This window comes from Trichosurus vulpecula, chromosome 8, assembly GCF_011100635.1.
Source record: "Trichosurus vulpecula isolate mTriVul1 chromosome 8, mTriVul1.pri, whole genome shotgun sequence".
Taxonomy (NCBI): Eukaryota; Metazoa; Chordata; class Mammalia; order Diprotodontia; family Phalangeridae; genus Trichosurus; species Trichosurus vulpecula.
This window is the reverse complement of record NC_050580.1, coordinates 248,914,642-249,200,728: the sequence shown is the minus strand read 5'-3', so window position 1 is coordinate 249,200,728 and position 286,087 is coordinate 248,914,642. Positions and strand designations below refer to the sequence as shown.

The following is a 286,087-nucleotide window of genomic DNA, read 5'->3' as shown; positions in this document are numbered from 1 at the left end:
AGGAAGCCTTCAAAGTATTCTAAAACCTTTTGGATTCAGCACTGAGTCTAGAGAATTTCATCATCTAAAGGGAATTCCTCTTCCATTTGGAATGTTCTCAGAAGATCCTCCATGATCCTCCATTTGCTTATCAGCCATATGTCCCTCTAACTGGAAATTCAAACTCTGCCCAGGACCTCAATGCTTTTGTAAATAACATTCCAGTATATCTTGCCCAGAACCAGGCCTTGCTTCCCTATCAAAGGAAGAGGGAAAAGACCCATATGTGCAAAAATATTTCTAGTAGTTCTATTTGTGGTTGCAAAGAATTGGAAACTGAGGAGATACCGATAAACTGCAGAAGAGCTGAACAAATTATAGCATATGAATGTGATAGAATACTATTGTGCTATAAGAAATGATGAAGGTTATGGTTACAGAAAAACCCGGAAAGACCTGTATGAATTGATGCCAAAGTAAGTGAGCAGAACCAGAAGAACAATTTATAAAATAACAGCAATATTATAATAAAGATACAAATATATAATTTATATATTAGCATATATTTAATATTTAATATAAATATAAGAAAGATCAGCACTGTAATCAACCACAATTCCAAAAGACTCATGCTAAAACATTCTGCCCACTTCCAGATAGAGAACTGATCAACTCAGAATGCAGATTCATGCATATTTTCTTCTCTTTTTCATGCTTTTTTTTTGGACGCGGATAACATAGAAATTTGTTTTGCATGACTACATGTATTTGTTGTGGGTTTTGTGGGTGAAGGAGAGGATGGGAGAAGGGAGAAAATTTGGAACAGAAAACAAAATAAAATTGAATTTATAAATAAAAATAAAACTTCTGCACCAATTTGAGTGTCACTTCAGATAATTTATGTTAGTTTGTAACATCTTTTCTAACTTTAAAAATACTTGTAAATGATGTCTTGGAATTAAAACATTGCATAGTCTATCCCTATGTGTGTATGTGGATATATATGAATATATACATATTTATGAAAGTACACATATATGTGTATATACATATGTGTGTGTGCGTGTGTATGCAACTAGGTGGTACAGTGGATAGCGTGCTGGGCCTGAAGTCAGGAAGATCTGAGTTCAAATACAGCCTTAGACACTTACTGGCTATGTGACCCTGGGCAAATCACTGAACCCAGTTTGCCTCAGTTTCCTCTTCTGTAAAATAAGCTGGAGAAGAAAATGGCAAACCACTCTAGTGTCTTTGTCAAGAAAACCCCAAATGGAGTCACAAAGAGTTGGACAGTTGGACAGGACTGAAACAACTGAACAACAATATATACATGTATATGTGTATATATACGTATATACACACACATGTACATATATATATACATAGAGAAATGGAGAGATGGAGAGAGAGGGAGGGATGGATGGAAGGGGAGAGAGAGAGAGAGAGAGGGAGAGAGAGAGTGGGGTGGGTGGGGGTGGGGATCCTTAATGGAAGATCTGTGGAAAGATAACAGTTGCATAGAATAAGAGAATGTGGATGGACTGCAATATGTATTGGTGGAAGAAGTACCCAGTATGATGAGATCACAGATCTGATTTTTGTGTGTGGCTTGTACAAATCATTCTTGATACTCTGTTGCTCTGTAGAGACAGGGTAGTGAAAGTGAAAAAATACAGGATTTAGAGTCACTGAACCTGAATTTGAAAACCGCCTCCAAAACTTATTAACTTAGCAAATGACCTCTCTGGGTCCGTTTCTTTGGCAATAAAATGGAGATCATATTTGTACCATTTGCCTCAAAAGAATGTTGTAGGAAAAGTGATTTGCAAATCAATATAAATGTGAGCCATTATTATTATTTGTGTATGATGCATGTATGTAATCAGTTCTATATTTAGTCAGAACTTCATTAAAATACAGAAATCTGTTCATAGTTAAGACTCGCAGCTTTTTAATAAAAAATAAAAGGAGAATATTTTTACTAGGGAAGGATATCATGGCATAAACAAAGTTTAAGGGTGCTCATAAAGAAACACCCTGGGTGGGGACTGTCAAGCTTTTCAGTTGAGCACCATCTCTAATGGATTGTGGCAACTGATTGGCAGTAGAACAGTAGAAACTGCTATTCTTTAAACTATAGTGATGGGTTACCTAGTAACCGCAGAATGGCTACATTCCATTCACTGAGAATGTTCTCTTAATTGGACAAAGAGATTTAAAAGAACATGGCTGGAGGAGATGGATGAGAGACAGAGATGGTTTCAAGTGATTGGTGTGGTTAATAGATATGATTCCTCCTGAGACCTCACTCTAATTTTCAGAAGATTTATGAATGCTTTATTAATAAAATGGGTTCATCTAAGATACCCAAATGCTAGGGGTCACAGTTTTGTCCTATTTTCAGCTGTAGACAAAATGAAAACAGTGTCAGGGTGTAGTGTATTGAAAAGTGCTGAGAAAACCTTATGTGATCTTTCAGTGGTTAAAGTTATTATTTTTCAGTTGAAAGGTCTGTATTTGTGTTTCAATATTAGTGTCCTCTCCATTGTTTGATAGATCTCAAGGCCCTTCATTTAATGTCTGCATATCATATTGGTTCTTTTTCATTTGCGTTATTTTTCTTATTTACTCAGTTTCTAGATGATTACATTTTTCTACCTTTTATTTCCTGTTTAAACACTGAACTTACAGAAAAGCAAATTATAGGTCGAAAATAATGATACTTTTTACCCACACAAAACATTTGAATAATAAAATAACAAAAATGAGCTGTGTAACTAATATAGTGTACAAACTACAAAACTCTAATTTGGGAAGATACATATTAAAAAATTTTTTTTTCCAAAGCTTCATTGTCTTCTTTTAGATCAATTGATGGCTTAGGATTATTTTCTTCTTCATAGGGATACAATTTTTAAATTTTCCTAAGGCCCACTCCACTATGAGCACAAGTGTTCTTTGCTTATGACAAGTAATAAATTAATCTATAATTTTGGATTCGAAGTGATATGAAATTCAAAGTTTATGCTTATTACCTAATTATCAAATGTGCCAGTAACTACTCTGGCTGAGTGACAGCTGAGCAGCATGTGACCAGGTCTCTAACATTAGAGCACAGATTATCTCATCATCTCTTCAGCCCAAAAAGGTTTTGTTTCATGACTGCACTCACTAATGAGTTTGCATGAAGGCAATTGAATTCAATTGATTTTAGTATGTTGTTAAGACAATATTCCTTGGAGAAAAAAAAAAAACTCAGGTCACTGAATTTTCTTCCTGTTGCTAACATGAAGTGTCAGACTTTCTTCTTAAGAGTTTTAAAATAAAGATGCATATAACATAAACAAATTTAGGGTCCATATTATTTGTATCACAAGCAAAATACAGGTAATCTTGTTTTTAGAGCTTCATATTTAATTTCACTTCTTATTTAATATAGCTGAATAAATAGCTCTACTTAACTTCTCACTGTACTGGGAATTGTTGCATACCTTACTTGCAGCTTGCTTTCCCCCACCAAACACCGACAACTTCGTTCACTGACAATCCTATTCCTGTCAACATGCTCTTTTGGCTAAAATTCCCCACCACCCAGGTATATCTTAGAAAAGGACAGGGACTTTTCTCTCCCACTGTGTTCCCTTAAAAATAGCATATAGTCCTTTAGGGCTTTTAAATTTTTTCAAAAATGTCTTTGTTAGTAAATTCACGAAAATTTAGAGTGTCAGAATGACTGGGATTGGTCTTAGGGTGTTAACATTTATAGGGCATTGGCAACATTTTGAAGTCACTAAGCACTGTGAACTCAGAATCTAGATGACAAGATAAATGTCCTTTGAACCTGAGATCTCATCACTGAAAGCAATTCTAAATGAAGACACTTTCTCTACCAAAGCAGATCAGCACCTGCACTGCCACATATTGTCTTAGAGAGTTACTTGATTGTGCTAAGAAATTAGGTGACTTGCCAAGGGTCAGCTAGCATGTGTCCAAGAGAAGATGTGAATCTTGGTCTTCCTGACAAGTCTAGCTCTCTATCCTCCTATATATCATGATTCTTTTCAGTTGATAAGAATTAAAGTCTAGTAAACAATAATTTATTAAATTCATATTATGTGCCAGAAACTGAGCTGAGTGAGAATGAAGAAAAAAAGCTAAAAAACAATCCCTGTTATCAAGGAGCTCAAAATTCAAGATGTTATGTTAGCATTTACATACAAATGAGATATTGTTATGGTAATTAAGGTGCAACTTTTTTTTTTTTTTTACTGTTTTCTCCTTTGGAATGCTGAGGTAATCAAGTACCTTTGATGAGTTTTGCTTTTCAAATGTAATGGCAAGCAAAGTGGACTTTTTTTTTTTTGGAGTGCTTCTCTGCACCAAGGAATCTTTGATTGAATGAGGAGTCTTTGATGACCTGCTTAAATCAAGGGAAGGTCTACTTCTGCACTCTGACCCTGAGCAAGTGTTTAAGTCACAAAAAGGTCTAAATCACGTGGGTTTGATTCTCATGGTTGTGATGCCCTTTGACCCTGAAAAAGGTTATAAACCTATATAAACTCAGAGGTTAGTGTTTTGCCTTTGGGGGCACACTCATTGAAAGAGTGTTGGTGAGGAGACTTTGGGTAGCCATTAAAGCAGGCCCCATTCCACCCCACCCCCAACATGCTTTGAAAGCCCAGTTGTTGGTGCTTCTCTTTTTGGTAACTATGTATGTAATGTCTTGATCAGACAAAGCCTGTCTGTTTATCCGTTTGTAGTTTCTCTTTGTATTTGCTCTCAAGTTCAGGGTGCTGGCTTTTCCCCCTGAACTAAGTGAATGATATATGTATGCTTAATTAAAGTAAGATTGTTAACCCCTTAAAGTTGCTTTCCTTAGAAAAGCAGATCAAAGAACCCGTGCTAGCAGCCTTCCTGTGTGCTTTTGTTGTTGGTCTTTCACCCCCACAACAACTGCTAGCAACATTGTTGTTACACATATATACAGCATAAACTGAAGATAATCTCAGAGGGAAAGCACTAGCATTAAAAGGGACTGGGGAAGGCTTTTCTTGGAAAAAGTGGCATCTTATCTGAGACCTGAAGGAAGCCAGGGAAGCCAGGAGGCAGAGATTAAGTGGGAGAGAATTCCAGGTATGAGGGACAGATAGTGATGCACAGTTGGGTCATGGAGTATTTATTGTGTGAGAAACAGCAAGGAAGCTAGTGTCACTGGATTATAGAGTGAGTGATGTAAGATGTAAGAAGACTGGAAATGTTGTAAGGGGCCAGTTTATGAAAGGATTTAAAAGCCAAATAGAGGATTTTATATTTTATACTGTAGGTAATAATTTATTGAACCAGAGTTTATTGAATGGAGATGGGGTGACATGGTCAGACCTGTACTTTAGGAAGGTTCATTTCCTTTCCTTTCCATTCTTTGTTCCTTTCTGCATTCCTTCATTCCTTCCTTCATTCCTTCCTTCCTTTCTTCCTTCCTTCCTTTCCAGTTTTCAACATTCACTTTTATAAGATTTTGAGTTCCAAATTTCCCCTCCCCTCTCCCCTTCCCAAGAAGGCATACAATCTGAAATAGGATATACATATACAATCACGTTACATATATTTCCACATTAGTCATATTGTGAAAGAAGAATTAGAACAAAAGGGAAAAACCATGAGAAAGAAAAAACAACAACAAAAAAGAGAAAATGTGCTTTGCTCTGCATTCAGACTCCATAGTTCTTTCTCTGGAGGTGAATAGCATTTTCCATCATGAGTCTTTTGGAATTAAAGAGCTAAGTCTATCAAAGTTGGTCATTGTACAATGTTGCTGTTACTGTGTACAACGTTCTTCTGGTTCTGCTCACTTCACTCAGCATCAGTTCATGTAACTCTTTCTAGGTTTTTCTGAAATCTTTCCACTCCTCATTTCTTATAGAACAATAGTAGTCCATTATGTTCATATACCACACCTTGTTCAGCCATTCCCTAACTGATGGGCATCCCCTCAATTTCCAATTCTTTGCCACCACAAAAAGAGCTGCTATAAGTATTTTTGTACATATGGGTCCTTTCCCCTTTTTTATGATCTCTTTGGGATACAGACCCAGTATTGGTATTGCTGGATCAAAAGGTATGGACAGTTTTATAGCCCTTTGGGCATAGTTCCAAATTGTTCTCCAGAATGGTTGAACCAGTTCAAAACTCCAACAATGAATTAGTGTTCTGATTTTCCCACAACTTATCCGACATTTATCATTTTCCTATTTTGTCATATTAGTCAGTCTGATAGGTATGAGGTGGTAACTCAGAGTTGTTTTAATTTGCATTCTCTAATCAACAGTTATTTAGAACATTTTCCATATGAGTATAGATAGCTCTAATTTCTTAATCTGAAAACTGCCTGTTCATATCCTTTGAACATTTATCAATTGGAGAATGACTTGTATTCTTATAAATTTGACTCAGTTCTCTACATATTTTAGAAATAAGGACTTTATCAGAGACACTGGCTATAAAAATCATTTCCCAGTTTTCTGCTTCCCTTCAAACCTTGGTTGCATTGGCTTTGTTTGTACAAAAACTATTTAAATTAATATAATCAGAATTATCCATTTTATATTTCATAATGTTCTCTATCTCTTGTTTGGTCATCAATTCTTCCATTTTCCACAGATCTGACAGGTAAACTATTCCTTGCTCTCCTTATTTGCTTAGAGTGTCACCCTTTATGTTTAAATCATGTACCCATTTTGACTGTATCTTGGTATACACTGTAAGATGCTGGTTTATGCCTAGTTTCCGCCATACTATTTTCCAGTTTTCCCAGCAGTTTTTGTCAAATAGTGAGGTTTTATCCCAGAAGCTGGATTACCATTATTATTGACCACTGTGTCTTGTGTATCTAACCTATTCCACTCTATTTCTTAGCCAGTACCAAGTAAATTTGATGATTGCTACTTTACAATACAGTTTTAGATCTAGTATGGCTGGGCCAAGGAAGATTCATTTTGACAGCTGAGTGGAGGAGAGACAAGGTAGGGAGACCAACTCCTGTGGTAGTCCAAATGTCAAGTGATGAAGGCCCGCATAAGGGTGGCGGCAGTGTCAGAGGAGAGAGCATAAACAAGAGATATTGCAAAGGAAGAATTCCCAGTACTTGGCAATAAATTGAATATGAGGAAGGGGGGAATCAGAGAGCAAAGAGTCAAGGAAGACACCTGGGTTGCCAGCCTGGGAGACTGGGAGGATGGTGGTACCCTCAACAATAATAGAGAAGTTTGGAAGAGGGGAGGAGTTGAGGAGAGAGATAATGAGTTCAGCTTTGGACATGTTTAGTTTAAGTTGTTTATGGGTCATCTAGTTCAAAATAGCCAATAGGCAGTTGGAGGTGAGAGACTGGAGGTTGGGAGAAAGGTTAGAGTTGGACAAACATATCTGAGAATCACAAGCATAAAGATGGTGGTTGGATCTATAGGAGATGATGAGATCATCAAGCAAAATAGTGTAGAGGGAGAAGAGGTCCCAGGATGGAACATTGGGGAACATCATGATTAGTGAGCATGGCCTGGATAAAAATCTAGCAAAGGAGAAAAGAGTCATCGGACAGTTAGGAGAACCAGTATAGATTACTGTCATGAAAACCTAGATAGAAAATATCAAGGAAGAGAGGAGGATAGACAGTGTCATAGATTATAGAAATGTCATGAAGTATAAGGATTGAGAAAAAGCCAATCAATTTGGTGATAAAGCAATTTCTGATAACTTTGGAGAAAGTAGTTTTAGTTGAATAATCAAGGATGAAAGTCATACTGCAGAGAGTTCAGAAAAAGAGTAAGAAGAAAAGAAGAGGAGGCCCCAATTATTGGTGGCCTACTCAAAGAGCATAGCTACAAAAGGGAGGAGAGATTTAAGAGGAGAGCTATTGGGGGATGGACAGATCAAGTGAGGGTTCTTTGAGGATGGGGGGAGACATGGGTATGCTTGTAGGCAGCAAGGAAACAACCACTAGAAAGGGGAAAATTGAAAATTAGTGAGATAATAATAGAGGGAGGAATCTGATGGAAAAGACTAGAATGAGATCTTTTGTGCATGCAGAGGAGTTTGCCTTGCAAACAAGAAAGATCTCTTCATATGAAATGGGGTGAAGGAGGATTTAGTATCAGAAGCCACCACAGAGATGTGAGATGAGGAGGAAGGGAGAAGGAGTTCTTATAAATGGTTTAAAATTTTTCAGTGAATTGTAAGGCAAAGTTCTCAACTGAGAGACAGAGAGCAGAGAAGACCCATGGGAAATCTGAGGAGGAATGAAAAGGTTTGGAAAAACCCTTGTGGTGAGAAAGATATTGATTAAATTACAAAGGTGTAAAAATGACTGTCTTGCTTCTGTGGGGGCCCAGTTGAGATTTCATAACAAAATTTGTAGTAGTCTCAGTCAACATCATTTCCTCAATTTCTCCAGCATCATTCGTCAACATGTGAATGCCTTGACAGGGCAATATCAGCCATAGGATAAGGGAACAAGGGACTTGATTGAAGAAGATAGTGAAGAGTTGATCAGAGTTATCAAAGAGTCAAGATGGAGAAGGGAGGAGCAGGGTGATGGCATGAGAAAGAACTAAGGGATAGAAGGTGAGGATGAAGAACAGGGTTAGGGATTGTAAGGGGTTGTATTATTTGACCCAGGCACAATAATTTCTAGTCATGGCTCCTGCATACAGGGGGTTAAGATAACAAGCAAAAAGAAAATTGACAAGTTTGGAGAGGTTTTGTCAGATAATCTTGTTCCTAGGTGCCAAATGAACTAGCAACTAGGATTTAATCTGTGATTCTCTCACTCTGGTCAAATTGAACCCTTTCGTCTTGATCTTGTCCCCATCCAAGGCTCATGGTTAAATGCAAGCTACTTGAAGTCAGGGACTATTGTCTTTATATCTCTAGCTATCACAATTCTTGCCACATGAAAAGCACTTAATTTTAATGAATTGATAGCCCCTTTTCCCTCTCTAGATGAACTCTCTCAGAACTTTGCTCACTTTTTGAAGAAGAAAATGAAATTCACATTTCCCTTTCTTGTTCTCCACCCTTCTCCTGAGTTCTACAGGAACACTTCAAACTTCAGGGTGGGAAAATAGGTTTTGGTTGGATATCTCACAAACTTAAATTAATTTATTTACACTCAAAACAAATCTCAGATGAGCAAGCTCCATAGTCAAGTCTTTCCCACTCAACCCCATCTCCTGCTCCCCATAACCTTTTTTGGATACTATCATTTTAGATCATGTCTCCACACTTCCTTTGCCCAGCTGTTGGATGGTTTCTACTGATGGTATCAAATAGGTTGGACCAGACAGATGAAATAGTAAACAACCAATATATTTTATAATATTATATATGTTATTTCCAATAATCTGTTGTATTATAAAAAACAAGGATCACCTATATAGTTGTATAACAGTTGTAAATATAGATTAGATAGAGACCTAAAAATTTCCATATGTTGTAAAAATAAAATTTTGTTATAACTTTTGAGTGACGTCCTGAAAATAATAAAATACATCTGAAAGTGCTCAATAAAGGTCTCTCATCAATAGGTCTCTGTCTTCCAGAGAATTTCTACCATTTTCTCTAAGGACATTGAAACTTACAAATTGCTTCTGAAATTACAAACTATATTCATCTCAGGATATAACCCCAAGCCTGGTCTATATGGAGCTACAATATTGTTCCTTTTCTGTTTTATTTACTAATAACATAAATTTTTTTTGCTATTTTTTCATTACAAAAGTATAATCTTTTAACAGCATCATCAATAAATTGGTTTTATAGGTCAGCCTGGAAACCTAACAAAAATTTGTAACATTTCTTCTATGGAAAATGTTACAAGTTCCAAATAACTCATTTACAAATAAACTGTTAATACATAACTCATTAATAATCAGTCAACAAGTATTTAATAAGTACTTACTATGTGACTGGCACCATGCTAAGTGCTGGGGATACTAAGAGCAAAAATAATCATTGCCCTAAAAGAGCTTACATTCTAATGAAGTGACAAAATGCACGAATCAAAGGATACAAGATAAATAAAGGACACAAAAAAGCTAACCTTAGATGATATGTCACAAAAATTGTCAACTGATTAGATGAAGTGTGAGCCAGAGAAGAATTAAGGATGGCATGAAGGTTAAAAATCTTGGTGACTGGAAGAATGATGCCTTCCTTAAAAGTAAAGAAGAGGGAAGGGTTTGAGGGAAAGATGAATTCAATTTTGGACCTGTTGTGTTTGAGATTCCTATCAGATATCCAATTCAAAATGTTCAACAAACAGTAGGTAATATTAAACTTGAGTTCAGGAGAGAGACTGGAGATGGATAAAAAGATCTAGGAATCTTCTGCTTAGAGGTGATGATTGAATCTACATGAAGTAATAAAATCACTCCGTAAGAAAATAAAGATTGAAAAGAGAGGACATGAGTATTGTGGAAGGGTTTTGCATAATGATACGCATGTGGCCCATGTTGAATTGCTTGACTTCTTAGGGAGGGTGGGTGGGAAAGGAAGAGGTGATAGAATTTGGAACTCAAAGTTTTAAAAATAGATGTTCAAAAACAAAAACAAAAAAAGTTTTTGCATGCAACTAGGAAATATGATACACAGGCAATGGGGCATAAATATCTATCTTGCCCTACAAGAAACTAAGGGAAAAAGGGATGGGGGGGGGAGTGGGGTGACAGATGGGAGGGCTAACTGCGGAATGGGGCAATCAGAATATATGCTATCTTGGAGTGGGGGGAGGGGAGAAATGGGGAGAAAATTTGTAATTCAAACTCGTGAAAATTAATGCTGAAAACTAAAAACATTAAATAAATAAATAATGATTTAAACTCAAAAAAAAGTTAGACTCTGCATTTTGACCTTTTTTCTGCTTTTATTTTAGAGCTATTTCTGGAGATCTGTAAGTTTTCAGTGCTTCCAAGGTGACCTGATCTACAGAGAGGTGTGGTCATTGCTGTCATAGCTTGTGCTCTGATCTTTACTCAGGAATGGATCTTGTTCCCCTATAGTACTTGCTAGGACTGTGACTAGGTACTTGGCTCTCCTGCAGCCACAATTGCTAATCTCTCTATTCATTGGAAGTAAGACCAGGGTCCCTATTCCCCCATGAGTGACCACAGGCACCCCTTTTCACCCTGGAATCACTACCAGGATCCTTTCTCCACTGCAGGGAAGCCACAAGTGCTATCATTCTTTTTAGCCTTGGGACTGTGACCCAGAACTGCACATGGACAATACAAAAGGGTCTTAAACCCAGTGCCAGCAAAAAGTCTCCTGTAATCTCCTTCAAACCTATTGTTTTACCCCACTGTATTTCCTGGTGCTGAGAGCTCCCAGAGCTGCTACCATTACCAATGTGGCCCCTTCTAAGGTCAGCTACGGGCTTGCTGGTGGCTCAGCCTACCTGTGCAGGCTGCCCAGAACTCCAGACCAGCCCAACCACCATTCTAGCGAGACAGACCTTTCCTGCCACCCTCCTATATTACCTTGGGCTGAAAAATTATTTCACCCAATCTTTTGTTGGTTCTGTTGCTCCAGAATTCATTTTGAGGCATTACTTTAATGTAGTTGGGGTGGTGGTGTGTGGAATTTGGGAGAACTCAATTGAGTGCTTCTCTACTCTGGCAGCTTGGCTTTACTCTCACTTGGGGGGATGGATAAGTTTTAAACAGAATGATATTGGCCAGGAAGTTGGAGAGGTGGTAGGTTGGAAGAGAGAGATTCTGGGAGTAGGAAAAAGGTACCAGCAGAGGCTAAGGATAGGGCAGGTTAGGGAATGCTGAGCATTGTAGTTTGCTGTCACTGAAGCTAAATAGTGGAAAATAAGGCTGGAAAGTTTGGTTAGAACCAGATAGTAAAAGATTTTGAATGTCAGATTAGGGAATCAAGACTTCATTCAGTCGGCACTGATGGTATGTTAAAGCTTTGAGCAAGTGAATGTCATGATCAGATCTCTGGATAAAGAAGATTACTTTTGTAGCATTATTTAGATATCTTGTATACCTAGTTTTCTTTTTAATATTTGTGGCCTGATTTTCCAATTAAATTGTAAGTGTCATGAGGCCAGTAATCATGTCTTGACCAATCTGTATAAACAATCTTTTCATAACAATTCTTATATCGTAGTATCTTAATAAATTTTTGTTTACAGATTGAGATAGAAAGAGCTTAGGAGTTGTTTTCATTGTTACTACTTACTAATTTACCTGACAGGGTTGTTCTAAGGTAGGTCTTTCAGAAACCTTTAAAGCACTATATAATGTGCTTTATATGTCAAAGTTGGCCTTGTTATTCCCCACCTCCTCATTTCTATCTCTAAGGAAATACTCCATTGTCCAGCATATTCTGAATTTAGATTACAAAGATCTGGGTCTAAGTTAGAACTCTGCCACCTGCTATCTATGTGACCTTGCGTAATTTACTTTGCTTCTCAGAATCTCATTTTCTTCATCTGTCAAATGGGGATAAATATCTGTCTTATTGTTTGGATATATCAACTCATCAGTGCATATCAATAACTGACATCAGTGTACCAATCGCCAGGGAAGGCTATACACACATTATGTATATATATATTTATATATCTATCTATATAAATTAATATCTCTATATCTATCTATATGTATATCTATCAATATCTCTCTATATGTTTATTTCTCTCTGTCTCTGTCTCTCTCAATAATACCATAGAGCAAGCAGACAGTGAAGGCAAAGAATGGTTACTGGGACCTCATCCAGATTCTAGCCTCTCCCTTAGCTCCTTCATGTATCAATAACATGAAATCTTTTGCAGGAACAGACTGGTTTTCACACTGTAGCAGTCATCCTAACAGCGGAACTAAAAATAGAAATGCTGACAACCAATCCTGATCCTAACCATTAGATGGAGACAGATCTCTCACCTATTCCCTATTGCTAATTTGCTTTGAATGTATCATATTTGTGTGTTCCCTTGCTGTATGAGCAAAGTTTCCAGAGACCCACATCAGAACAAACAGACATGAAAGAGACTAAAGCTGCTCTTGTTCCATGAAACTTTTGACACTACTACTATCAGAATACATTTCTAACTTGAGAGGCACTGATGCTGAGTGTTTCCTGAAAGGAATCCTCACTAAAACAAATCAAAATAGAAATGACTTAATACTTATCATCTTCTGCTTTGAATAGTATTGTAGAACAATTTCTCTGGGAATTTGGCAGTTCTTCCACTGCGTGAGAAGCATAAATTTGGTGTTTATGTGTGTGCGTTTTTAATGAAGATGGATTGGAAGGGACCCTGTGCATAGGAAACCAGGCAATGTTGGTTCAATTTTCTTCCTGATTAAAGAATGAAGGATATAAGAAAATCCTCATTTTTCATTGGAACAGCCTCGGTAACGTGTCAGGGCTTTTATTTTGCCTGTGCTTCTTTCTGGGTCATGGTTTGGGGAATGTGGGGGAAGAAGGCTGTTAACAACATGGTTGCTAACTGTTGGGTCACTCTGTGTTTCAGACGATAGTGGTAGCTATGCACAAACTGGGGAAAGTAGACAAGCAGGTTGGCAGGAATGACACTTCTTTAGTACCTAATACACATTCCAGATGCCATTCTACTTTAAAAAAGTAGAAAATATCTCTTCCCTTGACTGCCCAGATAATTTACTGTAAAGTTCTTGAAGGCAGGGAATTAAGTTTAATTCCCAGAATCTTAGAATGCTGGAATGGGATGGGTTCACAGATTACAGGTCATGTGTGTAGTAAAAAAGGCACATGTAAGATTCGGAGTCAGAAGGTCTAGGATCACTTCTGGGCTATCAGCTGTGTGATTTTGGGCAAGTCACTTAACTATTTTGGATCTCAGTTTTTTTACTTGTAAAATGATGTACTGACATGAGATAACTTCAGAAGTTCCTTTGAGCTCTAAATCCTTTCCTCTATAATCCCTTCTTTTTTCTGTTGAGGAATGAACCTTAGAGGAATAAAATAATTTGCCTTTGTTCACACAACTGACAACTGGCAGAACTATGATTTAACCCAACATTAGTCGAGCTCCTTAAAGAATTGTCTTTTGCCTTTCTTTGTATACACAGTACTTAGCAGAGTGCCTGGCACGTAATAGGTGCTTAATAAATATTAATTGACAGACTGGCTGAGTTAACCTATTTTTGCTCCCCAATTGCCTTACCTATAAAATCTAGGGGTTTACAGTGCTAAATCTCTGAACCTAGACCAGTGTTTTTTCCACTATACTTGAACATAGATGCTCAATAAATGTTTGTTGATTGACTGAATGACATAAGAACACTTGCAAAGCAAACTACAAATGAGTGGAAATTGAAATTATATAATCTGAGCATTGTGGGCTCTGAGGGGAGACTGATTAAAGGTGTAATCTTTTACAGCAAGGAAATATGATAGAATAGGGTTTATTTTTAAGCTTCAAAATTTGTCTGTTAGATTCCCATGGCAGCCTCAGTGTGAAGTCTCCTGGACCATTATCAATTTAATGTTTTGAGCAGCTGGATTCTCTTCTATTTGTGAACAACACCTTGATGTGAGCAGCAGTTTGACATTTAGTAGTTGTCTCTGATTCTGTTATCAATATTATTTAATACCATGTGGTAAGCATTATTTACAATGACTTTAAACATTAGACATATAAATTAGTGATAAAAAGAAGTACTTTATGTTTTAGAATAGGCATTTTCAACACACTTCAGAGGATTTCTAATTATCTCAAGAAATATTTTGAAAAAAATTATAGCAGCACTTTTTGTGGTGGCAAAGAATTGGAAATTGAGGGGATGCCCATCAGTTGGAGAATTGCTGAACAAGGTGCAGTATATGAATGTAATTAGTATAAAAAATGATGAGTGGACAGATTTCAGAAAAACCTGGAAAGACTTACATGAACTGATGCAGAGTGAAATGAGCAGAACCAGGAGAACATTGTACGCAGTGACAGCAACATTGTGCAGTAATCAACTATGATAGACTTAGTTCTTCTCAGCAATACAATAATCCAAGACAATTCCAAAAGACTCAAAAATGCTATCCACAGCCAGAGAAGGAACTATGGAGTCTGAATGCAGATCAATATTATTTCCCTCTTTTTTTTCTCATGGTTTTTCCCTTTTGTTCGGATTCTTTTTTCACATGACTAATGTGGAAACATGTTCAATATGATTGTATATGTATAACCTACTTCAGATTGCTTGCTATCTTGGGGAGGAGGGGAAAGAAGGAGAAAAAATCTGGATATCAAAGTCTTATAAAGGTGAATGTTGAAAGCTATCTTTACATGTAATTAGAAAAAAATAAAATACCAGTAAGTGGGGAAAAAGAAGCATTTTGAAAGTTTCAAAACAAAACAAATTTTATTTAACTTTAGCTCGAAAAATAAATGTGAATGTTTTAGGAGGAAGAGATTCCTAAATACCGGGCATTGGATTATTATCGTTTTAGACCAGGGGTGGGGAACCTGTGGCCTGGGGGCCACATGTGGCCTTCTAGATCCTTCAGTGCAGCCTTTTGACTGAATCCAATTCAAGGCTACACTTAAGGATTGAGAAGGCCACATGTGGCTCTAAGGCTGCAGGTTCCATGCCCCTGCTTTAGACCATTCAATATGGGAGATCTTGCAGTTTCATTTTCCCTTATTTTTGATTTATTAACAAGGAGCTGCGAACCAAGAGACTAGACATAGTATTCATCTATAGCACTTATTTGTTGGTTCCGACTCTCAGGAAAGTCAACTAACTATGCTGTGCTTTAGTTCCGCCATTTACAAAAGAGAAATGTACTTTAACTAGCTGTTGGAGTGAGATGTCAAATAACTTATATACATTGGCACCTAATTTGCATATTCTGTTGATTTCCCTCCCTCCCCCACTATAGTTTGAGGTAATCCATCCCAAGTGATCCTTTATTATCCTGAATAATAGAAAGCAATTTACATGGCTAACCCTATTGATTCTCAATAATGGATCTACCTTTTTACTCACATAACTCTTTCTCTTCTAAATGTAGAAGAACTTATCACATGTCAATAGCCCTGTGTATAGAAAAGGCCTATGTTTTCATGTTGATGAAGATGAAAATTACACGAAAGCATTGATCCTTGATAAAACCTAATTTTATATCAACACTGAATATGCTGGTTTTTATAAAAGGAGCAACAGTGGTTATTTTGTCTTGTTGAAAGATTGTAAAATTCTTGAGGGTAGGGGCTGTTTTACTTTTGTCCTTGAATCCCCAGCACCTAGCACCATGTCTGGCACATAGTAGGCACTTAATAAATGCAGATTGATTGTTCAGCATTTGAAGCAATGTAGTTCCAATCTTTCCAGCCTTTTTGTACATTATACTCTTTCTCACCTACTATGGTTCAGCTAAACTGACCTTCTTACTGTTCCTCATACAGAATGTACTCTATTTGTCTTCCTTTGCACTGGCTGCCCTCCCCCCCTTGCCTGGAATGTACTACCTCCTCATTTCTGCCTCTTAGAATCCCTATCTCCCTTGAAGCTTTAGTTCGAGGGTTACCTTCTATATGAATCCTTTCTTTGTCTCCCCAGCTGCTAATTCCTTTCCCCTAAAATTATGTTGTGTACGTGTGTGTGTATATACATTATATATACATATATCTGTGTACATATATACATACACACACACATATGTCCCTATATTTAGATGTTGTCTTCCCAATAAAATGTGAGATCTTCAGAGTCAAGTACTGTTTCATTTTTGTCTTTGTACTCCCAGTAACTATTACAGTGCCGGGCACGGAATAAGTGCTTAATAAATGCTTTTTGCCCGATGGATTAAAAATAATAGCTAGCATCCATAGAGATCTTTAAGGTTTACATGTGTTATCTCATTTGACCTTCACAAGGTCAAATGGTTTACATGTGTTATCTCATTTGACCTTCACAACAACTCTGTAAGGTCATTGCTATTATTATGTCTATTTGCAGATGAGGAAATGGAATCAAACCAGGGTTAAGAGACTTGACCAGGGCCACATAGCCAGTAAGTTTCTGAGGTTGTATTTTAGTTCAAGTCCTCCTGAATCTAAGTCCAGCACTGATTAATTATACCAGATTGATGAATAGTATAAAACTGATAGGGCTACAATTTTAATTCTATTCATTATTTCAAGAGATTTTAAGAAATAGAAAATTACACAGAAACCAAAGACATAAGTTTAAAAGCCTTTATTCTTGCCTTCATGTACTGGTACTAATAAATAGCATAATATATTTAGGGAACAAATGGGACATCATCTTCTGAAATTGGTGCTTCTCTATTATGGGGACCTATATCAAGTATATCTCAGAATATGTAATATATGTGTAATATATGATATTCTTCATTTATGATCTGATTAAATGTGATTCCTTAAACATGTGATCTCTGTAAGAAAAATACTGTGGATACATGAAAATGCCAGGGATTTATACTTTTATAATGTCTTCCAGCCCAGGTGCATCTCAAATTGCTCTATAAAATATAGGGAAATCACATCAGCCACCCACCGCTTGTTAAAATTCAGCAACTATTTACACAGTCCAAAGCAACCTTATAAAACAGTGAAGGGAATTGAGGAATGGAATATCCAAAAAACAGAGGGGAAATATGGGCTGGGAAGCTTATTTATTCCTTTTAAGAACATGTGAAGGGAATATAAACTGACTTGTTTGAAACTTAGCTCGGCTGCATCTACACTATGCCTGGATGCACATTATTGCTATTTTAGGGTTTAAAATAACATTATCACTATCTTAGGGACTTTTAGGCATGTAATTTGTATTGAAAGGATTGTAGTTTTTCAAAGGAGGTTCTGACAACATTTGAAAAATTCAGCAACAAGGACTTTATGTGCCCTTAGGGAGCTAGGATTAGGACCAAAAGGAGGTTGGAGTTAAAGCATAATAAAGACAATAGTATCCTAACTCTTGTCGTGGTAACATTTTTATAAGTTCCTCTCCCCCTTTCTTCTTATTCCTACATCCTTCAACTGAAGAAACAAGCAACAACAGTCTATCGTAGTGTAAAAGGTAGGGTTGCTTCTCTACAATATGTCCATAGCTTACACATAATATCAAAGCACATTAAATCCAGTGTTGAATAATTGCTATGTATGCCTACTATAGATTCTTCTTGGCCAAGGAGCTCTACATTTTCTGAAAAGTTCAGTCAACTCTTCTCTATCCAGACCCCACTGTAATCATAAACCTTGGCCGGATGACTAGGTTGTTCTGAGAGTTCAGCCATGTGTGGCTACACTTATCAAGAACTGAACCTGACTCAGATCAATATGCTTCTTGGTTAGTTAGCCTCACACAGAAGCACTAGCAAACAGTCAGCCTTTCAAACTGTTGAGTTCTGACATTATCCACAAATAGCAATGAAGTGCGTAAAGAATTTACTTAAGGAGTATAAAGTTAGACGGTAGCGTCAACATTTCAGTACTGCTATTAAAACGAATGAACCAACCATGAAACCATAATGTGCTTATAAAGGGATGGGAAAGAAGAGATCATGTATAATTACAGCAAAGTGCCCCACTAAAGCTATTTCAGGAGAAAATCTGACTATTTTTTCCTTTCTCCAAACACACTTTATTTTGTTAAAATAATGCCTTAGAGCACCTGCATCTGATATCCTTATCTATTCTCATCAACACAATCACCATCTGCAGAGTAGCTTGGGCATCTATTTTAAAATTGTAAGACTTTAGGTATAGGGCCAAGTTGTTTTTTCTGTTTTCATCAGTTACCATCATTGAAATGGGTCTGCTTCACGAACATTGTTTTGACATGATGTGTGATATCAAAACAGAGTTAGTTGGAACTACACTAGGTTGATGAGACCTCAGAGGTTGTACGAGAGGGTGGCCTTGGTGATCAGAGCATTAAGGTATGAGGATCATGGGATAAAAGATTTAGAGCTGGAATGAATCTCTGAAACCATCTAACCTAATCCCCTTCACTTCACAAATGAGGAAACTGAGTCCCAGAGAGGTTAAATGACTTACCAGGATCCCACAGGGTAAGATTTGAATCAAGATCCTCTGTCTCCACTGTAGCCCACTTTGAGGAATACTCTTGCTCTTGTGAGGAAGAAGTTCACACCCTATGAACCAATTCTTATGCAATGGGGCTCAGTTAAAGGGGACAAAGAAGAGGATTGTAGTATCAGGTCATCAGAATTAGTGAAAGCACAGGCAAATAATCAAGGAAATGAGTACTCATTCTGAGTACAGAGACAGTGAAACTAGGTGGGAGTAATTGGAACCACAAACTAAAGAATAGGTGAGGGTCAGAAAATAGGCAGAGTCTGTGAAACCAGAACAGTCATGTAGCAATAACTGAGAACAGTCCCTTTCTGCTCAGCTGGGGTCATAAATCCCTTACATTCTTTCTCATTTTTAATATTTTATTTTCCCTGATTACATGTAAAAACAATTTTTAACCTTATTTTTTTTATAATGTTGAGTTCCACATTCCCACCCTCCCTCCCCTCCACCTTCATTAAGAAAGTACACAATTTGATAAAGGTTATGCATGTACATTCATGTAAAACATATTTCCATGTTACTCTGTGAAAGAAAATACAAAGAAAACCCCAAGAAAAGTAAGAAAAGTAAAAAAATAGTATGCTTCAATCTACATTCAGATTCCACCAATTCTTTCTCTGGAGGTGGATAGCATTTTTCATCACAGGTCCTTCAGAATTGCCTTGGATCTTTGTATTATTGGGAATAGCTAAGTAATTTACACTTAATCATTGTATAATATTGCTGTTACTATGTACACTGTTCTCCTGGTTCTGTTCACTTCATTTTGTATCAGTGCATATAATTCTTTCCAGGTTTTTCTGAAAGTATCCCACCCATCATTTCTTACATTCTTAAAGGGTTAATAATTCTGTATTTAGGACCTGACACTTGGGGCTATGTTGGGTGATACTATGTTTTTATTTTTATTATTTTTTTCAATAAAAATCTAGACTCTCTCTCCTGGGCCAGAAGTACAGAGGCAATACATGAGTCCAATCTCACTACCAACTGTTACAAAAGGTTTAATATGCTCTATTTCCTACCTTGGTCAGTTTGAACCATCTTAGGCAGCCTATGGTGCTTCCTTCCCCCACTCCTGGGGGCTCACCATATTGATACTAGACTTAGGATATCAGATCAGTTTAGTCCACTGCAGCTCAGAACTTGAGCTCAGGCTCAAGACATCTGCCAGTCTCAGTCTCCATGGGAGCTCAGGATTACTGAGGTGCTCTACTATCTCCTGTCAAAACTGTTTCTAAAGAGGCTATGGTGTTTGGAAATGATTGCTAGAATGGCTGAAATTCTTACTATGGGATTTCAGGAAATAGTCTCTGAGCAGCATATAGATTCTAAGGGACAAAGAAAAATTCTTCTCTTGTGTAGTCACAGAGTAGTCCGACTCATATATGACTAAGGCTGACAATATATGTCATCTATCACAATACTGACAAGTGGCCATGCAGTCATTATTTAAAAACCCATGGTAAAGGGAACCGATAGTCCTCTAAAGCAGTCTATTCTACATTGGGATAGCTTCAGTTTTTAGGAAGTTTTTTTCTCACATTGATACAATATCTACCTCTCTGCAACTTCCACCCATTCTTCTGAGGTCTGCCCTTTAAGAACAGAATAAATCAAGTCCCTCCTTCAGGTGAAAGTCTTTCAAATATTTAAAGATAATTATCATCTTCCCCCTAAGTCTCCTTTTTCTCCGGGCTAAACAACCCTATTGACTTTAATTGTTCCTTGTATGTAATTTTCTCTATTATCTTTCCATACTGGTCTCCCTCTTCTGTATGTGCTCTATCTTGTCAAAGTCCTTTAAAGTACTGAACCCAGAACTAAAGAAAGTTCTCCAGATGTTGTCTGGCTAGCATCTCCCTCTCCATCCCCCTTCTGTCTCTGTTTCCCTCTTTCTCTCCCTCTCTCTCTTGTTCTCTCTCTTTCATTGCAACATATACAGCAATATAATTGCTTTATTGAGAGGGTACAGGCACAATCAATCAACAAACTTTCTATAAATACCTGCTATATAATGGCATTGTGCAATCCTCTGAAGATGCAAATACAAAGAGTGAAAATAATCCCTACTATTTTCAGGAGTGGAAGTAGATACAATCAGTACCAAAATGAAGACCAGATACTGAAGACCAGAACAAAATGAACAGACATTATCCAGGGATGCAGTAGTTTTAAAGTGAAATATGTATCAAGAATATGAGGTCAATAGTTTCTTTAATTTGCCTAATTCAGCTTTCTTTGGGCATGTGCCTGTGAGGCCAGGCTACTCTTCTGTTTACTGTTAATTTGCTTGTGCTGGACAGCTCCTGTCACCACTGTCAAACATTGCTATACATGGATGCTATAATGGTAAATATCCTGGCCCTGAGGATTTCAGCTACTACAATCTCTTAACTGAAATTCTGGTAGCATTAGTGCAGGCTCCAAGTCCCTGAGGTGACATTGTAGACCTGTTTGCTAGTGATAAATTGTGAGATAGATAGAAGCATCCCGAACAAGTAGCAATCAGGCTCGGAGGATCGTGCTGATTGCTTTAGGCTGATAGTGGACCACTGCTGTTTTAGGCAATATTTTTGACTGGATTAAAAAGCAATCAAAATCAAATCACAGGCTCTCAGGTGTGGAATGGTTCTCTGAAAGTATCTGGTCTCCTCCTGATCCAGTGTCCCATTCACATTGTGGTACAGTGGACAGAGTACTGGCTCTAGATTCAAGCCATATGGATTTAACTCCTGCTTCTGAAGTTTATAATGTATGTGGCCTTGGGCAAATCACTTAACTTCCCTGATCCTCAGGTTCTTCATATCTGAAATTAGGGGATTGGACTTGATGACCTCTGAGTCCTTTCTACCCCTACATCTACCATATTGTTATTGTTGTGGACAGGTGTCCATATAGTCTGTATCCAAAGCTCCCCAATGACAGAGAATTCTCTATCTGCCAAGGTAGACCATTCTGCTTTTGCTTATTATTGAGAAATTTTTCTTTCCCAGCCAAAATTTGGCTCTTTTCAACTTTTACTCAGTCCTTCTAATTCTACTTTCTGTAGCTAAACAAAACAAATATAATCCTCTCACGTGACAAACTGTTAAATACTTGAAGATGGCTATTATGTTCCCTATCTCCATTTTTCTCCCATCAGGGAGAGAACTGTTTTTGGAGTAATAGTAATCGTTAAATCTACAGTCCTATGCAATTTGACATTATTCATCTGAAGAACTCAGCTATTAATGTTCTACTGAAAAATCTAAGTGATTGAATGTTAACAAGTCACACTTACATGGCCATTTATAGTTTATGAAGCACCTTTATCCCAACAGCACAATTTATACCCATTTTACTGATGAAAACAATGACTCAGGAAGGTTAACCCACTTGCTCCTTGTCGTATAGCTAGTACATGTCAGAGCTAGGCTTTGAACCTGCTGATTCCAAGTCCAGAGTTTTTCCCTTTATGCTAAATTATTGCAAATTCATTCACTCCTTCACTTTTTCATTCATCCATACAACTAGCATTTATTAAGCATCTCACTATGGGTCATTGCCCTATATATTGCTAGCTATATGAAGACAAAACCCAAAACAGTGTCTGCCCTCAAAGAGCTTACATTCTATTGGTGGTAAATAACATGTATATGAATAAGTAAATACAAAATACTGAGTTGAGTTAGTCTTGTTTAGTCAACAAGTGCAGCACGTGTGGGGCAAAAAAAAAACAGGAAGAGAAATAGGATACTCATCAAATTTAAGTGATAATTTTTTATTGGGAGATACAGGACAAGAAGATCAACATGAAGTACTGAGAAAAGAACACAAGTGGGGACAAAACTAATTACCCAACTGAAGGTCTAGGAAACAGAGTTTAGTGGGAGTGAAATGGGTCCTGTTGATCTGGAGGTTGGGGAAAGGTGGTTTGAAAGCTGATGCAATGGTAGGAGCAACCAGTTTTTCCAGTCTTCTCCAGTAATGAGGGCCTGATTTGGCACTGACACTTGCCATTTTGACAAACATATACCTACTATGTACATAGCCACAAACAGATGTGGTATGGACTAGTAGTTGTGTTTTTTTCTAAAATTGTAATGTTTATTTAGTTTGTGATTTTCAATCTTTTGTACTCTGGACTATTAGCCATATCTTTCTATTATGTTAAAATATAAAGCACAATAGTTTTTTTCCTATGAAATGAATTCACTGTTGGCCCTAAAATAAAGCCATTTAATAAATTTTTATTCAGTTGAATCAGTGTTAGGAGATATGACTGACACCCTGTCTTATAGATTCAATATTAAGTATTTCCTCTTTGTAGCAATTAAGAATTGGAAGAGAGAAGGTTGGAAGTATATGATTTGACCTATGAAATTTGTGAATTGGTATAATTATCTGGGCAGCTAGGTGGCTCAGTGGATAGAGCACCTGGCCTGGAGTCAGGAAGACCTGAGTTCAAATCTAACTTATCAGCTATGTGACTCTAGGCAAGTCACTAAACCCTGTTTGCCTCAGTTTCCTCATCTGCAAAATGAACAGGAGAAGGAAAAGGCAAACTTCTCCAATATCTTTGCCAAGAAAACTCCACATGGGATCACAAAGTGTTGGACATGACTGAAAGGAATGAATAACAACAAATAAACAACTGTGTTATAATGCAGTTGCACTCTATTTAAAATCCCACTTTGCATCTTGTTGTATCTTATGCTGAAATCAGTTTATATGCTTGCTACACAACTTAGATTTGTAAATGCAATAGGCAGAAAACCCATACTTAGGATTGAACAACTGGCATGAACTTGATTCCCAATTTTACTTTTCCATGTTCTGTTGCAAAGTTTGGATTTTTTTCCATCAAAATACTTTCAAATGTCACCCAAAATATCTTTGTCTCAAATCAAAAGCAATCAATGTAGGGATTGGTTTGAATTTCTTTTATAGCATGTCAGCTGAGAGGTTGACAATTTTATTATCCAAACTCTCATACCACTTCTTATATATGAAAAAGCAAAATAGCCATTAGCCTCTAAAAATCAATTTCGTAAATTGTGAGTATGCTTGCTCAGAAGCTAGATCAAATGTATTGAACAAATGAATGACTTAAATCTTAACTTTTAGTTAAAAGAAGAACTTTTGCACAGTCGTCTAAAGAGAGGCATCATAAAGCAGTGGGAAAAAACAGCTTAGAAGTCCAGAAACCTGGGTTCTAATCCCAGTTCAGGCACTAAATACCATGTAATTTTGGACAAGTCAAATTATCCCTCCAGGTCTCAGTTTCTTTGTCAATCACATGCAAGAGCTCATTGGGATAGGTGGTCTCTAAAATCCCTTCCAGCTTAAAAATTTTAAGACTCCATTCCTAACATCATATGAGGTGTCAGGGCACTGTTTGGTATTGTCTTGGGTATCATGGCATAAGTTATACGACAAAGAACAAATATTCTTGTTCTTTAGCATAATCATAGTATCATAGATGTAAAGTTGGAAAGGACCTTAGATGGTCCATATCTCCTATTTTACAGATGAGAAGACTGAGATCCAGAGAGGTAACATTACTTGCTCAAGCTCAGACAGGTAGTAATTATCAGAGCCAGAATTAAATGCAGGTCTTCTGGTTCAAAATCCAGCACTGCTTCCACTGTATCACCTTGTCTCTATGCTGTTGCTGCTGCTGGTGATACAGATATAGAAGAAACATATTCATATCTTGCCGTCACATTGAATGTCAATGAATTTGGGAAAGATAGATATACTAATAACTCACACCTATAGTTCTTGGCATGGTAAAAAAAAGAATGTAGGATAAAGAGTAAAGAGATATAGGAGTAATGAGACATTGTCAGGGCATTAGACTTGGAATCAGAAAGATCTGGGTTCAAATTCTGCCACAAATACCCAGAAACTCTGTGACCCTGGGCAAATTACTTAACCTCTCTGTGGCAGTTTTCTTCATTTGTAAAATGCAAGGATTGGGTTTCAAAGTCCCTTCAAACTTGAAATCGATGAGTTTTTGATCCTATGATCCTGTCTATCCTATTTACTTGCTGAGTGACCATAGGAAAGTGACTTAGCCTTTCTCAGCCTCAGTTTCTTCATCTGCAAAATGGGAATAGGAAGAATATTTTACTACATATTTTGTAAAGTTGTAAGGAAAAGATGTTGCAAAACCTAAATAATTATGAGCTATTAATTATGTCAGGGTTTTATAAAGCACTTTTCTAACAAGTTAGTTTCCAAGTCCTGTCAATTTTCATCCGGTCTTCTCCATTGAAACGGACATCCTAGTTAAAGCCCCCACCATCTCTTCCTTGGACTACCAGAATAACCTCCTAACAGATTTCCCTGTCTCCCCATTTACAATTCATATGTCATAAAGCAGCCATAATAATCCTGTTAGGGCCTAGGTCTGATCAAGCTACTCTTGCTCAAAAGTTTTCAGTGATCCCTTGTTACCTATAAGATACATTAAAAACTCTTTAACCTATCATTTAAAGTTCTCCACATCCAACTCTATTACATCCAAGTTTGCTTGCATTGTTCAATTCAACTTAACACTTTATTAAGCACCCACTATGTGCCAGACACTGAAATGGGTTCTAGGGATACAAGGACAAAAAGCAACTGGTTCCTGCCTACAAGGAGCTCATAGCTTATTAGTAGAAAACAATCTGTATACAGATAAGTAAGTATATACATGTAACATGTGTAATCTGTGACCCAGGGCTCCTCAGGTGCATATAAACCAGGTTCAATCCTGGGGAATAAGAGTGACTATTTCTCTTTTTGACTCACTGCTCCCATTCCAGAGTTTTATTCTAGGGAAACATGCAAAATAAAGTTTAGGTATAGTTTGTATCTAGGTTATCCCTAATTTTGGTTAATAGATTCTTAACTCTTGCAAAGTACCCAGTGTATGAAATGCATACTAGGTATTAAACTTTTTATTTCACTCCATAGAATGAATAAAATGCCGAGGACTCATAGTAGTCCATGAATAAGCTACAGAAAAAATCAGGCTCTCATATAGTCCATAAGTACTTCCTGGGGGTTTGTGTGCAATAACTGAATTGGGCATTGATATCAGGGCAGCCATTTGTCATTTTGGCAATACCACTTTTCCATATAATCTTATAAAACTCCCTAAGATTTATAGTACTATTCCATGGTTTAGACTTGCTTTGGAAGATATACATGTTCCTTTTTATCAGATCTGCTCTATTTCAATAACTCATTGGCTTTGTCAAGGAGAATGCACACAGGATTATCCTTGCCTCTCTCTAAGGAATAGGCTACGTCAGAAAATTCCTAGAAAAGCTGGAGCCCCTGATCGTTGCTCTTGAATTACAATCTCTGGCCATGTGAGAGTATATATCTGCCACTTCCATGTGTCTCTGTTATAAGGTGCCATTACTGCTTCTGGGAAGGAGAGACAGAAATTCTCACTCTTGCTACACTCTGGAAAGATGCTCTAGGGAAAAGGGGAATGAGAGAGTTCTGAAAAGTAGAGATAGGGCAAAAAAAGAAAAGGAAGTATTTCACATTACCCCCCCTCATGTATTCTTTTCTTTAATTAAGATTTTTTATTTTTAGTTTACAACACTCAGTTTTGCATGATTTTGAGTTCCAGATTTTCTCCCGCCCACCAAGATGGCATGGAATCCCATGTAACTTCCACATATAACTGTGCATTGAATTAATTTACACACTAGTCAAGTTGTGGAGAAGAATTATGACCAATGGAATGAATCATGAGAAAGAAGAAACAGAACCAAAAAAAACCAACCCAAAAACAAAAGAGAGAAAAAAAGGGGGAAAAAGGTGAGCATGAAGTGTGCCTCAATCTGCATTCATACTTCATAGTTCTTTCTCTGGATGTAGATAGCATTCTCCATCGTGAGTCCTTTGGAGTTGTCTTTGCACATTGTGTTGCTGAGAAGAGCAAAGTCCGTCAGGGTTAGTCCTCACAGAATCCATATATCTGTGGTTGTGTCTAATGTTCTCCTGGCTCTGCTCCGTTCACTCAGCATTATATTGTGTAGTTTTTTCCAGGTTGTTATGAAGTCCATATCATCCCCATTTCTTATAGCACAATAGTATTCCATTACCTTCATATACCACAGCTTGTTCAGCCATTCCCCAATTGATGGGCATCCCTTTGATTTCCAATTCTTAGCTACCACAAAAAGAGCTGCTATAAATATTCTTGTACATATGGGTCCTTTTCCCATTTGTGTGATCTCTTTGGGCTACAACCCTAGAAGTGGTATTGCTGGGTCAAAGGGTATGAACATTTTTATAGCCCTTTGGGCATAGCTCCAAATTGCTCTCCAAAATGGCTGGATCACTTCACAACTCCACAGCAACGTAACAATGTTCCAATTTTCCCACATCCTTTCCAGCATTTATCATTTTCCTGTTTTGTCATTTTAGCCAGTCTGACAAGGAGATGTGGTATCTAAGAGTTGTTTTGATTTCCATTTCTCTAATCAGTAGTGATTTAAAGCATTTTTTTCATATGCCTATAGATATCTTTAATTTCTTCCTCTGAAAACTGTCTGTTCATACCCTTTGACCATTTGACCAGGGGAATGACTTGTATTCCTATACATTTGGCTCAGTTCCCTGTATATTTTAGAAATGAGGCCTTTATCAGTGACACTAGTTGTAAAGATTTTCTCCGAATTTTCTGCTTCCCTCCTAATCTTTGTTGCATTGGCTTTTTTTGTACAAAACATTTCAATTTAACATAATCAAAATTATCCATTTTGCATTTTGTAATGCTCTCTATCTCTTGTTGGGTCATGAATTCTTTGCTTTTCCATAAATCTGATAGGTAAACTATTTTTTGCTCTCCCAAATTGCTTATAGTATCAGCCTTTATTCCTAAATCATGAACCCATTTTGACTTTATTTTGGTATATGGTGTAAGATATTGGTCTATGCCCAGTTTCTGCCCTACCATTTTCCAATTTTCCCAGCAGTTTTTGTGAAATAGTGAATTCTTAGCCCAGAAGCTAGATTCTTTGGGTTTATCAAAGAGTAGATTGCTATAGTCATTGACTACTGTGTCTTGTGTACCTAATCTATTCCACTGATCCATGACTCTGTTTCTTAGCCAGTACCAGGTAGTTTTGATGACTGCTGCTTTATACAGTTTAATATCTGGTATGGCTAGGCCACCTTCCTTAGCATTTGTTTTCATTAATTCCCTAGATATTCTAGACCTCTTGTTCTTCCAGATGAATTTTGTTATTATTTTAGCCAGCTCTGTAAAATAATTTTTTGGTAGTTTGATTGGTATGGTGTTGAATAAAGAAATTAATTTAGGTAAAATTGTCATTTTTATTATATTAGCTTGGCCTAACCATGAGCAACTGATATTTTTCCATTTATTTAGATCTGACTTTATCTGTGTGAAAATTGTTTAATAATTATGTTCATATAGGCCCTGGGTTTGTCTTGGCAGATAGACTCCCGAATATTTTGTAGTGTCTACAGTAACTTTAAAGACCTCACTAGACCGTTCCTTGAAATAAACATTCTATCTGTTGTCTTTATGCATTTACAAGGGTCATCTTCCATAACTATGATGCCCTCCTGCCCCAACTTCATCATTTAGAATCTTTTTCTTCCTTAAAGGCTCAGATCAATTGCCATCTCTTCTGTTTCCTTCTGTTGAAAGTGTATACTTTCTTTTAAAATATCACTAGACCACTTTTTCTGTACCTTTTTTCCCTTTATTACTTCTCACCTTATGTCATACTTATTTGTGTCCATATCATAATCTGCCATCCTCTCACCCTGCATCAGTAGAATATAAGCTCCATGAGGGTAAGAGTTACATTTTCTTTGGATCCTGAAACAGTTTTTTGCAGAAAATTAGCACTCAATAAATAGAGATTGGATTGAATTGAACAAAAACACAGTTAAGTGCCAGGCATTGACTTGAAGTCTTTCTAGCTTGTCAGAGCCTATCAGACTTTGTGCTCTGTTGGTGTAACTTTTGAGCACCAAGGCCATGCTGATGCATATGTATGTAACACATGAGATTCTTTTTTTTTTAAGAAGAATCTGGCTTGAGGAAATATATTCTTAATGAGGTACTTCTTTTTTTATGGTTCAATAGAGGTTTCATTTTTACTTTAAGCCCACAAGAGGAAACTTTAAAAAACATGCCTAGAAGTAAGTATTAACTAAACTATTAACACTTGAGGTAAATATGCTTCAAGAAGATATGCTTTTTGGCAGTATGAGCACTCTCTCCATCAAGGCAAAGTGAAATCATTCTACAAGTCTTTGAGAGTTGCTGTGGCCAAAAATTTGTTTTTGTCATTCTGTGGCCAACCAACTGACAAGCTTCTCTGAACTCATTTCGGCTAGTCTAGGCATATATAAGAGTCATTGCCTGGCTTATATCAATGGCTCCTCAATAACCCTAGGCTGCTTGCAGAACAAAATGAAGTTTTAGATAAGGATTTAAATGGAGGAAAACAAGCATATATGAGTATAAAGATATTTTCAAAATGGATAATGCATAACTACAAGGTTCTAATGATTTGGAAATATCTAATTTTTTATCCAATAATACATTTCCTTATAAGATATTCTATTGGATGTCAAATCCTTATAGAAATTCATTTTATTGGCTCTAGTTCATTTTTTGCATCATGGAGGATATGAGATACTTGTTTTCCCATTGGTAAAAGGGAAACAAAAATCTCACTTTACCCAACACCCGATTTTATAGAAAGGCAGTAGAAAGAGACTGGATTCGATTCCCACTTTGGCTGCTTACTTAGCTTCTAGGTCTGCAGGTTAGTCATTGAACTTATCTGAGCTTCAGTTTTTTCATTTCAAAAAGAGCTCCTAATACATGCACTACAGTACCTACCCTAGAGAATTGCAGAGAGGAAAGCACTTTGTAAATCTTAAAGTACAATGCAAATATTTATTATTATTGTTGTTGCTGTTATCATTTATTTTCTAGATCTTATGACCTCCATAATTTATCAGAGGGGAAATCACTGAAATTGAGGGCCACCAGATTGCTTTGTCAGTCCTTCATTCCCTGTGGAAAGTGGAGAACTAATCATTTGAAGACCAGGCTGAGTCTTGATAAAACCTGGCCTCATTGCAGTTTCTTTATAGAGTAGAGATTTAAATTCATTTGGATATCCTAACCACACATCAAAAAAGATTTAGTAGGAAACCAGGTAGATTGCCTTTTGTTTCTTTAGCAGACATATGAACATAAATCTTAGCATTGTCTGCAGATACTGAACAGGCAGGTAATTGCTACTGCAGGTAGGCAATGGGAGCCTGGGAATAATTGTGTTTTTCCCAAGTGGTTGCTTAAATATAAGGGAAGACAATACTGACTTTCATAAGAAAGGATTCTTGTTAACGCTTTGTGCCACACTGCAGACTCCTAATTATCCCTTATTAGCTGACTTTTCCAGAAATGCCTAAAAAGGGGCTGTACTCATTACATTGTAACTTATCATATAGCACAGATTTTACACATGCCATTTGGAGTATTTTTTTCCATTATCTAACTTATCTTTGGTCATTTAAATTCTTGGAAAAAATTTAAAAAATATTGAAGCATTTTAATTTTGACATACCAGTATATATGTATTTCCCCATAAATGCCTTCATAAACCTCTTTTACTAACCAAATACATTCTCTCCAGCCTAGGAGTCAGAAAGACCTAAGTTTAAGTCCCACCTTTAACATATGCAAACTGTTAGCAAGTCACTTAACCTTTCAGTGCCACAAATAAATCTTACAGACTATATACATTGCAGGGCAGATACTCAGCTGCACTGGTTGAAGGAGTTTCCACATTGGAAATCCCCAGCGCTAATGACAGTACCAACTCAAACAATAACAGCCACAACCCCATCAAAGTACAGTCCATTGAAAAGAATTTGACTATCAATTACTAATAGAAAAGAGGGATGTGGCCTTTAATAATGGCAGTATGGTACAAATATCGAACATTGTTTTTGCTGCCTTTCTATGTTGATTTTATTTATATTGTGACAGATACTCTAACTTAACTTCACTGTTTTTATTTTCTCCTGGCATTGCTTTTCTTGGTCTGCATCACTTCATACATGTCCTTTCAAATTCCTTTGAGTTCTCCATAATTTCTTATGGAGCACTAATATTGCATTACATGTACACATCATGATTTGGCTAGCCATTCTTCAGTTTTTGTCATGTATTTTATTTCCATCTTTTTCTGAAGAAAATATGCCAAATTTTTATATATGTGTGTGTGTGTTTTCCTGTCTGTAATTTTCATGGGATAAAATCTCAATAGTAAAATTTCTGGGTCAAAATAACTTTTCCAGAAATTCCTAGTAACTTAATGCCACTTGTGCTTCAGAATGATCAAAGAAACTCATGGCTACTGTAAAAATGTGGTTTGCTATGAGCTCTAAATATTACACACATTTGTGGAAGTGATTCAAGGGTGAAAATTTAGCACCTAAATGTCAAAATTTAGTACTACAATTATGTGAGGTCATGATCATCTCCATGTTGCTATGTGAAATTCAAGTATATATGGCAGCATACTCTGAAATACTATTTTTTGTTAGTTTTGTTTATGGGAAGTATTACAAACTAGATGAAGAAAAATTACAAGGAAATTGTACCTAACTCATGCACTTTTGGATAAGTTATTTAACTTCCCATTCATTTGTAGAAATCTCTCAAGCCCTATCAGAATCATCCAGATAGATAACCCCATTGTAGCTTTCAAAATGTAACATGACAAGGACTGTTTTAAATAGAAATGTATTATATATTCACACCCTTACTGTACAGTTCAAGACTGTTTTTAGCTGTCCAGGGTCCTGAAAATTGCCAGAAAATTTTTGTTTTTTACTTTCCATGAATTACTTGGTTTGGATTTATTTGGCTCTTAGGGGAGAAAACTAATGGCATTATCATTAGCTACTAAAATTAGAACACAGAATTTATTATTATAATTCTGAAATTTCTTTTCTTTAATTCTGAAATTTTTCTGCCTTCTGAACTTATCTGAAGTTAATACTTTTGAAATTTGGTTAAATAAATGAATAAGCTAGTGGTACATTAACTAGACAACCATATCTTTTAAGAACCATCTTTTTTTTCTGAAAAAACAAATAAATTTGACTATAGCCATGACTACATGACCAAATATTTTCTAAACAGATCAGAAACCAAAACAGAGCCAAACACAGTTTTAACTGCAAACAGGAATATGAAATTAGTCACCAAGGAAAATTCAATAAGTAGGCTAGGCCATTAATGTAGAAAGAAAGACTTTATAAAAAACAACTTTTGGAAGCTCCAAAGCAAAAAGAGCACGTTACTTGAAAGAGAAATAGGATAGTAGGGATATTATCTTTCATTTTAATGGTAAAAGCGTAGAGCCAAAGGATAAGATGTTCCATTTCATAAGAAGGGAAAGGTGAAACTAGAGAGGCACACATTTTGTACCCTTTTTTGAGAGCTACCGGCCTTGCACAAAAAAAGGTCAACTGTGATCAGATCATCAGAACATGCAACATCTGTTACTAGGGATGGTGGTGGTGATGGTGGTAGTGAGAATAAATTAGGTCAGGGAAGGAGTTGTCATCATTTTCGAGTATTCTGCCTACGTAGAGTAATCAGCTCAGAGAAGGTATAAAAAAAGGAAGCAGAAAATACAATCCTGTCCCTTTGTTAACAAGATAGACACATACCAAAAATTAATGATATTTGCTCCTTCCATATCCCAAACAAACATATACTAATACACAGCACAGAAGTATAGGCTGTCCCAAAAGTCTCAGTACAGTTTTAAGCTTTAATAGCTTAAATAAGCTTTAATAGCTTAAAACTACATGAAGCCTTTTGGGAAACCCTGTATATCCATGAATAAAGATGGAATGTTGGAGGAAATGGACTGATTGAAACGAAATGGGGCGATGTAGGTAACACTTCATGAAGAAATTGTCTTAAGAAGGATGTTCAAGGAGAGGAGGATAATTAACTGAAAGGTGCAAGGAGAATATAACAAGCAATTCCACACTTAGCTTCTGCTGCTTGCCAGAGCCAAGCATTGCTCACTACAGGCATGGGTACTAATTCTGCCTTTGTCCGGAAGGGAAGAAGGCACTGTCTGCCATGGGTGCTACCACTTTCCCTCCCTCCCTCCTGCCCTGTGCGTAGTGTACCACTATCCCACCTCCACAGCTTTAGTGCTGCCTCTGCCCCCTCTGCTAGGGCCTAGGACAACTGGTACCTCCAATGCCAGGTCCAGGGGATGAGCACGGGCACTGCTACTATACTGCTATACTGAGCTCAGCACCAGCTTAAAGCCTATGACGATACATCTCAGGATTACTGTTCTCCCACTTCTGCTCCAGAAAAAGAGACATTAAATGTGTCTATACCTAACTGATTATGTTATTTTCTATTTGAGCCAAATCTGATGAGAGTAAGGTTCAAACAATGCTCATCTCCCTCCCTTCTTTCCCTCTATTGTAATAGATCTTTACGCCTCTTTGTGTGATGTAATTGACCCTTTTCTGTAGAGGTCCTAATACAAATGATAATTACACTTCATGGCTCTGGAGTGAAAGCAGCATTACTCTATCCTTCAAAAGAGAGGAAAGGAACAAGCATTTATTAAGCATCTACTATGTACCAGGCACTGTGCTAAGCACTTTACAAATTTATTACATTTAATACTGACACAGTCTTTCCTTCCTTAGCAAATTAACTGGGGAGGGGGCATATTTGGCACATTTGTTCCTACAACCAATTTCAGAAAGGCCTCGGGGGCCTGGGGAAGAGTCAAGCACTATCCTTTCAATAGCCTCTTCCAGCACTTTGTACTAATGAGTCTTAATGACATCGTAAATATAATATAAAAAAATTCTAAGCAGTTGGCTCACTAAGCATTAAGTTCTTAAGACAATTCCTAAATTAAATCTTCTGGGAGGGCCCAGGTCTATCAAAGTTGGTGGGTCTAGAGATCACTATTACCTCCAGTATGAAATTATTCAAACTAAACAAATGTCAGCTTAAAACACATCATCTTCAGAGATGGTTCCTAAGTACCTTGAACATGTTCCCATTTATCTCTAGTTGCTGAATTCCCATTGACAATCTACTTTTTAATCCCCTTAGGGTCAGTGGAGGTCCCCTCATGATATGGGTCTAAAAACTTTACCTGAGGCAGATGAGTGAGAGGCTCCTGAATTTTCTTTATTATTCTTCCCCCACTTCTATCATGAGGCTACAAGTTCATGCCAATCCAATCTTGCTGACTAATGCCAAATGTTCTAGGCTGGGCCTAATTCAGACTAGTCTTAGAATCTAATAGTTAACAACTAGGAATTTACTTGACAATAGTATAGAAATGACTATTCAGCAAGTATACCTTTTAAGGAAAAAACAGCTAGTCTGTGTGTGTGGTGGAGATATGTGTGAGGTGGATTTTGCTATTATAAACAAAGGCTTCATGGAAGAGTTAGCATTTGAGTTGGGCTTTAAGAGATGGTAATCAACAGAAAGGGGAGACAGAGTGCCTTCCAAATATATGGAATAGTGTGAGCAAAGGCACTGAGATAGGAATACACAGAGTGTGTTGGAGGAATGATGAACAGTTCAAATAATCTAGGAAATATGGAATGGAGTGATATGAGGTAAAGTCAAAAAGGTAGAATGCTGCCAATCTGAAGGGGGACTTCCATGTCAATCTAAGGGGCTTAAGCTTATTGGATAGGCAGTAAAGAGTCACTGAAGGGTTTTAAACAGAGTAGTGATGTGATAAGAACCATGCATAAGTAAAATTAAGCTGGCAGTGGTATGAAGTATGGAAAGAAGAGAGTTAAAATATGAAGACGTGTAAGGAAGGTATCCTAATCATCTAGGTGCCAGATGGTAATTAGGGCTTTTACTAAGGTAGAGGCAATGGGAATAGAATAGAATGGGCTGTATTGGACTCGGTAACAATTTTATGTGAGAGAGGGAGAGACAAGAACTGAAGATAACATCGTGACTTGGAACATGAGAGACCGAATGAATAGGGATACTGCAAGATACATAACGAAGGTAAAATGGCGAACAAGCTTGTGGGGGAAGACAAGTTTGTTTTGAATAAGTTGAGGTAGACATGATAGTAGGACATGCAAGTGGAAATTTTGTTTTTTAACCAATTGAAAATATGGGTTTAGATAGCTCTCAAACACAACCTGTAGCATTTATTACATAGGTTTTCTTGAAATGGAAGTTTATTGCTATACATTTTTGAATCCTTTCTTATGTTCTGTTGTGTACATGACATGTTTTTTTCTTTTCTTATTTTACATTTAAGCTTTAATTAATTAATTTATATTTATTTATTTTCTTTTCCTGTTGTATATTTAAGTTATAGAAAAATAAATTTTAAAAACATATGGGTTTGAATCCTGGGAAAGAGATTAGAACTAGGCAGTCAGACTTGGGAGTATTTTGCATAGATGTAATAGCTGAAGCCAGCAGCTAGGTCATGATGTGGGTAGAGTGCCTAGAGTCAGGAAGATTCATCTTCCTGAGTTAAAAAATCTGGCCTCAGACACATACTAGCTGTGTGACTCTGGGCAAATCACTTCACCCTGTTTGCCTCAGTTTCCTCATCTGTAAAAATGAGCTGAAGAAGGAAATGGCAAACCACTCCAGTATCTTTGCCAAGGAAGCCCCAAGTAGAGTCATGAAGAATCAGACACTATTGAACAACAAAAAAATAGCTGAAGCCAGGAGAGTAAATGGAATTGCCACATGAGAGATTATACAGAGAGAAGAGGGTTAAGGACAGAACGTTGGGTATGTCATACTAGGGGAACTGGAAGAGGATGAGTAACCAGCAATCTTAGAGAGAGAGAGAAAAGGAAACCAAGATAGACTGATATCTCATAGACCAAGGCAAGAGAAATATGCAGGAGGAGGCAATGACCAGCAATGTCAAATGCTGCAGAGACGTTAAGGAGGATGACATCATTGTGTAGCGGAATGAGCTCAGGATTTGGAGTTGAAGGAACTAGGTTTGAATCTCAGCTCTGCCACTTAATTCATTGTACAACTTTGGGTACATCACTTTATCACTCTGGGCCTTAGCCTCCTCATCTATAAAATGAAGATTGGCCTAGATGACCTTGTAGGTCCCTTCCAGCACTCAGGCTGTGATCCTATGATCTGTGTTTCTATGAGGATTGAAAAAGGGTCATTGGATTTAACAACTGACATCCTTTGTGTCTCTTGACTGAAAAATTTCAGTGGAACTGTGGGGATGGGAGTCATGTTGTAAGAGACTGAGAAAAGAGTAAGTGGTGAGGAGGTAGAGCCAAAGGTATAAACAAATGTTTCAATTAGTTTTACTGGGAAGGGGAGGAAAAAGATAAGATGGTAGCTGGATGGGGTATAAGGGTCAAAGTCAGGCCTCTTTCCCCAAAGAGTGGAATGTGTGGAGAACAAGAGGAATCCAGTTAGTTGTTTGGGTTTTGGTTCACTGAGGTTCCTTTGCTCTCTATTTAAGTTGGCTAAATGAAAACTGATTGGTGGAAATTATCTTTTAAAAATGATCTTTTTTAAAAGTCCAATTCTTTTAAACCACTGGGATCTGGTAGTGTACAACCCTTAGGAACCCAAGAATTTGTTTGCTTCAGTATTTAAGAAAATTTATGAATAAATAAATTTCAAAAATTAGAAAACATTTTCAAAAAAGGAAAATTGATCACACCAGAAATTAAAAAAATATCAGCATAGAGTCAATTGATCTGATAAAAAACACAGGCATGATCACTAATTATCTTGTAAACTCTAGTTACTTAAAATCCAAGCACAAATCAGAATTTATATTCTTCTATTACTAAAAATTAAGTATGAGAAAGTAATATGGAACTATATAGTGCATAGAGGGGGAAAAGAGACTGTATTCATTACAAACTAGACCCTTATTGGACAAATGCAACTTGTGAAAGTGAAGACACCAGGTCAGTCAGAAAAGAGCTTTAAGTAGTCACAGCGGGTAATCTTCCGTGTTGTATGATTTCAGGGTTAGAAAGGATGCTTTGTGCCTTCTGCATCTCTCTCTCACTGGCTCACAATTGCTTCAAATTGCATGAGTAGAAATTTATTCATTTGACTGAAGGCACTTATTTCTGTTGAAATGCAAAACACATTGAGCCCTATTAGTCATTTACTCTTTAATATGAATGATCTTATAAGATTCTTTCCTAAGGGCAGCTTTTTATAAGGGACAGAATTGACAGCCTCTAAAGGAAGATGTGGAGGTGGAAAGAAGCCCATGTTGGGGAGAAAGGGCAGAGAGATGGGCAAGCAGGTTTTTTGGAGACACACCTAGCTTACTTCACAATTTTGTTTTGGCCTTATGAAGTTAAGCCAGTCTTTCAAGTACCCGACTACCCATAATGAATAATTTACATGAAGCAAATAGTAAAGCCCAGTAATAAATTTTCTTTTCACTATCTGTACCTCCTAGCTAAGTGAACAAACAGTTATTTTAAAAGAAGTGTGCAACAGGGCAAACATTTTTGTATATATTTTCATGACTAGCATAAAAGGAATAGAAATTATTTCATGAAGAGAAGAGGACTGGTAAATTATTCAACAATCCATGACTATGTGAGCTATTATTGTAAGAAGTATATTACTCTCCAATTTTACCAAATATATTTACCAATATAAGAGGTATAGGTTTAGAATGGGTGAAAGAATATCTTTAGAGAAAGTTTTGTTGAATATTGGAACAGGCTACGGAGACTTTGGAATCTCTTTTTCCAAAAATTTCTAGGTATATTTCACTTTCATATGTTTTGGATAGTTGTAAACCTGGTCAGCAGAACAAACCTGAATTAGATAGCATCTTAACATGACCTTTTCTAATTCTGCACATCATGGCCCCATAATTCTGTTCCCATGATCTTAAACATTTGTTTGCTGAATCATGGGCCCACAGATTAGATAGAGGTTATTTTAAGATGCACTTGCAGACCATCCATGTAGTAAGTAGCAGACAGAGATGTTAACCCAGGTTCTGTGACTCCAAATCCAATGGTTTTCCACCATGCCATGCTTAGTTGTTCCCTAAACAGTTCAAATTCATTTCACTTCACTTCAATTCCGAGAACATCTATTAGATGCCTGTTGTGTGTAACTGACTGTCCTAGCTCCTAAGAATATAAAGACAAAAAAAATTAGTCCCTCTCATGAAGGAACTTTAATTACTGAGGAAATAAAACATGAGCACAATAAGGAAATAGAAAGCAATTTGAAGATAGATAGTTTCATTAACGGAAGGCAGGTTTTGTGGAGGCAACAGCCTTTGGAATCTTGAAAGAAGCTGAGTTTTTAGAAAGATTAGAATTGAAGCATTCCACAATGGAACAAAGCTTTCCTGGTAAAAGTTCTCAAATTTTGTTTGCTTCAGTCATTCGAGTAAAATAGCATTGGCTAAGTATGTAACAAATGAAACAAGTTTATTTCAAATGATGCTACAGAATAGCAGCTGATCAAATTCTACCCCAGGAAGCTTTCCTATTGGTCAGAGACTCATAGCTTTTCATTGGTGGCCTGGTTGAGATACTTGCCAAAACTTCTAGGCAGTGGGGCAGCCTAAGCGCTTTTCAAGATATTTGCCAGACAGAAATTCATGCTAAGTTACAAGCTGCCCAAAGATAAGTCCTTGAAAACAGTTCCTGGAGTGGTTTATTATTTTAAAATCAAATTATATTCCAAGTGAGTTCTCCTATAAAGATATGAAAACAAGGCCTTACTCTTTAGAGGCAATGAGCAACTGGATAAATCTTTAGTTTTCCTTTTAGTAAAACACTATCTAAACATATCAGGTCACTAGGTGGCACAGTGGATAAAGTGTGAGGCCTGAAGTTGGTAAGACTCATCTTCCTGAGTTCAAATCTGGCTTTAGACACTTACTATCTGTGTGACTCTGGGCAAGTTACTTAACCCTGCTTGCCTCAGTTACCTCATCTGTAAAATGAGCTAGAAAAGGAAATGACAAATCACTTCAGTATCTTTGCCAAGAAAACCCCAGATGGGATCACAAAGTGTTGGACATGACAGAAACAAAAATCTAGTACCAACATGGTGGATATTTATGAAGTTACTCACAAACCAATGAAGCATGGCTACCTTTAGGATGGATGAGCTGAAAAGACAATCTTCTTCCAGCTGGTCTGAAGGATGAATGTAACTGACTTTTACTAAACTGTGGCTGGGGTATCAGAGGGAGTGAGTTAAGTTTCATACAAGGTACTATGTTATTATAATAACCAGATGTGGTTGGCTTGCCATATTTTCCTCTTACTCACGTTATTATCAGTTTACTGATGCTCTGTAAAATGACCTCTATGTCAACTTGAGATATTGCTTCAGTAAAACACTTTAGAGCAAGACTGGACTTCTTTTAAGAAGCCACTATAATTACCCACAGGGCAGTGATTTTGTCTGTGTACTTTTTCCCCCTCGCTGTATAGTACTTGGCACAGTGCCTTGAGCATTAGGTATTTAATGTTTTCTGAGTGACTGAATAAAAAACAACTTACAAAGAAAAGGGGTAGTTCCTAGTTATGAGACATCAGTCAGTTAGATGTTTTTATTTTAATTTCTTTGAAACCTGTATATTGCTTCCATTGATCCAGAATTAGAGAATTGAGTCACTCAAATAAATGCAAAGGATCTGAACACATAATGTGCTAGTATTTGAATCAGCTAACCTGAGTTCAAGTTCTTGTTTTGTCAGATACTATTTGTATGACCTTGGAAAAGTCATTTCCCTCTTGGAATCTCAGTTTCTGCATCTGTGAAATGGGGATAATAATACTTGTTTTATTTATTTCCCAGGGTTGTGAAAAAATATATATTAAAACACTACCCAAATAAATTGCTAATATTACTAGAATGAATATCTTTAGAATAACTTGGTGAATGGTGCACCGGGCCATCTGTCTGCTCTTTCCTGGTCTGTGAACATTGAACATTGCTGATGTGCCTCTAGCTTTTCAAACCCTGAAATTAGGAATATGTATATATGTATATGTGTGTGTGTGTATATATATATATATATCTATATATGTATCTGTACATATATATGTATCTGTACATATATATATATATAAAATTCGTAGATGCCCAGTTTAAAAATGAAGGAGGCATAGTAGTGATTAATAGAAATTTCATGAGAAGAAGAAAATGTTCTAGCACTATAGGTTGAAGTTAACACCAGTATAAATCTCTATTGGTTTTACCGTTAACTCTGTTCATGCACACACATGCAGGAACATATACAAAGACTTCAGAAAATGCTATTGAAAATCTTCTACAGCTTTTCAGAGAGACCGCCTAGAGACAGCTTGGGGTGGGGGGGGGGGCATGAGAGATTAGAATCCTTCATAGACTTCATTGGCATGAATCAAAATGATGCATCAAAGATTTTACTACCTCAGGGATATTTTGTTACGATTTTTAGCAAGTTAAATCTAAAGTCTAATCAAGTTTTCTTTCTCCGCCCTATCTCTTGTGTTTGCTGAAACAACACTGGACAGGAATCCCTGAAGCCTCTCTATCACTCCTTGGGAATTGCCTTCTTAGGAAATACTCCTGCCTCATCATTGCCATCATGTTAAATTCTGATCTGGCTGAGAAGCTCATTATCATTCAGCCCATGTTTTCCCTGCACAGCAACCCCCTCTTTCTGTACACACAAACCCAAGGCTGCAGTGTTAGGGTTGAAATCAGGGGGGGAAAGAAAGCAAACCAACTCCAAGAAAACTTGCCTTTCTAACTCAGACAGTAAAGATTACTGTTATTTTAGTGATCCCCCCCACCCCCACCTAGATCAACACAACGCATCAATTAAAGTGGTGCCGCAAATATTGATTTACTCTTGGTACAGAAGGTACTAAACTGCAGAAAAGACTTGGATGATTAGAAATAACTTCCCGAGAGGGACAGCGTTATTTAAAACGAGACTTCACTGAGGAGGATGCAAAACTCCGAGAACCTGGTTGCCTGAAAGAGAGCTGCAGCTGCAGAAAGACTGGGGGACACTTGGCTCCACCACGCTTTGTTTTCCTACCGCATGAAGCCCAGACTGCCTCTTTTCTTCTTTCCACAAGACTTAACACACCAGCAGCAATGACCATGGAACTTGCAGAACAGCTGGGGAGGGAACCATTCTGCATTGCATCTTTTGGGGGTGTTATTACTCAGTACAGACCATCACTTTCTTCTTACTTCGGGTAAGTGAAATTAAGTTACCAGTAACAAAAGGGAAGTGGGGAAGGGGTGGATAGAAGGTGGGACAGAGGGAGGGAGGCAGCTGGGGCAGAGGAGGAGGTGGGGAGAGTTCAAATAACACAAAGGATGAGTCCCCTAAGTTATTTTTCTAGTCCTAGAGGGGTTTGTACATTTAATTATATATACATAGTTCAAGATTTGGACTTTATGTCAGCGATGGAAGGGGGCTAAGATTTATTTGATTCATTGCGTGGAGTTGTTACAAACTTAGCTTTGTCTAGTTTCTGAAAGAAAGATACAGAGTTGGGGGGAATCAGGAGGAGTTGGGATGATGAATGATTTAGTAGAGTTGATGCCCAGGAAGAGAACAGAAAGATCATTTGAAGGTCTAGTTGCCAAATAAAGTAGGAGCTTCTTTGAACCCCTTATTCAGCAATCTGTTTTTCTTTTTTCAATCTCAACCTGTCTATTCCAAATGACTGACTCTCCTAAACTATTAATTGTGATGACTGTACACTGCAGTAGATTCTTGGAAAGGGTTTCCTACGAGCATCTGAGCACTATACCACGATATCAAGTACTGGATGATTTCTAAAGACCCTCCAACTTTATGATTGTCTCTGCTCAGGCTCTAATTTGGTAGATAAACCTTTGGAAATTATTTTGCCTTGGGCAGTTTCTTTCTTTTTGACGCAAATAGTTTAGGACTTCTAAGAGCCCAGAGTACTTGCATGGCACCATACTTTATGCCAAAGAGAAAGGGAATCAAATGAAAACTTATTTATTAGCAACTTCATTGTGTGCAAAAGGGCTTTCTGCATAGCTCCAGGAGCTATAGTGTGTTATCATTCCCTTTTTATAGATGAGGAAATTGAGGCTTTAAAAGGGGAAGGGGAAGCACTTGCTTCCTAGGAAGTGTTGGAGTCAGAATTTGAACCCAGATCTCTTGATTCCTTATTCAACGCTCCTTCAACTACACCTCAACATATGGATGATACATTGGCCAGCTCTCCATAGTATACATCAACTTGCCTGTTTGTAACCATTATACTAGTGGCCAGCATTTCACTTCCCATCAGTGTTCCATCTTGATTCTTTCCTTCTGTTAATCTGACATTGCCTTCTTCCTCTGGTCTGGTGTCCTAACATAGATGAAACAATTAGCTGGCTTCTCTACTCTGCATAGGGACGATAAGGACACTGGAAGATGGAGAGAGGGAGAGGAGTAGGAATTTAAGATTCCTTCTAAAGGACCTCTGGAACAGCTCCTTTTAAACCTGAACATAGGATCTCTAATGTGTCATAGTAATAATAGATTGTGCTTATTTTTTTTTTACATTGTAATCTCTCATGTTTTCAAAGTATTCTAACGTGGAAGGGGAAATAGGTAGGGAGCTTGGATTAAGAGGATGGCTCAGTAGCATGAATACAAAGTGCTTTTGCCACAACACCCCTGTAAGGTAGATAGAGCAAGTATTCTTACCTGTATTTTACAGAGGAAGAAACTGAGCCGCAGAGGGGGTGGAAATGAGTCACCCAGGTCACATGGATAGTGAGTAATGAGCCAGAACCAGAACTCAAACCTAAGTCTTCTGACTCTGAGCTTAGTCTTCTTTCTATTATGTTATTGCCTTATCTATTTTCTGATTGCCAGTGAAGTGGTCCATCTAATCATAGATTCAGAAGCTAGAAGATGATAGAAATAGTAGTCCAAACTCTTCTCTCTACAGATGAAGGAAGTGAGGTCCAGAGAGGTTTCCTCTTAACAAGGTCACTCAGAGAAGAGCCTGTAATGTGCATTCTAACTCCAAATCCAACACTACTATTCCATCAAGAGGTGACAGGCCAGCAATGATAATATCTCTGGATCAGGAGTTCTTAACATGGTATCTGGGAACTTGTTTTTCTTGCTATTTTGATAACTGTACTTCAGTGTAACTTTAGTGTAACTGTTCCTTTTTTATTTTATGCATTTAATAACATTCTGAGAAAGGATCCATACATTTCACCAGATTGCCAAAGGGGGATCCACTTTACATAAAAGGTTAAGAATTCTAGCCACAAAGATCTTTTGACTTCAACATGAGCAGCCAGTTTGAACCCAACCTGGTGTTAAAGTACAGACTGGGGTGAGCTTCTGCAGGGATATCTTTTCTGGTCAGAGTTAGAAGGCTGAGTGTCTCACTTGGGAGATATAAAAAGGGAAAGTCCTAGGTTAACACAAACTTTCCCAGTAACCTCAAGCCTCTCTAGTCAAGCATATTAATACATGGCAACCTCTACAATCCCATCAGAGAGACATAAGAATGAAAAAGAGAGTGATTTTCTGTAAACTAAACAAACTAACCAATAGCAGCCTATGCAGGGCACTTACCTGGGAGTTAAGTAGCTTGGGTTCAAATCCCAGATCTATGACTTACTACTTATGTGACCACAGGTTAAGTCACTTGCTTTCAATGGGCTTCCTTCTCTGTTAAGTGAGAGGTTGGACTAAATGATCTCTATGGTTCCTTCCAGTTTGAATATTCTAAAAGAGACTTTTAGAAATCTAGTCTTAGGACCCAGAATCCATCCTTAAATTGTTCCCTCTTTATGCAGTGGATCAAATAGGGATAGGGACTGGACCTATGATTTCATTCATAGAGGGATCTCCCTGATGAGGAAACCATCACCAAGGCAATTTATGGTCTTAAAGAATTGCCTAAAGCACCATGAGGTTAAGTGACTAGACTAGAGTCATACAGCCAGGATGTGTCAGAGGTGGAACTTGAACCTTCTTTTTTTCTGAGGCCAGATACTCTATCCCTTACCCAAGGCTGCCTCTCCATGCAAGAGACTGCTTATAAATAGAATCCCCCCTCCCCCCATGAATAGTCTTTCAGATTCATAGAATATTGGAGCTAGAAGAAATTTTAGAGATTATCCAGTTCAAAAGACCATTTTATCACCTTCAACGGAGGTTCTTTTCAGAAGTCAAGGCCCTGCCACCTTTCCTTATACCAACACCCACTCAACCTTTGCCATCATATACTTGGCTTTAGGTTGTGTCAGTGGAACAGAATGTAGCAGTGGGTGCCAAATGTCCTGTCGAGTCCTGTTCAGGGAAGCAAAAGATGATGACCTACAAGGAGGAAATGTATAAGAACCATCAGTTCCTGGGGAAGGAGCCTCCACTGCTGTGTTGGAGCCAGCTGGAGCTGTTGATTCCTGGGGTAGCCAGGCTGTTGAGAACTCTTCCCTCCTTCTGCCAGAATTTTTTTCTCTCTCCAACTCCCCTCCCTGTCCTTAAGGTGAAGCAACCCCAACCATATGGTACGTAGCTTGGGAAGGGAGCTTGGGCTGTGTCTAGGGAGAGAGGCTTCCCTAAGCAGCTAGAGAAAGAGAGGGAGAGAGAGAGAGAGCGCGCTTGCCAGATATGGGAGTAGTCTCACCGAACAAAAGGCTTATGGATTTCTTCTGGTCTCCTCCGAAAGAAGGAGGTGGAGAAACTCTATCCAACGGCCCGAGCAAGGAAATAGGAGCAAGAGGGGCTTGAGGCAGAGGAGATTGAGGGGGCCTGGGATAGAATCCATTGCAAAGAGGTTATCCCAAGGAAGGGCGTCTTCTCTTGATGCTGGTGCTGCCACCAGCCAGCCAAGCGTGTCTCCCGCTGACTGCAAACTCCGCCTAACAACACTGCATCCTCCTCCTCCTCCTTCTTCCTCCTCCACTCAGCCCAGATCAAAGCCAGTAAGTAGATACAGTTTCCAACCCTCCAGGTAGCCTGCAGTCTCTCTAATTCTCAATGTCTCTCGTCCAGTCTCCCCCACTCCCCCACGAACTTGTCTCCTTTCTAAATGCACAAATAACATGGGTTCTACCCACTTCGCCCCCCAGGACCCTCCCTTTACAAGTTACCAAGCAGCTCCGCTAGTCAAGGCAGAGGAGCCCTTAGTTTGGAGAACTCCCTCCAAAGCTAACGTGCCTTTGCTCTTTCTTTTTAGCTAAATGGGCTGTTGCCACTGCCACAACTGCTATTGCTGCTGCCGCCGGTGGTGATGCCGCCGCTGCTGCTGCATGCAGCTGGGATGGTTTTCCTTCTCCTCCCCTTCCCCTCTCATCAGCCCAGAGCTGCACCGCCCCCTGCGACCTCCCCAACGTGGGGGCTGGTGCAGCTTTTTGCGCTAAGGCTGTCTAATGGCTGGTGCTGAGGATGCTGGGCGGGTGTAGTTGAGATGTGCCGTGGGTGTAGTGGTGGAGAAGGAAGGGGCTGCTGAGCGCGGACTGCATTTGTGCTAGTCAGTGTGCCAGGCTGACGTGCGCATGTATGTGTGTGCTCACACGCCTTCGATGTGTGTAGTAATACTGCAGTGGGCTTCTCCCTCTCACTAGCCTCTCAGCACATGGACTAGACCATCTGGGCTGCAGAACCTCGCACCTGACGGGATCACATTTTGGATCAGCCTGGCTAATCTTACTGGGGTCTTCCTCTCCAACAATTCCCCTGCAGATCTTACTTTTGATTCCATCCAGGGTGCAGCTGCCTTCACACAAATACAACTAAAAATAATAAGTCCTTTTCCAGTCCCTTTTTAGCGTATATATTTTTCTTGGTGGGCTTTCCCTGAGGTTGTTGAGCCAAATCAGTCCAGTCTCTCCTATCATTTGAAATTAATTCGTTGGACTGCAGCACCGAGGCAGAGAAGTTGGGGACCTTATTTCATTTTCTCTCCCTTTTCGGGCAACGGAGCAATGAAATTTCCAATCGAGACTCCAAGAAAACAGGTGAACTGGGATCCTCAAGGTTGGTGTTGCTTACTTTTCACTCCCCCATCCACAACTCCTCTCTCTTTCCTAGTGATTGGTGTCAGCATGCGGATTTGGAGTAATTTTTTCTCCATGTGCCCTGCTCCGTGAGTGGAAGGAATCTTGCTCTTGTCAGTGTGTGTCCTTAAGCTTGGAAATGCTCTTGGGAATTGCCAAGCAGGTGGGGGAAGGAGGCAGGAGTGCATTCATTCTGAAAATCGATACTACATTTATATGTATTTTAAGTTCTAGGGTTTAAAATATATATATATATATATTTTATAGGTCAATTAGTCAGAGACACAGAGGACTAGTTGAATGAAATGCAACAAAGTATATAATGATGGCTGTTAATATATATTATTTTAAAAATTTCTCTGTGTGAGCCCCTGTGGCTCCTTTGTTTCTGGTGATCTTTGTCTCCCTGGTAAATGGGTGGTATACTTACTTGAAGTCAGATGTGGTTGTCTGCCTAGGGTGTCCTCAGTGGGCAAGGTATCCTGGCAGCAAGCAGGGATAAAAAAAAAATCTGCTGTAACATCTCCCTCAGGGATGGCTCACTGCTTAGGACACGTTAAATAATGGAACCCAAAGGGACCTTTCCAAGTCTTGACTCAATCTTATTAATGTTGGAGCAGTGATTACCGTTCTGCTAGTTTCATTACCTCTCCTACTCCACTCAGGAAAGAGGAGATAGGGTGGGGCGTGGAAAGGAAATGTGTACTCAGCAAGTGCTACTATTAAGGTTGGAAAATGCTTCTTCAGCTGAAGAGGGAAAGGGTAAAAACGCCTTTGTGCTTGATAAGTATGGGAAACTGTCCCTAAAATTAACATACAGATGTTTAATCTCCTCCTAAGTGATTAGTGTGGGAGCAGAACAAGTTAAAGCCATATGTCCAGTTTTGCATCAAGAATGCTTTTTAGTGGTTCTCTAAGGAAGTCTGAAAGATGACACAATCTAGACAATTAGTCTGTATTCCAGGTCTAATTTTGTGTTTGGTTTGTGCAGCAGAGCTGGCTTTTTGTTGTTGTTTGTTTTTCCCACCATGTAAAAGTGCATTTCCACGTTCCTCCAGAAGGGAGGTAAAAAAGAAAAAGCATTCATCTCTTCAACAAATGTCTCATGAACCGGTTGACTTTTGGGGAGTGATACTGCTTTCTTTTCACCAACTCATCTGGAAGCTTAATAAATGGAAACCTAGCAACTGGTCTGCAAATTTATGCTGGAAATGGGAATGTGTCTTTTAAAATATATTTATGGACAATCAATGTTTTATATGTTCATACAATACTAATAAACAGTTGAATTCTTATAGTATCTCACACATGGTAGGTGCTGAATAATTATTTATTGACTAGTCACTCAGTGGAGTAGGTAGATATTCCATTTTATATATCCAGAAACGGACTTTAAGTGGGATGCTTACATACATCCAGCAATATGTGTGTATACTTTATAAATTAATTTATTTATATAAATATTAATATATTATAGTATATAATACATAGCATTATATACCATATAATCATAACATATACTAAATCTTTAAAAGTAACATAAATATCAATATAGGGTTTGATATGTTACAATTATATGCTATATAATATTGGTACTCATGTGACTATATTATATAGAATATATTTATATACATAAATATAGAAACAAATATCCATTTAATAAAATGTATATGTACATGTGTATATACATGTATATGCATACACAATTGCATATACGTGCATATACATACATGCATACATACATCTAGCTATCTATATCTTTATCTATCTGTCTATCTATCTATCTTACGAATGTGGGGAAATAAATATTTCCCCATAGGTAGGCCATAGGTAGGCAACTTTTCTGCAGTGGCATGCCCCAGAGATGTAACTACAGTTGGGTGAATAGCCCTTTTCCCTGGGGCACTGAAATTTTAGAAGGTTCAAAACTTTAATGTGTAGTTTTAAATTTTGTTTACACTTTGATAGCACCTTCAATTATTTAGCAACAGAGAAACTAATTAGCAAGAATCAATAATTAAACTAGTAAGGCTAAAGATTGTATCATTACTTCTATTCCTTTCTCTCCCTTCCCCTCCCTTCCTCTCCCTACTCCCTCCTTACTCATGGGCTGTGGCTGTACGCCAGAAAAAAAAAAAAAAAACTCTTCTCTGGTCCAGCTTTTTCTTGTTTCTCTGCAGGAAGTGGCTTGCACAGCAGTAGACTTTCCGTGTCCAGCAGTTTCCCTCTTCTGAATGATTTGAGGGAGCATTTGGTGATACTTTCTTAAGGTGCTATTTTGTATTCTTTCCCTAGAGGCCAACATTGCAAGTAGCAGTTTTGTCATACTCAATTTTCATTCATTTGTGGTTGTTGTTCAGTTGTTTTCAGTTATTTCTGACTCCTTGTTACTTCATTTGGAGTTTCCTTGGCAAAGACATAGGAATGGTTTGCTATTTCCTTCTCCAGCTCATTTTACAGATGAAGAAACTGAGGGAAACAGGGTTAAGTGACTTGCCCAGGGTCACCCAGCTAGAAAGTGGCTGAGGCCAGATTTGAATTTAGGCAAATGAGTCTTCCTGACTCCAGTTCCTCCAGCCACCTAGCTGCCCTTTATTCCTTTACTCACTTGTAAATGAAATGAAGGTGAGCAGGGTGTGATGGGTTTTCCATTTCAGGGAGGGAAGAGGGCAAGCAGAGCCTTCTTTGCTCACAAACAAGGGACATGGCTTAACCACCTTGGTGGACCCAGTGGCAAAGGCCTATCAGGGACACTGTGGGGATAAATTCCAGGGAAACTCAGTTTTCTAGCGTTTAAAATTCTGAGGACTGAAGTGGAAACAGACGGTCATAAGGAGGTGAAAACTGGTAGATCAGTGGTATAGGTTTTCATGAAGATTTTTTTTACCATTGTTTAGCTAAACTAAACTAAAAATGGCTCCCTTGCTACTTTTTTGCATGAATAACCAACCAACTAGCCAATTAATGGGCCAGGTACTATGCTGGAGATACAAAGGCAAAAATGAAAACATTCCTGGAAACTTGTATTCTTTTGGGGGACGCTATGTATCTAAATAAGTGTATACAAAATAAAGAAATAGGAAGAAAACCTGGATTTTTTTCTTTGGTATAGGCAACTCCCAGATGAAGAAACTTCCCTATTGACTCAGGTTGTCAATTTTTGCAGAACTTGTAGTGTTAGATGCCAAGAACATTGAGAAGTTAAAAGGTTTGCCTAGAGTCACACAGCCAGAATACATCCATGGTAAGACAGGAATCCTAGACTTCCTGGTTTCAAGGATACACTTTACATATGCATATGTAGTTTTATTGCACTTCTTTTTATTTTACTTCACAGGTATTTAGGGGTTTTAAAATTACAGATTGAAGGTTTTTGGCAATCCTGTGTTGAGCAAGAGTATCAGTGCCATTTTTCAAACAGCATGTGTTCACATCGTGTCTCTGTGTCACATTTTCTTAATTCTCTCAATATTTCAAACTTTTTCATTATGATTACATAAGTTATGATGATCTGTGAGCAGTGATCTTTGATGTTACTATCGTAATTGTTTTGGGGCACCATGAAACGTGCATATAAGATGGCAAACCATTTGGAAGTGTTATGTGTCTTCTGACTGCTCCACCAACAGGCTCCTCAGGCCTCCCTATTCCCTGAGGCACAACAATGTTGAAATTAGGCCAAATAATAATTCTACAATGGCTTCTAAGTGTTCAAGTGAAAGGAAGAGTCAATGGGGCAAACTTCATTGTCCTATTTTAAGAAATTGCCACAGCCACCAAAACCTTCAGCAATTACCACATTGAACAGTTAGCAGTCATCAACATCTAGGTGAGACACTCCACCAGCAAAAAGATTGTGGCTAGCTAAAGGCTCAGATGTTGGTGAGCATTTTTCTTTAGCAATAACGTATTTTTAATAAAGGTATGTGCTTTAATTTTTAGATATAATACTATTGCACACTTAATAGACTGCAGCATGGTGTAAACATTAACTTTTATATACACTGAGAAGCCAAAACATTCTTGTGACTTGCTTTATCATGATATTTGCTTTATTGTGGTAGTCTGGAATTTGAACCCGCAATATCTCTGAGGTATGCCTATACTCCATGCCACATTGCCTCTCTACAAGACATATACAAAAATAAAGGGCCATCTCCGGTCATCCTGATCTATATCTTGCCACTAGACCCAGATGACTCTGGAGGACAAAGTGAGGCTGGTGACTTTGCACAGCCCTCTCTCACTTAAATACAATTCACTTGCACATCATTGCATCACATTCCTGATGTTATGGTCCTCTTCAAGAACAAAGGACAAACAACAAATAAATGCAAGGTACTAGGATAGAGTGAATAGATAGAGAGGACTTGAACTAGGGAAGAAACAGTCCATGGAGAGAGAAGGGGGCAAATGGAAGCAATATTGTGGAGGTAGAAATGACAAGATCATCTCATTGGTTACTTGTAGGATCTGTCTGTCCTTTCAAATTTTTTCCTTTATGCAATATGTTTGATAGGTAAGAAGCCGGTTCTAGAGAGTGGGACAGGCGTTATGATATATTGAAAAGAACACTGCACTCAGGCTCAGAATACTCGAGTTTTAGTCCTTTGTCCACTAACTTGCCATATAACCCTGGGCAAATTACTTTCCTTCTCTGAACTGCAGCTTCCTCATCCGTCATATAAGGCAAACCCAATATGGTGACCTTTAAATCCATTCCAGCTCCAATATTCTATGATCTTTTATTGGTTACATCAACTATTGACTAGAAAAATTGCTTTATGGTGATTGTTGAGAAATTTTGACTGAATTGAACCAAGACATGATAGCAATCGCATATGTTGTAATTATGATATTTTGTTTACAACCCCATTACCTGACAGTTTAATAGCACAGAATGAATGCAATTTGAGAACAGATTGGCTTTGATTGCACTTAGGTGAATTAAGTGAAGCACCATCAAGTAGCTTAGGTGTCAAAATCAGACCTAAATTTAAATTTATTATTCTGTCGTAGGTATGGTCTTCCTCAATATCTATAAAATTAAATTTGCCCCTCAAAGTTCTCTTCAGACCTTCTATAGCAGAACTTTAAAAAAAAGCATAACAATGTCCTAGTTGAGATTGCACTTTGGCCACTTGATAATAGGATGGACTGACTGGGATGGCTATCTTTCACCTCTACCAGTGAAGTTCAGCAAGTGTTATTTCTGTCCCTTCAGTTAAAATGAACTAGAGTCACAGATCATGGGACACTAGATCTGGATGGGACCTTGGGAATCACCTAGGCTGACTCCACCATTTTATAGATTAGGAAATTGAGGCCTGGAAAAGTCAAGTGATGTGCCCAAGTGGCCCAAGCTAGTGGCAGAAGCAAAACTTGAACCTGGGTTTTCTGATTCCTATTCAAGTGTTCTTTCCATTGGCTTAAATTGTCCCAATAAATAATGCAACGCTGCAAGTAAGGGAAAGGAAAAAGATTTTTTTAAAGAACAATGACAGTGGTGGAAAAGGACAAATTTGCAGAAGCCTCTTACTCTAATGTTAAAATGATGCATCTCTGTCTAGCCTACTGCAAGTTGGCCGGAGTCACCAGATAACTGTTCTTAAAATCCTCACTTTTGTGTTTACAAATCTGGCAATGAAAAGGCTGTAAAAGAGGTTAGCAGATCTCCCTTGTGCAAACATATGCTTGGTGTTCAGTTAGCAGACAGGTCCATATTTTTGCTTGGGTTTGAGACGTTTATTAGCTATTCCATTCTTGTGAAGAAACATGGCAAAGTCTAAGTAACTAGGCTAGGATTAGACAGGTCCATATTTTTTGCCTAGATCTGAGGCATTTATTAGTTATTCTATTCTAGTAGAGAAACATGGCAAAGACTAGGTGGTTAGCCTTGGATTCTTTTAAAAAATAGCATTCTTATCATACACTGTAGAAGGGTACTCAAAGGGGTCATGATGGCAGAAACAATATCAAAGCATAGCCTTTACTGTCCTTCTACATATTCCTCTGAAATGTGTCTATCTGGGTTAGAAAGAATAATTCTGTATATGAATAATCTATGAATCTTTAGAGAATGATATTTCCCTGTTCAGGCGCTCTTATCCTGAGAGGCAATATGAACATTCTTGAATTAAGTATATGCTGGATAAAAGGTGGAATTAGGGTCACACATGGCCATTTGTCACACCCAATAGTAGTAAGATTACATTAGCTTGGCCTTTGTTTATTATTAGGCACAGGCAGTAGCTATTGTAGCGAGATCTCTGTATTTGAGAGTTAGAAGATCTGGGTTTGAGCCCTAGCTCTGCCAACACTGTATAATCTTGGACAAGTTACCTCTCCTTCCTAGTCTTTGGTAGTCTCATTAGTAAAATGAGGGCTTTGGACTATATGATCTCAGAGTTAAATCCAATGTTTTCAATTAATTTCTGCAAATAGAAGTTTCATTTATTTTCATTTATGAATATAAAGATTAGCACTCCAATTTGGGACTTATTTATTATTGCCAGAGTAACAAGTTACATTTATATGGTGCTTTACAACTCAAAGCTCTTTACACACATTATGTTATTTAATCCTTTCTATTGTGATTTTTTTTGCAGCCATACATCATGTAATATTGCTCATAATTAGGCAAAATAGTTTGTACTAACTTTTATTTCCTCTTGCTTTGTTTTGACTTTTCCCTTTTCATTTTTTAATATTGGCTATTTGGTTTCTCTTTTTTGCTCTTTGGCAGATTAGTTAATAAAATAGCTTATCCATTTTATTAGATTAAAAAATATCTCCTAGTTTTAGCTCTTTTTTCTTTTCAATTTTGTTCTAGTTTTCGTCTAGTTCTTTTAGTTGCATTCTCAATTCATTTATTTATTCTTTCTTATGTTGATTATAAGATATAAATTTCCTCCTAAGGTTGCCTTGGCTACATTCCAAATGTTTTGATATGTTTTCTCATTATTTTAATTTTCTTTATATTATTTTTTGTTTATATGCTTTGTTTTGACCTGATAATTCTTTATGCTATTTAGCTTCCATTTGAGTTTGAATCCTGTCTTCAAATATTTTTTGTCATTTGAAATTTTATTTCATTGTGGTCAGTAAAGGATATGTTTAATATTTCTGCTTTTCTGCCTTCTTATGAGATTTTTATGTCCTGGAACATGGTCAGCTTTTGCACAGGTGTTGTTATATGCACATTGGAGAGACATATGTATATGTATATACATATATACATATGTATGTATGTACATATATGTATATATATGTATGTAGATATACACACACATATATCCCTTTATATTCCTATTCAATAACCAATGGAGATCGATCATACACAACTTTTCTAAAACTCTATTGAAGTCTTTAGCTTCTTTCTTATTTAACTTTTTGTTAGATTTGTGTAGGTCATAACAGAGGCACATTGAGGTCCTCAACTATGATAGCTTTGTTGTCTATTTCTCCCTGTAATTCAATTAACTTTTTCAAGTATTTAGATGCCATCGTAATGGGTGCATATTTGTATTATTTCATCGCCTGTGGTCCCTTTCAATATCATATAGTTTTCCTATTTATGTCTTTAATTATTCTATTTTTACTGCTACCTTGTCTGAAATCATGATTGCTTTTTCGAATTCACCTTTATGCTTTAGGTAAGCATAATAAATTCTGCTCTAGTCCCTCATTTTGACTGAGTGAATCTTTATGTTTCAAGTGTGCTTCTTATAAACAACAAATAATTGTTTTCTTCTTTGTAATCCATTCTGTCACTGTCCTCTCTTTTATGGGTGACTTCATTCCATTTACATTTACTTTTATGATAATTAGTTGTGTATTTCCCTCCATCACAATCTCTTCTATTTTTCCCTCTCTCCCTATACTCCCCCTTTGTAAAGGGGGGGGGAGGGAGAGGCAGGGAGAAGGAGAGAGAGAGAGAGAGAGAATGAAAAAAGAGAAGGAACCTGATCAACACCAGAAATCTGTAACTGCAGTAGTCTTTTCCCTCCCTCTTTTTCACCAAGCTTAGACCCTGATGTCTGGTTCCTTTTCTTTTCCTTATTGTGATCAACTCTCTGAAGGTGAAGTTTGTTTTACTTGTGACTATTCCCTCCCTAAATCTACTCTACATTTTAATTTGCCTTCCTACAAGTCCTCCTTTTCTTACGTCAGCATGTTTCTCTCTTGAGTTTAACATCGTTCTACACCAAACTGTGTGTATGCACAACCTTCCCTTTACTATTTCCCTCTACCAATTCCTCTATGTTTTCATATTCTTTTCACACATGTCTTATATTTGAGAGTATATTTTTAATCTGTCTTCCTCTTTTCTTACCTAGTATATCACCTTTCCCTTCTTTATCTTTTCTCTTAAAACAGATATAACAGAATGAAACCATACCTGGGTCTCCTGTTTGTCTTACTTCCTCTGTAACCCTTGACAATAGTAACATTCTGAAGGAATTTGTATCCTATTCCCCCCATCTTATCACATATGCACTTCTTCATCATTTTAGGACCTTCCAGTTGCTTGAATGTATTTCTCATTTTAGGTTTCATTTGATTCCTATGTTTGTATTTCAAAGTTTTTATTCCACTCTCGTCTTTTCATCAGTAATTCTCTAATTTTATAATATGTGCATTTTCCCCTTGTACGATCATATTTAGTTTTTTTGGTAAATCATTCTTAGCTGCACACTTTACCTTTCGATTTTTGGAATATCATATTCCAAGATTTTTTTCCCCTTTACAATAGTTGTTCTTCTAAACTTCTGAAAAATTCAAGTTGTCCAAAAGTGAAATAGACTACCTTGAGAGGTGATCCTCATTGGAGAGCTTCAAGCAAAGCCTAGATGTCATTTGCTAAATATGTTATGGAGGAGATTCCTTTCATGGATGGATTGCCCTAGAGGGTCACTAAAATCCCTTGCAATTCTCAAATTCTGTGATTCTATAAAGTCTTTTGTGATGCTAACTGTGGTTCCTTGATACTTGAACTCTTTTTGGCTGTTTGCAGTATTTTTTTTTATCTTTGACTTGGAAACTCTGGATACTTGATATTACATTCCTGGGCATTTTCAGTTTAAGGTTTCTTTTAGGACATGACTGACAGATTCTTTCTATTTTGGACCTTCACCTCTGGTTCTAATGGATCTGGGCAGTTTTCTGTGATGATTTTTTGAAGCATGGTATACAATTTTTTTGCTTAATTATGGCTTTTAGTGAGTTTGGTGATCCTTAATCTATTCCCTTTTGACCTGTTTCTTAAGTCAGTTGTTTTTGAGAGTCAAAACTTTACATTTTCTTTTACTTTTTTCAATCTTTGACTTTGTTCTAGTATTTCATTTTGCCTCATGGAGTCTTTGATTTGTTTGGTTCATTCTATTTTTTCAAGGAGTCCACTACTTGGATAAGTTTTTCTATTATCTATTCTAAGCTTTTCAAGCACCTTTCAATTTTTCTTTTCTGAACTCTCATTTCCTTTCTCTTTTCACTTATTATTTCTTGCTTCATTTCTTTGGATCATTCTTTTAGTCTTTGTGGCTAAACCATTTCCTCCCATTTTTTCCTTGTAAATGTTGTACTCTTTTTCTGGGTTTACTTCTTAAACTTCCTTTTGGCCATATTTTTTTCATTTCATTTCTTGTTTTCTTCTGTTTAGTCATTTTTCCAGTCTCAGCTTTTAGATTTAGATCATGTGCTCTTGCCAGTCTTCTCAGGCATTTTTGGAAGGTTTGATCTTCCCCCAGCCCATTTGCACTGCTCCCTCATGTATTCTGGATACTATTCTTATTAAAAATTCATATGAAGCATCTTGTATCAGGCCCTACCCTGCGCCTAAGTGCCTATCTTCTGTCTCACTTTGCTGGTGGTCCATTATGGGTTCTGGCCTTGGCCAGTTTCTGTCTTCTCCTTACATGATTTGATTCTATCCTTTGCTGTGACCCTGACAAAGCCTAGTGTGATGTTGAAAATAACATTGGTTTCTGACCTCCTACAAATCCCACTCTTCATTCCTCCCCCCCATTCTTGTGCCTAGGCATTGAATTGGCCCTTCTCCTCTCAAGGCTGCCATTGCTTCATAGAGTACATGTCCAGGCCCTGACTTTCTGCCCAATGACCTAAACTGAATTTTTTGCTGTCATAACTTACTAGTGTTCCTTGAGCTGTTTTGAGGTAAATATTTTTCTAGAATCTATTATCGTTAAATACGATTATTTTCCTCACATGATACTGCCCTAATTATAGCTATTTACATAACAATTTATGGTTTGCAAAGTATTTTATATTTATCTCAGTTGATCCTCACATCAACTTTGTAGAGTAGGTAGTACAGAAATTACTATCCCCATTTTGTTGACAAGGAAATTAAATAAATTCAATTCAGTAAACATTTATGAAATACCTATTACATGCCAGACACTATGTTAAATGCTGGGATGTGTAGGTTCAGTAATTTGTTTAAGATTACAGTTAATAAGTGGCAGAGATAGGATTTGAACCCAGGTCTTCTAATTCCAAATGCAAAACAATTTCCTCCTTTTCTTAAGTAAGTGTTATTAACAGTATTTGTTTTTTAGGTTAAACATCACTTCCTAATATCACTTCCTTCACACAGTAAAGAAGCAGTTAATCAAAATAAACCATCCCAGAAGTTGCATCTGACAATATATACAACATTTCGCACTTGCAAGGAACACCTGTTCTATGGAGAGGAGGAATGGGTGTTTTATTATTGGTCCTTTGGAGGCAAGATGAGTCATTGCAATTCATCCGAATTGCAATGTTGTTTTCATCTATATTATTGTAATCATTGACCATATTTTTCTTTTACTTTCACCTGTTTTACATTTTAGCAGTTGATACATGTTCCTCTGAATTCTTCACATTCTACCAATCTTATAGGGTGCTTTCTTTTCCAGAAAACAGTATTTTGGAAGTTTTCCAAAGGATTGCAAATTTCCAAAGACATCAGGCTTGGTGTTTTCTTGCATTGATTATTCATGCTGAATAAATATTTGCAGCCATTTGTGCATTGGTCTGAGAAGAAATGCAAGTCCTTTTACATGCCTCTGCCCCCTTAAAAAAGTTCATATCTACAGTGTCATTCTATGGAGAGAGCTCTAGACTTAGTCATGAGGTTTGGACTCTTACATTTATGGCTTACGTTACTGAGCCTCTCAAACTCGTCATTTCTAAACCAGGGACAATAATATCTGCAGTACTTACATTCTAGGTTTTGAGGAATGAACTTTGTAAAACCTAAAGCTCCATAGAAATGTGAGTTATTGTTGTTGTATTGTTATTATTATTAGTATAGTCTTAGATATGCTCCTTACTAGAAGATGACTTAAGCTTTCTATAAAATGATGGAATTGGGCCAGGTAATCTTCTAACTCTAAAATTGTACTTTATAATCTATATTATATGCTTATACATTATATAAAATGCTTATGTTATATAAATATAATATATAATTATTCTCTACCATTGCTTATTATTTGAAAGGCTGTCTGTGAAAGAGGGATTCAGCTGGTCCTGTTGGCCTCAGAAGATAAAGCTAAGAGCAAAGAGTAGAAGTTTCAGAAGGACAGATTTTGTTTCAGTTTAAGGAAAAACTTCCTAACAATTAGAGTGATCCAAAAGTCGTTAGGTGCTCTTGGGAGCTTCCCCATCATTGGGAAACTTCCCCTGAGAAGAGGAGTGTCCACTTGTCATGGATATTGAAGAGGTGAGTTCTGTTTAGAGTGAACTAGATGATCTCTGAGGTTCACTCCCAAACTTCCAACTTCAGTGACTGTAACACAGTGATACAAAATTAGACATAGCTAATAATTTGCAGCTTCCCTGTTTAAAATGAGATGACCCGGGACTGCGGGACAGTGGATGTGACAGTAGCAGCATGGTGTTCCATTTTGATCTGGGAGGATGAGACAACGTTTGCCTCTATCAAATTCTAGAGGCAACTCTTCCTAATTGAAAAGCATTTGTTTAGCCTTGTGCTAAGCACGAGGAATAAGAATAGAAAAGGAGACAGTCTATTCTCAGAGTTCACATCATCATTAGGGGGAGACAACACATAGGAGAATTCAACCATAGGGCAGCTGGAAAGTCTGGAGGTCCTGATGGCACTAGGGTAGGGCTTGACATGAAGTCTAGGAGTACTTAGGCTGCACTGTTTGGAAGGGGAGATCACCTTCAGGTGGAATCTGCATAGGCCAGATTAAGATAGTGCTGTTGAGAGATGGAATATGATCTTGTGGGTTCTGCCCTCTGACTTCATGTTGTAGTCTCTAGGGCAGTTTGGGTTGGGGTAAAGAAAGGGTCATTTATTCACCAAATGCTATCTCATGAACTACAATACGGTGTCAGAAAATAAACATTTTGAAACTTCAAGGATCTGTAATTTTATTAGTGTGCTTTCTACTTTTACCAATGCACTTAGTCAACAAGTATTTTTTCAATGTTTACTATGTGCCAGGCACTGTGTTAGCCACTGATACAAAAAAAAAAAAAGACAAAAGACAGTCCCTACTTTCAAGGAGCTCACAGTGTGATGGGAGAAACAACATGAAAATATCTATATGCAAACAAGATCCATGCAGGGTAATTTGGAGATAATAAATACAGGATAGGCACTACAAGTAGGAGTGTCAAAAGAGGCTTCATGTAGCAGGTAGGATTTTAGCTGGAACTTGAAGGAAGCCAGGAGGGGAAGATAAAGAGGCAGAGCATTCCAGGCAGGGGAGAGTCAATGAAATGAAATGCTAGTAGTTTGGAGATGGAGTCTTGTTTAAAGAATGGTAAGGAGGCCAGTGTCACTGGACCTTGGAGTATATGGTGGGGATCAGCGGGAGGAGGTGAGGGAGAAGATGTAAGAAGACTGGAAAGGGAGGGGACAGGTCATGAATGGTTTTGAATGCCAAATAAAAGATTTTATATTTGTTGCAGAGGTGACAGGAAGACATTGGCATTTATTTCTTTATACTAGCCAATTTTGCTTTGTGGGGGAAACATCACCTGGTGGCCAACTTTGTGATGATAAGCTCAGTCTAGTTCATTTCACTTGGTCCCCTTTGCTGATTCTTCATTCATGACGTGCTGACTAACTGTGGGAGTCCTCCAAGGCTCTATATTGCTGATCTCATCAGCTTTGATCTCTTTGCTAATGATTGCCAGACCTATGTGTCCAACCCTACTCTGTCTGTCTGAATCTCCTTTTGTGCCCCTTCCAGGTTAAGTTCATCACTTCTGATCTTATCACTATGCTGCTAACTCAAGCCTTTATTGATACTACCTCCCTCAGCCTGCTCTGATTTGCAGGGCTGGAGGGTAGCGTAGACCAAACTCCTGCCAATGCCTCCCTTTATGTAGGTCAGAAAGCAAACTCTCAGATCATTCCACTTTGTATCTTCTCTTTGCCTGGTTTCAACATGAGGGAACAATATATCTCCAGGTGTTCCCTGCTCTCACTCTAAAATCATAAACTCTTGGAGGGCAGGGTCTGTCTTTCTCTCTATTGATTGTATACCCAGCGCTTAGCACAGTGCCTGGCATATAGTAGGTGCTTAATAAATGTTTATTGGATTGGAATGGATTGCATAGAAGGGGGAAAGATACATTTAGAAATGAAGATGATAAAAACACGAGATACCAATAAGAACTAAAGAAAGTTTTTTAAAAAAGAAATAATGATTTAGAATAAAAACACACGGGAGCATATTCAGCTACTGTGCTAGGTTCTGGGGATACTAAATAGAAATCAGACTGCTTTGCTCTCCTGAAAGGGCTCAATTGGATGTGAAAAATCACTTATCCCTTCAATGCCCCAGGCAGCTTCCTAAGACTATCAGTTACAGAGGAGGAGAAAATCCTAGGTCTAGATTGAACAAAGCAAAATCTATCATCGTATTCCCTGGGGGTGTCTAGTAGTACAGTAGAATTTGTAGGATGGACATCAGGGTAGAGGGGGAACATATGTATTGTGTTGTGCATGTGCTTGTGTGTGTGTGTGTGTGTGTGTGTGTGTGTGTGTGTGTTGGGAGGACTTGATATAGCCTTTAGGTAATCATCTAATCATAGAATTTTCAAGATGGAAGGGATCTTAGAGACAATCTAAGGCAATACCTTAATTTTACAGATGAAGAGATCCAAGCCCAAGGAACGGAAGCTGCTTGCCTACTATAAGATCCGTAGGCTCTTTTATTCTGAGTCTCCTACCTTCAGTAGATAGAAGTGATGAAAGCATCACTTGAGTTCTTTAGTTCTTTGCCCAAGACCACAATGCTTAGCATTGCTTTATCAATTTCTTCTGGTGGTATCATTTTCCCCTACATGATCATTGAAAGTGATTCATGTAGAGAATAACCAGAAGTGGAAACAGATCTTCAGATTTTTTTTTCTGTCACATCCTAAATTCTGTTGTATATGTCAGGTTGACAAATAACTGCCATGGGTCTTGTCAGCAGGGAATCACCAACTATTATTATTCATTTCCTCTTCTGACCATTATTAGGCAACTTCTCACCTGCTGCCATCCATGGATACACATTACTATTTATTAGAAGTTCCTCTGGAAGTGGAATGGAAATGCGTATAAGTGCCTTATTCTCTTTCTTAGCTCCAAATCCTTCCTTTCCTTTTTAAAGCCATATTCTTTTACCCTCCCCCTTCTTAATACCCTTCTACCTGTTTTTAAAAATGTTTTATGTTTAAAGTTTATTTTAAACAAATACAAAATAAGAAAAGAAAAAAATATTGCCATGCACACAGCAGAACATGAGAGGATTCAATATAAAGCAATAAATTTACTTTTCAAGGAAACCTACATAACGAATACTACACATTACTTTCAAAGCTGTCCATCTTTTCTTTGCTTCTTTGTTATGTTTTCTTTTGTCCTCTGTTGAGCACTTTTTACTTTATTTTCCTCCCTTCCTCCACTCCCCAAAGCCTACAGGTGTAGATACACACACACACACACACATACATATACACAGGTACATACACACATACATATACACACACATATATACATAGATATTAATAAACGTACACATATACTCAACTTTACTTCTACCTGCTACCTTGCCCTCCTATTCCTTAACTCACCCCCCTCAAAGAATCCTTCCCTTATCCTCTCCCTCCACCCTTTCCCTCTTATTTCTTTCTGAATTTAGAAGATTTTGTATACTTTTCTAAATATATATGTTGTTCCCTCTTTATCCCATTCCCATTAATCTATACACCCTTCTATACTCCCCTTTATCCTATTCCTTATCTCTCCATTATCCTCTTCCCCCTCCCTATCCCCTCTTATTTCATTCTGAATTTAGAAAACTGTTATACCCTTTTAGAGATATATAAATTGTTTCCTCTTTAACCCATTCCTGATGAGAGTAGAGTTCCAGAACTACCTGTCCTCCTCCCCCATCTGATTCCTTGGTATTGTTCTTCCTCTTGCACCTCATCTGTATGAGATAATTACTCTTGTTACCTTTTCCTACATCATTTTGCTTTTTAGAGTCACATCATACCCAGCTCTACTCCACCCATTCTGTTGAAGTACCCAATTACTAATGATAACTTTAGACTTATGGTTTATATTTCCATGTATAACAAGTGAACAATTTGTCCTTATTGAGTCCCTTGTAGTCTTTGATGTTTACCTTATATTTTTCTTATATTTTTATATTGTATTGTGTTCTTATATTTTTCTTATAACTTCTCTGGCTTCCCCTTTCCCAATTCTAATTTTTAAGGAGTCGTTTTCTTCCTTAAGTTTCTAGATCTCCTTTTTCAGTTGGTTGACTTCCTTTTCATAATCTTGCTTTTCTTGTATTGTTCTTTTAAAAATTTTTCCCCAATCTCTATTATTTGAATTTTGAAGTCTTTTTGAGTTACTTCTATGAATTCTTTTTGGGCAGATGACCATTTGACTTTACTCTTTGGGGTAGGAGAGGCTTTTTTTTCTTTGCTTCAGTATCCTCTTCTGGCAATGAACCAGGTCTTCCCTATTCTCATAGTAGCTGTCTATGGTTGAGTTTTTTCTCCTTTACCTGCTCATTTAAAAGAAAAAAAATTAACGGCTTGTTATTATAATCACTTCTAATCCAGGGGTGTGGGGGAATGGTGCCTCTAGCCTCAGGTCCTTCTTGCTGTTATTTTTTGAGATTTGTCTTGGGCCCAGCTTCTTCATGCCTTTCCCTCTCTAAGCCACAGCTAGGGGTCCTTTGGTACACTATGCTGGAAAATGTTCTTGCTCCCTGAGAATCCTCCAGTGACTATGACCTTCATTTCTCCCCTCTGGCCTGGAACCAAGATTAAGAACTCAGCTCTCCTATAAGTGCCCACAGCCAGTAGCATCCCCACCCCCTGCTTCTGTACTCACTGGGTATGTGCTGGTTCTTTCTCGCCCAGGACCACATTTTGGCAGCACGACTGGGCCTGGTGTCTCTTGTGAGCAGGGGCTCCCTCAATCTTCCTCCACTTAGAAGCCCTGCTCTTCACATGGTCTTGGAGGTGGCTAGGGCCAAGGCTACCTTCCAACTCAGCTAGCCCCAAGGCTCACCACTTGCTCTTTCAGCTAGCTAACATCTGGAGGTGTTCACACTTCATTTAGGCTGAACCTCTGTCCTGGGATCTTTCTTCAGATATTCTTCAGTTGTCCCAGGAGGACCCCTGTTCTGCCCCAATTCTTGTCTTTTTTTATTGCTCTACATTCACCTGAGGCATCATTTTGTCTTGTTTGTGGAGGAAATCTGGAAAGCTTGGAATTTTCTATACTACTCCACCTTCCCAGAATCCTCCCTGTGTACCTGTTTTACATCTCTTTTCTCTGCTGTTTTCTCCTTGAAATACTATTCTTTCAAAAACACTTCATTCTGTCTGATAATCTGGACAGTAGAGATAAGTCTTTTGACCCTCTTCACCTTCTTCTTTAGCCTGGAAAGCATTTGTTTCTTTGTGCATGCATAGTTGTTCTTGGTATTGAAACAGAAAGACCAACATTTCACGACTTGTGGTGATCATCAAACAATTCTTCTTGTTCTCTATGTTTTCTTGAAGCTAGATCCTCAGCTTTTGCCTTTTTTGTGTATTAACCCTCTTGGACCAATATTCATGGCAAACCGATGTAGCAAACTTGTTTGCCAAGTCCAGGAGTGTGTTGGTAAATGCTATATAGCTGGCTTGGGTGAAGGTGTAGGGAGGAGAGGATGTAGGCACACATACTTTTAAATTTAATTTGTGTTTATTAACACTTTCTTAAGTCTAGACAATTGGCAAGACAATAGATCAAGTCCTAATTTGTATCAAGTGCTGATTTCAGAGGTATATATCCTCATGCTGAAAATTTAATAATGGGCAGGCAGCATATCTCTGGCCAAGCCTTTTTGTATATATTTGTTTGCATGTTGTCTCTTCCACTAGATTGCAAACTCCTGGAGGGCAAGGGCTATATTTTGCTTTTTTTTTGTACCCTCAGCACTTAAAGAGTGCCTGGCACATGATAGGAGCCTAATGAATGTTGACTGATTTATTGATGGAGGCTCCTGAACAAAGTTTATTTTATTAAAGACAGCCCTTCTACTTTTTCTCAGTATCAGTTTGTTCTTTCTCCAAAGATCTGAGGAAAATTATGTTTAGTTGAAAGTTTTGGCTAATAGAGACTTCTCTATGCTTTCATAGTGTCTTAAGGCAAAGAACTAAAGCATACTAAATTAATGACAGCTCAGTCTTATGACTCAGACTTTTGGGACAACTTGTATATTGCTAAAAATTTTGGAAAGTTTTTTTTCTACCTACAATTACCCTGTATGGTATATTGTGAAAATATTATCTCTGTTTTATAGATGATGAAATCAGGCACAGAGAGATAAGTAACTCAAGGCACTGACTCTGGAGTCAGAGGACTTGGGTTCATAGCCTAACAATCATACTTCTGACCTGTCTATCCTTGGGCAAGTTACTCAATCTCTGGGCCTCAGTTTCTTTGTCTGTAAAGTGAAGGAGTTGGCCTCTAATGTCCTTTCCAACTTGGAAGGTATAGTCCTCTGATTTCATAATTTGAATGTCACATAGTGTTAATAGTTTTTAGTGGTTATTTCTTACTGACAGTGTATAAAGCTAATGTTATTTTCATTTCTTGATTCGGTTTTAAACTTAGACCTAAGGGTTAAAATAAGCCTAGGTGTGTATTACTTAGCCAGCAAAAAGTGCCTCACTTGACTATCCCTTGTGAAATGAATGCTGTCTCTGTCAAAATTAACAAAAAACTGTGATAGTTAGATGTGAGGTCTGTGGATTTCTAAGAGGAAGATGGATTCACGTAATTTATTTTAAAATTTTAAGAGCTTTTGCATTTTAAGACTATGGACAAGACTTATCTTTATTCTGATGGATCCCAGGTAATCTCAGAAAAGTAGATGTCATTGATGAAGCATGATTCATTGTGAATCCTAACATTACTGTATTACAGCGCAAGACATTACATTAGTAGCCATCTAATTCCAACCTAAAGCAAGAATTGATGAGCAGTTAATGAACTGCTGTATTATATCTGACACATCTCCCCTTGAATACCTCCAGTGATGGAGAACTCACTATCCCATGAATTGACTTATTTCATATTTAGACACCTCTAGTTATTATGAAGTACTTACTTATATTGTGTTGAAATTCATCTTCCCTTAACTTTCATCCATTGACTCTAGTTATATTGTTAAAAGCTGGGAATAATAGGTATGCCCATTTTATGGTTTTATTCTCCTGTATGTTAATAGTTTGTAAATTCAGCCGTGAAGATTATATGTAACTGAGATGTTTGAAATATATGGAAATCTCTGTTATAGTCTTGGGTTTAACATTTTTACCACACAAAACTCCATGTGCCTAAGTTTGTCTGCCCTAAGGTAAGGGGGAATAGATTTTTTTTGTTGACTGTTGTGTGTGGGAGTTTCCCTGATCCCTCTGAGCCACCTGGTCAATGGTGCCAACTCATGCTGATGCACTGCCAAGTCTTTGATCTGTAGTCCTAAGGTTTTAGGTCCAATGGGTAAGATAATTGTGAATGGTAAAATGTAAGCTCTTTGAGAGTAAGGATTGTTCAGTTCTTTGTAGTTAATTCCCCAGCAAATAATGCCATGCCTGGTACATAGTTGGTGATTACTAACTTGCTAGTTAATTGAACGAGCAGGAAATCTGAGTGAATCACCATGAATTCAGATAGAAAGGTCAGGATGAAATTAGAATTATGGAAGCTCTGCTGGGCAGGGTTAGGGGGTTTAGGATGAAGGATTAATGAAACAGAGTGCTTTGCAACCTGGAGATAACAGCTCAGAGAGGTCAAATGCTCAGACTCATGGTATCAAACTTAAGTAAAAACAGGCAACGTATCCATACATAAGGACCTCTCTTAACTTAGTTTTTAAATGTAATATTATCTGTTTTATTATATTTTTATTTATTTTGTTAAATATTTCCCAATTACATTTTAATCTGGCTTGGGTGGCCTTTGGGAGTGTTGTAGGTCACATGCAGCCTGACAGCAACGTCCTGCTTAGAGGGCATCAGCGGCCCTTTAAATCTAGACAGGATAGAACTAAGCCCCCAGGGCTGAGCTGCTTTTCATCTTAAAAGGCAGTAGAAATTTTGAGGAACTTTGGTGGTTGGAGCCAAAGGTGTCAAACACATGACCCTTGTTCATTTGGGCAGCTGATTCTGAACATCTCTGGTTTTCCCCTGAAGACATCCCACATCTCTCTTCACTCTCCCCAATGTTAATCAACCCTTCTTGTACCCCTAAACTCACAAGCCTGGGAGGAGGCACTGATGTACTCCTTGCCACTTCCAGATGCTTGCTCCACCACCTTTCCATGACAATTTCTCCTCTGAAATTCACACCATCTGTTTGTATCATTGACTCTGTCGTGTGCTGACCTCAGGAAACTTTCCCACCTTTTTCAGTAATTTCAGCTATTGACTTATAGCCTTTGTAACCACCTCAACCCCTTTTGTCATCTTTAGTGATATCAGTACTCATGCTAATGACTCTTTTAACACTCACACCTCTCGAGTTATTAGCTTCCCAAATTCCCAAGACCTTCATCTTTATCTCATCCAACCACAAGAGTGAATGATTCTATATCTCATGACCCTAAGATCTGTATTCAAAATGTGCTCCCTCTGCATCTCTTAAATCCTTCACATCAGTGGAATGTAAACTCCTTGATATTAAGGATTGGTTTCCTTCCTTCCTTCCTTCCTTCCTTCCTTCCTTCCTTCCTTCCTTCCTTCCTTCCTTCCTTCCTCCCACCCTCCCTCCCTCTCTGTTTCAACAATCCAGCTAGCAGCTACTGTGGGGCTGTAAAATCAACAACAACCAGCTCACAGAATGCTGCAAAAGCCCACGTTCTTTTGATCTGCTTTACTAAGGAAAGCAACATTAAGGGGTTAACAAGCTTACTTTAGTTCTGCATACAAATACCATTCACTTAATTCAGGGGGAAAAGCCAGCACCCTGAACTTCAGAGCAAATACAAACAAATTACAAACATCGACAGACAGACCAAATACAATTCATAGTTACCAACATCTAAGTTCAGCCCAGGAGTGCCTAACAAGGGCTGGCCCAGAGTCACATGTGCCACCATAGCTGTGGGTCAGAGCTCCGAAAAAGAGAAAGCCAACCCCTGGTTTTATATCTTTTTTAGGGTCAAGGGTGAGTCATACATGCGACTCATTCATGTGACATAAAATCATCACAAAGAGGTGACTTAAACCCACGTGGTCCAAAAGCCTCTGATGTCACAAACATGTCCCTCAAACCCATGTAAACTAGGCTTTCCCTTGAGGCAAGGAGGTCACCAAGGACTCCTAATTTAATCAAGGAAATAAAGGCCAAACTCTTCAAGGGCACTTGGTTGAACTAAGTGCTAAGAACCCATTTTGATTGCCAACATACTCTTTTCCTCCCTTCCTCCCTTCCTCCCCTCCTTCCCTCCTCCCCTCCCCCCTCCTTCCCTTCTTCCTTCCTTCCTTCCTTCCTTCCTTCCTTCCTTCCTTCCTTCCTTCCTTCCTCTTTTTCTTTCTTTTCCTTTTTATTCCTTCCTCTTTTTCTTTTTTCTTTTCCTTTTTCTTCCTTCCTCTTTTTCTTTCTTTCTTTTCCTTTTCCTTCCTTCCTCCTTTCCTTTCTTTTTCCTTCCTTCAATCCTTCTTTCCTTTGCTCTCTCTTTCTTTTTTCCTTTCTTCATTTTTTCCTAGAGCCTAGAATCTTGGAAATGCAGTGGATAAAATACTGGGACTGGAGTTAGGAAGACCTGAATTCAAATCTAGTCTCAGGCATTTACTAGTTGTGTGACCCTGGACAAGTCACTTAACCTCTGTTTGCCTTGGTTTCTTCATCCATAGAATGGGGGTAATAATAGAAGTTACCTCCCAGGGTTATTGGAAGGATTGAATGAGATAATAATCTAAAGCTCTTAGCACAGTGCCTGGCACAAAGTATGTGCTGTATAAATTTTAGCTATTATTAGCCTTATACACAGTAGGTGATTAATAAATGCTTGTTGAATGGAATCTAATCTCTATTAAAATTCTTCTCTTCCTTTAAGGCCCAGCTCTGGTGACATCTCATCTAGGAAGCCTTACTTCATCTCTGCAACTAAAAATATTTCCTTCTTCCCATTTCCTCCTAGCCCCGCCTTTGTCATATTTTACTTTGGATCGCACTTAATGTGTGTGATCCCTTTCCTCCTTGGGAGCAGGGTCTATATAATTTTTTTCGTCTTTATGCCCCAAGCTTCTCGCATTATTGCCCAACCACAGCATAGTGCCTAGAGAGCTGGTCTCAGAGTGAGGAAGGTCTGGGTTCACATCTCTCTGCTGACACGTACTGGTTGGGTGACTCTGGACAGTTCCCCTCACCTCTCAGGGACCTGGCAGCTCTCTAGTGCTATAAATTGCCTAGATGTGTACATCGGCAGATGAAGTTCCAATAAAGATAACACATTTACAGGCCATCCACTCCAGTTCCCTCCTTTTACAGATGGGAAAACTGAGGCATCGAAGCACAAAGAATGACTTGCCAAAGGTCGTGCAGTATCTGAGGCAGGATTTGAACCTAGTTCTTTCTAACTCCAAGTTTGGTGCCTTATCTGCTACCCCATGCTGCCAAAGTTTCCCACCAATGAAATCACAGGCCTGGCCTAAAAAAGGTTTGATTTGAATTCATAACCTAGGCCACTGACCTAGGTAGGACTGGTGTCTTGATCACAGGAGTTCTAATGTTTTCCACTAAATCTTATGATGACAAATATCTTCAAGATAGAGCATATACACATGTAGACTATTGTGTGCTTTGTCTTGACCAGTCTAGTCCTTTTGACTATTTCCTTCAAAGGTCATGGCAAAGAAAAGGAAAAAATGTAGAATGCTAGTGCCAGGAAATTTTAAAACTTATCTAGTCCAGGCCCTTTGGACATAAATCTGGAGAGTTACATAAATGAAAATTATGGGAGAAATAAATTTTCAGTGTGAAGCAAGTAATTCATTCAACAGGTATGAAAAAGCACTGTTTTTCCTTGTCTCCTCCATTGGTGAGCTCAATCATACATTTCAAATGACTCTGCAGCCACCAATCTCTTTTCCTACAGCAGACTATAAATTTAATAGAGTAACATCATTTGTTTTGATGGACAAAAGCACTTTGTGAAGGAAAAAGTTAGGATACTTCAATTGTCTCTTGGGCTGTGATGTGTGTCTCTTCACCAGTTGCCAGCACCTAGGCACTAACCAGGTGTCATGGTAATTAGGGTGGGACTTTTTTGTTGTCTTCTCTTTTGGAATGCTAAGGCAGTCAAGGGCCTTTAATAACAGGGCAGGTAAAGTGGGACCTTTTGTTGTCTTTGTTTTGGAGTGCTTCTCAGCACTAAGGAATCTTTGGTTGCATGGGGAGTCTCTGATGACCTGCTTAGGTTAAGGGAAGGCCTAGTTCATATGGGTTTGAGTTGCATGGTTGTGATGCCCTCTAACCCACTCGGAGGTTAGTGTTTTGCCTCTGGGTGGGGCTCACTCATTGGAAGAGTGTTGGTATGAAGACTCTGGGTAGCTGTAAAGGAGCTCCCCCTGCCTCCCTCTTTGAAAAACCCAGATGTTGGTGCTTCTCTCTCTGGTAACTATGTATGCATTGTTATGTACAGAAAGCTAGAAACCTGTCTGTTGATTTATGTTATTTGCTCTGTTTATATTTTCTCTGTTTGTTATTTCTGTTTGTATTTGCTCTGAAGTTCAGGGTGCTGATTTTTTCTCCTGAACTAAGTGAATAATATATGAATGTTTAATTAAAATGAGATTGTAAACTCCTTAAAGTTGCTTTCCTTAGAAAAGCAGATCAAAGAACCTGTGCCAGCAGCCCTCCTGTGTGCTGGTGTTATTGGCCTTACACAGCCGCAGTAGCTGCAAGCAGCATTGTTGTTACACCAGGGCATGACAAACCATTCACAGAGAAGCAAGCACATCTTATAAAATGATATAGTCTTCCCCCACCCTGTAACAAGCCTTCTTCTCTCCTGTACTGTTCTAATCTGTGTTGGGAGATTTATTGTTTTATCTTTGTCTCAATCTATTTAATATGCAAATGTGTTTTTCTCATTGTTTCTATGAAAAGAGTTCTACATAACCATTAAGTGATTTATGCACTTCAGCATTACCTAGGGTAGTATCATTATGTCTACGTGACGTCCCTAAATGCTGGATTTGGCATCAGAATTAGCTTGAAGGTCTTCAGAAGCACAGCGAAATAATTCCCTATGAATAACTTATATGCATACGTGTTTTCCCCTCAATTGATCAACAAACACTATCGATAGATTTCTTCCAAAAAAAAGCCCAAATACCCTTCAGAGCAAGGTCACAGTGACATTATTGAATAGGAAAGGAGCATGATACATGAGGCTGAGACTTGTAAAATACCCAGGGGTATGTAGACAGGGCAGATGCCAGAATGAGCCAAGAGGAAGGTGAATAACATGGCTTTCAAGCTGGATGATCATGGCAGTTCCATCTCATCAGCCCCAGGGTGGAGTCATTCATGCTCAGGGTGGGAAGATATTGCCTAATGGTCCCCACTGGATGGTCTCTAAGGAGTTGTCTGTCCTGTCCGTATTTCCTGTCTACTGCTTTTGTTTTGGTAAAAAACCATTTAGAGGATCTATAGTTGGCCTTTGCATAGTGTATATGAATATCTACCTTCTGGTTAAGTGTGATAAGGAATAAATATTTCAATTAACCATCTAGTTGACAAAGCATGTTATGGAAGATAGCTCATTTCTTTCCCTCCTCTCGTCTTCTTCATTCCATTCTCTTCTGAAGAAATTCTCATTGTATTTTTGTATTTTTTAACTTAATCCCCTGATTTCCTTTTCATGTCACAGGCTATTTCTTTCCTTTGTTCTTAATTTTAATATCTGTCCTCTTTATTTGTGGACGGAGTATGGCAGGGGAAAAATAGAGTTAAGTTTTCTGGTCAAAATTGGAGGTAAAAGGGAGGTATTCAAAGGGAGCTAGACTCTTCACATAGTCCTCAAACAAAAAAATATAGGAAGGAAGGACAGAAACAAGCATTTATTAATCACCTACTATGTGCTTTATCACTGTGCTAGGCACTTTACAAATATCATCTTGTTTGAATCAATGAGATCCAAAACCCAATGGTAACACTGACAATATAAAATTACACAAGAAAATAAAAATAAATTAAAATCGAAAGCTAGCAGATTGAAGAAGAGTACTGAAACAATTTTAAAAGTTAGTATGGAGAAACTAAAAAAGTAAAGTAACAGAAGTAAGGCAGATGAGAAAGAAAAATGGAAAATATCTTCAAATCATCTTCAAATGTAAAATTGCCACGTTAAAATAAATTAATCAAGAATTAAAACCTATAAAAAATTCCTAAAAAATGTATCTGAAAAGATCTTATAGAATCCCCTTCCCTCCAAAACTGAAGTTAGAATTTAAACATGACCAAAATGATTAGGGATTATGATGAGGACAGTTACCAACATGGACCATTTGAAAGATACAGAAAATATGAAAGAAACAGAAGACAGAAGAATCATAGAAGTTACAAAAGAATTGGTAGAAGGAAACCAAATCAGGGTTACTGTAATGGAAAACTAAATTGAAGATAATGCAGACCAACTGGAAAACATGAGATTAAAGTTATAGATATGGCTGATGAGTCTAGGTACCCTCATAATGATCGATATCTCATAAAATTTAGAAAAGAAATCTGAAGTATTTCACAGGACATCATTAAAAATAAACTTTCTAGAATCAATAATAAAGAGTAACAATATATGAATAGGAATAATCCATAGAGCCCAATGAAGAAAACAAAAATCAGTGCTTTTACACATATTCTAATTAAACTTCAACACCATAATGATAAGGGAAAAATCCTACAAATTTCAAAAATAAGGACAGAAATAACATCCCAAGAAATGCTATGTAGAATTACAATGAACTTCTCCAGAAAGAAAAGGAATAATCAGAGAAACTGGAATATATCATTTAAAAAATTAGGAAATATGATCCACAAACCCAGAATTAACTACCTAAAAGAATTTATTATGCTATATGAAGGCAAGGATAGAAATTCAAAAAGCATTTGGAATTTGGAAATTCCGAAGGGGAACATACAGTTCAATGAAGTCAGTGACCATGCCAAAAAAAAAGAAGAAAGAAAGAAAAAGAGAAAAAGTAATTAAAACAACTCATACTCTCCAAATCAAGATAAATGAGAACTTTTAATAATTGTGAGGATCCATATATATATATATATATACATATATATGTAAATGAAAAAAAATAAGAGAAATAATGGATGGAGACAGAATAATCCCAAAGAGGAAACTCTTATCTATCATAAAAGGAAGTCCAAGTTGAAGAGTCTTATGTAGTTACTAGAGATGAAGGAAATTTATTCATCTTGCTTTTGTTATCCCTGGGTTAATAACACTAATCATAAAATAAGAAAGTTTATGTTCCTTTCCAATAAATTGAATAGTAATTCCCTCCCCAAAGGAATGATAGAAGACATCTACTAATTGTAATGCCAATGTAAATGGGCCAAACTCTGAAGAAGAAGAATTATTTATGTAACAGATTAAAAACATTACTCTTTATAGGAAACATATTCAATCAGAAATATCTAAATTAAATTCAAATAGATTCAGATGAAAAAGGTAGTATAAAATTTACTATGCTGTTACTGTTTCATGAAAAGTTGAAATGATATTAATGATGTCAAAATCACATTTAAATTAGAAACAATAAAAGCATACATTGAGAATGAGAGTAAATCAATGTAACTTATATACAAATTACATATGTATATATACACTGCACAATACATATACTTAATAATTGTATAGCAAAATTTTGATAGGAAACTCATACAGATTTATAAGAAATAGCTTCAAAATAAATAATACTGTGATATGTACATGATAAGAATATGAGAAATCCCACAAAAATGACTAAGAAAGAAATCACAGAACTAAGCAGAGTGTCAAACAAATAATATCTAATAAGGAGACATGGAAAATAAAAATAATCACTGGGTCAAAAATAAATCTAGATAAGTAAATAAAGAAAAACATTTTTATATACTACATTTACAGACCACATTGGTAATAAATTTAGTAATAAATAATATGAATAAAGGTATAAGTTTATATGGAAACTAAAAAATGATTTTTTAAATCCTGTATAAAATTGAAAATACAAAAATAATAGAATCCAAAAGAACAAGTCACAATATAAACCCTGAATATAAAAATCTGTTGGATATAGCTGATGCAATATTCAGAGGCAAACTTAGAGGGTTAAATGCCTACTTCAGTAAGAAAGGGACTGAAACTTAATCTGAGTCTTCACTTTAAAAAGTCAGGGAAAAATAACAAAATTATATGCCAGGATAAAAAGAGGAATAACTGAAGTTATTGGAGATATTAATTCAATTGAAAGCAAGAAAATAATTAAGGTGATAAATATATCCTAGATTTTTAAGTGAAAATCAACCAAATTAATAGGCATTTAGTATTTTTTTTTGCACAAATAATGAACAAGCATAAATTACCAAAATGAGAAGTGAGAGATCAGAATAAGGGCAAATAAATTATTATTTATTAGAGATTATTAGACACAGATCTATGTTAATAAATTGGAGAATCTAAAAGAAATGTATGGTTATTTACAAAAATACAAAATTCCACAATTAACAAGGAAGTAGATAGCTGAAACAGAGAGAGCTTAGGAGAAATCTGACAGACCATCAAAAGGCTATTAAAAAAAACACTGGGGAAAGATGGATTCACAATGATATTCTACCATACTTTTAAAGAACAAGTAATGCAGATCTCTACTTTTCTAAAACATAAAGATGCTACTATGTAATTACTTCTATGAGAAAAATATGGTATCAATTCCCAAAATGAACAAAGATAAGGCTGAGAAAAAAATTATAAACCAGTATCATTAAATATAAATGTAAAACTACTAAATAAAATTCCTTCAAAAGAAAGGTTTAGCAGTACATCATCACGCTCAAGTAGGATTTACTGTATGATGTTAATTCAAGTATGATTGATATAATAAATCATATAAAATGACTGCATGAATATATAATTAGAAACAGATAAAATCCTTGTCAAAACACATCATTTATGTTAACACATAAAAGTATATAGAAATAAGGAGAAATTTCTTTAATATGATAAAATATGCATTTCAAACCATGAGCTAATATTATATACCTACATGAGCAAAACATGAGAATCTCTCTAGCTATAAGCAGATATAAAACAGTGCTTTCCATCCTTGCCATTCTTATTTGGCATAGTCTTAGACATGTTGGCAATATTATGAAGTCATTAGAAGAAAATTGAAAATTGATAATGAAGATGTAAAAATATTTTTAGTTGCATGTAGAAAAAAGCAAGACAGACAACAGAATCAGTTGATAAAACCAATAATTTTAGTAAAGTAATGGGATACAAGATAAACCTATCAAAATAATTTATATTTGTATTCTACTTATAGAGAAAACTGATAGAAAGAAAAATGCCCTTGACAATAACAAGAATTTATCAAATATTTGGGCATTTACTTACCAAAACACAACATAGGGAGACTCATTGTGCACTGAGAGAGAGTGTAAGCAAACTGGAGCAGAGAGAGACCTTGCGCAGAGGGAACGATGAGTAGAGTGGTGCGATACTCCATGCCTAAGATGATAAAATCTTGGACTAGAGTGGTCACTAAGGAAACGTAGAGGTGTCAAATCTGAGAAAAAAATGAAGAGGACTTTGAATAATAGAATTTATGGGAAAATATGAAAAATTAGCTTAAAAATATATAAATTTATAAGTATAAGGGAAAGGACATATGATGGTGCCATTGGATGTTGGGAAAAGGTTCTTATTTAGAAGGAAAGAAAGGTAAGACAATGAGCTAATTTTTTAATACACAGGGTGTCTCAAAAATCTTAATGAGGTTTTCAGCTTTATTAATGTATTAACGATTAGATGGTAAGACCTCTAATTAAGAAAGAGATCCCATGATGTTAGAGACATAGTATGGAGCAGTAGAAAATGCTGTGGATTACAAGGTACGGTATTTAGATTCTAATCTGGGTTTTGCTGCTAGCTGTGTCCTCAACAAGAACATTGTTGAGACTCAGTGCACGGCACTGGAAGAGGCAATTAAGAACTGTGTTTAATGGATGACTGGATCCTGTCCAAGCCACCAAAGTTGTTTAAAATTGAGGATATGGACCGATATGCCCTCAAATAAGTCTCATTTAGCTTGTTAAACCAGCAAGTACTTAACTGGGGAAGAACATTAAAGGTGTATCAAGGTAATGGAACACAGGGAAATTCTGACTGATTAATTGAGGAGCATATGCCAGTCTTGTGGCCTATATAAGCAAGTTGGATGTTGGATAAGCAAGCAACTCTAGGACTATTAACTCTTGAGAACTTGCTCTTTGACGTTTCTCCCTATCTTGTAATGAAGGGTAGGGAAAGGGGATTTCTTTCTCTTAACTACAGTCAGCCTTGCCCACCTCAACCAGGAGTAACAATGGCAAGTTGCCTTAGAAGTACAAGTTTTGTGCAGGTCATCCAAAAATCTTGCCTTCTGCAAGAAGCCTTTCTTGATCCCCTTAATGTTAGAGCCTTCCCTCTAAGGTTATATCTAATTCATCCATATATATCTTGTTTGCATATAGTTGTTCGCACATTGTCCCCATTAGCTCTTGGAGAGCAGGGTCTGATTTTTACCTTTTAAAAGAATATCCTTACTGCTTAGCACAGTGCCTGGCACCTGGTAGGTACTTAATAAAACATTTGTTGACTTGTTGACCATGTGGCAGTCACTTCACCTCTGTGGACATCAGTTTCCTAATCTATAAAATGAGGAGGGATAGACTAGATCGTGAAAATCCCTTCCAACTCTAAAATTCTGATTCCCTGTTCTGTAGAAAATGCTTTCTTGGAGAAAAAGACCATGGATGTTCTTGCATTGTTTATTTTTCTGCCTCTGAAGAACTTGAGAACAGTCACATAGCTTATGTAAGATTATGTATATGCTTTCATGTCAGTGAGATCATGGATTTATATCTGAAGTGTGTTAGAGGTCATCTAATCCAACTTCCTTCTTTAGCAGACGAGGAAACTGAGGTCCAGAGAGGTTCAGCAAATTGTCTAAGATTGTAGGGGTGGCAAGTAGCAGAACCAGAAATTGAACCCAGATTCAAATTCCATGCTCTTTCATCATGCTAAGTCTCAAACCAAATGTTAGCCTGAAACTTCATTGCTTTTGGCTTGCTGGATTCAGATCAAGGTGACATTATCACCAGGAATAGAAAGTGGACCTACAGCTTTCTTTGAAGAGGCATCTAAGCTATTAGTCTTTCAATATCACTGGTAATGAGCCGTGGACCAATTCTTTAGCTCTCTCTCTCTCTCTCTCTGTCTCTCTCTCTGTCTCTCTCTCTCTCTCCCTCTCCTTCTCTCCTTCTCTCCTTCTCTCCTTCTTTCCTTCTCTCCCTCTCTCCCTCCCCCCTCCTTCTCTCTCTCTCAGTCTCTGTCTCTCCTCTCTCTCTCTCTCTCTCTCTCTCTCTCTCTCTCACTTTCTCTTTCTCTCTCTTGGTCTCTCTCTGTCCTCTCTCTCTCTTCTCTCTTTCTCATAATACATTATAGTATAATTATAATAATATAATGTATTATATATATTAATATATGATCTCAAATTAAGGATTCTCACAGGGAAGGCTTTGTCTTCTTGAGTTGCTATGTTTCCTACTTCCCACTTGCAAAGCTCTGGGAGTGATATTACTACGATTACTCTAGAAATCATCTTGTTACAAAAAGAAGATAATGATGTGAAGTGCCTTGAAAAAACCAAGAACTGATACAGGCTTGACTAGGACAAGATCTGGTATCTAGTTTTCCAGGGCAGAGTGAAGCTAATGATGGCCCTTCTATGTATGTGAAAATCTGTAAGTTTCCTAGATGAGTTTCCTAAAGTCTTTATTCCCTGAAATACAACATTTCCCATGTTCCTCTCTGTCTTTGTGTTTTTCTCCTTTTCTTTCATCCATCTATTTATATAGTGCCTATCACTGTAGTGTCTAGGATGAAACACACCAATTTTAACTGAAATGAATAGGGTACAACAGCTCTTCAGAGCAAGTCAGGGCAGAAAGCGGAGGATGTATTCTTTTAGCTGAAAGTTGGTGGAGGAAACTGTGACTCATTCTGCTTGTCTCCAGCACCACACAGAGGGTTGGTTGGGTTTCTGGAAGCCACTGGAAGTCTACAGCCAATTTAGTACCATAGGAGAAGGAAAACGAGATTGTTAAGTGGATTTGTATCCAGAATATCAAAGAGCTCAGCAATGCCTTCCAGCTAAAAGGAATGGAGAAAGATGCCCAAAGGATAATCCCAGATTGTTCCTTAAATAGGTACATTTATGGCCCTGAATGTTGCCCACATAAAAATGTATCCAATGCAAAAATCACCCATTACGCAGCCTCTCTTTGTGTACGTAAGGCCTTTATTTTGTTGATGCTGCAACTAATTGTCATGCTGAAATCACGATTTCCTACCACATCAATCTTGTCTTGTTGTGTTTGTTGAATAATTAGCCTGTATGTAACAGTTTGCAAAGCACTCTTCATCTCTCATTTGCTTCTTGTTAAAAGTCCCATGAGGGGTAAGTGCTCTTATAATTTGCTATTTATAGAAGGGGAAACTGAGTCTCAGATCTGTTAAGTAGCTTGCCCAAGGTTACACCCCAAATAAAGCCCGAGTTGGGATTTGAACTCAGGTTTCTTGACTCCAAGTCCAGTGTTGTTATTCATTACGCCAAGCTACCAATCAAGAAGACGTTTTAGAGATTGTCTATGTTACGCTGTATGTATGTATGAGGAAATGAAGGTTGGGTTCAAATAGCAGCTCTGCAAGCTTTGTGACCCGTCCAGTAACTATTTGTGTAGTGCCTGGTCTTGTATATGTAAGGTATTGAGGATACAAAAGCAAAATGAAAAAACCCTTCCTATAAGAACCTACTTGGAGCAGGGATGCAACATGTAAACAGACGAGTCTGACTATGATGACTTGAAGGAGGAAGGAGAGAGTGCTAACAAAGAAGGGGATTCAGAAAGGTTTTTGGCGGGAGGAAATGGATTGCACAGAAGACAGCTTTTGTGGAAAGTGATGGAGGCTGGAGATGGAGTACTGGTTTGTGGGAAGAGCAAGGAGGTGGGTTCGATCAACAGAGTCCGTGAAGAGGAGTAATCATTTTGCAATAAAGCTGGAAAGGTAGGTCAGAGGCAGAGGATGAAGAACTTTAAGTGCCGTCCTTCAGAGTCTGTATTTTGATCCTACAGTTGGTCCAACATTAAGCCAGAAGGAGGAATGGGGCGGGGCGGGGGGGGGGGGGAGTGACTTGGAAGGAGGTCGTAGATAACAGATGTGGGCTTATCCAGATCGATTAGAATTTCACAGTTAAGTAAAGTGAGGCCCAGAGAGACGAAGCGATCTGCCAGGTCACACAGAGAGTGAGTGGCGTCCTTCAGACTTAGGTCTTCTGATCCTGGGAGACTGGTCTTCTAAGCCTAAGTTTCCTTGGCTTTAACAATGGAAATAATCCTGTATTGCCTATCTCAAAAAGCTGTTCTAGGGAAGGAAGGAAGGAAGTAAGCATTTATTTAGCACCTGCTGTATCCCAGCCATTACACGAAGTGCTTCCCAAACACTATCTCATTTGAACCTTATAGCATCCTAAGGAGTAGGTGCTATTACCATTCCCATTTTACAGCTGAGCAAACTGAGGCAAGCGAGTTAAGTGACTTGTCCAGGATCATAAAGCTAGGAAGTATCCAAGGCTGAATTTGAATTCAGGTCTTCCCTACTCCAGGTCCAACACCTTTGTTGTTCTTCAGTCATTTCTGACTCTTCGTGACCCCATTTGGGGCTTTCTTGGCAAAAATACTAGAGTGGTTTACCATTCTCTTCTCCAGCTCATTTTACAGATGAGGAAACTGAGGCAAACAGGGTTAAATGATTTGCCCAGGGTCACACAGCTAGTAAGTGTCTGAGGCCGGATTTGAACTCAGGTCTTCCTGACTCCAGGCCTGGAGCTCTAACCACTGAGCCACTAACGGCCCTGTACTTTATCAACACTGCTAAGTGTCCAGTTAAGTGGCATAGGATCCTAGATTTAAAGCTGGAAGGGTGCCTACAGGCATTCAGTTCAAACCACTTATTTTGCAAATGAGCAAACCAAAACTCACTGAGGTTAAGTGACTTGCCCAAGATCATAGAACTACCAAATGTCTGAGGCAGAACTGAATTTTAACCCACGGCTTCCTGACTGGACAAAGTCCAGTGTTCACTTGACCATGACATGCTGTTTAACCAAATCTCTGGCAGAGAAAGGCATTTTATAATGAAGCTTTTCTGTTTCTGAAACTTTCATTTTGTGCCATCTGAGTTCTGATTTTTAACTCATGTCCCTGGCTTAATTAGATTAAAGCATTGAAGGCCAGTCCAGAGAAACTGAAGGATACATGTTGTCTGAGTTCCCAACTCCTGTCTTCCATTTGAGTCAGGGGTACTTTTGGGATTCAAAAATAAATGAAAAGGAGAACTGAGAGGATTCTCTTGTTCATAGTATTTCTTACATTTAGCTATATCATTCATTTTCTTTCTGAGTGATTTTGTGCTAAAATACAACTGCCATGGGCAGCTAAATGGTGAAGTGGATAGAGTGCCTGGAGTCAAGAAGACCCGAGCCCAAATCTGGTCTCAGACACTCACTGGCTGTGTGACCCTGGGCAGGTCACTTACTCCTGCTTGCTTCAGTTTCCCTCATCTGTAAACTACTCCAATATCTTTGCCAAGAAGACCCCAAATGAGGCCACAAAGAGTTGGACAGGACTGAAACAACTGAACAACAACAACAAAATAACTGTCATTTAGAGGGAAGAAAAAGAATATTAGATAGAATAAACTCTAATGAGTCTTAGTGAAGGATGTAATTTGCAGCCACTGGAAGTGTTAGGAAGATTAGAGACAAGTTAGACTGTAATCTCAGGGAAGGGGAAAAGGTGGCAGCTCCCCAAAGGTCTAAGGGGTAGTGGTAGCACTTCAGTTGGAGTTCCAACACCTCTGGGTGTTAGCATCGCCAAAAATGACTCACCAGCTTCCTCTTTTTACACAAAAAGGCACCATCTTTGATGCATACACTGAGATGTTTCAAACATCTAGCTGTTAGGGAATCTAGGACAATGATTGGCTGAATGAGATGGTAAGCATAGGGCAGAAGGCTCATCTTTCTCATATTTGCTTAGTGTGTGGAAATCTGTTATCTGCAGAACAGAGTACTAGAGAAAACCTGCTTTACCCAGGCTGAGCATCATCATGATTTTGGAAGCAGGGGGAGATCTGCCCAGCCATTTAGGGGTCCAAGACATAATAATGAAATTGCAACAAGTTGCACAGGTTAGTAGGAAAGGAACAATTAAGTGTCCTACAGCTTTCTTTTGTTTCAAACTAGCATTTTATATCTGGAGCAGCTAGGTGGCGTAGTGGATAGAGTGCTGTTCCTGGAGTCCAGAAGACTCATTCATCGTCCTGAGTTCAAATGCCACCTCAGATACTTTCTAATTGTGTGACCCTCAGCAAGTCACTTAACCCTGTTTGCCTCAGTTTCCTCATCTGTAAAATGAGCTGGAGCAGAAAATGGCAAAGCATTATAGTATCTTTGCCAGGAAAACTCCAAATGGGGTCACCAAAAGTCAGACATGACCGGAAAAACTGAACAAAAAGTGTCTTACATTGCCAAGGGAAATGGTCTTGAGGCTTGCTTCTTGGGGAAGATTAATAAAACCTTTATTCAAAAGGTTTTATGACTTTGCATTGAGTTTCTGCTTATGAATATTGACCTAGGTAGGGAGAGAGGAAGAAAATGTATGAAAATTCTAATATTAGGGAGAAAAGGCTTCAACTTACCAATATAAATACATGAACTATATATATATATATATATACATACATATACATATATATATATATATGCGTCCTTCAGCAAATTATTCAAATTTGTTTATATTCACTGAGGAAGGATAGCACTTGTAGTTATAAAATCCTGTATTTCTGATTTGGAGTTAGTCTGTTGGTGAACCAGAGAGTTGGAGCCAAACTCATAAGGAGGAATCACCCTCGGGGTGTGTGTGTGTGTGTGTGTGTGTGTGTGTGTGTGAGAGAGAGAGAGAGAGAGAGAGAGAGAGAGAGAGAGAGAGAGAGGCAGAGAGACAGAGAGACAGAGAGAGACAGAGAGAGAGAGAGAGACAGAGACAGACAGAGAGGCAGAGATAGACAGAGACAGAGGGACCGAGGAGAGATAATTTCTCTCTTTCTCCTTCCTCTCTACCACCACTTTCTTCCTGCCCCACTCTACTCTTCCCCACCTCATCTTCCAAATTGACCTTGTGTAGGAGAGAGATTGAACCAGCAGGTGACAGTGTATCAAGCCTGGAGATCCAGAAGTCCCAGCAGAGGTTCCAATGTTGACCAAGAAGTTTAGCATTAGCCACCAGAGGATCAGTGGCTTAATGACAGAGGAAGCACATGAATAAAAATGAGGAAGGACAGCTACCTCAGTATGGCATCAGTTATAGGGAATGAGACCACTTAGGATAGAGAGTGCTGGCTGGTGAGCTCAACAGAAATACCATTTCTCAGAGCACAGCAGAGAGTTTATGCCTAAGGTGAATACCATGAGCACTCTATGAAGGGAGAAAAGGACTTCCAGTAATCATGAACTGTGAGAGCCCAGGGAAGAGTTTTATTTCATCTTAAGAAAAAGAACTGGCTTAATCTGTATAGAGGTAGGGCCTTAGGAAACTGCTAGTCCAGCCTTGCTCCGTCACACCACCTGTGTGATGGACACAAGAGGATGGGGAACAGGTCTTCCTTCCCAAGTATTTTTGCTCCACTTTTTTGATTATTGGATAAAGAAAGATGATGCTACAAAGACACACGAGGAAAGTGCTTTGTAAACCTTAAGTGTTACGTGAAACTGTGTTATCGTTAAGGGATCTTCATTTTTATGCCTAATCATGAAGTAGAGGTAACTTTGGGTTCTAGAAGACTGTGTTAGCAGAGGGCAGGCTCTGACAGGTTCTACTGAGCTAGAAAGACTTTAAGAGCTGACTCTGTGACAGAATGTCTGCTGTTGAAAGATGATGGTGTGTCTGTGTATGGAGAGGTTCATTGACAATAGGTTGTCCACTAGGTGATGAAATCCTTGGCCATAGCAACCCAAGAAACAAAGAAAAATATGCGATGTCCCAGAAGGGCCTCTTCTACTTTTGTAGGGATGGGGACAGAGGTTTAATAAATATCTCTTGGATTTTAAACCCCACCGTGAACATCCCTTTAACCATCGGTCCTCCAAATGTGAGATCATTGTCCAATAATCAATGAGATGACATACTGCTAGAACACAATTTCTTAGCCTTTTGTGTGTCATGGATGCCTCTGGCAGTCTGGCGAAGCCCGTGGACTCATTCTTAGGAGAATATTTTTCGATGCATAAAATAAACTACATATGATTACAAAGAAAATCAGTTGTGTGGAACACTAGGTATTTCTATCTATCCATCTATCTCTATCAAGCTATCTCTATCTAATTATCTATCAGTCTATCTCTACCTAATTATCTATCTCTCTGTCATCTATCTCCCTATCTAAACAAGTTCACAGACTCCAAGTTAAGAATTCCCATACTAGTGGAACTGAATCATATGAACATTGACATTCTCAGTATAAATGAAAACAAATTAAGGGAAATCTAGCAGAATGATATGGATTTTCACTAGGTTATGAGAACCATCTGTACTGTCACAAAACTTTTCTTTCCAAACAACTTTGAATAATGATGCATTCAATGCCATCATCGCCATCATAATTAAAATGAAAAAAATAATTTATTAAATGCCCAGTATGAGTAGTGCCAGGAGAGGAAAATTCTGTGCCATGGCTTGTTCTTTCTAGGGATGTATAGTCTGAATAGCAAAGATGTGATAAAATATATATACATATACGTACACATATAAAATATGGAAATATAGATGGTAAAAAGACAAGAAACTTTAAATGATTGTTAATGGATAATGCAATATTCAGGCAACTAATTATTTGGATTGAAATAAAAATTAAATCTATTGTATCTTTTGTTTCTATATCACCTGCATCTCCCCCACCCCCGCCTCTTTTGCTGTCTCTCTCTGTCTCTCTGTCTCTGTCTCTTCCCCCACTAAGTCATTCCTTATTACAAAGAATTATACAGAGAATTAATAAGAAAGAAAAAAAAACAGATCAGCTATTTTATTTCTTAATGTATCTTTCTCTTCTGCCATGTGTAATGTTCCTTTCTTCTTTCTTTCCTTCCTTCTTCTCTCTCTCCCTCCCTCCCTTCCTCCTTTCCTCCCTTCCTTCCTTCCTTCCTTCCTTCCTTCCTTCCTTCCTCCCTTCCTTCCTTCCTTCTTTCCTTCCTTCCTTCCTTCTTTCCTTCCTTCCTTCCTTTCTATCTTTCCTCCTTCCTTCCAAATCTATGAACTTGTTTAGATAGACAGAAAGACAGACAGATAGATAGAAAGAAGCTAGCATTTATTAAATACCTACTATGTGCTAAGTGTTTTACGAATATCATCTCATTTGATCCTTACAACAACCTTGGGAGGTAGGTGCTGTTATTATTCACATTTTAAAGTTGAGGAAACTGAAGCAGACTGAGGTTAATTTACTGAGGGTCACACAGCTCGTGTTTGAGGTTGGATTTGAACTCAGATCCTCCTAGCTCCTGCGCCAGTACTTTAGGGTCAGTGCCACCTAGAGTTGCCTCATGAGCTTTATTTAGTGTACTTGTGACATATGTGTGAATGTATATATGTATATGCATGTATACACACATATATACAACACATACAAATATGTATGTGTATATATTCACATGTATGTCACAAATATATACACCTGCACAAATATATTGAATAATGATGCATTCAATGCTATATATATGTATATATATATAATATATATATATATATAATATATATATATATATATACACACACATACATGTATGTATATCTCAGAATTCTTTTTGCTTATTTTTTGGTTCTTGGTAGAATGCCAGCCAATTGGATTATCGACATACGTGATCTCTGGAAAGACAAGCTATTACTGTACTAGCTCAATAATTAATTGATTTGGTATTTCGTAGTTTTGATCCAAATGGAATTAACATTTCATTGCAACAGAAATAGTCTCATACCAGAAAACCTTACAATCCAATCCTCCTCTGCTCTGGAACAAGCTGAGTGTATAAGTTTTTTCAAAAAATACACATAAATACAAAAAAATTAAACATTTTAAAATATTCAGAAAGGCCATTTTCTGCAGTGATATTACCTTCAAAAAACCAGCTAGGTGAAGGGAAAAGAACATCAGATTACAAATAAGGGGCCCAAAGTTTTAGTGAAAACTCTGCTACAAATTTGCTGTGTGATCTCAGGTAAACTACTCCACCTCTCTGGCCCTCAATTTCCTTGCCCATAAAATGAAGGGTCTGGATTATGTGATCTCTGAGGGCTTTTTAAAAACTCTAATGTGCTATAATTCTGAGTACCGATTTATGCACAACCAGGAGGATTTTGCCCTTGGTTTATAGCTATGCAGTTTGATGGTAAACTGTTCTGAGTGTTCATGACCTTCTGGTGAAAACAATCCATTAGCAGAGGATGTGTGGGATGGAAAACAATCCCAGAGCAACGTGGGCAGTGATGCAAAGGCCTGGAGTCAGTCAGTAGAAGTTGGTTGGGTTTCAGTCTCTTTTCCTGTCAAGAGTAGAGATGATTGTGACCATTGACCCAGAAACCACAGACAGTGGCGGAGCTTCTATGTAAACCCTGCCATTAGTTTGGTGTGTTCCTTGTCCTCTGTGAATTAAATGATTAACTGTTAGCTCAGTCAATCAACAAGCATTTATAAGGTGCCTGCTTCATGCCAGGAATAGTTCTAAGCACTGTGGATACAAATAAAGGTAAAAGATAGTCTTTGTCCTCAAGGGGCTGACAATCTAATGGGGGAGACAGCATGCAAGCAACTATGTACAAACAAGATATAGATGGGATAAACTGGAGATAATCAGCAGAGGGAAGGCGCTAGCTTTAAGGAGATTGGGGACAGGCTTCTTGTAGAGGGTAGGATTATAGCTGGGACTTGAAGGAAGCCAGAAAGTCTGGAGGTAGGCACCCTAGACATGGGAGACAGCCAGTGAAAATTCATGGAGCTGGGTGATGGAATATCTTGTGTGAGAAACAGCAGGAAGGAGGCCAATGTTACTGCATCACAGAGGCCACGCGGGAGGGGGCTAAGGTGGAAAGGTTGGGTGGGTGGAGGGAAACAGACTGTGAAGGGCTTCCAATGCCAAACAAAATAGGAGGTGATAGGGAGCCCCTGGAGTGTACTAACTAGGGGCACATGATCAAACCTGTGCTTTAGGAAGATCAGATTGACAGGTCAGTGGAGGATGGACTGGACTGGGGAGTCTTGAGGCAGGTCACCTCACTGGAAGGCTGTTGCAATTGCCCAGGTGAGAGGTGTTGAGGGCTTGCACCAGGGTCATGGCAGTATTAGAGGAGGGACGGGGGTGTATGCAGGAGATACGAAGGCAAAATCGGTTCAGTGAAAAGCAGCAGCCTGTGGCACCTGAAATCAGAAAAGGCAACAGTTCTTGGTATTCCCTTGTGGCCGTCAGCATATTTGTGTTGTACCTCACCTGAAAACTGCCAGCTCTGTAAAAACTGTGGGCACAAGTCCAAGAATTTGTCTTTGCGCATGGAAGGTAGTTTTTTCCCCCCTGGCCTGGACCTGTGATTACATTAGAAAGCCTAGGGAAAAAAGTATTTCTACCAATGGAGATCAACACCTGCCTGCTCTGCAATTTCTATTTTAAAAGAGTTGCTGGGACACTGGGAGATTAAATGAATTTCCCTGGGGTCACACAGTCAGTATGTGTTGGAGGAAGACCTCGAACCTAGGTCTTCTTGACTCCAAAGTCCGGTCTATCCATTAGTACCAAGGCCATGCTGCCATTGTTTGGGATTCTTCATAAGCAATAAGAATGGATTTCCATTTGCTATTCTTGTTAATCTGCCATGCAATTAAGCAGCTACAAGAATGAGACTACTTTTCCTATAGCTAGTCTAGCAAATTCCCATAATTCAGGCCTCCATGCCAGAGTTTTCAGGGGAGGCAGTCCGCCGCTGGCCATTCCTGCAATAGTATAAGAATAGAGGTTATTCCATAGGCTTCTATGAGAGACATCATGGTATATATAGTGCAGGAGTAGTCAAACTACAGTGCACGGATCAAAAATGCCCTGCCACCTGTTTTTCTGCAGCCCATTTGCTAAGAATGGTTTTTACATTTTCAGATCTGAAACTTGAACCCCGGTGCTCCTGACTCTATGTTCAGCTCTTTAGAACTGAACAATTCTATTCTAGTGGTAGAAAATTGATTAACTTATAGTCAGGAAGACATGGGTTCAAATCCTACCTCTGACACATACTGGTTTTCCACCCTGATACCTGGTCAGGTAACCTCAATGAACTCAAGACAACTCTCTAAGATTATAAATTGCAGGTAAAAGGAGCCTCCTCACCAGGAGGTCCCCATGCAAATGAAATCACAAGTTTATTTTTTTTAAATATCTCATAAGCCATGAAATGGAACAAGTATTTCTGTGTTTTCTGGATACTTTATTCATTCATTCATTAAACATCCAGTGGAAAGAACATTAGCTCTGGAGCTGGAGGACCTGTGTTCAAATTCTACCTCTGGTGCTTTCCACCTGTGTGATCTTTGGCCATCAATATGCCAGATGGGCAGCTAGATGGTGCAGTGGATAAAGTGCTTGGCCTGGAGTCAGGAAGACCTGAGTTCAAATATGGCCTCAAACACTTAGAGATTAAGGCTAGGTAAGAAATTCAGCAAAGAACGACCTCTTTTCCTGCACCCAGGGCCCTCTCTAGTCATCCTGATCCATATCTTGCCACTGGACCCAGATGGCTCCAGAGGAGACAGTGAGGCTGGTGATTTTGCACAGCCCTGCCTCACTTAAATCCAATTCACTTGCGTGTCATGGCATCACCTTCCCAATGTCAGTCCTCCTTGAGAACAAAGGACATACAACAATAACAGACATTTAGCGGCTGTGTGACATTGGGCAAGTACTTAGTAGGTAAGTAACTTAACCCTGCTTACCTCAGTTTCCTTATCTGTAAAATGATTTGGAGGGGGAAATGGCCAAGCACTCTAGTATCCTTGCCAAGAAAACCCCAAATAGGGTCATGAAGAGTTGGATATGACTGAAACAACTTAACTGCTACGTGTTACAACCTGAGTATACGAAGACAAAAGCCACAAGATTCCCTGCTCTCAAAGAGATTATGATTTATTAGGGGACACAACCTCTACATGTAAGAATGTGCAGAATAAATGCAGCATAGATTCAAGGTAGTCTAGAGAAGGGTGGGGAACTCAGAGTTGGCATCAGGAAAGGTAGTGTTTAAGTTAAGACTCAAGTGTAAAATGACAGGGTTGAACTAGAGCAGGGGTGAGGAACCTGTGGCCTCAAGGCCACATGTGGCTCTCTAGATCTTCAAGTGCAGCCCTTTGACTGAGTCCAAACTTCACAGAACAAATCATTATATTAAGGGGATTTGTTCTGTGAAGTTTGTATTCAGTCAAAAGCTTGCACTTGAGGACCTAGAGAGCCATATGTGACCTCAAGGCCGCAGGTTTCCTAACCCTGGACTAGATGATCTTTGAGGTCCCTTCCAATTCTAGATCTATGATCCTAAGCATTTTTTAATCACTTACTATTTTCAAGGTTGCTTATCTGCATTTGGTGCCTACCTACCACTCATCTCTCACCTGTGGCTTTAAGAAGCTGTAGTGTGCCCAGTAGCCACACTTTGGCAGATAGGCTAAACTAGGTTGATGGTAACTGATAGGCCTCAAACCCGTTGGTAAGTTAGGGGGATGTCTAACCCCATGTGGAGGTTTCCTCCAGTTGAATGGATAGATGAAAACAATTTGTTCCAATGGCCATGAAGGTGGCTGAAGCAGGGGCTGTGGAGCACTTAGAGCTTGGTCAGACATTGAAGTTACCAAGGTCATCCACTACATACTGAGCCATTGCCAGTTGTCTGGACTTTTGTCTTGCCACTGGACTTTGATGACTCTGGAAGAGAGAGTGAAATTGTCAACTTTGTGCCAACTCTGCCTCACTTCAATCCAATTCATGCATTAAACCCAATTCAAGGTAAGACATTATCCCATGATGTTACGGGTCCTCCTCAAAAATGAAAGATCAACAGTTACGATCAAGGCACTGTGATAACTGATGGGCATGGAAAGACAAAAGGGAAGGCAATCCTTGACTTTAAGGGGCTTGCATTCTACTGGCGAGAAGACGACATTTACATACATTGGTACATTCAAGATGATTTTAGGAGGGAGATCTCACTCACAACTTGGAGAGATCAAGAAAGGCTTCCCATAGGAGGCGGCATCTAATTTGACCCTTGAAGGAAGCTAAAGATTAATTTTACAACCCAGTGTATTCATCAAATCATGATGGCTTTTAATCTGAGTCAATGCATATTTCCTTTTCTTCAAGGCCCAATTCTGATACCTCCTACAAAAGTCCTGATCTCTCAGATAGAGGAGATGCTTCCTTTTCCCATCTTAGGCCTCTGTTTGACCTTTCCTATGTTCTTTTCTCATTCTCATTGGTTATCTTCCTGGTCCACTTCAAAATCTCTATGAAATTCAACCTCCTTGAGGGCAGGAACTGTGTAGTTTTTTGTATTTATATTCCCAACAACTAGTGTAGTGCCTCACTACTTAATAAATTTTGTTAAATTGAATTACTGACCACTCTAGCATTTTTTCAACCTAGGGCTGAAAAGAGTCCATAGAATTTGTTTCTCTCTGAACTTCAAAAATAACCTAAAAGTAACCAAACCCACAAATAGGTTTTCAACCTTTTATAGGCTTTTCCAGTATACAAAACATCTCAACATCATATTAGATGGTTTGGTTGTCCTTCAGTCATATTCGATTCTTCTCAACCCCATTTGAGGTTTTCTTGGCAAAGACACTGGAGTGGATTGTCATTTCCTTCTCCAGCTCATTTTACAGATGAGGAAACTGAGGCAAACATGTTTAATGACTTACCCAGGGTCACACAGCTAGTAAGTAGCTGAGGCTGAATTTGAACTCAGGAAGGTGAGTCTTCTTGACTTCAGGTCCTGTGCTTTATCCATTGTGCTACCTTACTGCCCCATTAAATAGTTAAAAAAATTTCTAAAAATATGGCTTCAGCTGAGCGTAAATGGAGTAGAAGCATTTGCATTTTAAAGACCATTGATTATTCTTGACCTCTGCCAGAATTTCTTCAGAGATATAAGAAAATTTGCATGAAGGGTTGAGTCAAGGTTACCCTTCAGATTAAGCTGCTGTATGAAAAGAATAATCCAATTATTGGATAATAATACCTCATACTTGCCTTCTGCTTTGTGGCTCTAAATCACTTTATATATATTATCTCATTTCAAACTGAACAACAATCCTCATTTTACAGATGGGGGACCTTAGGCTCAGAGGAGTTATATGATTTGCTCAAGGTTACTTAGTCATCTAAGTTGTTGCTGCTGCTATTTGTCCTTCATTCTTGAAGAGGGCCATGACATCAGGAAGGTGATGCCATGGCACGCAAGTGAATTTGATTTAAGTGAGGGAGGACTGTGCAAAGTCACCAGCCTCATTTTCTTCTCTTGAGCCATCTGGGTTCAGTGGCCAGATATGGATCAAGAAAACTGGAGATGGCCCAGGATGCAGTGGGAGACCTTGGCCTTCTCAAGGTAAGGTCTTTAACAGGTCTCAGTTTGACTGAGGCAATGCCTATTCAGTGATTAAGGCTTAATAAGAAATGAGGCAAAGAATGACCTTTAAAAAAATAGATCTGGGAGGGGAAGACCCTCAGGGTTTCTGGCCAAAACAGAAGCAATTGCTGTTTACATTCATTCTGAGCTTGATCTGTGACTCAAACCCTTTATCCGTGACTTCAAATTCAGTGATTTTTCTATGACATCATAAAATCACAAGCAGCTACATACTAGAATGGCTTACACTTTGGTAGGTCAATCCAAAGACCATTAATTTCTCACCTTATGATGTGAAACCAGAAATGTCCTGATGCCATCCTGTGTATACAAGCAATGATTTCTTGGGTTTACCATCACAGTTTGGTGCAGTGTGGTGGTGGTGTTGGTGGAGTATCATTGGAGGCTCCCCACGAATGTCCCATTTTCTAGTTTCCCCGGGGGAAAATTCTCTTTTCCCATCTTCTAGTTATACCGCTAATTATAAGAAATGTTCACAGATTAGCTGATAGATAAAAGCTATAATTACAACAGAATGACATTCTGATACTGGTGTTAGGAGATAAAATCCAATGAGATAATGCTTAAAAAGTATTTAGCATAGTGCCTGGAACATAGTAAGTGCTTAATAAATGCCTTTTTTCTTTCCTTCCTCCCTCCCTTCCTCCCTTCCTTCTTTCCTTCCTTCCTTCCTTTTAACTAAGTTGGTTTAAATTAGGGCCTAGCCTTGCCCTAAATGTGTAGCAAATGCAAAAAAATGTGTAAGACTAGCTAACTCCTGGGAATCAGTTAGTCAATTAGTTAGTCAATAAACATTTATGAAGCACCTACTAGGTGCCAGGCACTATGCTAAGTGCTGGTGACCCAAATAAAGTTAAAAGACATCTGCTCTCAAGGAACTTACATTATAATGTAGGAGTCAACGTGCAAACAACTGTGTACAAAGAAGTAATATATAGGATAAATTGGAGATTGGATAAATTGGTAAATTGGAGATTGAGTCTATGGATTAGAAGAGGGAAAGTGCTAGAAGGCACTTCTAGAATGCTTTATATGATGAATAATAGATGAAGTTCTTAGGAGATTTCTTTTTAGTAAAATTTATGAGGAAAGAAGGAAGATGAAAGAAGAAAAAGAAATAAAGACAAAAAAATGGAGAAAGTATAGAAAGGACAGAAGAAAGAAAGAAAAAATGAAGGAAAGTAAGAAAGAAAAGAAGGAAGGAAGGAAAAAAGAAAGAAAGAAGAAGGATCATTCTGTCATGTCCTAAAATGTAACCTGTTTGACTTAGCCCAAAGGAAGAACAATTAGTTTAATGGCAAGCTAGAACTAGCACCCAAGTCTTTGTCTTACAATTCATTGTTCTTCCTATTCCATCATGCTGCTTTCAGATGTTTTTAAAAATGTTCATGAATATTTATTAGAAGTGTCAGGGTGATCAATATTGCCTTAGGGTCAAGAATTCAAGCAGGCAAAATTTTCTCTGCCTAACAAATATGCTTTGAACATTTACCAGTGCTACAGACAACATACCCTTCTTTGTGCCCTACAAATAAAAATTCTTCAGAACTGAAAGATTGTAGAAAGGAGGAGAACAGTCTATTCAATTTTTTAGGTCTAGCCGGATGTAGTTCTTTTGCCTGTTTCAGATTACATGACTGAATTGGCGTGCAAATATGTTCCAGAAAAAATGATCACATGTGTTGTTAGCTGTTCACTTTACCGTTTTCACGCCAAGTTTCTTTGATGAGAAGTGACAAAAAGAAATGAAACCTGAAGTATGATAATCAGTCTTTAAAAAAAAAAGTGAATGCTTACTGGCTATAGTATTCAACTTTTGATTGTGATAATAGGAAAGAAGAACAATATAGATAAATAAAATTCATAGATTGATATAGGAAACATGAAAATCAATACCCTGGAATTCTAGGGTGGGAAGGGACCTCCAAAGGTCATGTAGTCTAGGCCCTAGCTGCCAACCTTAATTCTTACTATGAAGCAATAAAATTTCAGCATGAATGAATGTGAATTTGAAGTTGGAGGACCTGGGTTAAATATCACCTCATATTGGCCTGGAGTCAGAGGACCCGAAATTGAATTGGGGCTCCAGACAGGTGTGAAGGAGTAGTTTTCTCTTCCTGCATTCTTTCCTTTCACCTCTATTCCTACACTCTGCCCTGTGGGGCAGCTAGGCAGAAAGAGACTGTGGTTGTTTATTCTTCTTGGTTGATCCCCTGGGAATCACTAACCATAATCTTTCAGGTGTTATGGAGGTCCACTAGAAGCCTTATCATTCACTCTGCCAATACTTCCTCAGGTCCTCCATGTTTTACCATTTGCCCTGCTGATAAACCCTCAAGATTCCTAGGTACTGGCATATAAACTGATGCTGCTGCCTAAAGATCCCTTGGTCTTATCATCAATCCTGCCTCTGAATCTTCAGGGCTTTCAGCCTTTTCCATTGGCCCTCATGTTAAAATTTCTCATATATGTCATATGTCTTGAGAGCAGGGGTGATCTTTCTTTTTCCTTCTCATTTTTAATTCATTTTTAAAATGCTGAATTTAACAAACAACAGTGACAGCTTTTCTGAACCTCAATTTCCTCGTGTCAAATGGGGATGAAAACAGTCTGTAACATTTATTTCACAGGAAAGATGTGAAAATAAAATGAGATATTATGTATAAAAAACTTTGCAAAACTTAAAGTCCTACAAAAATGTAAGCTATTCCTTTAAACAGCATTTACAATAACAATAATAATAGCTAACATTTCTTTGACACTGTGTTTACAAGACACTTTATATTTATTTGATCTCACTTGATTCACTATAACAAAACATAACCTTCAATGCTTTTTTCAAGTTATCTTCCATACATACATTAAAATTACACAAGATTATGACAGATAGGACTACAGAGATAATTGTGCAGCAATCTTCTATACGTTGATGTCAAATGAGGTGCCAAACACGGAGAGTTATGTTTACCAGTGTAATGGAGAATTACAACTACACAAAGTTGAATAAAGAAAAAAATCCCTAAAGATAATGAGGTTCTCTAGGTTTTCTAGTTATGGATAACATTTTACTAATTGCATCAAGCACCAGATAACTACAAAGACTCCTCCTCAATGTAATATATCAGTTTAAAAGAGTATCCATAATGGAAAAATAAAGTGGATGAAAAGCACATATTGTTCACATTATACTACACAGCTGTATAAGCACTTTGGACAAATGCTTAAGGTAGGCAGTAGACTGGGCCTAGAGTTGGGCAGGAAGAAGAAATTATGCTAAAGCATTCCTGGAAAATTGCACAGCATTCTCAGTAATCCGGAACTGCTCTCTACTACGAAAGCAGATTCCCTTAAATATTAACATTTCCCCATTGATACAAGATTACTTGTAAAACCCGGGATACGACAATCTCACGAGAATCACTGCCGCCAGCGGCTGCGGCATGGAATGGCTGGAGATAGCCAAATGCCGCAGAGAGTGAAAAGAAGACACGGGCCGGGTGGGGGAGTGTAGTATGACTCTGTTTATTCAACTGAGGGAAAGGACTTATATACTTTTTAGGTAAGCAGATAAACAAGTTCTCGTGGGAAACATTCTGTTACATTGTGTGACTTCCTCGTGCTTTGTTCCCTTTGGCCGCAACAATGTTGTGTTAATAGCCCACAGAGGGTATTTAGCACATGTGTGCCAAGGGGGTTTGGAGAGCTCACAACCTGAGTTATCAGCCCGAGGGCAAGAACAGGCTTCAGTAAAAACCTGGCCTGTGTTTTATCCCAGAATGGACTTTCTCAGAGCTGGCCCTCTACATCTCCCCCTTTTTAAAGATGGAGCTTGAGCTTGCGTAAATCTGTACGTACAGCAATGAGGAGACGAGTAAAGACTCGGATCATGCCAGGCCCTAGGACACACGACAGTGTCAAGAAGGTGAGCAAGGGAAGAAAGTGAAACAGAAGGGCAATGATATTATTCAAGGGGTTTGTCTGTATCAAAGGGTGCATCAAATCATTAGTAATGCCCTCAGGTGCCGCGTTCCCCCTAGGCCTCTTCCTGGGCCGGGGGTCGCGGGCAGTCCTCCCCGGGGGACCTCTTCTGCTCCTACACCGAGCCTTCGGTCGTCACCGGCCGGCCTGGCCTCCACCCAGACCGGAATTCACCAGACAGAACGCCAGAGGATCTCGCTCACGGTCTTTATTGGTACATCTTCCACGGCGACTGCTCGACTCTGACTCTCTTCCCCTATCCCCGTACATTATATATCCTATTGCAGCCAATCCAGTGGCGAGAGCTATAACATTGCCTTATATGGACGGGCTTCATCCTAAGCCGGCACCGCCCAGCGATATACCCGGAAAAGCGTTATACCCGGAAAGCTGTAGTCCCTGCCCCACCCTCCACCCAGCCCTAAGCGGCGTCCCACCCCCACCCAAATCCCAACAATTCACCCCTTAAACTAAAATTAAAAGGAAGAAGGGGAAACATAGGGCAGTGCTCACAAAGCGGAATCAAGATCCAACCAACCTGAGGGGTCCTCCCCCACACCTACGGCCAGCAGGGCGCGGTAACCAACCCGCTGGCGGCGAGAAAGCAGGGAGATGCGGGCGCAAAGAACGCGGACCGCAATAAGCAGGGCGAGGAAGGCCGCCGCAGCAGCCAGGTAGGGCCACCACCGCAGTCGGCGCAAAGGAGCCATTCCAGCAAGGGGAGAGGTAACATTCAACCTTTGAACAGTTGAGAAGGGGGTCGGAGAGAGATGCGTTGATGAGGAGCCAGAAGAAAGGGGGTTGGACGCAAACGTCCTGGGGGGGAACAGTCTGAGGAGTCAAGGTCCAATTTTTTCCCTCTTTCTCCCAAGAGAGAACCGCCGCTCCCGGTGAACGATGAGGAACCCCCAGAGCAGGCGAAGTCCAGGTCGTTAGAACTGTCCCCTCTGGGGTTGCGAGCTCTTTCCGGGATGCGGGGCTGAAAGGGGGCGCAAGAGGCACAAGCTTTGACAATGTCTCTGGCCTGCTGTCGAGATATTCCGTACAGATGACGGAGAGATCGGGCGGAGAGGTGCCAACGGGAATGGGCCAATTGGGCCGGATCTTCGGAAACCTCATCCGCGACAGCAAGGAAAGTCTCAGGCGGCGACAGGAGGGCGGCGTCCACAACAGCATTCCCCGAATAGATGGGGCCCGCGGTCGTCCGGTGAGAGTGGACATGGAGGAGGTAAACGCGGGCCGAACGAGTCTGCAGAGCCTGTTGGACCTTCTCAGGATCCAGGAACAGGCCCGCACGGTGTAGCGTCCTCCGAACATCTCTCAAGCAAGGGTCCAACAATTGCTGAGTAGGCGCCGCCACCAGGATATCATCCATATAATGAAGAAGGAGAGCTGAAGGGTGGTCCCGACGGACCGGTTCCAGCACCCGGTCCACATGTCTCTGGCACAGCGTAGGGCTGTTGGCCATTCCCTGCGGGAGAACCTTGAACTCGAACCGCCTGTGGGGACGAGAAACATTAGTAGATGGCAGAGAGAACGCAAACTTGGGGGTGTCTTTCGGGTGGAGGGGAATGGAGAAAAAGCAGTCCTTTATGTCCACCACGGCCAAAGGCCATCCAGCCGGAATGGCCGTGGGAGAAGGAAGCCCGGGCTGGAGCTTCCCCATTGGTAACATAATACGGTTGATGGCCCGCAAGTCCACCAGGAGTCTCCAGCGGCCTTTTCCACCGCGTTTTTTAATGACAAAGGCAGGAGAATTGTAAGGGCTAGTGGAGGGCCTAATTTGGCCCTGAAGGAGCAGACCCTGGACAATCTCCTCCATTACGACGAGCTTTTGCAACGGGAGGGGCCACTGGTCTACCCACACTGGCGTGGTAGATGTCCAAGTGATTCGGGGTGTGGGGGTGCCCGTGTCACGATCAGTGGCCCTCAATAGTTTAAAGTATCCGGGCCGGACAAGGTAACCTCGAGCTGTGCAAGGATGTCACGACCCCATAGTGCATAGGTGAGACCGGGAACGCACAAAGGGCTAAACTGGCCCTCAAGCGCGTCCCGTCTCCAAGTCATAGGCCTGGCGGCCTCCCATGCCTCCACTACTCCTCCCACTCCCTTTACTGGCTTGCCAGCTCGTCGGCGTGGAATTTGAGGAGGCCACTGGTTGCGGGGCAGCGCGGAGCGATCGGCTCCCGTGTCTACGAGACCCCGCACTGGCTGTCCCTCCACCAGGAGGATCATCATGGGGCGGTCCATTGTGATCTTCTCCATCCAAAGGCAAGAATCAGCCTCTGTGTCCTGGAACGGCACTGCCTGAGCGAGGACCTCACCTGGAAAAATATCAACTAGAATAGGGTGTGGGTTAACTACCAGTAACGGGTCACCAGGGGCCAGCACCTGGGTGGGAACGGTATAGCGGGACTGAAAAGGGTTCCCCGTGGCCAGGAGCACTCCTGCTGGCCCTTGGACCGGGATTTCTATTGCCCCCCACGAGGGAAGGGTGGTTGAGTCTCGGGCCGTAAGGACTGGACCCGGGGGGGGCGAGTTGCCCGCTTTCTCGGCCCCCCGTGCTCGTTTCCCGACTCCTGGGTGGGGTTCCTTTGGTCGGAGCGGCAAAATTTCGCCATATGGCCAGGCTTTCCGCAGCGGAAGCAGTTTGGGGTGCCTCGTCCCGACCCGCAGCTTTGTGGACACTGGGCCCGAAAGTGACCCAGCTGACCACATTTAAAGCACCGACGGTCGGATCCGGAGTCCCGGGAGACCGCGAGGCGGTTCAAAGCCTCTACCAGGGCGTCATTTCTCGCGGCCTCCTCTTTCAAGCGATCCCTCCGGTCCCGTTCTATGGCCGTCGCCAAGACTTCCATGGGACAGGGAGGAGCGAGGGACATCACCTTTTCTATCATTTGGTCCGGGGTGGCGTCGGGGGGCAAGGCCGCCAGAGCTGTCTTCGCCTCCCCCCGGAACCCCTCTCGGAGGATCTGCTTAATGATGAGTTCCCGGCCCGGCCCTGCAAACGTGCTGTCCACGTATCTCCGCACTCGCGTGGCAAACTCAAGTGCGCTCTCCCCTGGCTTCTGGCGCATATCGGCCAGGCCAGCTGGGGTTCCTGCAGAGGTACGCCCCAGCCTTTGCCATGCCTGTTGATGCACTACCCGCACATCCTCCAGCTCCTGGTTACTAAAAGTGGCCTGTACCCGGGGATCACTGTATTGTCCCCGGCCCAACAACAGGTCTACCCGCCCCGGGGGCCCCCCGGTGCGCGCTTGGAGCGCTCTAGCCTCCGATTCTTTGATAGCCTGGAACGCCGTGTAGTCCACAGGGCTCAGGACCCCCAACGCGAGGTCATCGAAATCACGCGGGGTCCAGACTGTGGAGACAGTCATATTAGAAAGAAGGCGCTGTGCCAACGGGGAAGCGGGGCCATTCTCCTGCACCGCCTGCTTAAATTCCCTAATGGTCTTCAGCGGCAGGGGCTGAAAAACTCGGGTACCATTATCCAGAAATAATGGAAATGCCTCAGAGATTTCTGAGTCCACCACCTCTCCGGACCGCATAGCTTCGCGGATCGCGCGAGGTATCAGAGGAAGGTACCCGCCTGATCTATCCCCCGGGCTGAGCCGCTCATAGCGGCTTTCGCTTTCGCCGTTAGAGTGGGGAAAAGAGGAAGTAGATCTGCGTTCCTGTTCTGGAGGGCGGGGCAGTGGGCGGCCCTCTGGCACACCACCCCTCCCTCGCGCCTCCCCTTCCCCGCAGGAGGGAATCGCCCGCGACTCCTCCCTCGGCCGGAAACCGGCGCCATCTTTGCTGGGTGCGCCCACCGCTCCAAAAAGTCGAACTGCGCCTGAAGCGTGGTAGCAGTTCTCCGAGACTAGTCTTTTCGTCTCTAAAAGGGGCCATTGTCCTGTATGTTCCGCCTGAGGCCGCTCATTTCCCGCCTCCTGCATATCCTCCCAAGGGTACAACGGGGGAGCAGAGGCCGCGGGCCTTGGCCCAGTTACCACCACCTCAGTCAGATCAGTCTCTCCTCCCGGGCCCCCACCGAGCGGCCGGGTCTCCGTCTGAGTCTCTGCCGTGCTGGTGTCCGGAGGAGGCCTGGGGTCGAGCAACCCCTTAATGGCGGCCATCAAGCCAAAGTCCTCCGGAAGAAGAAAACCCGGGCACTGTTTTTGATAAGACAGCATTTGCTGCTGTAAGACCGGAAACGGTCCGGCTGAAACCCCGAGTGTATGAGCCACGGAGCCACCACCAGCAACTTTTCCACGAGCCGCTTTAGCTGCTCCGTGGAGGCGGACAACCCCCGTTTAGACAAAGCAGTTCTGACCTGTAAAGTTAATAAGTCCCGATCCTCTGGCCGCAGCAAAGGGAGGCTGCGCGCTTGCCCCATCTCCGGGCCTTTCCCCCGTTACCTGCACGGAGAAGCTGTCTGGTCCGCCCTAGTCGGGCTAGTCCCCCCTATCACCGGGGCTCTTCCGGAACTCTGCAACGGTCCAGCCGTCCTAGGCCGGTCCCTGTTCGGGCGCCAACCTGCCGCGTTCCCCCTAGGCCTCTTCCTGGGCCGGGGGTCGCGGGCAGTCCTCCCCGGGGGACCTCTTCTGCTCCTACACCGAGCCTTCGGTCGTCACCGGCCGGCCTGGCCTCCACCCAGACCGGAATTCACCAGACAGAACGCCAGAGGATCTCGCTCACGGTCTTTATTGGTACATCTTCCACGGCGACTGCTCGACTCTGACTCTCTTCCCCTATCCCCGTACATTATATATCCTATTGCAGCCAATCCAGTGGCGAGAGCTATAACATTGCCTTATATGGACGGGCTTCATCCTAAGCCGGCACCGCCCAGCGATATACCCGGAAAAGCGTTATACCCGGAAAGCTGTAGTCCCTGCCCCACCCTCCACCCAGCCCTAAGCGGCGTCCCACCCCCATCCAAATCCCAACACTCAGGATCAATTCCGAGGGCTAAAGGGAATAGTTTCTCATCTAGTGTTTTGTTAGACAAAATACTATGTCTGGGATACATGTTAGAAAGGTCAGTAAATAGTAAATATGGTTATGACTCAGTGTACAGTCAGTTATCAGGATCCTGAAATCAATCTATAGTTGCACCTAGTTGCTTATGAAAGAAGAAGCAGAGATAAGTTAGTTGGGGCACGCTGTCCTTTAGCTAGAGAGAGAGAGAGCCTGGGAGAGAATATGTTTTGAGAGCTAGATGTGTTTTGGAATTGGAGTTCTGCCACAGGCACCCAAGCAGAGGCTATTAGAATTAGGGTCCAAGCACAGGCACCCCATCATTCCCCCCTTAAATATATGGGACCCCAAATCATTTGGGGTAAGGGGCGAAGGTCTCAGTTTCTGGGACTGCTTCATGCTGAGAGAGGACGTAGAGCTGTCCCTACCTCACAGGGTCCCTCATTCAAGGAGTTGGGTCTGTAGGCAGTGTCTGGAACTTGGTCAACACCAGATCCAGGGGGCAATGGGTTGTGCCCTTGGTATCCAGCTTGAGCTGTTATCTGCAGGTGCAGTGCACTGAACCTAGAAGAGACAAATCTGGCAAGAAGAGTTAACAAACAAGGACCAGAAAGCAATAAAGGAATTACGATCCAGAGGGGGACAGGAAAAGGAATAAACAAGAGCTTCATAGCCAGAGAAGGCTGTGGCCTTTTGTTTTGGCTGATAGGAGGGTGGCAGGAGGAAAATGGTCATGGGTACAAGTAGGGAATGTTCCCTCAGTACAAGAGGTACAGCTGGCAGAGGTGAAGGTGAGAGAGCATTCTTCACTGTGAATATCCTCACAGGCGGAGCAAGTTAAAGCTCTCCAACCAGGAGAGAGAAAACAATTACTTTCCTTTATATTTATACCACAGACAAGATAGCTCATAGGTTATTACTCTTCACCAAAACAACTGCACTGCCCCAAACAAAACAGGTTCCTGACCTGAACCCCACAAGTGAACAGACGCACATTGCTGCCTCACAAGTCTCTTCTCCATCCTTCCCGATTGTACCCATTCTGGAAGAGAGAGACACCCCAGAAATTGAATCCTCCACATATAATAAGTTCAAACATTAATTCAACTGCTGCCAAGGCCACAGAATGACCACAAATTCAGATAACAATTAATTATCTTGCAAATGAAAGTTTAGTAGGCCCTCCAAAAATCACAAAAGACTCTTTAAATGCTTCCTCCAAAAGTGTTTCCCCCTTTAAGACAGCTCGAAAATTTATCCTGATGTTAAGAAACAATCACCAAACCCCTCTGAAGAAAACTAGTTGAAAGCCCTTAAAGTGATAGCTTTCTTCCTCACCCCAAAGGAAAAACAAACCTTTAAAATTGAGATTCATTATAACTAAGTTGGTGTAAATTGTCCTTAAGTAACATAAATTCCCAAAGTATTGTAACAAACAACATTCTTAATTATTGCAGAATTTCTTAGGTATCACTAAGTTTCTTAGTCAAAAGGTATTGTAATGACATCTCACATTGGTAACAGTAAGAGACTGATCACAGGGAAAATACTGCTTCTCTTAGAATCCTTTTAAAAAAAGAGAACATCTTAAGGTTAGTCTTAAGCAGTTTGCATAAATTTCTGCACATGTTCTAGTTCTAGATAAAAATAATATTAGATTTCCCAGTAAGATAACACAAAAGAGCTCATATCTTAGACTGACTACTTGCTCTGATCATAGAAATCTTCTATAGAAGGATAAAAGCAGGGACATGTGACATGCCAAATATGACAGGATAAAACATCCTTGGCTTTGTTTAAATTGAGATGTAGTTACAGCTCTTCAATTATGCAGTATCTGTTTTCATAGCTAAACTCAAGAATAGTCAGATGGGAACATTCCTTTTCAAAGGAACACAAGGGGAAACTGATTCAGAAAAATCCTATCCTAGATTGAGACTAAGATTGTCCCCTCAGCTTTTTCCCAAATGCAGACCTCCACCTGTTAACAGTACAGGATCACATTCCCTCTGAGTAGCTTGTGGCATTTCTCTCAGATACTGATTCAATACAGACAACTATACCCAAATTCAAACTCAAAGTAACGTTAGTTATGGTCCCAAGTGCCTTTTGCCTTAAACAGCAAGTTTCACCAATCACAGCTTAGAGCCAGGTACAGTTGCTTTTACTTTCATGGAGTTGCAATAAGCAATAAAGATTTGCCAGGACTCACATACATATAAGGTATTTAATTAAATATCTTTCCTTCTCAAATTTAAACTTGTCCTGCTATAAAAGCCAATCATTAGAATCTTTTCTATATATTGTACATAAACCTGCAATTTCTCAGCAAGCCAAGTTCATTGTTTAGAATTTACATAACTCAAACAAGTTCTTTTCCTGGGGCTGATGACCTTGCCCATCCCAGGGGCCTTGGCAATTTGCAAAATAAGGAGAATTAACATGGACCCCAGGAAGGGGTTAATACTGGTGCCCTTTGCCTGCTGCCCTCCATGCATACAGGAGGACTGTTCTGAATTGGCAGAACCAACCCAATAAGGCTTTACACAATTCCCTTCTTTCTACATACGGTAACCAATTAACAGTTTTAGGTTTTAGCATTAAAACAGTAACCCCAAATAACTTAGTTAACAACTTCACAAGTTTCATAAGTGCTGGCCAAATTGTTTTAGCTGTAAACTTTCTTATTAACTACAAGTAAAGGTAGAAATACCTGGTTTTCTAAATGGCAGTTATAAAACATTATAAGACAGGGTTAGCAATGCTGACATCATTTCTGATTCACAATGGTCACTCAAGTTTTACAATATGGGAGAATTTTACTACAACTTAGAAATACAATCATAACACAAGCAGAAAATTTCACATGACATTGAGTATATTTGCTTTTGCGTTCACTCCTTAAAAACTTTATGAAAGTGAGAACTTTGAATGTGCCAGTCAAAGGTGAGTGGGACTCTGGAAAAAAAAATCCAGTGGTGCCTTGTCCCTTCTTCTTGTACTGGGGAGCTCAAAATGTCTCTTTGTCAGATCTATGCATTTTCCCAATTTGCCTTAGTGCCAAATGGTATAATAAATTCTGATTTATCTTACATCATAATAGGAATAACAAATTTCGCTTAAATCTGAGGGAAAAGTTTCCTGCTTTATTTCTTATCTCTCTTCACTTTCCAAATTGGCCAGATTTGGAATGAAGTGAGAAAGAAAGAACATTTTTCCAACAATTTCCCAAAAGCTTCCAAACCTTTTTACTTTCTAGTTCTGACCAGACACTTCTCTCATCCTCTTCAACTTGCCTTTTCCATCACATAACTTAAACAACAAAACATTTTTCTCTGTCTCTCTCTCCCCCACCCTCCCATTCCTCTGAAGAGACTGGAGTCAGGGAGGGAGAGAAAGACAGATAGTGGACATTACAGTGTGTCAGGTTACACACTTCACACAGAAACACTAGCACAGAACACAGAGAGAAAATGACAGGAAACACAGAGAGGATTCTTTAGAAATCATTTGTACAAGTTAGACTTTTTCTTGGCCCTCTGGTGTAACAGAGGCCAAATGCCATGCTCCACTGGGGTCCTGGGGACCCCGCTTTTAAGATGACCTGGGGCAGATCCCCCACTGCAGGGGAAATGTGCCCGTCTCTACTGTCTCTAAAAATTCTTGTAATTGGGTAGTTGTTATTAAGAGACCTCTTTTCCTTACTAGCTTCTTTAGAACTTTCATATAGTATTCTCGGTTTCTTTCCCCTGACTATACTTGTCCCATCTCTTTAATCCCCATATAAGCCTGGTGATACTTAGAAAAGAAAATTGAAAGGAAAAAGATTATAGCCCTTATCTTCGTTGACTGTGTTCACCAACCGGTGCTCCGGAGCTCCATTTTTTGTCAGGGCCTCTCCACGGGAGACTCACTCTTTCAGATCCTTTGTCCTCTGAACCCATCTGCTTCAGGTTCCCTTGTTCGGGCACCACTTACTGTCAGTGGCTGCAGCATGGAATGGCTGGAGATAGCCAAATGCCGCAGAGAGTGAAAAGAAGACAGGGGCCAGGTGAGACTCCATTTATTCAAATGAGGGAAAGGACTTATATACTTTTTAGGCAAGCAGATAAACAAGTTCTTGTGCGAAACATTCTGTTACATTGCATGACTTCCTCATGCTTTGTTCCCTTTTGCTGCAACAATATTGTGTTAATAGCCCACAGAGGATATTTAGCACACGTGTGCCAAGGGGGTTTGGAGAGCTCACATCCTGAGTTATCAGCCCAAGGGCAAGAACAGGCTTCAGTAAAAACCTGGCCTGTATTTTATCCCAGAATGGACTTTCTCAGAGCTGGCCCTCTACAAATCATAACAATTACAGACAAACCCAAGGCAATGGAAGAAATTGGGGGGGGGTATAAGTGGATTGTAGCATGTTATCACTGATGGTATGCATGTGAGAGGTAGAATAAAAGACATCATCAAAGACGTGGATGACCAAACGTGTGAATGGATGACTCATTTAGTCATTTTTCGGTCCTTTCTCTTTGTGACCTCGTTTGGGATTTTCTTGGCAGAGATCCTGGAGGGGTTTGCCATTTCTTTCTTCAGCTCATTTTACAGATGAGGAGACTGAGGCAAACAGGGTTAAGTGTCTTGCCCAGGGTCACACAGCTGGGAAGTGTCTGAGGCCAGATTTGAACTCAGGAAGATGAGTCTTTCTGTCTCCAGTGCCCAGCACTCTATTGTGCCACCTAGTTGCCCTAAAACATGGATGGCATAGGCATAAGCTAAAATAGATGAGAACCTTATTTTTCACTTTCTTTCTTTTATTATTTTTCTTTTATTCAAGTCTTCTTGCACAAAATGACTAAAATGTAAATGTTTTACATGATTGCATATGTATGACGTATCTGATTGCTTACCATCTCAGAGATGGAGAATCAGAAGGAGGGAAGGAGAAGTAGAATTTGGAACTCAAAACTTAAAAAAAAACACAAATGTTAATAAAATTTTAACGTGTAATTGGGGGAAGAGAATAAAATATACATAAAGAAGATTGAAAGCAAGGTAGACATGGATCATGTTGGGTCACCTTCTATGGAGGATTTATGGAAAGATATGGACAAGATTCACACAGTATGAGAAAGCGTAGAAGTTTTCTATTTTTGTCAAAAAGAAAAATGCCAGCACTAAGGAAATCATGGACTTATCAGAATACTAATGTAAAACTGGGTGACAGCTCCTGAGAGCTACACAAGAAATGTGATGAAAGTTTTAAGGAGGGGATGTACATTTTTGGCTGGGGGGAGGGGCAGGGATCAGGGAAAGTTTCATGGAGAAGGTGGCATTTGTACTGGACTTTGAAGACTGAGTAGGTTTCACTTCTGTGGGGGTAAAGGAAGCTGTGAGCAACAGTGCAGTGATGAAGAAGTGCAGTAGGTATTTGGCAAATATCTATGAATCTGGGTTGGTAAATCATAAGGCATATAAGGGAATAATATTAAATATAATTCAGAGAGTAGGTTAGAACCACAATGGAGACGGCCTTTGAAAGCCAATTTAAAGTCTCATACAGGAAGTGCTAGAGGGTCATTCAGTGTTTTTGAACAGAGGAAAGGAAGGAAACAAGCTTTTATTAAGGACCTACTATGTGCCATGCACTAAGTACTTTACAAATATTATCTCATCTAATTCTCAAAATAACTCTGGGAGGTAGGCGCTGTTATTATCCCTGTTTTACAGGGAAACAATGGAGGTGGGCAGAGGTTAAACAACTTTCATAGGGTCAAACAGGTGGGAGGCTTCTGAGGCTGAATTTGAACTCGGGTCTTCCTGATTCCAGGCCCAGTATGCAATTCACTGCACCATCTACTTTCCAGTGGAGGAATGGGACACAATTGTACATTAGGGCTAGAACTCTGCGATTTGGGTTTTGGGGAGATACTGAAGGTAGGGAGGATTGGGTAGAAGAATATTGTGGTAACACAGGTGGTAATTAGGGCTCTCAGTGGGAAAGGAGTGATTATGACTGACAACGAGATTATTTCTTAGGTTAGCCTGAGAAGCAAACTAAACTATCTTTGGGCACATGCATTCCAAATTCCATACAACTAGCTTACATGTGATCTTTTGGAACATAACTCTTTCTGCAATTTTTGGCCTCTATCTATTTTCCGTATTTATATCTACCAAAAAGCACCTGTGGTTGCCATCATTCCACTAGACCATTCACTCACAAAATCTTGAGATTTGCTCAGTGAAGTTTGGATTCAGTCAAAGGGCCGCGCTTGAGGACCTAGAGGGCCACATGTGGCTTCGAGGTCACCGGTTCCGCACCACTGAAGCCCATGGAAAGCCGTGTGGAATAGTGGAAAGAGATTTGGCTCTGAAGTCCTGAGTTCAAATTCTGCCTCTGCTACTTAATATGTGTGTGACTTTGGACAAATTATTTAACTTCCCTGAATCTCAGCTTCTTTGTCTCTTCTTGCTTAAAATCTATCATTGGCAGATCAAGAGGAAGTAAGATGATATGGTACAGAGATTTTGGGACCTAGAATCAGGAAGGAATGAATTCAAATCTGGCCTTGCTGTATGACTCTGGCCACGGCATTTAAGCTCAGTCTGCCTCAGTTTCTTCAACTGTAGAGTGGGGATAATGATAGCACTTACCTACCAGCATTGTTGTAAAGATCAAAGACAATATTTGTAAAGTTCCTAGTACATAGTAGGTGCTTAATAAATGCTTATTTCCTTTCTTCTTTCCCCATCTGTAAAAATGAAGGGTTTGGACTAGAAGTCCTCTGAGATCTCTGCTTGATCTTTTTCTATGATCTGATCAAATGATTCAACATTCAGTTAAATCCATGAACTTACATCACTATAAAATGGAGGAAAAGAAACACTGGATCTAAAACCAGAAGACCTGGGCTTGAGTCTTGACTGCTATTTATTAGCCTTATGACCTTGGGTAAATTATTTCACCTCTTCTCAAGTAGTTTCCCCATCAGCAGCTAGTAATACCTGTGTGCCTTACCAAGGTTCTTATGAGAATCAGACAATGCTCTATAAACCTAAATCAGCTTGTCAGTGTCACCTGTTATTGCTATATTCCTGCTTCATTTCTTCCTTTGCTCTATTTTCTGCCAAAAAGTTACAAAAAAAAAGCAAGATGAGAAAACATAACCACAAGAGAATATTTTGAATTTCTTCTTTCCAGATAATTTTAAAGCAATTAAGGATGGGTTGAATCCAAGATGCAGGACTGACTTCACTTCGGCAAAAAGCAGTTATGAGGAAGTGCATTTCTTGGCTGGAAACAAACTGCAGCATCAGACTTTACTAGCTAGGCAGAATGGTTGTCCCCTGGAACTCTCCAAAGCCATGACTCTTCTGCCTGGCAGGATGTAATATTGTAGGTGCCTCAAATCTAGGGCTGGAAGGGACTGTGGAGATCGCTGAGTTCTGGATGATTAAGGATCTCAGGATCATAGAGTTAACATTGGAAAGGGACCATAGAGGTCATCTCATTCAGGCCCCATATTTTACAGGGAAGGAAACTGAGGCCTAAAAAAGAATGTTTTGTCTAATGTCATAGAGGTTAGAAGGTTCAGAGATGGGATTCAAACCCAGGTCCATGCCTCCAAATTCAGTGTTCTTTCTGTTCATAAGATGCTTAGTATCAATCTAATAATTTTGGCAGTGGTTCCTGACTTTGGCTCCATAGATCCCCTAAAGAGTCCAAATATAGATTTCATGGGGCTTTGTGAGTTTGAATAGGAAAAAAATTATTTTATTGAAATATATTTTATATAATATAATAATATAATATATTTTACTAATATAATAAAAATAATACAACATTTTATTAATATATAAAATATGTTCCATCATAGTATAACATTACTGTTAAGTAATAATATCTTTATTTTTACTAAACTCTAACTGAAATTAAGCATTACATTTAATTATGACTAATTCCTTCAAAAAAACCCAAACAAACCCAAGCAACATTATTTTGAGAAAGGGCTTGGGGCACAAAAGGAGGTTGAGAGTCCCTGTGTTAAGCCAATGCTTTACAGTGGAACCTCAGGGCCCTATAAAGCACCTCTGAGGATTCCTCAAAATGTCATGTTCATTTGTGATGTCAAGTTTGTTACTTTCCCCTCCTGTTCTCCTTAAGAGAAAAGGGGGAGCATTGAAAAGGATGGGTGAGGAGAGGGGAAAACAAACCCTCCTCTACCTTGAAGGAAGTCTCAAGGAGAACCTCAAAGAGATCTGACATGCTCCACAGACAGGAAGAAGACTGAGAGCAGGCCTTCCCTCTCCTTTTAAGGCCCATTGATTGGATGGCTCTTCCTGATCAGTCACCAGTTGTCTTTATCAGTCTTCCATGGGTGATGGGATGAAGGGGTCAGTAAGATAACTTCATTATCATTCCCAAATTAGAGTGCACAGAGACCAAATAGGAATAGCAGTGTCATCCCCAAATGAAAACACACTGAGCCTAGGCATTTATGTTACCTGAAGTAATCGTAGAATCTCAGCTCAGTTTCCCTACATATTCCATGGAAGGTCCCTTGGAGGCCTATCTCCATACATGCTGAAATCCAACACTCCCCCTCCATATGTATACATAAAAATACATATACATGACAATATAATTCTATTCTGTTAATCTTCAGTAATCTTCCCTTGTGTCTAATTTCTATGTCTTTTTAAAAAAACATGTTAGCCATTCCTGTATATTAAAATACAGCAAAGATATAAACACATAGTCCGTGCTCTCATAGAAGGGTCGCCTCAGCAAAATTGACTTCCGATGAAACCTGATCCTAAAATCTCTCTCCTAAGAGTGTCTGAAATTCTACATTAATCTCAGAACTGATCAAACCTTCCAATGGCTCTATGGACCCAAACCAGACTTCCCAGAGATGATTTTGGCTTTGATCTTTGCCCTCTGCTATCTCCACTCTGTGGGTGTGTGTGCGCGCATGTGAGCATGCATTTTGGGAGAGTGATTGGTTTTATTGAAACAGGTTTGGAATCCAGAAGGTGGCACCCCAAAGTCCCAGTAAAACCTGGATAATATCCAGGCTGGACAATAGCCCACAGCTCCGGGGTTGCTTGGCGCATGCATAGAACACTCTGCTGACTCTTGGGCATTGATTGCTAATATTTATATAGCATTTCATAAACTATAAAGCACTTGGTATGTTCAAGCATCACAACCACATAAAGACAACAGAGATAGGAGGCAGCGTGGCTGGTCAAAAAAGCATTGGCTCTGCGGTCAGAGGACCTGGGTTTGAATCCCACCTCTGATATTTATATCTAATGTGACCATTGGCAAGTTATTGAACCTCCCTGGGCCTCAGTTCTCTCTATTGTAAAATTGGGGAAGGGGTGGGCTAATGATCTCTGAGGTCCCTTTTAGTTCTAGATACTTGATTCTGTGATGGTACTGCTAACAAGTGGCAGAGCTGACATTTTATAATCCATGTCCTACAACTCCAAAGCCAATATTCATTCCAATATCCTACAGGTAAAAGTCATTCTGTTCCTAATGTATTGGAAATTCAGACCTGAACTAATGGGTGATGCTATCTGTGTATGGGTGTGTGTGTGTGCATGTGTGCGTGCGTGCATGTGTGTATGTAAATTTTGTAGTCAGTAATTGAATAATTTGTACATATACTTACAAGAAGGGTCATTAGGTGGCAGGGCTATAATCGGGAAGACTCACCTTTCTGAGTTCAAATCTGACCTCAGACACTAGCTGTGTGACCTTGGGCAAGTCACTTAATGTCATTTACCTCAGTTTCCTCATCTGTAAAATGACCTGGAAAAGGAAATGGCAAACTGCTCCAGTGTCTTTGCCAAGGAAACCCCAGATGGGGTCATGGAGAGTTGGACAGGACTGAAATGACTGAACGACAATCAGTACTTTTAAGAGATGTTAATAGCCTTAACAACTTCTTCCCTGTTTTTGGATAGGTGAATTAGCACTAATTCTCTTTAACTACCCCCCTCCACTCTCTAAGGAACACCAGAGAACTCTTTTGTCCTTTTACCTTCATCTCTTCCACCATCCTATATTCATCCTTAGCCACTGATGACTGCTTTTGCAGTAAATCACAGGAATGCTGCTGATGTGAGCAATGCTAATACTGCATTAGAGAATCCACTTTAGAGGGAATTATGTTAGACTATGGGGAGGGAGGAGGTGGAGACAGCGCTGCAATGAAAAGCTATTTCCTAAGATACCGCATGGAAACACTTTGGTTTCTTCTGAATGAAGCTTCTTATTCACTTTTGCTTCGATTAAATCTGAATATGGAAAAAATGCCATTTTAATTTTTTATAGTACTATGTCTTTCCAGGCTGATCGTTAAAGGAGCAATGTAGGGCAATGAAACTCATTATACTAGGAGCAAAAATACCTGGGTTCAGTTCTGGCTTTTGTGGCTTGTTAGCTGTGGGACCTAGGCCAAATCAATTGCTTCTCTGTCTCTTCCTGCCTCAGTTTCTTCCTCTGTGAAACGCAGATAACAACATCTGTTCCACCTATCTTGCAGGGTTCTTGTGAGAATCAGAGAAGCTAGCAGACACAAAGGAGGATGTGAGCAGAAAGCTTTAGGTGAAAGCATTTGGAAAAGAAATCCAAAGTACGATAACTCTTAGGGTGAGGTGTGGGGTAGGATGCGGCCACCGTGTTGTTCCTCGGTGGGATTCCAGATCTTGAGTCATAGTACTTCAGAAGATGGGCTTATTAAACCATGACAAACGGACCTGAAGCTAGGCTAGTCATTAGATGGAAGATACTATCCATTGGCAAGTGATGATTGAAAACTTTCCAGCCTGGTAGGACCCACAAGTGCTTGTGTGGGCTGACGTAGCCTTTCAGGACACATGGTCACTTCCACAGCTTGATGAGGCTTTGAAATAGGAATTAGGTTTAGAATGGCTACGTGACTTGCCCATGGTCACAGAGCTAATAATACCTTACCATTATATTATGGCTTAATGTTTACAAAGCCCTTTATTAGTATAGGATGAGTACTCTTGATGTTAACATTACTGTTTTTAAGGATGAAAAAATTAAACTTAGAGACATGGACTGACTTGATAATGGTTAGGATTTGAATCCAGGTTTCCCCTGATTCCAAAGCTCTTTGTGCTCTGTCATATCAACTGTCTAGTTAGGCCTGGCATTCAGCTCCTCTGATACAGATCTGATCTTCTTTTTTCTACAATACAAGGCTGCCTGTGCTTTGAAGGAGAGTTCATTTGCCTCATTAAAATTACTGAGGACTCTCATCATACAGGTTTCCTAGAGTTGGTTGCCTTTTCCCAAAGGTCTAATTCTCCATAGAGGGTAACAGTGGGGAGAGGATGTTAAGAGACTGTTTTGTGAAGCTGCATGATAAAACCGTAAACAGCTTACATTTATCTAATGCTTTAAGGTTTGCAAAAGGGCTTTTTATATACCATCTCACCGGATCTTCCTTGTGATTTTATAGATGTCACTCCTATTCTATAGATGTGGAAATTGAGACTCAGCAAGGCTAAGTGATTTGTGGAGGGTCTCACACCTAGTAAGTATAAGAGCTGGGATTTAAACCTATATCTCATGACTCAAAAACTTGTACTCTTTTTCACTATAGTATTCTGCCTCTAAACAAAGGACCAGAGGCAGCCTTATTCATACATAGGCAGAGCAGGTGGTCAACTGCAGGGCATGATTTGAGAGAGACCACGACCTGCTGTTTAAATATAACTTTGTCTGGTTAGGTGCCAGTCATATTACCTGAAATTCCATCATTCTAGAATAATTCCTCAGTGTTAATCATTGCTCTCTCCCTGTGGTCCTTTTTCAAACGGTAAATCTCCTTGGAAACAGTGACTCATTAATTTGATAGCATAAGGATAGGAGTGAATTTACCAAAGATTCTCCTCCTGATGGAAAAGTCCAAGAAACCATGAGATGACCGCAACTTTAGTGGATAAGGTACTCAGAAGTGGTGGGAGAAGGAGAGGGGGCAGTTTAGGGAATGGCGTAGTAGGGGGGAGTTAAAAACCAACTTTAGCTATGTAGTTTGTTGCCTTTCTGGAGCTGGTAAATTGGCAGGCATCGATAAATCTCACTTCTCCCTAACCTCTCCATTCTTTTTCTGTAGGTCAGGCTATTTTCCATCCTGGGGAGGTGACTTGCTCTCTCACTTCAGCCCCCACTTTTTGGAGGAATAGTTTTCTTTTCTTTTCAAAATGATCTGTATGGTAATGGCAGATGCCTCCCTCAATGCCAGGCCAGTCAGTCAGCTGCTTGACCCCTGCTGCTGACTCACTTGCCTAGAGAAACTCTGATAAATGTATTCTCTCTGCCCTAGAAAGTTGTAAAAATGAATAAATAATGCTCTTTTAAATTCTAAGCCTAGCCAGAGACCATATTCTGGCAAAATATGAAAGTTTTTAGTCTTTCTCTCTTCTTTTAGGCTTCCCAATCACCCCATCTTAAGGCAGAATTTTAATAACAGCACTTGTGGTTTAGGAACATAGGTAGTTGTTAATACCTATACCATATTTGCTGGATTAAAAAAACAAAGCAAATTTTTAAACATAGAAAAGTAAATAGACTTTTAAGACAGAAGAACGAGCCTCCCAATGCTCTTGGAAGAAGCATCAGGGTTCAGAGGTGGGCACTTTCCCTCTTAGAAGAGAGTGAAAAGGGAGGAGGGGGCTATGTGGTAAATTACTAGCTTTAGCCTAAATTGTGAAGGGGTTTCACCAACTTGGGATCTGCCCAGAAAGGCATGATGCTTGATATTCCTACACCACCCTGGATCTGGAGTCTGTAGGTGGCTCCTCCTCATGGGAGCAGTGCCTTTTCTGTGTCTACTTCTGAAGTTCCCAAAGCATCTTACTCTTTTTTTCTTTCTCCAATTCCAAAGGATGCCAGTCAGAATCATCCCTCTCCAAGAGTCCCAAGGTCAGAGTAAATCTTGAAGGCTGAGGGAGGGGAACAGGTCGCTGAGAATGCTGGGAGATTTCTGCCTGAATCAATAGGCACCCACCTCTAGTATCCTCATCTCAAGTGAAACCTGGAGGAGGTGTGGCCAAGATGGAGATGCACCAAATTCACAGTCAGGCTTCCCCTAAGTAAGCCTCTAGTTCATTCAGTTATATGCTAGACATTGTTTGAGGTGCTGGGAATAAAAAGACAAAAATAATCCTACCTTCAAGGAGTTTACATTCTCTTGAAAGAAAAGAATATGGATAGAGAAAAGAATCCCAAATATATACCAAGTAAATACAAAATGACTTTTTTGGGGTTGGGTAGGGGAAGAATTCTAACAATTGGATTGGGAAAAAGCATCATGTAGGAGGTGGCTTGTGAGCTGGGCATTAAGAAGATCTGACTGGAAATGAGAAGGGAGATGGGCAGGGAGGAACCCTAAGCAAAAGTTCAGAAAAAGCAAGATGGAATGTTGTCTATTTAACATTAAGGGTGGGTTTTCTTTTGTTGGTTTTAGTTTTTAAGTTAACTGGGGGGGAGAGGGGCTGGGAGTGAGGATCCCCACTAAGGGTTCTTGTTTAGAAGGACAAGTTGGATGATCATATGATAGATGCTCAACCCAAGGCTATGCCTCCCATAGGCCAGGAAGTACAGCTGTAATCTTGTCCCTCTTTTCCAAAGTCTAATTCCTCTTCTTTTTCTCCTTTTCTCCTCTGTGGGGAACAGTAAGAACATGGTTTGAGCTTGATCTTGGAGTTGGTGGAGAGCAATGTGCAATGAGTGAGGGGCTCCCCTAGGGGAGACTCCTCTTCCCCCCTAAAAAGTGATTATTCATTTAGTATATATTTTGTGTTTATTTCTTTATCAACATATTCTTTTCTTTCAGGAGAATGTAAACTCTTTGAGGGTAGGGTTGGTTTTGTCTTTTTATTCGCAGCCCATAAGTGGGTTGCAACCAGGCTTTGCTTAAAAAAAATTCTCTTCCTTTAGCTATTAAAGGTTAGCAGCTTTAAGACCATTAACCTTTTTTGACACAAATGGCCTAAATCAAGATGTCGAAAGTTCTCCAGATTGGAGGAGTGTGTGAATAATATGACCTAATTTGCTCTAATAATTGCAGATATATGTATAGCAGTGAAGTTTGGGGCATGCCTTATATACTCTCACCTGAATCTTGTTCAATACAGATAATATATGCTTTTAAAGAGACTCCTGGGCAGCAGTGAGTGGGATCCAGCTCTAACTAGATTGCTCAAGGATTGTTAAATTTTCAGTCTATTTACACCTCAGAAATCAATTGCTAACAATCAGGGGTTGATTTATTGTCTCCTTGATCATCTAGACTTAAGAAGGTGTTAATAATGGAGATAAAACTTAAAAGTATGTGCACACATTTTCCCTTTCCCACCAACCTGGTTGTTAAACATTGAATAGTACACCCCTATATTGCTCTATAAATATTGTTTGAGCTCAGGTTTGCGCAATAAGTAATTACCTGATGAATAATAGAAATAATTATTATATAATATTAATTGTATTCATATATGTTTACTAATAATAATAATAATAATAATAATAATAATAATAATAAACTGGCACTTACATAGGCTTCAGGGTTCGCGAAGTGCTTTACATCCATTATCTTCTTTGAGCCCTGGGCCACTAAGAGTTAGGTGATTTGACCAGGGTCATATAACTGGTATGTGTCAGAGTGGGATTTTAAGTCTTTTTGGGTTTGAGGCCTGTTCTCTATTCAGTATACCATGCTACTCCTCCCATAAACAAAATAAATTCCATTAAATCATGTTTTTGTAAATATGACCAAATGCCATCATATGACATAGGTGTTGTATGATGAGGTTTCATAAATATAACCAAATGGCATCATCTACTTAGATAACAGCATTGTACTGTATAATGAATATTTATTTATTAGGCTTTATAAAGATGGAGACTTTGTTACCTAAACTGTATACCTCATCAAAATGCCTAGCAAAATGTTCTGCACACAATTAGGCGCTTGGTTAATGTTTGTTCAGTTGAATTTGAGAGCTATAAATGAGACAGTGTTTGTTGGTCTCTTAGAAACTTAAAGCTGAGAGAGGGGTCCTTACAGATCATTTAGTTTAGACCAATCCTCTCTTTAAGTATCTAAATCTTACCGCGAATGTCTCCCATTCTTTGATTCTGATTGGTTCATGCTAACTGAAGTGAGAGGCAGAGCAACCACCAATAACAAGCTCAGATTGTTGGAGTATATTTAACCAGGGATGACCAAAATGTAGGCTGCTTAGTTCATTTGGGGTTCAAGTTACTAGTAACTTTCCTGTTGTTATTACTAATCAAAAACAATGTTTCCTAAACCAGCTAAGATCTCATATTCAAAATGACCTCTGTGAAGGAGGCTGGGAAAATTCCCATGGTCTTATGGTACCAGGCAGAGTTTCCAGAGAAGGGAGGGCTCTACCATTCAGTCCCTCACTCCCAGAAAGGTGTACAGATTACTATCTCCTTCTGCCTCGACCTTCCTTTTCATTTCATGGGGATACGCCCCTTGGATGAGTCTAGACATAGTACCTTGGGCAAACCTATATTGCAACATTAATCCCTCTCAGTCATCCTTTTTATAGTTTCCAGTGTGACTCTATGAGTATAAAAAAGAGTGAACAAGGGCACAGAGGAGAAATGGAGAAAAAGAGGAGGAATTAGACCTTGGAAAAGAGGGACAAGATTACAGCTGTATTTCCTGGCTTATGGGAGGCATAGCCTTGGGTTGAGCATCTACCATATGATCATTCCAGTTGTCCCTCTAAATGAGAACTCTTACTGGGGATCCTTACTCCCAGTCCCTCTCCCCCCAGTAAACCTAACAACCAAAACCAACAAAAAACCCCCACCCTTAATATTAAAGCAAAGTAGTAGATTTAGATCTGCCTTTGGAGTGAGAATGTCATGGGATGATAGTATCATAGATTTAGAGTTGGAAGAGCCCTCAGAGGCTATGTAGTCCAACCCCTTTATTTTATAATTGAGGAAACGAGGGTCTAGGGAGGTAGAGAATGTCTGAGGTCAACCTGGAACTCAGGCCCTCTGACTCCAAAGCCAATCCTCTCCCCTGCTCCTTTCCTTCCTTCCTCTCCCTTTTCTTCTTCTCTTTCCTCCAGGCAATTAGGATAGAAATTAAAGAAATGTGTGATGGAAGAAATTCAAGCCTCCACTGCCTAACACAATACCTCAGGACTTTATTTCTTTGAAACAATCTCTTTCTGCTGTGGCTCATTTTGGTGTGGAGGTGACCCTGGGGTTTGGCAGTCTGTGCCACTGAAACATAAGTTCTGGCAGAGTCAAATAAGCTGGACAGGCTTCAAGTACAGCCCCAGATAAACTCTGTATTCTGCTATCACCAGCCTAGTGAAGTATGAAGAGCCTTAATACCAGAAGTTTGGCCACCAGGTGAAGGATTCTCTGGCCATGGCAATTTACAAATTAGACACAGTGGACAATCTGATGATTGCTGTGCACCTTCCTCCCCCTTCCCACATCAGGAGGTGGTACCTCTGGGGAAATCCAGCTATGGGACTTTGGTGAAACTTTTCACCTAACCATGGTACATTTGTTCATATGTGATAAATATCCATTTAATGAGTACATTAGAGATTCGCTTGCCTCTGTCTCTGTTCTTCCTCCCTCTCCCAAGTCAGTCATGCTGAAATTTGTCTATATACAGTGCAGACGTTTTGTTTTTAACATATTCTCATTGTGGTTTAGTTGGAAGTCTTGATCATAGGAGACATTAACCCTCAATCGTTCTGGGCCACAAACCAGGCTAGGCAAGCAAATACATCCTCCCAGTGTTGCAGGGTGGTTTTACTTGTACTTTGCCTGTGGGCCCTGTTACCTGGCTGGGTAACTGTGGCCCTTTTCTAGACGGTGGCGTGCTAGCCAGGAATCAGGAAAAAGAGGCCCATTTATATGCTTTACACACTAACGCGATAGAGTCGATAGGGGAATAGGGCAGACTATTAAAAAGTGAATGGTGCTTTAGGATGAGGCCAAGCTATTAAAATCATCGTGACTCTATCAGCAGGAATAGCGCCACCCCCATGCCAAAGCTAGGGAAAAGTGAAAAAGTGAAATTTGGTAACTACCCGCTAATGAAAAGCTATTAAGTAAATTAGCCATTGGGCTATTTCCTATCATTTTCACTCTGATCATTTCTCACCATCACTTTTACTTCTAGCAAGCACTTTGCTTTTTGAGGCCATGAAGCATGATAGGCCATAATCACTTTCTATGATCCATCAATTATTAAAGCATTTTACTGAAAAAAAGTCATTGCTGAGAAAATTGTTGTAGTCGGCTTTCTTCAAGGCTGGAAAAGCTCTCCCACCTCTGTGAAGTGTTGTTTACCAGCTTGGGGAAATGTCCTTCTCATTTGTAGAGAGAAGTGCTCATTTTGCCCATGTCAATTGACCCCTGAGGTACTTTCTGGCTCTGGATCTTTGATCTAAGGTCCTAAGGTACAGAGACATCAAATAAAGTGCCCTTGGTCACATAGCAAGTCATTGTGGGAATGACAGGATACTGAAGAATTCTGAGCAGCAAGGGTTGATTAAAATACCTTTGAAATATCCTGCATCTTAATAGCTGACATTTATATATCCCATTAAGGTTAACAAAGGGGTTTGACTATTTTGACTTATTTAATCATTAAAATAAAAACCAGTGAAATTATTACTGCCTCCATTTTTACAGATGGAGAAACTGGGGCTCGCAGAAGCTGAGCAAGTACCCAAGGTCAGGAGGCTAGTAAATGGTGCAGTCAGGACTTTTGCCCGAGGTGATGGCATCATAGGTTTACAACTAAGAGGTACCTTAGATGGTAACCAGTCCAGCTAGGTGGCACGGTGGATAGAGTACTGGACCTGGAGGCAGGAAGACCTGAGTTCAAATCCTGCCTTGGCTAGTGACTAGCTGTGTGACTCTGGGCAGGTCACCTAACTGCTCTCTAGCTCAATTTCTGGGCAGGTAGGTGGCTCAGTGGATGCAGTGACAGAAATGAAGTCAGGAAGACTCATCTTTGTGAGTCCAAATCTGGCATCAGACACTAGCCATGCGACTCTGGGCAAGTCACTTAGCCCTGTTTGCCTTAGTTTCCTCATCTGTAAAATGAGCCGGACAAGGAAATAGCAAACCACCCCAGTATCTTTTCCCAGAAAATCCCAAATGGGGCCATGAAGAGTCAGATACAACTGAAATGGCTGAACAGCAACAGCAAAGCTCAATTTCCCCATCTGTAAAATGGGGGCGATAATAGCACCTACCTCCCCAGGCTGTTGGGAAGATTACACGAGATAATATTTTTAGAAGTGCCTGGCGCATAGTAGGTGTTACATGAACGCTGAATCTCTTCCTGCCCTGTGTGACTCCAAGCTCAGTGCTCTATGCACAGTGTTGCCTGGACCATTTTCTAGACTCTGAAACATACACTTACATGTTACTATATTGATGAAGTTAAAAAAACAACTCACCAAGAATGGTTTTGCAACCTTTTCATAGTCTTTACAGGATGTCAAATAGCCCAGCATCTGCTCCAGTCAAGTTTCTAGAACACGAGATAGTTTCAACTCTGCTCTCATCAGAGTTAAATTATTTGTTCCTCTTGGGTAATCATATTTGCCATCTCCTAGTACCTTATTTACACAGCAACCTGAAAGGGCTATGACAGTCACTTTACAAAGAATGAGAAAAATGAAGAAAGGCTGAAATCTGGGTGGAGAGGGCAGGGCATTCCTATATGAGCATAAATTTCTATAATGCTTTATAAAATTATGTATAAAAGGTTATCATGAACTTCCTGACATTATAGTCAAGGATTACGGAGAACTGGTTTATTTTCAAGATAATGAAATCGTCCCTACAAGGAATAATTTACTTTAGAGGATATCATGAGATCCATTAAATCTGGGGAAAAATCCAGAGATGGTACACTGGAAAAAACCAAAAAACTATTACTAATAGATGGAAAGGAGCTTGCTTCTACATTTTCACATTTTTACAATTTTGCTCAATTCAGCAATTTTTACTTGAAGCCTACTCATTTTCGCAACACATGGTTCCAGACACGTATTTAGTCATGGACCCCTGGGAAGAATTCAGAAGAAGTTAATTGCCATGAAGACCACTTACCAGGGTCAGTTCTCTTCTTCCTTTCTTGTAACTGCCATCGGAAGGGCAAAGTTTCTTTATCATATTTGAATTTTTGTCTTTATGGTTTTTTTTCTTTGCCTTCCTTGACAATGCACCTGTATTTCTGGATAAAGACTGAATATTCAGCTTGTCTTGAATTTTAACTATCCTCATGTCTTACTCACTAACATTCAGCTCTTGATACTTGCTACAGCACAGACCGGCTATGCAGGTGATGTTTTTTATTATGCTTATTTTCCGCAGGTGTTTCCTTGTTCAGATTGAGCTCAAAGGCACAGGCTTTTCAAACATGGGGATATTTTTGTGGGTATCTTATGCTAATCATCAAATAAAATCCAAAGATGAGAAAATGTGGAAATTCAGAAAAATAGCTTAATAAAGTTTTGGTATAGGAGGATGCATAAAAATAAAGGATACATATTTTATATACGTGTGTGTATTTCCCACCCCCCTGCTTGATTCCGTGTCTTCTCATTCTGCTACTCAGACTACTAGCAACTGATCTGATGCTTTAATTGCAGAACTGGCAAGCCAATTTCTAATCCTCAGGTTTGAAAGCTGTCCCAAGAAAGACATCTGTGCTTTGTTTTAGGCACATCTTGATTTTTTGTATTTATAAACAAATTTTATTTTTCTTTCCCTTTTATTTTCAGTGGCTGTTCCTGCGGCAGCACCGGCTTGTCAGCCCAAGAGTGTCACTAACGGGCACTACACAGCCCCACGCCTCTCGATTTCCTCTCGAGCAACTGTGGTTGCCAGCATGGAAAATACCTCCCAGGGCTTACAGACCGTCATGAAGTGGAAAACAGTCGTGGCCATCTTTGTGGTTGTGGTAGTCTATCTGGTCACAGGAGGTCTTGTCTTCCGGGCACTTGAACAACCCTTCGAGAGCAGCCAGAAGAATACAATTGCCTTGGAGAAGGCAGAGTTTCTTCAGGATCACAAGTGTGTGGGCCCACAGGAATTAGATACACTGATTCAGGTGAGCTATGAGTGAGGCAATAGAATCTTCTGTTTGTCAACTATAGAACAACTATACTGAAGGAAAGGAGGCTTTACTGTCAGCTTCCTGGATAATTAAATTTTGCATTTCAAGGACTGATATTTTTGCAGGGAGGGAGGGGCTATGGATCTGGCAGGCTTTGATATTAGAGAGCCTTATATATGTATGGTTGGTTCTGTCTTCCTAAGCCAAGTCTGGAAATATCAGACAACTCTACTGTGCATCATTAGGGGATGGCTATGATTACGAAACAATGTGTTTTATTTGAGATTATCTTAGATTTTTAATTCAACAAATACTTTTTGAACACTGGTTCTGTGCTTGGGGTATGTCGTTTTAGAGACCAAAGGAAGGGAGATTGTCAAGAAAAAGGGGGGTGGTCAACAGTTTTTGAAGCTTAGGAAAGATTGAGAGAAAAAGACTGAGATTTGGATTTGGTTGGTGTTAGTGATGTCTGAGGAAACAATTCCATTGGAGTGGTGGAGACAAGAGCCAAGATCCATGGTGTCAAAGAAGCAATGAGTAGTGAGGAAATGGAGTGTTAGCTACTCTTGGAAAAGCCTTAGAAAGTAAAGAGAAAATTAGACGGACAGCTAAATGCGGGCATCTGAATAAATGGAGGTTATTTTCAAGATATGGGAAAATTCTGCATGATGGAAGGAGATCAGTCATTGCTTATACAGCATATGAAATTGCCATTTGCAACTGAGGAGGGAAAAATGGAGTGACCAAGGTCCTAGAAGAAGTGGGAAAGGATGTGCTCGAATTCATTTGTGTAGTAGTTTACTTTGAAAAGGAGATGGAGGGATGGCTTTCTCTGAGACTGGATTTTGACTTCTGGTCTTACCCAGCAATATACTACCTGGAAATGCACAAAATGTACATGTTTTTCTCTCATGGGATCTCACATCATTCCTCCATCTTTTTTTCTCTGTGGTTTTCTTCTTCCTGAGGTCCCTTACCTTCAGGCCCTTTGTTTCCAATTTGCAGCACTATGTTATAACAGGAAGAACCAGAGCCACCCAGAAAGATGATCAATGGTCAAGGGGTAGAGATTTTTCTTCCTGATGGAAGATGTTTGTTCAGGAGAGTACCCTCTCTTTTAAATTTATTTTTCTTCTTAGTAAAAATCATGACATCATGTCTGGAAATCACTTTGCAACACTTAAATGCTATGTAAATTTAACTTGCCTGTCCTTAAATATTCATTTATTGTAGTTTTTGATATTTTTTACTTTCCAAGACAATTTTGTGGTTGTTCTTGTTTTTATGATTGGTCTATGCTTTTATGGCCATATCCATATTCTCTCATATCTCATCCACCTTTCTGAGGCATCATACATGACTCCTAACCCATTTTATACATGAACTATTGGCTTAGCCATGGTGCTCCTATCTTGTATTTTTGCCCTACTAAGTGTTGTATCAGGTTCATGTAATTATTATAGATTTTTATGATCTTTTTGGGTCCTAGTTCTGTCATCTAGCATGCTATCCGTTCCTTCAAACTTTGGGTTACGTGACATTTTGATAAATATACCACCTATTCTTTTCCTGAAGGTCTAATTTTGAGTAGTGGCGGGTCAAGAACAGAGAAGCATGTGCTTCTAGAACCTATCCTATTGAACCAGGGTTCTTAATCTGGGGTCCATCAACTTGTTTTGTTTAATATTCTGGTAACTATATTTCAATATAATTGGATTCCATTGTAAACTTGTCTTATACATTTAAAAAACAGTCATCTGAGGAGGGGTCAGTAGTCTTCACCAGACAGCCAATGACATCCATGACACAAAAAGGGCCTCTGCTATAGGGGCACTACTGCCGTCAGAGCTTTATTTCTCATCCTGACACTTTTAAGCTGATGTGATGGGGTTGTCAGTGAATTCTCCGGAAGCAAATCCTTCTGCTCCAGCTGCTTTCAACCTCAGAGCAGGGAGCAGAAGCAAAACTCCAGGGATATCATATAGAAAGTCTTCCCAGAGTCCAGTTTTTTCCCTGAGGTTGGTCCCACATTGAGGTGTTTGTTTGAAAACTAAAACAGCATTTTAATAACAAGGACTACAGAGGCAGAAAAATGCATTCAGGGAAATGCTTTACTGAGCAAATAAATCATTTTAGCAGGAAGCTCAGCTGTGATGTTTGGCACAAAATAGAAATGAGTTGTTGTCCTCTTTGGAAAAACCCATAGTTGGATGGATAGTTGTGCTCCTGAGATTGGATCAGAGCATCATAGATTTAGACCTGGAAGGGACATTCGAGATTGTCTCATCCAACCCTTCTTGTCCTCCGTTTTACAGGTGAGGAAACTGAAACCCATAGAAGTTAAGTGATTTTTGAATTAATAAAAATAATAATGATGGTGGTAGTTTGCATTTTATATTGTCCTTTAAACTTAGCAAAATGTTTATACGCATTTGAACCCAAAGTCACACAACTAGGAAAGAGCAGAACTGGGATCAGGACCCAGACCCTTTCATTCACAGGTTACATTGCACAGTGGTTAGAGTTCCAGGCCTAATATCAGGAAGGCCTGAGTTCAAATCTGTTCTCAGATGTATGACTGTGTAAGTCACTTTATCTCTGTTTGCCTCAGTTTTCTGAACTGTAAAAGGAAGTGGAGATAGTAACAGCACCTCCTTCCTGGAGCTATTGTGAGGATCAAATGAAAGAATATTTTTAAGGTACTCAGCACAGTGCCCAGCATGTGGTAGACTCAGTAAATATTCGTTCTCTTTCTTTCCCCAGTCTAGGGGTCTTCTTTAATTTCTTTTTGGAGGGAGGAAGGCAGGGCAGTTGGGGTTAAGTGACTTGCCCAAGGTCACACAGCTAGTAAGTGTGTCAAGTGTCTCAGGCTGGATTCAAACTCAGGTCCTCCTGACTCCAGGGCCGGTACTCTACTCACTGAGCCACCTAGCTGCTTTAATTTTTGCAGTGAAATTCTAAGGAATGTGAACAGAGTTGTGAAGGGCCTTAAAGAGACTGAAGCATAGTATCTACATAGGAAAGACAAAGGAAATAATACGCTGAAGAGAAAGCTGGCAGGAGGAGGGACAATTCAGTAGAAGCCTTCAGGGATATGAAGACCACCCTGCACACAATGGCATTTGTCAGATGGACAACAAACCGTAAGTTCCTCTTAGAATAAGAGGAAATGAACCTCAGCTGTAGTTTAAGGAGTTCAGATTTTAGAGGCAAAGATACATTTCCCAAAAGTGATTCCTTTTACTGGAAGGAGCTGTGGTTTTGTAATCTCCTCTAGATACAGGCTAGGAGGTCACGTCCAACTCTTCAGGACCCCATTTGGGGTTTTCTTGGCTAAGATACTTGAGTGGTTTGTCACTTCCTTCTTCACCTCATTTTATAGTTGAGGAAACTGAGGCAGAGTTAAGTGACTTGCCCAGGGTCACACGGCTAGTAAGTGTCTGAGATCAGAATTGAACTCATGAAGATGAGTCTTCCTGACACCAGTCTTGGCACTTCTATCCACTTTACCAGCTAGCTACCTCATAGATTCGTTAGAGGTGTCAAACAGTTAGCAACACTCCTGAGTACGACCTGAACCTGATTAAAATTTAATTGGGAAACATTTAACAAAGTAAATAAAAATATAACAGAACATAACTAATGTTAACATGTTTTCTAAGTTAGCATTCGGCCTGCAATGATTTTTACACATGGCTTAGTGGGCCCTGTGTCTATTTGAGTTTAATACCACTGGAGTAGATGACAGCTCACGATCCCTACTGGCCCCAGGGTCATATATATTAAAATTCCACATATGGCAGTATGAGAAAAAATCTGTCATTGATTCATAGAGAACTCTTGGTATGGGAGCCTTGTCTACAACACAGAATATTTCATCTGTGATTTAGTAGCAAGGTGTTAGGGAATTTGCCTGAATCACTTAGAAAGGTAAGTGACTTGCCCAGGGCCTTAACTCTAAATATGTATGTACACATGTCTATGCATACATCTACATATATGTATATACAATCACATACAAGAACTATAAACCATCTCCTAAGAAAAACCACATTTTAAAGTACTTTTTGTGGAGTTTGAAATGTCTTTGGGGCTCTTTATTTGGACGACTTGCCCAGAGTCACACAGATATTATGAGTCAGAGGCAGGTTTGAATTCAGGTCTTCCTGACTCTTTAGGCCCATCACTTGAAAATTCCACATACCATCTGCATAATATTGCACAATATTTGCAAATCTTGTCATTTGTTTGGCTGTGACTGACTATGGGAGGTTTCTTACAGCTCTCATGAGATGGCCCCTTTCCTGGGGCCTACATTAGTTCTTAAAATTAATTACTTGCAATTGTATCTTTAACTTTAAAATATGTAGAAATATATTCCCTCCTCAGAATTAAACATGAGTTTATAACTATATTACATGGTTATTTTTAAGAGAGAGAACTCTTTTTTTTCTTTTAAAATCTAAGACCAATGTTCTAAATTTCTTTTATGAAAAACTGATTCATTGAGTGAACCTGTATATTTTTCCCACTGACATAAGAGGCTTACCACTCTTCTGGTAGAGTTAGTTTTGCAATTAATTTGCAATCAAGTCATTTATTAAGCATTTATGGTGTGTAACCATTTTGGGACTCAGTTTCCTCATCTGTAAAATGAGACAGTTGGAATAGATGATCTCTAAGATGTCTCCTGAGTCTCATGTGTCTGTGAGTTCCCTAACTAGGTGTACCTCTTCTTTAAATATTTCCAGATTTTGGGGAGTGAAAAAAGGAGAAGTAAGGTCCTTTTACCTCCTAACAGGCAGAAAGAACATTTCTTAATTCATTTCCCCTAGAGCACAAAATAATTCCTTAGGGTTTTTAAGGGGTTCTTTTGGGTCCCTTATCACTTTGATTCTAATTCTAGGAATTGTTTTCATTAATTTAGGGACTATTAGAATGTACACTCAGATGCTTTAAAAGCTTTCACCATAAAGCTGATCAAGGAATTAGTCAGCATTATTATTGTTAATTGTTTTCAATTCAAGAATAACGTCATAGGAATTTAAATGGCTCTATTTTCATAGACTACGGTCAAGAATATGGATGTATATACACATATATCTTCACAAATGTACACTTTTATCTAAAGGTTCATGTACTATCTGTATAGTATTGCACCAGATTTGCAAATTTTATCATTTGTTTGGCTACCACTGACTATGGGAAGTTTCTTATAGCTCTTAGGACATGGCACCTTCTCTGAGGACCACATGTTCTTAAAACAATTGCATTGCTTAATGTTAATTATATGGTACATGAATGTATACATTATAATATATCATAATTAACATTAATGCAATTGCAGCCTTAACTCTAAATGTGTATGTATACATGTGTATGTATATATCTAGATGTATGTGTACACAGTCACCCACAAGAATGCTAACCCATCTCATAAGAAAAACCACATTTTAAAGTACTTTTTGTGGACTTTGAAATGTCTTTGGGGCTCTTTATTTGGATGACTTTCCAATACAGTTTCCTAAGCTGGCAAAATAGTCTTACTGCAATGCACCAAGTTCTGAAGTGACTGGCAGATAATAAATTGAGAACAGTGGCATTACTATGGGTCTTAGCTCTACTGAATGTACTCTTTTCAAAGTTAAGTTTCAGGGTAGATTTCTTTTCATTAGGAGCAAAATTAAACCACCCCACATTTTTCATATGTGTAAAATCCCCCAAATTTCCTCACTTTTTTTCTATTCCCATTGTAATCATGCTCATTTGGGTCTTCATCTTTTCTTCCCAAGACTATTTCAGGAACCTAGTCACAGAATCACAGGAAGGAGAGTTTGGGAGGGACTTTAGCAGCTATCTAGTCTGATCCATATTTGAAAAGGAATCCCCACAAGGATATCCATCCTTTGCTTGAAGCTCTCCAATGAAGGGGAACCCATTGCTGCCTGAGGCAGCCCATTCCATTTTTGGACAGCTATAACTATTAGAAATTTTTCCTGACATCAAGCCTAAATTGGACTCTTTCCAACTTCCATCCATTTGCTCTTGGTTCTTCCCTTAGGAGCCAAAAAGAACAACTTTAGTTCTGACTCCACATGAACAACTCTTTAAATCCCTGAGAACAACTGTCATGCCCTATTTTTCCTGCTCTACATCCTCCTCCCACCCCAGGTCTTGTCAAAGCTAAACATCTCTAGTTTTTTCAAATGATCTTCATTTGACATGGATTTAGGTGAAAAACCTTATCTCTGAGGTCCCTTCTAGTTTATAACCCATGTTCTACAACTCCAAAGCCAGATTGGATGGAGCCAGATTGTGGAGGATTTTAAATGCCAGGCTGAGGAGTTGGCTTTTTATCTCTAAAATCCCTGAAGTTTTTTGAGCAGGCACTAGTACGCCTTAGGGAGATTATTTTGGAAGCATTGAGGAGGGTGGATTAGAAAAGAGAGAGAATGAAAGCAGTGAGAAAAATTACTGGTCTATTACAAAAACAGCTATGACAAGAGATGATGAGGGACTGTAGTAGGATTGTAGTTTTGTAAGTGGAGAGGAGGGGATAGAGGCAAGACATGCTGGTGAAGGTAGAAATTGACAAGACTTGGTAACTGGATTGGGGAGGTGGTGGTGAGGGAGAGGAAAGAGGCAAGGAAGACTGAGGTTATAAACCTGGGTCGTTATGTCCTTAAAAATAGGAAAGTTGGGAGGAAAGGTAGATTTAGGGGGAAAGGCAGTGAACTCTGTTTTTGACACATGGAGTCTGAGATCCTTATAGGACATCTAGGTGGAGCTGTCCAGCAGGCAATTGGTCATGTAGGACTGGAATTCAGAGACGAGGACTGCATGCGAAGAGAGATCACTGAACCCATTAGAGCAAATTAGAGCAGGGGAGATCATCAAGGGAGAAGATGAAGAGATAGACAAGAGAAGAGGGCACGGGAAAGTCTTGAATGACACTCATAATTAGGGCATCACAAATACCGCCCTTAATCTAGTGTTTTACTTCAGAGGAGGCAGAAGAAATGGTTACACAGGTAGAAAAACTAGGAAAGAGAAGTGTTAAGTCCTTGAAATCAAGGATTATCCTGGAAGAGGGTTTTTTGTTGTGTTGTTGTTAACAATATTTAAAGCTACAGAGAGGTCAAGAAGGATGAAATTGAGAAAAGGTCTTTATATTTAGCAGCTGAAAAGCCATTGATAATCTTTGAAAGAACAGTTTTAGTAGAGTGGTAGTGTTAGAAGTCAGATTGTAAGTGGGGGAGAAGGAAATGGGAAGTGAAGGCTGTGAGCAGGCAACTTTTTCAAGGAGTTATGCTATGAAAAAGAGAAGAAATATAGGACAATTGCCTTAAGGGTGAAATAAAGGTATTTTAAAGATGGGGAGTCTTAAGCATATTTATAGGCATAGAAGGACTAGATGATCTTAAAGAGCCCTTCCACTATATATCCTATGATTTTCTGTCCTTGTGTTGTTTCAGCTATGAACAAAGCTTTGTTCATGCCATTTCAGTGCTTGGAATAAACTCCCCTTCATCTTTGCCCTCTGAACACCCCTCTCCTCAATCCCATGTTCAGGTGCTGCCTCTCTGTGAAACCTGCTCAGACACGTTCTTGCTTCCATTCAGCTGAAAGTTATCTCAGTGTTCTCAGATTTCTAAAGTATTTTGCCTGGACCTTTCTTTTACTTTTATAACTCTATCTTTGCTCATAATTATTTGTATACGTGTATCTTTACTCTACCCTCCTTTAGATTGCAAGCTCCTTGTGAGTAGTATCTATTTATTATTTCTCTTTAGATTTCCTTACATCAGTCCTTTGCAAACAGTAAGTGCTTAATAAATGCTTTAAAATTAATTGATTTGAATTAAATTAATTGAATTATTAAGGTAGTGACTCCAGGTGAATCTCCAGGCAATGGAGATACCTATATGGCATCAGGAGGTGATAAGAGAGACAACACTGGTCCTGAGAAACAAAACACAGGCAGTGCTTATATATTATTCTTGCCAGAGTCCCACTATCTTTGGCATAGATTTACCAAAGAGAATATAACCAAGCCCTTATGATGTAGGGAAGGTCTCAGAAGATATTATCAAGGACTTCATAGCGCAGTGTCATCACTAACACTGTTGATGTTTACTATGTACTAAGACCTTCAGGAGCCTGAAACACACTCACTGTACACTACCCTCAGGAACATGCATGATACAAGGGAGTACAAACATAGACACACAAGCAAAGCCACTCGTGTAACCAGACTCCCTAGAGCTGTACTACTTTGTCACACAGAGGTATCACTTCATTCTTACTTTCTTTCTCTTATGAAGATATAGTCATCAATGTAGAAATTTGTTGTGCAGTCATTTCAGTTGTGTCTGAAAACCCCCATTTGGGGTTTTCTTGGCAAAGATACCAGAGTAGTTTGCCATTTTCTTCTCCAGCTCATTTTACAGATGAGGGAACTGAAACAAACAAGGTTAAGTGACTTGTCCAGGGTCACACAGCTAGTGAGTGTCTGATACCAGATTTGAACTCAGGTCTTCCTGGCCTTGTGCTCTATCCACTGTACCAACTAGCTGCCTCAATGGAGAAATAGTGGCCCAAAGAAGCCTTGGCTAGCTCTGATTTTATAAGCTGGCTACAAACAACTTTAGAAACAGAGAGAGGCTGGTAACCTCTCCAAGGTTATGGGCAACTAATGTTGCTTAGCTGATTGTGGCAACATTATCATATGATTAAAAACTTTAAAATACATGCCCTTGTGTTGTTGTTGGTTTTTTTTAAGAATTAGTCTTTTAGCTTTGATTCCTCCAGGTCAGGGATCATTTCTTTTATTCCTTACAGCTCCTAGCAGGGCATTGAACACACAGTAGATTCTTAATTTAGTAATGTGATTGATATAACAGGAATTCTCTTCCACAGTTGGCATTAGGAGAAGGCTCATGTGGTATCAAACTCCTCCTTACTGTTAGCAGAGGTGAGATGATCACCTGTCAAGAATTCTATTGCAAAGATTGCTACACTTGGTTGGAGATTGAATTAGAAAACCGTTGAAGTGTCTCCCAACTTGTAGACCCTACGATTCTTTGAGGAAGGATGAAGAATGAAGGACTTGAACTGTTGCAATGTGTCTCTTATGTCATGATCCCATTAATGCTATGAGGTTACTTTCAGAAGGAGATTGTATCATGAACTGTGAATGAATCATCCTAAATATTGTTTCTGCTCCATGGTGGTGGTGGGTGGGATTTGAACCTTTTTCTGTTCCAAACCAACTTTACTCATTGGCACCCTTGAACTCTAGTGAAAATGGTCTGATATTTCTTATTCCCTTCCCCAATCCCAATAATCAGAAATGATGTTTATTTTTATTAAAATTTAGACTAATAGTGATAATGACCAAAATGCTACCTTTCATTTGTATGTTGCTATACAGTGAAAAAGTACTATCAGAACTATCTCATTTGATGATCACAACCACCTTGTGAGATAGGTGGGTCAGTGAATATCCTTATTTTGTAGGAAACTTGGGCTTGGAGCTTTTTTCTGATTTCTTTGAAAAATTCTTGATATTTTCTGTCACCTATGTTTCTCAATACATCCCTTCATCTTTCCTTTGAAGAGAGCCATCTCCGATAAGAAAGAATAAAAGGAAGGGGTGGGGGAGCTTCTTTTAACTGCAGTAAAGTTTCGTAAGTGTAAGTTGCCAGTGATTTTGGGGCCCATAACTCTAGTCATATCCCTCTCCCACTGGGCATCTCTGAGAACTAAAGAGAAGAGGATGCAATGGTGGCAACCAGCTTAGAGAGAGACCAGATTAGGCTTAGAGATCTACCAATAAATGTACTGGTATACTTGGGAATGGTAATTGATAGCTCTCATATGGAAGAAGGAGTAACTTTATTCTGCAGAGCCACAGAGGGAAGAACTAGAAATAATGAACTAGGTGGAAATTATGAAAAGATGAATTTCAGATTCATTATGAATGAATACATGAAAAAAGTATTTAGTCAACAAGCATTTATTAAATACCTGCTATATGCCAGGCACTGTGCTAAATACTGAGTGTACAAAGAAAGGCAAAAGACAATCACTGCCCTCAAAGAACTAATAATCTATTGGGGAAAATAATATGAAAATAAATATGTGAAAACTATATATATATATATATATATATATATATATATATATATGTAAAATTGAAGATAATGAATAAGGTGAAGGCACTAGCATTAAGGAATATCAGGAACACCTTCTAGAGTGCTGAAGATAAAAGCAGAAAAGACAGTCCTTGCCCTCAAGGAGCTTATATTTTAATGAGAGAGACAAAATACATGGAAGGTTTGAGCTGTCAGTCAGATGGAAGCGTCCCATGGTCCTGAGCATAGCTGATGGCAAAACCTTAATATCTTTAATCATCATTTTCTTTAACACGATTTTCACTGATGAAATCATGTGAGTTTTTGATGTTGAACCTCTTGACAGTGCCAAAGATGCTGGTGATAAGACTTTTGGTGATACACACACACACACACACATTCACACACAATACTGTGTATATTTTAACATGGTACATAATGTGTTATAATATATAGTGTAAGAAATACCTGACAATTAGAGATGTCTAATGGACTGAGCTGCTCTATAAGGTACTGGACTTCCCACCATTGAATGTGGGTAAACAGAGGTTAGATGATAACTTGTTAGAGCTGTTCTAGAGGAAATTCCTCCCTCATCTGAGAGGCTGGACCAGATGACCTCAAAATTCTTTTCTAATTTTAACATTCTATGATTGCCTGTCTTCCATGAGAGGGAATGTCGCATGATGTATGGAGTATTGGACTTGAAGTCAAAAAGAGTTGGGCTCACATCCCACTTCTGACACTTTATATTTGCATGGCTTTAGATAAGTAAGTCACTTAAGTACTCAATCCTTGATTCCTTCATCTGAAGTTGTACATAATGATATACATAAAATGAGAATAATAGTCCTTGCAGTACTTACCTTATAGGATTGTTCAAAAAGCATAATGTGTGAAAACATTTTGTAATTTTAAAATTATTATGTAAATTACAGTTATAATTATTATTGCCCAAGGTCACATAGCTAATAAGTAACAGAGCTAGAACTAGTATTTAAGTCTCACTTTGAGTCTACAACTCTTTTCACAGTGTTATATTACCTTTCCTAATACATTAGGATTCTTTAACATGGAAAAATGACATGAGAAAAGTTATGAGTGAAATCTGAAAAGTCACAAAGAGTACACAAAAAGTAAGATCTCACTTAAACAATAAGTCTCTGCCTTTGGGTCAAATAAAAGGAGCGATTAGTAGATTTAGTTGGTAATCTTGCAGAATTTTCGAATAGGAAGATGCCTTAGAAATCAAGTCTGTCAATATGATGCACACTGCTGGGCATTTAGTGATGGGGGAATTTGCTAGGTTGTAGAGAAGCTGATGTGAGATTCTAAGATGTACTAAGATGTATAGTATTGCTTAGAAGCAATGCTATAGACTAATGTGAAGATTGTAGACTAGTACCAAATACAGTGCCATCTTCTCTTCCAGGACATTTCCAGTGTGTGGTACAAGCTGTTTTCTATCCTCTGTGAATATTTCCTTTTTTTTCTTTTCTTTTAAAAAATTTTAACATTCATTTTAAAAAATTCTGAGTTCCAAATTCTTTCCTTCCCTTCCACCCCTCTTCCACCCATTAAGAATTCAAGCAATATAGTCTCAATTATACTTGTGAAGTCATGCAAACACATTTCCATATTAGCTTTATTGGAAACAAAAATAAACAAAAAAGCAAGAAAAATAAAGAAAGTGAAAAAGTATGCTTCAATCTGTACTCAAAATTCATCAGTTCTCTGGAATTGGAAAGCATTTTTAAAATTTTTTCATGTTTTATTATTTAATATTTTATTTTTCAACATTGATTTCCACAAGATTTTGGCTTACAAATTTTCTCCCCATTTCTACCCTCCCCCCCACTCCAAGATGGCGTATATTCTGATTGCCCCATTCCCCAGGCAGCCTTCCCTTCCCACTCCCCTTCCCATTCCATTTCCCCTTGCTTTCTTGTAGGGCAGGATAGATTTCTATGCCCCATTCTCTATATATCTTATTTCCCAGTTGCATGCAAAAACAACTTTTTTTGAGCATCTGCTTTTAAAACTTTGAGTTCCAAATTCTCTCCCCTCTTCCCTTCCTACCCGCCCTCCCCAAGAAGACAAGCAATTCAACATAGGCCATACATGTATCATTATGCAAAACACTTCCACAATAATCATGTTGTGAAAGACTAGCTATATTTCCCTCCATCCTATCCTGTCCCCCTTTATTCAGTTTTCTCCCTTGACCCTGTCCCTTTTCAAAAGTGTTTGCTTTTGATTACCTCCTTCCCTGCCCTCCCTTCTATCATCCCCCCTTTTTTATTCCCTTCCCTCTACTTTCATGTGGGGTAAGATACCCATTTGAGTGTGTATGTTATTCCCTCCTCAAGTCAAATCCGATGAGAGCAAGATTCACTCATTCCCCCTCACCTGCCCCATCTTCGCTTCCAACAGAACTTCTTTTTCTTGCCACTTTTATGTGAGATAATTTACCCTGTTATATCTCTGCCTTTCTCTTTCTCTCAATATATTCCTCTCTCACCCCTTAATTTTATTTTTTTAGGTATCATCCCTTCATATTTAATTCACCCTGTGCCCTCTCTCTCTCTCTCTCTCTCTCTCTCTCTCTCTATATATATATATATATATATATATATATGTGTGTGTGTGTGTGTGTGTGTGTGTGTGTGTGTGTGTGTATTCCCTTCAACTACTCTAATACTGAGAAAGGTCTCATGAATTACACACATCATCTTTCCATGTAGGAATGTAAATAAAACAGATCAACTTTAGTAAGTCCCTTATGATTTCTCTTTCTTGTTTACCTTTTCATGCTTCTCTTGATTCTTGTGTTTGAAAGTCAAATTTTCTATTCAGCTCTGGTCTTTTCACTGAAAAAGCTTGAACATTCTCTATTTTATTGAAAATCCATATTTTGCCTTGGAGAATTATACTCAGTTTTGCTGGGTAGGTGATTCTTTGTTTTAATCCTAGCTCCATTGACTTCTGGAATATCATATTCCAAGCCCTTCAATCCCTTAATGTAGAAGCTGCTAGATCTTGGGTTATCCTGATTGTGTTTCCACAATACTCAAATTATTTCTTTCTGGCTGCTTGCAGTATTTTCTCCTTGACCTGGGAGCTCTGAAATTTGGTGACAATATTCCTAGCAGTTTTCTTTTGGGGATCTTTTTCAAGAGGTGATTGGTGGATTCTTTCAATTTCAATTTTACCTTCTGGTTCTAGAATATTAGGGCAGTTTTCCTTGATGTCTAGGCTCTTTTTTTGATAATGGCTTTCAGGTAGTCCAATAATTTAAAAATGATCTCTTCTGGATCTATTCTCCAGTTCAGTGGTTTTTCCAATGAGAATATTTCACATTGTCTTCCTTTTTTCATTCCTTTGGTTATGTTTTATAATATCTTGATTTCTCATAAAGTCACTAGCTTCCACTTGCTCCAATCTAATTTTTAAGGTGGTATTTTCTTCAGTACTCTTTTGGACCTCCTTTTCCATTTGGCTAATTCTGCCTTTCAGGGCATTCTTCTCATTGGCTTTTTGGTGCTCTTTTGCCATTTGGTTTAGTTTATTTTTCTTATTTTCTTCAGTATTTTTTGGGTCTCCTTTAGCAAGTCATTGACTTGTTTTTCACGGTTTTCTTGCATCACTCTCATTTCTCTTCCCAATTTTTCCTCTACTTCTCTTACTTGCTTTTCCAAATCCTTTTTGAACTCTTCCATGGTCTGAGACCAGTTCATGTTTTTCTTGGAGGCTTTTGTTGTAGGCTCTTTGACTTTGTTCACTTCTTCTGGTTATATGTTTTGATCTTCTTTGTCACCAAAAAAAGATTCTATAGTCTGAGTCCATTTTCGCTACCTGTTTATATTCCCAGGCAACTATTTGACTCTTGAGCTTTTTGTCAGGGTATGACTGCTTGTAGTGTAGAGAGTACTTTGTCCCAAGCTTTAGGGGCTGCGCTGCTGTTTTCAGAGCTACTTCTACTCCACTGTCACCGCAAGCTCTGCCACAGCAGTGCTCCTCCTCCCCCAAGAAGCATCAACTAGGACCACAATCCAGATCCAAGCAGGAAAAAGCAAGAGAACCTGCCTCTGCACCAGCAAAGTGCTCCTTGCACTCCTGCTCTGATCTGCCACTTGATTCCTCCCACTGTGTGAACCAGGGACTCTGGAATTAGGTGATGCTGGAGCTCTGGAAGCAGCTACAGGAGCTTTCTGCTCCTGCCACCGCCACTGCTGGTCACCTCCACCACCCCCAGAGCTGGGGCCAGACTGCTCTCCCCCTGATACAGCAGTTTTCCCACTAACCTGCTATGTGGTCTTTGGCGTTTGTGGGTTGAGAAGTCTGGTAACTGCCACAGCTCAGTGATTCATGGCCGTGTGGGCTGCTCCGCCCAACTCCTGGTCTGGTTGGTCCTGGTGTGGCCCATGCTGGGCTGTGCTCCACTCCCAGCAACAATCCAGGCTGTCCTGGTCTGGAGACCTGCTTCCCTCTGCTATTTCGTGGGTTCCACAGCTCTAGAATTAGTTCAGAGCCATTTTTTACAGGTGGTTTGGGGGAGGGATTTGGGGGAGAGCTTAAGCAAGTCTCTACTTTCCAGCCACCATCTTGGCTGCACCCCTGGAAAGCATTTTTTTTTAACATGGGTGCTTTGAAAATGTCTTGGATCATTATCTTGATCAGAGTAGCTAACTCTTTTACAGTTGATCATCATTACAGTTTTGTTATTACAGTGTACAATGTTTTCCTGGTTCTTCTCACTTCATTTTGCACCACTTCATATAAGTCTTCCTAGGTTTTCCTGAAACCATCCTCCTCATCATTTCTGATAGTACCACAATATTCCGTCACAATCCTGTACCACAACTTTAGCCATTCCCAAATTGATGAAGATCCCCTCAATTTTCAATTCTTTGCCACTCTCCAAAAGGTTGCTATGATTATTTGTGTACAAACAAGTCCTCTCCTTCTTTCCTTCTTATCTCTTTGGAGTACAAATCTAGTAGTTATATTGTTGGGACAAAGGTTTTATAGCCGTTTGAGCATAGTTCCAAATTGTTCTCCAGAATGATTGAATCAGTTCACAACTCCACCAACAATAAATCAGTTTCTTTATTTTTCTACATCCCCTCCAGCATTTATCTTTTTTCTTTGCTTTTTTCATGTTAGTCAATCTGTTAGGTGTGATGTGGTACCTCAGAGTTGTTTCAATTTGCATTTCTCTAATAAATAATGATTCAGAGCATTTTTATGTGACTATTGATAGCTTTGATTTCTTCTGAAAACTGTCTATTCATATCCTTTGACCATTTATTAATTAGGGAATGACTTGTATTTTTATAAATTTGACCCAGTTCCTTAAATGGTTGAGAAAATTGGCCTTCATCAGAGAAACTTGCTGTAAAATATTTGCCCCAATTTCCTGCTTTCCTTTTAATTTTGGCTGCATTGGTTTTATCTGTACAAAATTTTTTATTTTCACATAATCAAAATTATGCATTTTACTTTCCATGATCCTCTCTATCTCTTGCTTGATGGTGGGGACTGAGCATGGAAACGAGGAACCCTGTTGCTAGGGGCTAAACAGTGGGACCAAGTAGTGGGAACGATGAGACTTGATGGTGGGGGCTAAGAAGAGGTGCCCTGAAATGGGAATGAAGAGGAGCGATGGAGGGTGCAAAGCACTGGCAATGAAGAGAGCTGCTGATGGGGGCTAAGCTTTTTACTTTCCATGATCCTCTCTATCTCTTATTTGTTCATAAACTCTTCCCTCATCTATATATCTCACAGATAAATTTCTCCATAGTCCACTAATTTACTTATGATATCACCCTTTATGTCTATTATTTGCCCATTTTGACCTTATTTTGGTATACAGTATGAGATGCCAATCTATACCTAGGTTTTGCCAAACTGCTTTCCAGTTTTCCCAGAAGTTTTTGTCAAACAGTGAGTTCTTGCCCCCAAAGCTGGAATCTTTGGACTTATCAAATGCTAGATTATTGTTTACTACTATGTATTATATACCTAATCTATTCCACTAATCCGCACTGTATTTTTTAACCAGTACCAGATTGTTTTCATGATTACTACTTTGTAATATAGCTTGAAATTTGGTACTGCTAGGTTACTTTTCTTCACATTTTTTTCATTTTTTTTTGGTATTCTTGACCTTTAGTTCTTCCAGATGAATTTTGTAATTGCTTTTTCCTAGCTTTATGGAATACTTCTTTGGAGTAGTTTGATTGGTACGGGGCTGTACCTATTTCTAACAAAATTCTATCCTCAACCCCACCATTTATAGATCTGTCTCCTTTTCATATTCCCATAGCCACCACCTTGTTTCAGGCCCTCACCTCTTCTTTCTGGGACTAGTGCAATTGCCTCTTAATTGATCTTCCTGACTCAAGGTTCTCCATTTCCCATCTACACTCCACAGAGATGTCAAAATTATTTCTGACCATATCATTCCTCTACTTCATAAACTCCAGTGCTTCCCTTTGCCTCCAGGATAAAATATACACTCCTCATATTAGCTTTTAATGCCCTTCCACAATCTGGCTCCAACCTATCTTTTCAGCTTCATTATGTGTTACTGCGACTCTCTTTGTCTGTAATCTTGCCAGTTCCTCACATACAACATGTTATTTTTCATCTTTGGGTGCTTCCCCTCCTCACCTCTACCTTAAGAATTCTTTATTTTTTTACACTTATTTCATCTTTTACTTGAACCCTTTCCTGATCTCTTCACTTGCAAGCATCCTCTATCCCCAAACTACTTTGCATTTAATTTGTATTTATTTTGTGTATGCTTATTTGTATTCACAGCAGCTAACACTGTGTCCTGCACGAAGTAGGTGCTTAATAAATGGTGGCTGGTTGTTTTTTTCTTCATTGCATGGCACGGATTGGATTTATGGAATTCATTAGAGCCCTCTACCCTCTGGCTCCAGCCTACCTATCCAGCCTCATCACTCTGTTCCCCTTCTCACCTCTAATTTCCAGTCAAACTAGACTGGTATGTGCTTTCTGATTTTGTTTTGCATTCTTCTACCTCTTCAGGGCAATGGTCACCATCTCCATTTTATTTATGAGGCAACAGCTTCAGAGACAGTAAGCATCTTGCCCAAGGTTACATAGCGGTAGGACTGCTATTAGGGGTTCTTAACGTAGGGTTTGTGAATTTGTTATTAAGAATATTTCAATAATCATATTTCAGTTGAATCAGTTTTCTTTGAAATTCTATGTATTTTACTTTATCTATTTAAAAATATTCTAAGAAGGGGTCCATACACTTCATTAGATTGCCACTAAAGATCCATAGCACACAAGAGAGATTAAGAACCTCTGGATTATATGATCTCTACAGATTTAACATCCCATAATTGTGTGATTATTTAACAATTAACATGGCATTAGGTCACATCTAATCAGACTATGAAAATCCTTATACTTTTGAAGAACAGTGGGATCTAAACAATCCCACCCTCCTCTTTGTTTCCCTCTTTTCTCCCTTTCTGTCCCTCTTTCCTTCTCCCTCCCACAGAAGGATCTATGTCATATTAAATGGATTATCTTTTGTTTGGGAAGTTTCAATAACAAATAAGGCAGCAGCAGGTGATATACAGTATGGCATGCTGTACACCACTGCTTGCGTTAGGGCTTTGTTCATTTCAAGTGACTGAGCCTTCAGAGAATGCTGGAATGCCTTTTGACTGCTTTCCCAAAATAAGGAGCATTGCTGTATCACGAGGGAAGTGATCAAGCAGAAAGTTATTTGTATTTTACAAGACTGAGCCTGTAGTGATGTTTAGGTCCCTAGTGGCATCAGGAGCCTTATTAATGTGGTTCCTGTGCCTGTTGATTGAGTCACTAGGAAGTCAAGGAGACCTAAATCTCCTTAAGTCAGAAATTAAAAAGGTAATAAGGAAAATGGTCATGGTTCTGGAAAATGAAATTGCAAATGGGGAATCAAGGCAGGAAAAATAATTATACCTATGTTTATCTTTCTGTATAAATGCATAAGTCTTCAAGTCATTAAAGCTGGAGGGGACTTCAGAAGTCATCCAGCCCACTCTCTTTTACTGATTCTATTTAATTTGACAAGCATTTATTAAGCACCTACATCATCATAGACACTGAACTGAACCAGACTTTGGGCATACAAAGGCAATGAAAAAATTGGAGCCCCCAAAGAGTTTACATTTTACTGGAAGGAAGCAAATGAATATAAATACAAGTTTAGGTATAGACATCTAGGTGATGCAGTAGATAGATCTTGATATTTGGAGTCAGGAGGACCTGAGTTCAAGTCTCGTTTCAGACATTTACTAGTCGTGTGACCTTAGGCTAGTTGTTTAACCTCTCTCAGCTTCAGTTTCCTCATCTGTAAAATGGGCCTAGTAAGTTGTGAGGATCAAATGACTTAACATATATATAGTGCTTTGCAAACTGTAAAGCACTATATAAATTCTATTTTTATAAATATACCAGGGAGTTCCACTTCTGAGAGCCAAGATGGTGGAGTAAGAAGTAGGTCACTCCCATCCTCCCTTATTGATCTCTGAAAACCCAGAAAATATCCCCCCAGGAAAAACCCTGGAAAAGCTGAGTTAGCAGAAAGATGGGTGCAGCAGTCTCATAGGGGATTAATGAGAAAGGCCTCTCACTCTGGGAGAGGGGGAGCAGGACAGGACAGGAGGCATTCCAGCAAGGCAGCGGCAAGGGCCACCTCAGCAAACTAGGGGGAGATCCTGAGCCCCAGGGTGATGGAGCAGGCAAGCACCAATACCAGGACTCCCAGTGCCTCAGCACAGGCAGAGGAACTGGTAGACACTGGCTTGAAAAACCATCACATGCACTGGTGTTCTCCAGCAGCCAAATTACCCAGTACTTCAGCACAACTCTAGGAGGCACAGCTCCAGGCTGGCAGACATCCTCTGACAGCCAAACATTCGAGTGCTTTAAAGAAGCCTGGGTGAGCAGGGGTCCCCCATGGGGCAGACTCCACACCCCCACCCCGAGAACTCCAGTGTTGCTGGCCCCAGCTCAGCACCAGGTAAAGTTTCAGAACCCTACAGCCTCTAGCTGCCAGCACCCGAGGCCCCAGCACACAAAACCAGTGACTAGGCTTCGGGCTCCCAGCATAAGATGCTTGAGTCAGTGCCCCCTGCATTGAAGCAGGAGAGCTCAACTTTAAAAGCCAAGAAATAGGCAAACACCATGAGCAAAAAGCAGAAACAGACAATGATCATAGATTCTTATTATTGGGACATGGAAGATGAAGGCACAAATTCAGAAGAGGACAACACTGTCAATATACCCACACCCAAAACCTCAAAGGAGAATATGAACTGGTCTCAAGCCCAAAAAGCCTTCTTGGAAGAGCTGAAAAAGGATTTTAAAAGTCAAATAAGAGAGATAGAAGAAATATTGGGAAAAGAAATGAAGGTATGCAAGAGAGAGTAATTAGCTTGGAAAAGAAAGGACAAAAATTGATTGTAGAAAATGAGTCCTTAAAAAATACAATTGGCCAAATGGAAAAAAAGTACACTGAAGAAAACAACTCCTTAAAAAGTAGAGTTAGCCAAATGGAAAAGGAGGCACAAATATTCATTGAAGAGAACTCCTTAAAAAGTAAAATGGGCCAAATGGAAAGGGAGGTACAGAATCATTAGATTAGAAAAAAAAATTCCTTAAAAATTAGAATTGGGCAAGTAGAAGCTAATGACTCTATGAGATATCAAGAATCAGTCAAACAGAAAAAAAAGGAATGAAAAAATAGAAGAAAACATAAAATACGTCGTTGGTAAAACAACTGACCTAGAAATTAGATCCAGGAGAAAAAATTTTAAAATTATTGGTGTACCTGAAAACCATGATGAAAAAGAGTCTGGACAGTGTATTTCAGGAAATTAGCAAGGAAAACTGGTGAAAGGTAAAATAGTCATGGAAAGACTCCACTGATCACCTCCTGAAAGAGATCCCAAATTGAAAATGCCAAGGAATATTGTAGCCAGATTCCAATGTTACAAGGTCAAAGAGAAAATGCTGCAATCAGCCAGAAAGAAACAATTTAGATATCATGGAATCACAGTCAGTATTTATGGAGGACCTTGCAGCTTCTACATTAAAGGATTGGAGAGCATGGAATAACAATATCCATAAGGCAAAGGAGCTTGGATTACAACCAAGGATCAACTACTCAATGAAACTGAGCATAATCTTTCAGGGGAAGAGATGGACATTTACTGAATAGGGGACTTCCATACCTTCCTGATGAAAAGACCAGAGCTCAATAGAAAATTTGATCTTCAAATACAAGACTCAAGAGATGCATAAAAATGTAAACAGGAAAGAAAACAAGAACAACATGTTATTAATAAGGGAAAACAAGGGAAGATGACATATAACTGTTGAGAACTGTATCATTTTATTACATTTAAAAGGAGTATACATAGACAGAGGGTGTGGGTATAAGTTGACTTTGATGTGATGATAAAAAATCAATTAAGTGGTAAAAAGGGATTATACTGGGAGAAGAAGAAAGGAAGAGGCAGACAAGGCACATGAAAAGGCACAAAACCTATTATAGTAGAGGGAAAGAAAGGAAGGAGATGCGTGTTATTTGAACCTTTTTCTCATCAGATTTGGCTCAAAGAGGGAATAATATAATCAGTTAGGTACAGAACTCTAGTTTACCATATAGGAAGTAGGAGGGGAAAGGGGAAAAAAAGGGAGGGGGTGGATGGAAGGGAGGGAACAAGTAGTAAGGGTAAAAGGGAAGAAAAGGGAGGGGGCTAATAGAAAGGATGGAGGGCAAACTGAGGGAATGCAACTAAAAAACTAAAAAAAGAATAAATATACCAAAGTAAATAAGTACAAAATAATTTTGGAGGCAGAGAACATTAGCAATTAGGAGGATTAAGAAAGGGTCATCTTAAGAGCTGACATTTAATCTGAATCTTAAAGGGAGCTGGGATTCAAAGAGACAGTGATAAGGAAGGGGAGAATGCCAGGCATGTGGAATAGCCTGTACAAAGGTACAATGGAAGGAGACAGGATGCAGTGTATGAGGAAAAAGCAAGTAGGATCAGTCTGGCTAGAATGTGGAACATGTGAAGGGAATAAACCCAATCAACATGACTATTGCTTCTAGAAATGGCATGTCACTTGACTACCCTCTGGATCAACTCACCTAACCTTTGACTCTTCAGACCAAAACTTCCTTCTTTGGCTACCACTCCTCTGTATGTATTGCTTTTTACCAATTACATGTTGACTCCTTGGAGGTGAAGACTACCTTGATTTTTTGTATTTGTACCCTCACTGTCTAGCACAGTGTCTGGCAAATAAATAGTAAGCACTTAATAAATGTTTTTTTTTCATTCATTCATTGATTTGTTTATTCTGAATTATGGAGGTGGAATACTTTATGGATAATGGCTAGGTCAGGTGTATGACCATTCCTATGCTTTAGGAATATCCTTTTGCTAGCTATGTAAGGGACAGAATAGAGAGCGTAGAGACTAGAGGAAGAGAAAGACCGATTAGTAGGTTATTACAAAAGGCCAGGTGAGAGATGCTAAAGACCTGAACTAGGTTGCAGATTAAGAGGGCAGATGGGAGAGATGTTATAGAAATAGACTAGACAAGACATCACCTGACTTGGTAGGGGAGAATAAAGAGCCATGGATGACTATGAGGTTGGAAATATGGGAGATCAGAAGCACGTTAAAGTTGTCCTGGTTAGCTATAAGGTTAAGATTTTGAAGAGAAGAAAAGGAGGCCAGAGCAAGAAAAAAAAGTGGAACAACTGGAACTGGCTGTTGTAGTGAGAATAAAGAATGGATTTAGGCTAGATGAGTCACAGGGAAAGACAGAAAGATTGATGGTTATGATCACACAGAGGAATTTGAAAGCTCTGTCATGCCCCCAGTTCCTCAGTTAATCCACTCAGGTTTTGGAATTTCTACCCTGAGGCTGAGCTATTTTGACTAGTGAGTGAGTGAAAACAAACACACCTAAACCACAATAAATAGTAGGTAGCAGACCAGATCATGTTTCATATCTCATCTATTTGTACACCCCCAACAACTTATCATTACCCTTGCCACTACAGACATATATCTCCCATCCTCCTGGCTTTCATATCTTGCTTTGGACAGAAATCCAATCAACATGACCATTGCTTTCAGAAATGGCATGTGTCTTGACTTCCCACATGGATCAGCTCACCATTTCTTTGACTTTTCCATCAAAATGTCCTTCCCTGCCTATAATCCCTCTGTATTTGTTGTTTTTACCAATTACATTTTAACTCCTTGAAGGTAAAGACAACCTCACTATTGTATTTATACCTTCACTGTCTAGCACAGTGCCTGGCAAATAATAAGCTTGTCATTGCCTCTTTGAGAAAAAGGGACAAACAACAATCTGTGAGTAGTAGTAGCTGCTCCACTGGGGACCCAATAGTCCAGTTCCAGTCAGGTTTCTTCCTTCCTTCCTTCCTTCCTTCCTTCCTTCCTTCCTTCCTTCCTTCCTTCCTTCCTTCCTTCCTTCCTTCCTTCCTTCTTCTCTTCCTCCCTCCTTCCCCCTTCTCCCTCTATCCATGGGGAATCATACCCTTACATGTGGGTGCTCTGCTCAAAGGAATACAAATTTTGATTACTGAAACCTTGAGAGATATCTTGGGGTTTGGAGGTTAGATTTTTTTCTCTTTCCTACTTATTTAATGCTATCATTAAAAAAAAACTGGAACAATTAATTCTTTTGTCCTATAATTTCATTTATGATTTCTTGAAATAGAGCTCTGGAAAGTAAGGCATTGACTAAAGCCCATTGGAATTTAAATGGAGCTACTTGACTCTGCCTTTAAACCCAAATCACAGAGACTGTCACTGACTGGTCAATAATAGGTCCCAGCCCAAGCCTCACTTGGTCATTGTTTGGATTTTGATTCATTTTTTTTTTTGAGTAAACAAACTGGGCCACCTTTTGCCTCATTACTTCATTAAATCACTGACAAACTGAGACCTGGGAAAGACCATAGCTTAAAAAGGCCAAGATCTCCCACTGCAACTAGGGTTATCTCCAGCTGTCCTGACCTATGTCTTGCCACTGGACTCTTCTGAGGAACCAAGTTTCTGTGAGTGCCAGAAAATAAAAAGAGTGAGAAAAAAAATCTAAGACTAGAGAGAAATCTAAATTGGCTAGCGTTCCAGAAGGCATGACTGATTACACAATACTTCCTCTTTTTGTACTCTATGTTTTAGCCAAATTATTCTACTTGCTATAGAGTGCTACTTGCTGTCCTGTATTACAACATTGCATCTTTTACTTCCCTGCTTTTGAACAGACTGTCTCCCATACTTGGAATGCTCTCCTTTTTGACATTTGCCTCTTGGAATACAAAGCTCTCTTCAAGGCTCAGCTCAAGAGCTACCTTCTAGATTAGAAATTTCCCTTCCTCTCCTCTGGAAATAACTGATGAGGTTAGAGTTGGGAGAGCTGGTTCATCAAATGTGAAAGAATTCACTTCGACCTTCTCTGTCGCCATTGGGAGCTTTATTGACGCAAAAGCAGTGGGCCTGAGATGTAGCAAGGAGCTAAACAAAGGGCATTGATGTAAGGAAGGAACCAGACTTATATAGACAAAAAGCTATACAGACTGTAGGATGATTTTAGGGTTTCTTATGGGGATTGGAGATTTAGGGATAGGATAAGTCTTACGGGGATAAGGACACAGGTAGAGGACAACCAATGACATACGATAAGGGAGACAGGAATTTGGAATTTTTATGGCCCTGAATGTGGGAGAGAAAGAATTCCATGGCCCAGGGTAATGGTAAGTTAGGTGGCATTTCAAGATAAAGGGAGGAGACTTTAGGGTGCCAGGGAAAGAAAACCATCCCTTAGGGCACCTTTGTATCAAGAAACTTTAAGGCATCTCCAAGTTAGAGGACAAACCAGGGAAAAGGCAACTTAGCCCTTAAGGCACTGTTTGCATCCATATCATTACTACATGTTTATTTTGTATGTTTTGCATTTACTTATCTGTGTACTTACCCTTTTCCCCAGCAGACTGTACCTCAAAGTCAGGAATTGTTTTATTTTTCTTTTTCATCTCCAGTGCATAGCGTAGTGCCTGGAGTATAGTAAACACTTAATGAATGCTTATTGACTTGTTGAATTGTACCTACTTTGTTGTACTTTTGACATCGCTATTCTTTTCTTTTCTGTATTTCTTTTCTTTTCTTTTTCCCTTCCTTCCTTCCTTCCTTCCTTCCTTCCTTCCTTCCTTCCTTCCTTCCTTCCTTCCTTCCTTCCTTCTTTCCTTCCTTCCTTCCTTCCTTCCTTCCTTCCTTCCTTCCTTCCTTCCTTCCTTCTTTCCTTCCTTCCTTCCTTCCTTCCTTCCTTCCTTCCTTCCTTCCTTCCTTCCTTCCTTCCTTCCTTCCTTTTTTCCTTCCTTCCTTTGTTCCTAAATTTCATTTCTTCCTTCCTTCCCCTACCTCCTCTCTTCCTTTCTTTCTCTCTTTCTTAAGTACTGAATAGTTTTGAGGACAACTGCTTTATGTTAAGGTTTAAAGTCTGAGAAGGCAATTCACCATTGCCTTAACAAGACCAAGGGTTCAAGTTCTGCCTGCAACACAGACCAGTTGTTTGACCTGAGTAAGTCATTAAGGTTCTCAGTGTCGCAGACCATTCTTTACGTCAAAGGCTTTTGTGTTGCAGAGCAGCTGCTAATGTACATTGGTAGAGGCAGTTCCTTACTAGGAGCTCTCTACATTGATGAAATCACAAGTCTCATTAAAAAATAAATATTTTTCTACATAAATTGTGCCATTATTTTTTTATCAAAATCTATGTAAAAATTACCCATTATTTTTTGTTGGTATTACATTAATTCTATAAATTAATTGGAAGGGAATGTTGGTTTTACTACATTGGTCCAATCAATCTGTGAACACTGAATGTCCCTTCAATTAGGATTGCTTCTGTCAATGCAGTTTTATCATTATCAGTTATCTATAAATATCATGCGTGTGTTTAGGTAAATTAATTTCCAACTATTTGATGTTTTATCATTGTGGTAAAGGAGTTTTTGTTTATTTGTTTGTTTATTTATCTATTTATTGCTATGTGTTCTTGGTCTATATTGGTATTATATGAAAATTCCTCCAATTGAGTCTTATTTCAATGCTTTATGGTGACATGGAAGTAACCCTGGATTTTTGAAGGGCATCCCAACAGAGTTCAAGGTCTGGCAGGACTTGCCAAGCTGGAAAAGCTTTGAGTACAGGTCCATTGGTAGACACTGTGTCTGATTCCAATGACCAGCCTAGTGAACTTTGCATAGATTCATCATCAAAAAGTGATAAATATTTTGGCCACATCAAATCATGAAGGCTGTCTGCTAAGTCATAGCAGAGTTGCAATTAATGTTGGTAGAGGAATTATTAATATGAATAAAATCATAGACATAAGGATGCAAATTATTCTTGTGGCTTATTTTGTATCCTTTAACTTTAATGAACTCATTTGTTAGTTCAAATAATTTTATTACTGAGAGCAGCATTTTCTAGGTAAATCATCATGTCTGCAAATAACGTGCTCATCCTCTCACTTTCTGTGTTAATCTCATTAATTTCTTTTTACTTCATTAATATGATTGTTAACATTTCCAATTTAGTGTGATTTTTAGTGTTTCTGACTCTATAAAATAGAAGTGGTGAAATTTGGCTCCCTTGTTGTATTATTGTTTTTAATCTAAATTTTTTTAATATTACTTGATTGAATATGATATTGACTTTTTGGCTTCAAGTAAATCCTTATCATTTTATTGGGGGAGGCCCCTCTATTTCTTTTCTTTTTGTCAATTTCCTCATAAATTAATATTAGATCATATCAAAGACCTTTCCTGAAACTATTGGTATTACCATATGAATAAATTTTTTTCTTGTGCATATATTGAATTATGTTCAAAGTCTTTTCAAATGTAAACTTTCTGTGTATATATATATATATATACATATATATATACACATATATATGTATATATGTGTATTTTATAAACCTTATCTGTTCTTAAAGGATTTTTAAAAAAGATATATTGCTATATTCTATTAGATAATATTCTCAGTAGTTCTTCACTTGCATTAATGGGGAAATTGGTTTATAATGGTCTTTTTTAATCTTGTCTTTGTCATTAAAAAAGTCAAGACATGGTTTTAAATTTTTTTATTTCATTTTTATTGATACTTGTAACAACAATCTTGCTAGCAGGTGCTGTGGAGGTGAAAGACCAATAACAAGACCAACAACGAGAGCACATAGGAGGGCTGCTAACACAAGCTCTTTGATCTGCTTTTCTAAGGAAAGCAACTTTAAGGGGTTACCAATCTTAGTTTAATTAAGCATACATATATCATTCACTTAGTTCAGGGGAAAAAGTCAGCACCCTGAACTTCAGAGCAAATACAAACCGAAACTACAAAGAGATCAACAGACAGGTTTTGTCTGATCAAGACATCACATACATAGTTACCAAAAAGAGAAGCACCAACATCTGGATTTTCAAAGCTGAGGGGCTATTAACAATGGCTACCCAGAGTCTCATCTGGTCAAATCACGTGACACTCTTCCAGTGAGTGAAAGCCCCAAAACAAAATGCCAATCTTAGATCTTATATACCCTTCTCAGGGTCTGAGGGCATCACAGCCATGGGACTCAAACCATGTGATGCTTCTTCAGGGTCAGAGGGCATCACAACCTTTCCACTCACTTTCCACACTGAACTAGGCTTTCTGGTTTCTTAAGCAGGTCAAAGACTCTTGATTCAATCAAAGAAACAAAAGACAACAAAAGTCCACTTTGCTTGCCATTTGAAAGGCAGACTCATCAAAGGTACTTGATTACCTTGGCATTCCAAAAGAAAAAACAGTAAAAAAGTCCCATCCTAATTACCACAATAATACTTTAAAATTTTAATTTATTTCTGAATAAAGCCCTCCTGTACCCAGTGAGCCTTCCCTTCTAACAAGATTTTAAAAGAAAGCAAAAAATCACAGTTCAGCAGAATTAGCCAATATATTGATAATTTCTGACAGTATATGAAATATTACATGCCCATAATGTTCCACTTCATCTTTGAGATGAAGGGAGGGAGGTGCATTTCTCAAGTCTTGTGGAGCTAGTCTTTGTCATTACAATTATATAGCATTCAATTTCACTATTATTTCTGTTTATATTATACATACTATTTGCCTAGTTCTACTTACTTCATTCTGCATTAGTTCAAATGAGTCATCAGATGTTTTTCTGAATTTTTCATATTGGTTATTTCTTACAAAGTTGTAATGGTCTATTACTTTCATAAACCATAATTTGTCTAGCCTAGGGTGGGGAACCTGCAGCCTGGGGGCCACATGTGGCCCTCTAGGTCCTTGGGTGTGGCCTTTTGACTGAGTCCAAATTTTACAGAACAAATCCTTTTATTAAGGGGATTTGTTCTGTGGAGTTTGGATTCAGTCGAAGGGCAGCACTTGAGGACCTAGAGGGCCACATGTGGCCTCGAGGCTGCAGGTTCCCCACCCTGGTAGCCATTCCCTAGTCAATGGGCACTGACTTTGTTTCCAATTCTTTGCTGGCATGAAGAAATGATATTATTAATATACTTAAGCGTATAGAAGATGTTTCTTTCTGTTTTTTGACCATATCCCATGTAATCATCCATTTCAGATATCTTGCCATCTATCTTTTTTGTCATCTTGCACCACCCTCCCCCTTTCCACCTTTTGCCTGGGGAACAGTAATCAAATCAATATTGCCATTGCTTCTGGAAGGGTCATGGCAATCAACCATTCTGACTCCACTAACAAACCATATGACTCTTCAAACTAAATCTCCCTTCACTGGCCATCAATTCCCTATGTGTGTTTTCCCTGTCCCCCATTAGAATATAAACTCCTTGAGGGCAGGGACTGTCTCACTTTTGTATTTGGACCCTCAGTCTCTAGCATAGTGTTTGTCACATAATAGGTGTTTCATACTTTTTAATTCACTCACTCACTCACTGGACCTTAGTAGTGCAAATTTTTAGTCAAAGGATATGGACATTTTTGTCATTTTGTGACTGCCACATAGTAAGTGCTTTCAAAATGCTTGTTTATTGATTATTTTGGCATAATTGCAAATTGTTTTCCAGAGTGGGTTGAACAAATCATAACTCCATTAACATTTTATTAGTGGAACTGTTTCCCCACAGCCCCTTCAATATAAACTATTTCTTTCCTTTCCTTTCCTTTCCTTTCCTTTCCTTTCCTTTCCTTTCCTTTCCTTTCCTTTCCTTTCCTTTCCTTTCCTTTCCTTTCCTTCCTTTCCTTTCCCTTTCCTTTCCTTTCCTTTCCTTTCCTTTCCTTTCCTTTCCTTTCCTTTCCTTTCCTTTCCTTTCCTTTCCTTTCCTTCCTTTCCTTTCCTTTCCTTTCTTTTCTGCTCTCCTCTCCTCTCCTCTCCTCTCCTCTCCTCTCCTCTCCTCTCCTCTCTTCTCTTCTCTTCTCCTCTCTTCTCCTCTCTTTTCCTCTCCTCTTCCTCTCCCTTGCCTTGCCTTGTCTTGCCTTGCCTTCCCTTCCCTCCCCTTCCCTCCCCTCCCCTCCCCTTCCCTCCCCTCCCCTCCCCTTCCCTTCCCTTCCTTCCCTTCCCTTCCCTTCCTTCCCTTCCCTTCCCTTCCCTTCCCTTCCCTTCCCTTCCCTTCCCTTCCCTTCCCTTCCCTTCCCTTCCCTTCCCTTCCCTTCCTTCCCTTCCCTTCCCTTCCCTTCCCTTCCCTTCCCTTCCCTTCCCTTCCCTTCCCTTCCCTTCCTTTCCTTTCCTTGACATTCCTTCCAATTTGCTGGATGGAGTAAACCTTCAGAGTTATTTTGACAGCTGGAGGATCATGGAAGACTTCCCAGAGAAGGAGACACCTTATTAATGGTTCTTTGGAGCAGTGTTTCATGTGGTTTTTAATGGATTGTCATTTTTTCTTTTGAGAATTGTTTGTTCATATCATTTAATTTCTTAGCCTCTGGAGAAGGGCTCTTGAAGACCATATATCCTACAATAAAATACAAACATCTTATAATTCATAATGTGTATACCTTTTATATGCATTTCCCATTATCTCATTCTACTATTCTCTTGTGTTCCAGTCAAATAAGGCTATTTACTATTCCTCAATTTTGTCTTGCAATTTTCTACTTCTGTACCTTCCAGGTACATTGTCCTGATCGTTTGAAGTCATCTTCCCTCCACAGTTCCACCATCTTTCATGGCCAATTTTAGGTGTCTCCTTCTCTATGAAGTCTCCTACGATCCTCCAGCTGTCAAAAGATCTCTCCCTTCTTGAATACCTCATTCTTCTCTGGGCTTGGACAATGAATTGACTATATTGTACTTTGTATTGTAGTTATTTTTGCATTAGTCTTATCATCTTAGCAAGACTGTAAGCTTCTTGAGGCAAGTGTTTTTGTCTTGTTTTGTCTTTTTTATCACTACCATGCTGTACACTGTGAGAGCAGGGACTGTCTTTTGCCTTTTTTTTGTATCCCTATCACTAGAGTGCCTGGCACATAGTAGGCACTTAATATATGTTTATTGACTGACTCCACATAATAAATGCTAACTAGTCACTGAACTGAATTTTAAAGTATTTGGTATGAATCTGCATTTCTTTATTTCAGGGTTTATTTTTACATTGAAAGTATGGGAAAATTCATCTTTGGATTCTTATGGACAAGGTACTTTTTCTGGTGTGGTGTTTAAATATATAAAATTGACCTAATTTCTTTCTCTGAGACTGGTTAGTTTAACTTCTTTTTCTGTCATTTTAGATATTTATATACTTGCAACTAATCATCCATTTTATTTAAGTTTTCAGATTTATTAGCATAAAACTATATAGTATTACCTGAGGGTATTCTTAATTTACTTTGTATTTGTTATGATCTCTCCTTTTTCCTTTCCGATTTTGGTGGTTTAAAGTTTGGTAATGGTTTGTGAATTTCTGTGGGTTTTTTGAAAAAATAAACAAACAAACAAACCAGTTTATGGTTTTATTTATTAATTCAACTGTCTACATAACATAGCTCCACTCTACCCTTCTAGCCTTATCTCCCATTTTTACCCCTCATTCCTTAAATTCCAGTCAAATCAGGCTACATACATTTCTTTGCTTTGTCCTAGGAAAATAGAGGAGAATAAAGTAATTCCTGCCTTCAAGGAGTTTACATTCTGGTTTGCATTTGGAAAATAATGTGGAATTTTCAACTGTCCTGCTCTCTCTGTCTGTGTTTCTGTCTGTCTGTCTGTCTCTCTTTCACACACACACACACACACACACACACACACACACACACACACACAATACAAAATCACATAGCAACTTAACACATTAATCTTAACATTAACACTAATATATTCACAAATCACGAACACCAAAATCTTCCAAGAATAAAATTTTGGAGATCCAAAGGGCCATAGAGAAACATAAGCAGAAGATTAATAGGCTGTATGTAGCATATTGCTAAAATGATTTGTGCATAAAATAGTGTAAGGGATATTGTCAGGGAATTTATGATTGGATCAGGGGATGAATTGGCCATGGAGTGAGAATGAGGGATAACACATGGAATATAGTAGCCATGGAATGTTAAAAGAAGTCAGGGTGATGCACTGGGTAGCTCCACTATGGAAGATGTATGAAAAGTACGTGAACAGGAACTGGATGGGATGAGAAAGTGTGATCTGCATTATTGGTGGGAGTACCACATTTTATGAGAGTATAGATTCATTGAAGTATTCAATTTAATTGTTATTTAATAGACAATTTACAATTTCTATGACCCTGATATATTTGATTTATGTTGCTATTTATTCCTAGTTTTATTGCATTTGTTTTATATATACATATACATGCACATACACACACATATATCACATATAATGTCTGCCTACTATTTTAGGACCAAATACGACTTGTTTTGTGAGTACAGTATTCTGTTTATATTTGTAAACTTGTATTTTTCTTTTGCAAACTGGTTCAAAAGATGAAGGGAATGTTTAAACAAGAGGTTCCCATGGGCTTAGTGAAATTTTAACTTTTCCTTAATGAAGCCAGGAGGTGAGATGTATTACCCATGCTGTGGCATTTGAAATTGTCTTTTCTTCATATGGGAAACAGATATTACATGTTACAAATTAAGATGAATAAGCTGACATTTATATAGTGATTTCAAGTATGATTTACATATATGATCTCATTTGAATCTCATAGTTACCTTCTAAGTTAAGTAGTACTAGCCCAATTTTACAGATAAGTAAACTGAGACTAAGAGATTAAATGACTTAGCTATGGTGAAACATCTAATAAATATTAGAGCTGGGGATGGGATTTGAACCTGGGTTTCAAATCCAGCTCACAGTCTTCTACATTGGCCATTCTGTATCTCATTGAAAAAATTCTTACAAGCTCATTTGATAGAGTTAATTGCATTGCTTCTCTTCTGGACCAAAAAAAAAGATTCTGAATCTTTCTGGTACCATCTCCATTTCCTTGCTTCTTCTTATTCTTAGAGGACTCAGCAAATGCCCTGGTCCAGTTAGACATTGGTGTTCTGTTCTATTTTGGTACATGGTTATGGGGTAGGGAGAGAAGTACAGGGTAGGTCTCAGTTGGCTGTGTTTATTATTCAAAGAATTGTTAACTTGGGGGCAATAGAATTATGCACTGAGAAACCCACAGTAAACAGTTATAACTAAGTCAAGACAGAAGTAGATGCAATGTATATTTTTATTCATCATTTAATAAAACTGGGCAATGGACCTAAAATAAATTTAATTGTCTCTTCTTTCTTCCTCCCTGTTACCTCCTGTTTGTCTTTATTTTTCACGAAAGTCTATGTTCTTAGGAATCTCAAAGACCAGGTCTGGATGGCACTCCCAGATTAGTCAGTTAATTTAGTTAAATAGCTGGTCTGACTGACTGCTTCCCCACCTATGCCCTGAGTAACAAGTGAAATGAGGGGGGGAATGGTGAGTACTTATGACTCTTTCGTTTCCTATTCCTCAGTAAGCTCTTCACATATTCCAGCATTGGTTTATGTTGGCCTATTCACTGCCATAGGTAGGCGGTAGACTAAATGTGTCAGTCTTTTGAGAGGTAAAGAAAGGAAAACAGAAGTTGAAGATGCATTTAAGATGAAGGCCTTTCCAGCCTTATTTGATAGTATTCCCTTTTATGAACTCCTCACATCCCAGCCACGTTAGATTCTGTTTCCCTATCTCATCCTGTCCTCTTATTCTATATATTCCCACATATGGGCAGGTAGGTTGTACAATGAATAGAGGGATGGGCCTAGAGTCAGGAAGACCTGAGTTCAAATCTGGCCTCAGACACTTACTAGCCTTGTGACCCTGGGCAAGCCACTTAACCATGTTTGTCTCAGTTTCCTCATCTGTAAGATGTACTGGAAAAGGAAATGGTGAACCACTCCAAGTATCTTTACCAAGAAAACCCCAAATGGGGCCATGAGGAGTTGGATACGACTGAACAACAAGAACAATATGTATTTGTGAGAGTAAGTACGGCATCCTGAATACAGAATTGGCCTTAAGTCCAGGAAGAGATGAGTTCAAGTCCTGCTTCTGACACATACTGGAAGTGTGGCTCCTGGGCAAGCCACTTAACCTTTAAGCACTCTTGGCAGCTCACTATGACTATCCCATTCAGAGAAGATGCCAACTTCCATTGATAGCAGGAGCGTCCTCCCTTGGGAGTTCCCTCTGTCAGTTGAATTGATAAGTCTAGAGCCTGTGTCTATCCTCTCACACTGGAGTAGGTGATGTGGTAGATTGAGAGTTAGAAGACTTGGTTTTAAATCTTGCCTTTACTTCTTCCTGTGCACGTGACCTTGGGAAAATCACCTTCCCTCTCTGGGCCTCAATTTCTTCGTTTGATAAATAAGGGTTGGACCAGATGACGCTTCACATCCCTTCCAGCTCTGAATCAATAATCCACTTTATCTTCCTTGTTAGACTATAAACTTTCCGAGGACAATCTCTTTGATTTCCCCAAACCTAGTAAAGCATCTTGTACAAAGAAGGTCCTTAACGCTGAATCGATTTGGATTATACTGAATTGAATGCAATTACCAAACGCATTTGTACCTTAGCCTGAAATTTTTCTTAGCCCCATGAAGTCCTGAAGATCTGTATTTTGTCTCTTGTGGATTATTTGTCACTGAAATAATGTCGAAGCAAAGCTAATGAGAAGCTATTTGTGGTTAATAAATTAATATCGAGCTTCCTATACGTACTGTGGCCCTCTATCCCTCACTTAAAATCCTTTGCCCACAACCATATAGTTAAGTAGGTTACATCAAGGAGGCCCAGAGATCAATAGGAACTTGGGGATCCACAGAATCGGCAGGAACCACCTTTTGATCCTTTAATGGTTTCTGAGATGTGGTGAATATAGCTCACCAATTATCTTTTCCCACCTCAAAGAGAGTGCTGTGTTCTTCCTCCCCATTAATGGTAAAGAGCCTTCTCATTTTGAGTACATTGTTGAAACCACAAGCCAAAAAAAACCTTGAATCATAAATTATGAATTCCCAAGGGTTCTACTGAAAAAGCACACTGTGGGCCCCATGCTCTAATTTCATTGACAAATTGAAATTCTTACCTTTTGTCCCTGGAGTAAAAGCTATTAAGGCACTTTCCTGTGGTGTGAACAGCTTTGATTGTTCAGTCAACCTGATGCCAACCTACCACCGGATGGGGCCTTCTTTTCTTTTGGAGGGTAATAGTGAAACATAGAAATAAATTACCTCATAGGATGCACAGATTGTAGAAGAAAAGCCTGAGATAGTTAATATTCTCCTGGGCATCATAATTCATCCCAGCATAGCAGAAACACTTCAGGGTCTTCTTTGAATATGTAGGACCTTGATATATGGAATACTGTCTTCCTGCATTATGGAACTGTTGAATTCATGCTGGCCCCGGAATTGAAGAATTATCTCCTCCCTTCCCACCCTGTCATTTTCAGATCACCTATAGAAATATTTCACTCAGTGTAGGTTTAAACTTCTTTTTGATAACTTCTAGAACTAGTAGAATGAACAAGGATGTTGGGAGACAGTTTTAGGCCTTGTTGCCTTTAAACTAGCTAGACCTGTGGATAGTATGACTATGTATTTGCCCATGTAGGTTATATGAGTCCACATGGGTCTGTCTAGTTGTGATTTTCAGGGAGCCATGAATAGATATTTCTAGTATCTCCTTTGCCACCCTTTTCTAAGGGAGTCTTTTATCCTTATTAAGAGAGGAGTCATGAAGCTGGGAGCAGAACCTGGCCACTCTGCTGTACTCAGAGAAAGGGTTCCAGAATAGAATTATATCTATCCAGTCCTCTAAATATTGTTAGTCTAGGAGAAACAATTTTTAAGTTCAAACGGAGCTCATGATCACCATCCCTTAATGGGGAAAGAGGGCCCCAAGCTATTTATCTAAGACTTGACTCCCTTCCCACCAGATGCCAGTTCTCCAATCAACACATATAGCAAGTAAACTCATTTATTCAAGCCAATACCAAACAGAAATCAGAGAAGCTATATAGATGAGAATATACCGGATATTACATAAAGTGAATTAACATTCCCATTAGGAAGACCTCACTCAAGGGGAAATTCTCTGAAGCCTCTAGTGTAGTAAGATAGGAATAAGGAACCATGATTGAGGTTCCAGCTCCTCTATGTGTTGGCTTCTTTGCAGTCTTTCTCTCCCTTAAGGGATCTGAAGAGAGCCTGTAACTGCAGGGAGCCAGAATACTAGAATCTCTCTTCTCCCAAGCTCTCACCAACTTCATGTGGAGTTTCAGGCATGGAACATTGAATAATCAGTCTCAAGCATTGAGGAAACTCATGCAAATGGGTTTTAAGTGCAGATTACACTAGGCTTATCTACCCCTATGAATGAAATACATTTTTTTCTGGTATAGCAGAAAAAAGCAGTTATTGGACTGAGGAGAGACTGAGATCGGAAGCCTGACTCTACAAAAACTCCTACTCTTATTTTCTTTACCTTAAGATCCTGTGATATCTCCTCTCCCTCTATCTTCTTTTCCTCCAGTCTCTGACAAAGAAGCAGCCTTTCTCCTTGCCAAAGGCAACTCCTGTGCATCTGCACTTGATTCCATCCCTTCTATTCTTTTCCAGCAGATTATATCCTCAAATCATCATCTTCCCTTCTGTGGAATCTCAAACTTCTTCCTATCAACTTGCTCCTTCTCTATTGCCTTCTATCACAATCAAGTCTCCTCCATCCTTAAAAAAAGAAAATTTAAATCCTCTTACACTGTTATTGTCTGATCTGTCTTCCCTTTCTTGACCAAACTCCTACATCTTTCCTCTTACTCACTTCTCAACCCTTTGTTGCTTAGCTTTCAACCTTGTTCAACTTAACTACTCTTTCCAAAGTTAAAATTGATCTCTTAGTTGCCAAATTTGATTGGCTTTTCTCAGTCCTAATCTTTTTTAACCTGTCTACTGCATTTGATGCTATTAACCACCTTCTCTTCTCCTGGTTACTCTCTCTTCTACTAAAGGAGCTTAAATTGTATTGTGTTCTATTGTAGGCATACATTTGCTTATATGTATATATATATGTACATACATATATATATATATGTGTGTGTGTGTGTGTATGTGTATACACACACACATATATATCTATGTGGTCTATACTGGGTCATAGAATCATAGATTTAGATCTGGAAGGGGGCTTAGAGTTCATTTAGTCTAATGCTTCCATTTTACAGATGAGGAAAAAGAATCTCATAGAGGTTAAGTGATTTGCCCAAGGTCATACATGGTAGAGACAATATTCAAATGCAGTTCCTCTGATTCCAAATATAGTATTCGTTACATTGTACTATGATGCCTTTACTTCAGAATTGTATGAATTAAATAGTTTTAATTTGAATATTTTAAAATGAGCCATGTAAAGGAATATTATAGTAGCCTCTTTTAAAAAGCAAAAATTATCTCTAACTGATTTTTTCTATAAATCTAGACTTACACATAGGATGTTCCTAATGTGAGGTACAGCTGTAGTTCTTACAAATTCATGAGAAGTAAGGTATTCATTTCCATTTCAGAGAAATATTAGGTAATGATCCTATGACTTTAGAGAACAAACAGCCAAGACTGTCCCAAGAGCCTTTGTGAGAAGCATTACAGTACAGTCTGTAGAGTATTAGATTTGGTATCAGGGAAACCTGGAATAAAAATTTGCCTTTGAGAATTATTTACTAGCTATATTACTATTCAAACCTCAGCTTCTTTATCTGTAAAAGCGGGCATTGGGCACAGGGTTGTTGAGAGGCTTAAGATTAGGTAATTTACATTTAGTGCTTTACATACTTGAAAATGTGGAACTATAAAAACTTGAAGAGGAATTGAGATGTTTTATCATAAATAAAATTAGGTTGATGGCCTCTGAGGTCCCTCCTAGGGACCTTCCATCTCTCTATCTATGGTGCTGTGATCCGTAATATATTAAAATGTTGGTTGCAACACTGGTTTTCGGTTGTCTGGCAACCCAAGATCATTTAGGAATGAATAGGATTTCTGAAGTAATTTAGTTCAAACCTCTTATTTTGTAGATGCGGAACAGAGGTTCGCAAAGATGAAATGACTTGCCTAACGTCACAAAAGTAGCAACTAGCAGAGTCAGAATTTGAATCTAGGTCTGCCGGAATCTAGGTCATCTAATTCCAAATCTAACTCTCTTTGCCACTGAGCCATGCTGACTACACTGAGGAAAATGTTAATTTCCTAGCAGAAAGGACACATCGTCCTTTTCTTCTTAAACAATAAAGTATGGTGGTCCAATTGAATAAGTGATCTTTGTCAATCAACATTAATTAAGCACCTACTGTGTGCCAGGCATTGTGCCATAAAGGCTATTTAAGCTACGTTCTGTAAATAAATCATTCCTATCAGTTATTGTTCAGCCATTTCAGTCATGTACCCATTTTGTGGGGACCATTTTTGCCCACATTAGTGACCCTATTTGGTGTTGTCTTGGCAAAGATATTAGAGTGGTTTGTATTTCCTTTTCCATCTGAGGAAACTGAGGCAAACAGGCTAAATGATTTGCCCAGTGTCACACTAGTAAGCATCTGAGGCCAGATTTGAACTCAGAAAGATGAGTCTTCCTGACTCCAGCCCTCGCATTCTATCCACAGCACCACCTGGCTGCCCTTTCTTATCAGTAAAAAGATAGCTTATAGGTTGTACAAAAAAAAATCACAACCTGATGCAATTTTAAATGGTTGGACTGTGAGCTCCAGGAAGTCAGGATTTATGTTATTAGGGGTGGCTGGTCATGGTCTTCTGTAATATTTCACACATTTTTAAAAGCAGGAAGCAATGGAAAAGTGACTTAGCCATGATTTTTTTTAACTGTTCAGTCAATTGGCTGGCTATTTCCAAACATCTGGACAGTCAGTATCACATAAACAAAATATACAGGGGTTTGAAATTTTCCATTTTAGCCCAGATGTTTTGGTACCATGCAGACATAGCCATCATACATAATTTTAACTGTTAATACTGTGAGCTACTTGGTACAAAAATACTCACATTTCAACAACATTTAATTACTTATTACTGTCTCTATACTGATTTTCATCACTTATGCTCAGTGGTTACATCATTTCCTCTTCTACCCAAGTCTCTCTTTTCTCTATTTAATTGTTCCTCCCATCCTTTTCCTACTTTTCCCCTTCCATCCAGAATATCTACCTCCCCTTCCCCCCCGCCATCTCTAATGGAAATCTTTCAGGAATCTCTGCTTAATTAGGTGAAATTTCATTTTTCTCTTTGGTCCTTAGTTGATTGCACCCATTAATTTTCCATCTATAATACTTTCAAATCATGGGTAGGGAATATATCCCTTGATTTTTTTTATTTGTATGGGATCTGTTCCCCTCGAACCCATGAACTTCCATGCAATATAAAACATTTACGGAGCATTTTAGAAAAGCAGACTTTTGATTTCATAGCTGTAGAGATCTCTCAATGAGGAAATTTCTTAAGTAATGCAGATTTGCAACAACTCTGAAGTTTATAGTCTTAAAGAGTTATCTGGTGGCACTGAGAGGTTAAGTGTCAGATTCTAGACTTGATCCCCAGTCTTCCAGGTGAGGCGGATAGAGTCCTGGAGTTGGAGTTGAGAAGGCCTGAGTTCAAATCCTGCACCACACAGTAATTATTTGTGTGACCTTGGATAAGTCACATACCCTTTTATGCCTCAGTTTCTTCATTTGCAAAATGGGGAAAATATTTCCCAAGGTTGTTGTGAGATTCAAATGAGGACATTTTTAAAGTGTTTTGCAAACCTTAAAGTGCTAAAGAAATGCTATTTTAAAAATTGTTATTCTTATTTTCTCTGACTCTGTGGCCAGTTCTCTGCTCAGTATGCCCCACTGCCTACTTGATGCATAAAGCTCTATAGTTTGCAAAGCACTTTATATACATAATTTTATGTGATCTTCATGATTACCTTATGAAGTTGTTACTCCCAATACTATAATTCTTACGATTTAAACAATAATTAATACTGTCATTCCTGAAAAGGATTTGTCAGCCAACTGTCATGTTTCTCCATTCACCATCTCTGTGATTTCCTTGCCCAAAACACTACACCTTAGTACAGCACTCCCTTATATGTATTCTGTTCCCTTAACTGAATATAAGTTCTTTGAAGGCAAGGACTTTCTTGTGTTTTGTTTTTGTGTTACCATCCCTTAGTACAGTGCCTGGTGTATAGTAAGTCCTTAATAGATTCTTTTTTTGTTTTTGAGGGGGGAAGGCAGGGCAATTGGGGTTAAATGACTTGCCCAAGGTCACACAGCTAGGAAGTGTGTCAAGTGTCCGAGGTCAGATTTGAACTCAGGTCCTCCTGACTCCAGGACCAGTGCTCTATCACTGTGCCACCTAGCTGCCTCGATAAATTCTTTTTAATTCATCCATCCATCCACCCATTCATTCGACACTATGCTGTATACTGTGGGGTTCCAAAAATAGTATGAGATACAGTCCATATTCTCAAAGAATTTATGTCTTTTTGCCATTACATTAGTACTTGAAGGACCTTAGAGATAATCTAGTTCTGTGTCCACAATTTATAGATTAAGAAATTGAGGAGCATATAAATACATAAAATAATTAGAAAGCAATACTCTGATTAGATGAGAAAATCGTATACATGAGAAAGTGGTTTAAATAAGCACCGTTGAAGTGGGGAACAGGGATTATGGGCTAAGGGTATTTCATTTGAGAAAGGCTTTATAGAAGACATGAAGGATGGCTAGGATTTGGAAAGCTAGAGAGGAGAGGAAATAGTGTCCCCTAGACTTGTAGATAGAATGTTATAACTAGAAAGGTCTGTAGAGAATGTCTAATCCAATTCCTCATTTTATGAATAAGGAAACTGAAGCCTAGAGAAGGGACCCTTAGCTAGGGCTAAAACCCACATATTTTGATTCTTAGTCCAGGACTCAAAAAAGAAGAGATCATACTGAGCCTGAGGCAGGGAAAATGATGTGAGCTAAAGTGAAGAGATGGGATAGAATAGAAAATAAATGTGAAATAATGAAGAAATTAACCCAACTTGCATGGAGGATTCATGTGGAAAAGTAGTGGGAAATGAACTTGGATAGGTAAATGCGGCTGCTTCAGAACGAGCTTTGAATGCTGGGAGAAAAAATGGCATTTGATTTAATAGTCAGTGAGGAGCCACTAAGAGTTCTGGATCACTGCAATGACATCATGAAAGTATAATATAGAGGAAATAGTTTTGTGAAGCAAGGCTCACTCTGTCTCTCTTTCTTTGCAGCATGCACTCGATGCAGACAATGCTGGAGTCAGTCCAATAGGAAATTCTTCCAACAACAGTAGTCACTGGGACCTTGGAAGTGCCTTTTTCTTTGCTGGGACAGTCATCACAACCATAGGTACTCCTTTTTTTTGATTAAAATTACTATTGATACAAGTGACAGGCTACCACAGAAAGCTTGGCCACCTTCACGCCCAAAGTTTCACATGAAGACATGAAACCTTCAGAGTCATCCAAGATATATGAAGAGTTGCCAATATGTGAAAGGAAAAAAAAGTATAGATATATGGTCTGCGGTTTCATCGGTGCAAGGTACTCCCCACTGTGGGAACTCCTTCCACCAAGGCATTTTATTTCCCATCAACAGGCAACTTGTTGGATTAAGTAACTTGCTCAGGGTCAGATAGCTGGCAAATGTCAGAAGGAGGATTTGAACCCAGTTTTTCCTAATTACAAATCCAGTACTCTATTCACATTCACAATGCCTCCCAAAATGTATGTGTGTATACATAAGTACATACATATATACACGCACTTGCCTATGTATGTCTTTCTGCATGGGTGTATATACACACATACATATATATATATACATATGTATCAAAAAAGACAAGTCATGCTAGGTATAAGCTCATGCTTCAGTTTTATGCAAATCAAATGTGGGGATAAATGTGTGGCCCATATTCAAACCTATTCTTTGGTTGTGGGGTATTCCAGGAAAAGTTAAAAACAGAACAAAAGAAATCTGCCTTTCAGAAGGGAGAACTGGAGAACATTCAATCACTTGATCAATGAGCATTTATTGAGCACCTACCATGTGCTAGGCACTGGGCTAAGGACTGAGGATACAAAGAAAAGCAAAAGATATCCCTGCTGTGATGGAGTTTACAATGTAATGGGGAGACTGGGCAACTATGTACAGATAAGCTATGTGTAGGATGAATTTGAAAATCAACAGAGAGAAGACAGTAGAGTTAAGAGGGGTTGGGGAAGACTTGAAGGGACTGATGAAAGAATAGAGTGAGTGATAATTACAATATCAATAATAGCTTATTCTTGTAAAATGCTTTACTGTTTATTAGACACTTTCCTCTAAGGAGGTGTCTATCAATTGGGGAATGGCTGAACAAATTGCTGAATATTAATGGAACAGAATATTATTTCACTGCAAAAAAATATGAAAGGTTAGAGAGAAACCTGGGAAGTCTTGTATGAACTGATGCAAAACAAGGTGAGTATAGGATCGTGATACTAGAACTGGAAGGGACCTCAGAGGCTGTTTAATCCAATCTTCTAATTTTATAGATTTATAGGAAAGTAAGGTCAATGGAGACTAAATGACTTGTCCAAAATCACACAGCTAGTAAAACATTTGAAGGTGAGATTTGAACCCAGGTCTTCTCACTGTAGATCCAATGATCTTTCTACTCTATCACAGTGAATACAACTTTGTAAAGAAAAACAACTTTGAAAGACTTAGGAATTCTGATCAGCAACAACCATGGCTCTAGAGGGCTCGTGATGAAGTCTGATTCCCACATCTTGATAGAGAGGTGATAGATGAGAGGGGCAGCACGAGTTTACATTTTCAGACATGACCAATATGGAGAGACTTGTTTTGCTTGACAATGCTAGCTTGTCACAAGAGAAGGTTAATATCTTTTGCTTTCTCCTTTTTATGGAGGAAAAATGGGAAGGTGAAGGGAGGAATAGTAGTGGTAATGTCAAAAAGAAGAAAGAAAATAGTGTTCATGAAACATTTAAAGAAAATGCACAGAAGAGATCAGAGAAAAGTTTAGAGGGCAACATAGATAAGGGAGACAAGTCTAGAACTAACATGTTGAACTGAATATATATTTTCATCTGTATATAGTGGGATTCATAATTACATATACATATGCATATACAATTCTGTTTTTCTGTTCTTTGTATATAGAAATGTTCACATAATTGGTGTTTGTCAAGTTCATAATAAGAGCAAATACAATTTTAAGAAGAGTTTTCCTCACAGTTATCTCTGACAAGGGAAGGGAATAAGTATTTTTATAGTACTTAGTTTGTGCTGAGTCTTACAAACATCTTATTTGATCCTCACAGCAACCCTGCTAGATAGGTGTTGTTATTATCCCTGTTGTACAATTGAGGAAATGGAGGTTAAGTGACTTGCCCAGGATCACACAGCTAGTAAGTATTTGAAGCCAGATATGAACTCAGTTCTTCCTGACTCCATGCCCAGTGCTTTATCTACCATACCTCCCATCTGCTTCCAAGATTGTAGGTATAAACAATCATTCAGACTCGAAGATTTTGGTTGAACTTCGAATCTTGAAACTCCTGCGAGAGGAAGATAGATCACAGATCATGTTATGGGATGTGTGATGATCTGTACATTACCTCTGACACTGCTTATACTTTTCCTCTCAGTGACTAGTGGAGTCACTGTACTCTTCCTGTTGGCCTTCTTGCTAGCCCAGAGACCCAAAGCCAAGTTCTTCTGTGTGTGAATTCTAAGTTTCTGAGTCTGTGTGGAAAAAGCCTTGAAGGATTTATTAGCGAGATTAGATGACTTGCTTCTGCAACAGACAAGTTAAGGGCATTGCTTGCTACGGTTAGAAGACACGGTGATTTGGACATGGGCATGGAGGATTTTGAAGGAAAAAAGATACTAGAAAGCTTCTTGTTCCCTGTAGCTTATGGTGGTAGTACATTGCCATGAGCTAAAATGCAAGCTGAACCTCAGAAATTGTGGAAAGCTGCCCAGCTGGGGTTGTAAAACAGCTTTGGGAGTTCAAATGGAAATACAACTTCATGTCACCCTGCAGTTCACACCACAGGGACTCAAGCCTAACACAATATGGGAAGTTGTAAAAAATTTAGAGGATCTTTGAATTCTCTTTCCCTAATCACATTCTTAGAAAATACTTGACATTAACAGATGGAACTTAGTTTCTGTCTGATGCTAGCCTTTTCCTCTTTTTTTCTAATTGTACAATTTAAAAAGGTAAATAAATTAACTCCTCACTTATCAGATAGGACCTTTCAGCAACCTCTACTACCTGGAAGACATGAACCTGGAAATAAACACAGAGATTTTAACAGCGAGGAAGAACTGATGTCACAAAATCCAATCATTTAAGTGAAAGAAAAGGAGTAGTTCATGCACTAATTAATAGGCTCTGAAGAGATAGCCAGTGGGCAACTGAGTTGAAGAGAGTCTCAGCATCTTGTTAGTTGTTACTCTCTCTCTCTCAGCTCCTGCCCCTCATAAAGCATGGCTAGGATGTTATTTTGCTGTTGGCAACTGGTGGAGGAGGGTGAGTGTTTATGATAGAATGTCAATCAACTTTTGAGTGCAAATGGGAACAGAACCCTAGTTTGAGAACAAGAAGAAGAGAGAATGATTGATGTACATAGAATCTGAGTGTGCTTGTGTCTCCATGTGGGTTCCTGGCAGTTTTGTGGGTGTTTTTGGTTCTAAATCTCTGGAGAGATTGAACCAATCCCAGCCTATATGACTAGCTTGTCTGGGTCTAGTAGTGATGACAAAGCCATGACATGGCACCATTTTAAGCTTCTGGTAGTTTCTGTTAGGAAAAATAGAACACCAGGGGTAGGGGTAGGGTAGCATTAAGTGAGCTTAGAGCCCGACTATCTTATTTGTGAGAATGAGTGACTCTGTGAGATTTAGGAGTATTTTAAAAATTGAACAGATTTAATGAGTTAGTTGGCATAGCAAGAGAGAGTGAGGTCAACACTGGATGGTGAGCTCTGCCATACTAACTGTGTGACATACCAGCAAGTAATTTAACCTCTTGGTGTCCTAGGCAACTCTCAATTGCCTCTAAGACTTTATGTTAACGCATGAGCTGTTGAAATGTATCCATGGAGAGAATTTTCACAGGAGTTTTCCTACATAAATGAAATCACAGTTTGGGACTAAAGGAACCCCTACGATACCATAGACATGCAAAATAAGACCAAGTTGGGTTATCTAATTTCCTCTAGCAGCTATAAATTCTGACCTAGTTTGTAACAAAAGACAAGTAGTTAGAAGCAAACTCAGCTACAATAGCATAAAATGGTAGCTGACTGCAAGAAAGAAGACAGCAGAAATCCTAATTAGGAAAGGTCAGTACTCTGGGGTCATTTATTTAGGGGCAAACAATCCTTTAAATCTTACTCCCCTTTAAAAGTAATATTTTATTGTGGAATAGTATAAGAACTGAAATACATAATTCAGTACTTGAGTTACCAAGAAAAGGTTTAATGTATTGATTATTAAGTCAGGGGAATGTTCAATTCATTTTAGAAATACAGGCTTTCTCAAAAGTCTTAGTGCTCTTTTAAGTTTTAATAGCTTAAAATTAATAGGTTTAAATAGCAATCTACTAAAGCTTAAAATATATTGACTTTTTTTTCCTTTATTTATTTTTAGTTTACCACACACGGTTCTACATAGTTTTGAGTTCCAGTTTTTCTCCCCTCCCTCCCCCCTCCCTCCCCAAGACGGCATGAAGTCTCATATAACTGTCATGTATAACTTCGCATTGAATTAATTTATGCTCTAGTCAAGTCGTGGAGAAGAATTTTGACCAATGGAATGAATCATGAGAAAGAAGAAACAGAACCAAAAAAACAAAACAAAAAAAAAAACCCCAAAACCAAAAACAAAAGAGAAGCAGAAAAGGCGAGCATGTAGTGTGCCTCAGTCTGTATTCAAACTTCGCAGTTCTTTCTCTGAATGAAGATAGCATTCTCCATCGTGAGTCCCCTGGAGTTGTCCTTGCCCCTTTAGGTTGCTGAGAGAAGCGCAGTATGTCAGGGTTGGTCCTCACGGAATCCACATATCTGTGGCTGTGCACAACGTTCTCCTGGCTCTGCTCCGCTCACTCAGCATTATGTCGTGTAGGTTTTTCCAGGTTGTTATGAAGTCTGCATCCATCACCTTCATATACCACAGCTTGTTCAGCCATTCCCCAATTGATGGGCATCCCTTTGCTTTCCAATTCTTGGCTACCACAAAGAGAGCTGCTATAAATATTCTTGTACATATGGGTCCTTTTCCCGCTTGCGTGATTTCTTTGGGATACAACCCTAGAAGTGGTATTACTGGGTCAAAGGGTATGAACATTTCTATAGCCCTTTGGGCATAGTTCCACACCGCCCTCCAAAATGGCTGGATCAGCTCGCAACTCCACCAGCAATGCAACAATGTTCCAATTTCCCCACATCCTTTCCAATATATTGACTTTTGGGAAATAGTATATTTCTAGCAAAAATGTTTAAAATCAAATAAAAATTACAACCACCCCTGAGAATGCTAAATGCACGTGGCATTACTCTACGTAACCACTAGTTAAAGGAAAAGCAAAATCCTAAATTTCATGTTTTGTGAAATCACTACTATTCATTCCTTTGATACACAGCAAGACATTAATTATAAAGCATATAGTAATTGTATAATAATGTCTTATTCATCTTTGTATGTCCTAAGCACTTAACCCAGTGCTGTACAGTTAGTTGAGTGTGTTGAATTAAAATAGAAGTGAATTGTTTTGGCCTTAGTGAACCTCATATGAACTTAATTTATTTTTAAGTAGCTTCTCTCTGTCTCTGTCTGCCTGTCTGTCTCTCTTAAAGTTCATTATTTATTTATTTTTTAATATTCTTAAACAATTATTTTTGAGTTTTAAATTCTTTAAATTCTCCCTCTTTCCTACTCCACCCCTACCCACTGAGAAGGCAAGCAATATAATATCAATTATGTATGTGAAATTATTCAAAACATATTTCCATATTATAGTGCAAAAAAGCAAGAAAAGTAAAGTGAAAAAACTATACTTCAATTTTCACTCACTTCACTTCATCAGTTCTTTCTCTTGAGGTGGATAGTGTTTTTCGTCACTTTTTCATCCCTTTGGAATTGTCTTTGGATCACTGTATTGATCAGAATAGCTAAGTCTTTCATAGTTGATCATCATTACAACTTTTCTGTCACTATATACAATTATCTCCTGGTTCTGCTCACTTCACTTTGCATCAGTTCATATAGATCTTCCCAAGTCTTTCTGAAAACATTCTCCTCCTCATTTCTTATAGCATACTACTATTCCATTACAATCATATGCCACAACATGTTTAGCCATCTCCTACTTAATCGGCATCCCCTTAATTTCCAATTCTTTGCTGCCACAAAAAGAGTTGCTATAAATATTTTTGTACATATAGATTCTTTTCTTTTTTCTTTGATCTCTTTAGGGGTACAGATCTAGTAGTACAGATCTGGTATTGCTGGGTCAAAGGGTATGCACAGTTGTATAGCCCTTTAGGTGTAGTTCTAAAATGTTCTCCAGGATGGTTGGACCAGTTTACAACTCAACTAACTGTTAGTGTACCTTTTTTTCCCCATCCCTCCAGCATTCGTCATTTCGGATTGGTGTGAGGGAGTAGCTCAGAGTTGTTTTGATTTGCATTTTTCTAATTATTAGTAATTTAGAGCATTTTTTTCATATGATCATAGATGGCTTTGATTTCTTCTTCTGAAAACTGCCTGTTCATATTCCTTGATAATTTATCAATTGGGGAATGGCTTTTATTTTTTATAAATTCGACTCAATTCCTTCTATAACTGAGAAAAGATAACTTTATCAGAGATACTTGCCGTAAAATTTTTTGATATTACTTCATTGTCTACATTTTGTCAAAATGTAGTTTCCATGATAATCTCTTTTAGTTAAGACTATTTTTATTTTGCTTTGTCTGAGATCATCATTGCTACCTTTGCCTTTTTAAACTCCAATTGAAGCATAATAGATTCTGTTCCATCTCCTTGTTTTAACTCTGTATGTGTGTGTATGTTTTTGTTTCAAGTATATCTCTTGTAGACAATGTATTGTTGGATTCTGGATTCTAATCCATTCTGCTATCCACTTCTGTTTTGTGAGTGGGCTCATCCCCCATTCACATGTGCAAGTATGATTACTAACTGTATTTCCCTCCATCCTATTTTTTTCTGTTTATCCTTCTCTCTCTGTTTTTATCCTATCCCCCCTCAAAAGTCTGTTTTCTTTTGACCACTGTCTCCTTTAATCTGCCCTCCCTTTTATAATTCCCTTCCCCTTTTTCTTGTCTCATAACCCTCCTATTTCTTTGTTGGGCAAGATAGATAGCTTTACTCAAATGAGTATGTATATGTGTACACACACATATATGTATATGTATATATATGCATATATATACATACATATATGTATATTTTTACCTTCCCTCTTTTAACCAATCATGATGAGAATGAGGTTCAAGCATCATCTCTATTTCCCCCTCCATTGTAAAAGCTCTTTCTTGCGCACCTCTTTTATGCAAGATAATTTCCCCCATTTTAATCCCCCCTTCTCCCAGTGCATCCCTCTTTCTCACCCCTTCATATTTGTTTTGCAATCATCCCAACATAATTGAATCATGCTCATGCCTACGTCTATAGGCATGTCTATGCCCATGTCTATTTAGACTGCTTTTAACTGGCCTAATAATGATAAAGTTCTTAGTAGTTACATGTATCTTCACATATAGGAATATAAACAGTTTAAATTTATTGAATTTTTTATGATTTCTCCTTCATGTTTACCCTTTTATGCTTCTCTTGAGTCTTGTGTTTAAATGTCAGATTTTCTATTCATCTCTGGTCTTTTCATTAGGAATACTTGAAAGTCTTCTATTTCATTAAATATTCACTTTCCCCCCGAAAGATTATAGTTGGTTTTGCTGGATAGGTTATTCTTGATTGTACCCCTGACTCCTTTGCTTTTCAGAATATCATTCCAAGCCCTCCCCTCCTTTAACATGGAAACTGCTAAATCTTGTGTGAGCCTGACTGTAACTCCATGATATTTGAATTGTTTCTTTCTGACTGCTTGCAGTATTTTCTCTTTGACTTGGGAGCTCTGGAATTTGGCTATAATATTTCTGAGAGTTTTCATTTTAGGATCTCTTTCAATTGGAGATTGGTGAATTCTTTCAATTTCTATTTTAACTTCTGGATCTAAGATAGTGGGGTAGTTTTCCTTTATAATTTCTTGAAACATGATGTTTAGGCTTTCTCTTTTTTTATCTTGACTTTTGGGTAGTTTAATAATTATTAAATTATCTCTCCTGGACCTATTTTCCAGGTCAGTTATTTTTCTGATGAGATATTTCACATTTTCTTCTTGTGTTTTCTTCTTTTGACTTTATTTCATTGTTTCTTGATGACTCATGGAATCATTACCTCACCCAATTCTAATTTTTAAGGAATTATTTTCTTCAGTGAGGCGTTGTATCTCTTTTTTCATTTCAAACCCAATTCTGCTTTTTAAGGAGTTCTTTTCTTCAGTGAATTTTGTGTACCTTCTTTTCCATTTGTCCTACTCTGCTCTTTAAGGATTTCTTTTCTTGAGGACCATGACATCAGGAAAGTGATGACATGACTTGTAGTTGAATTTGATTTGAGTGAGGGAGGGCTGTGCAAGGTCACCAGCCTCACTTTCTCCTCCAGAGCCATCTAGATCCAGTGACCAGATATTCTTCAGGATGACTGGAGATGACCCAGGAAGCAATGGGAGACCCTGGACCTTTTAGGCTTAGGCCTTTTCATGTACTCACTTAAAATAAGGTAATGCCCATTCAGTGAATAGGCCTCTTTAAGAAGTGAGTCAAGGAACGGCCCCTTTAATTAGAAAAAATAAAGCAAAACCAAGCTCAGAGAGGAAGATTCTCAGGGTTCCAAAGAGAAACAGTTACCATTGAAATTCACTCTAAGCCAGGAGGGCTCAAAATACAGCTATTAAGTGAAGCTTGGGCAGGGACCTACTGTGGTACAACCTATGAGCCTCAGAATGAACTGGGTTTAAGGTTTTGTGAAAGAAAGAAAGAAAGAAGGAAAGAAAAAGAAAGAAAAAGGAAGAAAGAGAGAAAGAAAGAAAGAAAGAGAGAAAGAAAGAAAGAAAGAAAGACAGAAAGAAATAAAGAAAGAAAGAGAGAAAGACAGGAAGGAAGGAAGAAAGAAATCTAGCCAGTAAACCCCAAGTTAAGTGGGCAGCTTGTGACTGTCAAAATTTACCTTCTTTGGCAAGGAGAAGGACAGCGAGAGGGAGAGAGAGAGGGAGAGCTGAGTTACCCAACTAGCTGTGTCCACTTTCAGGCAGTTCAGTCTACTCACAGGTCCATTGTTTTTGAAGAGGACCATGACATCAGGGAAATGATGACATGACTTGCTGTTGACTTTGATTGAAATGTCAATGGTAACTGTTTCTCTTTGGAAAAGCAACCCTGAGGATCTTCCTCTCTGAGCTTGGTTTTGCTTTCTTTTTTCTAATTAAAGGGGCCATCCCTTGACTCACTTCTTAAAGAGGCCTGTTCACTGAATGGGCATTACCTCATTTTAAGTGAGTACATGAAAAGGCCTTAGCCTAAAAGGTCCAGGGTCTCCCACTGCATCCTGGGTCATCTCCAGTCATCCTGATGAATATCTGGTCACTGGATCCAGATGGCTCTGGAGGAGAAAGTGAGGCTGGTGACCTTGCACAGCCCTCCCTCACTCAAATCAAATTCAACTGCAAGTCATGTCATCATTTCCCTGATGTCATGGTCCTCTTCGAAAATGAAAGACAAACACAACAACAATCTTTTCTTGAGTAAATTTTTGTGCTTCTTTACTAAGCTGTTAATTCTTTTTTTCATAATTTTCTTGTGTCACTCCCATTTTTTTCCTCAATTTTTCCTCAAGTATGCCTTTATTTTTCTTTAACTCTTTCAGGAATTCTTTTTGGGCTTGTGTCCATTTAGCAGTTTTCTTTGAGGCTTGGCTTGTAGCTATCCCCTCCCCAATGATGTCTTCTTCTGAATTTGCATCTTGGTCTTCCCTGCCACCATAGTAGCTTTTTATGGTCAAGTTTCTATTTTTGTTGTTTGCTCATTTTTCAGCCTACTTCTTGACTTTGAACTTTATGATAAAGTTGGGCTCTGCTCACCTGGATGTTGAGATGCAGTGTCCCAAGCTTTGGGCTTTTTTTTTGTGCTGCTGTTTTCAGAGCTAGTTCTGAGGGTCTGTAAGTTTTTGGTGTTTCCAAAGTGGTGTGATTCTGAGGAAAGGTGGGCCTCCAAGGCCCACTGCTATTGTTGTCACCTCATGTGCTCTGGTCTGGGCCCACTCTGTGTTACAGATTTCTCCTGCCAACCTCTTAAGTTGTCTTAGGCTAGAAAAATGTCTCATCCTGACTTTTTGTTGACTTTGCCACTCCAAAATTTGACTTGTACTATTTAAAGTTGTTTTGAGGGGAATGTTGGGAAAGCCTGGTTGTGTCACTGCCTCCAATCTGCCATCTTGATTTCACCTCCACACTAATCAAGGAGCTTCTCTTTTTACATAAATGATATGTAGTTGTATAATAGACCATGATGATTATGCTTAGGTGACCAAAGGCATTTGTTTACTCCTCAGTCTACTACTTTTTTCACACTGTAATTTATTATCTTTTTTGCTCTCAGGTATGGGAACCATAAAGTCAGTATGTAACTTTTCCAAGTTGTATGTGGTTGTTATTTGGATTGTGAAATATTTCCCTTAGAATTATCTGTTTTCATGACTTTGCATTGACCCTCCATATTTACTCTTGATTTAAATCTGAACCAACCAAAAGGTGGCTCATCTTCAAATAATAGAATCTTAAGTACTCATTTTGGTGCCCAGAGCAAATGAATAAGATACACCCTTTTGAAGTAAATTCTGTTGTAAATAAATGAGGAAGAATTCTCACAGACAGAGCCAAGAGTCAAGTACAGGTGTCCTGAATCCAAATGCAACATATTTTTTTCCATTGAACTATAATACATACTTTACTAATGGCTGACATAAAAATGATTCTGGTTTTGTTTTTGGCAGAAATTAATTATGCTCTCCATTGGAGGTTCCCCTCTCCCCAATTAATTCCAGTAAGAGTTTTTTCTGTGGCAAGAGGTGGTCAGCAAGGTATTTTTCCTTGCTGAAATATCTACAAGGTCTAAAGATACTCTTCTAGTGCACTTGCTTCACAGCAGCAAAATGAAATGGCTAGGAAAAAATTTAGCATTTTAAAAAATTAAGTGTTGGGCATATATTTTTCTTTATATTTTAAAATACTGGATTCTAGGCAGAGCCATAGCCATGATGGGGGTGACTATAGGTTTGAAACAGAGTACTGAAATTTGGAGGGTGCTGAAAAGCTAACAATAATTTATTTTTTCATAATTCTTTTTTTCATGTTTTTTTTTTGGAGGGGGTAGGGCAAGGCAATTGGGGTTAAGTGACTTGCCCAAGGTCACACAGCTAGTAAGTGTGTCAAGTGTCTGAGGTCGCATTTGAACTCAGGTCTTCCTGACTCCAGGGCCGGTGCTCTACTCTCTGTGCCATCTAGCTGCCTCTCTCATAATTCTTTAAAAGAAAGGGGGAGGGGGAAGCTAGCTAGCTAACACATGCCATATTTCATCATGGTAGAGATCTTTCCCAATCCCACCCTTTTCATTTCCCCTTTGGCAATGACCTCCCTAATAGTGGTGTCCTTGGTCCTTCTCTCTTGGAGATCAGTGTTCTGGATTATTCTTCACTTCCACTCAACTGCGCTTGTTTTAAAAAGTTGCTATCTGAGCCCATATCTTATGCTGCTTTCACAGAGCATCAAAATTGCTAGTTATAGCTCTGATTCTAGGGTGAGTCACTTTTGGTTGGCTCAAATGCAAATGGAGAGTAATCTTTGAGGGGCATTACAAAGCCATAAAAATAGAAAATCCTAAGAGATTCTCTAGCATTATCTAAACAGGAATAATGATGTGAAAACCAAATTCACAATTTTTGCTACTCCTTTGGAAGCTTGTTTCACAAAGATGGTTGCCAGAAAGACAGATAAAGCTCAGAAGACAGAATAATTCATTCTTTAAGTTCTTCTGGACAAATTTAATTTTTTCAAAATGAGTGATTCGAGAGACTTTACTTAAAGACTGCCTTAAGTGAGCTGAATGGGTAGGCAGGATATTAGCTAGAATTTGGAGCCACCAAACAAAAACATTTTAAAGTGCCTCCTCATACTTTAAAAATTGTGTTATAAAAAGATTATCATCACCCTTGATGTGTAGGATCTAACTTAGGAGGTAAAATTTTGAACTTTTAGAAAGAGGAAAAGGACATAAACTAGAAAGGGTTATTTTCTGTGTACTTATCACACATACTCCCCCTGTCCCTGTCATTTCCCTTTGTTTAATCACATTGTGATGAATAATCAAGGCTTGAAAAGCTTCATGACTGATCTTTGGCCGATAGATAAGGTCTATAAAGTTAGATTTTGATGAACTGGGCATTATTTGTAAGCCAAAAACACAATAAAGGCCAGATCATTATATTAATATTTTTTCCTCTATATTCAACACCTATAGGCTTCAGTCATTTGGGACTCCCCTTTAGAGGGTGGGAGAGATCCTCATTTAGAGCCTAGAAAATAGCGTGTCTGTTTCTCTAAAGCTATCCATTTAGGGTGTTCAAAGCTTGAATGTATTTGCCTGTGTCTGCATGTGGTCTCTTAAAGAGATATTTAGACTGAAAAAATACATATTCACCAAAAATAATCAGGCAGTTATGGGGCAGTGGTAATCTGAAATCTTCCCTGAAATTAGCAGGATGATTCTAGGAGTAACCTTAATCCTGGGCCAAATAAAAATATATAAGGGTGTATATTATATTGTCACTGGTATTATTTACATTTAAATAGGATCCTTCTAAAGGGAATGCCCAAAGAGTCTTTTAGTCCATACTTTTGAAGGATATTTTTAAACATAATTTAGAAAAGAAACCCAGCCCAGAACTTATGACTAGATTGAACAAAAAATTGACTGAAAGAAGTGGGACAATTATGGAGACACTTTGAAACTCTGCTCAAGAAATGGAAGCTATGATTCAGAGAGTTTGTGATAGAAGGTTTGAATAATTTCAAATGGAAAATTGAAATGAAATAGCCAAATGAGCCAGCCCCTAGGCAAGAAGAAACGGCAATTAGTGTGTGGAGGGAGATAGAGGAAACTTCCAGTACTTTTAACTATGAGGCTTACATGCTGATAAGTACAATCACTATCAAGCACCTGATTGCATCAATTAAGAACTCACTCCAAAATGTACAACTCTGTTTACTGAAAGTAGATAAGACAGTGTTGCATAGTGGATAGAATGCTGGGCATGGAGTCTGGAACATCTGGGTTCAAATATCATTTCTGACACTATATTAGCTAGATGACCACTTATATGTCACTTAACCTTGGGTAATTTCCTGGAATTATTAGCCAAATCATGAAGAGGTTGTGATCTGAGTTGGTGGAGGGATTTATCATACTAGGAGGGCCCTATAGTGATGAAATCACAGTTCCCCTTTGTATTTGCATAATTCAGGGGAAGACTGCTTGGTATCTATCCAGCTTCAGGCTAGCACTGCAATATCAGATTGTCACAGATATTAACTAGACTAATAGGATAATTAATGCAATTTTCACTGTGAGAAATATCGTCATGAAGAACTCAGAGAAACTTGGAAAGACCCATATGAACCAATGCAGAGCAAAGTAAGCAAAACCAGGAGAACAATATTTGCATGATCGTACAATTACATAAAGGAAAACATTGAAAGATTTCAGAACTGCAATCAGTGCAGTGACCAACGGTGTCTTAAGGAAACCAACAGTGGTTTATGCTTCCTGTGGAATGAAGCATGCATCTTCAGATATGGCCAAAATGTTGAATTGTTTTGCTTAACTCTATTTTTTATAAGTCAGAGTTCTATGGTGGGAGATGCGGTTACTGAGAAGTGGCAATGATTATGTTTTAAAATTTTGTTCTTAATTTATGGAATAAAATAAGCATTCCCATTACGTAGTACAATAAAAAGATGATTGCATATAAAACTGTGTACTATGTACAGCTTCCTATTTCTTTTAAATACACAACAAAATTATCGTGTCAATTTCTTTTTTTTTCTTCCTCCCCTCCCCCCAGCCTAATGGTGGCTACCATTAGTTGAAAAGAGGCATATATGTGTAAAATTATTCTTTAGATACTTCTATTTATGAGTTCTTTCTTTGGATGCAGATAGCATCTCTCTTCATAGCATCCTTTATAGTTAGTTTGGGGTTTTATAATAGTCAAATAGCTTATTCACTCAAAGTCATTCTTAAAACATTATCGATGTTACTACATATAAGATTCTCTTAGTTCTGCTCATTTTGCTCTTCATTATTTCGCGCAAGTCTTTCCATGTTTTTCTAAACTCAGTTTGCTCATCATGTCTTATAGTACAGTAGTATTCCATCACAATCATACACCACGACTCGTTCAGTCATTTCCCCATTAGTGGGCATCCCTGCAATTTCCAGTTCTTTGCCACCACAAAGACAGCTGCTGTAAACATTTTAGAACATATAAGTTCTTTTCCTTTTTACTGAGTAGCAGTATTGCTGGATCAAAGGCAGTGGTGGGATTTAGCCGGTTCCGATGGGTTTGGCAGAACTGATACCTAATTTTATGTTGAGTTCGGCAAACAGGTTGTTAAAATGGTGCTTGTAATTGGGGTTCTCTCTAAAGCGGGTGCCTGGGCAGACACTCAATGTGGAAATCACAAATATATATCCTCCCTACCCCCCCGCAAAGGTGGTGCTGTGTCTCAGCCTGGGACTGGGGTCCAGGTTGGAGGCACAGGGGAAAGCAGGAATGCAGTAATGATGTGCCAGCATAAGATGGAAGGAGGAAGGGAAGGGGAGAGCCAGGCCCAGTATGGGAGGGCTGGCTACACCGCAGCAGAAGCTGCTAGCTGCTGGGCTGGGAATGCAGTGAGGTGCAACAGGCTTAGACCCTACCCTCTCCCCTGCTCCCTCCCTCTCCATCTCCTCCTGAATGAATCACACACCCCCCAAGCCACACCTCCAGCGGCCAGCAGAGAAGCTAGAGGGCTGGGACCTTGACTCTTAGTGTGAAGGAGAGAAAAAGCAAGCAGTTACTTTGGGCTTCCTCCGAGGAGGCAGAAGGGGCTGATGGTGGAAGCCACCTAACACATGGCCTCTGCTGGCCCCCCCAACACCCTCTGGCCCTTCCACACCTGGCCTGGCCCTTACCTACCTTGCTCCCTCAGCCAGCACCCTCTCCCCTTCTTGTAATCAGCCTGCCTCTTTCTCCCTGGGCCTGAGCCCTGACCAGAGCCAGTCCTGTTGAGGGTTGAGGTAGATGAGGTCCAGGAACCTCAAGACTGGAGTTCCCAGATGAGGTCGTTGAGGGGGAGTACCCTTCAAGGACCTGAGTGCTGGAGAGGGTTGGGGCCATCTGGAATGAATTCATGATCTCAAGCATTCTTTAAGTCAAGGTGGCAAAGATATATTATGCTTTACAGTGGGCAAGAGTTCTTAGGGAACCTGCAACCTTACAGGGATGCAGGAAAAGTTTTATAGGAGATTTGGGGGTGAAATATGTCAATTAGGTGTTTTGAGGTGGGATTAGGGAATGGTTAAGGGGTAGTCAGTTCTTAAAGGAACATGCACTTTTTGTATCTACTGCACAGGTATCTTATTCAGAGCTCACTGGGAAATAACCCGAGGGGGGTTACCTGGGGGTGTGGTTTTGACTGTGAAACATCACTAAGTCAACTAACAGTCAGGGCTGACTGGGAATATCCACGTGGCTCTCATCAAATATCTTGTTAGACAAGATGAATGTAAGGGAGTATACATTTGACTATGTCTAGGATACATATCAGTAAGATCAGTAAGTAGTAAATATCATTATGGCCCAGTGCACAGCCAATTTGCATGTACAAAGGGAGTCCAATAAATTGTATAGGTACAGCTGACCTCAGTATCAGGAGCAGAGATAAGTGTGTTGCTAGAGCATGCTGCCCTTGAACTGGAGAGGAACTGCCTGAGACAGTATTTTGAGGCTAGGAAGAAATGTGATTTTAGACTCGATGTGATTTTGGAATTGGGGTCCAGGCACAGGCACCCAAACAGAAGCTAAGGAGAAATGTTAGAATTATGGTCCAAGCACAAACACCCAAGCACCCCATCAGTCCCAACTGATCCTGATGACTGAGGGACCCTTGGGTCATGGAAATCAAGGATGCCAAGGGCTCAGAGGGAATGTTTTGTGGGGGCAGGGGGAGACATGCTAAAAAGTCAGATTGTCCTTGGTGCTTCAGACTTGGCCTTTTAGTGTAACTAAAGCTGTTCAAGAGAAACTCCAACTTTTTCCCTGACCCTGAGCTCACCTTAGCCCTGATGTCTCCAGGTCTCAGGATGGTGTTGGCTGACTCCTGGGAGAAGTCATGCTGCGAGTACATGGGTACAACAACCCTATGTATACAACCTAACACAAGACTATTTTTCTGAGCTGGTCTAGTGCCTTATCACAAACATACTCATACAGACACAAACACACATTCATACACATTCACCAACATTCACCCACACACATACATGTTCATATACACTCACAAATACACATCCACACACAGTCACAAACTCACATACATTCACATATGTTCACTTACACACTCATACACATTCATCCACACTCACACGTACACCAGCTGACACACACAGACTATACATATTCTCATACACACACACATACACATACATTCATACACATTCACCAACATTCACTCTATGGTCATTAGGGCAGAGAACCGGTTGCTAATTTATTTGAATCCCACCACTGGTCAAAGGGTATAGGCAATTTAAAAACTCTTTGGGCAAAATTCCAGATTGCTCTCCAAAATGATAAAGGAACAATAAAACAGTAGCATGGTACAGTGGAAAATATTCAGGAGTCTAAGGTTCTGGTTCAAATTGTTCCTCTGATTTTTACTACCTTGAGACCTTTTACAAATCACCTAACCTCCTTGGAGACCGATCTACAAAATGAGGGGTTTTAGATTAGATGGTACCTTCCAGCTCTTTCTGATTCTTATTTTTTTATTATTTGAAAATGAAATAAACTAGTTTGACATATCTAAAAATGGGCTACATCCCAAATCCCTCTTCTTTTTCTTCTTATTTCCATTCTATTCCAAACCAACAAACATCAATTGACTATGATGATGCATTCATGGCACTCCTGCTGATTATAGAGATGGCTATGCAGTGTTACCCCTTGAGAATACAAATATTGGGACTAAGGGGGAGGGAAAGCATGGGAATTAGAATTTATATAGCATCTACTATGTGCCAAGCACTGTGCTAAGCTCTTTGTAAATATTATATTATTTGATCCCTACCATGTAAACAAATGAATAATAGGGCTTTTTACAAATGAAGTTGTTATTCAATTTAACAGTAAATGTTTATAACACGCCTGCCATATGCAATGTACTGTGCGAAGCACTAGAGATATAAAGACTAAAAGGACACATTTGTCTTTAGTCCTCAACTTACTGCTTCTTATTTTGCAACTCTAGATATTTGCTTTTGTTAAGTTTACTCTATGCAAAGCATTAGGCTAAGCATTGAGCATATAAATAGAAAAATAAGACAGTTCCTGTTCTCAAGGAGCTCCAATTCCAATTCTAATAGGGGAGACAACATACATGTGTCTTTTCTGTCTCTACAATATTACATGCTTGCTTCTTAAGGGTGAGGACTCTGTTTTCTTCATCTTTGCATTCCTCAGAGTGCCTTGCACAATACTTTGAATATAGTTTGGTACTTGATATATGCTTTTCAAATTGGATCAAATTAAAGACAGTCCTTGCCCTCAAGGAGTTTATGTTCAGTTATATTTCAAGGGGCAGCATCTTATAATGTTGTATTTGGAATTATACAGAAAAGATTACTGAACAGCACATGTGTTGTAACTGAGTTTATAATGGGGATTTACCAAACGCTTTACTGCTTTAAGGGTCAAAACCCTCATTTTCCTCACTGTTTACTCCTTGCTGCCCAACTTATAAGAATGACAGGAAACTTCTGAATTCTATGTAAATTTTGGGTCTTTGGATAGATTTCAGAGGTAGTCTATGAATTTGGATGGGAACAATTATAGCTTTATGTCAATTTATCTCATTTTCATTGTAGTCTTATGTGGTTTATTTTATGCATTCAAAAAATAGTATTCTGGGAAGTCTGTAGTCTTCACCAGATTGCCATAGGGCTCCATGACACAAAAAAGGTTAAGAACCCTGGATAGAGACCATTCTTTTCTATTATTGTTTAATGTCTTAATAGGTAAATTTTTATTACTGAAGCACTAAGCAGTCTAACTAAAAGAAGTCAAATCTCAAATTGACCAAATTTAGAAACAGCTTACCATGCTTCCTCATGCATCTTTTATAGTTTGTAGGGATAACATATAATAAGAACTGACATTTATGCAACATTTTAAGGTTTATAAATGTTTTACATACATTGTCTCTTTTAAATCTCAAGCCTTCTCAGAGAGGTGATGTAGGTTAGAGAATAGAGTCAGAGTCAGGAAGACCTTGGTTGGAGTCCCACCTTTAACGTATACTGGTTTAGGTTATGGTTCTGTGTAGGTTGCTGAACCCCAGAGAGATTTTTCGTACTGTTAAGTGCCAGTCTATATTGCCAAGAGGATGTTTCTTCATTGGAAATTCCCTATATCAATGTGTGATTTAAAAAAAGTCATTTAAACCTTCACAATTACAAGAATTACAGAGGAGGAAACTCATGATCCCAAAACAAGATATTCCTGGCTCTAAAACTAGTACTCTATGATATTGCGTTGCTAAATAAGATAAGGAAGAAAAATTGTGAACATCATCTATATTGTATTGTGATTTGTTAAACATTTCCCAATTCCATTTTAGTTCGGTTCCACTGTATTGGGAAATTTTGTCACCTACCTCTGCTCTAGGCTAGTGGTATCAAACTCAGATGGAAAAAGATCCTTGTAGGCTATGACTTGGAAAGCCACAAGCAATATATTGTGTTGTTATCTATTATGTTAAACATTTTAAATGGCATTGGTCATTTCTGAAGCTCTTAAAAATGGAGGAATGTAGAACTCGGGATGAAGAGAATAACATTATTTTGTTCCTTAATTTCTCTGATGCTTTACACTTCCCTCTCTTTTTTATTAAAATACTAGGATACGGAAATATTGCTCCAAGCACCGAAGGAGGCAAAATCTTTTGTATTTTGTATGCCATCTTTGGAATTCCACTCTTTGGTTTCTTATTGGCGGGAATTGGAGACCAGCTTGGAACTATCTTTGGGAAAAGTATTGCAAGAGTGGAACAGGTGTTTCGGGTAAGTACTGTTAGACCTATCGCCCAATTACTCGTTACTGTGACAACTCTTTTTATTCTCCACATCCAGAATCTAGAAGGAATTTTAGTGGCACATTATGTTTTAAATTGAGTAATTTAATTTTATGACCTTATGTTACATGGTTACAGATGCTACAATAGATGTACTGTGTTTATGACCCTGGAAGTTGAGTAATGTCACATTTAAAGAAATACTTTTGTAATGATCTGAACCTGACTCAGGCAGGTTCCTGTTAATTTTGGTCTGATATGATTTGGTCTGACAATGATTTCATTATAATAATGAAATCAGACAGTGGTAGGGCTTTTAATAACTAATAAAAAAGGAGGCTTACTTAGCCATAGTATGACCTGCCTCATCTCTATCTGAAAGGCATCTATCTGGTTAGTAAAGCAGAAGATGATGGTTCCCATGACTGAGACATCAGCCAGATGTGAAGGGCCAGGACACCTTGTGGGAGGGGATTTTATACCTTTCAGTGAATAGGAAGCCGTGATAATGAGCCTTAGTTCCCTAGTCAGTCAAATCTTGGAGAGAGCTTCCTTTGCTTTTAAGAAAAGAACTAGCCTAAACTGAATGGAGTAGATGGGGGAAAGAGATTAAAGAGCCTGGACCTAACACAACCTTCTCAGTAGTATACCTGGGCACATGAAAGTGAGCATAATATTCATCTACCATGACAACTCTAGAAGGGAAATGAGTTCCTAGAGTGACAGGAAAGTAGGATAGATCTTTAAGAATAAGATCCTTCCTAGTGTCCCTCAAATCACACCATGTGGGTGGTTGCCTGCCTTGCTTGTGTGTAAAGTTAAATTTAACAAAAGAGTATCTATTATATTTTCCATTATTAGCATGATTCTGGAATTCTTTTAAAAGCATCCTTTCTTGTACTTGGTCAAGATTTTAAAATGACCTCAGATATTAACAAGAATCCATCAGTGTTCTGATGTTGAGTACCAATGGTTGTTCATTCTGATTGGAGTTTTCTGCCACTACAACCAGATCTAGTTCTCTGGTAAAAGCATACAACAAATGTGCTGAAATACTGTATTTTTCTGAGGCATTATGTTGCTAGAGTTTAGGGCCTTATTTTATTTTTAGAACTAACCGCAGACAGTTTCTTTAAATGGGCCAGTCTCCACAGAGTGAACCTGCTTTGGAATTTGATGCTGAGCACACATTTTTGGTTTAGTGTGCCATCCATTCATGTTTCATCTGAGCAGTACAAGAATTGGCTTTTAAAAAAAATCTCAAAATATTTGCCCAGAAGTGCTGCTTGCCTTTATCAGAGGTGCACCTGGTCTCTTCAGTGGTCACTGTGGAAACTGTGTAGAGCTCAACTTAAAAGCCTCCTTTCTCATTGATGTTCACGGCTTCCTAAATTAGAGATGGTGACACCACCTTTAAGAGTCTTTTTGAGCTCCTTTGAAACACCTCTTTGTCAAGTAATAGCACTCATAAATCATCTCGGAGTTGGGAAATGTATCATTGTAACCAAACACCCAGAAAACCAAAGTCCTAAATGGAAGAAATTAAACATCTAAACTGGTTCCACCATTTTTCCCCTTTTCACTTCCTTTTTTCAGGTCCCATGTTTTCGCAGGTAGTTGACATGGTGAATAAGGCACTAGATTTAGAGATCTGAGTTCAAATGTGACCTCAGATAAGATGTATGATCTCAGGCAGGGTATGTAAATTCTGTCTACTTCAGTTTTCTCAACTGTAAAAAAAACAAATACAAAAACGAGGGTAATAAAAGCCCTTTCCTTCCAGAGGTTTTGTTAGTATTGGATGAAAATATTTGTAAAGTGCTTAGCACAGCGCCTGGCACATAATAGGTGCTTAATAAATGCTTGTTCCTTTCCTTCTTCCTTGTAAAGATAAGGAGTTTAGATAACCTCTAAGAGGCCTTTCAGTTTTAAAAATCATCATTAAACAATACATCTACTTAGTTAACTAATTAGTATTTATTAAGCCTTACTATGTGTCAGGCACTGTACTAAATTTTTGGAATAAAAATACACTGGGTAAAACAATCCCTACTCTCAAGGAATTATGAGATTGCTTTTTTCTGTGAATATTGTAGTATATCCCATAATACATTTTTGAAGACAAGACAATAGCTAGTACTGACTATCTCTTTCCCCTTGAGCTCAAGCGTCTCAAAATATCTAGTTCAACTGATGTTTGAGATGGAGCTTTACAATCCAGCATTTCACTTTGACAGTAACTGGTCCATCCTAGTTGAAATGAAGTTTTACTGAAAGATCTGAATTAATTTATAAGGATGAGACTTTCTCATATTCTTAAACTGGTTTTGCTAACATAAATAAAACATATTTACTTGTAAAATACTTGAGCATTATGTTGGAAGGTGACGTGATTACCATTTGGAGAGAACCAATGGAATACTTGCTGGCTATGCAAATAAAGAATCAGCTGACATGTGATCATTGCATGTGGAGTTCTGGTAGGAAAAATGAGACCCACTACTTTTCACTAGCTGTGTTGGAAATCTATAACGATGTAGCACTTTAAAGTTTACAGAATGTTTCCTTCACAAATGTCTTTCAGAAATATGTAGTACAGATACTATTATCCCCATTTTAGAGAGATGGTAAAACTGAGGCTTAGGAAAGTTACTTAGCAACAGTCAGACAGCTAGTAAGTGTCACAGGGAGGGCTTGAGGGAAAGTTTCTTCATTATTTGTAAATTCTTGTATGGCTAGTAAGTGTCAGGGCCAAGACTTGAACCAGAGTTCTTTGACTTCCAGTTCGGGACTTTTCTCACTACATTATGCTATCCCTTCTTTCTACTACACATGTGTGTGAAGACAAATAACAATGGAGTGATATATAAAACCTTATTCATCTCTACCTCTTATGTTTCTCATCTTCCTTCCAAACTCAGCTAAAGTGCCACCTCTTACATAAAGCCTTTCCTACTCCCTTTACTAGATCCTCCGCTTCCCTCCAATTACCTGATATTTACGTTGTATGGAGAGATAGTATGGGGTAGCACATAGAGAGCTGGTACTCAAGCTATAGAGATTTGGTTCGAATCCCACTTCTGGCTGGGCAGGTCACTCCATTATTTCTCTGTGCCCAGTGGTATCAAATTTAAATGGAAACAGATCCTTGTGGGCTGCATATTGACTTAGAAAACCACAAATCAACATTATCTTTATTGTATTTTTATTTGTTTTGTTAAACATTTCCCAATTTCATTGTAACTTGGTTCCACCGTATTGGGGAGTTTTGTCACTCACCTCTGCTCTAGACTAGTGGTGACAAACTCAAATAGAAAACTAGTCATACAAAGATTGACTTAGTTTTAAAATGTAATGTTATTTATGTTTTATTGTATTTTGGTTATGTTTTTAAAAATTTCCCAATTACATTTTAATCTAATCAAGGCCTCACTCAGGAGTCTGCATGCCCTATGGGTCACAGTATTTGCCACCTCTACTGTAGATAAGTCTCTAAAACTGTAAGTTAGAGTGATGGTGCCTACATTCATTAGTAGAAAGAATTTATTCACCTGGGAGTTTGTTGTACCAATAAATTAATAGGTCCAGCCGCTATCCCTTAAACTGCATAGGTTTTGCATCTACTTTCATGTTTTCTTCAATAGAACTCATTCTCCTTGAGAGCTGGGATGATTTCATGTTTGTCCTTGTATTCTCACCTCTTAGCACAGGGCCTGGCACATAGTAGGTACTCAATAAATGCATGTTGATTAGTTGATTGGATCTTCATAAGCTCATGAAATTGATTTTACATCTAGCAAAAGGGTGGAAGAGGGATTAGGTTCCACCTGGTCAGCAGTTGATGTAAGAAGAAGGCATTGACTTCACTGGAAAATCTCATTTTATCTCAGGAAAGAAGGTATTGACCTAGAGAAAATGTGAAATAGAGCTATGAGGTGTGTTTTGGAATAATCTAACGTTTTGTCTTTGCAACCTTGGCCAACATGCCCCTAGTTTTAAGGAACAGCCCAGGGAGTCAAGTGCCTGCACCACAGGGCACTGTTAATGAAGACTGTTTCCTAATCTACCTTCTCCTCTTGTCACAAAACCACAAAATGCCAAGGTTAGAGACCATTTAGTTCAACCTTCTCCTTTTGCAGAGTAGGAAGTTGAATCCTAGTGAAGGTAAATGGCTTGTCCAAAGCCATAAAATTAGCTAGTGTGTCCAGTGCCACAATTTCCTGAGCAGTTACCCCCCAGTAGTCCTGAGTTTTTTGTTTGTTATTTTGTTTTTGGTCTAGACCTGGGTTTCCTCATTACATAGACCTCTTTCAATGGTGTGGAAATTCCCTTGTTTCATGCTAATTAGCAATTCTCCTGAAACTTACAGTTTTTGAGTTCGAGTGACCTGACCAGGATCACATAGCTAGTATGTGTTAGAAGCAGGACTTGAAATCAGGTCTTTCTATGTCCAAGGCTTGCCTTTTATCTACTGTGTCATTGATATCAACTTCTTAGCCCTGAATATGAGTCTGGAATACAGCTGCTGCTGTCAGTGCTGATTTATTCTGTTTAACACACCCTTGGGAACTTTTTGTTGAAATTCATGATTATATCACAGAAGTTATCAAAATAAGGATCCCTAAATTTCCTGGGAAAATATAAACACTTCATCTAGAGAAGGGTCATGTGAAGGAAGGCTGTTTGGCACCAACTAATGCATAAGTGTGGAATCTGTTTGATGTAATATGTGGCCATCGCATGCTATGGAAACCCAACGGAACCGGACAGTGTTCGTTCCTAGGCTCATGTGCTGACCATTGTTGGACTTTGGATTAGATTCAATAGCAGCTGTACACTTCTTCACAGTGATCAGAGAAACTATTTCAACTGTTTCTCATGAAATCAAGGGACACCTTTTTTTTTTCTTCTTTTATTTCTCCAAAGGTGAGGCATAGATGTTTACCTGCTGTTTGAGCCAAAGGACTGGGTGTGGCTGACTAATGATGATGATGATGATGATAATGATAAATCACACCAGACTTATTGGTGCCATAATCATTTTGATACTTCAGAGTTTGCCAGCTCCTTAAGGATGGTGACAATCTTCCAATCTGTTATTAATAGTCAATTAGTGTATTAATCATTCTGTTCTCTAAGAGGTAGTAGGTGCTGCCTGCCAAAGACACTCTAAGGGCCAGGCTCTATACCGGGCATGCTTGACATGGAAAATCATGGGTATACAATGAGAATTGGAACTTGGAAGGAATCTTTAGTTTCTTCACATGTACCTCTGGACTGGCACACAGGAGTGAAGGAGTTAGCCTAAATTAATTATTCTTTCATGGGAATAAAATCCTTCTTTTGGAAAGAAGGTGTTATTTTCAGCTCCATGTGTGTAACTTAAGCTGCTAGTTCCTATTAGCAATACAAAATGTTTATCAGTGATAAGATACCACTACCAACCTTACACCCAAATAGGCATTGAGCATACTTTGATGGGCTGAATTTTTAGACTGAGAGATAACTGACTTTCAGTAGTGGGAGAAAAAAATATCAATAGTCATTTTTGCAAAATGTCTTTAACTACTTGAAGAAACATACAGATATGTGCATATATACACACTATATATATAGTATGCGGTATGTGTGTGTTTATATATGTGTGTGTGTGTATATATATACATATATATGTATATATATGTATATACATATATGTATACATATATGTATATATATGTATATACATATATATATATATAATGTATATATATACATACATACATACATATATATATATATATATATATATATATATATATATACACATTAATTAAAGTGTAGAGTTATAAAATCCTGAAAGGTACCATAATATAATTAGAGTTAGATAATAGGATGACTGTTTTCATGATAGAGAGAATCATAGCTCCAATTTAAGGAACTGTCTTCTTAATTAATCAACCAGTCAGGAAGCATTTATTAAGCACTGTGCTAATGCTTTGGGAATACATAAGCACTGTGCTAATGCTCCGGGAATACAGAGGCAAAACAAAATAGTCCTTTCCTTCAAGAAACTTTAATTCTATCAGGGAAACAACACATTAAAAATATGAAATACATACAAGAAAATTTCTAGTGGAGGAAAAGGCATTAGAAACTGGTGGAGGATTATTAGGAGGGGAATCATTCAGGAGCTGCGTTTTTACTGAGCATTGGAGGAGGCTAGGAATTCGAAAGGTAGATATGAGGTAGTACATTACAGATATAGGAGACAAACAGCCTGAACAAAAGCATGGAGGAGATAGATTAAGAGGACCTGTGTTCAAACTCTGCTTCTGATGTTGCTGTTTGGGTAAATTTGGGCAAACTAGTCAATCTCCTTATTTTCCTCATCTATAAACTAAAAGGGTGGACTAAATGATTTTGAAAGTATCTTCCAGCTTTATGTAAAGTATGCTCCAATCCTATGGATCCTATATGTGAGGAGCAGCACATAGGTCAGTTTGACTGGAAAATAGAATGTGCGAAGGGAGTAATGTGTATTAAGTCTGGAAATGGAGGCAGGAGTCAGATTGTGAAGGATGTTTAATGCCAAACAGAGGAATTTGTACTTTATCCCAAAGGCAATGGGGAGCCATTGTAACTCTCTTTTTAATTAAGATTTTTTATTTTTAGTTTACAACACTCAGTTCTGCATGATTTTGAGTTCCAGATTTTCTTTCCACTCCCTCCCCAACCCTCCCCGAGATGGCATGGAATCTGATATATCTTCTACACATAAGTCCACATTAAACCTATTTACACAATAGTCAAGTTGTAAAGGAGAATTATGACCAATGGAATGAAGCATGAGAAAGAAGAAACAAAATCAAAAAAACAAAAACAAAAGAGAACAAAAAAGAAAAAAAAAGGCAAGCATAAAGTGTGCCTCAATCTGCATTCAAACTCCATAGTTCTTTCTCTGGATGTAGATAGCTCTTTCCATCATGAGTCTTTCAGAGCTGTCTTTGAGCCTTGTATTGCTGAGAAGAGCCAAGTCTATGAGGGTTAGTCATCACAGAATCAATATGTCTGTGGTTGTGTATATTGTCCTCCTGATTCTGGTCCACTCACTCAGCAGTATATCATGTAGGTCTTTCCAGGTTATTATGAAGTCTGTATCATCCCCATTTCTTATAGCACAATAGTATTCCATTACATTCATATACCACAATTTGTTTAGGCATTCCCCAATTGATCGGCATTCCCAAAAGAGCTGCTATAAATATTTTTGTATATATGGGTCCCTTTCCCATATAGCCCTAGGAGTGGCATTGCTGGGTAAAAGGGTATGCACATTTTTATAGTCCTTTGGGCATAGTTCCAAATTGCTCTCCATAATGGCTGGATCAGTTCATAACTCCACCAGCAATGTAACAGTGTTCCAATTTTCCCACATCCTCTCCAGCATTTACCATTTTGCTATTTTGTCATGTTAGCCAATCAGTCAGGAGAGATGTGGTACCTAAGAGCTGTTTTGATTTGCATTTCTCTGATCAATAGTGATTTAAAGCATTTTTTTCATATGCCTGTAGATATCTTTAATTTCTTCCTCTGAAAACTACCTGTTCATATCTTTTGACCATTTCTCAATTGGGAAATGACTTGTATTCCTATAAATTTGGCTCAGTTCCCTGTATATTTTAGAGATGAGGCTTTTATCAGAGACACTAGTTGTAAAGATTTTCTCCCAAATTTCTGCTTCCCGCCTAATCTTTGTTGTATTGGCTTTGTTTATACAAAAACTTTTCAATTTAACATAATCAAAATTATCCATTTTGCATTTTGTAATGCTCTCTATATCTTGTTGTATCATGAATTTCCCATAAATCTGACAGGTAAAGTATTCTTTGCTCTCCCAAATTGCTTATAGTATCAGCCTTTATTCCTAAATCATGAACCCATTTTGACTTTATTTTAGTATACAGTGTAAGATATTGGTCTATGCCCAATTTCAGCCGTACCATTTTCCAATTTTTCCAGCAGTTTTTGTGAAATAATGTGTTCTTGGCCCAGAAGCTGGATTCTTTTGGTTTATCAAAGAATAGATTGCTATAGTCATTGACTACTGCGTCTTGTGTCCCTAACCTATTCCACTGATCCACCACTCTGCCTCTTAGGCAGTACCAGGTAGTTTTGATGACTACTGCTTTATAGTACAGTTTGATATCTGGTATGGCTAGGCCACCTTCCCTAGCATTTCTTTTCATTAATTCCCTAGATATTTGGGACTTCTTGTTCTTCCAGATGAATTTTGTTATTATTTTATCCAGCTCTGTAAAATAATTTTTGGTAGTTTAATTGGTATGGCACTGAATAGATAGATTAATTTAGGTAAAATTGTCTTTTTTTATTATATTAGCTTGGCCTAACCATGAGTAACTGATGTTTTTCCATTTATTTAGATCTGACTTTGTGTGAAAAGTGTTTCATAATTATGTTCATATAGGCCCTGGGTTTGTCTTGGCAGATAGATTCCCAAATATTTTATAGTGTCTACAGTAACTTTGAATGGAATTTCTCTTTCTATCTCTTGCTGTTGGGCTTTGTTAGTAATGTATAGGAATGCCGAGGATTTATGTGGGTTTATTTTATATCCTGCAACTTTGCTAAAGTTGTTTATTATTTCAGGTAGGTTTTTACTTGATTCTCTAGGATTCTCTAGATAAATCATCATATCATCTGCAAAAAGTGATAATTTAGTTTCTTCTTTGCCTATTCTAATTCCTTCAATTTCTTTTTCTTCTCTTATTGCTAAAGCTAACATTTCTTTTTTTTAAAATATTTTTTTCTTTTTTTGAGAGGGGAAAGCAGGGCAATCCGGGTTAAGTGACTTGCCCAAGGTCACACAGCTATTAAGTGTGTCAAGTGTCTGAGGCCAGATTTGAACTCAGGTGCTAGTGACTGCAGGACTGGTGCGCTACTCACTGCGCCACCTAGCTGCCCCGACAGCTAACATTTCTAGTACCAAATTGAATAATAGCGGTGATAATGGACATCCTTGTTTCATCCCAATGCCATTGTAACTTTTTGAGTGGAGGAGTGACATAGACCTGTGCTTTAGGAATATCTCTTTGTTAGCTGTGCGAAGGAAGTATTAAGCAGGGAAAGAATAGAGACAGCAAGACCAATTAGGAGGCTTGGCAATATTCCAGATGAAAGGAAATAAGCCTGAATTAAAGGGGTAACTGTATAAGTGAAAAGAAGGGGATGACCATGAGAGATCATAAGGAGTTAGACTTGATTATACTAGATAATTGTTTAAATGGGGGGGGTTGGAAGTGAGTGAGAGAGAAAAGAGTGGGGGATGACTTCAAGCATGTATACTTAGGGGACTAGAAGGATGGGTATCCTTAATAGAAATAAGAAAATTAGAATGAGGGGTGGTTCTTTTTTAGGGGGAAATAAAACAGTGTAATGAGTTTTGAATAAAATGAGATGCCTTTTGACTATCCATTGGAAATGGCCAGTAGGGAATTAATGATATGGTACTGGTGCCCAAGATGTAGGGATCTTGGAGTCATCTGCATAAAGATGGTAGTTGAATTTGATAAAGCTGATGGGAGAGAGAGAAACACAGAGACAGACAGACAGACAGACAGAGAGAGACAGAGACAGAGAAACAGAGAGACAGAGTGACAGAGACAGAGAAGAGAGACACAGAGAAAGATAGGCAGACAGATACACATATACACAGAGAGAGAGAGAGAGAGAGAGAGAGAGAGAGAGAGAGAGAGACAGAGAGACAGAGAGAGACAGAGAGACAGAGAGAGACAGAGAGAGACAGAGAGAGAGACAGAGAGAGAGAGAGAAGGAAGAGTGGAAAGAAAACACTTAGGACAGAGCATGAAGCATACCATTGGTTGGTGGGATATGAATTATGATTTAACAAAAGAGATTAACTGAGGAATCAGAGATAGGAGGAGGAACAAGACCCTAAGAGAGGATAGAATATGCAGGAGGACAAGGTGGTCCAGTGTCTGATACTTCAGAGAAATTGAAAGGGAGAGGATAGAGAAAAGGCCATCAGATTTGTGCAGTTAGGATATTTTTGGTAACTTTGGAGAGAGAAATTTCTATTGAACAAAATGGTCAGAAGTCAAATTGCAAGTAGCTAAAAAGGATGTGTGTGTGTGTGTGTGTGTGTGTGTGTGTGTGTGTGTGTTTGCAAATAAAAAAAGAAAAGAAGATAAATGGTAGCTGTGGACTACATAGACCTAAATTCATTTCTTGATGGCTTTTCAATGACCACACTTTTCAGCTGCTTCTTTTACTTAGAATTTCCCATGGGTATCTATGTTAGGTTTGTTTTTAGCTCTTAACTAAATATATTCAGTTTCCTTGCAAGTGCCAAGCAAACAAACCAGGCATTTGGTATAGAATAAATTATTATGGCTAACAAAGAATATGAAAAAGATATATTTGAGTTCATGGACAGCCAAAAATGTTCTCATCTGGTGGTGTTTGACCTTCTGCAGACATCTACATAGTTAACCATGGGGTTGAGGTTCCTTGCACCAAGCTGTAAAAGAACCCAGAATTACTATAGAAGTGCACTCCCTCTCTCTCTTCTGTGTCTCTGCATCTCTGTCTCTGTCTCTGTCTCTGTCTCTGTCTCTGTCTCTGTCTCTGTCTCTCTCTGTCTCTCTCTCTCTCTGTCTCTCTCTCTCTCTGTCTCTCTCTCTCTCTCTCTCTCTGTCTCTCTCTCTCTCCCTCCCCCACTGGATCTTCACATGAATTACGTGGCTCTGTGTCTTATTACTCTTCAGTTCTTGTCCCTTTTCTGGTCCTTGGGTCCGGTGTCCCTAGCAGTGCTGATCTCTTCCTTTTTGACACTCACTTACCCTCCTATCATTGCCTCTAGGTTGTTCAGGGCCGTGTGGTATCAGCCACATGTAAGTCAACATTGTCCAGTCTCCCGAGGCTTATACGCTGCCATAATATTCTGCTCATATTATGCCAAATCGCTTTCTCTAAAGCTGCTGTGTGCAGCAAGGTGCTGCTGCCACTGGTTCTACTTCCTTTTTAAAAATGAGACCACTTGGGCTAATATGCCTCAGCCAGTAGTCAACATATTTCCTACTCTTTTGTTTGTCAGAGCTGCAGCCCAGCTCAGGCAGCACACAAAAGGGATATTTATATAATTGTCAAAATTTCCAATCGGCCCATCCAATCAGTCGTTCCCAGTCTTGTCTCCTAGCTAGGCTAGGGCAGTTAAATTCCATTCATCTCCTCCTTGCCTCAGGGGTCACTTCCAGGATCTCTCTACCACCCTCATCACCTCTCACTGAGACTTTTTGGTAGAGTGGGGAAAATATGCGTACTCCTGTTCCAATTCCCGTTATCTACCATCTATCCTCCTAGCGCCAGGCCATAAAAATTGCCCTGAACCTCAGAGAGCCTCAAGAAAGCATTAAAATACTAGAGGAGGAAGGAACAAAGCTAGTAGCCAAAGCCACACAACTGCACAGGTTCCTGTTATGTAAGTATTATTAATGAAAACGACTCTAAATTATTGTAGTGATGTTATCAGGGGCCAAATAACAGGCTTCAGATGATAGAATCTTTCTTCTGCATTTAGGTTTAAACTATATCTACAAAAATGGACTGCAGAAAATCCCATGATGTGAAGCCATAAAATAGTTTCCACGGTTGAAATTAGGGGCAGTGATAGAGAGTTGGTGTTTCTGCTTCTTTCTTTCATTCTTTCCAATAAAATATGATTTGGTTCTCTGTGACCATTTTCCTTCTTGCATCTAGGACCCCTTATTCCCCAATTATCCCATTGTTCTTTCTCAGGGCTTACTTCACTCTCAGGTCCTTAAAAATACTTTAGAGACTGTGGTCTCTTTTAAGTGGGCATAAGTTCACTTTATAATCATTATAAGAAATCTCTGGGCATTTGGTTCTGAGGCACACTTAAAAAAAACCTAATTACTTTCACTAAGCTCCATCCCTTCCACAAGCGTATGATCTCAGCCCATCCTTAAATTTAGCTACACAGGAAGTAATCTACTATTGCTATTATCTCCTCTTTATAGCTTTATCTTTAATGACTGATTAGTAGTGCATCTTTGATGTTTTGTCCTAAAGACTAAGATACTTGCAAGTGATTTTATTGATCCTTAAAAGGAGTTTCCCCCACCCTTCTCTAAGTAGTCATGCAGCTGACCTAAAACAGAATTGGAAATGGTATAACTTGCCCTTCCATCTAAACAATTAAACAGGAGGGATGGCATTTTCAGTATGGCCCTAGTAGACATTTGTTTTATTAGTGGCAACTTTGCACCAAAGTAATGATCTGGATCCAGGATCTTGCATTGGGGTGAGCCACCAAGTTTGTCTTAGAGCAGTCAGGTGACACAGTAGATAGATTTTTAGATTTGAGGTAATTCCTCACATTATTGGGAAATATTTTTATTTCATTGGATTAAGGAGCCAGCATATTAGAAAGAAAGAGTACTGTCTCAGGAGTCAGAAGAGATGAGTTCAAATTCCATGCCTGCTGTTATTGCCTGTGTGACCTTAGGCAAGGTAGAAGAGACTCAGCTTTCCATTTCTTGAATGAGGGCTTTGGACTAGATAGCTTCTGTGGTCCCTTCCATGTCTAAATATATGATCCTGTTATATATCTGGATAATTGCCTAAATTCTCTCCCTTACTTTGACTGTGTGGATCTAAAATTTAAATGTGTAGACACTGAGACTTAAATTTCGTATGAGGGAAACAGAGTAGGTATAACCTGAAGGTTTGCTTTTGAGAGAGATTTCAACTCCACCTCCCTTCAAGGACCCTTTAGTAACCTGAATATAAACTCCTGATTTTGCTGGTCTTCATTTAGTTTCCTGCCATTCCCAAATAGCCCCTTGAGAGCTATTTTAACAACTGTTCCTGCCTTGGTTGCCTTGAGTGAGTAAAAAACCAAATCAAAACAAAACACAATTCTGCAGGTGTTATTTGGTTTGTAAAAAAAAGAAAGCAACCATTACTGCAGTATAACTGAGTGTGGAGAAATATTTACTGCACCTTCCAGACCATGCTGATCATGCCTTGATAATTGGCCACTGTGTTTTATGTCTTCTAAATAAAGTTTTTGAAGCTCATCTAGGTAACCTTTGACTTCAAGAAATGTATATTTCTCCTCATTAATCGTATAGTTTGAATCGTGGGCAGAACTATAACTAGGGCTTTGACCACAGGACTTCGACCCCAGATACCAGCATTGGGGATGGTGTGTGGCACCCCATCTATGGCAATCTGGAGACCACCACCCATGCACCTCACAATTGGAAGAGATTGCCATCTGAGCATCTTGTACTGATAGCCTTCTGCCAGCTGCATTGAACAGCACAGTTCTTCTCTCCCCCATCAAACAGTCCTCTGTATCATTACTGATGTTGTCTTTGTCCCATGTTATAAAAAATTTCATAGTTATAGCTTGGGTAAAGCATGGTTCTGCCACTAAGGCTATCTATGAAGCTACAGTCCCATATTTTAGCATATGTGGGCCTTGGCTTTGTCACCTGTAAAATGAAAGAGTTGAGTCTAGACAATATTGATTAGGGTCCATTTCTAGGACTTAAAGACTTTAAAGAAGAATTAGAAGTCAGTCATTGCTCAATGAATTAATCAACAAGCATTTGTTAAGGACTTACTATGTAAACACTGTGCCAGTAAATGAGGGTATGAATATAAAAGCACAACAGTAATTGTATTCAAGGAGCATACATTCTGTTGGGGGAGAGAACATGTACATATGTAAGTATATATTAAATAAGAAAAAGTAATTTTAGTCTATGGAGGGACTGACAACTGTAGAGCTCAGAAAGTGGCTCTATGGTTAAAAGCAAGATCTGCTATGTAGTTTTTTCCTTAAAATTCACTATAACTATCAGCAAGACTTAACTGGCTCAGGGAACTAGGACTCAGACAGTTGATATTGCTTCCTGGTGACCTAAATTCAATTAAATAGGACCTCCAAAAAGCAGGAATTACTTTTCCTCAACTGTCCTACCAAGATGGCTGACAGTTTGAGAAGCAGTACTAAATTTTATCATTGCTGTAACCTTACTGAATATCTTTCTACATTTAAGTTAACCTCCTTTTGTTAACTGTTTGATGGTCTATAAGCAGTTAGGTAGCACAGTGGACAGAGTGCCAGGCCTGGAGTTAGGAAGACATCTTCCTGAGTTCAAATCTGACCTCAGATTCTTATTAGCTGTGTGACCCTGGGCAGTCATTTAACCCTGTTTGCCTCAGTTTCCTCATCTATAAAATGAGCTGGAGAAGGAAATGTCAAACCACTCTAGTATATTTGCCAAGAAAACCCCAAATGGGGTCAAGAACAGTCAAACATGACTGAAACGATCAAGATGGTCTTCAAGTATCTCATTTTGTTATAGTCCTAACCTGAAGCACCAAAATGGCTTGAATCAAGCCCAGCCTACAATAGCCTCATAATAGCCTCATGAAGAGGTGGTATTTGAGCTTAGTTTTCAAGGAAGCTAAGAGTTGGAAGTAAGGGAGAAATGCATTCTAGCCATGTGAGACCAGATCTAGAGATGTTTCCTAGATAGTATTCAGGCTATGGGAGGATGAAGGAACAGAGATCACCATGATAGTTCTTTAAGAAGCTGCTTTCTGGACTTAGTGCATGGGAGTAAGAGAATGTAGAAAGTGTTTTAAATCATTCTAGAAGAAACTTGGTCAGCTTCCTTATAGATGTACATTGAAAACTGGACAATATAATATTAAGGGAGACTTCGACTTTGTGTATTAATACATTTACCTGATTGTTATTTTAATGAATTTAAGTAGTTTTGATGCAAATTACTGTCTTCACAAATTCTCAAATGGAAAAAAATAAACTCTAGCCCCTTCTCAGTTCAAGGGTGTGATGCCTTGGTATGTAATTACTCCAGCATCAGGACAGCTCCCCAGTGCTGAAGAGGGCCAGATATTTTACGAGGAGTGATGTATTACACAAGATGGTCAAATTGAGCTTCCCTTTCTGATGTCACAAGCAGAGATGTGCACCAATCATCAAGATTACATGAAATATAGAAGTTTTTAGCCTGGCAGATACCAGAAAAGGGAAAGGGTGCCAGGAAAGAGAAGAAAGAGGGTGTGGTTAGGGAAGAGGCAGTTTACTGGAGAAAAACTAGGTCTGAAAACCAGAGGTTTTTTTCCTTTTCTTTCTGGATTATGATAGTGTCTACTATTTCTTCTAGCTTGAAAGCTATATGGTTCTAAGTGGTTCTGTACTGCCTTATAGTAGGTAGTTTTGAAAAATCTCTTGTAGCTGTGAACTTTGGCTGATTTAAGCCTTGACAAGTAACCATATTAAAAAAAAAGCCCAGACTATTCAAAACCAACAAACAAGAGCCAACTGGACAAAGAATTGACAAAGATTCCATGTTTAAAGGTTACTTGCAAAGTTAAGTTGACTGGTCTAAATGATGTTTGTCAGCAATGGATTTAGTTCCAGACAGCTTGGTATAACAAATAGAGATCCAACAAGATCTAGGTTCGTGTCTCACCTCTGACCTGTACTGGCAGTGTTTCCCTGTACCAGCCATTGAATTTCTCAGTGCTCTAGGCAGCTCTCTAGATTATAAATGCTAGTAATAGAAGAAAGATTTTCTTCCCTAGCAACCTCCCTATATCAACAAAATCATAGGCTCAGTCCCTGTACCTATAGAGGTACTTAGAGTCCCTTATATAGAGAAACAGGAGAGTGATCCAGATGACTGGAGACCATACCTCTTCACAATTACTTTAAGTTGTCTCCAAAGTTTTTGAAAGAGTGTCAGGTAAATGAGTTATTAGGCATGTTTGGTTTTGTTCCAAAGGATATGAGTAGGAGCAATAAGGGGAAATTAGATTTAGCAAGATATAGATTACATGTAATGAAAAGCTGAAAAACTTCCTAGCAGCTACAGATATGCTAAGATAGAATGGGCTGCCTCAAGAGACTCCCTCTTTTTAAAAAAACTTTATTTTAATTTTATTTTTTAACTTCAATTTTTTAAAACTTTGTTAACTTTAGTTAAAATTAATTTAGAAATTGAACCAATTATTGTCCAGTGCTTAACAGAGTGCTTGACACATAGTAGGTGCTTAAGAAATATTGATGGATTGCTTAAACTTAATAAATATCAATACAGTCTATGAATAAAAACAAAAAGAGACTTTATATGAAACTTTCAATGTAAACTTTCATTATCTACAGTTTTTTCCACTAGGTATAGCTTGTTTTTTTAATAATTAAAATTAAACATGGTAGTTCCAACCCTGTCTTGCTTGTCTGTGTTCCCTTCTTAACTTTCTTTCTTCCAAAGGAAGGAAACAAGCATTTATTAAGTGCCTACTATGTGCCTGTCACTGAGTTCAGTGCTTCACAAATGTTATCTCATTTGATCCCCACAACAACCCTGGGCCCTCATTGCCTCTTACAGCAGACTCCAAATTAGCCCCCCTGCCTCGTGTGTAATCACTCTAGACATCCTCCATAGTGCCGCTAAAGCAATTTTCTTTAAGTGCAGATGTGACTATGTATCCCCCCACTCAATCAATTCCAGTGGCTTCTTGTTGCTCCTAGGATAAAAATCCAAACTCTTCACAGTCTTACCCCAACCTATCTTTTCAGCCTCATTGGCTCTTACTTCCCCTTCGCACATTCTATGACTTAGTTACGCTGGCCTGCTTGTTTCACACAGCACTCTATCTACCATCTTCTTGCCTTTACAGTGGATATTCTTTGTGTGTAAAGAGAGAATAAGCATTTATTAAGCACCTACCATGTTACAGGCACTGTGCTAAATGTTTTACAAATATCTCATTTAGTCTTCAATAATTCTGGGAGATAGGGGCTGTTATTACAGTGGAGAAAAATGAGGCTGACAGAGGTTAAGTGACTTGCCCAGGGTCACACAGCTAGGAAATGCCTTAGGCAGGATTTGCACTTAGGTCTTCCTGACTCGAGGCCCAATGCTCTATACATTGCACCACATAGCTGCCCTTATAGTGGAATAATATTTTATTACATTTACATACCATAATTTTTATCTCTTTCCTAATCGATGGGCACCTGTTCTTTGCTACAAAAAGGTTCTTCAATAAATATTTTGTCCATGTGGATCTTTCTCCTCTTTCTTTGTTCTCTTTAGTATATAAGCCTTATAATGGTATCGTATGGAGTCAGAGTATGAACCATTTCAGTGAGTTTTGGGGAAAAGTTCAAATTGTTTTCCAGAATCGTTGAGCTATTTTGTAGTTCCAACAGCTTATGATTGTCATCCTCATCATCCTCGTCCTCATCAGAATCAATAACAATAGCTGTCATTTATAGAGTCCTTTAAGAGTTTCAAAGTGCTTTACATACATTCATTACCTTATTTGATCCTAATAACCATCTAGGGTAGATGCTCTTACTCTCTCCTTTTAACATATGAGGGAACCGAGGCTAGAGAGGTTAAGTGACTTGTTTAAGGTTCTGAGGTAGACTCTGTTTCTTCCTGACTTTAGGTCCAACACTTAGTCCATTGTCATACAAGCTGCCCCAGTGTGTCTGTGCTCCCACAATCCCTTCCACAATTGCTGTTTTCCTTTTGCTATTTTTGACAATCCTATGTGTATGAGGTAGAACCTCAGAGCAATTTTAATTTCTATTTTTTATTATTGGTGACTTTTTCATCACCAATAGCTTCCCTATCTTTTAGAAATGTCTGTTCATATCCTTTCACTATTTCTTTATTTGTGAATGGCACTTATTTTTATATATTGTATAAATTTATTTTATATCTTGGAGAGCTTATCTGTATCAGAGAAATTTGATGCAAAGATTTTTTCCAGTTAACTGATCACCTAATTCCAGCTACTAGTTTTTTTGTGTAGAAACTTTTCAGTTTCACACAAAGTTGTTTATTTTATGTTATATGATCTTATCTGTCCCTTGTTTGACCAAGAACTCTTCCCCATCCATGGTTATCAAAATTATCTCTTCCTTTCATCATCTAATTTGTTTATAATATCACCGTTGATATCTCTATCTTATAAACACTTGGGGCTTTTTGTTCTGTATATCACAAGAATTGAGTGTAAACTTGATTTCTGTCTAACTGTATTATAGCTTTCCCAGGAATTTTTGTCTAATGAAGAGTCTTAAATCAGTTATTGGTGTCTTTAGGTCTTTGAACATTATCTTTCTGTGTTCTGTTACTTCTGGGTTTTGTTCTGTTCTAATAACTAATTTTTATATTGCTTAACCAGGGTTTCCTAAGTAAATGATCTTGTCATCTGTAAAAAAGTGATACTTTTGTTTCCTTTTTTACCTCTGTATGTTACCTTAATTTTTAATTTTTATCTTATTGTTGTAGCCAGCATTTCTAGAGTTATATCAAATAATGGTGATGACAGGGGAATTCTTAATTTATTCCAATCTTATTGGAAAGGCCTCTGGCATTTCTCTGTTTTAGACAGTGATAGTTCTTGGATTTTGGTAGATATTATTTATCATGTTAATGAATGACCCATTTATTCTTGTACTTTTTAATGTTTTTAACATAAGGTGGCATTGTATTGTGTCAAAATCTTTTGTACATCTATTACTTTAATCAAGTACGTTTTAGTTGTTTGTTATTAATATTATATTTATGGTTTTCCTGGTGTTGAACTAAGCCTGCATTCTTGCTATAAAATTAGACCAGTCATAGTGTGTAATTTTCTTAATGTGTTGTGGTAATTTTTAACTATTAATTATTGCATATTTTTTCATTTATGCTCACTAGAGATACTGACCTATTGTTTACTTTGCTTTCTATCTCACTGGCTTAGGTATCTGGAACCAAGCCAGAGTTTGGTAGAATCTCCTTTTCTATTTTTGCAAATAAATGGTATAACATTGAGATTAACTGTTCTTCGTGTTTTTGATAGAATTTATTTGGTTCCGGATTTTTGTTCCTTGATGGCTTGACCAAGTTCTTTTTCTGAGATTGAGTTGTTATCTATTTCTTGTTCTGTTAATCTAAATCTTTTATATTTGTGCAAATATTAATTCCTTTCATCTACTTAAAAATAGATTCATTGATATATTTTGGTTTTATGTTAACTAAATTTCCCCATTTCCTTCCTTGTCTTATCTCCCAGAAACCAATCTCTTCTAACAAAGGATTTTTTAATGAAAAAAAAGGAGGAAGACAAAAAAATCCTTAAAACCAATCAATACTTAAAATAGAGTTTTTATGAGATTTTATGCAATGTACCATTCCTGTTCACCCTAAGTCTTTGTGACTAAGTTTATTTATGATTTTGTAACAATTCAATTTTGATTATTCTGTGGTTGTTATTTTTTACTTTTACATTGTTGTAGTTATTTTGTGTATCATTTTCCTGGCCCTACTTCTTTCATTTTGGATCTGAACCACAAAAAATTTCATATCTATTTTGTATAAGCCTACACACATAGCCACATTTCCCCTCAGGAAATTATAAGCACCCAGGGGTTGTGGTGTGCCTGTAACTAGCACTTAATAAATACTTGTCAATTCACTGAATGATTGCCTTTTGAGTATAGTTTCAAATTGCTTTCCATAATGATTAGACCAATTCATAGCTTCACCAACAGTGCATTAGTGCACCTGTCCTCTCACAGCTCCTCCAACTATTGCTAATTTAATCTTTTGCTATTTCCAACAATCTGGTACATGTGACATGTAATCTCAGTATTGTTTAAAAGTACATTTCTTTTGTTAATGATTCGGAACGTTTTTCATGTGGTTGATGATAACGTAGATTTCTTTATTTGAAAACTGAGTATCATATTCTTTGATGGCTTATCTATTGGGGAATGACTTATTCATACATATTTATATGTATTTGTGCCAACTCCTCACATAACTTGGAAGTCAGACCTTTATCAGAATATGTGTAGATGATTCTCACAGACATTTTGTATAGATGGGAAAGTAGGTACGTGGGTTGTGCCACATTCAATTAAATAAGAGCTCCCTATCAGGATTTGTGGGGATGTAGGAAAGAGGAATTCATGATGTTTTAGCAATGCCGTATCGTAACATCTATATAAAGCTGTTTGGGTAATTTTGAGTTATGAATTTAATGTAAGAGTTTTAAGAGCACTTACATATTTTATTAGTATTATAAAATCCTTTTTAATGGGCAGATCATTTCCATTTACTCTGAACCTTTTAACCATAGCTTTTCAAGGCTAGTTTGGTTCCTCCACAATGCACTGATTTAATTGAATAATAATCCTTTCCTCTTTTATAGAACTCTTTACTGGAAAATCAAAAAGTTCTTTACAGTTACCATGTAAGCCTTCTGACACTTCTATGAGCCAAACAAATAATAGCACATCTGTTTTAGTTATTAGTCAATCATTGAAAGGGCAAGATACTTGTTCAGAATTTCTTTGATGATCAGTGGCACAACTGGTATAAAACCTTGGTATAATTTCCCTTGAAAACATGACAATTTATTTGTAAATCAGGTCAGCTGTTCCATAGAATCTTGCAATTAGAAAAAATATTTCTTTAGTTACAACCCATACATGAATCATGAATCTCATCTAACATCTCTGGAAAGTGGTCAGCAAGGCTTTGGTTAAGGCCCTTTAATGACCAAGAACTCATCTCCCACCAGAGGTAGCCCATTACAATTTTAGAGAAATAAAATGATTAAAGTATTGTGTTGAATGAAAAGATGCTTCCCTGTAACTTCCACTTATGGCTCTGAATTCTGTCCTCTGCAGAACAGATATAATCCTCTGTCCACGTGACAAACCTTCAGATATTTGAAGAATATCATCATATTTCCCCCATAATACTTCTCTGGGACTAGGGACAGATGTTCCTAGTTTCTTCATTTGATCTTCCAATGGTACACTTTGGAGCATCCTTATAATTCTGATAATCCCAATGGCACACTTACCTCGTCAATTTATCTTCTAAAAAGTATATATCCATTGTTATTTGTGCAGCAGGTCAATTGAAAATGTACAATTAATAGTTCAGAGAAGTTAAATGACAAATGTAGATGATGCAGCTGGTTCACTTGGAGAAATAATGGAATGAAATTATGATTTGAAAAAAAATTTATTTTTATTTTCAGTTCCATATTCTCTCCTTCCTTCCAACTTTCCCTCACCTATTGAGAAGGTAAGAAATATAACACCAATCATGAAAAACATGTTTATGATACGACATTATAAAGGATGTACTGTAGGTTTTGATTGGCCCCCTGCACTGAAAGAACACTGCTTTGGGAGTCAGAGAATTGGCCCTACCATTGACTACTAGTGTGACCTTCTGCAAGTTATGTTGGACTTCAGTTTTTTCACTGTAAAATGAAGGGGCTGAGCTAGATGACCTCTGAGGACCCTTCTAGCTCAAAATCTATGATCTCACAACCTGTGCTTCTATAAATTTATTTCACGCCAAAGACACTTTACCAAAGTGAAGTCAGTTAAGGCCAAATGTATTTCAGACAAAAGTAAATGTAGGCTACACTAATATTTTCAGGAAAAATATCATAGGCACTTGGTTTTTCTGAAATTGATTGCATAGCTGCACATTATGACCTTTTGACTTGAAGGTTTTTGTTTTATTTTTTGGAAGATTTTTGCCTTATTTTAATTTCCTTTGAGTGATAATTATTATCACCTCCTCTAATTTGCACTGCTATTATTATCTGTATTTCATGTCTGCTACATATCATGTTCTGCTATTGGTAGTATCTTTAATGAAATGTAAAGTTGTGGCTCTTACCCTTTACTTATTGTTGTTGTTGCTGTTGTTCAGTCGTGTCCAACTCTTCCTGACCCCATTTGGGGGTTTTCTTGGCAAAGATACTGGAGTGGTTTGCCGTTTCCTTCTCCAGCTCATTTTACAGATGAGGAAATTAAGGCAAATAGGGTTAAATGACTTGCCCAGGGTCACACAGCTGGTAAGTATCTGAGACCAGATTTGAACTTGGGAAGATGAATCTTCCTGACTCCAGTCCAGTGCTGTATCCACCGTTTCACCTAGCTGCTGTAAACCAAGCACTTTTGGAAACTGCACTAATCCTTATGGCACATTCACACATTATTTGATAAATTAATGTATATATATGAATTAATCAATCAACAAGCATTTATTATATGTCTTCTATGTACTGTGCTAGGCACTGTGGAACAGTCCCTGACTTCAAGAAGCTTACATTCAAAGAAGGAAGACAACTTGCATATAGGGATTCCAAGAGATGGAAGTGAGAAGGGGGAACATTTCAGACCTGAGAGAATGCTCATGCAAAGACATAGAGATGGGAAATGGAGTATTGTGTGAGGAACAGCAAGAAGCATGATTTGACTGTAGAGTATGTGGAAAGAATTAAAGCTTAATAAGACTAGAAAGATAGAATAAGGTACAACAACAATGCTGCTTGCAGCTGCTGCTGAGGTGTAAGACCCAACAAGACCAGCGACAAGGGCTTCCTCCCAGCACAGGCTCTTTGGTCTGCTTTTCTATGGAAAGCAGCTTTAAGGATTTACAATCTCATTTTAATCAAACATATATATATATAATATATATATAATTTATATGTAAATATATATTTAATCAAACATGTGTATATATATATGTATATATATGTATATATATATATATATACATGCATACATATATATATATATATATATATATATATATAATTCACTTAGTTCAGGGGGAAAAGCCAGCACCCTGAACTTCAGAGCAAATACAAACAGAAATTACAAACAGAGACAATATAAACAGATCAATATTGCTGTCTAACAAAATCACAATATACATAGTTACCAGAGAAGCACCAACATCTGGATTTTTTCCAAAGACAGAGGCTCTTAACAATGGCTTTCCAGAGTCTCCACACCAACATTCTTCCAATGAGTAAGAGCCCCAAAGTCAAATGCTAACCTCTGAGTATATATACCCTTCTTAGGGCCCTGAATGCTTCATACCTAAACAGCAAAAAGGATGTGGGCCTGGGGCTTTGCCCCTAGTAAGACTTAATGAAAAGGACTTGATTACTTTAGCATTCTCAAAGAGAAAAGAGTAAAAAAAAGTCTCACCTTAATTACTAATACATAGGGTTAGGTTGCAAAGAAATTTAAATAACAAATGCAGAAGTTTACATTCAATCCTAGAGGTGATAGGGACACACTAGCTTATTGAATAGGAAGGGGGACATGGCTAGCCCTTGTGCTTTAGGAAAATCACTGATGGCTATGTTGAGGATGGATTAGAACTCAGAGAGCCTGGAGACAAGGAATCAGTTAGAAAGCTATTACAATAGTCTAGGCAAGAGATTATGAGGGCCAGAATTATAGCCCACAAACCAAGTGAGGCAGCATCTTGGTATTTTCCCTTCCATCCGGGAATATCCTTGGAGTGCTTATAGCTTCTCCCTATGAATCCTGTAGGAAGGATACTATACACTACAGTGTTTGGCTCTGATACAGCAATACCTAAATCTCAAGCATGTCCAACATGGGCAAGCCATTTTCTCTCTGAGTCTCATTTAATTTAATCTGTAATATAAAGGCTTTGTACCAGATGACCTCCACGGTTCATTTCTGCTCTGATACAGGGTGTTCCAAAAGTCAGGGCAGTTTTAAGCCTTAATAGCTGAAGTAGCTATTCACGCTTGTTAAATAGCTTAAATTAATTTAATAGCTTTTAAACAACTTAAATAGCTTAAATTAATTTATAGCTTTTTAATAACTTAAATAGCTATTAAAGTTTAAAACTGCACTAAGACTGTAAGAAATGGGGGGAGGAGTTTTGTTTCCACAGACTTGAAGGTGTCTCCCCCCAACCCCAGCTTGAGCAGAAACCAGGCCTCAGGTGGGTCGGGTGAAAGGTCAGAGGCTTGTACACATGATTAAATGAGCCATTTGAGGAGGGCATGATGTAGGCAGTCAGGGGGTTGTATCTGGCCAATGAAGAGCCTGCTGGGAGATTCAAGGTTAGCGTCTTTAAAAGGATTGGCGTCCATCTGAGTCCTTTGTACTTTCTCCTGTACTCTGCTCAGGGGAGGTACCCATTTATTCAGGGGGAATAAATGTAAATTATAATTAAAATGTTCCTAGCTTCCCAGTGAGTCTTGTTTATTCCTAGACAATGTGAGTATGTGTCTAACAAGACTTTTTGGGACACCTTGTATCCTTCAGTCTTTTGGCTTTCTCTGCTCTTCTTCCTGTTCCTAACTGCAGACAAATTCTGGAAAGAACAGAACTATGTTTACCATGTCCACTTCCAAATTCATGCTCTTTAGCCTTAATTTTGTTGTTGCTTTTACCGAGTAGGAAGGGACCTTAAGAGGGACCTTATTTTCTGAGGGCGCACTAAATGGCTTCTAAGGTCTCTTGTAACTTGACAATTCTATATCTAGTCTGACTTTCATACCCACCCAGGAAACCCCCCTGCAAGATCCCTGACAAATATTTATCCATCTCATACACTTCCAGTGTGGTGTTTCACTACTAACTTGGGCAGCCTTTTTAATTTCTTGATTTAATTTCTTAATTTATTTTCTTGATTCTTAATTTCAAGTCATAGGATCACAGAATCTCAGGACTGAAAGGGACCTCAGAAGTGTTGTAGTATTACCATAGGTATAAAAGTGAAAGGGACAAGAAGCCATACAGACCAAGCCTGTAATTTTACAGGTGAGGTAGCAAGCCCAAGTTCACCGTGCAGTCAGTGACAAAGAGATGATCATCTAGTCCAGTTAGAGTGGTGTGGCCAAAATAGAGAGAGAACTTTGCTTGGATTTGGAAAGATCTGGGTTCAGATTCCACTTCTGGTGCTTAATAGCGGTGTGACCATGCTCTAGTCATTTAACTTCTGATAGCCTCAGTTTCCTCATATATAAATGGGAGTAAAGGTACCTACCTTATAGATTGTTGCGAGGTTCAAATGAACCTCACATATGTAATGTGTGTGTGTGTGTGTGTAAAGTATTTTGCAAACTTTATAATGCTATAAAAGTGTGAGATTTTATTATTGGCTTGTATATATGTGTGAATAGCCACTATTGTATCACTCGATCAATAAGCGTGAATTAAGTGCCTACTTTGTGCCATGAAGCGTGGAATATAAATAAATGCAAAGAGTGAGACAATCTCTATTTCTAGATTAGGAAACCGAGGTCCAAAGCAGTGAAAGGACTTATTCATATGGCTATTAAATTTGGTTCAACTTAATATGTATTCACAATGTTTCTTTTTCTTTTTCCACCTCTATTTTTCATTTTATGGCAGTAGGGTAATGCAAACCTATATGTGTGGGAAAGTATGTTTGGAAAGGACTGCTGGAGGACGACAGAGGATCCTCTTCTGATTCCTGAAGCTTTCCCCTGGTTTCTAGTTTCCCTTGTTTCCCTCCCATTGAGTATGTGCGAATAAGGGCATGGTGCTTCTTTGAGTTAGCTATCAACCCTTTCCTTTCTAATTCTGGTATCTGTTAACAGTGGCAGGAATTGCTGTTGAGGAGTAAGAGACATAGGATATACTTTTTTTTTTTTAGGAAAAAAAAAGAATCCATTTATATATTTAGTAATACAGTAGAGATATTTTAAAAAAATTTATAGCTCTTTTATTAAGAATTTGATGTTTTTAATGTCAAGATAGGAAATGTTAACAATTAAAATATATTCTATGGTATATGCATATATATGTGTATATATATATATATATATATATATATATATATATATATATATATATATATATATATATATATATATATATATAGTATACATATACAGTACACATACAGTGTGCCATATGGTATTTTGGGGCAACTTCCTTTTTGATTTTCAAGGATTTCGAATTTTAGAGGAATTTTTAAAAATCATCTAATCTAAACCTCTCATTTTATAACTTGGGAAATTTAGGCAGAGATAGTAAGTAGCAGAGCCAGAATTCAAATCAATGTTCTCAGCTTCCAAATACCATCTCTTTTATTATGCTGCTCTTCTTTTCATTTGGTGCTGGCATTCTAAGAAATTTTGACAATTCTTAATGATCTTTTTCGAACAGTGATAGTTATTTTTATTTCCTACCTACCCTTTAAAGGCCCAAGGAAAAGAGGAAAAATGAGGACCTGTCCAGATGGCATCATGTGTGAGATACCTCCTTCTGTGGGCACTCTGTCATTAAAATTGAGAGATTGCCCAGGAAATGATAAAATTGTCTTATAGCTCCTTTCCACATTAACCTCCTATACCATCTTGTAAATCCATTCAAATTCAGCTTTCCTGACTCATGGTATGGCAATTAACAATAAACAATGACCAACTTTATGGAAAATTTTTCTTTAATCAGAGGACTTTAATGTGCCGTAGGTAGTATTTTTCTTGAATTAAGTAAATATTTGTAGTGAAATGATTATTTTAAGACAGGAGATGGGGCTTTGATCCCCAACTCATTCACTAGATATGTAAAAATGTGTCTCATTTAATTTCTCTGAGCCTTAGTTTCATCATATATAAAATGAGGATAATTGATACTTGTACCATGTAGCTTACATGGTTATTGTGAGGAAGGTATTTGGTAAACCTTAAAGCAGCATATTAATGTGAGATATTTTCATAATTGATGATATTTTCCCATTTGGGAAGAAATTTCAGCTTTTGCAGGAGGAACCTAAAGTCTGTGTTCAGAAAAATGGCTCTAATAACCCTTTAAACAAGCTTTATTAATGCTTTTTAAATTTTATATATCACAGTTGTTTCCCAATATTTTTTCCTCTTCATGAACCCTTCCTTAGTAAAACCCACTTTTTAAAAAAACTGTACTGAGTTATCTGGAATGGGAGAATTTGAAAAATTGGAATGATCTTGGAGTTCTAGCTGAACTACCAGAGAAGGAACTGTCTAGAGGGGAAGGAGGGGTCTGGTCTCCTTCCCCTATCCCAGGTACCTCTGCCCACTTTTGATCATAAGACCTTCCAGCGTCAAAGGATCCAGAGAATATTGAACTTCTCTTCTAACTGGTGTCATACAGCATCCATGAGAGACAGTGTCTGCATTGGAAGCTAAGAGTGAAGTGACACAGATTCACTGTACTTAAGGAGAACTCCTCAAGCATCGCTCAAATGGAAGTGAAGGACTTCTAGCAACCAGCAGCTGCGAGTTACTTATTTAATAACTGTACTAAGTTTGAGCCCTCTTTCCCCTGAGCTCTGTATATACTTGTGGAAGAAGGCCTTACAGATGTTTTGGAGGATATTTTATACCAAATACTCTTATTAGTGAATAACCACATTAGTAAATAACCCTTTCTAAAAGCTAACTTAAGGTTGGCTAAATGGATGATATGGTTTAGTTGATTCTCATCTGAATAATTTTGCTGGAAGCATACTGGTATAGGCTCAAGTCAACGACATTAGAGAAACATGCCTGACCACTCGAAGGTAACTCTAGAACAGAGGTTCCCAAACTTATTTGTCCTATTGCCCACTTTAAAAAATTACTCAGCATCCCCCTGGAAATCTACTTTCTTTAACCCTTTAATGATTTTTTTTTGAAATTTGCATCATTTAAAAATATATTTTTTTAAAAATGACATCTTAAATTTGATAAATTTAATAATTTGTGGGGGTTTTTTTCCTGAATTGAAATTTTGATGACACAATATTTACTGGACTTCCTGACGATGAGTGACAGGTTCACTTGTCAATACTTGTTAAAGACCTGTCTACAGACTTGACCACTGATAAGTTATAGCTTGTATTTCATGTGTTTATTTGGAGAATAGTGTAATCGCTATGAGTTTAACTCTGTTACACAATAGATGAAATATGTACAAATGGTTTTTAAAAATTTTCTTCTCTTCTTTCCGTATGCTTCCACAGTCTCTTTATTTTTATTCAATGACCCCCAATTGCACCTGAGGCTACTACTGCCCCCCCCATCATTCTAGTGCTGCCTAGGGGTCAGTGTCACTCAGCATTTGTACAGACCATAACCAATTAACTGGGAGTCACAGGGATGGTTATTGTTTGCCAGAAAACAGCATTGTCATGCCGTACCTCTCGTTAGGAAGTGAGCACTAGCACTGCATCCCAGAAAAGCTGCAGGATGGATGGCAGGCAGAATGTCATTATCCAAACTGGAATGCAACCAGAACACTCCCCAGCTGATGTTTCTACTCATGTAAAATGCTCCTGAGACTCTGAATTCTCAGACAAGACCCAGGTGCCTGATTTCAGTTTCCTTTGTGCTTTTTTAGGCAAAAAAATTCTTTTAATTATTATGAACTTGATATAAATCAACAAATATTAACATTTCCCTATACAAAGAAGAGGAGGACTGCTATTTGGCCTTCCCTCTGGTATTACTTACTGTTTTCACTGCATATATTTCATATGTACATAGTAGTTTGCATGTTGCCCCCTCCATTAGAATGTGAGCTCCTTGAGGGCAGAAACTCTGTTTTTGCTTTTTGTTTTTATACCCTGATACACGGTAAGCACGTAATAAATTCTTGTTGGTTGCTACAAAGCCATTAAATTTTACTGTGTACAGCTGGTTTTTTCTTTTAGTATTTCAATTTTAACATGGTAGGTAGCTCAATACTGTCCTGCTTGTCTGTATTCTGTTCTGAAATCTTCATGCTTTCTTGTGTTTATTTTTTAATAATTCACTTATGTTCTTTTCTTTCTTCCTTTTTCTTTTAAAAATATCACAATCATTTATCTCCCAATGTATCCCCTTCCATTAAAAAAGTCTTCCCTTGTAACAAGTATAGCCATGCAAAAGAAATCTATACATTGAGCATATCTGACTATGTATATCTCATTCTACAGCTTGAGTCTGTCCCTTCTCTGTCAGGAGAAGGGTAACATACTTCATCATCAATACTCTGGAATTGCCTTTGATTATTACATTGCATATAGTTTTTAAGCCTTTTAAAATTGCTCTTATTTATAATATTTTTCTTATTGTATAAATTCCCATTCTTCTCTGAAATGTTCCCTTTTGTTAGTTCTTATAGTGCATGTTATTTTCTTTAATGAAGTCATTTATTATTTATATGATTTATTCTTTGACCAACCAATTCTTTGCTTAAATTATTTAGTTTCCATATTTGTCTCCTCTCTTCTAAAGCCATTTACTATTTTATCATATTGTGTTCAATAAAGGATGTAGTCAACGTTTCTGCATTTGTTTATGAAGATTTTGTAACCTAGCACATCGTTAATTTTTTTAATTAGATTTTTTATTTTTAGTTTACAACACATAGTTCTACATGTTCTTGAGTTTCAAATTTTCTTCCCTTCCCTCCCCTCCTCCCTGTCTCCCAAGATGGCATGCAGTCTGATATAGATTCTACATAAACCTTTGCATTAAACTTATTTACACAATAGTCAAGTTGCAAAGAAGAATTATGACCAGTGGAATGAATCATGAGAGAGAAGAAACAAAACCAAAAGGGAGAGAGAGAGAGAGAGAGAGAGAGAGAGAGAGAGAGAGAGAGAGAGAGAGAGCAAATAGTTTGCCTCAGTCTGCATTCAGACTCCACAGTTCTTTCTCTGGATGTAGCCAGCTCTCTCCATCATGAGTCCTTTGGAGTTGTCTTTGAGCCTGGTATTGCTGAGGAGAGCCAAGTCTATCAAAGTTAGGCATCACAGAATCAATATGTCTGTGGTTGCGTACAATGTTCTCCTGGTTCTGCTCCTCTCAGCCAGCATCAGATCATGTAGGTCTTTTCAGGTTATTATGAAGTCTGTATCTTCCCCATTTCTTATAGCACAATAGTATTCTATTACATTCATATACCACAACTTGTTCAGCCATTCCCCAATTGATGGGCATCCCCTTGATTTCCAATTCTTTGCTACTACAAAAAGAGCCACTATAAATATTTTTGTACACACAGGTCCATTTCCCACTTGTGCGATCTCTTCGAGATGTAGCCTAGGAGTGGTATTGCTGGATCAAAGGGTATGCACATTTTTATAGCCATTTGGGCATAGTTCCAAATTGCTCTCCAGAATGGCTAGATCCGTTCACAACTCCAGCAACAATGTATTAATGTTCCAATTTTCCCACATCCTCTCCAGCATTTATCATTTTCCTGTTTTGTCACACATGTTAACTTTTACAAGGGTGACATGCACAGCTGAGAAAAAAGTATATTCCTTTCAACTCACCTTCAGTATTCATAAGAGATCTATCATATAAAACTTTTCTAAAACTCTATTCAAGTCCTTAAGTGCTTTATTTTTTATTTATTTTTGTTATATTTGTCCAAGTTTGCAAATAATACACCAAGGTCCCCAATTATTATAGTTCTGCTATTTCTGTCTTTAATTCTATTAACTTTCCTTAAAGTACTTTAGATACTATGGCATTGGTACATGTATATTAGGAATTGCCATGATGATTTTATTATTTGTGGTTTCTTTTAAGCATAATTCAACTTCTACTTTCACTGTTTATCTTTTTTTACCTTGTCTATTTTGACTCTTGTCTTGCCTGAGATCATGATTGCTATTCCTGCTTTCTTAGTTTTCCAAAAGCATACTAAAGTCTCCTCTAGGCCATAATTTTAACTATATAAATCTGTATGTTTCCAAGCGTATTACTAGCAAACAACATATTGTTTAATTCTTCTTTCTAATCTATTCTTTTAGCCTCACTTTTTATGGGTGAATTCATCCTATTCAAGTTCATTGGTATTATTGCTAATTGTGTGTTTTCATCCTTCTAAACCTTTTATACTTTTTTTTTCTCAGCATTATTTTATCTACTCCATCGTTTTTATTTTTATGGTCAACCAGTATCAGCCCCATTTCCACATGTAAAACATTTTTTTTTTGTACTTAGTCATAAAGGAAACAAATGGTACAAATGATACACCTATAATTGAAGGAGGGATCACTCATCCTACACTGAGAAAACTCAAACTAGGTTTGAAGTTATTGGGCTAAAACTGGATGATCCTAGGCCATTGTCATAACTAACTGATAACTAAGACAAGTATGCTACACAAAACTTGTGTTCACCCTTTAGTCAATCAATAAACATTTATTAAGCACCTACTATGTACTAGGTACTGTGCTAAGCTCTGGGAATACAAAGGAAGGTAAAAGATAGGTCCTGCACTTAGGGAGCTCACAATCTAACAGGGGAAGACAACACATAAAAAAGAGCTAGAAAGGGGGTACCTGGCACCAGGGCATGATGAAGTCCATGGGAGTATAGTCAAGTAGGCAATGAAGAGATGGCTGTGCTAGGTACCTTCCTTCTGACATGGAGAATCTGGGAGGAGCCTTTGCTGTAGCTAGGTGGTGCACTAGATAAAGCACTGGTCTTGGAGTCAGGGATACCTCAATTCACATACAACCTCAGATACTTACTAGCTATGTGACCCTGGACAAGTCACTTTTTACCCCATAACATTTACCCTTGAGCTGACAGTAAGAACAGCATCATGAGAAGATTCAAGTTTTCTTTCTGTGCCCTCTTCCTAGTTGCTTTCAGGTAATCAATCAGTGAGCATTTATTAAGGCTCTACTGGTGGCACAAAGGCAAAAATTCAACACTCCCTGCCCTCAAGAAGCTTAGATTCTATTGACGGAGAAAACACGTACACTTATAAGACTATATGTGTGTGTACATGTGTGTATATCTATGTATCTATATCTATCCATCTCTCTATCTCAGATACAGAATTACAAGGTAATTTCTGAGAGAGTGAAAAGCAAGGCATTAGGGACAAAGGTTATCAGGATGATAGCTAAATTAGGTGGCTGAACACTGGATAATTAAGAAGCACCATATCTTTTTTTCTTTTTATAATTATTTTAGGAATAAAGATTTAGACCTACAAGGGATCCCAGGGATCATCTTGTCCAACTCTCTCGGAGTCCCAAAGAAGTTAAATGATTTGCCAAAGTTCACACAGTGCTTGTCAGAGACGGGAGTTTAACCCAGGTCCCGTGAATACAGAACTTGTTACCCCAAAATGGTGTTAAGACTATTCAGTGCTTTAATTCCTGTTCCTACACAGATAAGTCCACTTGCATGTATGATGACAAAATTAATGCCCCTTTTTTCCTTTTTTTTTTGCTTTGGAGCATCTGGCATGAGGCATACTCAGCAGAGGGCACACAAGAAACCTACCCACACATTTGTATTTTTAGCAATATGCATATTTCATTCCTCTTTCTTCTGTGAGATCAATACACTCTAAGAAGGAACTATCTATGCCCTTGGGACCAACCTCCTCCATAACAGATGGACTTACTTCTGTCTTACTCATCATATTTGAGCCATTATTGATTCCTTCCCTCCAAAAATAAAAGACATGAATAAAGGGGGATTTGGGCTTGGGATAAATCACATGGGTCATCAGACTTTCATCCAGTCTCTGTCTAAGGCAAGTTAAGGCTCTGATTTTGAACCATTGCTCACACAGAGAGAAGAGTGAATCACACCATGATAGTAATCTAAATGATGCCCAAATCTGAGTAAAATAAATGGAAAATTTTCCCCTTATATTGGTGAAATAATTTCTTTCTCTTTATCCCTCTGGATATGTGCTTAGTTAGTTTCTGATAACAAGGAACCAAATTTCCGTGCTTTTCATTTGATCTATCTTTATATTTCAAGTCCAAGACCTTTTCATTTTCCAAGTGATTTTATGGCCAGGATGTTTTCATCTCCCTTCTTCTCAATCTTGACTATCTTTAGATGAGAAGTAATGATTTAATTATCAAGACTAGAGACAATATTTATAGGATTATAGGATCTAGTGGTAGAAGAGAATTTATAGCTCCTTTAGTCCAACACCTTTATTTTATAAATGAGGAAACTGAGGCCTATGAAAGAAGGGCAATGGCTTGACCAATACCATGCACTTAGGAAATAGAATATCTGGGTTTCCAACTCAGGTCTTCTGACTTCAAAGCTAGAGCTTTGGAGGCAGCTAGGTGGCACAGTGGATAGAGCACTGAGCCTGGAGTCAGAAAGACCTGAGTTCAAATGTGACCTCAGATGCTGTGTGACCCTGGGAAAGTCACTTATAGTCTTTTTACCTCAGTTTCCTTAATTGTAAGTGGCAATAATAATATCACCTACCTCCCAGGATTGTTGTGACTGTCAAATAAGATAATACTTGTAAAGTGCTTAGAATAGTGTCCGGTACACAGTAGGTACTTAATAAATGCTTGTTTCCTTCTTTCCTTAGGATACAAATATAAAAGAAAAGACTAGGCTTTAGAGTGGTATAATGGAATGAGTACTGGACTTGGAGTTAGAATTGGCTTTGATACTGTCTGTTTAACTTATACGTGATGTGATTTTGAGAAACCCATTTTTATTTAGTTTAGTTAGCATCAGTTTCCTCAGCTACAGAATGAGTGAGTTGGGTTATCTATGGTTATCTACGGGTTCTTCCAGCTTTGTGTGATTCTATGAATATTTCCTTTATCTGTTCACAGCAATGAGATAGCGGCCAGGTGTGGTTGAACACTTCTATAATGCCTGCTTCTGGGGAGGATGAGGCTGAGTTTGGGAGCTCTGACCTGGGGAAGGGCTAATGCCTATAGGGTGTACACATGCATTGTCTGGCACCAGTACGGTCAGCTCCTGGGAGCAGAGGGCCACCAAACTGACTAAGGAGGAGCGAACCCACCCAGGTCAGAAAAAATGGGGTGAGGTTAAAGCTTCCATGCTTTACTATCACTATTGGGATATGCACTTCTAGATTCTGCCTAGGCAAGACAGGGAGATTCATTCTCAACAAAAAAAAACAGGACAGAGAGAAGAGAAGGGAGAGGGAGGAAAAGGGGGAGAGGGAGAGAGAGAGAAAGAGAGAGAGAGAAAAAGAGAGAGAGAGAGACAGAATGTATGTGTGCAAAACACTCTAAACATAAATCAATATATGATCATGATTATAAATGCGTTATTCTTGTACACTGAAGTTCTAAGAGGTTTCTAAGTGTATCAGAACATTTATGTTTTCTTGGATAGTGGCCATCAGGAAGTCCATAACATCTATGAACATTGGGTTTCTTTCCACCAGGTATGCCATCACTGGTATTTTCAGTGTAATGCTATCATAGATGTAAGAATTATCTACCTGACTTTCCTGGGGGAAAACAATGATATATCTCAGCTTTTCCCCATGGCAAAAGGATCAGAGTGTCATGAATTTTGAGCTGGAAGGGAGCTTAGAGGTCATAGGGTAAAATCTCATTTTTTTATAGTTAAGGAAATTGAAGCCCAGAGAGATGAAGCAATTTGCCTAAGTCCACACAAAGAGTAAATGGAAAAGTCAGGATTCAGGCAGGTGTTGTCATTCCTGTTGCAGACTCTGGCCTGGCAATCAAGATTGCAGGTTTTGCCTAGTAAAGCGGCAGCCCTTTTGTGTACTGCATTTTTGAGTAGGAAATTTTCAGTAGCCTCCATGGGGATTTAGCTGCATGACTCCCATTAATATGACTTCAGAGCAAGTATTCCTGCCATGGAGACAGTAAGCAAACAGGCTTTAAAAAGCACTATTAATAGTGTACAGAACTGCAGGTGCTACTTGGTTATTCTTTGTGATGTTGAGAAAATGAGACAGTAACCAGATCTTTGGATCTTTGCAGTAAACATAATGATGGTGGTGAAAGTCAACCTTTCTCTGAGGCTATTCCTATTACCATTCCTTTTTGAAGAATCATCTTCCGTTCAGCCATATTACCATGGTGATATGTTTGCATTTCAACAAAACCATAAATCATAGCTCTGAATAGCCAAAGTAGGTCCTAGAGTTCCCCCCCCCCACCCCCGTGGCATTATAAAAGGGAGACAGTGTATTGTAGTTAAAAAGAACACCGGCCTTGGAATCAGAAGACTTCGGTTTGAGTACTGACTCCACTATTTATTGGTTGTGGTATTATGGGAAAGCAATTTAAATTTGAACCTTGCTTCCCTTATCCAGCTAGGCAGGTAGGTGGCACCACAGAGCACAGAGCAGTGGGCTGGGAATCAGGAAGACTCATCTTGAGTTCAAATCCAACCTCAGACAATTGGCTGTGTGACCTGGGGCAAGCCACTTAATCGTGCTTGGCTCAGTTTTCTCATCTGTAAAATGAGCTGGAGAAGGAAATGGCAAAACACTTCAGCATCCTTGCCAAGAAAACCCCAAATGAGTCATGAAGAGTCAGGCACGACTGAACAATAAGAACATTCCTTATCTCTAAAAGTGGGATAATAATGCTTTTGTATCTTGTGCTTTTTGAGAGGCATCTATAGCCATGGCTTATTGGACAAGAAGGCCTCAGAGTCAGGAAGAGCTGTGTTCAACTGTGGCTTCTGATGTGTACTGGCTCTGAGATTCTTGGCAAGTCACTTAAGTGCCCTAAGTAACTCTCTAAGATAGTAAGTTCCATAATATGGCCTATCTGTAGTGGGAGAGGCGATATCCTCATTGGGAATTCTGTATATAGTGAAATCATAGTTCTGGTCCCCTAAAATTGTAATACTTGACATCACCTACCTCACAGAGTTGCTATGAGGAATATAGTGTAATTGAAAAAATATCGAGTCAGGATGGATGTGGGTTCAAAATCCTACTTCTGACACTACTTTTATCACGAGGCCAAGAAACTTACCCATTACTTAGTCACCTGTAAGAGGAGGATAACAATACTTTCGTATTTGCCCTGTGCCTACAGGCTTGTTGTGATACTTGTTTCAAATAAAGTGTATAAGGTTCTTTTTGAACCTTAAAAGCTCTATTAAATGTCGTGTTATTATTATTAAATGGTAAAGTGATGTGGAAATGTGATTTATTATAAATGTGGAAAGAGTGTGACCTGTCTTGCCAATCTTGGACTAATAAGAAGTTAATAAAATCATAGTTCTGCCACTTATTACCTGAGTGACCTTAACAACTTTGAACCTCAGTTTCTTGTCTGTGAAATGAAGAGTCTAGGTTAGATGACCTCTGAGATGCCTTCCAGCCCAATACTTCTTCCTCTATGTTCCCATGTTTACAATAGGCTGTTATTATTGTGATTAACCCCATTGATAGTCCAAGTCCATAGCACCACACCCACACACACACCCATACACACCCACACACCCCCCCCCCCCCGTTCCCCCCCCCCCAAATCCTGGGCCTGTATCAAACTCTGTTAATATATAGTCCATAAAAAATTAAGCAAAGAAGCTAGAGGACCAAAAGTCATAAACCTAAGAAATAAATAATAATGATTAACCTAAAGTAACTGTGTTGCACAGAGGCAGGAAAGCCTACATTCAAGTCTGATTTAAAAAAAAAAATCAGTCTGTGTATTTCTTACTAAAAAGGAAAACAATAATAAACAAGGACAACATACTTAAGGAAGCTCAGCTTTGTCATTCAGTCCTAGGATCATAGCATTTAGAGACAGAAACAACCTTAGACATCCATTGAGTTAACATTTGTTTATTTTTGAGTAGGAAATTTTCAGTAGCCTCCATGGGGATTTCAATTTATTTAACATTCAAGAAAACCAAGACCTAAAATGGTTAAATGATTTGTCCAAGCTCAAACAGTAGCATTGCCAGGATTTGAGCCCAGTTTTTGTCTAATTCTCTACCAGTTCTCTTTCAATGACAAAGCCACTTCACTCTGAATTCAGTGAAAATGTAGATTTTTGCAGGATTTCTATTATATTCATATGTCTTCCATAAGAGAGATTTCATGGAGCTCTTTTGTTTATATAACCTTTAAATTTTTGCAGGATTTCTATTATATTCATATGTCTTCCATAAGAGAGATTTCATGGAGCTCTTTTGTTTATATAACCTTTAAATTTTTGCAGGATTTCTATTATATTCATATGTCTTCCATAAGAGAGATTTCATGGAGCTCTTTTGTTTATATAACCTTTAAATTTCCTTGAAAGATTCTACAAAAACGTTAAAATGGAATTTTGACAGCTAAATGAAAATATATGCTGAGCTCTTCAGAAATACCTACAAGCTGTCTTTATAGGGTATGGAGATATAATTATGGAGAATGAAGGAGAATATATTATAGTCATAGACTTAAGGAGAGGCAGTCTGGTATAGCATTGTGGATAAAGACCTGGCCGTGGAGCCTAGAATTTCTTCTATGCTTGAGTAGTCACGGCAGATAGAGTGCTGGGCTCAGTCAGGAAGACCCGCGTTTAAGTCTTGACCCAGATGCATGTTGGTCACTTGCTGAGGAGAGGCTCTCCTACGTTGAAAAAGTTTCTTCACCAGAGAGTTACCTATACCAGTGAAATTAAAGGTCTAATGCCTTCCCACAGATTTAGAGCTGGAATGGGCATTAGGAGCCTTTGACTCCAGTTCTGTCATTTTGCAGATGAGGAAAGGGAGGCTGAGAGGGGTTAAATTACCTGTCTAAAGTTACACAGGTAGGAAGTAGCAGAGGCTAACTCTGGTCCACTCATTCCTAAGGCTCTTTCAACTATAGCTATATAGCTATGTATAGAAATAGAGCTCTGGAAAGCTAGGCTTTGATAAAGCCTGTTGGGATTCAACTGGAGCTACCTGACTGTGCCTTTAATCCAAAACCCAAATCACTCTGGGTTTCACTGACTGGCCAAAAATAGGACCCAGCCCAAACTTCACTTGGTCATTGTTTGGGTTTTGATGGCTCAGAGTGAGTAGAATAGAAATTCTACTATTATGTATGTATATGTGTGTATATGTATGCATATGTATATATGTACGTAGGTATATATACATGTACACATAATACATATAATATAATAATATATAATACTATATAAAATAGAAACTCTTTAGTTTTGACCAGAAACTCTGAGAGTCTTCCCCTCCCAGATTCTTTCGTGAAGGCAAATAGGCTATAATTTGATTCATTTCTTACTCACCCTTTAATCACCGCATGGGTATTGCCTCAGACAAAGTGAGACCTGGGAAAGACCTTAGCTTAAAAAGGCCAAGTCTTCCTCTATATCCAAGGCCATCTCCAGTCATCCTGACCTATTCTTTGCCCTTTGACTCTGATGACTCTAGAGGGGAGAGTGCGGCTGATGACTTTGCACAGCTCTGCCTCACTTAAATACAATTCACTTGCAAGTCAAGACATCATCCTCCTGATGTCATTGGTCCTCAAGAACAAAGGATGAACAACACAACAACAATCAACTGTAGTAACAAACTAAACAACAATGAATTTCCAAAATGAGGGTTATATTAGAAACTCTATCTAGCTATCCATATCCATATCCATATCCATATCCATATCCATATCCATATCCATATCTATATCCATATCCATACCCATATCCATATCCATATATACATATACATATGTAACACTATCTACACACATATTTATAAATATAGATGTATATTCATAAATATAAATACATATATATATATAAATATATACATACAAACACATTTCTACTCAACTTTTCCTAGAAAAGATACAAGGAGGAATTTCTTAACCTTTAGAGTTGTTCTCAAATGAAACAAGCTGCTTCTTGAAGTTGGGAGCTCCCGTCATCAGAGGTGCTTAGATGATGCACTAAGCTACTTAATCAATACACGATGGATCAGAGACCAGATAACCACTTGTAGGGAATATTGGAGTGAGGATTGATTCTTCGGGCTGGGCTCACCTGTTCTGTAGTATGATTTTATGATAAGATAGCATTTCACAGTCAAATAGACCAAACATTAAGTCTTTACTATTCATAGAGCACTCTGTTGGACTGCTGAGGGTGAAGGCACACAGTTCAGATATATCACACCCCCTGACCTTGTAGAGACTACACAGAAATATTTTAAACACAAAATAACAGCACTCAGAACTATGATAATGTAAGAGGAAAAAGAAACAATAAAAAGCAGTACAGCTCTGATCAGCTGTAATGACCAGTCTTAGTCCCAGAGAACAGACACCTACCTGCATCTTTTCTTAGTAGAGAAGTAGGGAGCTATAGGTGGAGAATGTGGTGTATGCTGATAAACATGGTTGCTACATCAGTTTTGCTCATCCTTGTTATGAGAGGTTTCAATGCGTGTGGCAGTGGAGTGGGTGGCTTTTGGGGGGTCATGTATAGGGAAATGGCTGTTATGGAGGAGGAAAAGGCATTAATTTTAAAAAATATTTAAGTGCATTGAAAAAGTATGAAGTGCTAATTAGGTGAAGGAGGCAGAGGGAAGGTCTTTACCAATAGATGCAGGAAAATCTTCATAGAAGTGGTGGATTTAGGTTGATCTTTTAAAAAATAAATTTTATTGATATCTTTAATTTTTGCATTACCTAAATTTCCTCATGTATTCTTCTCCACCACACTCCTCTCCCAGAGAGCTGTCCTATATAATAAAGAGAAGATGAAAAAAACAACTATCAAAATCAATCAATGCATCAAAAAGATCTGAAGATTTATATAATGTTCCACACCCATGGGCCTCCTACTTCTGCAAAGTATGGTAGCTGGGGTGGGAAGATGTCTTCTTATCTCTGCTTCGTCCGTAGTTGTTCCTTGCAATTTTGCAGCTTCACTTTTGATTGTTTTGAGGTTGTTGTCCTTTCCATTTACAACGTTGAAGTCATTGTGCATTTTGCTATCTTGACCCTGTTTACTTCCTTCAGCATCAGCTCATATGAGTCCTTTCATGTTTTTCTGTATTTGTTAAATTTTTATGGCTTAGTAATATTCATTTATACATTTATATTCTACTATTTTCTTAGCCATTTACCAATTGATGGGTATCTCCTTTGTTTAGATTTTTGCTACCACTAAAGGTATCTCTATAAATATTTTGGTGCATATGTGGATTTTCTTCTTATCAGCTCCTTGGGGTTCATGCCTAGAAATGGAATCTCCGGGCCAAAGGGTATGGATATTTTTGTCACTTTCTATTCATCGCTCCAAATTATGTTTAACTTAAAGGATGAATGGAAATTCAGCAGATCAGAAATGGGAGGAAGGACATCCCAGGCACGGGGAACAGCATAATCTAAAATCACTGAAGCAGGAAAGAGCAGGTCACGTTCAAGGGAAGGCAAATATTTCGCTATGCCTGGATAGTAGAGTACATGGTGGTGGCAGGGTAATACAAGATTGGTGGAGGGGTACCAAAGTGTGGAGGGCGCTGAACAACAGACAAAAGGGTTTGGATTTTATTTGACAAATAACAGGGAGCTACTGAAGATTTTTGAGCAGTGGGTGTATATGATGAGATCAACGCATAAGAAAGATTAACATGGCACGATGTAAAGAATAATTGGAGGAGATGGAACAGGAAAAAAGAGGAAACTGGAAGACTTTTCATGGACAGTTACTATATGTGTGACCCTGGGCAAGTCACTTGACCTCTGCCAGCCTCATTTTCCTCAATTGTAAAATGAGAATAATGATGACACCCATCTCTCGGGGTTGTTGTGAGGACCAAATATTTGTAAAGCTTTTGACACAGTGCCTGGCACATAGTAGGTACTTAATAAATGCTTGTTCCTCCCCTCTTCATTCATTCATAATAATATGTAGCACCCTTTAAGGTTTGCAAGGCCCTTTACAAATATCATTCTCATTTGATCCTCAGAACAATCCTGTGACGCTGATAAGTTACTATCCACATTTTACCTTTTTGGAAACTGAGTCAGGCTAAGTGACTTGCCTGGGGCCATGCAGCCAGTAAGTATCTGAGGCTAGATTTGAACTCAGATTTTCCTGACTCCAGGCCTGGGTCTCTATCCACTGTGCCATCTAGTCACTTCTAATTTACTCATTCATTTAACATTTATTTGGTGCCCATTCTGTGTAGAGCATCACGCTAGATGCATAGGAGTTTCAGAGTTTAGTCTCTCTCTTCATGAGGTTGCATTAAGAGGCTATTAGAATAGGCCCGGGTTCATGACTTTGGGAAGAGAAAGGAAGGGACTCATGTGAGAAACATGATGGAGGTAGAATCTACCCTTAATGAAAATTGATTGGATATGAAAGGTGAAGGAGAGGAACCGGTTCAAGAAAACACCAGGGTTTTGAATGTATGTGACCAATCAGTGATTCACTTACCCTCCATATCCATAAAACTAGGGGTTTGCTTAGATGTCCCTAAAGGTCCCTCCTGACTCTAAATCTACGATCCCATGGAAGGCTGGGTGCCTGGTGGTGCTATTGACATAAACAATGAAGTCATACGAGTGACAGATCTCCAGGAAAAGATCACAAGGTCAGCTTTGAACACATATACTTATACTGTTAGTCCAGGGAGGGTTAAGCTTAATCAGATCTTGGCTTTTGAGAAGCTTTCTGCTCCCTGCTCTGGCTGCTAGTAAATGGAGGTGAATTTTCCTAGCACAATCCATACATAGAAACAGCAGAGTTCTGCATGGGGTGAGGGAGGTAGAGAGAGTGGGGGTGAGAGGGAATGCTGGTGAGATGAGATGAAAGCTCATGGCCTATCAGAGCAGCGCTTTAGTTGGATGCCAATATCTAGTATTTCATCTGCAATTCCCTGCAGTTTCAGAAGGATAATGAAAAGCTGGAACGGAGAGAGGGGGGCAGAGAAAATTAATAGAAGGGCAAATAGAAACGCTTCAGGAAGTGAGCTGAGATTGTGAATAGACTCAATTGATACAGCCAGAATAATACAAGAAGAAAGGATGAAAGAGAACCATGGTTTTTCACTGAAATGAGGGAATTAAAAGAAAGGGGAGGATGCATCTATTAAAAAGATGGCTGGAGAAGGAACAATGATCCAGAAACAATGGGGTAAAATTCTAGGCTAGATATCAGGAAACATTCCTCAACAGCGGATATTGGTATTGACTCTAGGACTGTCAATATTGGAAAAAATGTTCAGACAGTATTACACTGGAAATTAAACCAGTATAGAGGCAATGTAAACGTGCCTCCTAGATCATACTGAGAATGATGTTTGAGATAAACTTGTTCCTTTATCTTAAAAAAATTTCATTAAGCCTGTAACATTCTTATCAGCTCTTTCTGCATTATGGAGGAGAGCAGAAAGGTGGATAACTAGAGCAGTAGATGATAATAATGATAGCACTTTGTGTTTTATATTTATATAGTACTTTATGGTTTGCAAAGTACTTTACCCATGTTATTTCATTTGATCCTCAATTATTTTTCAGTGCTTATACATGTAACCTTGAATACAGGGGCCTTTTTGTTCTGTCTTTGGATCTCTGGTGCCTACTACAATGCCATAGTGCCTTGCACAGGGACATATTGTGGAAATACATGTCTATTGTATTGAATTGGGTAGTCAATTTGAGAAAAAAATTTTAAAGCACATATTAATATGCTAGACACTGGGGTTGGGGAGATTAAAAAAAGATGAATAAGACGTGGTCCTTGCCTTCGAGGAACTTATGGTCTAGAAAAAAAAACAAAATATACCCACAAACACCTCTAATATTAAATATAACCTGAAAGTGAAATGAGAGATCAGGTCACAAGGCCAGATAGTATTAGAACTGAAAGGTTCCTTAGAGGTTGTCAAATCCAGCACCCTCATTTTAAAAGTGAGGGAGCTGAAGCCCACAAAATTTAATTGATTTACCCAAAATTCAGTGTTGTATTAGTCCATAGGAGGGATCCATGACTCACAGCTGGAAGAATCTGGAATACATGGAGGAAATGACATTTGATTAGGATCTCAAGCTTGAGTAGAAATTGTACAAGTGGAGCTGAGATGGATATAAGGGGAAGAGAGGTGAGAAAGCATGTACCCCAGATAGAGGAAGCATAGTGAGTAAAGGTAAAGGGGGAAAAAAGCATGGGGCATATATCTGGGGAACAGAAAATAGCAATAGTATTTGGAAAGGTAGGTCGGGACCCAGAGCCATAATTAGGGTGGGAGCAACAGGAGCATGTCTCAGTAAAATTAAGAGGGTTAGTCCAGCACTTTAACTCCAGCATTATAGAAACAACTGAGATTAGTACCTACTTATAAAAAACTAGTTAAAATAGGGAGCCATATTATATAAGAAACGACAGTGGGGATGGGTTCAGAAAAACCTCGGAAGACTTAGATGAACTGGTGTAAAGTGAAGGGAGCAGAACCAGGAGAACATTGTACCAGTAACAGCAATATTGTAAAGGTGATCAACTGTGAAAGACTCAGCTATTCTGATCAATACAATGATCCAGGACAATACCAAAAGATTCATGATGAAAAATGCTATTCTCTTCCAGAAAGAGAACCAATGAACTCTGCAGACTGAAACACATTTTCCCAACCGACATTTTTAGAATATGGCTAATATGGAAGCATGTTTTGCATGACTTCACATGTATGATGATATCATATTGATTTCCTTCTCAATGGGTGAAGGAGAGGCTGGAAGGAGGGAGATAATTTGGAACACAAAATTTTTAAAAAAAGAATGTTCTTAAAGCAATACCACTACCAGGTCAGTCTCCCAAGATGATTAGGAAAAAAAGGAAAGGAACCCTTATGTTCTCATTATATATACGTGTGTGTGTGTGTGCATATACACATATGTGTGTGTATATATATACACATATATATATACATATATATGTGTGCATATATATGTATATATATGCATATATCAGCTCTCTTTGTGGTGGCAAAGAACTGGAAATTGTGGGCATGCCCAACAACTGGGGAATGGCTGAACAAGTATGAGTGTGATGGAATAATGAGCTTGATGAGCTTAGAATAACATGGATGGGATTGCACGAAATAATGAAGAGCAAAATGATGAGAACCAGGAAAGCAATGTCTATAGTAACAACAATATTGCTTAAGAACAATTTTGAGTGACTAAGTCATTTTGACTATTATAAATACTCAAATTAATTACAAAGGATATATGAAGGAAGATGCCATCTACACCCCGAGAAAGAACTGATAAATAGAAGTATGATCAGAATGGTTTTACACGTATATACATATTTGTGTCTAATGGCAGCCATCTCTAGGGCAGGAGTAGGGGGAAGGGAAAAAAGAAAATGACATGACAACTTTATTATATATTTAAAAGGAATAGCAAGTTATACCTAATAGATTGGCAGTTTCATGTACAAGCATCTTTTTTTTTCTATTCTACTATGTTATAAAAATGCTTGTTTTATTTCTTAAATTCCGAACAAAATAAATAATATTTTTTAAAAGAATGAATGTTTAAAAAAGATAAAAAATGAAACAAAAAAACAAAATAGAAAGCCCTCAGCTTCCTCGTCCTGGCACCTTTGTCTCAGCTCCTTCTTAGACTGCCCCATTCTGCCCCTCCCCCAGCAGTGATCTTTTCCAACCCAGCGCCAGTAAGTAACCCAGGGTGTCTGTCTGTCCCACTCCCTTCCATGAAGCTTTGTGGCCTGGAGTTACTTCCCTGTACCTTCTTCTACTAAATTTGTCTTAAACATTGGTTGAAGGGAGCATTTTAATCCTGGTCAACGCAAGTATGATTTAAGCTCCTAGCCCTGGGCACAAAAATGACTAGTTATGGTTCTGCTGGGACAAAAAGGAGAAAGACCTTGAATGTCAGGCTGAGGAGTTTGGACTTTGTACAATAGGTTATGGGAAGGTTTTGAAAAATTTTAAGTGGGAGGAGGGGGTAATATAATCAGAGCTATATTTTAGGGAAATGAATTTGATGCCTCTGAAGGATGGATTAGAAGGAGGAAAAATCTAGATTCATGGAAGACAATTAGGAAGCTATTGCAATAGTCAGCTGAAATGTAAATGAGGATCTGAATTAGTATGGTGATAATGGGCATATGAGCTTGTTTGCAGGTATTACCAATAGAAATGTGTCGTATATACAAGAGATTTAACTTCTTAATTCTTTAAAACACACTGTTATTCAACCTGTCCTGAGCAGACAGCATTTGAACTAACCGTTGTTGATTTAGAATGTTGCTGGATATTGGGGAGAAAGTAAAATAGTGATGGTAACATTTTGCAGCCTAGTGGAAAGACCAAACTCAGAATTAGGAAACCTGGGTTTGAGCCTTGGCTATGACATTTACTAGGTGTGCGCTACTGGATGAGCTCCCTAATCTCTCCCTGCCTCAGTTTCCTTATCTGTAAAGTTGAATAATGCTTACACTACCTACATCAAAGAGGAGTGCTATGCAAATATGAGCTATTAGTCCTCAGCAGATAATCTAGGACCAAATGGAAAATCGAGAGTATTCACTGTATCTTCATCCTTGCTACAATTTCCCCCAACCATTTTGCCCTGTGTTCTGATGAGTTTTGGAAATAATGTTAGCTTCCTCTGTTCTTTCAACTCTCCTTTGCAAGCCTAAATTTCATTTGGATTTTGATTGCATTCAGGTCCTAATTTATTACTTAACAAGTGTCTCCCAAATACCTAATTAATTTTAATTTCATTATGTATTTGAAGATGATTTATAGAGGAAAATAGGATGATGTTCCCATTGCTAGTAATTAGAGTTCACTTAGCAAATAAACACTGTAGTTTTAGTATGATGAAGTCTTTGGCTAGAGGTTTTCTGTGTGTGTATGTGTGTGTGTGTGTGTGTGTGTGTGTGTGTGTGTGTGTGTGTGTGAAGGTCAAATAAAGGAGTTCCATATTTCTAAGCAGACTCAGCAACTTCTGGAAAGAAAATTCATGGCCTGGGGAAAAAATTCTCCTGTGTTTACCATGTCTTTTACACCTACCATATTTCATAGTATGCTCTTGTGAGATGAGCCCTGGACATGGAATCACAATACTGGGGGCTCAAGTCTTAGTTCTACCTTGCCGCATGATTTGGGGCACATCACTTTCCTCCTCTGGGCCTTACTTTTCTGATTTGTGTAATAGGTAGAACTGTGACATGAAATACTTTTACCTGGGACAAAAACAGTTAAATAGGCTAAAAGTTTGGAAAGGGAGAGGGAGGGCTTCCATGGGTGGCCTCATTGCAAAGGAAAGCTGTAATAACAAGGGAAGAAAGTTTCACCATTAACATCTCCTTCCCCCATGAGGATGAAGTGGAAGGCAAGCTCTTAGAGGGCCACTGATACCCTTGTTGGGATGGGGTAGGGAATGGTCTTAAGCATAGTTGTGCTATGTTGGTGTAGGCCAGTGGAGTTTTTATTGTTGTTCAGTTAGAGTAGTATAGGACCAAGAGTAGGAATGGTAGGCCTTGTGGGTGGGGAGTATAACACTACCCCCTCTACCTGGTTGAGCCCAGAAGCAAAGTCCTGTTTACCTCATCCTTTAGAAATGAGGATAATAGTCCTTTTTTGACTTACATATAGTATTGTTGTGAGGTTAAATGAAATGTAAAAACCCTATTGAAACATTAATGTACCATGCAAAAAATAAGGTATTATTACTTCTGGTTATCACTGTTTTCCAAATAGTTTAAATCTACAATAACAATGCCATATTAAATTGTTTAGTGGATCTGTGTTTATTTTAGCTATTGTGATAGGGTAGCTAGGTGGTGCAGGGGATACAGGGCTGAACTTGGAGTCAGGAAGACCTGAGTTGAAATGTGGCCCCAGACACTTAATAACTGTGTGGCCCTGGGAGAGTCACTTAACTCTTTTTGCTTCGCTTTCCTCATCTATAAAATGAGCTGGAGAAGGAAATGGCAATCTGGGGGTGGAGCCAAGATGGCGGCTGGAAAGCAGGGACTTCTGTGAGGTCCCCCCCAGTTCCCTCCAAAAACCTATAAAAATGGCTCTGAACAAATTCTAGAACTGCAGAACCCACAAAATAGCAGAGGGAAGCAGGGCTCCAGCCCAGGACAGCCTGGATGGTGGCTGGGTAAGGTCTATCGAACACGGAGCTGGGAACAGAGCAGAGCAGAGTCCAGCATGGGTGGTGGCAGGACCAACCAGACCTGGGAGCTGGGCGGAACAGGCCCTAGTGCCCTGAATCAGTGAGCTGTGGCAGTTACCAGACTTCTCAATCCACAAACACCAAAGACAACAGAGAACGTTAGTGGGAAAAACTGCAAGGACAGAGTGAAAGGAGTTTAGGTGGCCACTGCCCCAAGGGTGGTGGAGGTGGTGCAGATCTGAGGCTTCCTTCCTTCCTTCCTGTAAAGAGCTACAGCTACAGTTGCTTCAGGCCCCAGACCTACCTGGTGGGAGGAATTAAGTGGCAGAACAGAGCAGGAGTGCAGAGCTTAGATCTGAGTCCCGGTCGGGGTTTGCGGTTCTTGGGGGAGGAGGAGCGCTGGTGTGGCAGAGCTTGCTGTGTAGAAATAGCTCTGAAAACAACAGCGCAGCCCCTCAAGTGTGGGACAAAGTACTCTCTGCTTCCTCAAGGGTCAAGTAATTGGCTGGGAACATGAACAGGCAGCGAAAACAGACTCTGATTCAGACTCAGACTTTGGAATCTTTCTTTGGTGACAAAGAAGATCAAAACATAGAGCCATAAGAAGTCAACAAAGTCAAAGAGCCTACATCAAAAGCCTCCAAGAAAAACATGAACTGGTCTCAGGCCATGGAAGAGCTCAAAAAGGATTTGGAAAAGCAAGTTAGAGAAGTAGAGGAAAAATTGGGAAGAGAAATGAGAAGGATGTGAGAAAACCATGAAAAACAAGTCAATGACTTGCTAAAGGAGACCCAAAAAATACTGAAGAAAATAACACCTTAAAAAATAGAGTAACTTGAATGGCAAAAGAGCCCCAAAAAGCCCATGAGGAGAAGAATGCCTTGAAAGGCAGAACTAGCCAAATGGAAAAGGAGGTCCAAAAGACTACTGAAGAAAATACTATCTTAAAAATTATATTGGAGCAAGTGGAAGCTAGTGACTTTATGAGAAATCAAGAAATTATAAAACTGAACCAAAAGAATGGAAAAAATGGAAGACAATGTCAAATATCTCATTGGGAAAACCACTGACCTGGAGAATAGATCCAGGAGAGATAATTTAAAAATTATGGGACTAGCATGATCAAAAAAAGAGCCTAAATAACATCTTTCAAGAAATTATCAAGGAGAACTGCCCTGATATTCTACAGCCAGAGGGTAAAATTGAAATTAAAAGAATCCACTGATTGCCTCCTGAAAAAGATCCCAAAAAGGAAACTCTAGGAATATTGTTGCCAAATTCCAGAGCTCCCAGATCAAGGAGAAAATACTGCAAGCAGCCAGAAAAGAATGATTTTGAGTATTGTGGAAGCACAATCAGGATAACACAAGATCTGGTAGCTTCTACATTAAGGGATCGAAGGGCTTGGAATATGGTGATCTGGAGGTCAATGGAGCTAGGATTAAAACCAAGAATCACCTCTTCCGCAAAACTGAGTATAATGCTACAAGGCAAAATATGGATTTTCAATAAATAGAGGACTTTCAAGCTTTCTCAGTGAAAAGAGTAGAACTGAATAGAAAATTTGACTTTCAAACACAAGAATCAAGAGAAGCATGAAAAGGTAAACAAGAAAGAGAAATCATAAGGGACTTACTAAAGTTGAACTGTTTTGTTTACATTCCTACATGGAAAGATAATGTGTATAATTCATGAGACCTCAGTATTAGGGTGGCTGAAAGGAACATACATACATACATACATATATATATATATACAGAGAGAGAGAGAGAGAGAGAGAGAGAGAGAGAGAGAGAGAGAGGGCACAGGGTGAATTGAATATGAAGGGATGATATCTAAAAAAATCAAATTAAGGGATGAGAGAGGAATATATTGAGAGAGGGAGAAAGGGAGAGATAGAATGGGGTAAATTATCTCATATAAAAGTGGCAAGAAAAAGCAGTTCTGTTGGAAGGGAAGAGGGGGCAGGTGAGGGGGAATGAGTGAATCTTGCTCTCATCGGATTTGACTTGAGGAAAGAATAACATACACACTCAAATGGGTATCTTAACCCACAGGAAAGAGGGAGGAAGGAGATAAAAAAGGAGATAGAAGGGAGGACAGATGGGGGAGGAGGTAATCAAAGGCAAACACTTTCAAAATGGGACAGGGTCAAGGGAGAAAATTCGATAAAGGGGGATAGGATAGGAAGAAGCAAAATATAGCTGTCTTTTACATGAGTATTGTGGAAGGGTTTTGCATAATGATACACATGTGGCCTATGTTGAATTGCTTGCCTTCTTAGGGAGGGTGGGTGGGAAGGGAAGAGGGGAGAGAATTTGGAACTCAAAGTTTTAAAAGCAGATGTTGAAAAAAAAGCTTTTGCATGCAACTAGGAAATAAGATACACAGGCAATGGGTCATAGAAATCTATCTTGCCCTACAAGAAAGTAAGGGAAAAGGGGATGGGGGAGTAGGGTGACAGAAGGGAGGGCTGACTGGGGAATGGGGCAATCAGAATACATGCCGTCTTGGAGTGGGTGGGAAGGTAGAAATGGGGAGAAAATTTTTAATTCAAACTCTTGTGGAAATCAATGCTGAAAACTAAAAATATTAAATAAATAAATAATAATTAAAATTTTAAAAAAGAGTCAGGCCCATCTGAAATGACTGAACAACAACCATGACAGATTCTTTGTGATAAATTATTTGCCCTGGACTTTAATAAATGTTGAGTGCTTTGTTAAGCACATCTCCTTTTTAATGGAGATGAACAATATTTCTTTTTTTCCACCATAAATATCATTTTAGAGATGTGTATCAAAGAATTGAAGAATTAGCAGGACTGATATGAATCAAATACACAGATATTCTGCTATTCTCAGCTACTGATTGAAAATATCCATCTTTATTGCAATATTGAATGTATCTAGCGAAAGTATGACACAATTCTAGTTGCATAAAATAAACTGCTTTTGTGAAATAGGTACAGAAAATTCTTTAAAACTCATTTTTTTTAATAAATCTTTTCACTGTAATAATATTAGGAAGACTTCTTTATTAGGAATGAAGGAAAAGAAAAAGAAAGAAGGAAAAGAGATTTTAGAAAGTCAATTCATAGTACTTTACACTTCTGAGTTATAATTATCTTCTCAGCAATAATTTTGACGGATGAACTACTTGGTTGCTCTTAGAATCATGAAATACCTTTCTTGTGTCTTTCTGCATGTGGCTTATGAATTTGGTTAAACAAGAATAGTCTTATCTAGACAGGCATTTTTTAAAGTTTTTCTCTCTAATGGAACCATAGAAAATTGCTTGAAAGAATATCTCCCCAATAGAATGCACGCTCCTTCAAGGCAAGTAGTTTTGTTTTTGTCTTTTTATCTCTAGCCCCTAATGTAAGTACCTGGTCCATAGCAGGTGCTTAATAAATGCTACCTTGTTTACTATCAATGATGGATTGATTTTTACAAAAAGAACACAGAAATATATAGCACACATACAGCACACATACACACACACATACACACACACACACATACACACACAGAGTTTTTAGAATTCTTCTAGTCAAAGGAAAATTTTTAGGAAATGTTGGAACTTAGATTAGAGAGACCCTGGAGAGGAGAAGAATTATGCAGAAAAGGAAGGACTTTTTCACTTTTCAGATACTTGTGTCGATGGATTTGAGGGGTGGGGAATGTGTGGCCTCAAGGCCACATGTAGCCCTCTAGGTCCTTAAGTGCAGTGGCCTTGAGGCCTCAGGTTTCTCACCCCTGGATTAGGCTTACACTGCATGGCCTTCAGGGGACTAACTGGTGGTAGATGTTAGCATGACCAAAAACAGTTTTCTAATAAGTAGAGCTGTCCACAATTGGAATGGGCTTCCTTGTGAGTTTTCTATCACTGAAAACAGTCAAGGAGTGGCTGAATAAAGATTAGTCAGAGACATTGGAAAGAATATTAATATATTGGATAAGGGTTGGGTTGAATAGATTCTAATATCCCTTTCAACTCTTGAATTATCTGATTCTAGAGAAGGGAAGCAGTTGTAGAATGGTTCAGGGTATTTACAAGACATGATCTATCTCTGACATCTAAATCAAGGATGATGAAAGTGATTTACCCTCTTCTCTTCTTTCCTTCTTCTAGAAAAAGCAAGTGAGTCAGACGAAGATCCGGGTGATCTCAACCATATTATTCATCTTGGCAGGCTGCATTGTATTTGTAACAATTCCTGCGGTCATTTTTAAGTACATTGAGGGATGGACAGCCTTGGAATCCATATACTTTGTGGTTGTCACATTGACCACTGTTGGCTTTGGTGATTATGTGGCAGGTAAGAAGTCTAGGATCCAAGTGGAGTTGCCTCTGTGTGTGTGTGTGTGTGTGTGTGTGTGTGTGTGTGTGTGTGTGTATGTGTGTGTGTAGACACATATGTATTAAAGGGAAGGAATTAAAATATCTCTGTTAATGAAGTTTTTCCAGCCTGTCTGCTGAAATATCTTTCTAGAGAGTAACGATGAAAATGTCCCAGAATATCAGTGCTTCTGTGTGGCTAGTAATAAAAGTGGCACACTGGGGCAAAGTTTGATTTAAAATCCATAGGCTGGGATGATGCAAACAGTACCAAGTCCTTGCAGTAGAAAGGAGGCAAGCTTTGTACATGTATAAAGCTTATTTCTCTTATAATTGTCTGAATTATGTATGAGTGAAATGAATTTCTTTCCAAACACTAAATTCTCAACTCTGTTAGTACATTGTAGACCACTACCACCAATGAATATTGATTTAAAAAATTTACAATTCCAGCAAAAAGATTATAGCAATTTATTCAGAAATTTTTCACTATGATTAAGTTGGAATTTTATCAAGGTTACAAGGATGGCTCAACATCTGGAAAATGGTTCTTCCTGGAATTAATTATATTAATCATATTAAGTCAAAAACACCTGAAAACATATGATTATATCAATTAATACAGAAAAAGCCTTTGACAAAATACAATATTCATTTATGCTGAAACCCTTCCCTGGCCCCCTCCAAAGCATAGGTATAGAACAACCACTTTTTCGTTTGGTGAAAGGTATACATTGAAAACCAAAAACTACCGTAATTTGTAATCGGGAAATCTTAAAAATAGGTAGTAATGTAAGGATGATTTCTTTCTCCATTATCATTTAACATAGTTATAGAAAGGCTAGAGATGGCAATAGGACAAGAAACAGATATGAAAGGCAAAATAGAGGCAAAAGTGGACAAAATTATGCCTATTTGATAATGACATGGTGGTTTACTTAGCAAACACCAGAGAACTAGCAAATAAATCAATTTTGTTACCTTAGACAATAGCTTCAGGAAAACAGCAGAACACAAAATAACCTACAAAGTTAGTGGAACTTCTATATAGCAGTAACAAATCTAGGATGAAATATTAGAAAGAGAAAGTCCCATTCAATGTAGATATAACGTGAATAAGAAATCTGGAACTTAGATGTTTTAGTATTTCTTGAATCAATGAACAATGGCCTTCATTTTCTATGCCAGTAGCATAGACTATATACAATATATATAGAATATATGCATAGATATTTTCTTACAGGATGGATTGTAATGGATCATTAGACTTATGGGCTGGTTTTAGCAGCTCCTTGTTGTTGCTGACAAATATCCCAGGGTTTCTCTGACCCAACTCGTAGACTTCTGAGGACTATTTGGCGTTAGGTGTCACAACAAGAAAGAATTACAATTGAATATGTGTTTGTGGTGGGCAGGACAGCAATAACCCTCATAATCAATACCATTAAGAGGCCCTGGTTAAAAGAAATAAAAAGCAAAAAGATCACCATCAGGTTTACCCTGGGGGAGTGCAGGAGTGGGGGGCTGATAACAAAGTGGGATTTAACCTTTTTTCTTTACACTCTTCTCTGAGTGTCATTAGAAGATGATTGTGGGAGGATGGGGCCTACTTCCTTCCTTCTCTTTTCAGTTTCATCCCTTACAGGTCACTCACAAGAAAATGAAACTTTTCAGCATTAAAATAACCATAATTTAAATATTTATTTTTATTCAGTCAAATGTTCTTTGTTACTCTTCTTACTGGTATTTGGCTAAACATTGGGCAGAATACTCAAAGGCTGCATCCCTACCCTATTTTAGTTGTATGTACCAATTCATATATGTGTTGTCTCCTTCGTTAGAATGTAAGCTCCTTAAGGTCAGGGATCATTTTTTAAACTTTTCTTTGTATCCTAGAGCTTAGTATAGTGGCTAGCATATAGTAAATGCTTAATAAATGCTTGTTGCCTGCTTGTGAATGACCCCAGGAATGATTTGGCTTCTCCATAGAGTATGGAAAACTCAATGATAGAGGATCTCTTCTATGGAAAGCTATCCAGCGGGAATTATAGAAAGGCTGCCAGAGGCCAGACAATAAGTAATGGCCCTGTTGCCTGCTTTCTAATTGCCTGACCCAGAGGACCCACCAGGAAAATCCACTTTGTTGTTACTCCCATTGGGTTGCATGGAGCTTCAGGCCACTCTGCATAAATAACAGTCTTTCACCATAATTGCCTAGGTCTATCACTAAACATCAGAAAGCTGAGGTGATTAACACTAAAACATTCAACATCCGAACTAGCATCTGGTCCCTTGTCTGTTCTTTCCTTTTATGTATCCAGGGTAAGTGTCCATTTGAAAGCATCCACTTGTAAGAATACTGGTTTCATTCAAATGGACCAGGCTGTCTTTAAAAAGCTGGGGGTGGAGTGGGTAGAAAATGTGCATGATAGTAAGAAAAAAACCTTGTGAGTTTTCTGGTCTGATTTCAATTACTATAAATGTAGGTATGATTTCATAATTATAAATATCTGTAACTAGGGAAAAAATCAATGTCTCTGACAAAAGGTAAAATGCAGCTATTTAACCATCTTTTGAATTTATAATAGTTCCTCAAATGTATTGAAGTGCTGGAAAGCATAACTTGCTTGAGATTGGGTTGTAAAGAGGGATCCTTAAAACAGTCTTGTCTCCAGATTCGAAGGAGCAGGACCCTAGAGCATGGTTCTGACTAGAATTTTCTGGAGCATCAGTAACTTGCAGCCAATGTATATGGTAGCAAAAACGTCATTAGTTGATGGGTTGGAATAATTTTAGAATGATTGTTCTGCCGAGAATATAGGTGCATGTTAGGGTACCTTCCTGTCTTAACATTTTTTATGGGTCACTGACAAAATAGAAATGAATTAATTAGTCAGTTAATAGTCAACAAGTATCTATTAAGCATTTACTGTGTACTAGGCAATGCGCTAAATGCTGGGGATAATAAATAAAGGCAAACTTACTCTTGGAATTTTAACCGTATCATTTTAGAAAATCATTTGTATAGTGGTGTTGTGGAAAATTTCCTTTTTTCCATCACTGTCCTTAAACACATCTACCTTAACTATTTTCCTTCCTGTATTTATATTATCCAGTAGTATATATCTATGCCAGTGGCAACACATCACCATGGGAAAAAAACAAAACAAAACACTGGCTCTAGAATCAGTGGGATTAAGTCTAAATGCTCTCTCTGATGATTAGTGACCTTGGTCAAGTCACTTAAATTCTTCTGGCCCCAGTTTCCTCATAGGTAATGAGAGTAGGCTTCTGAGGGCCCTTGTAGTCCCACATCTCTGACTCTTTAACCAAGGTGACCTGTATTTAAACATGCTCAATTTTTCATATGACTACAAATGCACATCTTAAAAATGTAAAAAAAAAATCCCTCCTCAGCTGAAATTCACGATCTTCAGATAGGCAAGCAGGCGACAAGCCCTTATTAAACACTTACTATACAGGTGGGCTTACACAGATGCGGTGACCTATGCTTTAGTGACTTTTTTTGGGGATGATTATTTCAAAGACAACATTTTTTTTTCATTCTCTTGAGGGCTCCTTACATGGCTAAAAGTCTCTGGACTGTTGTCTTAAGCTGGTGAAAATAGCATATGGCACTGATTAGAGTGAGCTAATGTATATAAAGCACTTTACAACCCTTAAACCACTATACCCATACTGTTACAAGAAACACATTTCCTTTATGCTGTGAAAGTTTCCAATGACTAAGGTTGACTCTAGTTTCTCTTGTTGGCTCTAAATAGACAAAGACTCCTTTTGCCTCCAGGGTCCATTGAAAAGCCCCTGCAGACTTATCAGAACAAACACATGCCTGATAAAGGCTGGATTTTAATTATTGCTAATTTATAATAATACTACAACAAGTGCACCAGGAAATTAAGCAGCATCATTTAAAAATAAAAACCCGGTAGATGCTTGAACACTTGCCTGCTTTGGCCTGGTAGCTGTTCTACTAGGCTACTCCACAGCCAAGCTGTATCAGGAAGATTACTTCTACTTCTGCTAACTGGGCCGAATAGAATTAATTGCTGGTTGATTTTGTTATCAGCTGAATTTATTCCCAGCCGTGCTGTGCTGCTGTTACACCATCTTGCAGCCTGACTTTGAGGGGACGCTGCTCTGCAGGATTCTAGAGCACAGGTACACAGTGAAGATGGCCACTAATTGCATTATTCTCTAGCATGCCCTAGTGGCCTTCGTTATTGGGTAAATGGCCTGCAAAAGTCAACGTTGACCTTCAGGGTGGGATGGCCCCAAAGAGAAGGATTCTGGAGAGGCCATGAAGTAGAGGAATCTGAATTACTGGGAGCGAATGCTTCTGCAATTAGTCCTGGAGGAGACAATTGTGGCAAAAGAAGAAGGTGAGGAAATGAATTGTGGAGGCTTACTATTTGCCCTTCCTGGCTCTTGGCTGGGATGCTTGGATTTTTAATTCTTAGAAAGTTGGCAGCAGCTATAGAATAATTTCCCAGCACAAAATGAAGCACCAGTCAATCAATCAATCATTTTTAAAGCACCTATTATGTGCCAGGCATAGTGCTTAGCATTTTGAAAAAATATTATCTCAGGGGCAGCTAGGTGGTGCAGTGAATAGAGCACCGGCCCTGGAGTCAGGAGGACCTGAGTTCAAATCCAGCCTCAGATACTTGACGCATTCACTAGCTGTGTGACCTTGGGCAAGTCCTTTAACCCCAATTGCCCTGCCCTCCCCACTCCAAAAATTAAAAAAAAAAAGAAAATATTATCTCATTGGGTCTTTATAACAACCCTGGGAGGCAAGTGCTATTATTGATTTTATTCTCATTTTACTACTGAGGAAACTGAGGCAGACAGGAGTTAAGTGGCTTGATGAGGGTCATACAACTGGTAAGTGTCTAAAGCTAGATTTGAACCTGGGTCTTTCTGATTTCAGGCCCAGAGCTCTTTCCATTTTGCTCAGTGAAAGTGGGAAGGCTACTTAACCCCTCAATGCCCCAGGCAACTCTCTAAGATTGTGAGTGGCAGGGAAGTTCCCTACACGGATAAGATCACAGATTAGACCCTTCTCCTGGTCCCCTCCTCCACTCATTTTACCTCTGTCTAAACTTTCCACCCTTTAAAATGGTGTAGTGGATAGACTGCTGATTTCGAAGTCAGCAAGACCCAGATTTGGGTTCAAGTTCTCTCCTGATGTATCCATATATATATGCCTTTTTTTGCCTAGTTAGGTCATTTAACTCCTCAATGCTCTAGACAACTCTCAAAGGGTCTAAGTTACAGAGCAAGTGCTAACTTGCATTGGTAGAAGGAGTTTCCTCACCAGGGAGTTCCCTCCCTATGCCGGTAAAATCACAGGTTTAGTTTCCATCCCTATCAACATGAGTTTAATGGCGCTAGATGTGGCCAGACCCTTGGGGATTTTTTAATTACCAACATATGATGGAAATTATAATTATGAAGCTTACAGTGAAGGCACTCTACAATTACCCACATATGCCGTCCCAGAAATGATAATTTCTCTACTTCTCTGTGATGAGTGATGATGTCTGCAGCAAGAGGAGTAAAGATGGCTGACTTTGTTTATTTTAAAATCCTTCCATCTAGTGCTCAATTTTCATGCTTCACAAGTTGTGTGAATAATTCAGAATTAAAATCTTAAATTCTGATCATGTTACTCTTCTGCAAAAGAAACTCTACTGGTCCTTTTTTTGCCTCTAGAATATGAAGCAAGCTTCTTTGTTTGACCTTCCAAACTCCTCACAATATAGCTCCAGCCTATAGCTTTCCAGACTTATTACATATTACTCTCCTTCACGAATTCTGTAGTCCCACCAAACTGGCCTCCTCACTGTCTTCTACACACAAGGCACAGTAGATAGAACTTTGGACCTGTAGTCAGGAAGACCCGAGTTCCAATCCAGCATCAGACACTGACCTTTGCTCATGAGCCCCTGGTCAAATCATTTAACCTCTCTATGCCTCAAAGAAAGTGCTAATGATGTAGAGTCATGAAGCTTCTGTGTAGTTCATACATCTTTGGCTGGACTTATTCCTTATTCCTGATGCATATTCTTGACAATATATTTCTAATCCTCCTCACTGTTTCCACTTTTTGCACTGAAGTATATGTATTTAATTCAGAGGGTCTGTCTTCTTAGAATTTTCCCATGTCTCCATCCCCTGTCAGATGTTGATACATCAGCTGAAATTATTTCTGTTTTTGCAAATACTTGTAATAAGCAGTACAGTGCAAAATGATTGAATGTCTCATGAAACGTGGCTTGTTGTTTTTGGACACATAACAAAAGATAATTCCATCAATTCCTTTATTTGATTTTCCAAGGAGAACCTAAAGTCTTTCCACCATTTGGTTGTGACTTTCTTCTTTCTCCAGGTTCTGTTGAGAAGGGCAATGTCAAGACAGATATGATTCACTTTCTTCAGTAATCATTGGGCATAGATCTCGTGTTTAGACTACCTCTCGTAGGAGGTGGGAACTAGGCTTATTTTTAAAAAAATTTAAATTGAGTTTAGTTTTTCTGGAAACCAGGATATAGAATTAAGAAACAAGAGCATTCTGGGCATGGGGGAAAAAGCACAGAATTGGGAATGGAGCGCCATGTGTGAAGAACATCGAAAAAGCCAACATCACTGGATTATAGAGGATATACCTGAGAGTAATGTATGAGAAGATTGGAAAGGTAGTAGGGGGTCAGGTTGTGAAGGACTTTAAAAGCCAAGCATAGCATTTTATATTAAAGGGAACCACTGGAGTTTATTGAACAATAAACTATAGGAAGATTGATCTGACAGTTGAGTGGAAGACTGACTGGAAAGTGAAGAGACTTATTTTATAAACATGATTATATAATAATTACATAATATGTTATACATATATAGTACATGGAATATTACATATGCTATCAGATGCAGCTGATTTGCAACACACAGCATTGTTTGCCTTTGGTGAACAAATTTTCTTTTCCTCTTCTCAAATTTTTGTTAAAAGTGATGGCTCATTGGGTAGAGAGTGGAAGGGGCTATGTATTCCGAAATGAAGGTAACATAAGCACAAAAGATATCAAAAACAACCTTGCAAAAATTAATTAAAAATTAGTATCACAAGGGAGGGTTCATAGTGATAGTGAGCAGGTTGCAATGAATAACTGTAGATTTTAAAGAAGAACCAGAGTAAAGTATTTCATTAGGGAAATCTATGATTGAAAGAGAAGATGGGCTGGTCACATGGTGAGAGCTTGGGATAGTAAGTGGACAGCTTGAGTGCTCCAGTGCCATCCTTACAGTGTTGAGAGAAAGTGAGGAAGGCCCTTAGTACCTTGGGTTGGACTCTCTGGTGTGGGAGGGCATGGGCAAGAGCTCAACAGTAATAGGGAGGCACGGAGGAATTTTGATCCATATCATTGGAGGTGACATCAGAATCTATGAAATCACAGGTCCACTTGAATGTTTGAGTAAAATCCTTTATCCTCACCCCCTCCTTAATTCAAGTCAGGCAAGTAGGTGGTGTATATTTTATACCTGTTTACATCTGTTTAGAAATCTGGGACTATCTGGGATTATTGAATAGGCTAATTTGGTACTATCAAGTGATCAGTTTAAAGTCAATACAGCCAAACAGCTAGTCAGTTCAATTTGCCAAATCGCTTTCACTCTACTGACTAATTGTCAAAGAAAGGGATGGAACACATGATCCCCAATTCCCCTCCTCTCTCCAACTGATGCCTTTTATTTCCTCCCCTTTCCCCAGCTTTAACATTCTATGGTCACAATTGGCAGAAATGATTGGTTATTTAGCATCATAGAGACAACATATGATTAATACTAAATCACATCTACCTGAATGATCGAGAAACTATGTAATTTCTATTTTTCACCTTAAGTCACACTCTTCCTTCTTGGCTAAGTACATTTATGGAAAAGTAGAAATGAATTCCATAGATCTATTAAAGGATTCCAAATCATTTAGAATTATTTCAAAGTGTTTATTTTACATTAAAATAATTAGGGAAATTAAAAATAATGGCCCAGATGACCCTTTTTGGTTTAATTTATTATCATAATGCATAATTTAAGGTGAGTTGTGAGTGATAAAATCACTTCAAATTTTCCACGACATTACGTGTTTCTTAATTAGGAATGAGAAGGCAGCCACAAATTAAATCCTTCTAGGGGACAGATACATTCTTTCTTTAGTGATCACTAGATGAGTCTCTAGCATTGGGTAGTTCCATTAGTCAGTGTCCAGTACTCTTCTTGGCAGAAGTTATCCCTTCCACATCACAACTCACCCCATTGAGGTTTTGATATATTGCAGTCTGTGGGTCAGCATAAGAAATTAAATGGCAATTTTGGGGAGTTTTGCAGAAGCTGCAAATGACACGTGGAGGCTAGCAGACAACATAGAAAAAGTTTAGAAACTCAGAAATGCATAAAATGTATGTATAGTATTATATAATATCAACCAAAATTTTGCAATAAGGTACTGTAAACATTCCATAAAAGAAAAAGAAAAAAAAATCAGACTTCTCTTGTCCTAAGGGAGGGCCAAAAGAATTTTATGTGGATTTTCCAGATTGCCGGGGCTCTGCCCCTAACCCCTGCAATATGGAAAGGAGAACTATACACCTTCATTTGATGGACTCAAATACATGGATGCTTCAAGGCTAATTATAAAAAAATAATCACACAGTAACATTTGGTTCTTTTCAGGGGGAAATGCCGGTATCAATTATCGAGAGTGGTATAAGCCCTTAGTGTGGTTTTGGATCCTGGTGGGTCTTGCCTACTTTGCTGCTGTCCTCAGTATGATTGGAGACTGGCTCCGGGTTCTGTCCAAAAAGACAAAAGAAGAGGTATGGTACTTTTCCCATGTATGCAGCTATTTCAGGAAACATCAGACCAAACCAAAGCTAGTCTTAGCCTCCTGTTTGTGCTTGTCCTGGCCCTAGTACTTCTCACTAAGCTTTGTCTAACTGCATTTTATTCAAATGATATTTTTAACCAACATACCAAATGGAGTAGTAATATGGAGACTCAATTATTAATCTTGTATCGTTGAGTACCTAGTATTTGGGTATACCACACTCCCAGCAGTTAAAAAGGAAAAAAAAACCTTTAGGAATAGCAGAGCATGAGTCAGGATCAAGCATGGTTGATTTATATGTGAGACTGTCTTCTATCAGTAGTCAGAGAACAGAAAGAAACCCAGTAAAAATTTTTTCCTTCAATTGTATTTGCAGTTATGTGATTAGGCAATGCTATCATATGTAAATTCTTTGTTGATTTGTTAGTATGAACCTTTACTATACTGCACGCCAAGCAAGCAATAATGATTAGTCTTGAGGAGTTAAAAGTTCAAGCAGTCTCATCCTCTCACTTGTGCTTCAGATTGGTAGAGAGAAATGTGTTCCAGTTGATAAATACAGTTTACCCATGGCATCGATTCTTATGAAAACCTAGTCAAAGGCAAACAAAAAGAAAGGCATGCCATGGATAAAAATTAAAATAATTTAAAATGGCATGCTTTTATTAAGAATAAAAAGGAGAAAGAAGTAAAATGGGTTCTTTTGTATTGTGTAGAGGCAGGAACCCTAAATGGGGTGGCGGGATGTGCAGGGCATGGCACAGTGGAAAGAACACTGGGTTTAGAGTCAGAGGACTTGTGTTCAAATTAAACCTCTGATGTTTATTTCCTATGTGACTTTGGGCAATTTACTTAACCTTTGTGGGTCTGATTTTCCTTATCTAAAATGAGAGGGTTGTAATATATCAGAGATTCTCAAATTTATCTGGCCTACTGCTCCCTTTTAAAAAAAATTACTCAATGCCCCTGGAAATCTACTTTCTTTAACCCTTTAATGTTTTTTTTTAATTTGCACCATTTCAAAAAATACAATTTTTTAAAAAAAGATGTATTTTAAATTTAATAATTTATTGTAAATTTGTGGGGGGTTTTCTTGCATTGAAATTTTGATGATGCAATATTGCCTCATGTAACCATATAGTATTGTAAACAAGTCATTACACACACATGTAACACATATAATCAGGTAATATTGTAAACAAGTCATCACAATGCACGACATGCTTGGTTACCAACACTTGCTTGTTATGACCTGATGGTGGACTTGACCACTGATTGGTTATAACTTGCATTTTGTATATTCATTTGGAAAATAATGTAACACTACAACTTTAACTGTTGTACAACAGGTGAAACATGTACGAATGGTTTTTCAAAAGTTTCTTCTCTTCTCTTCTTTCCTTATGCTTCCACCACTCCCTTATTTTTATTCAATGCCCCCCAATTGCACTCAAGGCTACTCCTCCTCCATTCTTCCAGTGCCCTCTAGGGGGCAGTATCACCCACTTTGGGAATCCAGGGAATAGATGGTCCTTTCCAGTTGGAGGCATATGAGCATATGGAATTTAGGAGGCACAAGTTCTTGTATCCACTGGGCCACTGGCTTGCTGAGTGATTCTTGTGGAATTTCCTTAACCTTCTTGGGTTTCAGTTTTCTCATCTGTTGAATGTTTAGTTTAGACTAGGTGATCACCAAAGGCCTTTCCATCTGCAACAGTCTATGTGTTGATTAGAGGGACAGAGTAAAGAGAAGGGGAGAAAGAGAGAAGGAAGTAAAGAGAAGCCAAACTATAAAAAGCAAAAGGATAGTGGCAACATTAACTAAAAAATTATAAGCCCAACTGTTGCTTTTTCATTTTAAAATTTGATTAATGTCTTGTTTTTAATGTGACTTTCATTTCCTAATACGTTCCTTTCTCTCCTCCCTGCAGAGAGGCATCTCTTAAATGAAAGAGAGAAAAAGGATCCGTAGTCATAAAATTAAATGACACATCATCCAAAACCAACTATTAAATGCAATGTTGCACACCCAGAGTCTCTCACTTCTGCAAAGAATGGCTATTTAATTCCATAAATTAAAATAAAATAAGTAAAAATTTTAAAAAAATAAGGGAAGGAAGTATACTCTCATACATCTTTCTGGGGGACAAACATGGTCATTATATTTTCATAGCATTTAGTTTCAATTTTTTTGTTTCATTCGTTTTGTTGTAGTTATTGTGCATTTCATTTCACTTTATTGGTTCTTCCCATATATCTCTAGCTTTTCCATATTCATCATTTCTTAAAGAATAGTAATATTATAGCATATGCACAGGTTTTGTTTTCTTTTTTTTTTTAAGAGCTATCCCCTGAATCAATAGTCACTTGATTTATTTCTAGTTATTTTCTACTTCAAAACGTGCTGCTATAAATACTTTGGTGCTTTGGAGATTTTTCTTTGAATCATTGGGGGTATGTAGATAACAGTGGGATGGCAGAGTCAAAGAGTATGGGCATTTTAATTCGTTTGTTTTCAGCTGCTCCATTTCTTCCAAGAATAGTACTTTATAGTTAGTTAATCAGTCAATAAACATTTATTAAGCATCAGGCACTGGAGACACAAAAAGAAGCAAGAAGGTCCCTGTCCTCAAGGAGCTACCAATCTAAAGAGGAATACAAACAATCTGTACAAACAAGCTGTATACAGGAAAAATAGGAAATAAATAAGAGAGAAAAGGCAGTAGAATTATGAGGCATTGGAAGAGGCTTCCTAAAATGAGTATTTAGTTATGAGAGATATTATTATTTTCTATTATATTAATAACTCATTATTAAATTGGGATCCAGGCTTTTATTTTTCTGTTTCCTCATTTGGGGCTTAGCCCCTATAAGTCAGTCAGGCAGTCTCTGAAGGACAAGGCTGATAGATAAAATTGCCCAGATCCTCTGAGAATACTCTCCTCCACCCAACTAGGAGACCTTACTTCTGTTTAGAGTGTAAATAGAATCTAATCTAGGAGAATTCCAGTCCCAAAGCACTGAGCTTATGTCCTTGAACAGCACTCCTACTCCCATTGGAGTTTAGGGTAACCCAGCTCATGAAGGAGAAAACCAACCAGAGTAGTCTGGGTAGAGATGGATTCCTTTGTCCAGATTGCTGAAGGCAACTGAGTCTCATGATCAAGCCATGTTCTCAGCAAGGGGAACTGAAGACTTTTATCCCACCTCCTCATTTAAATGTCCACCAATCAGGGTTGATTTCTCCTGTCAGGGGCATTTCCTCTCAAAAAAAATTTAAGGCATTCCATGTTTCTGTTAGGTGTCTTTGGGTGCCCAGAGAAACCACTGACCATCAATTTATTAATTAATAGCTAGGCTGATTAATGAATTGATTATTAATTACCCAGAAATTCTGTCTCTCAGGTTTTTCATTCATCTCAGTTAGGAACCAAGGGAACACAGTAGGTAGAGATGAGGAGGGAGAGCATTCCAGGCATAGGAAACAGCCAGAAAAAATGCTCAGAGCCCAGAAATGAAGGGTCTTATTTATGGAACAGGCAGGAGTCCAGTGTCCCTGAATTGAAGAGTACATAGCGGGGAGTAAGGTATTAGAAGACTGGAAAGGTAAGAGGGGGCTAGTTTATGAAGGGCTTTGAAGGCCAAAGAGAGGATTTTGTATTTGATCCTTGAGGTGATTAGGAGACACTGAAGTTTAGTGAGTAGGGGAGTGATATGGTCAGTCTTGTGCTATAAGAAAATTACTTTCATGACTGAGTGGAGGATGGATTGGACTGGGGAGGAGCTTGAGGTAGGCAGACCCGCCAGCAATCTGTTGCAATAGTCCAGGCATGAGGCAATGAGGGCCTGTACTAGAGTGGTGGAAGTGTCAGAGGAGAGAAGGAAGTATATTTGAGAGATGGTGTAAAGGTGAAATCCACAGGGCTTGGCAATGGCTTGGATATGGAGGGGTGGGGAGGGAGAGAGTGAGAAGCCAAGAATTACACTTAGCTTGCAAGACTGAGAGGATAGTGTTGCCCTGAAAAATAATAGGGAAGGTAAAGTGTGGTGGGTGGGGCAGGATTCAGGGGAAAGATGAGTTAGGTTTTGAACATGTTGAGTTTATGTCTACTGAACATCCAGTTTGAGATATCTGAAAGGCAGTTAGAGATGCAAGATTGGAGGTCACCAGAGAAGCTGGGGCAGGATAGGTAGCTCTGAGAACCATCAGCACAAAGATGTAATTAAATCCTGGGAGTTGATGAGATCACCAACTGAAGTAGTATAGAGGGAGAAGAGAAGAGTGCCCAAGACACAACCCTATTTGACACCTATAGTTAAAAGCCATGATGTGGATGAGGATCCAGCAAAGGAGACAAAGAAGGATGAGATAGATAGGAGGCAAACCAGGAGAATAGTGTCCAAAAAACCTAGAGAGAAGAGATTATCGAGGAGGAGAGGTCAATCAGAAGAGTCAAAAGTGGTAGAGAGGTTGAAGAGAATGGACTTAGCAAATAAGAGGCCACCAGTAACTTTGGAGAGAAGGGTTTTGGTGAAAGGGTAAGGTTGGAAGCCAGATTATAAGGAGTTAAAAAGAAAGTGAGAAGAAAGAAAGTGGTTGTAGAAACTGGTTGTTGATGATTTTTTCAAGGTTAGCCGCAAAGGGCAGAACAGATTTTGGGTGATAGATAGCAGGGATGGAAGGACCCAATTGGTTTTTTTGGGTTTTTTTTCAGGATGGCGGAGGTATGGGCATGTTTGTAGGCAGTAAGAAATGAGCTAGTAGTTGGGGAGAAATTGAAAACAAGTGATAGAGTAAGGAGGAAGACAGGGCGGTCTATTGGAAGAGATGGCATGGAATAAGATTGCTAGATCAAGAGGAGAGGTTAGCCTTGGTAAGGTACTCCTTGGTAAGAAGTAAAGCTAGCTCATCATGTGAATTAGGGGTGAAGGAGGAGGTAGTAACAGAAGGCATAAGAGGGATGTGAGATGAGGAAGAGAGGGAAAGAGGGAACTCAATGAATAGCATAATTTTTTCTAAAATATTGTTTTTCAGTTGAGAGGGTGGAGGAAAGGGGAACTATGAGAGGTCTGAGGAGGGATTACAAGGTTTGGCAGAGCTACGTGGAGAGTAAGTTGATGAGGGAGGTATAGCAAGATTGTTTAGTAGCAGTGAGGGCCAAGTTAAGGTTGTGTAATATAAATCTGTACTGGATTCAAAATGTTTGCGTGATTTTTACTGCTTTGTTTCAATAGCACCTGTGTAGGAGTAAAGAAGGCAAATGATGGGAGTGACCCAAGACTGAGGCTTAGCAGAACGCAATATGTGAAATGATAAAGATTCATAAAGGACTCAAGAGAGAAGAACAATGTAGAGTTGAATTACTTCACCAAGGGATCAAGATGGGGAAAAGAAGAGAGTGGCTAGTGTAGGGGAGATGGCCTGGGAGAGAATTGAAGGGACAAGGGATTAGAGATCATGGTGCAGGTGATGATTAGGGAAGGTGAGAAGCCAGTGGATTATGGTTGAATAAGTGGATTTCAGAAATCTTGAACATATAGGTGGAACATTTGTGGATGATGGTAAGATCAAGCGTATGACAATCTTTATGTGTGGCTAAGGTGGGGTGAAGGAGTAAATCATGGGATATGAGTAGGTTGAATTGGTTGCAGTGTTTGAGTCAATACATGTATGTTGCAGAAGGGCAGGAAGTTGAAGCGGAGAGAAAAATTGTGAGCCATGTACTAAATTCATTTGGGAAGGAAGAAGAGTTACCTGGGAATCTATAGACAACAGCTACCAGGATTTTAATTGAGTGGTAGATATGAATAGCATGAACCTCAAAGGTAGGAGAGATTACCGAATTACAGAAGTAGGGAGAGAACCTAGAAATGGCAAAGGGGAGCAAGAAGTAATCCAACTCCCTTGCTTCCCCCAGTGAGCTGAGGAGAGTGAGTGAAAGTGTAACCAGGACTGGGAGAGGTGGCTGGGGGGCTGTGTCATCAACAGGGAGCTATAGTAGAAGCTATACATAGTAGGCCAATGGTTGTTGAATAAATAAATTCAATTCAAACGCTTATTAGACACCTAATTTGTGCTGAGTTCTTTGGGTGATGCAAAGATTAAATGAGAAATGGCATCTGACTTCATGGAGTTTACAATCTAATAGATGCAAGCATATTCTGATAAATTTAATGCAAAATAAAATGTGATAAGTACATGAGAAGATGAATTCCCCACTTCATTTTTGCTAGCTTTGGGCACAAAGTCTCATTTTCCGGGTTGGCAAAAATAGCTGTATCAATGTCGCTTCAATTTGGAATCCCCAGTTATCTAACAAGATCAGCAGAAACTGCTGCTGGAGAGAGAAAGGGAACTGTATAAATATCGACTTTCTTGTCTGCAAAGATTCATGTTACTTGTGTACTTAAGGAAGCATGTTATTTGTCCCACTGATCAAAGCTCACTAAATTCTAAGGCTTTGTCCTTGTGCATTTGAATCTCACTCTGCTGCTGTACCATGAAGCATCGTAATACAGTTGGAAAAACCACCAGATTTGAAGCCCAAGGACCTGAGTTTGAACCTGGCTCTGTGTCACCTTGGGCAAGTCGTTTTATCTCTCTAAACCTCACAAGTCTTCTGTGTTGTTGTTCAGTCCTTTTCAGTCATGTCTGACTCTTCATAACCCCGTTTGGGGGTTTTGCGGCAAAGATGCTGGAGTGGTTTGCCATCTCTTTCTCCAGTTCATTTTACAGATGAGGAAACTAAGGTAAACAGAGTTAAGTGACTTGCCCAAGGTAATATTGTATATAACAAGGTGTCCATGTTTTATTCCTGTACTAGATTTATTTGAGGTTACTTGAGGCCAAGGATTATGTCTTATCTCAGTTTTATATCTTCCCTCATACCTACCATAGTGCTCTGTGCTCAACAGACACTTAATGTTTATTGAAAGAAAGGACAAATGTGTACCTTTCATTTGTCTAGTACTTTACAGTTTCTGAAGCATTTCTTTATATATTCTCTCATTTGAACTGCATACTAGTCCTATGAGATAAGCACGCCTAGTATATTTATCTTCATTTTATAAATGAAATGGGGCCCAGTTGAGGGTTAAGTGATAGGCCAAGATCGCAGAGATAGAAAGATGTTAAAATAACACAAGTCGACTTTCAATTGTGTCATGCTACTTATAAAATGGGGAGTCCTTGTACTCTGACGAAGGACCTTAGTCATCAGATATGCTGGAAGAACTTCTTTATGGCATGGTCTGATTTACATATGTTACCATAGCATGGACGCCAAGAACGGTGTTACGGTGGATCTCTAATGCACTTTGTATTCATCTCTTGGGAGGCAATCAATGATGATAAGTTGAATCTAATATTTCTAAGAGCTCTTCAGATTTCAACTTCCGTGACTTTATGAACCACGCTAATTACTGACCAAGCAGTTTGAGAGTTTCTGGTTTCATAGAAAGAATATAAATTTCTAAAGTCTTAAAGTTGAAAGGGATCTTGGAGACCATCTAATCCAATCCCTTCATAAGGAAACTGAGGCCTAGAGAGATTCGGGAACTTGCCTACACTTTGCACTTACTAGTTAGTGGCAGAGCAACTGTTAGAACCCAATTATCCTGACCTTCTCATATAGTAGTTTGAAATCATAATTTATTCTCCCTTATCTTATAATTTCATCTTGGCTCTGATAGTAACTGTAGGACCAGGAGGAAGTTACTTGGCTATTCTGAGTCTCAGTTTCCTCATCTATAAAATATGAAAACCATGCTTTCCTGCCTACCTTATACTTTGCTTGTGGGGAATGTGCACTGTAAATCTTCAAGTGTTTTATAAATATGAACTACTGCGTGTATTACTACCTGCCCTCGTTCACTCGCTCATTCACTCCGAAAGAGTATATTAAGTGCCTCATGTATACAAGCATTGTATGAAGTGTTGTGACTACCAAGGTAAAAATTAAAAACAATCCCTGCCCTCAAGGAACTTATATTCTACCTCTTGGCAGTGTTATTTGGAAAGAGTTTTGTAAACTTTAAGACACTATTGAAGCACCACAAAAGGACCATTGCAACTATATAAATGTGTTATTATCATTGTTATTATGGTTAATTTCTCTAACTTGGTATATGTCCAATTCTCCATTTGTAAAATTGAAACACCCCTCACATTCTTCATGGGAAGACAGCAGATGTGAAGCCAGTGTCCTAGAAAGAAGGGTTAGATGTGTAATTAGAATAAAGCTTTCTTTCACTCATGGCATCTTGAATTTTGTTTTTGTCCAGGTTGGCGAAATCAAAGCCCATGCAGCTGAGTGGAAAGCCAATGTGACAGCTGAGTTCAGGGAGACCCGAAGACGGCTGAGTGTGGAGATCCATGACAAGCTTCAGCGGGCAGCCACAATCCGGAGCATGGAACGCCGGCGGTTGGGCCTGGATCAGAGGGCTCACTCCCTGGACATGCTATCTCCTGAGAAGCGCTCAGTCTTCGCTGCACTGGAGACCGGGCGCTTCAAAGCCTCATCTCAGGAAAGCATCAATAACAGACCCAACAACTTACGCCTAAAGGGGTCAGAGCATCTGAACAAACACGGGCAGGGAGCATCTGAGGACAACATTATCAACAAGTTTGGGTCTTCTTCTTCCAAGCTCACCAAGAGGAAAAACAAAGACCTTAAAAAGAGTGTCCCAGAGGATGTTCAGAAAATTTACAAGACCTTCCGGAATTACTCCCTGGATGAGGAGAAAAAAGAAGAAGATTCGGAAAAAATGTGCAACTCAGACAATTCGAGCACGGCCATTTTGACTAACTGTACCCAACAGTACTCGGAGATGGAGAATGGTGTGATACCTTCTGAGACCAAAGAAAGGGAACACGAAAACAAATCATTACTTGAAGACAGAAATTAAATGTAATGTGATGTTAGTGTTTTTATATACATATTGAGACATGTGCCTTATACGAACTTCTTTAATTAGTCCGAATTACATAGCATTGAAGAATATTTCACTGTGCCATAAATGACTGAAAGCTGGCTCTGCCAAAATGAATCAAAGTACAGCACTTCAAATAGTGACAGTAGAACACACACCGGGAGTTTGAACAAGTAGGTTACCATGGTGAAATGTTAAGGGAGAGAGTTACCATGGCAATACAGCTGGAAGGTTACCACCCTGGCGTAATAGTTGGGGGAAAAAAGGGCAGCTATTTTTTAGACCAGCCTTTTGAAAGAAAAAAAAAGGTGAGAATTATGTATCTTATCAGTGGAGTCTGGTTTCTTGAACATCTTGTATGTTTCCTGAATATACATAGCAATATGTATACACATAGGAAAAGGGGAAATGATTGGGGTGAACTGGTAACTTATTAGAAATTCATTTTACATTTTGGCAAGTGCTCTGAGCTTGATTTTTTTTTAAAAAAAAAATCATCTAATGCATAGTCTTTCTAAACTCCAAAAGAATGTCCATGGAACCTGAGACCAGCTGGATATTGGAAGCAGATCAGAGCAAATGTGTTAAAAGGTGCAATTACTTTTCTCATTAAAAAAGAAAGAAAAGAACAACAAAAAACATCACACTGTGGATTTCACCTTAACCAATGACAAAAAATATACTGAATTTCTTTTTTTTTCTCTGAGGGGTAGCCCAGATGAACTGGATAACATAGGCAAAAACTCAGCTTCAACTATGTATTGTTCAATGGCAAACCTTGTGTTTTCCTTAATGTGTCCAATGTCAGGCAAACTGGTTTTAAATTCTCCCTTTTCACGCTTTCTGGCAGAACTTTGCTTTTAATGGGGGCAGACAAAGGGGTTGGGGGTGGGGTGGGAAGCTACTGCCTTGCATGTTGTCAGCATCTTGCTGTTGACTATAGCTGAATATGACTTTTTACAAAAACTGATATCATCCATTTCTGATACCTAGAGATAGATGAGGACCATGCATCATTAGCATCTCAGGGCTCTCTGTCACTTTTGGGAGGAGTGGGGTGGAGATGTGAGATCCAACCCTGATGTCTCCAAACAAGGCGAAAACCTGTCCATCAACCAAATGTAGTCAATTAAGAACAACATGTTTTAAGTGCTTAGAGTTTAAGTGCCGTTAATACCATTCATTATATTTTGTTATCCATCAAAGAAGTGGTTTTTTTAACTTTTAAATTTGGACTTTCCTTCCTTTCTGAAGAGTTCTGTTTTTTTCCTCCCTTTCTCTCTCATTATCTCAAACTTTCTTCCCCAGAACCTGAACCTGGACTTGGTTGGTGATGTCAAGCCAAATGATGAACAAATAACCAAAATGTGATGTTGTTGAATGTTTCACGAGCGCCTGGGGTAGGGGAAGGAAATAGTGGCCCACCTAGTGTCTTGAGACAACCACTTAAATCAATTTTTGCTATCAATAAGGAAATGCTAGTGAGTTTGAGGTCCCAGCACTGTTTGCACTTCAGTCTTTTCTATTGTCTTTTGTCAACTTTCTATACTCAAAATTAAGTAGATTTGATTGCATGCTCTTGCTGATCCTCTAATCTTTGAGAAGATCAAACAAGGATTCTTTGTTAAAATTTCCCTGATTCAATTCAATTCCATTCATTGCCTTGGGGATGTGTGATCAGTTAACCCAGGAGGATGATTTTCCATAGGATCATACTACTAGAAGGGACCTTTAGGCATGATCTAGTCCATCTCCTGGCTTTTAGGCCAGGGACACAATTACAATATTCCTGCCCAATGGGTATCTGTCTGGTAAGATTTTCCAGGGTGGAAATCTCCCTGACTACTTTGGCTGGTCAGATGTAACACATACAATGGGTTTCCCTTCTCCAAACTTAGTGTTACCTTTCTCCAAACTTGCCTACCCTGTTCTTTAGGCTCCATTTCCCTTGGTTATATGGTTGAGCTATGGGAGAAGCTTCTGGGCCTTTTGAGAATGGTTATGAACCAAGTGGCCCTATCTGCCCCAGATAGGATTATGGTCAGCCCAAATAAATGTCTAAATTAACAGGATTTTGACCCAAAAAACCCTTTATCTGTACAATGGCAACACTGTGTAGTTGTACATAAAGTTATGCTAGAGTTTCTTCCTACACCATTTTAAGATGGACTTGCAATTCTAATTCATAAGTTTACATTAAGCCCAGGGGAAGTTTCCGGATAAAAGGTTTCCTGAATCATTATCCTTATCAATGGGTTTCACACTTGCTTAAGTTCCTAACCAGTCTAAATTCTGGATCCTTGGTAATGGCCCTTTCTCTATTCGACTGACCCCCAAACTGCAACATTCTGGAGGTTTCTTCTGCCTTTCTCTGAAGGCAAGCCTTAGTCTGGGAGGGCAGCCTGGGACATAATTATCCTTATGTGCCTCTAGCTACCAAGATTTGTGGTAGTGACAAGGTAGAGTCTGGCAGCAGGAAAGATACAAGAGAGAAGCACAAAGACAGCATTTGAGGCTAAACATGGAACGTGGCAATGCTAACCCTGTGTAGGTCCAGCCTAACATATTTTATCCCAAATTCCAGAATGTAGATTTTATCTTCTTAAAATGCTGTATATATTACCCACCTGATTGTTAAAATATTATATGGACATGCTATCATGCACTTTATTGTTCATCTTGCAGAAAACATAATATGTGGAAGGAACAAAAGAATACAAAATAGAAAACTGCATTTTGCACCAAATGAAACATGTACATTTGCTGGAGTACTAAATATAAACTTTTCTAACTACATCAGATCCCAAATAACTGCAGTTACCAATACAGCAATGGGAAAAAAAAGTGCACACACATATGTATATATATATGTATGTATATATATATATATACATATAAAATTTCCTCCATATATAAAGTAATCCTCAGATATAAATGCCTGGAAAAGAAAGAATCAAGATAAGTCCTACAGTATAGAGAGATTCAATAAGATTACATATCAAAGAGCTTTGTGAGACCTAAAGCCCTCTGCAAGTTTTAGATTTTCTGAGATTGAAAACAAAATAAGGGGCTTAATCTCTTTCCCTTTTACACAAGATAACACTTTAGCCAAAGTACATGTAACATTTCTTTGGGGGGATTGGGAGTGGGGCAAGGAGGCAGTAGATGAAGGATGATTTCTTTTCAAGACCAGGCTAAATTGTGCACAATGACCAAAGTCACTGTATGGTTGCACCCCAAAACTAACCCCCAAAAGAGACATTTCTTTAAGCTACAGACTTTGATTAAGCACATGCTTAGACTTGCCAACCACAAAGTGATTTTTGCTTCCTCTTTTATTTGAGTGTTAGACTCTTCCAACATCGCTGGGTCCTGTAAGGAGCAGGCAGAAGACAAAAGTGATTTCTCAGTACATCCACTGGCATATTCCTTAGCAGATGAACTGAGTATTCATGGCAGTTTTGAGAAGATGTATTTTGGGAATGGGGGAGAAGATGGCATGGATGACCTCACTGACTGAATAAATGATATTAGAGAAATATAGTAGGAAGATCCCTGAACGTGGCAGTCAAGGGACTTGGGCCCTGACTCTGTCCCTAGTCAGCTTACGTAGCCCTGAGCAAGTTACTTACTTCTTTATGCTTAGTGTTTTCACCTGTAAGATAAGGAGGTTGGACTAAAAGATGCTCCCTAAGGTCTCTTCTAGTCATATGACTCTATGAAGGAAACTTCCCTGGCCTCCTACCAATCAATCAGTAAACATTTATTAAATGCCTACGGTGTTCCAGGCGGTGTGATAAATGCTGGGGATACAAAAAGAAGCAAAAGACAGTCCCTGCCCTCAAGGACCTCACAGTCTAACCTAACTCATGAATCATACTGCTCTGATCTGGAAATATTCGTTGATTCTGATGTTTTCCATGATCTTAAGAATTCATTTCCTAACTTTCATGACTTTTTATATGGCGCATGGATGGAAACCACCCCTGTATGTGGGAGGCCAGACTGGAAATAAAGATTATGTCCTCCCTTGGGCTAAAAGGAGACAGTAGTCAGATGATTTCATGCCACTTGACATATGTTTGCTTGGATTTGAACTGAGACATTTGACCTTGAGCTCACTAGCAGCACAATGAATGGAAAGTTCAGTTCAAAACTACAGTTAATTTGTGTATTATAAACACACTCAAATTTAGGCATAGAAATACACACAAAGGAGTGGCCCACACTGAATACCATGGAATGTAATGCCATGGAGAAAGTATTGGCCAATATTTCTTTATTTGTGGCCTTTCAAATCCCCCTTCCTTTCTTCTGAGACGGCATTCATTCCTGTCTAAATCAGTGCAACTCATCTATTTATCTGTGTTTGGTTTCTAGTATTAATGGTGCTGTGGATGGAGGTTGGATCGCTGCACCACTCAACACATCAACTAAAAATCTAAGTATCTTAGACTTCTTCATGTACCACACATTTCCTAACCATAGGATAAGGCTATGTACAAGAATGAAAAAAAGTTCACTTGCAAAAAGCGAAACAAGGAAAAAGGTGAACTATACTTCTAATGCTCTTTGCACATGGCCATTGACATATCACTCCTTCTCACTACTATGATTGCCGCAAATAAGAAATGACAAATATTGGGGCAGTATGAGTGAAGTTGCTCTTGGCGCAATGTTGGAGTCTATCAGCAACAGCCTTAAATTGGAAAAATGCTAAATCTCTGACCAAGAGGTCACTTTAATCTGACTTCACAGATATTAACTCTGCTTGTGGTAACTAGAGAATCATATGCACTTAACATGATTGTAAATAAAGCTGTGCACACATTTCATTGGGAAACATGTAATCAGTCCTTGCACAGGAAACTGATTGTGTTGTCCTTCACCCAAATGATACATTTCCCTTTAAATCTTGGTCCTCCCATGTCAGTATGAAAGTCACATATCAGCGTTGTAGTCTTAGGATAAATAATAGATGCTTCTAATTTGACTGAAAGTGAGTGTCCTTTTCACAGGTGCCTAAGAGAGTTGGAATATACTTTCCAGACTGGGTTCCTAAATCAGAAATCTCAAACAGGTCTCTGTGCATTTTTTTTTTGGAAAGACATCACACTCCATCTCCAACAGTGGACCCATGCTGCAGGGGGTGACTGCGAAACCTCTCCTTTGCTCTAACAGCTGTGTGTCTAAAGAGAGGCAGTGCATTGGTGCCTAAAAGTGATATGCAAACCAAACATACCAGCCTTCAGTCCTTTACTTAATGAGCTTAACTCCCAGAGCCACATGAAAGATTATCAAATGATGGTGATGATGTTCAAACCATGCGTGGAAATGTTTTACATATTTTTTTCTCTCTGTAGGATTTCATGGTGCTTTAAAAAGGCATTTACAGAAAAGGGAGGATTTCATAATGTTATTAGGAAGAACATAAAGCAAATTCGCTTGTAACATTTCAATAAGCTGTGCTGCTATTGTCTTTCTCCGATGATGTAATTTTTTTCGATGATGGAAAAAATATTGCAACAAAGACCTTCTGCCTTCTCTGTTGTCCTTTCTCCCCATAATGCCTAGTGTCCATGCATGGCTGGGGTTGGGAGCTTTTCTTCTTACATGAAGCCACAGAAAGAGAAAGCATTTACCAAGAGCTTACTATCTGCCACATACTGTGCTAATGGAGAATAACATAATGAAGATGCTTTTATTGATGGGCTTTAATACTTTCTGGTTACACAAATTTTCTCCTTTTTTCCTTTCTTTCAATCAAATAATATCTTTCCTACTCAGTAAGAAACAGCAACAGATCACTGTTCATGAACACTCATGGGAGCGATTATCATGGTCACTGGGCGGGGGGAGGTTGGATCTTCTGATTCAGTTCGGTTTTAAAAAGTTAAGCACCTACAATGTGTAAAATGTTGTGCTGGGCCTAGGGTCTCCAAAAGCAAGAATAAGTCAATCCCTGTCTTCAATAAGTTTGCATTATACTAGAGAGACAAACTATACAGACAGGTAAGTCAGCACAAGATAATTTTAGGAGGAGGAGAAAAGAACATATAACTGACCAGTTGGGGTAGGAGCTATGGTGATCATGGGAGATGGTACCTGAGCTGAACTTCAAAAGAAGCTGGGATTCAAGGTATGGGGGTCATCCTCTGCAAAGATTCAGAGGCAGATGATGAAATATGACGTTCAGGGAACAGCTGATAGGCTGGCTTAAGTGGTGTGTAGAGTTTGTGAAGTGGTAGTGGTGTTGATCATGTGAAATAAAGGCAGATAGGAGCCAGATTGTGGAGGGATTTAAATACCAATTTGAGGATTTGTATTTTCTCATGGAGGCAATAGGAAGCCATAGAAGCCTTTCCATTGAGGGAGTGCTGTGGGCAGATGTGTCTCAGAGATATGACTATTCGTTTGGAAGATACATTGGATCTGGGTAAGATCCTTGTGTTGCTCGGTCACAGGATGGAACCAAGGAACCAATGAGTTAATGGGAGGATCATGACCACCGATGAGCTCCAGCTCTAAACTTACGGAGACTGAGGTTGTGGGTCGGCAGAACCGGTTTTCTGTAATGGAGGAGAGGAGAATAAACATGTATTTGGCACCTACTACGTGCCAGGCACTGTGTTAATGGCTTGACAAATATCTCATTTGATCTCCACAGCAACCTTGTGAGGGAGATGCTATTATCTCCTCATCTTGCAGTTGAGGAAACTGAGGGCAAATGACTTGCCCAGGATCACCTAGCTAGTCAGTTTCTGAGACTGGATTTTCACTCAGGTCTTTTTGACTCATGTCCCAGGGCTCTAGCCACTTTACCACCCAGGTGTTTGTAATTATCATCTACAGGTGATTCTGTAACAGCTAGGGAGAGTTACTACCAAATTGTCAATGGATAGGGCTTTCCGATTTGACTTTGGGTGGTTCATTCAGGTATTCCACTTGTGGGGGCAGTTGGTCCAGGAGTTGCAAGTCCTGTTGGCATAACTGGGGTCCCAACAAAACCACCCTATTCGAGTCATCATGGTGGCCTTTCCTGGTGCTGGCCACCATGCCCTTCTATTACATTTCAGGTGGAATGGGAGAAGGCATTTGCCTTCACAGTAATGCAATTCTTCAAGGAAGAATTCTAGAACATATAATTAAAAGGATAGTAAACATCTAGAAAAGGAAGTGATTGCAAAGATCCAGCATAGTTTCATTAAGCACAGGCCATGGCAAATGAATTTCATTTCTTTTTTTGAGAGAGTTATTGGACTAGAGATCAGAAAACAGAATGAAACAGTTCCTGAATGTCTCATAATTAAGCACGCAGTTTTGCTATGGATTAGTTGGGTGGGCAGAGATAATCAGTATTCCTGGTCTGAGAAGAATTTAAATGTATCAGTAGAATGTAAACCCCTTAAAGGCAAGGACCAATTTTTCATTTTGTCTTTGTCTTTTCAGCACCTGGCACAATGCCCAGCATGTGGCAGGATCATTGGAGTATAGATTTAGAGCTAGATGGGATCTTAGAAGCTGGCTGTATCAATCCCTTCATTTAACAAATGATAAAAGTGAGGCCCATAGGGGCTAAATGGTTTGCCCAAGGTCAGTAACAGAAGTGGAATTTGAACTAGGCTTTCTAACTGTAAAGCCAGTGAGCTTAATGGACTTTGTAAATATTTGTTTAATTGAATTGAGTTCCTGGGAATATTTGGTTATTCACCAATGAAAAGATACAGTAGCTGTGTTAGGTTTCTGATAACAGGGACATGTGCTGCTCAAAAAACTCACCGAATTCTGGCATACTTGGATAGGAAAATCAGCTCCTTTATGAAATATTCAGTCACAGAATTACAGAATATTAGAACAGGAAGGGACCTAAAAGATCCACTAGGTCAACTCCTTTATTTTTCCAATGAAGAAACCAAGGACCAAAGAGGAGAAGGAACTTACTCATGGTTCCACAACAGAAGAGCTAGGACTCCAATATAAATCCATTGACTTCAAAACCAATGCCTTTCCAATACAAACACAGCACCTGCCTCAAAAGCAGCCTCAGGGAGAAACAGAAGGGTTGTTTGGTGGGGACATTTTAACATCAAAAATCTATAAGAGCTTATAAACATGATTTTTCATCTGGGTCACCTGTGTGAGGAATGTCCCCCAAATCATCAGGATCTGCCAGCTGGGGAAAAGGCAGTAACTGAATGGGTGAGGTGGAATGAGAGCATTTCTGGATGTCTCAGAAGGCTCTTGTGAGATCCTTTCCTCAAGCACATGCTCATGATTAATAGCAATTAACAGGGTCTAAAGAAGGTGACTCTCTTGTAGAAAAAAAAAAGAACATGGTCCATGCTGTGATTGAAGGTGATAACTAGAATGCAGTGCCAGGGCAAGCCAGAGATGATGGCAGTAACTAAGTCTCAAGCATCAGGCAAGAATTCTGAAAGACATTATCTCAGTGCTCCAAGTTGGGACTAAGTTAATATAGAGTTGGTCTGAGGGAAAAACAAACAAAAAACATTACAAAGAGAGCAACACTAGGCTTTGGCACATGATTCTGGGTTTTACACATCTCTGACCAACAAATCAGTCAACCAACAAGCATTTATTATGTACTTAACTATGCTCTAGATACTGGGCTAAGTGTTGGGCATGCAAAGAAAAAGCAAAACTAATCCCTTTCCTCAAGAAACTTACATTCTAATGGGGGAGACTACATAGTTGTAAGATCATGACATCATTCTTTTACTTCATTCGATCTTAAGATCATAGTTGGAAGGCACTTTAGAATTCCTTCATTAAACAAATTATTTGCCCAAGGTCACACAGATAGTAAATGATGGTGACATTATGTGAGCCACGTCCCCTACTCTCTTTGATGCATTAGCATCACTAAAAGTCTAGATGGCTGCTTTTAAGAGAACTCTATTAATACCAGGCCCATCATAGCCATGTTTCTGCTATGGCACCCTTCTCCACTTAAGGCCCACATGGGAGCCAAGAGGAGGAAAGAAAAGTCAAGTTGTCAGGGAATTGCTCTCTCCATATCTGACCAAGGCTCCTGATCTCACAAGATAGAATGGAAGATGTCAAGATGACATTTGCCAGTCATGGGTATCATTGCCCTCACCCTGGTGTTGATGGGTTCTAGGTAAAGGTGTGCCAATAAATGTTTAACGACTGACTCTCCAAAAGAGATGTGCACAGCACAACACACTTTTAAGTTTAGTTTGCATTAACATTTTCTTGATCACTTTCATAAGCCTAGACAATCAATAAAACAATAAATCAAACCTTATTAATTTGCAGTATTTGCTGAGTTCAGAGGTATAAATGTTCACACTGAAAATTTGACAATTGACTCTCCAAAGAAGGTTAGAGCTGGCTGCAGCACATCCCTGGTTGTAGGGTATATCAAATGTGTTCAAGGGTCATAAGCACTCATAGATCCTGGGACATCAGGTTGCTATGGAGTGTTCTTTTCTAGTTTGCTGGAGGATTCCATTTCAACAGAAGGTGGTAAACTGACTATGGAGGAGAGACTGCTAGCAGAAAGTAGGTCACATGAATTGAAAAACGCACACATAGTCTGGGGATGGGCATAGCTGTACTAGCATATACCCATGTGTTGCTTTGGACAGGAGGGTGGGGAATTGAACCTTTTCAGGACAAAATTGGGCCTTTGGGGCAGCCTGTACACAGAGGCCAGTTTTAATAGGTTCCCTGTAGGTGTGTACCTCAAGCATGCCTACAGAATTACAAGGTGCAAAATATCTTTAAAATAGAAGGTACTAATTGTGCAGGACTGACCATGTTATGTCCCTATTCAATAAACTCCAGTGGCTCCTTATTACCTCCAGGATCAAATATAAGTCCACTGTTTGATGTTTAAAACCCTTCATAATCTAACCCTTTCCCATTTTTCTACTTTTTTTTATTTCTGACTCTCTTCCATGGCATTGTCTTGCTTGCTATTCTTTAAACACAATATGAAGGGATTTCCAAGGGTATGGGTGGTGGTAATGCTCCCTGGAATGCTATGGGGATGGCTGGGAAGTGGCATTGAAGTCTAGTTTCCAGGGAGATAAGGTAAAAAAGCTCACCTTTCAAACCCAAGGAGTTCCAGGGATAAAATCCAATGTGACTGGTGGTGGTGGTTGCAAGTGGGGTGGGGTGGGGAGGAAAGGATTAGGATGATGGTCCGAGTGTAGCCAGCATGATGAAGAGATAGTTGGGAATGGTGGTCATCTAGCCTCTGCTTGGAGACTTCCAGTGATGAGTAAGTCATTACCTCCCACTTTTTAATAGTTGTATTTCAGAGTTTTTCTTTATGTTGAGAAGAAATTTACCTTCATGGAATTCTCCCCTTCTGTAACAACAATGTTACTAGCAGTTGCTATGGAGGTGAAAGACCAATAACACCAGCACACAGGAGGGCTGCTAGCACAGGTTCTTTGATCTGATTTTCTAGGGAAAGCAATTTTAAGGAGTTTACAATCTCACTTTAATTAAACATACATATATCATTCACTTAGTCCAGGGGAAAAAGTCAGCACCCTGAACTTCGGAGAAAATACAAACAGAAATTACAAGCAGAAATCATATAAACAGAGTAAATAACACAAATCAGCAGACAGGACTTCTAGCTGTCTGTCCATAGTAATACATACATAGTTACCAGAGAGAGAAACATCAACATCTGGATTTTCAAAGCGGGCGGTGCTCCTTAAGGGCTAAGAGTCTCCACACCAACACTCTTTCAATGAATGTGCCCCCAAAAGCAAAAAGCTAACCTCCGAGTATATACATAATTCTTCAGGGTCAGAGGGCATCACAACCATGTGACTCAAACCCATGTGAACTAGGCTTTCTTGTGATTTAAGCAGGTCATCAAAGACTCTCCATTCAATCAAAGACTCTTTATTTATTTATTTATTGGAAGGGCAATTGGGGTTAAGTAACTTGCCCAAAGTCACACAGCTAGTAAGTATGTTGAGTGTCTTAGGCCTCATTTGAACTCAGGTCCTCTCAACTCCAGGGCAGGTGCTCTACTCACCTAGCTGCCCCCAATCAAAGACTCTTGATTGAAACAAAGGCAAGACTCAAAGGCACTTGATTGCCTTAGTGCTGAGAAGCACTCCAAAATGAAAGACAATAAAAAGTCTCACTTTGCTTGCCATTACACCTTCCTACCCCCATTGTCCTTCATCCTGTCCTTTTGAACCACCCCCTCCCCTCCAATCTAATCTGTCTTCTATGGGATGTCATTCCCTTTCTGGATGGCAATCTAATTTTTTTTTCACTCTATCTAGAAGAAATGTATATGAATTATAGGCAGGACTTTAAAGAGCCATCCTGGTACAGTAGAAGAAATATGACTCTGGAGTCTGGTTCAAATGTTGTCTCTGATACTTATGACCTTCATGACCTTGTACAAGGCACTGAACCTTGATTTCTTCCTCTGCAAAATGAGGGGGTTGGATTAAATGGCTCCTGGGTTCTAGATCAACGAAGGGTGATCCCGATGATCTACGTACAAACGAGCTATGCCATAAAGGGGAGCAACTGGAGTTCCACCAATCTCTCTTTGTGATCTTTGGAGATTTGCTCATTCATCCAGATGGATGCTTTAGAGGGAGAGAGCTTTGCAGCAAAATTCCTGCAGGTGGTCAATTCCCGCCCCCCCCACCCCCAATTCATTCTAGGATATTTCATCATTCTAGGATATTTCATCAAAGGCTCTGTGGGAATCCTTGCAAGAAGAGGCATTTCTTGAAGCAGGTTTTCCTCTGCTCCTGAGATATCCTGACCCAAATTATAGATATTAGGGGAAAACAAGGCTCTGCAAGTACTTGGGGCAGCAGGGTGGGGAGGTAGGCAAGGAAGCTTTAACCCAATCTTGGAGCACATGGCAGAGAATCTCGTGTCTTGGGCACTTGGGTAGTCAGTCATTGTCTGTGGCCTACTATTCCAGACAAATGACTTCAGCAGAATCCAGAGGAATGTGGGCTGAAACACGAGCTCCTGGTTGTGAAAATTGCTCTGGAAATGCATTATCATTCAAAAACAAGGACCCTGAAGCCCATAAAGGAAGAGATTTGCTCAGGGTGATGTAGGTAGTAAGCTGTAGGACTGAGACTAAAACCCACATTCTGTGACTCCAAATCCAGTACCCTTTCTACTATGCTACTTTGCCATTGCCTCCTACTTTCCAGGTAAAATGAGGCTATCCATCTTGAGTTCCCTTATACTTAAAAACCCTTCTATATCTCCTTATATCCTCTCCTTTACTGTGGTGCCTCAGATGGCCTTTCTCATTGCCAAAAGGAATCATTTTGTTTATGCCTTCAATCCTAAAGCTTCCAGGAGCTGGCCACCTTGACCATTTTCTATCTCCTCTCTGTCCTTGTCTGTCTTCGTCCCAGTCCTTGTCTGTCTTCTTTCTCTATCTCTGTTGCCTCTCTCTGTCTCTTTTCTGTCTGTCTGCATCCTTTCTTCTCTCTTCCTATCTCAGACAGTGAAGTCTCTGTCTGCTTCTTTGCCTGTCTGTCTCTAACCTCCTATCTCTTCCTGCTTCCTTTGCCTCTGAATTCTTAGGTCTATCTCCTCCTTAAAAAGCTTCCACCTAGTCTTTAACTACTGAATGGGCATTGGCTCAGACAAAGTGAGACCTGGGAAAGACTTTAGCTTAAAAAGGCCAAGGTCTCCCACTGTAGCTGGGGCCATCACCAGTCACCTTGACCTATGTCTTGCCACTGGACTTCAATGATGCTGGAGGAGAGAGTGAGGCTGATGACTGCACAGCTCTGCCTCACTTAAATCCAATTCACTTGCAAGTTAAGACATCACCCTCCTGGTGTCATAGGTATTCTTTAAGAAAGAAGGATAAACAACAACCTGACTATGCCATCCCCTCAAGCTATCTTGCTATACTTTTTCTCTCCTTCATTGAAAATGATAGGATTTTCTATACTCTCTGCTTTCATTTTCTCACCCCACACATACTTCTCAAACCCTGGTTTTAGAACTCTTATTTGTAGTAGCAATTTAGATTTGAAGATCTTTCCCACCCATTAATAGGCCATGTGACCTGCTTACATCACAGGAAGCCTAAATCACAAGTGGTGGAAGAAGCTTCCTGACAGGAAAAGGAAGTTATGTTATAGGAAATGCTGACAGAGAGAGAGAGAGAGAGAGAGAGAGAGAGAGAGAGAGAGAGAGAGAAGTTATGGCTGCTAATGATTTCTAATGGCCACCCTAGTGATAGTTAGAGCTGAATAGGCTGACTTAGCTGTACTGTAAGTTTGTTTTGGGGAAGATCCCAGCAGGGGGTCAAAGGGGTTTTGGGATGGTGATGCTCTATGTTGTGATATTGTGTTTTGGGTTCCTTGCTGTTGTGATAAAGTGATAAAGTGGGCTGACTGGCTATGGGAGCTGAACACTTGGTTATGGGATATGATTCTCTGGTGTCTGAATAAATATTATACTTCTTTTACCTCCTATGTGGAGAAACTCTCATACTTTGTGATACAGAGCTACATAGGCATATTCATGATTATTGTTGATGTTGTGTTTATTGCCTTACTAATACACTATTCCAATGAAACTATTCTCTCTAGGATTACCAACAATTGCTTATTTGCTCAACCTGATGTCTTTTTCTCAGTCTTCATCTTCCTTGAGCCCTTTATAGCTTTTGAAACTGTTGAACACCCCTCCTTCTTTCCTCCCTTTTCTGACATCATGCTTTTCTAATTGTTCTCTTTACTGCCTAACTGATTTTCTCAATATCCTTTAGAAGGTCATCACCTATCTCCCACCCGTTTAATCTGGTTGTCCCACAAGGCCCAATCTACATATCCAACTAGCACATATCTTGTATTTATTTACCTGTATGCCTGTCAATATTAAGCAATCGTTTTGAGGGCAGGGACTATGTCATTTTCATCTTTATGTTCCCAGTTCCTGGTAGATAGGCATTTAATAATAGCAACTTGGCAAACTTATAGAAGTTTGCAAAATGCTTCACAAATATTATCTCATTTGATCTGCATAACAACCCTGGGAGGTAGGTGTTATCATTATCTCCATTTTACAGATAGGGAGACTGAGGCACACTGAGGCTAAGTGACTGTAGCACCAATGGTATAATCGCAGTGCCTATAGCGGTTATGAATATGCTGGTATAGTTCTGAATTGTGAAATATAACAGACTCTCCATATGGAAGACAGACCCAAAACATTCATTCAAACACCAGAAAGCCAGACCCATCATAACAACAAAGAAATCTATACACATTATCAATGCAGGGGGCGCTGACATCCCCAAGCCTTCCCACAAACAAGGGCAAAATCACTCCCTCTCTCATGCACCCTAGCTCCTGTGCCTGCTCCCTCTCTCCCAGCTTTGACTGCTCTCACCAACTTCCTGCTCCACTCCTTCAGCAAGCTCCTCCCACCACTGGCTTCATGTGACTCAGACTCATGCAACGTAGGCTTCCGTATGACTTAAGCAGGTCATATGGGCCTATTAATGGATGGGAAGATCTTCAAATTGTATTAACAATACATTAACAATACAGTGACTTGACCAGGGTTACTATGGGCTAGTAAGTGTCTGAAGTTGGATTTGAATTTAGGTCTTCCTGACTCCAAGTATAATGCCCTGTCTACTGTGCCACCAGCTGTTTTAGACAGACATTTGATAGAAAGATGCTTATTGAATTGGCTACTGTTCCTTTACATATAGTTTCAGGCTGGTCCTCATGGATCATTGGAACCTAGTTTATTTCTAGGAGATCCAGGAAATCTCTTCCTTGGATGTATGCTTGTAATTTCCTGATTTGCTGTTAAAAGTAATTTATCTTCTAACCTACAAGACTAAGCACACTAATCCTTCCCTAGACCACACCCTACAAAACAATTCCAGGATCCTAAATGGTTGAGTCCTGAGCCCTCATTGATCTTAGTTCAGCAAAAGAGGCCAGACTGAAAAAAATCTGGTCATGGACAGGAGAGGGTCACCAGAAGGCTTAGACCTCAGAGTGGGAGCTAAATCACAATGTGGGTGGGTCTCATGGCATTTCTGTAACTATAATCCAAGATCCCATTATCTTTAGGGGCTACTAGACCACATGGATGTCTCAAACTGAGCTACAATCACGAGATTATTTTATTTACTGCCTTCTAGTCACATTTCGACTGTTCTCAAATGTCCGGAGCTTATTTTCTCAAACCACATCTGGGATTTTTCTTTTATCCCTATTTTGTTGCTGTTGAGTTGTTCCAGTCATATCCAACTCTTCTTGACCCCATTTGGGGTTTTCTTTTTTGCTTTCATTTCTTCATTAATGGTGCAGCCAAGGGCAGCTAGGTGGTGCAGTGAGTAGAGTACCTGCCCTGGAGTCGGGAGGACCTGAGTTCAAATGAGGCCTCAGACACTTGACACACTTACTAGCTGTGTGACTTTGGGCAAGTCACTTAACCCCAATTGCCCTGCCTTCCCCCCTCTAAAAAAATTTAAAAAAAAATAGTACAGCCAGTGCTGGCGAGATGTGTAGGAACCAGATCCTCCACCTGAAGAGTTTCTCTAATTCTACCAAATAATACCAGAATTGAATTAAGCAAAAGAGTCCACCAGGGAAAACCTTGGAAGAAGGAACTTCTGGAAGCAAGGAAATGGCTTGCATACCATAGGATTCTATGCAAGAGATCTTATAGGTAGTAAATGCCTAGTTCCAAGTTACAGAAGTTGGAAACTGGTTGGAATGAAGGGTTCCAATGGAAGAAAGGAGTCCAACTATGGGACTCTGACAAAGGATGGCAAGAGTGCAGAGGGCTAAGGGATCACTGGAAAATAAAGCTTGAAGATGCAATCGAATTGAGGTAATCTTAGATATGGCAAGCAGATAATTATGGTTTGGTAGTATTGTGATCACCCTAGAAATTTGTTGTTGTTTGTCCTTCATTCTCAAAGCAAACCATGAAATCATGGAGGTGATGCCATGACTCACAAGTGAATTGAATTTAAGTGAGGGAGGATTGTGCAATGGCACCAGCCTTGCTTTCTCCTCTGGAGCCATCTGGGTCTAGTGGCAAGATAGAGATCAGGATGACTGGAGATGCCCCGGCACCCTAGAAATTTAAAATGAGATGTAAAGATGTGTTAAGTTTGAACCAACATCTATGTGCTTTTTTTCTAGCTGTCTATCTACTTTTGGGTTGAAAGTCACATTGGAAATATGAGCATACTTGCCCCCAGAGGGCCCTGAGGACAAGGGGAAATAGCTGTGTGTTGTTAGATAGATTGAGAGTTAGTTCCATGAGTCAGCTCCCATCCCTAGATGTTGAATGACAAAAGTACTGTTAATAAGAAGTAAGACTGTGACTGATGGGGTAAGGAAACAGTTGAGGGGCTGAGAGAGGAAAGAATCCAAACTGAGATGTAGTCTGATTACACAGTTTGACTGGCAATGTGTGAAAAACAAGAAGGAGGCTATAGCCCCTGAAACTTCCTCTTCCTTCGCATTTAATAAAACAAAAACACTATGGTCGGGTCTTTCGGACCCTTGTTGTTGGACAAAACTACTTGGCCTTTAACAGTCTGAGATGTCAACCACATCAACCCATGTCTGTTAGTACACAAAGACTATTTTTAATCTCATCAAAACATGCTAAATAAATATAATAGAGAAGTGCCACTTTTTCCGTGACGATTTCCATATTTTCAGGAAAGAACTTGATGTGGTAGACATAGTTTTTGGTGGATATGAGGCATTCAAGGTTAACTCTGGCAAAAGGTCTGTTCTGATAAGACTTAGGAAAAATGAAAAATGACAAATGTTACGATTTGAGATCTCTGTTGCTATGTAGTTTTTAGCTATTAGTTTGCTCAGAAGCTCAAAGTTTTGTGCTTGCTTTAAATAGTGTTCCCATGTATTCTCATTAAAGCATTTCCCCCTTTTAACACAAATGATCACTACTGTGCTAAGAGCTGAGTCTGTGGCCTATAATCCAGGTGGCATTTACTGCAGCAAGGTCCCTGTAAATCAAAGTCTGAGCTATACATAAAAATTTCCTTTATAAAAATACAAAACCCAGTATTGGGAAAAGGAAGCAATCATGCTCCCCATCATGGTTGTACGGGAAGGCTTTTTGCTACCATGCTTGCTTAATGGCACAAGTGAATGACTGAGGCAAACACTTGAGGCAATCTACCATAAACTATTTGGGGAGGGAAGAGACTGGTTTGAGACTATTGAGATCAGTGAGGATAACATTTGGCTACAGCTGTCACGTGACAAGAGTAAGGCTACTGCCCTGGGAGTCTCATGCCCCCTGCAGGCCAAGGTCAGGGCCAGAAGACAGGGAGGTCCAAGGATGACCACCTCTCTGCCTTTTTGAGGAGGAGCGTAGCCTCCAAACTGTTCTGTGCCTGTGGAAATAAGCACTGTTTGCTCATTGGCTCCAAACATTCCTTAATGACAAGTTTAAAATTAAGCTAAGTCAGGCCTGCACAAACAGCCCATAGGTCGCTTGTGCCCCACCAAAGGATTTCAGGTGGACCACAAAAAATGTAGGGTTGCCACTGTGCACTCTTTCCTGTTTGTCATGTGACCCGCGACAGCCAGCCATTGTCAGTCTGTCTCTAGTCTAACCTGTCTGCTGGCCCAAAGAAGTTCAGCCTATTTTAATTTTGGCCCCTACCTACTAACAAGTTGTGCATGTCTGAGCTTAGCTTAAAGCTGTTTAATAAATCTATTCCAACCACTGGGCTACCTTTTTAGAGAAGGTGTTCTACACAAATGCTGTAAATAATGAGTATTTCCTAACCACTGGGTTGGGTTTGTCCTTCGTTTTCGAAAAGGACCATCACGTAATGACATGATTTGCAGTTGACGTTGATTTGAGTGAGGGAGGGCTGTACGAGGTCACCAGCCTCACTTTCTCCTTCAGAGCCATCTGGGTCCGGTGACCAGATATTCATCAGGATGACTGGAGGTGACCCAGGATGCAATGGGGGACCCTGGCCCTTTTAGGCTCAGGCCTTTTCATGTACTCACTTAGAGTGAGGTAATACCCATTTAGTGAACAGGCCTCTTGAAGAAGTGAGTCAAAGGATGACTCCTTTAATTACAAGAAAAAAAAGAGAGAAAAAAAATGAAGCTGGGAGTGGAAGACCCTCAGGGTTGCTGTTCCAAAGAGAAATAGTTACCACTGACATTCACTCTAAGGCAGGAGGTACCTAACAGCTGCCTAAGTTACAAAGCAGCAGATTGTATTGACCCCTAGAAAACAGGTACTGATCTTGTAGTCTTTATGGCCTTTTCTCATGTCCTCACTTGGAATTTTCCAGCTTTTGTGATATACTTAGCTCTTTAAATGGCTTATATTTCTCTCTATGCATGCCAAGGTGATTTACTTTCAACTCTGAAATAGTAAGTTGCCAAATCTTGAATTGAATGTTGAGGCTTGGGTTCTCTTTTGGCTTGGGGGCTCCAGACTGTAAATTCACCAGTCCTTTAGGACTTGGAAGCTTCTGGGGGTAATGTCCCAACATTTCATGTTGACACCTTGGTAACAGGATCAAATGTGTAGCTGCTGTGTGTAGGAGTTAAGTTCATGTTCACTACAACTTCGGATATGTGAAGAGTCACTGTGACGCCTTCAGTGGTTTTCTCCATGTTTTGCTTTAGTCGAACCATAACGTCAAATATACCACAAAAGCTGTTCTCCTTAAAGCTGATGTGTTTCACATACAATGGAATTGTTGCGAAATTTTGTGAGCTGACACAATAGGAAATGAGTTGGAAGTTCCCATCTGGAGGAATAAATAACAGGACTCTTTCTGACTCCCAACCTTTGAAATGAATGCAGAAGTAGAAACTGACAGCATCTAGAAGCCTTAGATTCATGAAGAGAAGGGAAAGACCAGGCATTCCAGAAAGTTTAATGTGAGCATCAATGACCCTTGAATGTCTGCAAAGATTGTAGAAGCTGATTTGTTTATAATTTCATCTATTTCTTCAATCACATCAAAATAAGCCTCCTTGTTTGTGTATTTCACACCTGCATGATACCATGGGATGTTGGAGAGCTGTCCTGTGGCGAGTGTGTCTCCAACATTACTACTGCCTGTAACAGAATTAACAACCAAGAGCAGAATTGTGAGTGGTCTAATTAGTTCTTTCAAGATGTTAGATTCAGTTGCCAGAAGAAATCCATTGTCTAACATTTCTTCCAACAGCTCATATACTATGACTGTATAATCCTTAATTGTAGATTCTGAACACTCCTCAAAGTAGTCCTGGAAAGCATCTATGACTCAATGACAAAGCGGCATCTTGGTCTGTATGATGGACACAAAAAAGAGTTTGTCCTTGCAGGTGCTGATGAGGTAGTGGTGAGGCAATGAGATGACATTGGGCACATTCTCCAACATCAGCAGCCTTATCCTGGGCTTCAAAGAAATAGTCACAGACAGACTTGCTTATGATACTCTCCCAATGCTTCTCCAGGAGGATGTCTCCAGAACAGTTTATGAGGAACAGACTGTGGATCATGTTCCTGAGGAGCCAGGCAGCCTGAGATCAATGTTCCAGTCCATTGGGGGTTTTATAGGCAGAGATACTGGAGTGGTTTGCTATGTTCTTCTCCAGCTCATTTTACAGGTGAGGAACTAAGGCAAACAGGGTTAAATGACTTGTCTAGGGTCATATAGCTAGTAAGTGTATGAGGCCATATTTAAACTCAGGAAGATGAATCTTTTTGACTCCAAGCTTGGCACTCTATCTACTGCACCACCTGGTGCATTATCTCTATTACATTCATTTTTATTGGATATAAGCCACCATTTTAATCTATCAGGATTTAGGGGCCTTAAAGGGTTTGAGAAACCTAATTCTGCCATTAAATGTACTTAGGTCATCTGTAAATTTAATAAACGTGGCATCCATACCTTTATCCAAGTTACTGTTAAAAATAAAATACATGATCTTTCTGTGTCTTTGGGTTGCAAGAGTATGGGTCAGGTTACCAGGGATAGCAGCCAACCAATATGAAGCGGTACTTACCAATGACAACTAGCTCCAAATTTGAAAGTGTGGTTCTGAGACCATAGTGTGAAGCAATGAAAACTGGTTTGATTGGCATAGCTGGAGTCTCTGACTATGCATATACACTGAGGCTAATAAACCCAGAGACTGAGCATGACCCCATCATAGCTTCTTGCTGGATGAAATAGTTGGAGTTCAGTTCCCTATGTCTCTAACCCTCAGTTCTCACTCCTCATTATGCAATGTAGGACATATCCTCATTTCACCGATTTGTCCCAGTTCTGTTATTTTCCCTACACGGGACAAAGCAGTGGCCTATTGGTGTCATGCTGGCTTTTTGTCTGGAACTCTGTACTCTGTATAAGTTTGAACCCCGAGGGACTCTGGGTCTTCTACTCATTGGGTTGACTGCTGGTAATGATTTTTCTTTGGCCACAGAAATTCTTGGGATAGTTTGTATAATTTCCCAAGAATGAAATCAGAGCTCTTCTGAAGACATTGAAATATTGAGGCATTTTGAAAACTACAGCATAGAGACTTTTTTTTCTTTCTTGGGAGTTGCACTATATTTAACCAAAATATATTAAAATAAAATATCTCCAGGCTAGCACAATATTGATGTTTCCCTACGCATGTGGAAAATTGGGCTCAGATGGCCGGGTGTACACAAGGCAGAGGGAAGGTGGAAGCTTTGGATAAGCCTTAGGGTAAAAGACAACACTCAAACTTCAAACCAGGGATTTGTTTCTATTTTTAAAACATACCATGGAGCCTATAAAAGTTATTTAAAGAAGTGGGTTAGCTATGCCTCCTTCCAAACATTCAGAGAACAAAAGACAAGCCAATATGAGTTAAATGTAATTTTTCCTTTGCTCCCCAAGCCCACCATAAATAAGAAAACCAATTTCTTCATGTATAACAACCTGAGAATAGCAATTTCTGGTTCTTCCAATAGTTAAGTTACACCTCAGTTGTCTTTCTGAACATGGCTATCTAGGCAGGAGTGCGTTAGAACCAGCTTTAACTGGTTTGAGAAAGCATTATTAAATTTTCAGGGTGAATATTTATACCAGAATTCGGCAGTTGCTCCAAATCAGGACTTGATATATTGTTTTGACATTTCTTTAGGCTTTTAAAAGTGCTAATAATGCAGATTAAACTTAAAAGTGTGTGTGCAAACATTTTTTTGTTTGTCCTCCCCCCACCCCCACAGCCCCCAGAGCCTGCTTGTTAAACATTTAACAGCACACTCCCGTATTACTTTACAAGCATTGAGCTCTGCAGGACTTCAATGAAAGAGTCAGAGGATGAAGTCATCACCAGACATGTGGCTTGGTGACTAGAGGCTAATAATAAAAATCCTGGCATTTACATACTGCTTTAAGGTTTGCAAAGCACATTAAGATTATTATTTCATTTGAGCCTTACAACACCCTTGTGCCTAGGACACAGAAGAGACCCAAGAATTAAGTGCAAAGGTCAAGGACTTGCTACAATCAAAATTAAGGCAAACTGAGGCACAAAGTTCTGAGCATGATCAATTTATTGACAAAGTACAAATTTGCCAATAAATAGGGTCTCATCCTCCCCAGCTAAGACCCCCAAATGACCTTTTATCTCTTTTTGTAGAAAAAAAGGAGGTGCAGTCAAAAGATAGAAGGCACCATTATAGATGAGGAAAACAATATGACAGGTCATGAAATTTGTGAAGGACAAAATGATTGGCTGCAAATTAGGAATGAGAGGCTAGTATCAACCCTTCCTTCCATCCTGTCATTAAGAAATGTTCATTGTTTGAGTCCACCTGCCTGGACACTTTAGCAATCACACTCCCTGGCATTCACTTGCATCCTTCAAGAATAACGGATTTCCTTGACACAAGAAAAGGGCAGTTATTTTCAGGGATCTGAACTTCTAAACTTAGCTCAGAGACAACGAACGGTTTACAGAAAAGCTGAATTTTCCAGACTTAACTCTGAGACAAATGAAACATGACTTTGGCAGGGTCCTGGGCTGTCTGGGAAGCAACCCTTGTCCAGATAGAGTCTGGCAACTGTTCCTTCAGGTGCTATAGCCACAACCGCCGAGGACCCAGAAAGGAAAGTGCTTGTCACTGTCAAGTGGCTCAACACCAGAAATTGCTAAGATTTTATCAGTAGAAATAACATTAAAGAAGCATTGCTGTCTGCTTTGTTGCTGTACCATAAGAATCAGAATCTTCCCCTGTAACCTTCTGTATGTGTTGTATACCCCACTCCTTGAGAGTAGGGTCTGTTTTAGCTTTACTTTGGTAACTTCATGATCTAGACTCATTTCTGAGAATTCTAGATAACAGAGGTTTTCACATTCAAATAAGCTCCAGATGTACATCTGGACTCAGAGGAACCTAAAGTCTTGGAACAGTGATTCTGAAGACAATGCCCGAAAGGACTGTCACTTCTTTCTTCTTATCAATAAATAAACATTTATTAAGCATCTACTAAATGCCAGGCACTGTGCAAAATGGTGGGGACCCAAAAAGAATCCAAAGATAGTCCCTGCCTTTAAGGAGCTTACAATCTAGTGGAGGAGACAACCTGCAAAAAATAGTTATGAAGCAAGCTATACCTAGGATAAATGATGAATAATTAACAGAGGGAAAGCTCTAGAATTAAGAGGAGTTGGGAAGAGTTTCCTGCAGAAGGTAGAGTTTTAGCTGGGACTTAAAGGAAGCCAGGGAAGTCAATAGAGGAGGGAGAATGATCCAGGCACGAAGCACAGCCAGAGAAAACTTATGGAGGCAGGAGATAGAGTGTCTTACTGGTGGAACAGCCAGGAGGCCAATGTCACTGGATTGAAGACTATGTGTTGGGCATTAAGGTATAAGAAGACCAGAAAGGTAAGAGGGGGCTAGGTAAGGTAAAGAAAGGTAAGAGGTAGGGCTTTGAATGTCAGACAGATTATTTTGTATCTCATCCTGGAGGCAAGAGGAAGCCGCTGGAAGCATGGTGTGAGCTCAGGACATCAGACTCACCAGTGGCCTCCAGAACTATTACAAAATCACAAGTCTGGAGCTGGAAGATACCTCAAAAGCCATTTTACTGATGAGAAAACTGAGGCTGGAGTTGGTTAAGTGATTTTCTCAAGGTCAACCAAAGAGTATCAGTGGTGGGATTTGAATTCAGGTCCTCTGCCTTTAGAACCAATGTATCTTCCAGTCTACCACAATGCTTATGATACATATACATTTCCAGTAAAAAGAGAACCTAAAGGCCCCAGTGAAAATTAATGCTGTTTAACATTTTAAAGTTTGTTCATTCTTTTTGTGAGCTTAGCCCATTCTACTATATAAGGAAAGAGCATTAGTTACCATTGTCTTTCTGTCAATTTGTAATAATAATTTCCACTTGCCAGCTAGGTCAGTTTAGAATAGATTCCATTCCATCCTGTATCAGTAGAAAGGCAGATCCAGGAACTCAAAAAGAAATTATTGAAGAAAAATCAGGATGGTACCAGAGGCAGTGGCTTTTATCACTAAGATGTCTTCTGGAGGGGTCTTAAGAAGAAATGGGGATCTCCATTTATTTTAAGAATGTAGCTAATTGGTAATGGTTGGGTGGAATTTTTACGATCCTTATTTTACAAAAGAGGAAGTGTAGGACAGGAAAAAGAGTGGTGAAAGATGAGGAGCAATGAAACATATTTTAAAAATATGCATCAGCGAGCAGAAGGAAGTCCAGAAGGGGACATAGACAAGCCGGGAAGGCTTGCTACTATTGTGTTAAATTTATATGTGTGTGTATGTATGTATGTATACATCCACACCTATAAATTTAACACAGTGTATGTGCCTATTTGTGGATGCGTATATGTATATACTTATATACATATACGTTTGTGTGCATATATGCATGTGTGTGTATAATTTTGTATATGTGTGTATGTGTATATATATATATATATAATTCATCTCTCTCTCTCTCTCTCTCTCTCTAAATATATATATGAATGTAGCACTAATTTCATGGGCTGCTCACCCAGATAAGTGATGTGATGGAGGAGAGAGACTCAAACAGATCCTAACCAAAGGATGTGGTTGGAATAGCTAGAAAAAGAAGAATAAAACCATTTTTTACTTGTATCAGCATTAATTATACCAGACAAGGATTTAATGATTACTAAAATTTCTTTTCTTTTAAAGAGTGGAGTAAAATGATAGCAATAAAAAGACAGTGAATAATGAGAACACTTTATTTGAGCAGGAAGAAGACAAGGGCTTATGCTGCCACCTGCCAAGGCTGAATTAGCTTTCAAACTCATCCCTCTTTTAAAAGGAAAAGAAGTGGTCTGCCAGCATTAGGGGAGATACAAGCTTTGAATTAATTCTTCTCGTCTGCAGTAGCGTCTACTCAGGTCTTTCATCAACATGGCAGCACTAACCAGGCAAGAAGCCTGTGAAACCAGGACTACATTTAAAAGAAAAAAATAGCCATTTAATAGATGTTTACCATTCCATGTACAATTCTCTTTTTTATTCTTTTTTGTACATTGAAATGTTTGTTGATGATTGATGAACTAACAATAATAAAAATAATAATATTGGACCAGAAGTGGTTTGAATCCTGCCTTTGCCATTTTTAGTATTTGACTATGAGCAATCAATTAACCTCTGAGTGTCAGTTTCCAAAAATCTGTGAAATGGGACTAATATCTGAAGTACTTAATACATAGTGTCACTGAGAGGCTCGAATGACATTGTGTAAAGGGGTTTGTATGCCTGGAAGCACTGTAGAAATGCCAGCTGCCATTAAAAGTTTGCAAAGCACTTTATTTACATTATGGCATTTTTTTTTCTTCACAACCATCAAACAACCAACAAGCATTTATTGAGTACCTACTGCGTGTGAGGCACTGTGCTGGTATGAAGATGAAAAACTCTGAGTTAGGCTCTGTTACTATCCTAATTTTATTGATGAAGAAATAGACTGAGAGAAATTAAGGAGCTTGAATAGAGTCACAAAGTTATTACATATCTGAGGCTGAGTGGAACAGAGAATAGAGGTGGGGAACCACATATGGCCTTGAGCCTACAGGTTCCCCACCCCTGAGAGCTTTCTGACTCCCAGTCCAGTGTTCTAACTTCCTCATATTTATAAAGAAAGTGAGGTCATAAGAAGTCAGGTGACTTCTGCAAGGTCATGGTGTAGTAGTGTATTGTAGAGCTTGATTAGACTAACACTTTAAAAACTGTTGTTTAAATTCATCCAAAATAAACAAGGCCTCTTCTTCCTTCTGAATTTAGTAGCATTCTTTTTTTAAATGCATTTATTTTTATAAATCTAGGGTTATTATTTATACATTTTCCTCATTGATATTTTCCAACAGGTTCACTTTGTAATAAAACCCTTCTGATTTAATTTGATAAGCCCGAGGCAAAAGATAACTTCAGTATTTCAATAAGATTTAAATTAATTTTGAGTTGGAAACCTCTGAAGAATATTCTTCAGCTTTCTGGAATCAATAGAATGAGTTGTCAATAAGAGAACTATAAACATACAATGCAAATGCAATTTATAGTGGTATATTTCAATGTTTTACATGAAGCATTAATTTATGCTTTAAAAATCATTCTGTTCTTTAGTGGCTTGCTTCCATGGAAAGCAGAAAAACAACAGCTCAGGACGTATTTTCTCTGATAGATGGACTCAAATATTATTCTACCATGAGAGCTATTATCAAAATAAATGTGATTTGTATCTGGAGATTCCAATTCATAACCATTTTCTCCTTCTGAGATAAATTAGTGAGTATTAATTAAAAAGGTCAAGTATGGAGCCGACTGGATATTGTAGAGGGGACCTTATGACCTCTGAGACGTCTTCCATAGCTGTGATTCTGTGACTATGGGGTATTTTCTGAACAACTGCCATATTTGTACCTCTACCCCTCTGCCCTTACGACCACTCATCCTGGGTTTCCCTCACAAAGGCCCATCCACTTCTCCTCTTGGCAAGTTCCTTCTGAAGCTTCCATTTTGTAGAAGAGTCCATGTTGGCCTGCCTTCCCTCTCCTCCTGGCTCTGTTCTTGATTTTCTTTGTCCTTCAAAACTATGTCCCCACTACTGCTGATTTATCCTAGACCTTTTTTCAGCACCTGGAGCTCACTCTGAAACAGCCTTCTATGCCTGAGGCACACTTACCACGCTATGTCCCTCATCAGGGCTAGCCTGCCTTTCCCCCTCTTTTTCCATTGGTGAGTTTTTCCTGGAGCCTCCATTTTGTGATGGGACCCGGCAAGCCTTCTTTCCTTTCCTTCCTGGCCTTGTCCCCGACTTCCTCCAGACTTCAAATCCACGCTCCCTACCTAGGCGCTTTCATATTCCCTGCTTCTGGATGCCCCAATGCTACTTTTCAGCTCCCTTGGGTATGTTGTCTTCCTTCATTAGAATGTAAGCTCCTAAGGGGCAGGGGCTGTCTTTCTTTTTGCTTATATTTGTAACCCCAGTGCTTAGTACAGTGCCTGGTACATAGTAAGGACTTAATAAATGCTTCCTTCTTCCCACTCTTCCCTCCCTACTACCTCTGTCACAAGGGCTCCATAATAACAAAAATGTATACAAAGGGTCAAGACAACCCTGAGAAGAGATGTTATAGGGCAATATTGCCAAATGAATTTAAGTCAATAGCTGAAAAAGAATGGCCTCTCTGTAACTTTCTGGGATGGTGATCACCCAACCTTTGCATTAAATACTTCAACTGACCAGGAAACCCTTACCTCCCAAGGCCGCACCTTCCCCTCTGTTGTTGTTATTTTTTGACATTACCTAATTTTGACATTTGTTGTTGACATTTCCTAATATTGTGTTGGTCACAGTGACTTCACAGTCTTTCCCAGAACTCAATTGGTATAGTTTCTGCCCACATCAACACCTCAACTTCATGCATCCAGAGGATAAGTAGAGCCACCAATTCCTCCTCCTCCTTCGTTGTCTCTTTGGTCCCTTAAATTCTTCTGAATCTTCATTGCGGAAAGTTACCTAGGGCTGCTTCCTGCACAGTTTAATGTAGGAGGAAGAGACTGAAAAAGACCCAAGTACTTCCCTAGTATTGTCCCCTACACATCAAGGAGAATAAAATTTGACTATCCCTACCATGCGCTAACAGCCCTGTGATACAGGTAATACAAATATTATTGTTTCCACTTTCCATATGAGGGAACCGAGGGTCTGCGGGTTGAAGTACTTGGCTTACTGTCACACAGTTAGTGAGTAATAGAATGGGAACTTTAATCCAGGTCTTTTTGACCGGTGTCTAGCATTTTTTCCACTACCCTACCACGAGGTTAAAATTAGAGGCAGGCACATTTCAATTTAGTTTAATAACTGACATTAACAGAATTCTTTAACATATGCAAAGTGCTTTATACGCATTATCTCCTTTGATCCTCAACAACCCTTTAAGGTAAGTACTTCCAGTTCCCATTTTACAGATGAGGAAACAGATTAAGCGACTTGCCCCTAGTCACGCAGCAAATAAGTATCAGAGAGAGAATTAAACTCAGGTCTCCATGACTCTCAGATCAGCACTAAACCACAAGCTATTTTGGTTGGGTGATAAGGAATTTCTTGTCATTGAAGGTCTTTAATCCTGGAATCTTGTAGAAGAGATGCATACTTTGCATAAAGACTAGACCAGGTGATTTCTGGGGGTCCCTCTATATGAATTTATTTTATAGCCCAGCATGAGGTACAGTCAGAAGAACTTCCAGGAACTCATATGTAGATTGTGGATATATAGTGTCAGAATATCTGGTTGGAAATTGAAAAATCTAGCTAATTCAGTTCAGTTTTTAAATAGTGTGCATGATAGAAGGGCTGAAATAAACTACCTGAAACAATATGAAGTCAAATCAAGTCATCAAGCTATTAAGTGCCTACTATGTGCCAGGAAAAGTACATGGAAATGAAGAAAGCAGAACCAGTGACCTCAATTAATATAAAAAAAGAAACCTAATTGTGCATACCCTTTGACCCAGCAATACTACTTTTAGGTCTATATCCTAAAGAGATCATAAAGGGGAAAAGACCCATATGTACAAAAATATTTATAGCAGCTCTTTTTGTGGTGGCAAAGAATTGGAAATTGAGGGGATGCCCATCAATTGGGGAATGGCTGAACAAATACTATTGTAAGAAATGATGAGTAGGCAGACTTCAGAAAAACCTGGAAAGACTTATATGAACTGATGCTGAGTGAGGTGAGTAGAACCAGAAGAACACTGTATACAGTTACAGCCATATTGTGCAATGACTAACTTTGATAGACTTAGCTCTAATCAGCAATGCGAGGTACTAAGACAACTCTAAAAGACTCATGACGGAAAATGCTCTCCACATCCAGAGAAAGAACTTTGGGGTCTGAATGCAGGTGGAAGCATACTATTTGCTCGCCTTTTCTTTTGTTGTTTTGTTTCTTCTTTTTTGTGGTTCCTCCCATTAGTTCCAATTCTTCTTTACATCATGACTAATGTGAAAATATGTTTAATATGAATGCATAAGTAGAGCCTATATCAGATTGCATGCCCTCTTTGGGAGGGGGGAGGCAAAAGGAGGGGGGAGAAACTGTAAAATTCAAAATCTTATGGAAGTGAATGTTGAAAACTAAAAATAAGTAAATCACACATGCACATACACATATAAAGGAAATCTATACATAACAATAGTTGGCATTTATGTTACTGAACAAAAGAACATTTATTAAGCACTTACTATCTGTAAGCAGCTAGGTTGCTTGGTGGATAGAGTACTGGGCCTGGAGTCAGGAAGACCTGAGTTCAAATGTTACCTCAGACACTTACTAACTGTGTAACCCTGGGCAGGTCACTTAACCTCTGTTTGTTTTAGTCCACTTTATAAGAAAATGGCAAACCACTCCAGGATCTTTACCAAGAAAACTCCATATGCAGTCACAAAGAGTCAGATGCGACTCAAACATATTCTGCAAAATGCTGTGTTAAGTGTCAGGTTTGCAAAGTGCTATAAGACTTAACACATACATTTCTATGAGGGAGAAACCATTATTTCCATTGTGTGTTGTACATATTTTCTGAATCTCAGAAAAGTTCTTTTTCCATAGTCACACATTCAGGGGAAGAGACCCAATTTTACTGACTCAAGTCCAGCACTCAAGTTCAGTGACCCCTGGTTAAGAGCCTCTGATTTAAAGAAAGCCAACTGGCTCCTAACTCTCAGCTTCCCACAAGACAGTCCTGAAACCATATTCACCCTCAGGGACACTCTACTTGAGGGGTCCAGCTGCACCTTTCAGACAGCCCTATCCCAGAGCTATCAAATGTGCCTACTGCTGAATGTCACAACCTAGTCACAAAGCCAAGAAGAAAAAGGAGTTTGTTTGGAGAGCCAAAATACAACTATCTTAGTGAAAAGCAAGCAACGCAACTGCATTTGTGATCCATTCAGCTCCTGCTGTGACATATAGCCAAATCAAGTCCTAGAAATTGCTTTATCCATTTGCCAAACCAAAGATGCAGGTGAAGGGCTGAGATGAGATCTTGCAGACCCATGAAAATGTGTCCATTCAAACAATCTGACAGTGTTTGCATATGCACTCATGTTTCTGGAATTTTAGTAACATTATAAATACTACAGGAACACCTGACTCCTGTAGACACCAAAACTGGGGGAAAAAGATGGCAAAGAGTTTCTTTCCTTGCCTCCTACTCTTTCTTCATTCTCTCTTATTTTTAAAACAAAACAAAAGAAAACCCTAACAACAACCCACTTAAGGTAACAAGGCTAAAGGGTGAATTAAACATTATTGTGAGAAGCTATGGGGTAAAGAAGGAAGAATTTGAAGTCAGTCAGGAAACCAGGGGTTAGATAGGTGGCTTCTAGCCCTGACACTCTGACATTTACTAATTTTGGAATGCACTCTCCCTGCCTCCCTGTGAATTCTTAATTTCCTTCAAAGTTCAGCTCAAAGGTTACCTTCTATATGAGGTCTTTTCCTGATCCTTCCAGGCATTAATACCTCTCCCACTGTTTCAAAATTACTTTGCGTTATGTTAATATATTTTTTTACATAAAGAAGCACCAGGAGCATTGGATAGAGCTGGCCAGAAAAATCTGAGTTCAAGTACTACCTCTAATACATACTGTCTATGTGACCCTGGGCAAGTCACTTAACCTCTGAGTGCTCTATGAAACTCTCCAAGAAAATCTTTGACCTACCCTGGTAAAGGGAATTTCCTTACCTGGGAGTTCCCTATACCAATGAAATCACAGATGCAGTCCTGTAAACTTCTAAAAAGGCAAGAGTTATTTGATTTTTCTTCTTATATCTCTAGTACTTAGTACAATTCTCATGTTGCTTCCATTTTCTCTACCACAAAGAATGGCCTTTCCATTGGAAATGGGAGAACAAAGATGATAACAGGGAGTTGATACCCAAGATAAGCAAAAAGATAGTAAGAGAGCATTTAGTTGGCCTTGATAAATTCGAGTCACTGGCCCAGATGAACTACATTCTTTTGCTACTGAAAAGATCATTCCCCCACTTTTTCTGCTCCTCATATCACTTCATATTGTCTTCTGACTCCACTTCCCCCAAACTTCTCTGATCGCACCAAACCTTCAAATTCTTTTACAGTTTCTCCCTGATTTGTCTTTAACCCCATCCACATCCTCCCCAGCTTCTCTCATCCCACCAAACCTTTGTTTCCCCAAATTCCCTGACATTTCCCCCCTAATTTTCTCCAATTCTTTTGACCTTGTATCTACCTCAACTCTCTGATTCTGTCCAAATCTTGACTTTCAATTCTCTCTCTGAAACTACTCCAGAAAGGGGAGATATTAGAGAGAGGAATTTAGAACTAGAAGAAACTTTAGGGATTATCTTCATAAAAACAGGCCTTTAGTTGTACACATAGGGCAAATGATGGAGCTGTGACTTGAACCCCTGGTCCTTAGGTGTCTCCTCTCTTCCAAATAAATTCCTTCTTCCTCCAAATAACTCTTCCCTATGGCATGTTGGGCATGTTTTAGTTTTTCCAAAAGAGCACGCACTAACTCCCACCTTAACCTAGTGATTTCAATGGGGCTGTCAGGGAGGGCGTGGGGCTCAGTAAATGTCTGTAAATATTTCCACAATAAAATCATGAAAGCACACACACACACACACACACACACACACACACACACACGATTTGATTTGGCAACCAATGTCAATAATGTTTGAAAGGTGCTGCCAAATGAGAAAGACACCACAATATACTTTCCCCTGCCCCCGAATCCAGTTGTTAAACATTTACCAGAATATCTGATTATTGCGCTATAAACATGCTTGAACTCAGCAAGAGTGCAATAGAAGGCTCAGGGAGTGAGGACGTCATCAGGCCGGAGGATTGGTGACTGTACGCTGATAAAAATAACAATGATAATAAAACAGCTACCATTCCCATAGCACTTTAAGGTTTGCAGATTTCTTTATATCCATTATCTCATGGGAGCCTCATGACACTCCTGTCTATACAACTCTCGATAGCTATCAATTATTTACCAGGAGAGCATTATTAATGCCTTCGAGTTCAAGTCAGCTCCACAACTTTGTTAACACAAATGAGAGCAAGTTGCAACCAGCAGAAAGGGAGCTGGTGTTACTGTCCATTTCTCTGGTGGGGCTGTCTCCACCCTGGACCAGAGATGCATTTGGCCATGATATCTGGGGCGAGAAAGTAATGTAGGTATTACTGATGTGTGACATTAAGCTGTTACTCTTCTGGAAATTTGGGATTATTGAATGAGAAAGAAAGAGGAGGAGGCAGGGATTTGGGATCCCCAAGGTCTTGCCCATCCAGCATTGTGTGTCAATGTACTCTGCTGGTGTGCCAATCCTCATGGGAACAGTGCTCCGTGGGTGGATTTGTGGTGGACTCTCCCAGAGCCTGGGGTTGGGCCAGACCAAGACAATAATAACTCTAATTTTTCTTTTCTTTCCTTTATTTTAAGCTTTACAAGAAACTTTCTTTATAACAGAATTGTGTGCTACATAGCACATGAGTTATCATTTCCATTTTATGGTTGAGGAAACTGAGGCAGCAACCTAAGTCAGAAATGTCAGAGTCAGGTCTCAAATCCTGGTATTTTGATACAGTCCTACCATTATGCCATATTATCATCTAAGAGGCCATGACAACAATGTTGCTAGCAGCTACTGTGGGAGTGAAAGACCCAACAAGACCAGTACACAGAAGGGCTGCCAGCACAGGTTCTTTGATCTGCTTTTCTAAGGAAAGCAACTTTAAGGGGTTAACAATCTTAGTTTAATTAAACATACATATATCATTCACTTAGTTCAGGGGGAAAAGATCATCCCCTTGAACACAGGGCAAATACAAGCAGAAATTACAAGCATATATTATAAACAGAGCAAATAATACAAACCAGTCTTTCCATAGCAATTCATAGTTAGCTGTATTATCAATTGAAGTGGGACTTTCTTAATGTTTTAAAATGATTAATTAAGTGTCTTTGATTGAGTCTTAGTAGGTGCTAAACCCCATGCCCAAACCCCTACCTACTAGGTGCTAAGCCTGTGTTGGCATGAAGCCCTCAGGGTCCTAAGGGGGGTTGCTAAGACCAGAGCCAATGGTAGGAGCCTGAGTTCTGGTCACTTAGATGACATTTGATGATGGCTAAGGCATGTATAAAAAGAGAGAACAGAGCTATTTGGAGAGGGCTCTCACTCTTGGTGGAGTGCTGATGTGGAGACTCTGGGAAGCTGTAGTTAAGAGCCCTCCAGCTTGTAAACCCAGATGTTTGGACTTTGTTAAACTCTGGTGACTATGTGTTAAGATTTGAATCAGACAAGGTTTGTCTGTTGATGTTTGTAATTTGTCTGTGTTTGCTCTGAATCTCAGGGTGCTGGCTTTTTCCCCAGAGCTGACTGAATGATATTTGTATGTTGGATTAAAGTAAGATTGTTAACCCCTTAATGTTGCTTTCCTTAGTAAAGCAGATCAAAAGAACTTGTGTTGGCAGCTTTCTGTGTGTGGGTTGTTGGTGGGTCTTACATCCCTACAGCAGCTGCTAGCAGATTTTTGCAACATTACCAAAGAAACACCAACATTTGTCTGGGTTATCAAAACCAGGGGGGATTTTTCTTTTTGTTTTTTCAAACATAATGCATTTTTTGTTCCTTTTTTTTTTTTGAGAGGGAAAGGCAAGGCAGTTGGGGTTAAGTGACAAGGTCACACAGCTAGTAAGTGTCAAGGGCCAAAGGCTAGATTTGAACTCAGGTCCTCTTGACTCCAGGTCTGGTGCTCTATTTACTGCACCACCTACCTGCCCCTGGGATGGTTTTTTCTTTCTTTCTTTTTTTCTCTTTTTAAAAAATTTAATATATTTAGTTTTTAGCATTGATTTTCACAAGAGTTTGAATTATGAATTTTCCCCCCATTTCTACCCTCCCCCCACTCCAAGATGGCGTATATTCTGGTTGCCCTGTTCCCCAGTCAGCCCTCCCTTCTGTCACCCCACTCCCCTCCCATCCCCTTTTCCCTTCCTTTCTTGTAGGGCAAGATAAATTTCTACGCCCCATTGCCTGTGTATCTTATTTTCTAGGTGCATACAAATTTTTTTCTTTTGTTTTTGAACATCTGTTTTTAAGACTTTGAGTTCCAAATTCTCTCCCCTCTTCCCTTCCCACCCACCCTTCCTAAGAAGTCAAGCAGTTCAGCATAGGCCACATGCATATCATTATGTATAACCCTTCCACAATACTCATGTTGTGAAAGACTAACTATATTTTGCTCCTTCCTAACCTATCCCCCTTTATTGAATTTTCTCCCTTGACCCTGTCCCCTTTTGAAAGTGTTTGTTTTTGATTACCTCCACCCCCATCTGCCCTCCCTTCTATCATCCCCCCTTTTTTATCTTCTTCCTCCTTTTTTCCTGTGGGGTAAGATACCCAACTGAGTATGTATGGTATTCCCTCCTCAGGTCAAATCTGATGAGAGCAAGATTCACTCATTCCCCCTCACCTGCCTTCTCTTCTCTTCCTACAGAACTGCTTTTTCTTGCCACTTTTATGCGAGATAATTTACCCCATTCTATCTCTCCCTATCTACCTCTCTCAATATATTCCTCTCTCATCCCTTAATTTGATTTTATTTCTTTTAGATATCATCCCTTCATCTTCAACTCGCCCTGTGCCCCCCCATATATATATACACATACATACACACACATACACACATACACACACACACACACACACACACACACATATATATATATATATATATATATATATATATATATACATGTATGTATATATGCATATTCCCTTCAGCTACCCTAACACTGAGGTCTCATGAATCAAACACATCATCTTTTCATGTGGGAATGTAAACAAAACAGTTCAACTTTAGTAAGTCCCTTGCAATTTCTTTTTTTTCTTCTTTTTCTTGATTACCTTTTCATGCTTCTCTTGATTCTTGTGTTTGAAAGTCAAATTTTCTATTCAGCTCTGGTCTTTTCACTGAGAAAGCTTGAATGTCCTCTATTTTATTAAAAATCCATATTTTGCCTTGAGCATGATACTCAGTTTTGCTGGGTGGGTGGTTCTTGGTTTTAATCCTAGCTCCACTGACCTCTGGAATATTGTATTCCAAGCCCTTCAATCTCTTCATGTAGAAGTTGCTAGATCTTGGATTATTCTGATTATGTTTCCACAATACTCAAATCGTTTCTTTCTGGCTGCTTGCAGTATTTTCTCCTTGATCTGGGAGCTCTGGAATTTGGCGACAATATTCCTAGGAGATTTCTTTTTTGGATCTATTTGAGGAGGTGATCGGTGGATTCTTTCAATTTCTATTTTGCCCTGTGGCTCTAGAATATCAGGGCAGTTTTCCTTGATTATTTCTTGAAAGATGATATCTAGGCTCCTTTTTTGATTATGGCTTTCAGGTAGTCCAATAATTTTAAAATTCTCTCTCCTGGACCTATTTTCCAGGTCAGTGGTTTTTCCAATGAGATATTTCACATTGTCTTCCATTTTTCATACCTTTGGTTCTGTTTTATAATATCTTGATTTCTCATAAAGTCACTAGATTCCACTTGCTCCAATCTAATTTTTAAGGTAGCATTTTCTTCAGTGGTCTTTTGGACCTCCTTTTCCATTTGGCTAATTCTGCCTTTCAAGGCATTCTTCTCCTCATTGGCTTTTTGGAGCTCTTTTGCCATTTGAGTTATTCTATTTTTTAAGGTGTTGTTTTCTTCAGTATATTTTTCAGTATTTTTTTCGGTCTCCTTTAGCAAGTCATTGAGTTGTTTTTCATGGTTTTCTCGCATCCTTCTCATTTCTCTTCCCAATTTTTCCTCTACTTCTCTAACTTGCTTTTCCAAATCCTTTTTGAGCTCTTCCATGGCCTGAGACCAGTTCATGTTTTTCTTGGAGGCTTTCGTTCTAGGCTCTTTGACTTTGTTGACTTCTTCTGTCTGTATGTTTTGGTCTTCTTTGCCACCAAAGAAAGATTCCAAAGTCTGAGACTGAATCTGGGTGCATTTTCGCTGCCTGGCCATATTCCCAGCCAACTAATTTGACCCTTGAGTTTTACAGTGGGGTATGACTGCTTGCAGAGTTAAGAGAACTATGTTCCAAGCTTGGGGGGATGTGCCAGCTCTGCCACACCAGCACTCCTCCTTCCCCAAGAACCCCCAACCCGGACTGTACTTAGATCTTCAGCAGGCTCTTCACTCCTGCTCTGATCCTCCACTTAATTCCTCCCACCAGGTGGGCCTGGGGCCTGAAGCAACTGCAGCTGTAGTTCTGTAGCTGCCCCACCTCCGCTGCCCTGGGGGCAGTGGCTGAACTTCGAACTCCTTCTTTCACTCTGTCTCCAGCAGCTTTTCCCATTAATCTTTTCTGTTGTCTTTGGTGTTTGTGGGTTGAGAAGTCTGGTATCTACTGAAGCTCACTGATTCAGGGTGCTAGGGCACGCTCCGCCCAGTTCCTGGTCTAGTTGGTCCATGCCGCCCACGTTGGGCTCTGCTCCGCTCCACTCTGCTCCCAGCTCCGTGCGGGATAGACCTCACCCAGAGACCATCCAGGCTGTCTTGGGCTGGAGCCCTGCTTCCCTCTGCTCTTTTGTGGGTTCTGCAGTTCTAGAAGTCGTTCAGAGCCATTTTTTATAGGTTTTTGGAGGGACTCAGCGGGGAGGTCACGCTAGTCCCTGCTTTTCAGCCGCATCTTGGCCGAAATATCTGGGAGGGTTTTTTCAATGGCTTGCCCAGAGTCTTGCCACTCTTTCAATGAGTGTACCCCCAAAAGTTAAACATTACCCTTCCAGCATATGCACTCTGCTCAGGGCCCTGGGGGCTCGAGGCTCACCATTCAGGGTGTGGGAAACCAGGGTGTGGAAAAGCACCACATCATATACAAATCAATGACTCTCAACCACCCCAGTGATGAGAAGCATTCCAAGACAAAAGATTCCACTCTACCTGCCCCATTCAAACAAAGGCCAGATTCATTAAAGGCACTTGATAGTAAAAAAAATATCCTGCCCTGATTACTATTACAGAGGCATCTTTTATGACTTTATGTTTTCAGATTCATTGGCCATTGTGTAACTGCTAAATCCTATCTAAGATTACTCCCAACAATGATGCCCAGTAATGGGGCCAAGAGCATGATACACTTTTCATAAAATCATAATCTTTCATGGAACCATAGACTCTCTTTGGTATCATATAACTAGTTAGGTATACTCTCTGAGTCTCCTTTTCTCTTGGCTTATCAGATTCACAGTGAGTTATTGCTAAGTTCAGACCTTTAACTTGTTCTTTTCTTACTTCCCAGATCACTGCTGCTTGCTAAGCATAGGCCAAGGTTCTGTTGAAGCAGCTGTGATTTGGAACAGTAAAAAGCACTTCTTCCAGTTTGAAAGACTATTTTTCACACAGCATCAATACTGCTCTGTCTTTCCCAATTACAGTTGTTATTTGACCCTCCCTGGACATTTATATTGGTATAAAAAGCTTCAATTTGATTTCCATTCACCTGAAGGTTGTGATCTATTTCCCTGCCCTATTTTCTTCTTGTCTCTATCTCTCACAATCCTTGGTTTATGTGTGGGGTGAGACCACCCAGCATTTAATAAAAAAATCAGAGGCTTCTCCAGGTAGAAACAGAAAACTTCTTTATTACGATTTTGTGAGAAAGGGAGTCATCACTATACCATCTAGAGCCCTAGGGAAGTGGAGTTAAAGCTTAGCTTTTTGGCACATGTATAGAGTCCCTAGATGGGGGTGGGGTGGAGTAGAAAAGGACTCAATGTTGAATGTGAATCAAGTACTGGACAGCTATTTTTTCCTCTTCCCAAAAGAAATGCTTAACACATCAAAACCCCACAAGTTTGCATTGACAGAAAAACTCAAAAAAGAAACCATAATTTTTGACTGCTGTTTTACTTACATTAAGACATGATGTGGTTTGCAGGACTATTGAATAGTTTGCATCTCAACTCAACTCTGTACTCTCCAAACAGTTTTCCCCAGGTCCATGTCTTCTGGCAAGTCTGGCCCCCAGAGCTCATTGTCTTTGATGTAAAAATTACCCCTGCTTCTAGTCAACTATGACCAAGGGACCAGGATCTTTAGACCTCTTTAACTCCTAAGGTTGCCTTTAAGGCTGGACTATAGCATCACTATTCAGTCACCTGTACTCAGGGAAGGAAATACAAGCAGAAAATGCGCCCAAGGGGCCGAGGACCCACACTTGGTCTTGCCTGAGTCTATACATGTGCCTTTTTCGCTGCCATATATCCTCAGCTGCCATGTGGCTGGGCTGGGGGAAAGGTACGGACTCCTCCAGGGAGAGGGTCAAATAGCTCTGACATGTTCTTTAGATGGGAAGAGAAAAATAGCAGAGAATACAGTCATTCCTTTGTTAAGATCCATGCAGATAGTGTTTCTTTCTGCTCTGCAATTAAAGGGATTGATTCTCATACCAAAATGCCCAAGTTCTTCCACACAGAGCCGTTCCCCTATAAAGGGCAGGTACAGACTTAGTACTCTATGAGGTGTATTCTAATTCACTCTTTGATGCATAAATATCTCCCTCATTAAAATAAAAGCTAAATGAAGGCATTCTTATCTTTAAACCCACAGCCTCTGAACGATGCCTGGAACACAGTTTGAGCTTTATAAATGTTTGCTGATTGGTTAATCAATTGATTCTCTCTATAGGCCTTGGTTCTCATGACCTGCTGTCTTATAGAAACAGTGACTAAAGATCATTGTTTCACTCCATTCTTAGCTTCTTCTGAGCATTTCCAATATAGCATGTCTTTCATGAAGAGCTACAGAGAAGGAAAAAAAACCTGACTTTTGCTGTTGTTCAGTTGTTTCAATTTGTGATCCCATTTGGGGTTTTCTTGACAAAGATACTGAAGTGGTTTGCCATTACTTTCTCCAGCTCATTTTACTGATGAAGAAACTGAGATGGACAGGGTTAAGTGACCTGCCCAGGGTTATACAGCTAGTAAGTGTTTGAGGCTGTATTTGAACTCAGATCTTCTGGATTCCAGGCCCAGCACTCTATCCACTGTGTAAAAGACAATCACTGTTTTCAAGGAGCTCAGATCCTAATGGGGTAGAAAACATTTAAGCAACAATGTACGAACAAGTGATATATAGGATAAATTGGAGATAATCACCAAAGGGAAGACACTTTAAGCATTAAGGGGGTTTGAGAAAA

General features: G+C 39.0%; 1 protein-coding gene and 1 pseudogene across 1 annotated transcript; one reads left to right on the top strand and one right to left on the bottom strand.

Moving 5' to 3' along the window:
- The first annotated feature begins 46,106 nt into the window (after window positions 1-46,106).
- On the top strand, window positions 46,107-247,259 carry KCNK10 (potassium two pore domain channel subfamily K member 10). Its single transcript, XM_036736115.1, has 7 exons — window positions 46,107-46,158; window positions 118,588-118,916; window positions 158,993-159,110; window positions 178,128-178,288; window positions 229,241-229,427; window positions 238,199-238,341; window positions 246,636-247,259. Exons 1-7 carry the CDS (start codon window positions 46,107-46,109, stop codon window positions 247,257-247,259), a joined length of 1,614 nt encoding a protein of 537 aa, XP_036592010.1.
- Window positions 247,260-265,603: 18,344 nt separating this feature from the next.
- Window positions 265,604-266,836, bottom strand: LOC118830213 (annotated as a pseudogene).
- Window positions 266,837-286,087: the final 19,251 nt, after the last annotated feature.

Coding starts and splice junctions, on each gene's coding strand:
- KCNK10 (XM_036736115.1), top strand. CDS start 46,107: ATGAAATTTCCAATCGAGACTCCAAGAAAACAGGTGAACTGGGATCCT. Junction 118,917..158,992: donor AATTAGATACACTGATTCAG/GTGAGCTATGAG, acceptor CTTTCTTTGCAG/CATGCACTCGATGCAGACAA. Junction 238,342..246,635: donor CCAAAAAGACAAAAGAAGAG/GTATGGTACTTT, acceptor GTTTTTGTCCAG/GTTGGCGAAATCAAAGCCCA.